This window comes from Pelophylax lessonae (assembly GCF_965119305.1).
Source record: "Pelophylax lessonae genome assembly, chromosome: 6".
NCBI lineage: Eukaryota > Metazoa > Chordata > Amphibia > Anura > Ranidae > Pelophylax > Pelophylax lessonae.
In genome coordinates, this window is record NC_138773.1 from 10,664,243 (window position 1) to 10,952,600 (window position 288,358).

The following is a 288,358-nucleotide window of genomic DNA, read 5'->3' on the forward strand; positions in this document are numbered from 1 at the left end:
TGGACCAGTTAGATGAAATTACAAGAACTGTGGCAACTATGGAGAACAAGACTCAGTTTAAATATTTTTCTGATATTATGGAGTATGACTTAGAACACAACAATTGTTACATTGCTGATCTATGGCATGGAGTCCCACCAATGGCTTCAGTCAACAGTGCGTACAGTGAGAATGTCAAAGAACTAAAACAAAAACTACTAAAGTTCATAAGAGATAGAAATAATAGGACACAAAACATTAATGAATTCATTTCATTGGTATCTGACTTATGGAATGCAGTAAAACATGAAAACTTCATATTTAGTTTCAAAAACAGCTTGATTACGAAAGCATACAACCAGTTATCTATAAAATATTCTGAACGTGAGTGGAAATTCAATAGACTGATGCATGAATGGTTCACCAAATCTGAGACACTGATCAAGAATCAGTCTGCCGAAACACTGGAGGCCAAAGCCAACGAGTGCCAAAAAGAAGCAGAAATTATTATCACAAGAGAGGAAAAGAAGATCTTAGCTTGGCTGGAAGAGTATTTTAGTAATGAGACAGATTGTGCCCAACTAATAAAATACAAGACAGACTTTGAGATCAGTACTCAAAACTTGAGAAAAAATCTTGAAACATCTTCAATCAACAAACTTAACAAAGTTATTCAGGTCCAAAAAGAACAAACCGGGACACAACAATTATACAGTCAGCATGTTGAAATAATTGAAAAAAAGGTCTCCGACTTTATGGGAAAGTGTAGAAATAAAAAACACGAGCCAAGTGATGCTGAATTGGAGGAGGAATTTGAAAATATCTGGAAAGATGTAGTCAGTCATCTAGAGGTAACTCATCTGCCAGAGCGTGACATTGAGGGAGAGATGTTACTAGTGCTCACCAATGACATGAAAGAGAAAGGTTCTGCTGTTAATGAAAAATTACAGCAGATAAAACATTTTCCAAAACCCAAGGAACAGCAGAATAAATTACATACTTTTTTTACTCAAGCTGTCTCATGTATGCAAAAAAATAAGGTTCAATATAAAAAAAAATTTCAGAGCGTGTTGTGTAAATGCATTAAGTATTCTGAAGAACTAAGAGAAAAGGATGTTGACTATGATGACACATACTGCAGAGAAATATTGAAGATAATTGATGAAAACTGTAAACAATATGATGAAAATAATTATTTTTCAGTTGAATTAGACTTGAAGTTAGACATTTTGTGGCACGTTTTTAATGATTTTAAGACGATGCATTCCAATTTCTTACAAAAGAACGACCCCTATGCTAGGCTCAATTCTCTGAAGCCACTATACTTTGATACATTCAAAAATGTTTTTAAGAAGAAAAATGAGAGCAAGAGTCTCGCTGAACGAGTCTGTAAAAACTTTTTTAAACCATCGCTAACTGATTATATTTACAGAAAACTTGGAATTGAAATAGTAGATGAGGTCACAAATAGCAAAGCTTCTGAAAAATACACCACTCAAAGGTTTTTCCAGTTCACTGTTCTAGAGAACCTCCTGGAGGTAAGCAATTTCAGAAATTATGTGGAATACTCAAATGACTATAAAAGTTTTGCAAAATCCTGTATAACTAACTATATTGTAGAGGAATATAAAAATATCAGTACTTTACAAGACAGAATTCTGTCTGATATCATGGAACGGGTCAGATCTAGTCTTGAAAATCTCCCAACTTTAAGCCTGCAAAGTGTTTCAGATTTTTTGTCCTATCTTTTTGAGCAATTGAAGAGTGATCTGGTATTCCCACAGCAGAAAATTAAAGCAATCATTTTTGAAAATTCAGCAACTATTGAGGATTTTACTGAATATATGAAGATCAGTCTGTCTGATACAGAAGAAGAGATGCAAGCAGAATTGAAATCTTTGAGTATAAAAGATATTTTTCCCAGACTTAAAGTGAAGCCTCAGGATGAACTGTTTAAGATGGTGTTTGGATGTGGGAAGCAATGTCCTTTCTGCAAAGTCCCCTGTGAGGCTGGAGGGGCGGACCATAAAGAGCACTTTGCATCCTTGCATCGCCCTGAAGGACTAGCGCCTTACAGATGGGCAACAACAGAAGTTCTTAGTCATGATATTTGTACTACCTCTGTACTTGGTAATGCTTATTTTTGCAATGAGCTCACAGAATGGAAACCTCATCCCTACAAGGATTATAGAAAATTTTACCAAGACTGGAAAATTCAACCTGATGAGAGTACTGAAGCTTCTGACTATTGGAAATTTGTTCTCAAAGAGTACAATGAGAAGTTTGCAGCAGAGTTTAATGCTAAACCAGCCAAGTATCCTAAAGAATGGAACAGTCTAACCAAGGAGATGGCAAAGAAAAGTCTCCAGAAAGCCTTCAATATGTGACAAGACACAATTTACTGTATGTCTATTATCTAATGTTTGTATGCTGTCCCTGCTTATAAAGAAAAGCCTAAATAACTTTAATTGGATTATTCACATGATTGCAAATCTACTTCAGGATCATAAGACTTCTGATTTCTTCACACGTGTTTGAGCTTGAGAAACCTTTTGAGTATTGGAAAGAAGGGAGTGCCACAATGGTTTGATAGTTTTGTACTATTCTGTTTCTCAACCCTAATGGACAGGGAGTTGTGAGCCTCTGAAACACTTTGAATGTTTGCTTTATGTTAAATAAAAAAAAATAAAAATAAAAACATACTAGACTAAACAAACTGTTGTGAGTTTCTCGTTTTTCTAAGAGTCGGTTCACACTAAGGCGACGCGACTCTGCACGACTTCGGGAGCAACTTGTGCATTACCATGCACCACGAATTCGGAGCGACTTGCATGGACTTCACATAATGGAAGTCTATGCAAGTCGCTCCGAGGTCGCCCGAAGCAGTACAGGACCCTTTTTCTAAGTTGGAGCGACTTGTGTCGCTCCTATTAGAACCGGTCCTGTAGAGGTCAATAGACCGCGAGGGAGCCCGACTTGTCAAGCTGACAAGTCGCCTGACAAGTCGCGGCAGTGTGGACCGGCTCTAATACTCTACAAAATTGGGAGTTCAGGTATTGGTGGATTACCAGAACTTTCAATCAGTGACCCAGTTGTGGGGAGGTGCAGTGTGGTGCAGCATGTATTAATGTAAAATCCAATAGTTCACTACAAACCCAGTGTGAAAGTATCAAGCTGGGAACACTCACAGAATATAACAGCAGTGTGTAGCAGATCAGGTTTCAGATTCGTTGACAGCGTCTTTCTTGAGGTGTAAAATGCGGCCTGGCCTGTCTGTACCCAAATAGAAAGGTTTCCATGATGAATGGTGTGTCCCTATCCTTTCCCTACTCATCTGAAATGTCTCCCTGCCATCAATCACTGTCCCTATTAAATGGGTTTCTACAATACTCAAACACAAAATGCGTGCCAAGCCTGGGATCCAGGGTCTTAACCACTTGCCGACTGCCGCCCGACAATATATGGCGGCAGTCAGCCCCTCACAGGCAAAGTGACATAGGGGTACGTCACTAGCCTGTGAGGCTCTGGGGAGCGAGCACGCGCCGCCGGATGCGCGCTTCCGCTCCCGCTCGGTCACGGAACCCCACGCGCATGTGCCTGGCAGACCCGATGTCCGCCGGGCACTCGTAATCATCCGTTATGTAAACAAGCCGCCTGTCTTTCTCCCCTGTGTAAGAATGGAGATCATACGGTTCTGCTATGTAGGACCGTTGATCACTGTTCTTACACCTCAAGCCACAGCCAATCACAGTTAGAAGCAAGCCCCTAGGGACACACTTAACCCCTCCCTCTCAAAAAAAGTTAACCCCTTCACTGCCAGTGTCATTTTTACAGTAACAGTGCATATGTATAGCACTGATTACTGTAGTAATGTCACTGGTAACCCCAAAAGTGTCAAAAATGTCAGTCAAGGGTCCGATCTGTCCGCCGCAATGTCACAGTCCCGCAAAAAAAAAATGCAGATCGCCGCCATTACGCGTTAAAAAAAAAAACACACAAAAATGACAAAAATCTTTTCCTTAGTTAGTAAACGCAATAACTTTTGCGCAAACCAATCAAAATACGCTTTTTGCGATTTTTTTTTTTTTTACCAAAAATATGTAGCATAAAACAAATTGGCCTAAAATGTTAAAAAATGTTGATTTTTACATTTTTTTGGGTGGGAATTTCATATGAAAAATATTGTTGTTTTGTTTGTTTGGCTCCAATAATAATGGATGAAAAAAATTGTACTTTTATAGATTTATAGTTTCTAACAAATGTAAAGAATCTTTGTATTTTCTTTATTGTCTAGTTTTTTTGCGTTAATAAAAGGGAAGTGCTGAGCACCCAAAATGCGTTGACAGTTAAAAAATAAAAATATTTGAAAAAGTCTTACAAGCTGGTGTGGCGCTCCCATCCTTTCAAAACTTTAACACAATAACCATGCACTGAATCAGATTTGAGTGTCTTTTTAATGCTTATCAAACTTGGTTGGGCTGCGGAGTAAGCCTTGGGATATTCCAATTTTAGTGCAATCTGTAACAAAGGACACTCACTTGTAATAGCTAAACTTTTCAGATTGAATCTCTTGTGATAAGAGGTGGTGGACATACAGCTCAGGGGAGCTCCACTATGCCAGCTCTGGAACACCTTTTTCCAGTGTTAAGTAACAACAGTCACCAGGATTTCTTGTTTTCTCAGGCCTCTACTCACTGTGACCCTGTCTACATGGATGCCTCTTTCCAGTACTAGCCAGACCCCATGCCGTGAACCTCCAGGCCAGATCCTCAGTAGATTTTCTCCAAACTGTTCTCCACAGCTTTAGAGACAGGACCCCAGCACTCCCTGAGCAGGGACCTTGATAAAACTCTTGCAGTTTTCAGCTAATCTTCCCAGAAGGGCAACAGTCCTTCAGGCTGGGTCTCCTCCTCCTGGACAAGAGCCCTGATGTTACAAGCCCTAGACTATTTAAATACACCTATACCCCCTGCTGGTCATCCCCTTGACCAAGCATTGGCTAAGGCTGTTTGAATATTCAGACCAAGGTGTGCCTCTTCCTACCCACTATATTCTTGAATCTATTACAAACAGCGGGAAGTAGTTGAACCTGCAACCAGCAAGATCCAGCAATCAAATTCTGCTCCACTTGTGGGCTGGGCCAACTTGCCCTGCATGTGGGGGTACCTTTCACATGGAGCACACTCATCAATGTCCGGGACCAAGTGGGGACCGTGTTCATGTGAAAGTCAAAATTTTGGCGGTTCCCGGCCTTACAGATGAGCTTTATATTGTGTGCAGTGAACAGGCAGAGATCCTCCATGAAACATGCTGTCCCATGCCACTACACACTGTAGCTTGGTAGACATTACATTTTGGGGAAACACAGTTGAGCCTGTGCCCTCTCCAATCCAGTGTATCTCCATCACCATACTCCCATTGACAGCATAGGGTCCCGTTGTGCACTTAGCATAGACCTCATGTGGTCACTTGTTAACTCTTTTCTCCCCTGTACCATGTGGCCAGACTACAGGTCTCCATAAAGTGAGTTGAGTCCTGATTGCTTTGGGAAATCGACCACTGGGGAGAAAGCCAAATCACTGACCCTCTCACTACCAGAGGACCCGTTACCTACACCGAGTACCATGCTTCAGGACCTTGCAATAGTTGTTAGTAGCAACTGCATTAATGTTTCTGCTTGCTGAGTAGACCTTTCATAGTGGCTTTGTTTCATACTCCACATGTGCTTTACTGGCCTTAGCTCTTTCATACACCAGGAACCATCATGCACCCATTTGAATAACATCAGACCATGCTCAAGGCAGTTGATGAAACTTTACTCAAACATTTTGGTGAAACAGTTCAACGTGGACATTTGCAGTAGAACATTCCTAACTATCTCTATTAGGCTACCCAGGCATACCTCCACAAGATAGGTGCTCACCAGGGGCTGGTGAATCTGCAAACTCCCAATGCCTTCTGACGGACTGCAAGCCACAGCAGCCCTCCTCCGGTCTCTGCAGCAATCATGGCATTTCTCCTTCAGTGGGACACACAGTGGCCTTTGGAACCTGTCCTTTCCCCTCTTTATATTACAGGGTGGATAGGCTGGGTCCAAGAAGTGCAGGAACAGTAATGTACAACATTAGAAGTACATGTGGTTTGTCTCCTCTTGTTCGGGATTTTTAAGACAATCGAAAAAAAAAACGGAAAAAATCAAAAAATATGATAAAATAAAAATATTTATTGAAAATTGATTAAAACATCAGTGCATAAATCCTACAACCTCATCAACCACATAGATAGTGCTTGGCAAAGCAGTGGTTGAAGTACTGGATTACTTGTGTGAACACATTGATTACATCACCATATAATCACATTAATGAATCATAATAATAACATTGGTTCAAAATGGATTGAAAAAGAAAGAAACCAAAGGGGAATGCAAATACTCCTTCACAGAAGAATATGGAGTCCCTGGGGAGGAGAAATATCCGACGCGTTTCGAATAAATTAGGAACTATAAGTTCAAATCTTCATCAGGGATATACACATATTGCAGTCCCTTCTTTCTAACGAAAGGAAAAAAAGGAGAAAAAGCAAGAAAAAAAAATATATATAAGCATACATCATTTATTATCAAATCATGGCTTGAGAATAAAAGTCCTCCATTAAGGAGCAAAACAGCCTACCTAACACATTCTTTATCCAGACATATTACAGCAGATTAAATGATCCATCCATGACTCCTTCCCAAGGAACGCCTTCAGAGCTCACATCCGTATCAGGAGGTAGAAAACTGATCCCCCACAAGTAGATGAGCCTTTTTGTCCCAGTAGGGCCACAGAGTGTAGAAAGGAAATTACTCCATAAATTGTGGTGCCTTCAACAAAAATAAAGATGTGTATATGTATGTATGCTCTCAGTATTTGTTCCAAAAGGGGGCAAGGCAGAAGGAAGGAATAAAAAGGGGGATTTGCTTCTAGTCCTAGAGGGGCCATGAATGGCCTCACTTCAAGAGCATGTAAGCTCCCAAATGACACTAAAATCAGCTGAGTCAATTTGCATACTTGCATCGATCAGCCATGAAATGTCTCATATAGTAGAAAAGAATCAATAGGGAGACAAAGGTCCCATCCCAGGGAACATCCACATGATTTCCTACACCAATTAAAATAAATTGATCCGCATCCTTTCACTCAGGAAGGTGAGGGAAAATGGCGCCGGCAGTGGTCCTTGGTGTCTTCTTTTCATGCCCATGCGCGGCGGGAAACCGTGCTGGGCACCTCCTCCTCTCATTCTGTCACCCGGAAGCAGCGATCTCCGAGACAGCAAACCGGAAGCCGATGCTGCGGCGCTCTGGAAATTCCGTCACAGGCTTCCCCGCTTCGTCGGACGGAAGGAGCAAGGCCGGAGACTAATTACCATCGGCACAGGAAGCGAACAAGTAACACGCAGGGGCCAAAGGCTCCCCAAATAGCGTGCCGCAGTGCTCGCCAAATGCCCACCTCACGCATCAAAAGTTGCATGGATGGGCTTACCTGTGCCGAACTAGGACAAAAAAATAGGCTCTAAACATAACTGTCACCAAATGTTAGAATGGACCAAGGAGGCACAGCAAAATTATAGGGAAGTTCAAATGAGACATAAATCGATCAAAGAACATGCAAGATAGGTCTGAATTGCGTTGAGTGCTGTATATGCATCCACATGGGGAACCCTTTACAATTTCCAAACCACGAAAACACTGTCAAGAAAGAGAATTTATACATTTTTTTACATTTATTTAACAGTGCCTCTAAAGCCATAATGGTTCCGAAAGTGTCCATGGGAATTTGCATCATCCCCTCAGGTTACATACAGTCATTAGATAGGGATGTGCCATGCCCAGAAATCAAGCAAATCACATCTACATCCATATACTGTTCAGAACTCAAATCGCCCCTAAAAGAACATTGTACAAACATAAATATACCTAAATATATACCACCTTGTTATCCATATAGTGACGAAGGCAAATAGGTTCTACCATTCAACCGGGTCTTACAGCGGCAGACTTTAGGGCCCTTAAAGATTTAAACCTTCTGCTCTGGGAAAATGGTCTTGCTGACTTGGATGAGGAGGATGATCCAGAATCTGTGGAGGAATCTCCCTCAGTCTCTCCTCTAGCTAGCTTTCGTAGAGGTTCATCAAAATTTCCCTCCTTTGATTCCAATCCAGCTCTATCATTGTTTGTAAAACAAGTCACTAAAGATTATTTGGAAGCCATCAATAATCAAAACATACATATGAATCTAAGCCCAACCCAAAAAACAGCTCTTAATGCCCTCCAGAGAAACTCAAATATCACTATAAAGCCCTCTGATAAGGGGGGCAATATTGTCCTCATGGACAATGAGGATTATGCACAAATGTGTTTAAAAATTCTAGAAGATCCAAGATGGTACCAGCGAGTACCCGCCTCCCTGGTGGATAAGTCCAATCTTGAATTCTATTGTCGCTTAGATGAAGCCGGGTGTTCAGGCATCATCACCAAGGACATCTGGGATTATGCATGTACTAGACACCCTAGGTTGCCCACCATGTACGCGCTCCCAAAGGTGCACAAAAGTTTGGACGATCCACCAGGAAGGCCAATTATCTCCGGCAATGGGAGCATATCTGAAGGCATCAGTGAAGTCATAGATGCTTATTTGCGACCCTATGGGTTCAGTTTAACCTAATACATGAAGGATACTCTACACTTGCTCCTGACAATCTACAAATCCCAAAATCAGCCCTCCTGGTGTCAATAGACGTGGAGTGTCTATACAATAGCATTCCGCATGATAAGGGAATACAAGCAGTTAGACAGATTTTGTCCCAAAAAGGAAAGTACAATTGGGCTCAAAAAGGAAAGGACAATTGGGCTTTTGACCAATTTGTCCTGTCCATGTTGGATTTCATTCTTCACGACAATATCTTCTCATTCCAAGGCTCTCACTACCTCCAGGTGCAATGTGTGGCTATGGGGACCTGCTGTGCCCCCACCTACGCCAACTTGTACCTGGGGGAGTGGGAGCGGGCGATCTTCTCAGACGAGAGCTTGTCTATGTATACCTGCCACATACTTATTTGGCAGAGATACATAGACAACGTCTTTCTAGTCTGGGATGACTCCTTTGACCTTCTTCAGGTTTTTCTTCAACATCTCAACAATAATGCATTTAATTTATTTTTCACAATGGTATTCAATTCCTGCCAAATAAATTTCTTGGACTTAACCATCTTTAAAGATAGGGGTGGCCAATTACAGAGTAAACTATATAGAAAGGAAACTGCTGGAAATAATATCCTACATGCCAACAGTTTCCACCCGGAGCCGTTAAAAAAGTCCATTCCATATAGTCAGTTTCTTAGAGCTCGACGAACCTGCTTAACAGCTGAGGATTTTTAAAATGAAGCTGACAGCCTAACTAGAAGGTTCCTAAGTAGAGGGTATACAAAATCATGCCTGCGAAAACCATTTAATAAAGTGAAAAATCTAAGAAGAAGAGATTTTAACTTCAGACCCGGTGTCAGATCCCTTCTTGGTAGAGGCCGAAATGCTGAGAGGGCTTCCCTTGCAGCTCGGTGCGAATCACCCCTGGAAGTGGGACAGGAGGTGACGCGTCCCAAGGAGCACTGGTTGCTTGTGGAGTGCAGGTAGAGGTTCACAAGGGTATCCGGAACAACTCTCAGGAACTCCAGGGAATCAAGCAATGTGCAGGTAAAAGCCAGGCCGAGGGTCATACACAGGTATCAGTCCAAACAGGCGCCAAGACAAGGGGATTTGAGCAGAAGCAAGTCCGTTGAGCAAGCCGGGATCGGTACACTAGAAGTCAGGCAGAGGGCAAAAGAGCAGGGATGGTCACACAAGGCGAGGGTCAAACACTGGAGCAGGATCGGATGGTCAGATGAAGCCGAGGGTCAAAGCCAGGAGAGAGAGCAGACAGGTCAGGAACAAGCCGGGTCAAACTGGAATCCAGGAAGTAACAATGCACAGGAAACAGGAAGAGCTGAAGACAATCCAGCAATCAGATGGGCTGAGCAGAGTCCTTTTATAGGCCAGTGAATTAGTCTATGGCCTGAGTCCATTGCAGCCATGGGAAGTACTGGCAAAGTTGCCAGTTGCAGCACAGCCATTTCACTTACAATGAGTCTATGGCCTGAGTCCATTGCGGCCATTGGAAGTACTGGCGGAGTTGCCAGTTGCAGCATGGCCGTTTCTCTGACACCCGGTAAACGTCAAGAGGACCATACGGTTAGAATGATTACCCGATATTCGGGTGAACATAAAGAAATAAAAAATTTTTTAAACAAATACTGGGATATTCTAGCAGGTGATCCAACTTTGTCTAAATTCATTTCTGACAAACCATCCATAGTATTCAAAAGAGCAGGTTCCATCAAAGAGATGTTAGTTCAGAGTGAGTTCAAGGGAAATTCGAGAAGTGATCCTTGCAAAATCTGGGGTACATACCCCTGTGGAGCATGTTCTTCTTGTCCATATGTACAGAGGAGAGTATCATTTACCCTCCCCAATGGTAAATATTTCAAATGACGTCATTTTGCTAACTGCAAAACAAGAGGGGTTGTCTACTTGGTGGAATGTGAGTGCGGTTCTTTTTATGTGGGGAAGACCAAGCAGGAATTTCAGGCAAGAACCAGCAAACATCTGGCCAGTATGAGAATAGGCAACCTCTACCTGCCTTTGGGCAGGCATGTTGCCTGGGACCATCACTATTCCATGCCTTCGGTCAACTTCACTGTCTTGGACTGCACTCACATTCCACCAAGAGGCGGTGACTGGAACAAACTCCTGCTTCAAAAAGAGGCTTGATGGATCCGAACCCTGAACGCAACGGTTCGGCCGGGTCTCAGTGAGGCTGAGAGTTTCAGACATTTTTTGGAGGCATTCAGTTCCGGTAAAACTGACTGAGTGACCCCCCTCACATCTCTCCCATGGAAGGAATAAATGTGTTGAAAATAATCCCTTTATTTTTTATTTTTTTTGTGTGTGTTTGTTTTTTGTTCTGTTTTGCTCTCACTTATTCCACTACTTTGTCCACTATATGGATAACAGGGTGGTATATATTTAGGTATATTTATGTTTGTACAATGTTCTTTTAGGGGCGATTTGAGTTCTGAACAGTATATGGATGTAGATGTGGTTTGCTCAATTTCTGGGCATAGCACATCTCTATCTAATGACTGTACGTAACGTCATGGACACTTTCGGAACCATTATGGCTTTAGAGGCACTGTTAAATAAATGTAAAAAAAATATATAAATTATCTTTGTTGACAGTGTTTTCGTGGTTTGGAAATGGTAAAGGGTTCCCCATGTGGATGCATATACAGCACTCAACACAATTCAGACCTACCTTGCATGTTCTTTGATCGATTTATGTCTCATTTGAACTTCCTTATAATTTTGCTGTGCCTCCTTGGTCCATTCTAACATTTGGTGACAGTTATGTTTAGAGCCTATTTTTTGTCCTAGTTCGACACAGGTAAGCCCATCCATGCAACTTTTGATGTGTGAAGGTGGCATTTGGCGAGCAATGTGGGTGCCTTTGGCCCCTGCGTGTTACTTGTTCGCTTTCTGTGCCGATGGTAATTAGTCTCCGGCCTTGCTCCTTCCGTCCGACGAAGCGGGGAAGCCTGTGACGTCATTTCCGGAGCGCCCCAACATCGGCTTCTGGTTTGCTGTCTCGGAGATCGCTGCTTCCGGGTGACGGAATGAGAGGAGGAGGTGCCCAGCGCGGTTTCCCGCCGTGCATGGGCATGAAAAGGAGACGCCAAGGATGCGGATCAATTTATTTTAATTGGTGTAGGAAATCATGTGGATGTTCCCTGGGATGGGACCTTCGTCTCCCTATGGATTCTTTTCTACTATATGAGACATTTCATGGCTGATCGATGTAAGTATGCAAATTGACTCAGCTGATTTTAGTGTCATTTGGGAGCTTACATGCCCTTGACGTGAGGCCATTCATGGCCCCTCTAGGACTAGAAGCAAATCCCCCTTTTTATTCCTTCCTTCTGCCTTGCCCCCTTTTGGAACAAATACTGAGAGCATACATACATATACACCGCAATGTATGGAGTAATTTCCTTTCTTCACTCTGTGGCCCTACTGGGACAAAAAGGCTCATCTACCTGTGGGGGATCAGTTATCTGTTCCCACTTACCTCCTGATATGGATGTGAGCTCTGAAGGCATTCCTTGGGAAGGAGTCATGGATGGATCATTTCATCTGCTGTGATATGTCTGGATAAAGAATGTGTTGGGTAGGCTGTTTTGCTCCTTAATGGAGGACTTTTATTCTCAAGCCATGATTTGATAATAAATGATGTATGCCTTTTTAGCTTGTAGATCCTTCCCCCTTCTGAAATTTGCGAACTGTGTTGTACCACAGTGGCAGGTTTGCTGCTGCCATTTCTTTTCCCATAAGGCCATCTCTGCAGTTGACCAATACATGGAAGGAAATCTTTCCATGTTGCTGGACCACGTGGTCAGCAGCAAGGTGGACATGACCACAGCAAGTATAGGCAGGGAAACTACATATCATTTATGGCCTACAGGATGACTCGAGTGGCAGCCAGGAAGGATTCAGGACAGGCACGCTGGAATGTTGCCATGTGTCCTTATAGCTGCTGTTAATGGTGTCAGAGCTTTCCCCTTCACCTCCTCCTCCTCTTACCTTTCCTCCCCGATGCCCTTTTCCACAAAATCATTCTATGATCCACCAGTCCCCCTTAAGTGTCAAAGAGGCTATTTTATGGCTCAGGCTAAAAGAATACATGCAGTGCTGCAGCTGGTAAGCCTGGATGACAGGTGCCACACCGGGGCAGAGATTATTTTAGCTCTACAGGGGCAGACCTAGAGGTGGTTAACCCTGCACCCTGTGCCAGGAATGGTGGTGTGCAACAATGGCACCAACCTGCTGTTTGCCCCCTGGCTTGGAGCATTGACACAAGTACCATGCCTGGCACAAATCCTCAATCTGGTGGAGCAGCAGTTCCAGGATAGGTGCCCAGGGTTACAACATCTTCTGAGGCAGGCCAGAACAGTTTGTAGACATTTAAGGCTGTCCTACCCAGCCAGTGTTCAGCTGGGTAAACTTCAGTTGAAATTCCATCTGCCTACAAAACGCCTGATATGTGAAAAAACAACAAAAGAGTGAGGCGCATGAATGTGTCCAGAAGTCATGTGGATGTGAAGGGATAACCCGGCCACTGCTCACCAAACCCATGAGACCAAATGAGGAACTGTAAAACAGATCAACAGGGTGCTATCCTGGTAAACAGTTCAGGCAGAGTGAAAGTTTGAAGTAACAGACACTTTATTGTAGCAATCCATTGCGTTTAAACAATATATAAATGTAACATTAGCCCTTGCAAGAGGATGAAAGTGTGCCTGGAAAGTCCTCATATGTGGACATCATTGGACGTGTGCTCACTCTACACCTCTATACCCCACGAGGTGGGCCTCAGGGCGCTGACTCATTTTCTATGCACAGAGTCACAAATTAATTGCCCACAAGCTCAATGTCTGGTGGATTGTACACGTTTTTTTTCACAACATAACTACTTTTTCTTCCAGGACCAATTCTATCTTCAAACCAGGGGCACGGCGATGGGCGCTCGTTTAGCTCCCTGTTATGCGAACATCACCATGGGGCTGGGGTGGGAGGAATATTTCATCTGTTCAGTCACGTCAAAATGTATCAGTTTTTTCATCAGTTTTTTCCATCCGTTTTTCATCCATTTTTCATCCATTTTCCATCCATTTTTTATCCGTTTTTCATCCATTTTTATTCCGTTTTTTATCTGTTTTTCGTCTGTTTTTCATCCATTTTTTTTACATCCACTACCAATGCAAAAACGGATGAAAAAAAGACCGTTTGTCCGCTTGCATCCGTTTTCGTCCTATCTGTTTTTTTGACGGAAGAAAAAATAGGACTTTTTTTTTTTTTTTCAAATTCTTTATTGAAATATTCAAAAGCCACAAAAACAAGAGTCACACATGGGAACATTAGTAAGTGCATTATGACAAAAACATAACTGACTGCAGGTCAGTGAGAAAAGCATTATCGAGCAAATAAAAGAAAAAACCTTTAGACGATCAGCATTTCAAAAGGAGAAACAGTATAAGGAGGACTTACGTAATCATTTAAGCGTGTAAACCAACAAAGTGCGGTCACCATGCACATCAGCAAAGGCATAGAGTTGTGGGTCAGAACATCCACATAAAGATGGGCATCAAGGTATATATGCCTCAGTATGCAGTGCTTGAGGTAAATACACAGAAAAAACTTTTCTCACCGGGAAAACAGAACGATGGGTAAAAGTCACACATGGGTAGAATGAAGTTATATAATGTATGTGGAGGGGAGAGAGGGGGAACACAGGGGGGGAAGAAAGGAATGGTGGGAACGAGGGGATAAAGTGGCGGGAAATAAGACAGCAGTTAAGCAGGTAAGAGGGACAGAAAAAAGGGAGGGGAGCATGAGGGGTTCCGGGTGGATCCCGTGTGGTCTTCCGAGTTCGCAGTGTTCAAGATTCAGGCGGCATCCTGCAGTGCCTTGCCTTCATCCGAAAGGATGAACATATTCCAGCATCCCCAAGTCACCGAGTATTGTTCCCTCCTGCCCTGCGAGGTCATCACCAGGTCCTCAAAGTCATTAATTTGTTTAGCTCTGGACAGCCAAAGCGGTATCGAAGGAGGGGTCGTGGATTTCCAACACAAGCCAATGCAGGACTTTTATCCATTAAAAAAAATGGATATTGATGGAAGCGGATGAAAACAGATGTAAATGGATGATCATCAGTTGTCATCCGTTTTTCCATAGGAATGCACTGATGTTCGTTTTTCATCTGTCAACGGATGGATGAAAAACGGACAAACGGTCCGTTTGTGTGAAAGGGGCCTAAGGCACATTATGGGAGGTACATTTATGATGTGGTAACAATGATTGGTGCGCTGAACTTATGATGTGTCTTAAATCAATAAACCTTGAAAAACACAATCCTAAATGACACAATGTGACAACGTGCAAATAAAGTGAACCAATATATCATATGTGCTGAAAAAGTCCAAATGAATTGTCCATCAAAATATAAACAGCAACGTGAAAAATACTGATGTTCCTCGTGAAACTTCTGTGATGATATGCAGTGCTAAAAACACAACTCAAGCAATGTGACATCCACGTGAAACGATCCCCACCACCAGCAGGCTGATCTTCTTACCAGATGTAACTATGTAAATAGCGTGAGTAATCCACATGAACCAAATCTACATGTATTCCCATGCACCTTCACCCCGCGTGTAAGCACACTCGTGAGCCTCTTACCAGATGTAAGATGAGTTAGGCGCTGGGAATAAACTCTCCACAATCCAGAATATAGCTGTTGGCTGAATACGGATATTAGTGTCCACGGACAGAGTATTGTTCTGTCTTCTTATTGTCTCCGCAGACCGCATGTAAAGAATGCAAATGGGTCGACAATAGTGTATTACCCCCGATTTATTTTGTAAAAATAGGCAATTGCACTTACATGTATCAGATCTTGTTTCCTGGCATGTAACAAACGAGCCTATAGAGTTCCCACGTCTGGCTACAGCATGGACGAGTGACGGCGCGACACGCCTCCTCTCCTTCAAAAGCAAAACTTTTGTGTTCTCCAGCTTCCAGGAGGGGGAGAAACTCCTTCTGCAATTGGGCCTCATATCCCTAGATCACCCGCCGTCATCCCAAGCCATGTCAGCCGGCTCTTCCAAATCCCCGTCGCCGACCAGCCCTATAGCCCTAACATGGCAGAAGAAACATTCCAAGAGATCTAAGGAATCGCATGTCACCTGAAATATCTCGGTTTGACCGATGCTGGTTTCTCCTTTTTACCTTTGTACCGATGCGGGTCCCCCGCGGACCCACCCTGGACTTTGGTCCCCAGGTTCCTGTAACTTTTTGACCTGGTTAGGTATTTTCCCATTTCTCCCTCTACTGGAGGGATTAACATGGACACCCTTTTTTTATTTTTGCCGGGCCCCCCACTGGGGCGGGTATACTCACCTCACCCGGGGACTGCTTGGATGGATATTCTGTTTAATATTATGCATTTTTTCTCTTTTTTTTTTTGTTTTACCATGCATTTTTTCTACATATTTATTGTGTATTTCTCCTCCTGCTGCTGATATGACGGCCCCTGGAGGGCCTTGCCTCTTTATTTTTTCTCAGGTGTTGGTGGCGGGGGGGGGGGGGGTGAGGGGTCCCGGGGGGGCTGCGGGCTATCCACCCTTTTTCTTTTGGGGGATGCTCGTTCCTGCTGGGGACTCCTGCACCCTCGCTCCCACTTTTATGGAGGGATTTTTCCCCCTTGGTCCACTGACCTAGTGATTGTTTCTTCTTTTTTGTGGGGGTTAGTTGCTTCAAAAATGTTCTGGAGTTTGGTTTGGTTCAGGGCACTAGTTTTGGGCCTCCATCTGATCTCGTGCCGGGACGTTGTGACCCACGGGAGATTAGATATGGGTCCGCCCATTGTACGGGCTATGTTCTCCTCACATTTTGGGAGAGGGCTTGCCCCTCCCGGGTTCTGGGATGGAGGGGTTCCCCTGGTTGTTTTGACCCGGGGGCTCTTTGGACACTCCCTCTCTTCCTCTTCTCTTATTCTCTTTCCTCTTCTTTCACTGTCTCTTTTGCTTTTCCTAGATGCCGAAATGGAGTCTATTCACAATGACATTTGGATACTGGTGCTCCCCTCTGTGTTTGCTGGAGTTGCATTAATTCTCCTTCTCAGGACACCAGGTAGGTCAGTGTCTCCCACAGCGATTGACACCTCTCTGGCGGTAAACAAACGTTCTCTTGTGCCCCTAAAGATTGCTACTCACAACGTTCAGGTCCTGAATTCCCCGATCAAGAGGCGGAAATACTTTCAATATGCCCACTCTCAAAAGCTAGATGTTCTCCTGCTTCAGGAAACCCACTTTCCTGTCTCTTATTCCCCCAAATGTATCCACCCCAAATTTCCCCCAATTCTTTTTGGCAAATGCGGACACCAGAACCAAAGGAGTAGGCATTTTCTTTACTAAATCACTGGGGTTTTCTCCCACCAATGAAGTTCGGGATCCTAACGGTAGGTTTATTTTAGTGTCAGGAAATCTGGAGGGCTCCCTGTATACTTTTGTTTCATACTATGCCCCCAACACGGGTCAGACTAAATTTTTTGCGTGTATGTTCTCTAGCCTCTCCCCTCACTTTGTGGGTAAGATTGTTCTGGGTAGGGATTCTTACACCGCTCTGGATTGTTTGCTTGACAAATCCAGCCCCAAACGGGCACGTGAGCTGAAACCCCCCAAGCGCAGTTTGAACATATCTAAGCAAGTGAATTCTCATGGCCTAATTGATGTGTGGAGGGAATTCAACCCTTCCTCGAAGAAATACACTAATTTTTCTGCTCCTCACTGCACATTTGCTAGGATAGACCACATATTTTTGTCTGCCAGGGATACTCCTCTGGCGGTCTGAGCACTGACCATTCCATGGTGATACTCCATCTCAAAGGTGCCCAAGAACAGGATGGAACGTTTCGATGGCGTCTTAACGAATCCTTGCTTAGCAACCCCTCGCTGTGCTCTCTTCTGGAAAAGGATTTAGCTGAATACTTTCTACTCAATGATTTGGGAGACACCTCACCTGAGACACTTTGGGCAGCCCACAAGGCTGTTATCTGGGGGAAACTCATCCAGTTGTCCTCCAAACTAAAACGAGAAACCCAACTCGATATTGCCAAGGTAGAACTGCAATTTCAAGAGTTGTCTAGGGAGCATAGACGCAAACCCACTTTAGACTCTCAACAACACTTGGAGGATAGCAGATTAGCACTCAATTTGGTCCTAACCACTAAGGCGGAAAAGGGCCTCAGATGGACAAAGGCCCACTTTTATTTTCATAATGGCAAAATAGGTCCCAGATTGGCAGCCAAGCTTTCGCCCCTTCCGCGGTCATTTGCATTTCCTAAACTTCGCACTAAAGCAGGTGTCCTGTCGCAAAACCCACAAACCATTATGGGGGAATTTAAAGCATTTTACTCCCATCTTTATACTTCGAAGCTTAGCTCACCCCGCCAGGGAGAATCACAATTCCTGGATGACATACCCTTACCCAATCTCTCCAAAGCCCATAGAGCTAATATGAAATCACCAATCTCGGAATTGGAGGTCTTAGGTGTAATAAAAGAATTAAAGAAGTGTTCGGCCCCTGGCCCGGACGGCTTTTCATCTTGTTACTACAAGACATTTGGCCCCCTGCTAGCCCCATATGTGGTCCATTTTTTTAAGTCTCTCAGGGAGGGTAAACCTCTCTCAGCTCATGCTAATACTGCTTACATCTCAGTGATCCCGAAGCCTGGCAAGGACGATGCTGACGTCAAAAATTATAGACCGATATTTTTGATCAACAATGACTTGAAAATTCTCACCAAAGTCTTATCAAACAGGTCGTCTGCATTTATAGGACGCTATGTCCACAAGGATCAGGTGCTTTTTATACCTGGGAGGCAGGAACCAGACCAAATCCGGAGGGCGGTGGATATAAAATCCCTTCTGCGGTCCGGATGGGATGGTGGGAAGTCCCAGGAAGGCTTTCTCTTCTCGCTGGACCTTCAGAAGGCCTTTGTTACCGTGTAATGACCATATATCTTTGAGGTACTGGAGAGATGGGGTTTTGGCCCAAAATATTTGCACATTCTCTTGGCCCTTTACTCTAGCCCCTCAGGTTAGATTACAGGGTCATTACTCAGACCCTTTCCCAATATTTCGGGGCACTAGAAAGGGGTGCCCCCTATCCCCGTTAATCTTTGCATTTGCCATTGAGACACTAGCGATAGCCATTAGGAATAACCCCAACATCCGGGGAATCTCCTGTGGGGGGCGTGCACACAAATGTGCCTTGTTTGCAGATTGCCTCCTGTTTTTCCTTTCTGAACCTTTAATCTCCACCCCCAACCTTCTTGGGCTCCTGGGGGACTTCGGTAGGGTTTCGAGTCTCCGCATGAATATTTCTAAGTCCATAGCTTTAAATGGGCTGAACACCCCCCAGTTCGGTTCGCAACAGAACTCCTGAACAGATAAAATGTTTTGCCCCAAGCCGCAAACTCTATTAAAGTCTATGGGACCCGAACATGAAAAATCAAAAGTGCGAATTTTGAAGACTTATATGCAAGGTATTGAACATGCAGGAACTCATACGCTCCCCATGCTGGTTACCAGGCTGGATAAGTTCCCTCAGGAGTTGCAGACGTTGCTTGAACGCACAGCACACCTTGCTCCTGGTGCTGCTAGGCCCATGGTTCCTCCTTTTGTTGCTCTTGCTGCTGCCCCTGTAGCCACTCCTGCTCCTGCAGTTGCAGCTGGAGTCGCTATTACCAGAGGGATGACTGATTCCGCCCCCCTTCCGCAGTGCTATGGGGGGGAATCGAGTCAACATCATGGCTTCCTAAACCAAATGGGCATGTTTTTATGAGATTGTTCCTCAGACGTTTTTTTCTGATAGGTCCAAGGTGGGCTTCCTAATCTCATTGCTCTCAGACAAGGCCTTGGCCTAGGTGAATCCCTTATGGGAGAACAATAATCCTGTGAAACTCAATTACCTGAGTTGTGTTGCCTACTTTCGTAGGGTATTTGATGTGCCTGCTTGCTCTGCCTCTGCTGCAAAGCAGCTCCTGCCCATTCAACAGGGTATATGAACGGTTGCCGAGTATGCCATTAAATTTCATACCCTGGCAAAAGAGGTGGGCTGGAATAATGAGATTCTAGTGGCTGTCTTCTCTCTCCTGGTCTCTCCAAGGCTTTGAAGGATGAGATTGTGGCCAAGGATCTCCCTGACGAGCTCGAGGCTTTCATTTCTTTCCTGATTTTGCTTGATACCAGGCTCAGAGAGAAACCATTGTTTAAGGAGTGCCTGTGGAGGCCTCCAACCAGATTGGCTCCTACATTTTCTTTCCTACCCATTCCTCCCTCATCTCCCATGCCTCCTGGGGATGGTGCATATAGCTGTAAACCCATGAAGCTGCGGTTCACTCACCTTTCCAAGGCTGAGTGGGCCTTTAGGAGGAGGAAGGGCCAGTGCCTGTATTGCGATCTTGGTGGGCATTTCCTGAAATCTTGTCCGACCTGTCCAGGAAATGCTCACATCTAAGGTCCTGGCGGGGGCAGATCTTAGGTGGAATTTACTTGTTCCCAGTTTCCCGTAAAGATAAACCCACTATTTACAGTTGTCCTCTCCTGGGCAGTGGGTTTGATGATTACTCAGGAGTTGGTAGACTCCGTTGCTGGCGGGGTTTTCGTTGACAGTACATTTGCTGCTGCAAATTCCATACCCTTGCAGCCTCGTTTTTCTCCACTAGTTATCGAGGCAATTGATGGCAGACACCTGCAACTAGCACAGGTTACCCACAAGACTGTTCCGGTTGATATGGTGATAGGGGCTGTTCACAAGGAGTCAAACTGTTTCCAGGTTATTTCATCCCCTTACTACTCCGTTGTTTTGGGGTACCCTTGGCTTCAGAAACACAATCCGACCTTTGATTGGCAGTTGGTCGAGAACCTCTCTTGGTCTCCACAGTGTGTCGCTGTTTGTATCCATGGGCCAGTTAAGGTACTTTGTACCTCCTCGGATTCAGTGTTGCCTACTGAATATTGTGAGTTTCAAGATGTATTTGACAAGGTGTGCGCTGGTGCTCTTCCTCCTTCATCGTCCGTAAGATTATGCTATAGACTTGCAACTTGGTGCCATTCCCAATCATGGCAGGGTTTATCCTCTTTCGGTTGCAGAGAATAAGGCTATGGAGGAGTACGTTGCAGATGCACTTGCCCGGGGACATATTCACAAGTCCACATTTCCTGCGGGTGCCGTTTTTTTTTCGTAACGAAAAAGGGGGGTGAGTAGAGACCCTGCATTAATTATAGGGGTCTCAATTGCATCATAGTCAAGAATGCATACCCGATTCCATTGATTACTGAATTGTTCGACAACCTCAAGGGAGCAATGGTCTTTACCAAGCTTAACCTAAGTGCCACATATAACCTTGTAAGGATCAAGGAGGGCAACGAGTTGAAGACCACGTTTAATACCATAACTGGTCATTACAAACCTCTGGTGATGCCCTTTGGCTTGTGCAATGCATCCGCTGTCTTCTAGGAGTTCATTTATGATGTCTTTCATGATATGTTGCAGCAATGCCTGGTAGTCTATTTGGATGACATCTTGATTTACTCAGACTCCATTGAATCACACTACCTGGATGTAAGACACATGCTGCAACGGTTACGTGAGAATGGGCTTTTCTATATGCTTAAGAAATGTGAATTCCACCTGTCTTATATTTATGTGGACGTTTCTTTAGGATGTATTTTTAGTTAAATTGTCATTATGTTTCCCCGTGTCAGTTTACCGGTGATCGTTATGCACAGCAAATATTACGTTAACTGGCATTGAGGAAAGACCTGTTAGTGTAAATCTTTCATTCGATGGGATTGCACAATATTTTTAGCCTAATTTATGGCAGCACAAGGAAAAATGCATTGCACAAATATATAACCGCCATCCGGGGCCCCTGCTATTCACTGCGGAGATGTGTTTGTGATGTGGAATTCTTATTGTTTTACCAGGATTAATGGCTGGCATATTTCTGTCATATTTGATCCACATGACTCAAATACTGCTGCTATTGACTTTTGCAGATATAATAAATAGGGATGATCGAACGGTTCGGGTCCACCATCGGTTCGGCCCGAACATTGAGTGTTCGAGGTTCGGCCGAATTTAGAACTTTTTGCCCAAAAAGTTCGGAATTCGGCAACCAGAACCGCCCAAAATGCAATGCTTCAGGAAATGGGCTTTAAAAGCCCGTGATTGGACCAGAACTATTAGCAAAAGCCAATTGAGGGGGCAGGAGAATGCTAGGAATGTGATTGGAGTGACTAGGGGGTCCCTAGACCAATCATTAGTGAATACGCCCCCCAGTATATAAGATCGCCCCCACCATATTCCCAGCATTGTTATACTGGACATGGAAGAGAGTGGAAGCAGTTCTGTTAATTTTACTTTAAAAGTGTCATTTAGCTATTTTTAGTGTGAGGAAAGGGATATCTAGTGTAGTTAGAGTGCTCCTTTACACTTAAGTTAGCTTCAAAAATTTAGTTTCTGTAGGGAAAGTGTTAAGTGTCAGGGGACCGTAGTGTAGTGTAGGGTTAACTGACAGTGACTGCTATGGCAGGGTGACAAAACCCTTCCATAGCAGGGTGACCGCTATAGAGAAATGATCATTTCTCTGCTTCGGGACAGGCATGTGGCTTCTCACCAGCAAGCATTTTTTAATGCTGCAGGGGCTGCCACTGCCAGTGTTTTTTTGAGGACATGTTTGATGTCAGACATGACATCTGAATATGTGTATAGGGGGAATATATAGACATATATGTCTGAATATATACCCCTAGACATATATAGGTGTGATAGTAGCAGAAATAAATGCTTGCGCTAATGAAATCATTTACAGTAATATATTTCTGCTACTATCACACCTATATATGTCTAGGGGTATATATTCAGACATATATGCCTATATATACCCCCTATACACATGTTCAGATGTTTTGCCTGCCTCAAAAGAACCCCAAAAAATGCCAAAAAAACGCTAGCGTCAAAAAAAAAAAGATGCCCAGGTGTGTTTTTGCTGGCATTTTTTGGGGGGGTTTGGAGGCAGGCAAAACATCAGAACTTGTGCACAGTACCACTATACACAAGTTCAGATGTTTTTCCTGACTGCAAAGAACCCAAAAAAATGCCTTCAATTAAACCGGCAAGGTGTTACAGCAGAGAAGCCATATTCCTGTGCTTAAAGTTTTCTAATACAAACAATCTTTTTTTTTTATGGTTCTGGATATGCTACAGAGCTGAAACTTCACAGGTACACCTTTTAGACCCCCCAGACACAAAATCACACAAAAAAAAGTTCTTAAAAATTGTCATTTTTGATAAAAAAGCCAATTATTGAAAAATTTAAAAAAAAAAAAAAAAAAAAAGAGATTTTTTGATTTTTACTTTGGATTTAGTATCTGGGGGGTCTAAAAAGTGTACATGTGAAGTTTCAGCTCTGTAGCATGTCCAGAACCCCCCAAAAATTAGCATTTTCTTATAATTTTTATTAGAACAGGAATACGGCTTCTCTACGGCGCTTTTTCTTGCATTTATCGGGCATTTTTGGAGGCAGGCATGACTTTTTTTGGATTTTGTGTCTGGGGGGTCTAAAAAGTGTACCTGTGAAGTTTCAGCTCTGTAGCATGTCCAGAACCAGAAAAAAGATAATTTTTCAGTAGAGCAGGGATGGTGGGACCCCTCTTTAACACTTATATGATCTTTTTTTGGGGTTCTGGACATGCTACAGAGCTGAAACTTCACAGGTACACCTTTTAGACCCCCCAGACACAAAATCACACAAAAAAAGTTCTTAAAAATTGTCATTTTTGATAAAAAAGCCAATTATTGAAAAATTAAAAAAAAAAAAAAAAGAGATTTTTTGATTTTTACTTTGGATTTAGTATCTGGGGGGTCTAAAAAGTGTACATGTGAAGTTTCAGCTCTGTAGCATGTCCAGAACCAGAAAAAAAAAAGATCGTTTGTATTAGAAAACTTTAAGCACAGGAATATGGCTTCTCTGCTGTAACACCTTGCCGGTTTAATAGAAGGCATTTTTTTGGGTTCTTTGCAGTCAGGAAAAACATCTGAACTTGTGTATAGTGGTACTGTGCACAAGTTCTGATGTTTTGCCTGCCTCCAAAACCCCCCAAAAAATGCCAGCAAAAACACACAGCAGAGAAGCCATATTCCTGTGCTTAAAGTTTTCTAATACAAACAATCTTTTTTTTCTGGTTCTGGACATGCTACAGAGCTGAAACTTCACATGCACACCTTTTAGACCCCCCAGATACTAAATCCAGAGTAAAAATCAAAAAAAAATCTCTTTTTTTTTTTTTTTAATTTTTCAATAATTGGCTTTTTTATCAAAAATGACAATTTTTAAGAACTTTTTTTTGTGTGATTAATAGTTAATGGGGCATGACCCAGAACCCTAGGCACTTTTTAGGGGCATTTATTGGGTTTTAGGGCTTAAAAATTGTGTTTTTTGATTACAGAAGTTCGGGTCCCATTGATTTCAATGGGGTTCTGAAATCCGGGCCGAACTTTCGTGAAGTTCGGGTGTTCTGGTCGAACCGAACTTTTCAAAAGTTCGATCATCCCTAATAATAAAGTCCCATTCACTGGAACAATAGCTTGATCACTATCAAATTAGGTTTATATTAACCATATTTGATAGGATTCACTAACAAGATATGATGAGCCCATGCTTGTGAATTAAAGCGGCCAGGTCCATGTGATGGCAGCCATGTTGCTTTGTTCACCTGGCAGTTTGTCTCTGCACATGGCCGTGTTTCTACATGAACATTGAGTATTTGTACTTTTCAATGTATACCTGTCTGTGATTGGTGGTCTTGAAGCCACCCCCTTTCCTTTTGTTCACTTGCTGTAAATAAACCTAGCCCTGCTCCGGGACACACAGAAACACTGTCAGGGATCCACTGCTATACACAGGCGCACTGGTGTCGCAAACCGTCGAACGCCTATACGCAGACGTGTACGAAGAGGCGCCTTGAATAGCTAGAGGCTACCTTAGTATAGCTAGAGGCTACCTCAGTATGGTTCCAGGCTACCTCAGTATAGCTAGAGGCTACCTCAGTGTGGTTCGAGGCTACCTGAGTATAGCTCGAGGCTACCAAATTGGCCTATTTAAACACAGCTGTTATCTTCAGCTCTTCCTTGTGATCCTGTGTACCTGTTGTTCCTGATTATTTGACCCGGCTTCCTCTTAACCTTGCTACTTGCTGCCCGCCCTGACCTTTGGCTCGTCTGACTACTCTCTTGGTTAACCCTTGTCTGCTTCTCTGCTTGTAGACCAGAACCTGCGCTCTGCCTGGCTGGGTGATCCTGGGGACCGCAACCTGGTGCTAGCTTGCAGCGTAGTCCATCCCCACCATTAGGGGCCCTGGTGAAAACCAGCTAACACTTAGACTCTGCACCTCAGGTGAACCTGTGTCCTTATCAGAGTACTTACCTTTGTGTCCATCCGGCATCCAGCTCTGCTACCACGGCCTTCTCATAAGGTGAGAGTTCTCTCTATTAGTCAGGCTCCACCTGCCATCCTGACAGACACAGAGACACTGACATACACACAGCCACTCTCGCTCACACACACTTACGCATGCAGACTCACACACGCACAGAGGGACCCGGCAGATGGCATCAATATGACCCAGCGTGTCTGTTCTTTTCTTGTTGCCGAGTGCGATGGCCTAACTTTATACAAAAGAGCTGTACATTGTACTTTTCAGTACAAGGGATTAATGGCGTTTGGCACGTATTAATATCCACAAGTGCGCTTTTCAGCACAGCGAAGTCTTCAGCGCACCAAGCAAATTTCTATGCTCCAAGCCCTATTAATTTCCACAACACTTTGTCTTCATACTCTTTCTATTCTATATTTACACCTCCTCCATGGGTCAGTTGGTAACCTTTATTGCTTCCAATATCATCTCTATGTTGACCACACCCAAAGCTATCTATCTACTCCTCAGTTCACCTCTTCTGTCTCCTCTTGCACCATTGAATTACTGACATACTGTACTATATGAGTATGGATGTCACAGCACTTTCTCAAACTGGGTCTTTCCAAAACCGAGCACATACCATTATGTATGTAAAAAAAAAAAACGCTGTTTCTGAGAAGGAAGGATTGCTTACATTAAAAGGCTGGGCTTGTACATATTTTGTTGCTTTCCGTTTTTCAGAGCAGATAATATGAAACCTCCTCTGGGATAGATGAGCAGCTCAAGACAACCCACAGAAAGGTAAGGTTTATACTTGCAATACTAGCAAAAACTGAGCATAGCAATACTTGGAAGGAATATTTTCCAGGAAGACCCAATAGAGGTAGGGATATACAGTGTCTGCCGCAATCCTTACCCATTGAAAGGAATGGGGGGGGGGGGGGGCTGCTACCTTGTTTAGGGCCTCAAACCTCATACTGCCTTAATTTATCTCTGGTTTACCCACTACACCATTGCTTGTTCATGACCTTCATAAAATCCCTAGCATTTCTGGATATGAAGAACACATGACCCCAGGACAATATCATCAATCATGAGTAATCTTCAACAACACCTGATACAGTGCTTACACATGACTTAATTCCTGGTTTGACAGAAGAAAATGAGTGGTGGTGTATTATTGGGAAGGTGAATATAAGTTGGTTGAGGGTTGAAAGGGGGCACGCTGGTCATTCTGCATTGAAAGGGGGCACGCTGGTTAGTCTGCATTGAATGGGGGCACGCTGGTCATTCTGCATTGAATGGGGGCACGCTGGTCATTCTGCATTGAATGGGGGCATGCTGGTCACTCTGCATTGAAAGGGGGCACGCTGGTCTCTCTGCATTGAAAGGGGGCACGCTGGTCTCTCTGCATTGAAAGGGGGCATGCTGGTCTCTCTGCATTGAAAGGGGGCACGCTGGTCTCTCTGCATTAAAGGGGGGCACACTATACCTTGATTACTGAAGGCCCCTTTCACACTTTTGTAACCTTAAAGTCACGCAATTTTTTACAGCGTTTTTTGTCGCAAAGCAATGCCTATTACATTTTTCTGTTTGCGCCCCCCCCCCCCCCAAAAATTTTGAGCACCACCCGCCACTGTATCATAGGTTGAACTGGATGGACTGATGTCTTTTTTCAACCTCACAAACTATGTAACTATGATTAAACTCTATTGGTGCATGTGGTTCCAAGAAATCGTGCCAGTCCAGACTGCATTTTTAAAGGGCACGGCAGCCCACTTTTATTTAAAGGAAAAGAAAGTTAAAAAAAAACAGCAATTTCCCTTGCAGGGGGTTCCACCATTACTCTAACTTATTAGTTCAGCCTCCTGGCTTACTCACTTGCCACACAGCTGCTTCAGGCCTCACGCCTAGGTGTGAGATCTGCTCCTCAGACCAATACAAGTACCCTTCGGTCAAGCTCCCTTGTAGCTTACATGGGATCCACTTTGCGCTGTGCTGTCGCAGACTACCTCTGCCTCCTGCAGACATGTACGTCCAAACTGCCACCTGCAGCCTTTTTCTCTCTTAGAGAAGGCGGGAGCCCTCCTGACTCCCATACACAGACCTTGTGTCTCTCTTTAGGGGGGAATCCTCCTGACTCCTGGGCCAGACCTGTGCAGATTATGAACCCCACCCACAGGTGTGCAATCAGCATGCCTGCCTCTGTAAAAATCAGGAGTTAATTGCTAATACACACAGTGACATGGGGTCACCTCTCCACACTGGCAAAACACTACACAATCTGATTGTACAATCTCTTTAAAATCTCATTTAGATGTACCAAAATATTTAATGCGAGAAAAGACTGAAACAATTCCTTTTAATTTGTATCAAATCAAGCAGGTTCTCGCATTACAGGCTGTAGTTGATGGTAAGGCTAAAGGAAATTGTGCAATTAGTATGTTAGGCAGTGGCAGCCGCTCTTTTTGGGGCACAGGGGCATGGCCCCCCCTTATCCATGCACCCAGGCCCTTAATCTTCATGCAGGGTGCGGGACGCATGAATTTTAATGTGTTTCTTTTAAGCACATGATTAGAGCCTGAGGCTCCAATTGGCTTCAAAGAAGGGTGGGCTCAAGCCCACCCACTGGTGTGACAATTGAGAATTAATTTTTGCTATTGTCTTCCTGCTTCTCCTCCCGGCCGATCAGAAAGTGGGCCCCACCCCGAATCCAGCACCATCTCGTCATCGGCCTTCTAAGGTAAGGCCACTGATCGCCATCTTCCCGCACGGGAAGCAACAGCCGCTACTGGTTTAGGTGTATGGTCAGCTTATAGAAGACCTATATAATTTTATCATGTTAGGTGCAGCATGCTCAGTAATGTCTCATTGTAAATCACAGTTCCTACCCCCGTTCCCCCTTGTACTTGTCCCTGCATGGGGAAAGGAACGAATCACTTGAAGCACCTGTTATTTATTATATTAGTTATATTTATATTACCGTATTTATCGGCGTATAGCACGCGCCTAAATTTTAGGGCAGAAATTTCAGGAAAAAAGCTGAAATTTAAAATAAACAGCTTTGAACTCAGAACATTTTTTTTTAAATTAAATGTAACCTTACCAGTGCCCACAAATGCAGCCTCATCAGCGCAGTGTCCTTAAATGCACCCTCACCAGTGCAGTGCCCATACACCCAGCCACGCCAGTGCTCATACATGCAGCCTCACCAGCGCCAGTGCCCATAATTGCAGCAGCACCAATGCCCATACATGCAGCCTCGCCAGCGCCAGTCCCCATAATTGCAGCCTCACCAGCGCCAGTGCCCATACATGCAGCCTTCGCCAGTGCCCATAATTGCAGCCTCGCCAGTGCCCATAATTGTAGCCTCGCCAGTGCCCATAATTGCAGCCTCGCCAATGCCCATACATGCAGCCTTTGCCAGTGCCCATACATGCAGCCTTCGACAGTGCCCATACATGCAGCCTTCGACAGTGCCCATACATGCAGCCTTTGCCAGTGCTCATACATGCAGCCTTCGCCAGTGCCCACACATGCAGCCTTCGCCAGTGCCCATAATTGCAGCCTCACCAGCGCCACTATACACATCATCACTTTTAAAAATCTCCAGAAAGCAGCGCAGAGAGGTAGAAGGGGGCGGGCGGCGTAGGAGGCGGGACTTCCGATGACAGCGCGTCCTTCCTTCTCCTCGGCGCCATCCGCCCCCTTCTACTTCTCTGCGCCGCCCGCCCCCTTCTACCTCTCTGCGCCGCCCGCCCCCTTCTACCTCTCTGCGCCGCCCGCCCCCTTCTACCTCTCGGCGCTGCTTTCTGGACATTTTTTTTTATGTCGGCGTATAACACGCACAGCTACTTTTTCCTCCATTTTTAGGAGGAAAAAGTGCGTGTTATACGCTGATAAATACAGTATATTGTTATATTAGTAATTTTGCTTTTACAACTTTAGCAATCAGTTGATTTTTAAATTCTGAGAATCTTTATTCCTAGAACTAAAAAAGCAGAAAAAGTTTAGTTATTAGGAGTTAAATGCTCAGAACAGTAAAAAAACAAAAATATTTATAAAATAAACTGGTTCTACAACATTTTGTAGAAATGCAGCATTCTTTATACAGGGAAGTTAAAATCTACAAAATAGTAAATGTCGATTTGTTCTGAGATTGCCTGCAAAAAAAAAAAAAAAAAAACATTCCTCCTCAAAGAGCCAGACAGTGTGGACAGCTTTTGGGTGTGGAACATGGAGAACTGTGGGCCATGAACATTAGACTATTGATGTGTCACTGTATGACCCTTATTCTTCGTGTACTATATAGTGATACAGAGGTTGAAAGCATACTGTAGGTAATTATAAGAATGACAATCCATATTCGCATAGGATGGAGGACCCTGATAAAGAAATTGCTTTTCCAAAAGTAGATTTTGTCTCAGACATTACAAACCAGGCAAGTGTCATGGATAAGGTTCCTAAAAGGAAAAGTCATCTTCTCATGGTGATTAAACTGTAAGAGGCGTTTCTTTAGGAAATGGTGTAAATTGTAGTGAAGGGCTGAACACCCCCCAGTTCGGTTCGCACCAGAACTCCCGAACAGATAAAAAGTTTTGCCCCAAGCCGCAAACTCTATTAAAGTCTATAGGACCCGAACATGAAAAATCAAAAGTCCGAATTTTGAAGACTTATATGCAAGGTTTTGAACATGCAGGTACTCCTACGCTCCCCATGCTGGTTACCAGGCTGGATCAGTTCGCTCAGGAGTTGCAGACGTTGCTTGCACGCACAGCACACCTTGCTCCTGGTGCTGCTAGGCCCATGGTTCCTCCTGTTGTTGCTCCTGCTGCTTCCCCTGTAGCTACTCCTGCTTCTGCAGTTGCAGCTGGAGTCGATATTACCAGAGGGATGACTGATTCAGCCCCCCTGCCGCAGCGCTATGAGGGTGAACCGAGTCAGTGTCATGGCTTCCTAAACCAAATGGACATTTTATTATGAGATTGTTCCTCAGGTGTTTTTTTCTGATAGGTCCAAGGTGGGCTTCCTAATCTCATTGCTCTCAGACAAGGCCTTGGCCTAGGTGAATCCCTTATGGGAGAACATTAATCCTGTGATACTCAATTACCTGACTTTTGTTGCCTCCTTTCGTAGGGTATTTGATGTGCCTGCTTGCTCTGCCTCTGCTGCAAAGCAGCTCCTGTCCATTCATCAGGGTATATGAACCGTTGCAGAGTATGCCATTGAATTTCATACCCTGCCAAAAGAGGGGGGCTGGAATAATGAGATTCTAGTGGCTGGCTTCTCTCTCCTGGTCTCTCCAAGGCATTGAAGGATGAGATTGCGGCCAAAGATCTCCCTGACGAGCTCGAGGCTTTCATTTCTTTCCTGATTTTGATTGATACCAGGCTCAGGGAGAGATACTCTTTTAAGGAGTGCCTGCGGAGGGAGGGCCGGTGCCTGTATTGCGATCTTGGTGGGCATTTCCTGAAATCTTGTCCGACCCGTCCAGGAAACGCTCGCACCTAAGGTCCTGTCGGGGGCAGATCTTAAGTGGAATTTCCTTGTCCCCGGTTTCCCGTAAAGATAAACCGCTAATCACAGTTGTCCTCTCCTGGGCAGTGGGTTCGATGATTACTCAGGAGTTGGTAGACTCCATTGCTGGCGGGGTTTTTGTTGACAGTACGTTTGCTGCTGCAAATTCCATAGCCTTACAGCCTTGTTTTTCTCCACTATTTATCGAGGCAATTTATGGCAGACCCCTGCAACTGGCACAGGTTACCCACAAGACTGTTCCGGTTGATATGGTGATAGGGGCTGTTCACAGGGAGTCAACCTTTTTCCAGGTTATTTCATCCCCATACCACTCCGTTTTTTTGGGGTACCCTTGGCTTCAGAAACACAATCCGACCTTTGATTGGCAGTTGGTTGAGAACCTCTTTTGGTCTCCACAGTGTGGCGCTGTTTGTATCCATGGGCCAGTTAAGTTACTTTGTACCTCCTCGGATTCAATGTTGCCTACTGAATATTGTGAGTTTCAAGATGTATTTGACAAGGTGTGCGCTGGTGCTCTTCCTCCTTCATCGTCCTTTCGATTGTGCTATAGACTTGCAACTTGGGGCCATTCCCCCTCGTGGCAGGGTCTATCCTCTTTCGGTTGCGGAGAATAAGGCTATGGAGGAGTACGTTGCAAATGCACTTGCCCGGGCACATATTCACAAGTCCACTTTTCCAGCGGGTGCCGTTTTTTTTCGTAAAGAAAAAGGGGGGTGAGTTGAGACTTTGCATTAATTATAGTCTCAATTAGAGTCTCAATCGCATCATGGTAAAGAATGCATACCCGATACCGTTGATTACTGAATTGTTTGACCACCTCAAGGGAGCAATGGTCTTTACCAAGCTTGATGTGAGTGCCACATATAACCTTGTAAGGATCAAGGAGAGCAACGAGTTGAAGACCACGTTTAATACCATAACTGGTCATTACAAATCTCTGGTGATGCCCTTTGGCTTGTGCAATGCATCCGCTGTCTTCTAGGAGTTCATTTATGATTAGTGTTGAGCGAACCAGGACTGTATTGTTCGGGTTCATACCGGACTTTTGGGTATTCGGTACCCGGATCTGAACCCTTACATTTCACTGTATGTTCGGGTACTGTCCGTTGTTCGGTAACGTTATTTGATGTTTTGGCGCGGTTTTAATGGCGCGGTTTCAACAGGTGCAAGGCAGCCAATCAGCAAGCATTTAACTAGTGTGCCCTTAGAAGCCATCACAGCCATTTCTACTAATGGCATGGCTGTGATTGGCCGCGCGTCACTCTGCTATGACTATACTAGGGAGAGGTTCCTGATATTTCTGCTGAGGGAGAGATAGGAGTTTACTGTAGGGTCAGGCTGGAGCTTGCTTTGAGGGAAAGCATAGGAACAATCTTCAATAATCATACAGCGATCTACATTGATTTGATTGTGTGGGGGTGCAGTGCACAATTTTTTTGCCCAGAGGGAGACATAGGAGATTATTGTAGGGTCAGGCTGGAGATTGCTTTCAGGGAAAGAATAGAAAGAATAGGAGAATCTTCTTTAATCATACAGTGATCTACATTGATTGTATTGTGTGGGGGTGCAGTGCACGATCTTTATGCCCTGACCTGAGCCCAGTGAGGAGGAGAAAGGAGAAAAAAAAAAAACTTTTATCAGTCTGTTAGGCTAATTGTTAATGCAAGCTCAGTGCATATGCGTATTATTCAGTGTGCCTTGTAAGCTATATAGCTATAATTTTCTGGGCTTTTGAAAAACACCCTTTTTGGGCTAAAATCCACAATTTTATAGCCCTTGCTGGGTGAACGTCAAATAAGGGACGTGACCCCGGTCATGGGGCTGCTTGTAGAGCTCCTGTTGCAAGGAGAGGACGTGGTCGATCTGTGCCAGCTACACGCACAAGTGAAACACCTTCCTCAAGTGCGAGTAGGCGACAGAACCTGCAGCAGTATTTGGTCGGGCCTAATGCAGCTCTACGAATGTTTATTTGGGCGATGATGGAAGAGGATGTGGCAGAGGAGGAGGAGGAGGAAGAGGCATCATTTCCAAGGCTTTCAGGGCAGTCATTCACTAGTGGCTCCGAGGGTGCGTTCCTTCACCCACAAACGCCAGGTACACAATTGTCCAGCAAGGGCACGGTTCTGGAGGATGACAAGGTGGAGGATGAGGAGGAGATGGAGGAGGAACCATGTTCACAGCAGGGTGGCACCCAGATAACTGATAACAACAGATACTACACTTGACCTCCGAGGGTGGGTTCCTGAACCCACAATTGCCAGATTCACAATTGTCCAGCAAGGGCACAGTTCTGGAGGATGACGAGGTGGAGGATAAGGAGGAGGAGGAGATGGAGGAGGAGGAACCATGTAAACAGCAGGGTGGCACCCAGATAACTGATAACAACAGATACTACACTTGATGCTGGTGGCATTCCCACCTGACAGGGGGGCACAGTGGAAGCACAAGGCAAAGGCAGAGGAGGAGGAGGTCGCCAACGCAACCAGGGCACCGCCAGCACCTCAGAAGACAGGGTTAGCATGTATGAAATGTGGAAAAGCTTTGTCGGCATGCCACAACAACCAGGACAACCAGCTGTTATTTTTTCTTTTTAAGCCCCTGGTGTGTGAACACACTGAGACTATCACCCGGTGGGTGCATAAAAAAGTGCACACCAAAAAAGTGAAACACAAAAAGTGCACAGGGTGTACACATGGTCCTTGACCCTGATCCCCCAGGGCGGAAGGCTCCTGACAGGGACTGGGGTACTTACACTGGCTAACCTGGCCAAAACCAGGCAGCCCCGTTCTTTAGGAGGTCTGCTGAAACAGACCACCTCACGTACTAGGTGGGGCTCTCCCGAAGAGAGACCCCATGAGAGAGGGCGAACCAAGCCAGAAGGCCATATCCACCCCCTCCCATGATGTTCAGGGACAGGCCCAAGGACCTACACCCTAATAATCACGCTGTGCAAAATAAAGTGTGCCGCCACAATAAAAAACAAAAAACGTGAGACACACAACACATAAAAGCGGGGAAAGGGATAGTGGAGAAATGCAAGGTTAGTGCCACGTTGCAATACTATGGCAGGACCTTCGGCCAGCAATAAAAAATTCCTCTGGTCCTGACTCCTGACCAAAAGGCCAGGCCCTAGAGGCAGGTGTGAAAAATGTGTGTAGGAAGTGCAGTGTCCTTGGTGCCATACTCATAGTGTTGCCATCCACTGTGAATTATGGCACCCCTGGACTGCCACTCCAGGGGCACATACACCACAGGCTTTTCAGAATCCCGGTCCCTGGCAAGAACAGTGCAGCCCCGTCCCTACCAGAAGGCCTCAGAACTTAGACAGCTTTGGGAGAGCCTGGCCCACAACCAGGGACACATACCTTTTCCAAGGCCAGACTCAACCCAGAAGGGGGAAAAAAGCCCCCCCCCCGTGCCGCCATCACCATTCCTTAACGTATACCATATACAGTTCCTTACCGTTCCTTACGTACTATACACGTACTGAATGACGGGTCTGCCCCCTTCAACTTCTGGGTCTCCAAATTGGGCACATGGGCTGAGCTTGCCCTTTACACCTTGGAGGTGCTGGCCTGCCCTGCAGCCAGTGTATTATCTGAACGTGTATTTAGCATGGCTGGGGGCGTTATCACAGACAAGCGTAGCCGCCTGTCCAGAGCCAATGTGGACAAGCTCACGTTCATTAAAATGAACAATGCATGGATCCCACAGGACTTGTCCGTACCTTGTGCTGAATAGACATGTATACCGGCCTTACCCAGCCATTGTTGTATTTGATCTTTCTAACTCTTTTGGGGTTGACCCTAATTTAAAAATAAATAAAATTAAAAACAAAAACCAGTGTTGGCTACCTCGTCCTCCTCCACCGCTGCTTCCACCTACACCGCCACATCCACAGCAACCTCAACCTCCTACTCCATATGGGCCTCGTCCTCCTCCTGCACCGCCACCGCCGCTTCTACCTACACCGCCATATCCACCGCCACCTCAACCTCCTACTCCATATGGGCCTCGTCCTCCTCCTACATCATTCAAGATTATTTTTTTTTATTTTTCTGTTTTTTTATGTTATTTTAAGTTATTTCCCTGTCCACATTTGTTTGCAGAGCACTTGCCATGCTCTTAATATGATTTTGATGTCATTTGCAGGCCTTTTATCCCTTTCCATGTTTGTTTTAGAGGCATTTTAGTGTTCAAAAGTTTGGGTCTCCATTGACTTCAATGGGGTTCGGGATCGGGGCAAAGTTCGGGTTAAGTCCGGTTCACGAACCTGGACTTTTTTTTCAATTTCGGTCCAACCCGCTGATTTCGAACATCCAGGTGTTCACTCAACTCTATTTATGATGTATTTCATGATATGTTGCAGCAATGCCTGTTAGTCTATTTGGATGACATCTTGTGGACGTTTCTTTAGGATGTATTTTTAGTTAAATTGCCATTATGTCTCCCAGTGTGAGTTTACCGGTGATCGCTATGCACAGCGAATATTGCGTTAACTATCATTGAGGAAAGACCTGTTAGTGGAAATCTTCCATTAGATGGGATTGCACAATATTTGTAGCCTGATTTATGGCAGCACAAGGAAAAATCCATTGCACAAATATATACCCGCCATCCGGGGCCCCTGGCAATTCACTGCGGAGATGTGTTTGTGATGTGGAATTCTTATCGTTTTACCAGGATTAATGGCTGGCATATTTCTGTCATATTTGATCCATATGATTGAAATACTGCTGCTATTGACTTTTGCAGATATAATAAAGTCCCATTCACTGGAACAATAGCTTGATCACTATCAAATATGGTTATATGAACCATATTTGATAGGATTCACAAACAAGATATGATGAGCCCATGCTTGTGAATTAACGCGGCCAGGTCCGTGTGATGGCAGCCATATTGCTTTGTTCACCTAGCAGTTCGTCTCTGCACATGGCCGTGTTTCTACATAAACATTGACTTTTCTTTTCTATTGTACTTTTGAATGTATACCTGTCTGTGATTGGTGGTCTTGAAGCCACCCCCTTTCCTTTTGTTCACTTGCTGTAAATAAACCTAGCCCTGCTCTGGGACACACAGAGACACTGACATACACACAGCCACTCACGCTCACACAAACCCACGCACACAGACTCACACACGCACAGAGGGACCCGGCAGATGGCATCAATATGACCCAGCGTGTCTGTTCCTTTCTTGTCGCCGAGTGCGGTGGCCTAACTTTATACAAAAGAGCTGTACATTGTACTTTTCAGTACAAGGGATTAATGGCGTTTGGCACATATTAATATCCACAAGTGCGCTTTTCAGTCTTCAGCACACCGAGCAAATTTCTATGCCCCAAGCCCTATTAATTTCCACAACACTTTGTCTTCATACTCTTTCTATTCTATATTTACACTTCCTCCATGGGTCAGTTGGTAACCTTTATTGCTTCCAATATCATCTCTATGTTGACCACACCCAAAGCTATCTATCTACTCCTCAGTTCACCTCTCCTGTCTCCTCTTGCACCATTGAAATACTGACATACTTTACTATATGAGTATGGATGTCACAACGCTTTCTCAAACTGGGTCTTTCCAAAACTGAGCACATACCATTATGTATGTAAAAAAAAAAAACACGGTTTCTGAGAAGGAAGGATTGCTTACATTAAAAGGCTGGGCTTGTACATATTTTGTTGCTTTCAGTTTTTCAGAGCAGATAATATGAAACCTCCTCTGGGATAGATGAGCAGCTCAAGACAACCCACAGAAAGGTAAGGTTTATACTTGCAATACTAGCAAAAACTGAGCATAGCAATACTTGGAAGGAATATTTTCCAGGAAGACCCAATAGATGTAGGGATATACAGTGCAGTGACCACCACAATAGCAAAGAAAGCTTCTCCAGCTTCTCCACTGTCTAAAGACAGACAAAGTTTGATCATTTACAAGGTATCCTAGATAGGAAAAGGATGAATGGACTGATAGGCATTTAGTATCTGACAGAGGCAATGCTGGTACAGACGATGCAGATGGGCAGACTTCTTTGTGTCTACTGCAATCCCTAGCATTTCTGGATATGAAGAACACATGACCCCAGGACAATATCATCAATCATGAGTAATCTTCAACAACACCTGATACAGTGCTTACACATGGCTTAATTCCTGGTTTGACAGAAGAAAAGGAGTGGTGGTATATTATTGGGAAGGTGAATATAAGTTGGTTGAGGGCTGGGGGATGAGCTTTCAAGAGTCTAAAATGTTAAAAATGACAATCTGTTTAAATCTGGTCTAAAGATCTGGGGATGACAAGACAAGAAACAATGCGGTACTAGACCTACTGATTACCAACAATACAGACCTGCTCACGGATATAGAAATATGAGGCAACTTAGGAAACAGTGACCATGGGTCAATCAGTTTCAGTATTAATCATAGTAATAGGAAACACAAGGATAATATCTATATCTATACTGTATATATATATATATAACTCCAACATAAAAATTCATATTAGTGCTAAAGAAAAGGGCTTCAAAAAATACAAGACTGAGGGGTCATTGGCAGCATTCAAGCATTACAAAGAGTGTAATAAGAAATGTAAAGGCGAAATCAAGGTGGCTAAAATAGAACACAAGAGACATATAGCGGAAGAGAGTAAAAAAAAAAAACCAAGAAATTCTGTAAGTATGTAAATAGTAAGAAAGTGAGGCCAGAACACGTTGGCCCCATAAAAGACGACAAAGAGAAGCTGGCCACAGAGGACAGAGAGAAGACGAAAGTGTTCAATTATTTCTTCTCTTCAGTTTTCACAAAACAATTGGGAGCTACACTAACCCAGCTTGTAATGCTAAGCTAAATTATACACCTCAGGAACTAAACTAGAGAAACTTAACATAATAATTCACCGGGACGGAATTGCTTGCACTCAAGGGTTCTTAAAGAGCTCAGCCAGGTGATTGCCAGACCATTATTCTTGATCTTTAAGGATAGTTTACAGACGGGTATGGTGCCAGCTGATTGGAAAAAAGCCAACGTGGTACCAATATTTAAAAAAGGGCCCAGATATATCCCGGGTAACTATAGGCCGGTCAGCCTAACATCAGTATTCTGCAAGATTTTGGAGGGGATGTTAAGGGACCACATACAAGACTTTAGTAATGAAAACGGTATTATAAGTAGTAATCAACATGGATTCATGAAAAAATCATTCTTGCCAGACCAATCAATTAACCTTCTGCGATGAAGTGAGCTGCCATCTAGATAAAGGAAGGCCTGTAGATGTGGTGTACCTGGACTTTGCAAAGGCCTTTGACACCGTTCCCCACAAACGCTTACTGTACAAACTAAGGAAGGTAGGTATGGACCATAAGGTGAGTACCTGGATAGAGAACTGGCTCCAGGGGAGAGTCCAGAGGGTGATGATAAATGGGGAGTACTCGGATTGGGCGGGTGTGGAAAGTGGGGTCCCCCAAGGTTCTGTCCTGGGACCAATCCTGTTTCATTTATTCATAAATGACCTAGAGGAGGAGATATCCAGCATAATCTCAGTATTTGCAGATGATACTAAACTAAGCATGCCAATATCTTCTATACAGGATGTGGAAACCTTACAAGCGGACCTGAACAAAATAATGGGGTGGGCAACTACATGGCAGATGTTGAAAAATGTAAAGTAATGCACCTGGGCATCAGAAATACGAAAGCAAGCTACTCACTAGGGAGGGAACCTCTGGGTGAATCTAAGATGGAAAAGGACCTGGGGGTACTAGTGGACAACAGGCTTGGAAGTGGCATACAATGCCAAGCCGCTGCAAGCAAAGTCAACAAAATACTGGCATGTATAAAAAAGGGGATTTACTCCAGAAATAAAGAGATTATTCTCCCACTCTACAAGACTCTGGTCCGGCCACATCTGGAGTATGCTGTCCAGTTCTGGGCACCGGTCCTCAGGAAGGATGTGCTGGAACTGGAGAGAGTCCAGAGAAGGGCAACAAAAATAATTAGGGGAATGGAGGACATCAGCTATGAGGAAAGACTACAAGCACTGAACCTATTTTCTCTGGAGAAGAGACGATTGAGGGGGGATATGATATCAATGTACTGGTGATGACCCTAGCATAAGGAACAAACTTTTCAGAGAAAGGGAATACAATAAGACACGTGGCCACTCACTAAAACTAGAGGAAAAACGGTTTAACCTTAAAATACATAAGGGGTTCTTTACTGTCAGAGCAGGGAGCATCGATAGTTTCAAAAAACTATTAGATGGGTACCTTAAAGAACACAAGATACAGGGGTATACAATGTACGGTTAACAGCAAACACACACACACATCCTAGGTTGAACTGGATCTATTGATGTCTTTATTCAACCTCACTAACTATGTAACTATGATTAACCACTTGCCGACCGCCTAACGACTATTTACTGCGGCGGTCAGCCCCTCACAGGCAAAGTGACGTAGGTCTACGTCACTAGCCTGTGAGGGTCTCGGGAGCGAGCGCGCGCTGCCGGAGGCGCGCTCCCACTCCCGCACGGTCACTGACCCCCCCGCACGTGTGATCGGCGGACCCGATCGTCCGCCGGTCACTCGCGATCGTCGGTGGAGAGGGAGAAAGGCAGGCGGCTGATGTAAACAAGCCGCCTGTCATTCTCCCCTGTGTAGGAATAGTAATCATACGGTTCTACTATGTAGGACCGTTGATCACTGTTCCTACACCTCAAGCCACAGCCAATCACAGTTAGAATCACACCCCTAGGGACACACATAACCCCTCCCTCTCAAAAATAGTTAACCCCTTCACTGCCAGTGTAATTTTACAGTAACAGTGCATATTTATAGCACTGATTACTGCAGTAATGTCACTGGTAACCCCAAAAGTGTCAAAAATGTCAGTCAAGGATCCGATCTGTCCGCCACAATGTCGCAGTACCGCAAACAAAATCGCAGATCGCCGCCATTGCGCGTTAAAAAAAAACAACAAAAATGACAAAAATCTTTCCCTTTGTTAGTAAACGCGATAACTTTTGCGCAAACCAATCAAAATACGCTTTTTGCGATTTTTTTTACCAAACATATGTAGCATAAAACAAATTGGCCGAAAATGTTAAAAAATTTTGATTTTTACATTTTTTTGGGGGGAATTTCATATAAAAAAAATGTGAAAAATATTGTTATTTTTGCAAAATTGATGCTCTTTTTTTGTTTATAGCGCATGATCAAAAAATCACACAGGTGATCAAAATCTTCCGGGGCTTAAGTGGTTAAACTCTAATGGTGCATGTGGTTCCAAGAAATCGTGCCAGTCCATACTGCATTTTGAAGGGTATGGCAGCCCACTTTTATTTAAAGGAAAAGAAAGTAAAAAAATAAAACAGCAATTTCCCTTGCAGGGGGTTCCACCATTACTCTAACTTGTTAGTTCAGCCTCCTGGCTTACTCACTTGCCACATAGCTGCTTCAGGCCTCACGCCTAGGCCTTAGATCTGCTCCTCCTGACTCCTGGACCAGACCTGTCTGCCCAGGTGGAGCTGTCTCCAAGTGGGAGCCCTGAGCTTTAACCCTGGGAAGAATATGAACCCAACCCACAGTTGTGCAATCAGAATGCCTGCCTCTGTAAAAATCAGGAGTAAATTGCTAATACACACACAGTGACATGGGGTCGCCACTCCACACTGGCAAAACACTACACATTCTGATTGTACAATCTCTTTAAAATCTAATTTAGATGTACCAAAATATGTAATGCGAGAAAAGACTGAAACAATCCATTTAATTTGTATCAAAACAAGCAGGTTCTCGCATTACAGGCTGTAGTTGATGGTAGGACTGAAGAAATTGTGCAATTAGTATGTTAGGCAGTGGCAGCCGCTCTTTTTGGGGCACAGGGGCACCCCCCCCCCTTATCCATGCACCCAGGCCTCTAATCTTCATGCAGGGTGCCGGACGCTGGATTTTAATGTGTTTTTTTTTTTCTTTTAAGCACATGATTAGAGCCTGAGGCTCTAATTGGCTTCAAAGAAGGGTGGGCTCAAGCCCATCCACTGGTGTGACAATTGAGAATTAATTTTTGCTATTGTCTTCCTGCTTCTCCTCCCGGCTGATCAACAGCCGCCACTGATGTTAGGTGTATGGTCAGCTTATAGAAGATCTATATAATTTTATCATGTTAGGTGCAGCATGCTCAGTGATATCTCATTGTAAATCACAGTTCCCCCCCGTTCCCCCTTGTACTTGTCCCTGCATGGGGAAAGGAACGAATCACTTGAAGCACCTGTTATTTATTATATTAGTTATACTGTATTTATATTATATTGTTATATTAGACATTTTGCTTTTACAACTTTAGCAATCGGTTGATTTTTAAATTCTGAGAATCTTTATTCCTAGAACTAAAAAAGCAAAAAATGTTTAGTTATTAGGAGTTAAATGCTGAGAAGAGTAAAAAATAAATAAATATATATATATATATATATATATATATATATATATATATATATATATATATATATATATATATATATATATATATATATATATATATATAATAAACTGGTTCTTCAACATTTTGTAGGAATGCAGCATTCTTTATACAGGGAAGTTAAAATCTGCAAAATAGTACATATTGATTTGTTCTGAGATTGCCTGCAAAAAAAAAAAAAAAAAAAAAACACTTCCTCCTCAAAGAGCCAGACAGTGTGGACAGCTTTTGGGTCTTTAAGATGGAGAACTGTGGGCCATGAACATTAGACTATTGATGTGTCACTGTATGACCCTTATTCTTTGTGTACTATATAGTGATACAGAGGTTGAAAGCATACTGTAGGTAATTATAAAAATGACAATCCATATTTGCATAGGATGGAGGACCCTGAGAAAAAAATGGCTTTTCCAAAAGTAGATTTTGTCTGAGATATTACAAATAGTGATGGACGAACATCGGCCGGGGCAGTTCCCAAACGTCAGCCGCAAATTTTCTCAAATTCCCGTGAACCGCAAGTTTGCAGCGGGCCCCATTGACTTTAATGGGAGGCGAACTTTAAAAACCTTTAGGTCATATTTGCAGCCACAAACTACTTACTAGCGGTGCACAAATAGTCCCAGCACATGGACAATGTCATAACAGAAGTATTGCAATTGGAAAATTTGCCCTAAAATTTTTAATTTTTTTTAATCAGCCAGAACTGACAGCAGCCAGTAAATACATGTCAAATACATATAGGGTCCAATCACAAATCTGTAAAATGGGTCCGCATCAATTCCAAAATTTGGCGGAACTTTTACAGACCCATTGATTTTCAATTCAAGTCTGAAAAATTAGGCATTCACAGGATAAAGAAGTAAGTGTCGGCCATTCCAGACCCCAAAAATTAGCCCACATGGGTTTACCTGACAGCTAAGAACGTTGTATTCTGTGGCTGAAAGTACATTAGGCATTCACAGTATACAGAAGTAAGTGTCGGCCAGCATAGGCCCCAAAAATTAGCCCACATGGGTTTACCTGACAGCTAAGAACGTTGTATTCTGTGGCTGAAGGTAAATTAGGCATTCACAGGATACAGAAGTAAGTGTCGGCCATAAAAGGCCCCAAAAATTAGCCCGCATGGGTTTACCTGACAGCTAAGAACATTGTATTCTGTAGCTGAAGGTACATTAGGTATTCACAGGATAAATAAGTAAGTGTCAGCCAGTATAGGCCCCAAAAATTAGCCCACATGGGTTTACCTGATAGCTAAGAATGTTGTATTCTGTGGCTGAAGGTACATTAGGTATTCACAGGATAAATAAGTAAGTGTCAGCCAGTATAGGCCCCAAAAATTAGCCCACATGGGTTTACCTGACAGCTAAGAACGTTGTATTCTGTGGCTGAAGGTACAATAGGCATTCACAGGATACAGAAGTAAGTGTTAGCCATGAAAGACCCCAAAAATTAGGTATTCAATGGACATGAAATGCCTTTTATGTCGCTGTATTTATCGAAGACAAGGATCATGAATTGTTGTGGGTGGATGGCGGTCTGGCTCATTAATTTTTATAAATGTGAGGTAGTCAACACTGTCATGAGCTAGGCGAGTGCGCTTATCGGTCACGATCCCCCCTGCTGCGCTGAACGTCCTTTCAGACAGGACTCTGGACGGGGGGCAAGCCAACAGTTCCATTGTAAATTGTGCAAGCTCTGGCCAGAGGTCAAGCCTGCCCACCCAGTAGTCCAGGGGTTCATCACTCCTCAGAGCGTCCACATCGGCGGTTAACCCGATGTAGTCGGACACCTGTCGGTCTAGGCGTTCCCTGATGCTGGATCTGGAGTACAGCTGTTGATGGGTCGGCTGAAAGAAGGATCTCATATCTGCATTGACTGTAAAGGCTGCAGATGGCAACACTGTTGTTAGCAGCGGACACATTAAAAAAAGCCCACACTGCGGAGCCATGTGCAGGAGTCCTGGGAGCGCCAGATGTGACTGTACATGGTTGATGGCTCACTCCTGATACATTTGCAGTTTGCTTTGTCCCTACTGTGCAATGCAAGTTCCGCCTGCTTCTCCTCCCTATCTGCTGGTTTGTCTCTCCTTCTGAACTCCCCTCCTCTTCCTCTCTTGTGGCCACCCATGTGACGTCCATAGACACGTCATCATCCACTCATGGATCTCAGAGTAGACAGCAACCTCCTTGGGCTGATCTGGGTACTGTTATCAGACTGCTGTGTGGCGGCTGTTGCTACCTCCTCTTCCTGATCCGATGCCAACAATGGCTGCGCATTGCAAATGTCTTGTGATGGATCGGAAAATAATTCCAGTGACTCAAGCGAAGGGTATGTGGTGGTGGTGGTGTTTGTGGTGGTGTCCTTGGGGGTGCACACAGCAGAGAGTGAAGAGGGTGCAGATAGAGAAGATGAGGAGGGTGCAGAAGAGGAAGGCTGAGTGAGCCACTCAACCAAGTCTGGTGCGTCCTTTGACGTAACCGAACGCACCTTCTGAAACGTCACACTTTGGCTCCGGTCTACTGCTCCTGCCCTACCCCTACCACCCCTGCGTAAGGGCCTGCCTCTTTCTCTGCCTGTCATTTTTTAAATTACCCTGTGACAAAAGTCTCAGGGTAATTTAAAGTATATGTGGAACAAGGTATATTACACCCCACTTCGATCTGTGGTATTGGGGAGCCGCTGGTTTATCACACCAGTTGTACAAAAAAATAGCCAGTAACTGTTGTCACTGTGTGTAGCACAGTTAAAGCAGCAAAAGAGGCCACATTTTTGCAGGACTACACTCTTATAAAAGTATACTGTTAAATAACACCAATTTCAATATGTGGTATTGGGGGGCCACTGGTCTATCACACCAGCTATACAAAAAATTGGCCAGAAAGTTTGGAACTGTGTGTAGCAGAGTTAACACAGCAAAAGAGGCAATATTGTTGCAGGACACAAATACACTTTTACAAGTATACTCAGATAACACCCCACTTCAATATGTGGTATTGGGGGGCCACTGGTCTATCACACCAGTTGTACAAAAAATTGGCCAGTAAGTTTGGCACTGTGTGTAGCAGAGTTAACACAGCAAAAGAGGCAATATTGTTGTAGGACACAAATACACTTATAAAAGTATACTCAGATTTTAAATGTGCTTTTGCCACTGTTTGTAGTATTGCTGCAGAAACACTCAACACACCAGTCACAATGCTGCACAGTGCACAATACAAGTCCACTAATAATTTCTATATGAGAAAGTATATTATAAGTGTATTACACCCATATATAGTGCACTGCACACCTATACCAAATACCAGTCCTTAAAAGGACTTTTGTGGACCTTAACAGAGCGATTTGTGTCACTGACAATCTGTCCCTGGTGCACACAGCCAACCTCTCCCTACACTGACAAAAAGCAGAATGTGAAATGGCCACCAGGTCAGGTCTATTTATAGGGTAGGGGGCATGTCCATGTGCTGAAATGTTTCAATTGGCTGTCCCGTTCCACCTGATGGCTGTGTCATGGGTCAAAGTTCTCCCCAATGTAAACTAATATGGCCGCCACAAACAACGCCATATGTTCGCTAAATAGGCGGGCTGCGAACGAGCAAAGTTTGCCGCGAACTGACCGCCGGGCCAACCGTAAGGCCATCCCTACTCCAAAGTAGAAAATATAGTTTTTTTCAAAATTGTAGGTCTTTTTTCATTTATATAATTATATATAAATATATATATATATATATATATATATATATATATATATATATATATATATATATATATATATATATATATATATATATATACTGTATTTATATAATTAAAAAAAAACAGGGTGAGCAAATACCACCAACAGAAAGCTATATTTGTATAAAACAAATTGATATCAATTTAATTTGGGTACAGTGTTGCATGACCAACCAGTTGCCAGTTAATAAAGTAGCGCAGTGCTGAATAGCAAAAAATGCTCTGGTCATGAAGGGGGTAAAACCTTTCCAAAGTTCAAGTGGATATAGATTGTTATATCACTAGTGGGATACCCAGCAGGAGAAAGGATTTCCTGATTCCTTTACATCAATCTTTATAGAGCCAGAGGTGTCACTAGCAGGAGGAAGGAGTTCCTAATTCCTCTATATAGAAGCGACTCAGCTATCAGTTAATTTTTTCCACAGTGACTCAACTGGTTACCATTACCTGCCTCATTAATCCAGCCTACAACCAGCCCCTTTTGCTATTTAAACTGCCTTGTTCATTTCCTCCATTGCCGTCACCTGGTCAAAATCTCTGCTGTGTTTGTGTAATGACTTTGCCTGGCTGACGTTTTTTCTGGTTCCTGATCCTGATCCTGATCATTGGCTTCTGAGAGCGCTGATTCCTGGCTTCCTGATTCTGGCTCGTCTGATTACCTGTTTTGGCTTTCTAACCCCTGGCTTCTGTTTTTGACTATGTTCCTGATCTGTATTATTTTTACCATTGCATTAGATATGTGATTTTACCTGCATTTTTTGTCTCTGCTTGGTTTATAGACTCTGACATTAGGCGAAAGCACATGAATTCAGAAGATGCAGGCAATCCACCTAGTTGTAATATTTTTTCCAGATTGGATGAGCGGGACTACCACATTCTCAGTTTGCCAAAGCATTACAGATGCTCCTGATTTGAACTGTTCATCTGAATGTTCTCACTCCAGCTGCTCCAGTACGACCAGTGTTGCAAGCCATCCCTGCTGGTGCTCCTGTCTCTGTGCAGGCATCCGACTCTAATACTTCCTCTGTAAGAGGCATGACTGGTTCTTCTCCACTTCCCCACCTTTTTTGGTGCGATCCAGCTCACTGAAGAGGGTTTCTCAACCAGGTTGGAAAATATTTTGAGATTATGCCCAAGGCATTCCCTACAGACAGAAGCAAAGTAGGCTTCATTACTTCTTTGCTTTCTGATAGAGCCTTGGCTTGGGCAAACCCTCTTTGGGAGATGCAAATATCCATTGTCCAGAATTGCCCTGAGCTTGTGCCCTCCTGTAAAAGGGTATTTTATATTCCCGCTCACTCCACTTCTGCTGCCAAAAGCCTCATGTCCATCAGACATAGTAGGAGAACTGTTGCCTACGTCCAAAGTACTGGCATCAATTTTCCAGTTTGTGTCCATGTTTTGGCGAGCCTTTTGTGCAAAGTTGGGAATTCAGCTTACCTTCTCCTCGGCATATCGCCTGTAGTCCAATAGGGCCGCAGAACAGGCCAACCAAGCCTTGGAGCAGCTCCTACGCTGCTATATTTATGATCACCATAACAACTGGTCAGACCTGTTACCTTGGGTGGAGTTTACTCACAATAGCGTCATCAATGCTGCTTCCTGATTGTCTTTGTTTATGCTGAATTATGGGTTCCAGCCATCCATGTTGCCTGACACATTTGTTCTACAAGGAATTCCTGCATTAGAGGAACATCTTGGTCAACTCCGTTCCACTTGGGAGCAGGTCCAGGAATCCTTGCAATGCGCCAGTGAGAAGTACAGACTCCATGCTGACCGCTGATGCCTACCTGCGCCCTCCTATCAAGTTGGAGAGAGAGTATGGCGGTCTTCTCGTAACCTCTGACTCCATGTTCCCTTGCTAAAACTGGCACTGTGGTATATTGGGCCTTTCTGCATTCTCCTTAAGATCAACCCAGTGGCCTACACATTCGATTTTCCTTTCAACATTTGTAAATCTAACCCATTCCATGTTTCCTTAATAAAACCTTTAGTGTACAACCGCTTTACCACCTCTGTATTATGCCCTCACCTGGTTCAGGTTGACAACTATGAGGAGTATGAGATACGATCTATCATTGACTCCCATTGGTTTTGTGAACGCATACAGTCTCTTGTTCATTGGATACAGTCCTGGGGGAACGCTCTTAGGTCTCATCCTCGGATGTACATGCACCTGCCCCCCTCCGTACTTTACATAGACTTTTTCTCCTCAAGCCTTGTGCCTCTCCGAGGGGAAGGGGTCAATGAGGAGGGTGTACTGTCAAAGCTGGGCTTCTAGTATGCTCCCTTCTCAGTGCTCAAGGCTGCTTAGCTGTCAGATATTTACCAGCCACTCATTGCTTCCACAGTGACTCACCTGTTCACCATTACCTGCCTCATTAGTCCAGCCTAGAGCCAGTCTCTTTTTGCTATTTAAACTGCCTTGTTCATTCCCTCCGTTGCCCTCGCCTGGTCAACATCTCTGCTGTGTTCCTGTTATGACTTTGCCTGGCTGATGTTTTTCTGGTTTCTGATCCTGATCTTTGGCTTCTGAGAATGCTGACTCCTGGCTTTCTGATTCCAGCTCGTCTGATTACCCATTTTGGTTTCCTAATCCCGGCTTCTGTTTTTGACTATGTTCCTGATCTGTATTATTTTTACCATTACATTAAAGGTGTGAATTTAACTATATTTTCTGTCTCTGCCTGGTTCATGGTCCCTGACAATATGGATCTTTAGAACACTATATGGGTCACCAGCAGGAGGAAGGAGTTCCTGATTTCTGTAAATACTGTAGATCTTTCTATCACTAGAGGGATCACCAGCAGGAGAAAAGAGGTTCTGATTCCTCCATATAGGTATTTAGCTATCACTAGGTCCTAATTTCCCTATATAGAGCTTTAAGCCATAAAATACTATGTTCAGTTCTGGTCAATTTTGGATAACGTTTTTTTGGGAGGAATGTCTGAGTTATCAATCAATATAGATTAATTTTGCCCAATAAGAAATTTGCAATCTCTTTTTTTGTTTGATTGTTTAGTGTATGTCAGATATTTAGCCCATATTGGTGGAGATGCAAAACTAATTAGCGCCCTCGTGTGTTTACTTCAGGAATTTCTTATTGTAAGTATATATGGTTAAAAAAGGCTGGATATTGGAAATATGAGTGGAAACACAGTTGTAATTTATTGTTGTTCATCTTTCTATTCTGCTCAAAAAAAGCCACATGCTCCACATAGTGTGAACCAGATACCACAACCAGATACCACAATTTTATTAAAAACTACAAATTGCACCTAAACAGACTTGACATCATCACAATATGGATGTGCCTTTTATGTGGATGTGATTATATAGCACTGTATCTGCCTTTTCTCTGTGTATGTGCAGTTTCTAGTTTTTAATAAAATTGCGGTATCTGGTTCACACTATGCGGAGCATGGGTCTCCTTTTATGCTTTTTTTTTTTAGTAACAAGTGCAAAGTAGTTTGGCATCAGAGGAAGTCCTGTCAATATTTGCCCTTAATGTGAGGACAAGCTGACATCTTTGGATGGTTTTTCATTTGAGAAGTAAGTTGTGTGTCCTACAGTGTGCCAGGAAGCTTCTATCCATGCCAGTTATGACCTTTCTATCAATTTAGGAGGTCATGGAACTCTGGTAAGCCTCCATACATTCATTTGAGGTGATGGTTTATTACACTGGTGGAGGATGCATTGATTTATTTGATTGCTCAGTGAAGAATGGGATCATCATGTGGACTTTAAGTTACAAAGCACATTTTAACTCTTTTATGTGTTTGTTTGTTTTTTTAACGTGAAATTGTTTTTTTTGGTATTTCACTAATCTTTGCACTATACCTACATTGTTTCACACACCACAGAATAGAAACACCTCATTGATGAGAGACATCTAAAGAGAATGGCCAGACCTGTTGGAACTGACAAAGAGGTTGCATTAACTTAGATAACCATTTTACACAACTGTGGTGAGCTGTAAAGCATCTCAGAATGCTCAGCTTGTTGAATCTTTTTTTTTTTTTTTTTGCAAATAATATTTATTCAAATTTTTGGAACATAACAAGGAAAAGAAAGAAAGAACGAGAAACAAAAACATACGTTTCTCAACTTGCAGTCATGTAACAGTAACATCTCAAGAAGAGCCTTGCATAACATATAATGGTGTTGCATATAATGGCATTACATTAATGGTATTACTTTAACCAACAGCATATAATGGTGTACATCTAAGCAACAAATCAGGATAAAGTCCCAGCCCAAAAATTCCAGTGAGCTTCAAAGGATCGCAGCTGCATTCTATTTATAGCCAAGGCCCTTTCGGAGTGGTAGTTCAATTTCAAGAGTTGAACCACCTCTTCTAAGTGGGGGGGGCTCTATTGTTTTCCATTTGCGAAGAATAATCGTCCTAGCAGCCAATAACACATGAGTGATCCAAGGCCTATAGGTGACCGGTATGCGGTCTATTCCTATATGTAAAAGGGCTAGCCCTGGGGACGGCTGCAGTATACACCCCGTATGTGTGGACACATAAGAGAATACTCTGTTCCAGTAGCTCGTCAGTGAAGGGCAGGCCCACAGAATGTGTAACAGGGTCCCCACCTGGGAGCAGTCCCTCCAGCAAAGTTGGGAGTAAGATGGGGAAAAACCTGCAAGTCGATAGGGAGTATAGTACCATCTATTCAGAATTTTTTGGGTCATCTCCCAATGATTCGCGCAGTGCGAATATTTATATATGGTAGCCAGGGCGGAGCGCCACTGTGGGATAGAGAATGCAGTGCCTAGTTCCTTGTCCCATTTAAACATAGCAGTAGTTTTATAGAAATTGGCATTATCTAACAAAACATCGTAATAATGCGATAACTTGGGTTTTGTAGGGGTATCGAGTATGAGGAGGTCCCATATACTCCCATCCACCAAGATAGGTCGCAACGGGTGGACCCGTAAGAAATGGAATACTCTCAGAAGATGGTAGTACATGGACCCTGGAAGTTTGTACCGTCGAATCATTTCTTCAATAAAGAGGAGTGATCCTCCTTCATAGAAGGACTCGATAGAAGTCACACCCCATCTAGAGAGCAAGTGGACCGGCATATCCGGTAAATGGTGCGTAAGTATAGTCAGAGGTAGTAATGAGCGGAAACATCTCTCGTACTTGATACTGGGGATAGGCGCCATATCCTCAGCACCGCCTGTATAGTAGGCGGCAGTGGGGCAAGTCGCCACTCCAACCACTTATCGCTCCATAGCAGAGTTCGCAAATCCCTCGTCAGTACCACATCCCTCTCCAGATCCACCCACATGGGCGACTCTTTGGTAATCAACCACTGTTTTAGCTGGGTCAGAATTGTAGCCCTATAGTAAGCAGTAAGATCGGGTACCGCAGCTCTGCCAAATTGTTTTTTCTTAACCAGAATTGAAAAGGCACAACGAGGCCTCTTGCCACCCCATATGAAGGACCACATTAATCTGGAGAGTTTTTGGAGATGTGTCGCCGGGAAATGGATGGGAAGTGCCCTGAAGAGATACAAAATTTGGGGGAGTATGAACATTTTATATGCTGCGACTCTACCACTCCAAGAGAAATAGGGGCTGCGCATGTGGGAAATGTCAGTCGTGAGTTTGGTCAATAGTCTATTCACGCTGATGGGTAAAAGTTTAAGAGGGTTGGCTGGGAGGTCAATGCCTAAATAATGGATACTCACAGTGGACAAGGGAATAGGGACGGTTTGTTGAATGCTAGACTGGATGCGAGCGGGGACTCCCAGATTGAGAACAGTGGATTTGGATGCGTTGAGTTTATAGAATGAAACCCTGCTGTAGCTTTGTAGTGTATTATTGGCCGCTAGTAGGGAACTCTCTGGGCGGGTGAGCATTAAGGATGATCGAACTTTTAAAAAGTTTGGTTCGGCCAGAACATCCGAACTTCCCGAAAGTTCGGCCCGGATTTCAGAACCCCATTGAAATCAATGGGACCCGAACTTCGGTAATCAAAAAACACAATTTTGAAGCCCCAAAACCCAATAAATGCCCCTAAAAAGTGCCTAGGGTTCTGGGTCATGCCCCATTAACTATTAATCACACAAAAAAAAGTTCTTAAAAATTGTAATTTTTGATAAAAAAGCCAATTATTGAAAAAATAAAAAAATAAAAAAAGAGAGATTTTGGATTTAGTATCTGGGGGGTCTAAAATGTGTGCATGTGAAGTTTCAGCTCTGTAGCATGTCCAGAACCATGAAAAAAAAAAGATAATTTTTCAGTAGAACAGGGATGTGGTTCGGGAGCCTCCTTTAACTTTAACACCTATATGATCTTTTTTTCTGGTTCTGGACATGCTACAGAGCTGAAACTTCACAGGTACACTTTTTAGACCCCCCAGACACAAAATCACACAAAAAAAAGTTCTTAAAAATTGTAATTTTTGATAAAAAAGCCAATTATTTCTTCTGGTTCCGGCGCCTCATGTAGGAAGACGCGCGGGACGGTGGCTCTGATAACAACGGCTTACAAAGCCCATCCACAGCCCATCGCCGACATCTGCCTTCTCGGAGACCATCCATCTATTCCCCGGAAGAGGTAGAGATGGATAAGTTTGTCCTCCACGGCCCCTCATCGGCCTCTCAGGCCCCCCGAGGTGATCCACCCGATCAGGCTTCCACCGAGGCGAACATGGCGGACCTCACGCTGCCGCAGCAGCCCGCCTCCTCTCACAGCCCGCAAGCCTCTATGTTCCCGGAGGCTCAGATCGCTAGTCTGGCGCAGGCAGTGGCGACCCTGCTGGCACCCACGATCTCAGTGGTGGTGGACAAAGCCATAGCGCAAGGACTCACCCACCTACGGAAGGAGCTGGATGATCACTCCGGCAGGCTCAAGGAGCTGGAACACCGGATCTCGGACATAGAGGATGAGGTGCAAAGCTCTTTCTCCCACGATCAGCGGGCCAGACAGACACAGACCTACATCCTTGAAAAGCTGGATGATCTTGAAAATAGATCCCGGTGTAATAATTTGCGGATCATAGGCCTGCCAGAGTCCTTTAATGCGGACTCCCTCCATGACATCTGCATGACAAGGATCCCTGCTGCCTTGGGGATTGCATCACCCTGTACGGTGGTGGGGTGGGGGCCCCCTCTAACGAACGCCGCTCCCCCCGACCTGTGATAGTTCGTTATCTCAACTACATGGACAGAGTAAACCTCCTCAAGTCCTTCAGAAACTCAAAATCCCTACAGCTCGATGGCCACAAATTGTTGATTTTTGCGGACTATTCTCAAGAAGTGTCCAAGAGGAGAAAGGCCTTTCAGCCGCTCTGTCAGGCTTTATACCAAAAGGCTATCAAATTCACTCTTGCCTACCCAGCCACTCTTCGTTTCTCTGATGCCGCGGGAGAGCAGAAATCTTTCACTCACCCTGAGGAAGCGAGCCATTATATGCAATCCTACCTGCACATCCCACTGGAATCTCCACGGAGCGGTCAGCAACCTTCCCCAAGTTCCAGGGAGCAACGCAGTTCCAGGAGAAATCCCGCCAAGAAGCAATGTCTGTCCGGACCCACGGATCGCCCTAGACCTTGAAATCTATCCTTTCCACTGCACCCCCCTTGTTAGGCCATTGTACGCAGCTCTCAATATTCCATGCACACTATTGTAAATGAGTCTACCTGTCCCATTCTGCTCAGGGACTACTTATGTGTCTGCTGCAGGTTGCTGTGGACTATTTTACTTGCTCTCTAATATTCTTCCTTAGCGGTTTGCTCTTTTCTGATGTATTCCTGATTGGATGATTTAATGTGTTAATATGTTTATTTCTGTGTCCAAGGGTTGTTAACGTTTTCACTTTCATCCTGGTTACAGCCTTGCCGTGTGTCAGTACTCTGTTCGCCCCCCTACCTCTTCTTCGATGTGATCTTCACTCTAAGAGAATGCCGCACTTACTCCTGCCAACTACCATGGGCGCAATTTGACAGACAATTGGTAACGCTTTACCCGGGCGACAGTGACGCTCACATGAGGAAAAAAGCGAAGTCGCAGCTTCACTCGGTATGTACCCTGTTTTGTGATCCCCCAAGCCCCTGTTGGGTTTCTACCTCTCCCTACCACCTCTGTAACCCCTGCTATGGTACGTCACTTTCACGCGCACAGATACTCCCTCACACATGGCTGAGTCCCATCACTGCTGGTTCACTTAACTACAATCCCATCTACCTGCTCTTTTATCCTCCCCAACACTCTCTATGACATTAAAGGTCCTGAGCTGGAATGTTAAGGGTCTAAAGTCCCCCAATAAGCGGATGGCTGTCCTCAGACACCTGAAGCGTCTGAGGGCGGACATCGCTGTCCTCCAAGAAACCCACCTGGCCACAGCGAATCTTGATCGTCTACGTAAACTCTGGGTGGGCAAGGTGTATGGCTCCCCGGCCATTAAGGGTAAAGCGGGGGTGGCCATCCTAGTCCACAAACGGCTACCTTGCACCGTAACAGAACATTACCGGGATGACGCTGGGCGGGTTCTGGTCGTGAACATCGCCGGTGCCTCGAATACCTGGGCCTTGGCGGGTGTTTATGTCCCGAATGCTCCCACGAAATCCTTTTTCCAAACCCTCACCTCTGCTCTAGCTCCTGTGGCGCACCTTCCCCTGCTGGTAGTGGGAGACTTTAATACCACCATGCATGCAGATGAAGACAGGTCGGGGGCAGCACAGTGCCCCTCCCATCGCCCACCCGCACCTGCCTCTTTACTCCAAACCTTGGAGGACGGCATGTGCCTGACAGATTCATGGCGCCTGGCTGTAATGTTCCGGTACCTATGGTACCCTTGTTCCTATATTTCTCCTCTCTTTGCGTCCCATCTTGTATAACAAAGGACGCATACACCTTTAAGAACGGATGACATCACTGCCGAGCGCCGCTATGAGCGGCTATTTTAATCGCCGGTTTGCTCTCACTCATCGCTCGTTCAAACCCACATGTTCATCGCACCTACGCCTGAGAAGTCGGAGCTGCTGACATACCTTCCTTGCTGAACTAAAGCCGGAAACCTCGCTGGTGATCCGTATCCCGCTACGGGATCACCCCTCTCCAATGGACACTGTTATTCCTAACCTATCTAAGTGATAAGTACCTCGCAGGGGATTCTTACTAACCAATCTCCTACTGTCATCTACTGCAATTACCAAGACTATCTGTATCTATCTATTTACTATCATCTGCATAAGACTGTTAGCTCTTGGGACTACCTTGAACTATCCTTGCACTAGGTTACTCTGTCTAAAGTATACTCCATCTGTGTCCTCTTACCATCTGCACTATACTTGACATCAGAACCTATCTGCTTACCATCACCTGCAACTCTCCTATACTACTTCTAGTGCTCACCATACAATAGCCTGTCTCTCATCTATATATCCTCATATACTCTATCCCTCCATTTAAACATCTACTAAGATATATATAGTATATAACAGGCTGTACACGGTGATGAAGTCCTGAGAGTTGGATATGTTGTTCAACAGATTCTCTACAAGGCTACTGAGTGTAATAATTCTGCAGCTGTAAATCCATCCACAAACAAAAACGCATGAACGTTACAGATTGAACGAGCCCTTAAAAAAAATATGGATTCAGCAGAATTATCCACTCATGTACTACAATTAAAACAACAAGTAGATGCATTGATCCATGCGCTTACAGAGGTAAAAAATGACAATCAAACCTTGAGACAGCAGCTTGGCTGTCTCACACAGCCTCCTGCTGCTCTGCCCCGTGAGCCTAAGATAAACCCTCCTATAGTGTTTTCTGGTGATCGGAGCAAATTCCGTGAATTTAAAAACGCATGTCAATTGTTTTTTTTTGTTAAAACCTCTAACCTACACCACTGACCAAATTAAGGTTTGTACCATCATCTCCTATTTAACGGGTGAACCCCGGGCCTGGGCAGATGCTCTCTTTGAAAAGGATGATCCACTCCTTAATTCTTATCCCTTTGCTACTTTATATGAAGACCCCAACAAGCAGAGTACCGCTGACACCCAGTTACGGGCCCTAAAACATGGAAGGAGACCTGTTGAAGATTTCGTGGCGAATTTTAAAAGATGGTCCCCTGATTCAGGGTGGAACGACACATCTTTGCGAACGCAGTTTAGACTCGGCCTATCTGAGGCCGTTAAAGACGAGCTCGCCCGAGCGGATTTACCTGGCACTCTAGAGGGACTGATCCAGACCAGTATCAATATTGACAGACGACTACGAGAAAGAAAGGCTGAGAAGATGGGCTCACCATTTTCCAGTCCTTCTCGGATGTTGCCTGCTGACCCTACTCCTATGGAAGTAGGAATGATACGTCCACCTCTGACCCTTTCTGAACGTGCCAGGAGGAAAACCGAACATCTTTGCATGTACTGCACATCCCCGAATCATTTGATAAGCGGCTGTCCTCTTTTCCGCAGAAAAGAGGGTGAGTGTTCAAATGTCTTGCTAGGGGGACTCACAACTTCCTTTTCTAATCCTTATCTTTTTGTTCAATTAACATTGCAGTGGGACCAAACTAGGATCACCACCAAGGCTATGATTGATACAGGATCTTGTGGAAACTACATTGACATTTGTTTTGTCTCCCTTAATAAAATACCTATTGTTTCAAAACCCAAACCTGTCTCCGTTAGTTTTATTAACGGTACCCCTTTATCCTCTGGTCCTATCACCAGTCAGACACAGGCACTTCTTGTAACTGCTGACGAGTCTCATGTGGAGACCACCACCTTTGATGTATTAACTTCGCCACATTTTCCAATCATTTTGGGACTTCCCTGGTTACACATACATCAACCAATCATCGATTGGAAAACAAGAACGTTAGCCTTCTCTTTTCACTATTGCGAGACGACGTGTAACCTCCCCACACATGATAGGATCCTGTCTGTACTGCCAGATGACATTATCCCTAAGTGTTATCAAGATTTATCGGAGGTTTTCCTCGAGAAAAATGCTCAAATGCTACCTCCTCATAGGGACTATGATTGTTGTATCGATCTGCTCCCTAATAGCAAGTTGCCTTACGGACATGTATATCCACTCTCACAGGATGAACTCTCTCACCTTAAGGAGTATCTGGATGAAAACTTGGCAAAAGGATTCATCCGACCTTCTACTTCCTCCACTGCTGCTGGGCTTTTCTTTGTCCGCAATAAGGATTCTAGTCTTAGGCCTATCATTGATTTCAGACAATTAAATGCCATTACAATAAAGGATCGTTATCCTTTACCTCTTATTCCTGAACTTATCGAACAGGTGCGTGGGGCTTCTTTCTTTTCAAAATTGGACCTAAAAGGGGCATACAATTTAATTCGAATCCGCAAAGGGGATGAATGGAAGACGGCATTCAGAACCAGATACGGACTGTTTGAGTACCTTGTAATGCCATTCGGGCTATGTAATGCCCCCGCAGCCTTCCAACGTTTTATAAACGAGATATTCCGAGACTTGCTTGATGTTTGTGTTGTAGTATATTTGGACGATATACTTATCTATTCTCATTCCTTACCTGAGCACATAAAACATGTGAGACTTGTGTTGTCAAGACTACTTGCACATAACTTATATGTTAAAGCAAAGAAATGTCTGTTTCATAAAGAGGAGGTACTATTCCTAGGATATATTATATCTAAAAGTGGAATCAAAATGGACATGAGCAAAATATCCTGCATTCTGGATTGGCCTGTGCCAACCACTCGCAAAGCATTACAAAGGTTCCTAGGATTCTCTAATTACTATAGGAAATTCATTAAAAACTTCTCTGCGATTGTGAAACCTCTCACACAACTTACAAGCACGAAGAGACCATTTAATTGGTCAAAAGAAGCAAATGGAGCATTCTCTCTGCTGAAATCAAGCTTTACTACTGCCCCCATACTATGCCATCCAGACCCATCCCTTCAATACATCTTGGAGGTAGATGCGTCTAATATGGCAGTAGGAGCAGTTCTCTCACAACGACCAACAAACACCTCACCTCTTCACCCAGTTGCTTTCTTTTCAAAGTCATTAAGTAGCCCCGAGGTGAACTACCCAGTAGGTGAGAAGGAGTTATTAGCCATAAAACTGGCATTAGAGAATTGGAGACACCTACTTGAGGGCACTCAATTGCCAATTCTGATATATACTGATCACAAAAACCTCCAATACCTTCAGACTAATAGAACTCTTTCCCACCGGCAGGTACGGTGGTCGTTATTCTTTCTGAGATTTAATTTTTTAGTAACTTACACGCCCGCAGACAAAAATAAAAAAGCGGATGCACTCTCACGACTAGCCGAGAAAGATTGCACTGAGGTTCCCTCAGTTCCTATAATACCACTTGAACGTATCATCGGAGTCGTTCGCTCACTGAAGGAGGAGATTTTGCACAGCATAGGGTTGGATTCACCTCCACCACAACTAACTACTGACGCAGAAGGCTTCCTCTACTACAACGATAAATTATACATACCCCCTACTATGCGAACCAAGATCTTAGAATTGTCGCATGATGTACCTATGGCAGGACATATGGGTATGACTAAAACTCTCAATCTACTCACTAGGCAATTTTGGTGGCCAGACATGAAGACAACCGTAAAAAAGTTCTTTCATCTTGTGATATCTGTGCAAGGTCTAAAATTGACAACACGAAACCATCAGGATTACTTTGTAGTTTACCGATACCCCAGGTTCCGTGGGAAGTGGTATCCTTAGATTTCATAGTGGAACTACCACCTTCCAAAGGATTCAACACCATCTTGGTATCAGTGGACCATCTGACCAAGATGGCACATTTCACTCCTATCCGAAAACTACCTTCATCCAAACAAACAGCGGAATTACTTGTGAAACATGTCTTTAAGTTACATGGTATTCCAAAAACACTGCTGTCTGACCGTGGTTCACAATTCATCTCAAAGTTTTGGCTAGCTCTATGTCAGATACTGCGAATAGAGCGTAACCTTACTTCTGCCTACCACCCTCAGACCAACGGACAGACAGAGAGAGTTAACCAGTGCATTGAACAGTACCTGCGTTGCTATACTTCATATCTACAGGACGATTGGGCAGATCTCCTCCCACTGGCGGAATTCGCCTATAACAACGCTACTCATAGCACTACTAAGCAAAGTCCGTTTTACCTGAATTATGGGTTTCATCCCACACTCCTTCCTCCACGTATCTTACCATCAAGTAATCCAGTAGCATCTGATTATCTTGCCCAGATAAAGGATTCTCTGGGATTACTCAACAATACCATATCACATGCTCATAGCCAACAAAAGAGGTACTACGACCTCCGTAGGAAACCCTCTCCCCAATATGCCATTGGGGATCTTGTTTGGCTTTCTACAAAAAATCTGAGACTAAAGATCCCTAGTAAAAAACTTGGACCTCTATTTCTGGGACCTTTTCCAATAGAGAAGCTTATTGGAAAAGCTGCAGTACAACTCACATTGCCAGTAGACCTCAAGATACATCCTGTCTTCCATGTGTCTCTACTAAAGCCCCATGTTCCTAACCAAGGAATAAGGCCTACTATCTCACCTCCACCTCCTGTACAAGTGGAGGGTGGAGAAGAATTTGAGATAAAAGAAATTTTGGATTCCCGTTTCAATAGAAGAAGACTCCAGTATCTTGTACGATGGAAGAATTATGGGCCCCAAGATGACACCTGGCTGGATACCTCCGATATCCATGCCCCTAGACTGATTCGCAATTTCCACTCGAAATATCCGGAAAAACCAGTTCTAGAGGCCTTCCGGAGCCGGCCTTAAGGGGGGGGTACTGTAATATTCCGGTACCTCTGGTACCCTTGTTCCTATATTTCTCCTCTCTTTGCGTCCCATCTTGTATAACAAAGGACGCATACACCTTTAAGAACGGATGATATCACTGCCGAGCGCCGCTATGAGCGGCTATTTCAATCGCCGGTTTGCTCTCACTCATCGCTCGTTCAAACCCACATGTTCATCGCACCTACGCCTGAGAAGTCGGAGCTGCTGACATACCTTCCTTGCTGAACTAAAGCCGGAAACCTCGCTGGTGATCCGTATCCCGCTATAGGATCACCCCTCTCCAATGGACACTGTTATTCCTAACCTATCTAAGTGATAAGTACCCCGCAGGGGATTCTTACTAACCAATCTCCTACTGTCATCTACTGCAATTACCAAGACTATCTGTATCTATCTATTTACTATCATCTGCATAAGACTGTTAGCTCTTGGGACTACCTTGAACTATCCTTGCACTAGGTTACTCTGTCTAAAGTATACTCCATCTGTGTCCTCTTACCATCTGCACTATACTTGACATCAGAACCTATCTGCTTACCATCACCTGCAACTCTCCTATACTACTTCTAGTGCTCACCATACAATAGCCTGTCTCTCATCTATATATCCTCATATACTCTATCCCTCCATTTAAACATCTACTAAGATATATATAGTATATAACAGGCTGTACACGGTGATGAAGTCCTGAGAGTTGGATATGTTGTTCAACAGATTCTCTACAAGGCTACTGAGTGTAATAATTCTGCAGCTGTAAATCCATCCACAAACAAAAACGCATGAACGTTACACTGGCACACCCCACTGAGAAGACCTACACATTTTTCTCTCACCCCCATAATTCGCTATCCAGGATTGATTACATCCTCCCCAACATCAGGTTGCTCCCCCACACTTCTCGCCCCGACATCCACGACATAGCTGTCTCTGACCATGCCCCTGTGTCCATAGACCTACTTGACCTAACCCCCCCCACCACTAAACCCTCATGGCGATTCCCCTCTTATCTTGCCAAGGACACGGGTCTCCAACAACTCATCCGAGATGAATGGAAGGCCTTTCTGCTCACTAATTCCTCTCCTGACTGTTTGCCCACGCTCCTTTGGGAGACGGGCAAGGCAGTCTTGAGGGGACATATCATTTCTTATGCCTCAGCTTATAAAAAGAGAATTAACAAAGCCTACACCGAGGCGAGTGCCTCACTCAGGGAGGCACAAAGACTGCTAAACTGCTCCAACACCTCTGCAGCCAGGGACCTGTGGTCGAAGGCTAAGTCCAATTTTGACACATGGGCTGAGGCACAGGAAACCATGTACGCCAAGAGACTGGAAATTCCATAAATATGGCAACAAGCCAGGTAAATTACTAGCTACACTGTGCAAACCATCGTATACTCCTACCCTGGTGACATCCCTACTGGATGCACAGGGTAAACTAGTAAGATTCACCCCGCAAGATGTCCTACATACATTTGAACAATTCTACCAATCTCTTTATGGCCCGGACCCTATCAATGTCCCAGCAGCCAAATCTTTGTTGACTTCGGTTGCCCTTCCCTCCGTCACGGAGGCTCAGTTGTCGTCCCTGAATGCCCCTTTTTCACTGACGGAACTCACATCGGTGATCAAATCTCTGGCCCCGGGAAAGGCCCCAGGACCTGATGGTTATACATCAGAATTCTACAAGCTACTCCTAGACCCTTTGGCCCCCTCCCTTCTAGACCTTTACAACTCCATTTATCAGGGAGGCAGGTACATGCCCACCGGCTACCAAGCGTACATAAAATTGATCTATAAACAAGGGAAAGACCCCACCAACCCGGGCTCCTATAGGCCTATATCATTGTTGAATTTAGATGCCAAAATTCTGTCCAAGCTGGTGGCGAACTGTTTGGCCTCAATCTTGCCATCCCTAATCCACCCTGCCCAAGCTGGCTTCACTCAGGGGAGGTCGGCTACCTCAAATATTAGGAAGGTACTGACTGCCTTGGAATATGCCAAGGCCAATCCAGCTGCGGATGCTGCCATTGTCACACTAGACGCTGAAAAAGCTTTCGATAATGTCAGTTTCCGCTGGCTGGATATGGTCCTTCTCAAAATGGGATTTGCAGGCCCTTTCCTTCATTTAATTCGGGAAATGTACCTATCACCCACTGCACAAGTGGTGGTGGCCGGCCTCACCTCAGCAGTATTTCAACTACACAAGGGCACCAGGCAGGGCTGCCCTCTCTCCCCTCTCCTGTTTAATGTAGCTATTGAACCGATCTCCAGAGTTTTATGTTTCCACCCTGACCTTAAGGGCATCCCGGTGGGTGACCAACAACTACGTACGGCGCTATTTGCTGACGACGTACTAATTTTCACGTCCGATCCCCCTCATGATTTGCCTTTAATCCAAACCCTCTTTGACACTTTCAGATCCTGCTCAGGGTTACGCATTAATTTCTCGAAAAGTGAAGTACTACCCTTGTATTCCTCTCACCGCCCACATTGGGCATCTTGCTCCACGTTCAGTATAGTTCACTCTCACATCAAATACCTTGGCATTAAAATTGGAAAACATCCTTCTTCCCTGTACTCCCTAAATTTCACTACGGTGGTGGATAAAATCATTGCCGAACTTCACAATTGGCAGAAACTGCCCCTCTCCTTCAGGGGCCGATGTCACCTTTTCAAGATGGCCAGCTTTCCGAAACTGCTTTACCCCATGCAAACGCTACCTCTTCTATTGAAACACAGTGACATCCAGTGCCTTAACAGAGCAGTTACACAATTCATTTGGCAAGGTAGGCGTCCTCGTATTGCTTTGCGCAGACTCTACCTTCCAAAGGACCAGGGGGGGGTTGAGCCTTCCTGATATACGATTATATAACATAACCTCCAAAAAAAGTGCATGCAAATCATAGGCATCCTAATCAATACACACAGGCAGCGCTATGACCCTAATTTCTAAGGTCTTATAGGAAAGTCTCTGAATGGTGTGATAGACACAGGCACAAAGAGAACAGAGTCCAATTGTAAATTATATAATTAGTAACACAAGTCCATCGCTGGCAGGTTCATGCGGGATCTCAGTGAGGGATACAACTCCGGTATGGTAACACAGCAGACTCTATGTCCCGCCACCTCACCTCGTGCAAACACCCAAACTGGATACTCTTACCAAATCACATTAGTAGAAGCGCCTGTACATGGGTAACTGACACGTCCGGACCATCCCTATATCCCAGCTGTGAAGAACCTACTCGCGACTAGACTCTCCTCATAGAACGTGGTGCATGGGAGGGAGTAAAAAGAAGCCCATAGAACAGTACCGTTTGGATACAAATGTGCCACTTTATTGATAAAATCTCCCCCCCTCACCCATTACACTCACATTCACATAAATTGGATAAGCACAAAATACATTAGTGGCACCGCGAACTCCGCCAGTCGCTTACCGGTCCTCCGTGCGCTCGTCAGCGTTCACGGAGGACCAGTAAGCGGCCGGCGGAGTTCCATGGAAGTACCGAGAGCTGCCCGTTTTAAGTACTCTGTCTTGGACTCATGGGTGGCGAGGGGAGCTCACAAAATATCGCACATCTACTCTTCCCTCTGCCAGGAACTATATGCCCCAATAGCGTCACAGGTAGCTACTATATGGAATTCTATCTTCTCTTCTCCCACAGCCAATACCAGGATATTGCAAGGATACAATGATACCTGCCTATTCGTGCACAACGAATTCTGGAGGGAGCAGCAACTTAAAATTGTGCATGGTGCCTTCATTCCATGCCTCCGATGGTCATCCGCTCCAGATCATTCTACATGTACTCTTTGTGGTCAACAGCTGCCCTCCCTGATCCATAAGCTGTGGTCATGTGCGAAGGTATCAGCCTTTTGGGACACGGTCCTATGCTACGTTTCTCGAATTGTGGATCTTACTCTGCCTAAAGATGTTTACTTCCTCCTCTTTGGGGACCTGCATGCTGCCATCTCCGCCTTGCCCTACCGCCAAAAATCACTGTTACGACAGCACACACCTTGGCTCTTGAGTGCTCTGATGATAGCCAGACGGGTGATACTCAAACATTGGATGGACACTAGTCCCCCTACTCTGCGGGAAGTCAAAGGGGAACTGCGCGTGCTCCTTAGGAGGGACTTGGTTGACTTCCACCAACTTAGATCCACCTCTCCAACAAAGTTCCTACGGAAATGCCTACCTGCGAAACGAGGGCACTTTCTCCACAATTTCACAGCTTATATGCCCCCGTGACGTTCCACAATCCTTAAGAGTGTTGGGCTCTTGAGGCCAGCCATTTACAACTTGTATAGAGCTAGTACTTACAGTGAAATGATGGGTTTCTAATATTGAATCGATCAAACATATGACTCACCCGGTTGACAATACGGGGATTCATTATCCCCTGTGATGTACCAGTTGTTTCGGATAAGTTGATAATATGCTATCCCCCCCTCCTCCCCACACCCCCCCACCCTCTACCTCCTTTCCACCCTTTACCTTCTCCCCTCCTCCTCCCCTTCCCCCCTCTCCCCGCCTTCCCTCCCCCTGGTCACCCTCTTTCCTCTATTCCCTTACACCCTCTCCCTCTCCCGCCTCTCCCCATCTTCAGCCCTTTCCATGTCATTCCCTCCCCATTGTACAGTTTAAGGAAAACATTTTCTCCAGGTTTTCTGTATTGGAATGTTTTACCTTCTAGTGACCATGTACCTGGAGGGGTTGACACAAGTCTCTTGAGGTACAATCTTTGGGTTCCACCGACCCATATTTGTTGTTCTGTTTCACTTGTTATATGACCCTGCACGAAAGTTTCTTGTATTATGGTTTGTCAATCTTCAATAAAATATTGTCAAAAAAAAAAAAAAAGCCAATTATTGAAAAAAGAAAAAAAAAGAAAAAAAAAAAGAGATTTTTTGATTTTTACTTTGGATTTCAGATCTGGGGGGTCTAAAAAGTGTACATGTGAAGTTTCAGCTCTGTAGCATGTCCAGAACCAAAAAAAAAAAAGATTGTTTGTATTAGAAAACTTTCAGCTCAGGGGGTTGGCTTCTCTGCTGTAACACCTTGCCGGTTTAATAGAAGGCATTTTTTTGGGTTCTTTGCAGTCAGGAAAAACATCTGAACTTGTGTATAGTGGTACTGTGCACAAGTTCTGATGTTTTGCCTGCCTCAAAAGAACCCCAAAAACTGCCAAAAAAAACGCTAGCATCAAAAAAAAAAAAAAATGCCCAGGTGTGTTTTTGCTGGCATTTTTTGAGGGGTTTTGGAGGCAGGCAAAACATCAGAACTTGTGCAAAGTACCACTATACACAAGTTCAGATGTTTTTCCTGACTGCAAAGAACCCAAAAAATGCCTGCTATTAAACCGGCAAGGTGTTACAGCAGAGAAGCCATATTCCTGTGCTTAAAGTTTTCTAATAAAAACAATCTTTTTTTTCATGGTTCTGGACATGCTACAGAGCTGAAACTTCACATGTACACTTTTTAGACCCCTCAGATCTGAAATCCAAAGTAAAAATCAAAAAATCTCTTTTTTTTTTTTTTTTTTTTTTTTTAATTTTTTCAATAATTGGCTTTTTTTTATCAAAAATTACAATTTTTAAGAACTTTTTTTTGTGTGATTTTGTGTCTGGGGGGTCTAAAAGGTGTACCTGTGAAGTTTCAGCTCTGTAGCATGTCCAGAACCATAAAAAAAAAGGATCGTTTGTATTAGAAAACTTTAAGCACAGGAATATGGCTTCGCTACTGTAACACCTTGCCGGTTTAATAGCAGGCATTTTTTTGGGTTCTTTGCAGTCAGGAAAAACATCTGAACTTGTGTATAGTGGTACTGTGCACAGGTTCTGATGTTTTGCCTGCCTCCAAAACCCCCCAAAAAATGCCAGCAAAAACACACCTGGGCATTTTTTTTTGACGTTAGCGTTTTTTTGGCATTTTTTGGGGTTCTTTTGAGGCAGGCAAAACATCTGAACATGTGTATAGGGGGTATATATAGACATATATGTCTGAATATATACCCCTAGACATATATAGGTGTGATAGTAGCAGAAATATATTACTGTAAATGATTTCATTAGCGCAAGCATTTATTTCTGCTACTATCACACCTATATATGTCTAGGGGTATATATTCAGACATATATGTCTATATATACCCCCTATACACATGTTCAGATGTCATGTCTGACATCAAACATGTCCTCAAAAAAGCACTGGCAGTGGCAGCCCCTGCAGCATAAAAAATGCTTGGCTGGTGAGAAGCCACATACCTGTCCCGAAGCAACTCAGAGAAATGATCATTTCTCTATAGCGGTCACCCTGCTATGGAAGGGTTTTGGTCACCCTGCCATAGCAGTCACTGTCAGTTAACCCTACACTACATTACGGTCACCCTGACACTTAACACTTTCCCTACAGAAACTAAATTTTTGAAGCTAACTTAAGTGTAAAGGAGCACTCTAACTACACTAGATATCCCTTTCCTTACACTAATAAATGCTAAATGACACTTTTACAGTAAAATGAACAGAACTGCTTCCACTCTCTTCCATGTCCAGTATAACAATGCTAGGAATATGGCGGGGGCGATCTTATATACTGGGGGGCGTATTCACTAATGATTGGCCTATGGACCCCCTAGTCACTCCAATCACATTCCTAGCATTCTCCTGCCCCCTCAATTGGCTTTTGCTAATGGTTCTGGTCCAATCACAAGCTTTTAAAGCCCATTTCCTGAAGCATTGCATTTTGGGCGGTTCTGGTTGCCGAATTCCGAACTTTTTGGGCAAAAAGTTCTAAATTCGGCCGAACCTCGAACACCCAATGTTCAGGCCAAACCGATGGTGGACCCGAACCGTTCGATCATCCCTAGTGAGCATCATGATTATATCATCAGCAAACAGGTTGATTTTGTGATGATAAGTCGGTAGTTTGAATCCCGTAATGAGGGGGTTAGATCTGATAGTTTCTGCTAATGGCTCTATTACCAGGTTAAAAATTGTAGGGGACAGGGGTCAGCCCTGCCTAGTGCCATTTGATATGTGAAAAGTTTTGGACAATATTCCAGAGGTGTACACCTGCGCCGACGGGGACGAGTAGAGGGCTATGATGGCGAGAGAATGGGGCCCGTGAATCCAAATTTTTGCAGGTTAGCCTTCATATAACCCCAGTGAACCCTATCAAATGCCTTTTCGGCATCTAGGGTAAGTAATACAGATGGGGTTTTTGAGGAATTTGCTTGGTGCATGATGCCCAGGATTCGCCGGGTGGCATCCGACGTCTGCCTTCCAGGAGTGAATCCCATTTGATCCTTATGTATGAGTGTAGGGAGCATGGTTTGTATGCGCTTGGACAGGATACGAGCATATATTTTTGCGTCCGCATTGAGTAAGGAAATGGGGCGAAAGTTAGCGGGCGTAGTAGGGTCTTTACCTGGTTTAGGTAGAGTAACTATATGTGCACTCAGGATATCAGGTGGGAGGGAGGCATTGGACATGGCCTTGTTAAAGACAGCCGTCATGGTGGGACTAAGATATTGGGCAAAGAGTTGATAGAACTCGTTAGAAAACCCGTCAGGGCCGGGCGATTTGCCTTTTGGCAGGGAGGCAATGCTAGAACAGACCTCCGCACCCGTGATCGGGGAGTTGAGGGTGTTTAATTGGTGTTCAGAGAGAGAGGGCAAGGACACCTTACGAAGAAAATTCTGTATTTCTTCCTCAGATGGCTGGATCTCCGACGCACTATTTTTGAGATTGTATAAAGCGCTGAAGTACTCAGCAAACTCATCTGCAATGGCTTGCGGATGAGTAATTTTGGACTTTGTCGTAGGATGAATTAGGTAGGGAATTCTGGATTTCGCCTGTTTGCGCCGAACCTGGGATGCTAAAAATGTACCTGCTTTGTTGGCTTGACTATAGTATTTTTGTTTAAGGTAGTTAAGATGTCTGTGGGAGAGTTCCAAAAGCAGGAGACGAAGTTCCTGCCTCAGGCGAAGAATGGCATGCGACCTAGAGTCAGTAGGGTCAGTCTTGTTGTCCGCGTCTAGTGTATGTATTTTTTGAGTCAGCTGAGAAATTTTGTCCTTCCTCTGCCTCCGAAGCCGCGCCTGCTGCTGGATGCACACCCCTCTTATGAAGGCCTTTTGTGCACCCCACAGCACCCACGGGTCGGAGACAGAGGTCTCATTAAGTTGGATGAAGTCCTGCAGTTGTTTGGAAACATGCGCATGACATGTCGCATCTTGAAACATGTGGGCATCACACCTCCAAATGTAAGAGCTACTACACTTCACTGTGTCCTCTATTGTCAATTCCACAGGTGCATGATCAGACCATGTTATGTCATGGACAGCAGAGGAGGAAGCTTTGTCTAATAAGAATAAGTCAACAAGAAACATATCTATGCGGGAATAGGAACAATGCCTTGGGGAGAAAAACAAATAGTCCCGCTCCGAAGAGTGGTGGCACCTCCATACATCAAATAACTTTTCTTCATGTATCACCTGCCCCAGTGGCTGTTGTCGGCTCCGGGGGGACGCAGAAGAGTCCAACCCGGGGTCGACAACAACGTTAAAATCCCCACACAGTAAAAGATGACCATATTGAAGTGTTAATACTTGCTTGAGGATCCTGCGTATGAAACGTATCTGATGAGAGTTCGGAGCGTATAAGTTCACCAAGGTAAGTGGCAGATTGTTAATATCACAAGTCACCATTATGTATCTACCCTCAGGATCTAGAACCGTCTTGTGGATTTGAACCGTCAGCGTGTCCCGGAAGGCCAGCATCACACCCCTCTTTCTTTCCGCACAAGATGCAAAGATGGTATGGGGATAGTTCTTGTGACTACAGGATGGCGAAGAATCCGCTTTAAAATGGGTTTCTTGAACCGCTAATATGTCAGTTCTGCGTGTCAGAGCTTCCTTCCAGAGTGATCTCCTCTTGGCCGGGTGGTTAAGGCCGTTGGCGTTCACTGATAACATCTTAATGGTCATCGTTCAGGAAAGAGAGCGTTGGGAAGCCGATGTCACCCATAAAAAAGGCAGCGTTGAGTTCCAAAAGGGTTGAGAAACATGAAGAAAAAAAGAAAAACAAAAAAGAAAAAGAACCTTAGAAAGGCATAAAAAAGAGCCGTCTCGGCAGCTCGAGAGCGACAGAACTCGCAAAAAGACTTGAGAAGGGCCAGGTGAATGGATAACATTCAGAGGCCTGAGACACATATATGATGGTCAATTGCGGTTGGGGCTAGGATGTGAGGAAGAGGGCCTAGAAGACCTTTTGCGGGAAGCCGCATGCCATTCGCTATCCAGTGAGTGCAAGGGCGGAGAGGTCGCAGCTGCAGCCTGGTCAGTAGGTAGGATATTCCATCTTCTTAGTAAAGAAAGCCCCTCGTCCAGCGTCCTGACGGCTGTCGTAGAGCCCCCTTGTGTCACCAAGAGTGTCGCAGGATACCGCCATTTATGGTGTATTTGGTGGTTGAGCAGGGCCTTGGTAATGGTAGATAAGTTGCGCCTTGATTGAAGTGTGTGCTTGGAGAGATCCGGCAACAGTAGTACCGTACTGTAGGGTTCTGGCAAGGGTCCGTGCTGTCTGGAAGCCAGCATGATTTTATCTTTTGTGGTAAAAAAGTGAACTCTGAGCAATACGTCCCGTGGCACATTACCCTCCAGAAAAGTGGGCTTAGGCAAACGATGGATCCTATCAATAAGGAGGTCCGTTTCAGGCAGGGATGGCACCAGCATCTGGAAGAGAGATGTGGCATATTGTTGTAGCTGATCAGTAGTGATCGATTCGGGTATACCTCTTAGCTTAATATTATTGTGCCTGGAGCGATCCTCCAGGTCTGCTACTTTATTTTTCAGCCAGGAAATTTCGTCCGAGTGGTTGTTTGTCTTGTCTACAACCGAGTTAATGGTGTCAGCATGAGTATGTACTGAACGCTCCACTTGGTCAATCCTGGATCCCAGAGCAGAGATCTCTGCAGTGATGCGGTCAGTGTGCTACTGCATATCTGTTTGCATGGAATGCTCTCAGGGAGAATAAAATATCCCTCATGGAAGCCTCCGAGATAGGGTTCCCCCCCGAAGAGGTTGCTCCTGATGGAGCACTGACAGGCAATGCCTGCATCGCTGGGAATGGGTGATGGGGAGATACTTCCATACCTGAGTCACCCAGAAGTCCTGGCGGTGAGTCCCTCCTTTGCTTGTTTTTGGCAGGGCTCCGAGATGACGGTGAAGGTGGTGAGGGTGACCCCGAAGACTGACCGCTGTCGGGGTTCCCAATAATCCTGCGTTGTGAAGGCGTTGGCGGGAGCAGAGGCAGCTTGGTGAACAGGCCATCTCCCTGCTTAGTGCCTTGTGCTCGTCCCGTCCCACCGGCGCCATCTTGGCGGAGTCCATGCGCCTGGGAGATAAAGAAACCGGACAATTTGTTAAGTTGTCCGGTCTCCTTCTTTTTGCGGGTCATCCCGATAGTGTAGCGGGCTGTCAGGCAGCGGTACCGCAAGTTGGTTAGTCGATAGGTGCCCTCGTTGCGGCTCGTGTCTCTGGTGGCTCACAGAGCTGACTTGCTAAGCAGCCATCTCCCTCGCTGGTAGCCACGCCCCCAGCTTGTTGAATCTTGAGGTGGATGGGCTACAACAGTAGAAGAACTTGTTGGGTTCCTATCAGCCAAGAACAAAACTGAGGCTGCAGGGAACATATACTTACAAACACAGGAAAAGTAAATGTAGCCTGGTCTGAAGAATGCATATTTTTTGGGCTGTAGCCCACTGGTGGCAGGCCAGGCACTGGATCTCAACACAACAGGACACCTTTTGGATGTGTTAGAAGGGAAGATTCATATAATGAATATGCTGCTGGCAAACAGCAGAAATTGTGTGGTGAAATCATGGCACCATGTAGCAAAACATCAAATACATTTTAATGAAAGGTAGAATCCATACCATGAAGAACTGAGGGAGGCCCAACCCAATATTAGTAGAATGTTCCCAATACATTACTTAGTGAGGTTATCGTATATGTATGCTCCAATTTTACCAGCATGGTAGCTTATTGAGTGTTACATCTTCCTGCAAAAAAGGTAAGATGTAAATTTCCACACCTTGAGCAGGTGTCATTGTTTTGTATGTTTGTAAAGGCAATAAAAATTTTTTATCTGACCAAAATCTTGATATTACAGACATATACCACCCATCTCCAGATGACCAGATGGAAGAATACAACATCCCACCATATTACGAAATTCCTGATGATTCTAGAATCCCATCACAGCACCACAGTTGTGAAGAAGACCCAAATGATAAAACTCAATATGAGAACAAATTCAGTAAAAATCTATATGACAGAGTTCTAAATAAAGATTGGGACTCCTCCTCCATGAAGACTAAAGCTGAAAATGGCAACAAAAGAAATCGCATTTCAAGGTGTGTATGTAGCAGCTAGCAGGTCAAACAGTAAGTTAATTATAAATAAGTGCATTTCTCAAAAAATTACAACTAAAACAAATTTAAAAAATAAGCAACTAAATGTAAATTAGCAGAAATTATGAAAAACCTTATACAGCACATTGTCCAAAATAAAATAATATTGACAAAAAGAAAAGCCTAATAAAGAATGTGGAGAGGGATGTCATGCATTATTCATATGTAAGGAATATACTGGTGTATATGCCCCGCGCCACGTGTTTGATTTGTAAATATGTGAAATAAATAATATATATATTTTTGTGAATAAAATTGGTGAATAAATATATAAATGTATAAATTTATGTGTAATTTAAGCAGCTGCTATAGAAATTAAAAAATGATGTGCAGGTAAGTAGTCAATAGGCTACCTATAGCGCTTGCTTTAAAATAATCTCTATAAAAGTGAATATACTAAACTTCATAAAATCTATTACAAATATATTGTGTAGAATAATAAATTAAAAAATCATATTACATATAACATTAATAAAATTTGTAAAAAGTCCAGAATGTCCAATAAATATATATTATAAAGTGAATCTTTGTGCAAACTTCCAAAATAAAGTTCCAATAAATGTGCAAATATAAAGTGAGTCCGTTGTGCAATCTTCCAAACAAAAAGTGCAAGTGCTCAGCGCGATGATTACTCTTCAGTAGTAATCCTAAGGGCTCTTTCACACGGTCCGCTCCGTCAGCGGATCCGTGTTGCTCAGCGGGGATCGATCCGCGATCCCCGCTGAGCCGGGCGGACGACAGCTCCGTCTCCGCTTGCAGAGCGGAGAGGGAGGTGTCTCAGCCCCCGCTGCCCTCTATGGGGGATCGGATGAGAGCGGACTGCTTGTCCGCTCTCATCAGATCCGATCCGATCCGATTACTGAACGGATGGAAAAATAGGGTTTCCATCCGTCCAGATTTCACGCACAGGATCGGATGGGGATGGCAGCGGGTGTCAGCGGAGGTGTCTCCGCTGACATCCACTGCCCCATAGAGCTGCATGGTGGATCCGATCAGATCCGCCTAAAAAACTGACAGGCGGATCTGATCGGACCGCCCGTGTGAAAGAGCCCTAATACTTGTGATTTCACTGTGACAAAGGTAAGATTCAATCACTTACCAAACGTTGTGTGCCTTATAGCACCATGACCTATCAGACTTGTATAGCCGTCCAGGCTAGAAGGTCTTTTGGCTTGCTTCAGATGGATAAGGTGATAGGATCTCCCTCCGTCTCCTCTCCCCAAATCAAGGTGGAATCAAGGTGGATATATCAATTATGCACATTACAACCTTACACAGCAGATAAGAGGATGCAGCATGTCCGACAAGATTGCACAACGGACTCACTTTATATTTGCACATTTATTGGAACTTTATTTTGGAAGTTTGCACAAAGATTCACTTTATAATATATATTTATTGGACGTTCTGGACTTTTTACAAATTGTATTAATGTTATATGGAATATGATCTATTACTTTATTATTCTACACAATATATTTGTAATAGATTTTATGAAGTTTAGTATATTCACTTTTATAGAGATTATTTTAAAGCAAGCGCTATAGGTAGCCTATTGACTACTTACGTGCACATGCATTATTCATAAACACTTTAACATCCCACTCGACATTCATACCATGTGGGGAAAAAGGCCTTAAAGCGGAGTTCCGGGCACAAAATCGATATTTTTTTTTTTGTGCCCGTCCGCTTCTTCACCTTCACCTGAAAAGGAATTGGATAGTTAGTTTTTTTTTTTTAAAAAACTCACCTTGTAATTGATGATCGAAAATACTCACCTCAATGTACTTCCTCCCTCTGTGCCGCGGCTCCTCCGTCACTTCCTCCTTCGCGATGATTCCTGGGAGCTGAACGTCGTTGCTCCCAGGAATCAATGCGACGGAACCGGCCCCGCTAGGAGGGTGCTAGATCCATCCCCCCACCAAAAATGAGCCATGTCCCCATTGGCTCTGGGGCAGCCGCCCCCTAGAAAAATCCTATCAAAATTTACAACGAGTAACCCACAAATCTGGAAAAGGGGGAAGAGGGAAAAACACATTTTACAGTCAATAAATTACATAGAAAAATACATATATATCTGCTGTACAATATATAGAGAGAGAGCAAGTGCATTAACAGAATGCACCCCCCCCCCCACCAAAACTCTGTTTTGATGGGTAACATATCATCCTGACTAACTATTACTACATGGGCCCTAGGCAACCTGTGAAAAAGAAGACAAGTTAGGCACTTCTGCAAATGTACATACTCAAATGACACTGTGACTAACTGATGACAATGAGAAGGCCATCTCCGCAGAGGCAACCTTCTCACCCAACGTCCCTAACTAAGGGATCCAGCACTTTCTTCCATCCGCCAGTCTTGACACGATGTTGTATCACTCCTTCAAGGTGACGCTAACCCTATCACTGGCTATCTACTCCGGTCATGCTCCCAAGGTCCTGAAGACATATGATGTCCAAAGACCAGCACCTGCAGCATCCTCTCTGCAGCAGCACTGTGACAACCAGTCTCTTTTCTGACAGAAATTCATTTGCTGGAGCTCGAGCAAGCTGTCTGACCTGCGGGAAGCAATGATTTTTTTCAGGGGTCTCTGGCACTAGGGCACCCCCCACCAAAAACTTCAGGCTGCTAGCCCCTATTTTTTTTTTGGTGGCAACTTAACATAGTTTCATCTTCAGCCCGTTGGCCCAAACCAGTCTGCAGAGTGCTATATTAACTTGCTTATATCTGATTCTGGCCTGATGGCCCAAAGGATCTTCTTAATAGCACAACTCAGTCCAACCCCTAGAAGGGGAAGAGGTAATAGAATTAGGGCTTGAGCCCTAGCAACAGTTGAACTTTAACGTTTTCTGGACAGTTTACAGCTTACAAACTCAGGTTAGCCAGCCTTAATGAGCTTCAGCAGTCTGTTTTCAACAATAATAGTCCGGATGGAGGATTTGCACAACTTTCCCTTCTTTATTCTGCACTCGGATTGACCAAGCCTGGCCAGATCCATCTATTCGGCGGACTTCTACCCGGTCTATATAGATAGCCCGCCCATGATTCCAATGTACCTTCAATGACAGGAAGGTCTTCCATAACTCCAGCTTGGACTGATTGCGGTGGGGTTTGGGGACAGAGAGAAAGTGCCATACAGCCTCATCACACCAGGCTTCTCTTTTGGCCTCTATTTCCAGCATGACCTCCCGTGGAGCATAGGGATAGTCATACCCATACTCTAAGGCCACCTTCTGCTGTATCCATATTTGCATCCTGGAGAATCTGGGGAGGGTTTTCCAGTTACCTCTCCCACATGGGGAATATAGGGTCTCCTCCTTGTTGATGAGGGAGGCATAGTCCTCATTTTGATCTCGAACCAGGGCATAGTTTCAAGGTGGGGATAGGTCTGGGACCTGGTTAGCGTAGGCCTCACAGAACCCCAGATTACTGGTGCACTGCCCATGCACCACGGAACCCCTATAAAAAAGGAGAAAAACAGAGCAATGGGACTTTAAATGAGGCATTTAAGTAAAAGGGGGGAAACATTTATTGTATAGAAGATGAATGCATATGATACATGTAGTTATAGACAGTTACAAAAATTGTTAGAGGACAACATATTACACAGTATACAGTATACAATTTATATTGAAAACATAAATACATAAAAGTAGGATCTCGCATAGGATCTCTAAACATAATAATATCAATATAAAAACTGTGTGTTTGTCAATTCAATGGCAACTGGAGTAAAAAGGGGATAGGTTAAAGCATCTGAGTTAATAGTAGGCTCGACGCGTTTCTTGGACCTCTGTCCAATCATCAGGAGCATTTGGGTACAGGAAAAGTGTCTAAGAAAGGGGAAAGGAAATTATGCGTTGTTGCACCAGATCATCAAAAATTAATAAAAAAGTACAAAAATGAGAATATGTACAGAAACCTTTACCTTAATTGTCAAAAAAGGTCTATTTGGACACAAAATGTAACCCCAAACGGGAAGGGAAAATGAAGGCATCGCAGGCATGGTCTCCCCCGGGGCTGAGGTGCAGATGATACCGAGCACAGCGGGGATGTTAAACCACAGTCCAGGCAATAAACGGAACTCCTGAATGATATTCCAGAAAGTGATAGTGAGTCACCCTTGGATCAGAAAAATTCTAAAATGCATAAGAAGTAATAGATATGGGTCAGATGTAGAATCCGTGTAAAAATAATAAAAGTACATAGACTGATCAAAAAAGAGTGCCCACCGGGTGTAAAAGATTTCCTGTGGATAGGGTGAGTGGGGTTGTGAGGGAAAAGAAAAAGAAAATTAGGAAATGAGAATAGAAAACCAGGTGAACAGTGATAGTGCAAGTGCACCAACAGCCAAGTGCTAGGAACGAATCAAAGGGTGGAAGAATTGGTAGAAAGATAGAGAGCATACTGTGAGTAAGGTGAGCACAATAAACAAAACCCCATTGCAAAGCAGGATGGTAGACAGGAGAGCCGAATGTGTCCTGGCTGGGTGCTCTGATGTGCAGGCAAGATCTGCACCAACGCCATGTATACCGCCAATTATAGACGGAAATCTGCCCTCCCACATCCGGTGAGGAACCGGAAGTGGGTGGCGTCAGACCGTCCGAGGTGTAGATGACACAGAGGAGGAAGCTGTCACGGTAGTGCGACATACAATGCCGTCACATACCGGACAACCCTACATAACCCGATGTCCGCCGGGCACTCACGATCGTCCGTTGTGAAGGGAGAAAGGCAGGCGGCTAATGTAAACAAAGCTGCCTCTCATTCTTCCCTGTGTAACAGCAGAGATCATACGGTCCTGCTATGTAGGACCGTAGATCTCTGCTGTTACATGTAAAGCCACATCCCTGCACAGTAAGAATCACACCCCTAGGGACACACTTAACCCCTCCTTCTCCAATAAATTTAACCCCTTCCCTGCCAGTGTCATTTTTACAGTAACAGTGCATATGTATAGCACTGATTACTGTAGTAATCTCACTGGTACACCCAAAAGTGTAAAAAATGTCAGTCAGGGGTCCTATCTGTCCGCCGCAATGTCGCAGTACCGCAAAAAAAATCGCAGATCGCCGCCATTACTCGTTAAAAAAAAAAAACAACAAAAATGACAAAAATCTTTCCCTTAGTTAGTAAACGCAATAACTTTTGCGCAAACCAATCAAAATACGCTTATTGTGATTTTTTTTTTACCAAACATATGTAGCAGAAAACAAATTGGCCGAAAATGTTAAAACATTTTGATTTTTACTTTTTTTTTTAGGGAATTTCATATAAAAAAATGTGAAAAATATTGTTATTTTTACAAAATTGTTGCTTTTTTTGTTTATAGCGCATGATCAAAAAATCGCACAGGTGATCAAATACCACCAAAAGAAAGCTCTGTTTGTGGGAAAAAAAGGACATCAAATTTGTTTAGGTACAGCTTTGCATGACCGCGCAAAAGTCACGCAGTGCCGAATCGCAAAATACCCCCTGGTCAGGAAGGGGGTAAAATCTTCCGGGGCTTAAGTGGTTAAGAATGTAGTGCTTTGTGATTTTTATTTTGGGTTGCACTGTGTCAATTTGCTCTATCATCTCCATTGGTTTCATAATTTACAGACATAGTCGCTTGGTTTGAAAGGGTGGGGTTATTGTAATAAGTATATACTGTCGGAGCATGGACAAAAATATAGTTTACATTTTTAGGGTATGCTATCTTAAAATTACCCTTCCCAAGGGTTTTTTTCTCAACACCTTCTTCTAACTGTGACTAGGTACCACTGGATTCTGCTTTCATCCATTTCTACCTACAGTATTTCTTCCATGCAGTGTTTTAAAATATACAAAATCATGGAGAGATGTACTGAATGATTTTTTTTTATAATTGGCCCTGACCCTTTAAAGCGGAGTTCTGGCCTCAAAATCGAAAAAATCAATATTGGGCCATCCGCTTGCTGAGTGCCACCTGAAAAAGAAATGGATGCTCCCAATTTTTTTTTTTTTTGTTTACTTACCTTGTTATTGAAGAAAATATACTCACCTTCCTTCCACTTCCTCCCTCTGCGGCTGCTGCCCGCGCCGTCTCTTCCGGATTGCGATGACTCCTGGGAGCTGAACGTCATCTTCTCCAGTGCTACTATCTCAGGTGTGGGCAGCTAAAGCCAGCGTGTCCTCTTCTGCATCTTCTTCGGTGACGTTAGAGTCCCAGAATGCACTGCACCGGCCCCCGCTCGTCACTTCCAGTGCAGGCACGGCATTCCCTGCTAAACAGCTTCTGGGCATGCCCAGAGGCTGTGCAGGGATGACGCACTGGAGAAGAAATTTTCAAGGTAAGAATTTCTTCTAAAAGGTAAGTGCGACCCGAGACAGTTCAGAGGCTATCCATTGTGGAATGTACTAACCCTGACATCTATAATGTACTTTAATGTACAATGTCTTTGATATATTTTACACTGTAATGTCATAAATTTCAGTAAGCTTTTCACTCAGATAGATCATCCTAATGGTAAATGAGTTTGAGTTATTGTAGTTAAATACCTTGTCCATTTTTTTTTTTTTTAGTGTTTTCTCAAAAGAACCAAGAAAAGAAATCCAAGCTGGTGAGTAATAAATAATTAACGTAATTAACACAGAAGTACAGCACACAGTATATCTGATTAAAAATGTGGTAAACATAATAGATCTAAAAAAAAAAAAAAAAAATTCAGAGTCAACTTGAAAAAAACCTATTAAAGTCTTACAGTGACTCTATGAGAGATCCGAAAATTATGTGCAGTCACCTGAAGGTGCCTTTATATATAAAAGAAGCACAGAATAAGGGGGGTGGAGTGGCAGATCTCAGGTTTGGTTAGCCCCCAGAATAGATCTGGTGATTATTAAAATGCTTAGTCAGTTCTCTGGTGTCATTGCCATAAAGAAAGTCTTCAAGGAGATGAAAGTGCTACAAAGTTGAGGAAAGTTAAAAAATAGCTGGACCCCTAAGGTTATCTTATTGATAATAATGTATTGATGGCCAATATCTTTGTTGAACGTGGATGTAAAGATTTTCGCGAAGGTTATGGCAAACAGATTGCTCCCGCTGCTGTCCAAGGGCATTCACCCTGATCAAGTTGGTTTTATCCTTGGTTGTGAGGCCAGGGATAACACCATAAAGGCTATCAACCTCCACCATGCTTTATCTACTACTAAACAACGGGGGTTCTTGCTTTCTTTGGATGCGGAGAAGGCATTCGACAGGGTCTCGTGGGATTATATGGAAGCTGCTCTATCTGCTTGGGGCTTAGGCCCTCGTATTTTGAGCCTTCTGATGTCTCTCTATGTGAATCCATGAGCCCGTGTTTTGGTTAACGACACCCTGTCGAATGCCTTCCCCATCCATAATGGCACTAGAAAGGGGTGCCCCCTGTCCCCATTGCTCTTTGTCCTCACGTTGGAACCCTTTCTGAATTGCCTCAGGAACAATGAGAACATTCTTGGCGTTCAGTTTGCTGGAAAAGAATACAAGGTAGCTGCTTACGCAGATGACCTTTTGTTGTTCCTGACGGACCCCCTCACAACGCTTCCGTCGGTGATGTAAGAATTTAGTCGATTCGCAATTGTGTCTAATCTGAAGATTCATTTTTCTAAGTCTTTCGCCCTGAATGTTTCCTTGTCCCATAGGGCAGTGCTCTACTGTATGGACAATTTCCAATTTGTGTGGCAGCCTGACTCCATTACGTACCTGCAACACCTGTTCGACCGCAACTTTCCCCCCATACTCACCAACATTAAACATGATCTCCTCTCTTGGAAGAAGTTGACTTTCTCGTGGTTCGGCAGGGCTGCAGAATTGAAGATGAATGTCTTGCCAAGATTGTTGTATGTTCTCCAAACTGTACCGATTACACTGCCTATCTAAAAGTAAGGGAGGTATTGGCCTCCCGGACATCAGAAAGTACCATGCGGCGTGCTATCTCACGCGGGTGGTCGACTGGAACGTTCATGAATCCCACAAGGATTGGGTGTCTCTTGAGCGGGGATTTACTACGCTTGATCTACGCACTGTGCCTTGGGTACAAGCCGTTCATATACCTCCTGCTCTCCAGACTCATCCCCTGATCGGCTCGACTATTCGCTCTTTCCACTCCACGTGTAAAACTACTGCTATATCTGCATAACCGGGGCTGATGACACCATTGCGCCTTAACCCTGACTTCCCTCCGGGCATGCACCGCCACTATCTCTTACAGAGCTGGCCTCAGGATAGACTACGTGTTCACCACCTATGCGATGGTGACGAGATCCTTCCAGCTCCCTCCATTGCAACGAGGGTCAAGAGGCCACCCATACCGTCTTGGTCGTTTTTCCTCCTCGGCCAGTTCATTAACGCACTCTCGCGTAAGCATCCTTGTAAGGCCTCCCCCACCACTTTCGACGAGCTCTGTCAGCAGGAAGGTCCGCTTCGTAAATTAATTTATATTACACACGCTCTCTTATTTGATGACTCAGATCAGGGTAAGAGTAAGCGTTTGTAATGTTCTGGTACCTTTGGGTACCCTAATTACTCTTTCATAAGTGTATGCGCCCCACCATTCTCTTTTGGTAAGGTGCGCATACACCTTTAAGACTGATGCTGTCATCACTGAGCGCCGGACTGGATGGCTATTTAGATCGCCGGCTCTCACTCACATGTGTTCGTTCAAACTGCTATGTGCCTTGATGCTAACCTGTCTTGAAGCTCTCATGCTTGCAAGCATACCTCGCTGTCGGAACCACGCTGCGCTGATCCCTGTATCCCGCTACCGGATCATCCGCTCTTGCCGAACCTCTCCTCTGCTACATTGCTATTAGTGATAAGTACCCTACAGGGGAAACCTCTATAACCTTTATACTAAAGCTTACACTATCTAGCTCTGCATACTAAGGACTATTACTACATCTGCATTATCTAAGATTGCTAGCTCTTGAGCCTACTACCACCTGTTCTTGCACTGGGTTGATCTCTCTTGTATGTCCACCTGCTACTCTGTCATCTGCTACCATACATAATTGCTAAACCTATCTGCATCCCATCTGCTACTATCTTACTTTCAAGAACATTTCCTTTCAAGTGTCTGTCATCTACCATCTCTACCCAACCTGTCTCTTCAGCCTATCATCACTGTGTTACTATATACATAAGTCACTCTAGGAAACATCTTATTGAGTGTGTGTATTTACTTGCTGAATTGAGATCATCCACACATGATGAGTCATTGAGAGTTGGGATTGGTGTCTCAGCGTTTCTCTACATGACTACTGAAGTGGAATATTTCTGCAGCTGAAAATCCACATCATACGTAAAACGCAGGAGCGTTACAGATTGAACGAACCACAAATGGATTCAGCAGAAATAACCACTCAGATGACACAATTAAAACAGCAAGTAACTGCGTTAATACACGCACTTGCTGAATTAAAAGAAGACAATCAGGCTCTGTCGCAGCAGGTAATTAGACTGACACAACTTACCACTGCTCAGTCCCCTGAACCCAAAATAAATCCTCCTTTGGTATTTACAGGCGATCGCAAAAAATTTCGCGAATTTAAAAACGCATGTGAGTTACTTTTCTTGCTAAAACCCCTTACCTACCTTACTGATCACATTAAGGTTTGTACTATTATTTCTTACCTAACAGGCGATCCTCGGGCCTGGGCAGACTCTCTTTTTGAGAAAAGCGACCAGCTTCTCAACTCCTATGCCTTGTTCCTAGCAGAACTCACTAGCCTATATGATGATCCCAATAGGCAGAGTACTGCCGATCTTCAGTTAAGATCCTTGAAACAAGGTGGGAGACCTGTAGAAGACTTTGTCGCAGAATTCAAGAGATGGACCCTTGATTCAGAATGGAATGATGCATCTCTGAAAACCCAATTTAGGCTTGGCCTATCAGAGGCCGTTAAAGACGAGCTCGCCCGAGTGGATCTGCCAAAAACCCTGGATGCATTGATACAACTCAGTATCACCATAGATAGAAGACTACGAGAAAGAAAGGCTGAGAAAATGGGAATGCCATTATCCAGTTCTTCTCGGATCTCGGCCGTTGACCCCGTTCCTATGGAGGTAGGAACCATACGCCCACCTCTATCAACTATGGAAAGAGCCAGAAGACGATCTGGTAATCTCTGCTTGTACTGTGCATCCCCGGATCACAAGATAAACGTCTGTTCCCTAGTCTACAAAAAGAAGGGTGAGTGTTCACATGTCCTCCTAGGGGGATTGACAACTTCAATCACTAACCCTTACCTTTCTGTTTGCTTAACATTACAGTGGGACCAGAACAGGATTACTACTAAGGCCATGATTGACACAGGATCTTGTGGAAATTATATTGACATACGTTTTGCTGCTTTAAATAAAGTTCCTATTATTTCTAAACTTAAACCTGTCTCAGTAAGTCTTATTAACGGTGTTCCTTTATCCTCTGGTCCGATCACTGATCAGACACAGGCACTCCTAGTCACTACTAACGGGTCTCATATGGAGACCACTACCTTTGATCTAATACCTTCACCCCACTTTCCCATTGTTTTGGGACTTCCCTGGTTGCACACACATCAACCAACCATAGATTGGAAGGAACGGACCCTGACCTTCCTCTCTTGCTATTGCGAGGGTACGTGTAACCTCCCGTCTTTCGGGAAGATCCTGTCTGTGGTGACAGATGAGATTGCACCACTATGTTATCAGGATCTCTCTGAGGTTTTTCTTGAGAAAAATGCTCAAGCACTACCTCCCCATCGAGACTATGATTGTAGCATTGATCTACTCCCAAATAGCAAATTGCCGTTCGGTCATGTTTATCCTCTTTCACAGGATGAACTTTCCCATCTCAAAGACTATTTGGATGAGAATTTGGAAAAAGGTTTTATTAGACCTTCCACTTCTTCCACAGCAGCAGGACTCTTTTTTGTCCGCAATAAGGACTCAAGTCTCAGGCCTATCATCGACTATAGGCAATTGAATGCTATTACAATAAAAGATCGCTATCCTCTACCGCTTATCCCTGAGCTCATTGAGCAGGTGCGTGGAGCTACCTATTTTTCAAAATTGGACCTGAAAGGAGCATACAATCTCATTAGAATCCGTGATGGACACAAGTGGAAGACTGCATTCAGAACCAGATACGGATTGTTCGAATATCTTGTAATGCCATTCGGGCTATGCAACGCCCCTGCAGTTTTTCAACGATTTATAAACGATATTTTCAGAGACTTACTAGATGTCTGTGTTGTACTATATCTGGACGATATACTTATATATTCACGATCCCTGTCTGAACACATAAGACATGTAAGACTAGTATTATCGAGATTGCTTGCACACAACCTTTATGTGAAACTGAAAAAATGCTTGTTTCATAAAGAAGAGGTACTGTTTCTAGGCTACATCATATCCAAAACAGGAATCGAGATGGACATGAGTAAGATATCCTGCATTCAGGATTGGCCTACACCAACCACACGCAAGGCGCTACAGCGATTCCTTGGATTTTCAAATTTCTACAGGAAGTTCATTAGAAACTTCTCTGCCATTGTGAGACCCCTCACACAGCTCACTAGCATTAAAAAAACATTCAAATGGTCAGATGAAGCAAATAAAGCTTTTCACCTGTTAAAGACAAGGTTTACTTCTGCTCCCATATTACGCCATCCAGACCCATCCCTCCAATACATTCTGGAAGTAGATGCGTCAAACATGGCAGTAGGAGCAATACTCTCCCAACGACCAACTCACACTTCACCACTTCATCCAGTCGCCTTTTTTTCTAAATCCCTAAGCAGTCCAGAGATAAATTACCCCGTGGGTGAAAAGGAACTGCTTGCTATAAAATTGGCTCTGGAGAATTGGCGACATTTACTCGAAGGCACCCGATTACCAATACTTATATACACGGACCATAAAAGTCTCCAATATCTTCAGACTAACAAAACTCTCTCGCACCGACAGGTACGATGGTCACTATTCTTTCTAAGGTTTAACTTCCTAGTGACCTACACACCTGCAGATAAGAACAAAAAGGCGGATGCACTATCACGACTAACTGAAGAAAACTACTTCGAAATCCCTTCCGTTCCTATAATACCTCACAAACGCATTATTGGAGTTGTCTGTTCCTTGAAGGAAAAGGTTTTGCATGGTATAAGTTTGGATTCACCCCCACCACAACTAAATACTGATGCAGAAGGCTTCCTCTACTACAACGACAAACTTTACATACCACCTACCATACGCACCAAGATCTTGGAATTATCGCATGATGTGCCTATGGCAGGACATATGGGTATGACAAAGACTCTTAATCTGATTACCAGACAATTCTGGTGGCCTGACATGAAAACATCTATACAAAAATTCATCTCTTCATGCAATGTCTGTGCCAGGTCCAAAATTGACACTACGAGACCATCCGGTCTACTATGCAGTCTACCAATACCCCAAACTCCATGGGAAGTTGTGTCCTTGGACTTTATAGTGGAATTGCCTCCTTCCAAAGGATTTAATACCATCTTAGTGTCAGTGGACCATCTGACAAAAATGGCACATTTCATTGCTATTCGCAGACTACCTTCGTCCAAACAAACGGCAGAACTCCTGATGAAACATGTCTTTAAGTTACATGGTATCCCAAAAACTCTTCTGTCTGACCGTGGATCACAATTTATTTCCAAGTTCTGGCAAGAACTATGTCACATACTACGGATCGAGCGGAAGCTCACTTCTCCTTACCATCCGCAGACCAACGGACAGACTGAAAGAGTCAACCAATGCATCGAGCAATATTTACGTTGTTACACTTCTTACCAACAGGATGATTAGGTGGATGTTCTCCCTCTGGCAGAATTTGCCTACAACAACGCAACCCACAGTACGACCAAGCAGAGTCCGTTCTACTTGAACTATGGGTTTCATCCCTCTATTCTTCCACCACGCATCTTTCCTTCAAATAACCCAGTAGCTTCAGACTATCTTACCCAAATAAAGGACTCTCTGGGTTTGCTTAATACTACCATTGCACACGCTCATAGTCAACAAAAGAAGTACTATGATCTTCGCAGAAGACCTTCTCCTCAGTACGCTATCGGGGACCTCGTTTGGCTCTCAACAAAAAATTTAAGACTGAAAATCCCTAGCAAAAAGCTTGGACCTCTGTTCTTGGGACCTTTCCCAATCAAGAAACTTATTGGAAAAGCTGCAGTACAGCTTACATTGCCAATAGACCTCAAAATACATCCCATTTTCCATGTGTCGGTACTGAAGCCCCATGTTCCTGACCAAGGAATAAGGCCTACTATCCCACCTCCTCCTCCTGTACAAGTTGAAGGTGGAGAAGAATATGAGATAAAAGAGATTCTGGATTCTCGTATCCACAGAGGAAGACTTCAGTACTTGGTTCGATGGAAGAACTATGGGCCCCAAGACGACACCTGGCTAAACACCTCTGACATACATGCCTCTAGATTAATCCGCAATTTTCATGCGAAGTACCCAGACAAACCAGCTCCAGAGGCCTTCAGGAGCCGGCCTTAAGGGGGGGGTACTGTAATGTTCTGGTACCTTTGGGTACCCTAATTACTCTTTCATAAGTGTATGCGCCCCACCATTCTCTTTTGGTAAGGTGCGCATACACCTTTAAGACTGATGCTGTCATCATTGAGCGCCGGACTGGATGGCTATTTAGATCGCCGGCTCTCACTCACATGTGTTCGTTCAAACTGCTTTGTGCCTTGATGCTAACCTGTCTTGAAGCTCTCATGCTTGCAAGCATACCTCGCTGTCGGAACCACGCTGCGCTGATCCCTGTATCCCGCTACCGGATCATCCGCTCTTGCCGAACCTCTCCTCTGCTACATTGCTATTAGTGATAAGTACCCCACAGGGGAAACCTCTATAACCTTTATACTAAAGCTTACACTATCTAGCTCTGCATACTAAGGACTATTACTACATCTGCATTATCTAAGATTGCTAGCTCTTGAGCCTACTACCACCTGTTCTTGCACTGGGTTGATCTCTCTTGTATGTCCACCTGCTACTCTGTCATCTGCTACCATACATGATTGCTAAACCTATCTGCATCCCATCTGCTACTATCTTACATTCAAGAACATTTCCTTTCAAGTGTCTGTCATCTACCATCTCTACCCAACCTGTCTCTTCAGCCTATCATCACTGTGTTACTATATACATAAGTCACTCTAGGAAACATCTTATTGAGTGTGTGTATTTACTTGCTGAATTGAGATCATCCACACATGATGAGTCATTGAGAGTTGGGATTGGTGTCTCAGCGTTTCTCTACATGACTACTGAAGTGGAATATTTCTGCAGCTGAAAATCCACATCATACGTAAAACGCAGGAGCGTTACAGCGTTGCGTTGCCTGGGAGAATGAACTTTCCTGTTCCTTCACCACTGAGGAATGGGAACAAATTTTTCTCAAAAACCACAAAGGTTCTCTGAATGTGACCACGCAGGAAAGTGGCTACAAGATTGTTGCTCGGGGGTATCGCACCCCAGCACTTCTGAACAAAATCTCCCCTTCTTTGCCCCCTACGTGCTGGAGGTGCCTTGCAGATCGTGGCACCCTGCTACACATTTTTTGGTCCTGCCCACACCTGTCCGCATTCTGGAAGGATGTGCACAGTATTATCGAGCGGGTGACTACTTATGAGTTGGAGTTCTCGCCTGCCCAGTTCCTCTTGCATCATTCCCCCACCTCTCATGCATCGTACATGAAATCCCTTGCGATACATATGATAAATGCGGCCAGGCAATGCATTCCTGTGTTGTGGGCCTCCACACAACCGCCCACGATCAAACAATGGTTGCGCCGTGTTGTGCGGATTGCCGAAATGGAAGAACTCATCCATGTAGCTCGAGAAACACCGACGAAATTCCACAAGAAATGGGCGTGTTGGACCCATTATACGACTACTACGGAATTCTCATCTCTGTGTAACTCCTGATCCTGAGATGTACCATCCTGTGGATCCTTCAACTCTGTCCTTTTGTTCTTCACCTATGTACTCTCATGTACGTTCATCCCCAGACTTTTTCGGACCTGTGCTCCGTCCGTTTCAGCATAAATAAAGTAACACGGTATTCCCCCTATACCCTATACCTCCGCGTCCCCCCCCCTTTTTTTTTTTTTCTCTCTCCCATTCCCCTCTTGCTCTTTTACACTCTGCTCCACTGTTTCTAATCTTGGCTCTTATTACCCCCCTTTTTTTTTCTCTTTCTCCCCCTCTTCCCCTGCCCTGCTCGGGTGCTATTGGGTGGTTTGGCCGGACCAAATGGCTCGCATCCCTCCTGCCCTTCCCCCCGGAACCCTTCATTGGGTCTCCCCCCTACGCCGACGACTACCCCTTCCCCGCTCCTGGGCCTCTTTTGCCTGGGGGATGGGAGTACACATTAACACCTCCCTGCTCCCTTTAGGCCCGTGTTCCCTTCTTAGGGATCCCCGTAATTTTGCAGGCCTCTACACCCCCCCCCCCCCTGCTGGGTTTACATCTCTCCCTCACTCTTCAGACTTGGGGGTTTTTGCCTTCCCATGGGTTCCCTTTTTGTCTCCATTATACCCATTTGAGCACTGGCCTTTCTAACATAGTTGTTTACTGTGCTCTTTCACTACTCTTGGTCTGGTTGCTTTTGATCCGATGTAAGCTGAGATAGATGTCAAATGTTATGTTGATGTAATGTCATTGTTTCTCTGTTTATGTCTGTATTCCCATCTGCATTTCATGCTTTCTGTTATTGCTCATTTTATTACCAATAAAATGTTTAAAAAAAAAATAAAATAATAATGTATTGATGTTTATGTAAATGATCTGGCTCCTGGGCAAAGGGCTTCAACATCCCAGAGTATCTCCACAGTCTCTTTGGCTTGACTGAAATTTGGCTGACACACCAGCGGTTGACAAGACCTGTGCCTATACACTGAAAGAAATAACATTAAAGGCCAAGCTCACTTCTGGTCATTCACATTGTTTTCAATCATACCCTGGTGTGGAGAAAGGGGGCACTTTTGGACTCCTGTTTGGTTCGCACCAGAACATCTCGAACAGGGAAAAAGTTCTAGCGAACATGCAAACTCTATTAAAATCTATAGGACTCGAACATGAAAAATCAAAAGTCCTCATTTTAAAGGCTTATATGCAAATTATTGCCATAAAAAGTGTATGGGGGTCCTGGTACTGCTCCGGGGGACATGGATCAATGCAAAAAAAAAACATTTTAAAACAATCGTTTATAACAGGAGCAGTGATTTTAATAATGCTTAACGTGAAACAATAAAAATGAAATATTACTTTAAATATCATGCCTGGGGGGGTCCCTTAATGTGCCTGTAAAGTGGAGCATCTGTACGATGTATGGAGCCTGCTGCAGCAATACTGACATTTCTAATGGAAAAAATGTAATTTAAACTTGCTTGTGGCTGTAATATATTTCCGGCTCCCCGCAATACAGATAAAAAAACATGAAAAAAAAACGGTGTGGGGTCCCCCCCCAGTCAATACCAGGCCCTTCGCCAAAACTGAAAAAAAAAAATGGTGTAATATCTATACCAGACCCTTATCAGAACAAGCAGCCTGGCTGGCCAGGATGGAGGGATGGATGAGCAAGTGAACCCCCCTCCTGAACCATACCAGGCCAATTGCCCTCAACATGGGGAGGGTGCTTTGGGGTGCCCCCCAAAGCAACTTGTCTCCATGTTGATGGGGACAGGAGCATCTTCCGGACAATCCTTGGCTGTGGTTTTTGGTGCCTGTGGGTGGGAAGTTATCGGAATCTGGAAGCCCCCTTTAACAAGGGGACCCCCAGATCCCGCCCCCCCCCATGTGAATGGGTATCGGGTACATCGTACCCCTACCCATTTACCAAAAAAGTGTACAAAACAAATAAATAAATAAAGACAAAAGCCAGTTTTTGACAAGTCCTTTATTAAAAAGTAAAAATAAAAAAATAGTGTCCCCCGATGTAAAATCAATCACGTCACCCGCCACCGCACCCCAAAAATAGAAAAAAATACGCTCCTACCTGTTCACTTGCCTCCGGCTAACGAGTCGTTTGAGCCAAGACAGCTTTTTTATATGAAAGGGGCAGGGACACCTGGTTACATCACTCGGTGGCACTGCCCCTTCTGACATGATGTGACGTCAGAAGGGGTGGTGCCCCGGGTGACGTAATTGGGTGACCCCGCCCCTTGCCTATAAAAGAGCAGTCACAGCTCAAACGGCTCATTAGCCGGGAGGCGTGTGAAGAGGCGGGAGCGTATCTTTTTTTTTCCTATTTTCGGGTGTGGCGGCGGGCAATGTGATTGATGATGGATTTACATTGGAGGGCACTATTTTTTCATTTTTATTTTTTAATAAAGGACTTGTCAAATATTGGCTTTTGTCTTTATTTTTTGTACACTTCTTTGGTGAATGGGTAGGGGCACGATGTACCTGATATCCATTAACATGGGGGTGGGATCTGGGGGCCCCCTTGTTAAAGGGGGCTTCCAGATTCCGATAAGCTCCCACCCGCAGACCCCGACAACCACATCCCAGGGTTGTCTGGAAAAGGCTCCTGTCTCCATCAACATGGGGACAAGGTGCTTTGGGGAGGCACTCCAAAGCACTCTTCCCATGTTGAGGGCAAGCGGCCTGGTATGGTTCAGGAGGGGGGGGCGCTCGCTCATCCCCCCCCATCCTGGCCAGCCAGGCTGCCGTCTCGGATAATGGTCTGATTTGAATTTTGGGTGGGCCCCACGCGTTTTCTTTTTTTCAATTTAGGCGTGGAGTTCCCCTTAAAATCTGTACCAGATTTAAAAGGCCTGGTATGGATTTTAAGGGGGATCCCACACCTTTTTTTTTTAATTTTGGCGTAGAGTTTCCCTTAAAATATTTACCAGACCCAAAGGGTCAGCTTGACATGGCACTGCTCCCGGGCTTTAACATTGGTGTCTATGGAAAATCGCGGTCAGCTTGGCATGGCATTGCTACCTGTCTTTAACATTGGCGTCCAGGGCCGCTGATAGGGCAGTACAACCGGCCCTATTGTACCGGGCCCGGCCCCATCAGGGGCCCGAAAGCTTTGTAGTCAGTGTCTGCCAAATAAAGAAATAGGGAATAGGGCTTACTAAAATACACCCTCCTCACTCTTACATTCTTTGAGGGTGTATAAACACATTTTTCTGGGGCCCATCAGATCAGCTGCGGGGCCCAGGAGGTCGCAGCATTGCAGGGACTTTTTAATCTTTTTCGGGGCGTAAGAACATGCCCTATGCTGCAACCTGCTCTGCTAAGATCTAGTTCCGGTCAGTCAGCTGCCTGCTCTGGCGGAGTGATTTTATGTACATGTCCCGCTCTATCAGGACAGATGCAGAGACCGAGTGGAGGCTGCTGACAGTGACAGGGAGGAGCAGCATCACACAGTGAGTGACACTAGTATTCAGATACAGTCCACAGAATCCTCAGTGTGTCTTCTGATAATCAGCATTAGGATATACACAGAGTACAGCAGGCGATCTATAGCTCTGTCACAGCGCATCACATGGCAGTTCATTGCTGACTTTGTTCAGTTATGGCTGTACTGAGTGCTACAGACTGCAGCCCAGTACAGCCATGATAAAGTCAGCAATGAACTGCCATGTGATGTGCTGTGAGCCTGCTGTACTCTGTATAGATCCTAATGCTGATGTTCAGAAGACACAGTAAGAGTATACTTTACATTTGTGTTTCGAGGGGAGGGGCTGTGAATTTTTACTGCCCCAACCACTCCTCTTTAACCCCTTAATGCCAGTGCCTCCAAGCTTTTTAAGAGGTTTCTGATGCTGGGAGGTGGGGCAGTGTTCCTGACCATGATTGGCGGACACATGATCGGAAAGCTCCCAATCGCAAGTAGAGATTAGGAGCTTTCCTTTAACCACTTGCCGTCTGAGTACCGTAGTACTACGGCGTCAGACACTCCCCTTTCTTGGCGGCGCTCGCGCGCCGCCGGAGGCTTGCTCCCGCTGTATTCAGTCACAGCGGGAGTCGGGCCAGGGGAGGAGCAGCGGCGATCGCCGCCGCTCTTCCCTGATCGTCGGGGATCGAGTGTGGAGATCCGCCCGCTTGTGTAAACAGAGCGGGCGGATCTCCCAAGTGACAGGCAGGGACAGATTGCAGGGTTCAGCATAGCTGTCCTTGTGTCACACAGTCACCTCCCCCCACACACGTTAGTAAGCACCAGGCATACATTAACCCCTCCCTCTCCAATAAAGTTCACCCCTTCCCTGCCAGTGTCATTTTTACAGTAACAGTGCATAATTATAGCACTGATCACTGCAGTAATGTCACTGGTACCCCCAAAAGTGTAAAAAATGTCAGTTAGGGGTCCGATCTGTCCGCCGCAATGTCGCAGTCCCGCAAAAAAAATCACAGATCGCCGCCATTGCGCGTTAAAAAAAAAAACACCAAAAATGACAGAAATCTTTCCCTTTGTTAGTAAACGCAATAACTTTTGCGCAAACCAATCAAAATACGCTTCTTGTGAATTTTTTTACCAAACATAGGTAGCAGAAAACAAATTGGCCAAAAATTTAAAAAAATTTTGATTTTTACATTTTTTGGGGGGAATTTCATATAAAAAAAATGTGAAAAATATTGTTATTTTTTCAAAATTTACGCTCTTTTTTTGTTTATAGCGCAAAAAGTAAAAATCGCACAGGTGATCAAATACCACCAAAAGAAAGCTCTGTTTGTGGGAAAAAAAGGTCGTCAATTTCGTTTGGGTACGGCGTCGCACGACCGCGCAATTGTCAGTTAAATTCGCACAGCGCCGAATCGCTAAAAGTGGCCTGGACGTAAGACAGCAAAATGCTCTAGTGGTAAAGTGGTTAATCGCCAATAACTGTCCAGGGAGCGCACAGAGCGCACGCTTTCCGCACAGCAATGTGTACATTCTGGTCCACCCGCCAAGAGGCTGTATTGATGCGTGCGTCCGGCGTGAAGAGGTTTAGAACTTTCCAAGCTTTCCAGTTAGGGCCGCCTGTCAGTTTTTCTTGTGGACCTAATTGAAAGCACTATTTCGGTTTACACCTAGCACTATGTCCGTTCAGGATAGAAAAAACTATGGAAAAGGACTGCATCTTTTTATTTTTTTCTAGTGCAGATTTTCAAATGGTCACCCATAGAGCCATCACAATTCCACCCTTGTCCATTGTATGGTGCATGCAAACACAAACTGAACAGGTGGAGTCAAGGGAGGGACCAGTGGTGGGGCAGAGGGCGAGGCTAGGGGTGGGGCAGAGGGCGGGACCAAGGGTGGGATCAAAGGGGGCCCCATCAGGTAGGCTGTAGGGGGCCCCATGATTTCTAACAGCGGCCCTGTTGGCGTCTATGGGAAATCTCGGTCTGCTTGGCATGGCACTGCTCACGAACTATAAGTGACAGGGATATAAAACTTGGGCAGCACTGAAAGGGGACCCAGGACTACAATATATATTTAAAATATAAAAGTGGGGTATCCCTGTTCACTACACTGACTGCATTAAACTGACTCAACTCACTATCCACTAATTACCTAACTAACCTCTATTATCACACACTTTACATGGCTGCCATGTAAGCAGCAGCCTTATATAGAGTAGGGCGTGGACTTAGCCCCTGAGCCATGATTGGCTAAAGGCATCCTGATTGGCCAATCATGGCTCTGACAGGACACTGTGCTGTGATTGTCCAAAGCATACAGGTCATGTGCATGCTTTGGCCAATCATCAGTAATTTATTCACTGCACCAGGGCAGTGCATTATGGGGCGCTCATCGCGAACTTCCCTCTGACCGCCCCATTTATTTGTGTGTTCAGCAAACACACAAACAGCGGATATTCGAGTTGAACTTATGTTCCGCTTGAACATCAAGTCCATCCCTACTCAGGAATATCCATCCTGTTTGGGAGTGTGATGGTACTCACCATCACTGGGAGTGAAAGACAGAGACTTAATGGACACAGAATATGGTTTGGATTACTCAAATGGGACAGTAATATTTGTCATTGTCAACAATATATCTCAAAAAATATTTGAAGACTCTGGGATTCAAGGCCTAGCTGCCTATTGCCAATCAGGCTTCACACAGTCAGACTCCTAGCAGATGTGACTATCATCAGCTCAACCACCTGTCTTCCACACATTGTAAATTATGCTGATTTGCTCACCTATTTTTTACGGTGGGTTCTCAGTTTTTACACTTATAATAATGTGTATTGTATTGCGGGAGCTTGAGGGTGGAAAGTCTGCTAGGTAATTGGCTCAGGTTGATTAAATCACTGTCCTCTATTAGTTGCTGAGTGGAAATAGTATACTGTTTGCGTTGGTTTTTCCTTAGATATGTTAATTCTATTTCTGTATACAATTTCATCTACATATGATAATGTAATCAGGCAGCCCCTGACTTGATGGGGTAATTTGATCAGGAGGGGGATGTGCTCACGTGTGTATAAAAAGATTGTGAAACTTTTCAATAAAGGAGAAGGTTCCAAAACGTATACAAGCTAAGTTGTCGGCTAGCTTTGAAAGGGGGCGGCTGGGAAAATCTGATATCTATGTTCACGACTGGGAGGAAGCCGTATACTGACGGATGCCCACAAGTACAGTGTGGGTTGTGGTTCTGTTACAGGGAGTACAGACTATGTAGAGCAAATCTGAAAGTGGTAAGAGTTGCTTTGGGAATAAAAAGAAAACTGATGCTCCTGCGTCCTTTTTCAGTGGCCTAAAACTGCCTTGGTGTCAATAGCTAGTAGAATGAAGAATTCCCCTGTATTGAAGTTTGAGGGAGAAAGAATGCCCTTGCATCAATGACTATGGCAGGAAGACTGATCCATTGTCAGTGGGATGAACAGTGCCCCTGCATTTGTGTCAAAGGAAGCAAGAATGCCCCATTATTGGTGGTCATGGAGGTGAAGAATGCCTTGGTATTGGTGTCCATGGAGAAAGAATTCACTGCCATCAGTGTCTGTTGGAGAAAGAATGCCCTGGCATCAGTTTCTATGAGAGGAACAATATTCTGTCATTAGTGGTCAAAGTAGGAGGAATGCTCCTGTGTCAGTGGGAATAAAAATGCTAATGGTTCAATGTCCATAGATAAAAGAATGTCTTACTGTCAGTGGGATGAACAATGATTGTGTCAGTGGGAAGAAAAATGTTAGCATAGGTGTTTATGGTCACTAAATTATACCATCATTGATGGTTAGTAGGATTAAGAACGTCCTCATACATTAGTGTCTGAGGGAAGAATAATGCCCAATCCTTTGAAACCGGTGGCATGACAAATTTCCTGACTTTGCTATCTGTGGGGAAAAAGAACTCCCCAATGACTGTTTCTGGAATCAGTGTCTGTAGGAGAAAAAATACCCTTACCTCAGTGTCCATGGCAGGAACAATGCCTTGTCCTTCATGGTCATCGTAAAAATAATTCCCCAGTGTCAGTGGAATGAAGAATACCCTAGCAATTGTGTCAGAAGGAAGAAGACTGCCCTAACATCCTGGGATTAGGAATAACCTAGAGTCAATGTCTGTGGGAGGAAAAATTCCCTTGAGTTAGTATCCATGAATGGTATTTGTGGGACGAAGAATTCCTTGATGGGGACCCCTACTTGAATTGGTGTCAGTGGGGAACCCCTCCCTAGCATAGGCAACTTTACCTGTGTAGGGCTTCATGTACACATTGTTGCAGTTCATGCTGACTGATGATGTCTGTGTCAGAACTATTTAGGCTTAGTTACTAGAGATTACTCTGTATGGCAGTGCTGGCACAGATTTTTCTCATTCAACCATGTGTCATAGTTACATAGTTAGTCTGATTGAAAAATGTCCATCTAGTTCAACCAATAAAAGAGGAAAAAAACATACAATCTTATATACACAATTCTTTACCCACAGTTGTTCAAGAGGAACACAAAAAAAAATCCAGCAAAGCATGATCCAATTTTCTCCAGCGAGGTAGAAAATTCCTTCCTGATCCCTTCCCTTCCGAGGCAATGGGATATTCCCTGGATCAACTTTACCTATAAATGTTAGTATCCAATTATAATATGTACATTTAGTAAAGAATCCAGTCTTTTTTTTTTTAAGCGATCTACTGAGCTGGCCAGAACCAGCTCTTGAAGGAGTCTATTCCACATTTTTACAATTCTTACTGTGAAGAAACCTTTCTGTATTTGGAGATTAAATAATTCCTCCAAACGTAAAGAGTGCCCCCTTGTCCTCTGTGGTGACCTTAAAGTTAATAAGTCAACACCAAGTTCACTATATGGCACACTTATGTAGCGGACTGCCATTATCTGATAATGCAGACTTAAGCCTCGTACACACGCATCGAAATTCGGCAGGGAATTTTGTCCGACGACCGATCTGCCGATTTTCGGCATGTTAGTATGATGCTTCCAACAACCGACTCCGACTTTTCGGCCGAAAAAAATCTGGTGTGCAGGCTATAAAATTTTTGTCCGCCGTCAAAACACGTCCGATTTTCGTGCAGTCAGTACAGATTTCGACAGGGAAAAATCTTATGAGCAAGACTGGGCATGCTCAGAGAAGAAATAACACAAAGAAAGCAATCCAACACATGACATCACTTCTGAAGTAGAATTTTGTCGGTCGACAAAAGTCCAGTGCAGTCTAGAGCACATTCCAACCAACAAAACACAACTCTGCACAAAAGACGGACGACCGGTCGGCGGAAAATCGTTGAGTGTGTACTAGGCTTTACTTTCTGCTTTTTTAGACTGTCTCTGCATCCTTCCAGTGTTGGTCCCAGGTTTAATGCATCATACTCCTGAGGCTGGAAGAAAAGCGTGGTGGGGACTGTAGTCTTTTACAGAAAGCTGATCATTGCCTGGATTGCTGATGAAACTATCTTCTCAGGAAGCAATGGGGGAGCGGAGGATCACAGGGGAAGATATAAAACTATCTGCTTCACAGCTTGAGAACTCTCTTGCTCCTGGGACCCATTGACGGCACATCAGCCTGCTGATAGTGCATGACTGACTGCAGTTGCGGCCTAGTGCACGGGGCCTGACCCGCTCATGGTACCCAGCCTCAGCGGAGCGGATGCTGGTCACTGTACTGTGGATGCTTGCACAGTATTGCTGACAGGGAGAGAATGGAGGTCTGTTGGACATCCTGATGTGGCAGAGCGCAGCCTGTTCCCAGATGCTGGAGCATGAGAGATAACCCTCGCCTATCCTATAGGGTCCTCACGGACAGACATCCAAGAGTGGAAGAGGGTGCCTGTGTCGGGTTCAGACCGCAAGTATACCCTTTCATTTTCACACTGACTGTAGACACTGCAATATACATCAATTCCCTTAGGATTCAAAATCTGATTCTTCTGCTATTTTACACCACAGTGGAAAGTATTTATGAGCTCCAACTGCCGATGAAGAAAATTAGCAAGGCATTATTAACCACTTAAGCCCCGGTGATTTGGCTGCTCAAAGACCAGGGCCTATTTTGCGATTCGGCACTGCGTGATTTTAACGGACAATTGCGCAGTCATGCAACGCTGTACCCAAATGAAATTGATGTCCTTTTTTTCCCACAAACAGAGCTTTCTTTTGGTGGTATTTTATCACCTGTGCGATTTTTACTTTTTACGCTATAAACAAAAAAAGAGCAACAATTTTGAAAAAATCATATTTTTCACATTTTTTTATATGAAATTCCCCCCCCAAAAAAATGTAAAAATCAAAATTTTTTAACATTTTAGGCCAATTTGTTTTCTGCTGCATATTTTTGGTAAAAAAAATTGCAATAAGCGTATTTTGATTGGTTTGCGCAAAAGTTATTTTGTTTACTAACTACGGGAAAGATTTATGTAATTTTTATTGTTTTTTTAACTAGTAATGGCGGCGATCTGCGTTTTCTATTGCGGAACTGCAACATTGCGGCAGACAGATCAGACCCCTGACTGACATTTTTGACACTTTTGGGGGTGCCAGTGACATTACTACAGTAATCAGTGCTATACATATGCACTGTTACTGTAAAAATGGCACTGGCAGGGAAGGGGTTAACTTTATTAGTGATCAAGGGGTTAAGTTTGTCCCTAGGGGCGTGATTCTAACTGTAAAGGGGCATGGCTTTTGATGTAACCATAGAGACATATGATCCTACATAGCAGGATCGTATGATCTCTGCAGTTACACCAGGGAGAATGACAGGCGGCTTTGTTTACATCAGCCGCCTGCCTTTCTCCCTCTGCAGTGGGAGATCGCAAGTGACTGGTGGACATCCGAGCCGCCGGTCACTCGCGCGGGAATAACAGTGAACGAGCGGGAGCGCGCCTCCGGCGGCACGCGCTCGCCCCCTATTGGCTCTCGGGCGAGTGACGTACCCATACCTCACTTTGCCCAGGAGGGGCTGACCGCCGCAGTATATGTACTTGCGGCAGTCGGCAAGTGGTTAAGGGAGGGATATTGATACATATTAGTTCTTAAAGGGGACATGTCTTATTTCATTGCAGTTTTACTAGTGAGGGCAGTAATGTTATACAATGTCATAGAGTTCTTCTTTAATCTGAATATTGTCTCATTTTCATAGAGAGTCTTCAATAATGTTCTTTGATATTATAATTCACTGTTCCTTTTGTTTTTTTTTGTGTCAGTCTTGCTGAACCCTGATGCTTTAGTTGGGATTCGGCTGACTGACATAATATCACTTACCTATTCATTGAGTAAATGTTAAAGCTCATTTATACTGTGTCAGTGTGTTTCTTAAAGGTGTATACATTCTCAAATTACCAGGTGTGCCAGTAGGGCGGAACTTGTTCTTGGGGTTGAAAGGCAGAGTGCGGGACCCGTTATACTTAAGCAGCTCCTGTGGGCGTAGCACTACACTTATGTATTTATATCCCCCTTAGTCCCCTCTTTCTCAAGGGAGAATAAGGTCAGTTCCTCTAATTTCTCTGGAGTCCATACCTCTCTTAATACAATTTTTTTCTTTGGAAACTGCAGCTTGGTGTTGCATGCTGTTATTAAGCCTATGATCTACCAGAACACTCAGATCCTTCTCCACCATTGATCCCCCCAGTTGTTCTCCCCTAGTATGTATGATGCATGAATATTCTTAGCCCTCAAGTGCATATATGTTTACATTTATCAACATTGAACCACAAGGCTCTGTGCTGGTTCCGGTTCTAGTTAATTGTAGCACCCTCACAGATAGGTGCTAGGCAAACTATAGAGGGGGACTTGTCTGCTTATCAGATGGGCCTTGATTGTTCAGCTAGGCTGTCATGTGTTCCCAGGTGTGCCTGTTAAACTTGGGGAGTCTCCCCACTGTGTTCAATGGGGGCTCTCATTGAGCAGTGGAGGAAACCTGACCAATAGCACACAAGGGCTTGTATCTATCCCAGAGGGCAGAATATGCCACAAGGCATCCAAGGAGGGGATAAAAGTCTGAGGGGAGCACATGATAGGGTATCTTTGGCAGGAAGCAGAGTCCCAAGAGGAGGGTGACCGATGTTTCTCCTCCTGTCAGTGTGAGGAAGGGGTCCTGGGCAGTCAGTCTAGAGGACAAGAGGTTGAGCTGGGCTGCAGAAAACGGATCCAGTGTGCTGAGGACCAAGTGGAGTTGTTGGGGTGGATGTTTCCAGGAAAGCAGTGTCGTGAGTACTGTAAACTGTCCAGGGGTCAGCCTAGGACAGGGGACCATTCCGGAAGGTCAGAGGGATCCAGGAGCCAGCTAGCCAGTAGAGGGGACTTAGAAAGGGGGTGCCAGAATCTAAGCCCTGAAGAGAAGTCGGTGAAGAGGGTGCCAGTGTAGGCCCTAAAGAGTTAAGAGTTGCAGCAGAGTTTACATGTAGCTACCTCAGCCAGGAGGGCTAAAGGGAGCAGTAAAAAGGACTTTGTGTCAAAGTCAGTTAAGTGTTAGCAGACAGCAAGTCAGCGTTAACAAGCGCCAACCGGCGTTGACCGGCATTCAGCCGGCATCAAGTCAACGTCAAGAGGTATTTTTCTCAGTTGTCCCATTACTTTGTGAATAGTTGAGCCAGAGGAGTAGCCCACTCATTCTCTTCTCCCATCCAAGTTCCTAAATAAATACAAAACCCAAAGATGCTGGACGGTTTCTTGTCTCAGTGTTCACACCCGGAGAACATGCTTAAATGTGCTGTTGTTGCTAGCGGTAACCCTGGCGGACCCACATCCAGCAAAATGGCTGGGAATTCTGCTAGATAATCTTCATGTAAGTGATATAACTAAAGGTTTGTTGAGCAAAGTATGGGATTTGCTGATGACACAAAGGAGTGTAATGGGGTTTATATGCCTGTAGGTGTCTGTAACATGAAACATGATTTGTCATTGCTGGAGGATTGGTCAAAGCAGTGGAAATTGCAGTTAAGTGTTTATAAATATAAAATAATTCACCTAGGGAAAAATAATCTCTTGAGACAATACACAATTTGGGGCACAGTGTTGGTCAGCACTACCGAAGAAAAAGATTAGGGGGGTACTTATTTCAGATGATTGAAAAATGAGCAAACAGTGTGACCAAAAATTGGGAATAGCAAATAGAATTCTAGGATGCATCGGTAGAGGGGTCACCAGCAGGAGGAAGGAGGTCCTGATTCCTCTATATAGATCTTTATATCACTAGAGGGGTCACCAGCAGGGGGAAGAAGGTCCTGATTCCTCTATATAGATCTTTATATCACTAGAGGGGTCACCAGCAGGAGGAAGGATGTCCTGATTATATAGATCTTTAGTGAGACCTCATTTAGAATACTGTGTCCACTTCTGGAGACCTCACTTCCAAAAAGATATTGATAAGATAGAACAAGTCCAGATACAGGTAACAAAAATGGTGAAAGGTCTGTGGGGATAAAACATATCAAGAGAGACTTCAGGAACGTAATGTGTACAGTCTGTAGGAAGTAATGGAAAGGGGAGACATGATTGAAACATTTAAATCCATCAAGAGGATGAACAGGATTCATGTTTCTATGTTTATAAGTTTCTATGCTTCTATGTTTCTTCACCTCATCCTCATTTGCCACATAGTTGCCCAATTAAACTGTGTATTGAGGTCAGCAAGTTGGAGACATCCTGTAAGGAAGTTATTCCACTGCAAAGCTTGGTGTCATCTGCAAATGGTACATATAATCCCAGACTCTATATCAATTATAAATGTATTTAAAAGTAAGGGTCCCAACACTGAACCTTGGGGTACACCACTTATAACCTTACACCATTCAGAGTAAGAATCATTAACCACTACTCTCTGAATTCGCTCTTTTAGACAATTTTCTATCCATGTACAAACTGATTCAGCCTTTAGACTTTACCTTACACATTACCAATTCATGGAATAGAGCCGAGATCTATTGGACCCAGGGTTATAATGGATCCCTGGGACACTCTAGTGGGATATAGTAAGGCTGAGGGGGCTGTATATTATTATATGGAAGTGCAGGTTTAGGTTCAGTATTTCCATTCGCAATGCATTTGCTTTTTTATTGATTGCATTTAATAAATACCAGCATACTATTTATAATATATACACATTTGCTTCTAATTTTTTATTGAAGATAATGACATCTATTTTGCAATTATTTCCAGAGAAAGAAATCCTGTTGAAGAAGCTGCTGCAGAAGATGAAAATTGACACTAAACAAACCTCAAAACTGACCCTACAGAAAGTTCTTGAAATTGGTCCAGAAATTGTAATGACAGAGCAGCCTTCTGATGAAAATGCATTATTATGGTATTTTGTAAGAAGACTGATGTCACTGAATGGGGAAGCCAGAAGTTTAAATCATTTTTTTATGAAGTCAGAGGAGAGTGAGAGTAATAAGGATGACGAATTTATGTTCCTTGTTGAAAGCGACTCACAAAATTATATCCACCCTCTTGATGTGGTCTCAGCTGCCTTTCATTGCTCAGACCATTTCCTGCAGCAAGAAATGATCTCTAAAATGTCAATGTGTCAGTTTGCTGTCCCTCTGCTGTTGCCTGATGTTGATGGCCCAGAATGCACCTTCATGCTGTGGGCAATGAGGGGCATAGTAAAGAAATGGAGACCTCAATCATTAGCAGACAGCAAAGGATTTATAGAGGATAACTTAGTTAATGTTCCCATGCCAACTATCTCATTTGTAAGACTGGCGAATTGCAGACTATCAAAGTCTAAAATACTGAATCAGGTTCTGGGCACACCACAACACCAACATGAACATTTTATCCACAGGGATATGGAAGGTGGAAATGCTGAGAGGAAAATATCAGATGGGTTGGTGGAAATTTCCTGGTATTTCCCTGGTGGTAAAGGTAAATTTCCAGAGGCCGTGGCTTTTACAAATCTTCGAGGAAAACTTGAGTCTAACGTGAGGCAGTTCAACTTTCTGACAGAAATCTCATCAGTCATTGTGATTCTTACAGAAGGTATCAGTGAAGACCAATATGAGCTGTTAATGAAGTATAACAGCCATGATACAAAATATCTCTTGATTATTATCCCGGAGGACAACAGAATGATGAAGGACACACAAGAAAGAATAAAGCTCTTGGCACCTGTGCTAAATTTAACTCAAGACAATGTTTTATTTATTCCAAGAAATACAAATGAGACAACAGCTGTTTCGAAGATTTATTCATCACTTCTGTCATTAATTAAAAATAATATCAAAACTCTCAGTCTAGAAAAAATGGCCAATGAAGTCTCCAGACATGGGATCCGAATAGATGAGGACATCGAGGAGTGTCAGAAAGCAAAAATGAAAGCGAAAGAAATAACAGATGAAATAGAAGATGTTGTGCAATACAAGAAAGAAACCATGAAACTGCAAGCAGAGCCACTGAAAGAAATGGCCAAATTAGAAAAGGAGATGTGCCAAATGAAAGGACAAGGGAATAATAATGGGGAGAAATACAAATCTAAACTAAAAAAAAAATGTGACTCAATAAGACGAGAGCAAAAAAAATGTGACATTCCACGTGGAATATATAAATTTTTAAATGCAATCACCTCAGCAAACAGACCAGAAAAGTTCTATTTTTTACAATGGTTAAAATTCAATTTTGATGTCAAGGCAAGAAAATGCCTTTACCCTTTACAGGCTGAATATAAAGAAGCATGTAATTTGCCTGACAATAAAAAACAGCTTGCCAAGTTGGATCAAAGGATATCTGATAGTTCACTGGGAATTGAGCACTTTCTGAGAGAAGTGGGTCAATTCTATGAAGTATGGCATTGCATGGGAAGAAGGGGAAAATTGACAAACATAAACTTTGAATCTCTTCCTAAAATAGCTGCAGATCTCCTTTTGGATGGGTTTCCTCTGGAGCTTATAGATGGAGATGCCTCCAGAATTCCCTTACAGTGGATAAAAGATGTACTAGCTGAGTTGGACAAGAAAGTCAAAGGAAAAAACAGACTGAGAGTAATAACAGTTCTTGGAGTGCAGAGTACGGGGAAATCCACCCTTCTGAACACCATGTTTGGGTTGCAGTTCCCGGTGGCCAGCGGACGATGTACACGAGGAGCCTTCATGACTCTTTTAAAAGTGAAGGAAAATTTTCAGGATGATTTGAGCTGTGAGTTCATTTTAGTGATTGACACCGAAGGATTGAAAGCTCCAGAATTGGATTCTCTTGATGGCAGCTATGAACATGATAATGAACTGGCGACACTAGTGATTGGATTGAGTGACATCACCTTAATTAACATGGCCATGGAAAATGCAACAGAAATGAAAGATATTTTACAAATTGTCATCCATGCTTTTCTTAGGATGAAAGAAATTGGGAAAAAACCCAACTGCCAATTTGTACATCAGAATGTGAGTGACGTATCAGCTCCTTCTATGAACATAAGGGGTAGGAAGAAGCTGATGGAGCAGTTAGATGAGCTGACAAGAACTGTGGCAGATATAGAGAACAAGCCTCAGTTTAAATGTTTTTCTGATATCATGGAGTATGACCTAGAACATGACAATCGTTACATTGCTGGTCTGTGGCATGGAGTCCCACCAATGGCTTCAGTCAGCAGTGCATACAGTGAACATGTCAATGAACTAAAACAAAAGCTAATAAAGTTCATGAAAGACAGGCATAATGAGACAATAAACATTATTAAATTCATTTCAGGGGTATCTGACTTATGGAATGCAGTAAAGTATGAAAACTTCATATTTAGTTTCAGAAACAGTGTGGTGGCACAAGCCTACAACCAGTTATCTAAAAAATATTCTGACCGTGAGTGGAAATTCAATAAAGTGATGCATGAATGGTTCACTAAATCTGAGACACTGATCAAGAATCAGTCTGCCGAAACACTGGAGGCCAAAGCCAATGAGTGTAAAATGGAAGCAGAAAATATTCTCCCAACAGAGGAGAAAGAGATTTTAGTTTGGTTGGATGAGTATTTTAGTAATGAGACAGATTGCGCCCAACTAATAAAATACAAAACAGACTTTGAGATCAGTGCACAAAACTTGAGAAAGAATCTTGAAATATCTTCTATCAACAAACTTAATGAAACTATTGAGATCCAAAGAGAAGAAATCAGAATACAAAATTTATACTGTCAGCACATCAAAAGAATTGAAAAGAAGGTCTCCAACTTTATAGAAGAGTGTAGAAAGAAAAAACATGAGCCGAGCAATGTTGAATTGGAGGAGGAACTTGAAAGAATATGGAAAGATGCAGCCAAAGATCTAACTGTAACTCATCGGCCGAGGCGTGACATTGAGGGAGAGATGTTACTAGTGCTCGCCAAGGACATGAAAGAGAGAGGTTCTGCAGTTAATGAAAAAATACAGCAGACAAAACATTTTCCCAAACCCAAGGGGCAACAGAATCCATCCTTAAGACAAGCACAATCCTTTCTTAATGTATTTAGGAATCTGACAAAGGGTTTCCAATATGATAACTTTTTCCAGAGTGTGTTGAGTAAATGCATTAAGTATTCAAGTGAGCAAAAACAAAAGGATGGCGACTACCATGACACATACTGCAGGGAAATATTATTAATAATTGATAAAAACTGTAAACAAGGTGATGCAAAGAATTATTTTTCAGCTGTTCGTGAATTAGACCTAAAGTTGGCCATTTTGGGGCACGTTCTTGTTGATTTTCAGACAATGCATTTAAAGTTTTTAGAAAAGAATGACCCTCTTGCTAGACTAGAAAAAATGAAGCCAGTATACTTTGATACATTCAAAAATGTTTTTCAGAAGAAAAATAAGAGCAAGAGCCTCGCTGAAAGGATCTGCAAGAACTTTTTTAAACCATCGCTAACTGATTATATTAACAGAAATCTGGGAATCGACGTTGTAGATGACATTGCACGTAGCAAAGGTTCTGAGACATATACCTCTCGGATGTTTTTCCAGTTCACTGTTCTAGAGAGCCTCCTGGAGGAAAACAATTTCAAAAATTATGTGAAATTCTCAAGTGACTATAAAAATTTTGTAAAATCCTGGATAACTAATTATATTGTAAAGGAATATAGAAATATCAGTACTTTACAAGACAGAATTCTGTCTGATATCATGGAACGGGTCAGATCTAGACTAACAAATCCTCCAACTTTAAATCTTCAAGGTGTTACAGATTTTTTGTCCCATCTGTGTGATAAATTGAACAGTGATCTGGTATTATCACAGCAGGAAATTAAGGCAATCATTTTTGAAAATTCAGCAACTATTGAGGATTTTATTGAATATATGAAAACTAGTCTGACTGAAACAGAAGAAGAGATCCGAGCAGAACTAACATCTCTGAGTACAGAAGATGTTCTTTCCAGACTTAAAGTAAAGCCTCAGGATGAACTGTTTAAGAAGGTGTTTGGGTGCGGGAAGCAATGTCCTTTCTGCAAAGTCCCCTGTGAGGCTGGAGGGACGGACCATAAGGAGCACTTTGCATCTGTACATCGCCCCGAAGGACTAGGACGTTACAGATGGAGCAGAACCAAAGTTCTTTGTCATGATATTTGTACTACCTCTGTGGTTGGCAATACAACGTTTAAGAATCATCTCACAGAATGGATTCCTCATCCCTACAAAGATTATAGAGATTTCTACCCAGACTGGAAAATTCAACCTGATGAGAGCATTGAAGCTTCTGACTACTGGAAATTCATTCTCAAAGAGTACAATAAGCAGTTTGCGGCAGAGTATAATGCTAAGCCAGCTGACTATCCTGAAGAATGGAACAGTCTCACCAAAGAGATAGCAAAGAAAAGTCTTCAGAAAACCTTCAATATGTAACAAGACACAATGAAATGCATGCCTCTCATCTAATGTGTGTGCAATGCCCCTGTTATGAAGAAAGCCAGAATGGGATTAAATTAGATAATTCACATGAATGAAAATCTTCTTCAGGATCATCAGGCTTATATTTTCATTGTGTTTTCCTTAGTGCTCTTTCTCCTTCATTTTTATATTTGAAGTTCATTTAAACATCATATGGCCAATAGTTTGTGGACTACTGATAATTACACCTATATTGGTTTGTTGGACATCCTATTACAGCGCCACAAGAATTAATAAGAAGTTGCCCCCCTTTCCCCTCTCCTAGGGGAAAAAAATTCACAGGATTTTGGAGGATATCTGTTGGAATGTGAGCCATCAGTGAGGTTGGGTACTGATGTTGATGAGAAGACCTGACTCACCATTGGCGTTCTATTTCCTCCCCTAGGTGTTCTGTAGGGTGGATGTCAGGGCTCTGTGCAGGACACTCAAGTTTCTCCACAGCAAACTGGTCAAATCATGTCTTTTTTTTTTTAAATCATATTTTTTATTAGTGGGTTTACAGTGTTACAAAGCAACTTCATAACAAATGAACATAGCCAGTTGACATATATTCATTAAAAAAAATAAAAATGGAAAACAGAAAAAAACTCAGAGAACAGAGTAGGATATGAATGTACCACATGGCTAGATTAATAACATTTAAGGAAGCATAATATATTACACATCACATGTACAGGATTAAAGATGTACCATAAAGATAATAAGACATGGATAATTCGAATGCAAAAGGTATTAAACAGGGTAACTAAATCCCCCTGGGGGAAGGGGGGCACACCAGAAAAAAAAAAAGAAGGCTATAACTAAGTAAATCGTGAATTCGGAAAAACCAGAGGGTGAATGAACAATCCCAAAGGTGTCATAGATCATTGAAGGAGTCCCACCCATCCCCTATTGTAGCCACAAGGGGCTCCATTCTCTGTATTGCTGAAAAAGGTATCAAAAGTTGTGTCTGGGACAGGGGCATAGCAGACCTCCAGTGAAAGTGTATCAGTCGTTGAGCTCAAACCATGTCTTTATGGAGTTGGCTTTGTGCACAGTCATCCTGGAACTGAAAAGGACATTGCAAGACTTGCCACAAGTCTGATAAAGCAAGGGAAGCCTAGAACCACCATCATCCATAAGAACATCTGTGAGGTCAAGTACTGATGATGAATAAGACCTGGCTCACAAATGGCGTTCCAATTCATCATAAAATTGCTCAGTAGGGTTGAGGTCAGGGCTCTGTGCAGGACACTATTATCCCACCACACCGAACTGGTCAAACTGTGACTTTATGGAGCTGGCTTTGAACACAGGGAAACAGAAAAAGGGCTTCTCCAAAGTATTTCCACAAGGTTGCAAGAGAACAATCGTCTACAATGTATTTGTACAATGTAATATTAACAGAAACCTTCACCAGAATCATCTGAACCTTTGGGTTGGACGGGGGAACATGCCTTTGCCTGTATATTATGGCTTTTATTTGAAGACTTCCTTTCATAATTTTGCAATGGTTGAGTTGAAAGATCTAAAAAAAGTTGAATTTCTTAGAAAATATTTAATGATTTGTATGATATTCTTTAACCACTTATGGACCGCCCCCACGCAGATATACTGCGGCAGGGCGGCCCTCCTGCAGAAAATCACGTACCTGCATGTGATTTTGTGCACAGGATCTGGGGCACGCATGCGCGCTTCCAGCGACCTGCTCCAGCTGTTATTGTACACAGCAGGAGCCAATCAGCGGGTCCGGCAGACACAATATCTGCCAGGACCCGTCGATCATTCATAGGAGAGGCATAACGGCGGTCTTCCAATATAAACAAGGCAGACCACCGTTCTGTCAGAGAGGAAGATGGAGATCTTGTGTTTCTGCTAAGCAGAAACACGGATCTCTTTCTTCTCCCAGTTAGGCCACCTCCCCCATGCAGGTAGAAAGCACTCCCTAGGAGCACACTTAACTCTTTGACTGCCCCTGATGTTAAACCCTTCCCTGCCTGTGTCATTAGTATAGTGACAGTGCATGTTTTTAGCACTGATTCCCAATGGTCCCCACAAAAGTGTCAAAGTGTCAGTTAGGTGTCCAATTTCTCTGCCGCAATGTTGAAGTCCCACTAAAAATCCCTGATCTCCGCCATTACTACTAAAATAAATAAATAAATAAAAAATTCCATAAAAATATCCCATAGTTTGCAGACGCTATAACTTTTGCGCAAACCAATCAATATTCACTTAATGGGATTTTTTTTTACCAAAAATACGTAGTAGAATACATATTAGTCTAAATTTATGAATACATTTGATTTTATATATATTTTTTTTTATTGGATATGTTTTATAGCGTAAAGTAAAAAATATTTTTGCCATGTTTTTTTTGTTTATAGCGCAAAAAAAAAAAAAAATCCGCAGGGGTGATCAAATTCCACCAAAAAAATGGGGAAAAAAAGGACATCAATTGTATTTGGGTACAGTGTTGCACGACCAAGCAATTGTCAGTCAAAGTAACGCAGTGCTGTATTGCAAAAAAATGGCCTGGTCATGAATGGGGGTAAACCTCCCGGGGCTGAAACGGTTAAAGCACATTACTAAGTTGTTCTGTTTGTGTGGCTCTACAAAAAGCTAAAGCAATCTTTACATAGCTACTAACACAATGATGAAGACTTTGATTCTGATTTCAATATGAATGGTCTACGTATAGTATTTGCTATTAATATATATCAACTGATCACACTTATGCAAATGCTGACAATTATTTTTGTGCTTGCTTTAATTATAAAATCAAAACATAATATGAGATTACAATTGAATATGTGTGTACTATCAGATCATTAACCCACATGGCAGGTTTTCCTTCTGTGCTAAGATTTTATGTAGTATATTTTCTATAAGGCGTTTTCCTATTGCAATAAACTTTAGCTGAGTTTTTATAGCAGAGCATGTTTTAGCACAAACTGATTTGTTCATACCAATGTATCTATCCATTGTGCATGAAATATAAAGACTTTCCAATACATGTGTATATGACTTTTATTTTTCCAACACTTTCATAACCTGATAAAGTGAACCTTTGCTCGTTTGCATCTTTTACCAGTTTTATAATCACTGTCCCCCCATTTATACATTTAAAAACTGTTTTGGGAGGTAGCAAGTACTTTTATCCTGCAGGTACTTGTTTCCACATCCTCTTTCCTCATATTATCTATGATGGTAGAGTGCTGGGGTGCGGGGTCCCCCCCCCCTCCCACCAGAAGCCTCCTGGGATTACATAACATCACACAGTCGGGGGTTGGCAGTGACTGATCAGATAGTTGCAGCCAGCTCCTGAATCCAGAATGGCAGCACAAGAACAAAGCTGGTGGTGAAGACTTTGAATTAAAGGAAGACAGTGCTTGACTTTTTGAGCTGGAGAATATATGTTTTTTAGAAGTCAGCAGTGAAGTTATTCTTCATGGTGGACTTAGCTTTAGAATGATTGGCATGCTCACTGCAGCATGCTGAATAATATGGCTCTGAGAAAGAGGGGATCTCCCCTTTGTGCCAGGACTCTTGAAGGTCCTCCTAAGTGCTGGGAATAGTCTGGGTGACCTGGTCGCTTTGTCTCCACTATGGACTTTGAAATGCAGGCGCTTTCTAGAGCGTGCCAACATCCTTATTAGAACAAAGAAAAGAATATCTCATATGGGTAAGTCCTGTGAGCATGGATGGACTTTTAAGGCACAACATCAGATAAATCCGCAAATAGTTTCTATAAAAATCCATTTTATTTAACAATATATTAAAAACATATACAAAAGCATAAAAAAGTTAGGCTATGGAAAACAAAACCAACCAATAGGAGAAAGAGAAAATTCCTATGAAGATATATGTGTACTCTCAACTCAGACATGGACAAGAGTAGTAGTCATTACACCAAGTATTGATAAATACATCAAGTATTAGTATAGGGTCAGTCTCAGTGCGAGTTGGACAACATCTGGATAAGTTCCTGCAGACTAGTGTTATCAATAATAGAGCTTATTTGCATGACACTCTGTCATGGACATGCAATAGTGTCTGGCAGCTTACCTTTTCCTCATGTCTGCATTTGAGGCCAGACTCTTCCTTCTGGCTGATTTTATCATCTCTCTTCCCTGTTTGGCTCCACCCCAGGCCATTCCAGGAAGTCTATATTAACCAGCGCACTGCAGGTCGCTTTGCTGTTCAACAGTGTTGTTAGTTGTGTTCCTGCCTGCCGTGTGCTTGATCTACCTTTCTGTGTACCGACTTTGGCTTGTCTCTGACTACTCCTGTTTGCCTGTGACCCTGATCTTTGGCCTGTCCCTTGGTTACCCTCGTCTGCCTGTTACCCCGACCTCGGCTTACCCATCACCATCCCGTGTGTCCTGAATGGCTGCTTCCCCTCTCTCTCTATGGAGCGTGACCCGGGGGACCCCAGGGACTGCGACCTGGGCCTTGGCAACAGCTCCATTCTCCCCATGTGGACTGGGTCTCTGGGCAGATCCTGGCTTGGGGCCCCTCATGTCTCTCGTCATGCCTTTCCAAGGTGACCCCAAAGGAGAGACTTCCGGTTGCTACCACATCGGTATCTTCTAACCTTCCCGCTGCATACAGCGATTACCGGGATATGTTTTTTAAGAAATCAGATGAGGTGCTTCCTCCCCACAGGTCCTTTGACACTTTGGACAAGGAGTCCACTCCTGAACCTGAACCGATCGTCCCAACTTCTTGCATTGTTGCCCATTCTACCACCCTGGACTCAAAAATTCCTCCTGGTAAGACCTTTTTTCCCACTGAGCTAAGAGCTAAGATTCTCCATTGGGGACATGATTCCAAGGTGGCGGGCCATGCGGGTTTTCTCCGGTCCTTCTCCTCATCAGACGTCTCTACTGGTGGCCTAATCTCCGCTCGGAGGTTAAAGACTATGTCAAGGCTTGTCATGTCTGTGCTCAGTCTAAATCCTCCACACAAGCTCCTGCTGGTCTCCTCATGCCTTTGCACATTCCTAAGGAACCCTGGGCTCATATTGCCATGGATTTTATCACTGATCTCCCACTGTCTGATGGTAATACGGTAATTTTGGTGATAGTTGATTGGTTTTCCAAGATGGCTTATTTTGTTCCCCTTCCTGGTCTTCCTTCTGCTCCTGCCTTGGTTCCCATTTTTATTCGAGAAATTTTCTGCCTCCATGGGGTTCCTTCTCACATTGTTTCCTACAGGGGCGTTCGATTTACGGCTCGTTTCTGGAGAGCCTTTTGCAAATCCCTCAATATTGCCTTAGATTTTTCCTCTTCTTACCATCCTCAATCCAATGGGCAGACGGAGAGGGTTAATCAGGAGTTAGAGGTCTTTCTTCGCACCTTAGTCTCCGCTCATCATGACGATTGGTCCTCTCTACTTCCTTGGGCGGAATTTTCTCATAACAATCATGTTAATACCAGTTCGCCGAAAACACTCTTTTTCTCAGTTTATGGAAGACACCCTCAACTTCTGCTTCCCATGACCTGTTCTCCGGATATCCCAGATTTGGCTTCAGCTCAGGAGTTCTTCAATTCTATCTGCAGTGACGTTCATGATTCCCTCCGGGCAGCTGCCGACAAATTCAAAGGCTTTGCTGACCGCCGCAGGCGTAAACCGCCTTCTCTTCAGCCAGGGGACAAAGTTTGGCTCTCCACCAGGAACATCAAGCTTCGAGTGCCTTCCCTGAAGTTTGCTCCAAGATTCATTGGTTAATAACTTCTAAACTGAATCCGGTTTGTTTCAAACTTCAGATCCCCAAAAGCCTCAAAATCGCTAACTCCCTCCATGTTTCCCTTTTAAAGCCTTTAGTCCTCAATAAGTTCTTTCGTCCTCTCCCCACCATGGCACCGGTCTCTGAGGATAATCAGGAATACGAGGTCAGTCAAGTTCTGGATTTCCGACTCTGTAGAGACGTTCTTCAGTATCTTGTTCATTGGAAAGGCTTTGGTCCTGAGGAGAGGTCTTGGGTCCCTGCATCGAAGGACTTTGCACCTCGTCTGTTAAAAAGATTTTATCTGAAGTTTCCCTCTAAACCCGGGCCCAGGCAGGGAAAGGGGAGGCCTCGTAAGAGGGAGGGTACTGTCATGGACATGCAATAGTGTCTGGCAGCTTACCTTTTCCTCATGTCTGCATTAGAGGCCAGACTTTTCCTTCTGGCTGCTTTTATCATCTCTCTTCCCTGTTTGGCTCCACCCCAGGCCATTCCAGGAAGTCTATATTAACCAGCGCACTGCAGGCCTGCTTTGCTGTTCAACAGTGTTTGTTAGTTGTGTTCCTGTCTGCCGTGTGCTTGATCTACCTTTCTGTGTACCGACTTTGGCTTGTCTCTGACTACTCCTATTTGCCTGTGACCCTGATCTTTGGCCTGTCCCTTGGTTACTCTCGTCTGCCTGTTACCCCGACCCCGGCTTACCCATCATCATCCCGTGTGTCCTGAGTGGCTGCTTCCCCTCTCTCCCTACGGAGTGTGACCTGGGGACCCCAGGGACCGTGACCTGGGCCCAGCTGCAGCGAAGTCCATCCTCACCACTAGAGGCTCTGGTGAACACCTGCTGGGTCTTAGACTCCACGTCCTGGGGATTCTTGGGCTCACGTTTCTGTCCATCCACAGCAGTCAGCTATTGGGTTCACTACCTTGCGGTGCACCCCTGCCTCCAACAGGGTGCAGTTGTCAACTGGCCACAGGTGACCTGACACAATCAAAATTCCCTACAATTGTTGAAGGATGTTGTGTTACCTAGCCATGGTGAGATATATTTGGTAACAGCTGATGTATCATTCATCACTGTATACAGTGATCCAGCATTAGGATGCCCTGTTGGCCCTTAATTGGGCTTTCAGTAAACGTGATGACCTCCCTCATACACAGAAAAAATGTTGGTGATGGCACTGGACTATTGCCTCTCACATAATTACTTCTAGTATGATGATAGGTTTTACACTCAAAAGAGGGGCGTAGCAATGGGGGCCAAGTCTGCCCCGAGCCTCGCTAACCTTTTTTATGAGTGAGTGGGAGGACAAATATATATTTGGTCAAAATTGAGGTAAACTTTTGTTCTACAAAAGATTTATAGATGATTTGTTCTTCATATGGGCTGGATCGGAGCAGAGTGTCAAGGCATTCATGCATCAATTGAATACTAATCCAAATAACATTAAGATGGATTATCAGTGGAGTGACAAACAAATCAACTATTTAGATGTGACAATTATGAGATTGTCAGAATGTTTATACTGCTCTGAATATAACAGTGTCTATTTATGTCAATAAGCAAAGATCTGTGCAGAAGGAGAATCTCAACTTTTTAAAAGCATATACCAATCTTAGTGAAAACAGTCTACAGTATGGAATATATATAACATATTTATTAACGAGACATGTAATCACGATAAATGATCAGACATGAGATGACACAAAAAGATAACTTTACAAAAATAATAACTTCAAACAATGAATGCAATGTGATGTGTAGCTCAATAATGAAAGTGAAAATAAAGCAAGATTACGTTTTCTCCAGGTATAGTATAAACCATAAATGAAGGTTCTATATAATCAGACCACAATTGTCTGCTAGTCACTCCACTGCAGATGAAGCGAGAATAGGCTATGGAAAAACGTGAGACTAATACGCCAATATGCGCTAAGGCTCCATGTACACGGGACGTTGTAAATGGTCGTTTAGGAGCAGTTGGGAGTTTTTTTAGAAGCCCCTGAACCCATCTACATTTTATCTTATCTGTCCATGTACACAGGGTCGTTTACAGTCATTTGCAGGCAGTTGAGTTCAGGGACGTTCTTTGGAACGCAATTATTTGCGTTCGAACGTGTGTTTCCCGGTTTTTCAAATGCAGAAACGCGGCTGAACATGACCAAACGTGACCGAATGTGATGAACATACTTTCAGCCACGTTATACGGGAGCCTATTGATTTGAATGGAAGTCGCACCGCAAGTCGGATCAGGATGATCCGACTTGCGGCGCGACTTGCGCTGTGAGAATCTTAAGAGGGAACTCCACGCCAAAAATGGGAAAAAATGGGTCCCCCCAGGTTCCAAACCAGGCCCTTCGGGTCCGGCATGGAATTTGAGGGTAGCCCCAGGCTAAAAAAACGGCGGGGGGTCCCCCCCAAAATCCATACCAGACCCTTATCCGAGCATGCAGCCCGGTAGGGCAGGAAGGGGGAGGGGACGAGCGAGCGCCCCCCCCGGACCATACCAGGCCACATGCCCTCAACATGGGGGGGTGTTGGTGCTTTGGGGCAGGGGGAGCTCTGCACTCCACACCTCAAAGCACCTTGCCCCCATGTGATGAGGACAAGGGCCTCTTCCCCACAACCCTGGCCGGTGGTTGTGGGGGTCTGTGGGCAGGGGGCTCATCGGAATCTGGAAGCCCCGTTTAAAAAGGGGGCCCCCCAGATCCCGGACCCCCTCCCTGTGTGAATGGGTATGGGGTACACTGTACCCCTACCCATTCACCCCATAAAAGGCTTTGTATGTAAATAACGACAGGAGACGTTTTGGAAAGTTTATTAAAAATCTTCATCTGGTCTTCTCCGCTCCGGTCTTCTCCTCTCTTCTGGTCTTCTGCTCTTTTGCTGTCTGCTATTCTGCTGTCCAATCTTCTGCTCTTTTGCCTCCTCTGGTCTTCTTCTTCTTCTTCCTCCGGTCCTCCTCCGACGATGTCTCCGGTGATTATCCCGATCTCTGCAGCTTGTTATATAGCCATTGTGGGCGTGACCTCCCGGTGACGTCACCGGGAGGCCCCGCCCCCTTGTGTCACAGATGACGTCATCTGTGACATAAGGAGGCGGGGCCTCCCGGTGACATCACCGGGAGGCCATGCCCACAATGGCTATATAACAAGCTGCAGAGACCGGAGACCGGCATAATCACCGGAGACATCATCGGAGGAGGACCGGAGGAAGAAGAAGAAGAAGACCAGAGGAGGCAAAAGAGCAGAAGATTGGACAGCAGAATAGCGGACAGCAAAAGAGCAGAAGACCAGAAGAGAGGAGAAGACTGGAGCGGAGAAGACCAGATGAAGATTTTTAATAAACTTTCCAAAACGTCTCCTGTCGTTATTTACACACACTGCCTTTTATGGGGTGAATGAGTAGGGGTACAGTGTACCCCATACCCATTCACATAGGGAGGGGGTCCGGGATCTGGGGGGCCCCCTTTTTAAAGGGGGCTTCCAGATTCCGATGAGCCCCCTGCCCGCAGACCCCCACAACCACCGGCCAGGGTTGTGGGGAAGAGGTCCTTGTCCTCGTCAACATGGGGGCAAAGTGCTTTGAGGTGGGGGGTGCAGAGCTCCCCCTGCCCCAAAGCACCAACACCCCCCATGTTGAGGGCATGTGGCCTGGTATGGTCCAGGGGGGGTGGGGCCGCTCGCTCGTCCCCTCCCCCTTCCTGCCCTACCGGGCTGCATGCTCGGTTAAGGGTCTGGTATGGATTTTGGGGGGGACCCCACGCCGTTTTTTTGGCATGGGGCTACCCTCAAATTCCATGCCGACCCGAAGGGCCTGGTTTGGAACCTGAGGGGAACCCCACGCCATTTTTTTTCCCATTTCTGGCGTGGAGTTCCCCCTTAAGATTCTCACAGCGCAAGTCGCGTCGCAAGTCGGATCATCCTGATCCGACTTGCGGTGCGACTTCTATTCAAATCAATAGGCTCCCATAGGGAACCATTGATTTTGAATGGAGGCAGAAAAAACGCTGCTAAAAGCAACGTGGCCAAACGTGCAATAACGCCAATGGAAAAAGCTACTGAAAGCACGTTTGACAGCTGCTTTTTCCCGACGTCAGAACTTGCTTTGCAGCACATTTTTTCTAACGTCCCGTGTACATGGAGCCTAAATCTGATATTAATAAAAATGTATAAAAAGCAAAAATCATCTCTTAGAGAAAAATCTACATATGGTTAATACGGCTGAGATTGTAATCTTGTTACCCTTAAATATGAAATGTAAAACATTTAAGGAAGTACATAAACAATATTGAATAATAATCAAATAAACAGCAAGGCATATTTACCATATTTAAAATGGCTGCTAGCTTAGAATGGTCGTTACCAGAGTCCTTAAGATGGCTGCCTTTCCAAGATGGTGGCCAGGTAGGGAGGAGTTTCGTTTGGCGTCCCTCAAAGTTTCAGATACATGATGGAGCAAAATGGAGTCTGTGTAGATGAGTCTATGCATGGCTGTAGTAGCTTGTGTGTTGTATGTGTGATGTATGTTGGGCAAATGTCATGTGTCTCTCTCTCATCTGAGTTTTCCTTTTTATATGGTATAGAACAAAGGACTATTAAAATTACCATAAGTTAAATCCAGAAGGAGTGACATTATCCCCATTGGCTGGGACATCTTATTCATTAACTGGTGAGGTCATTGGGTGACACTTCTTGGTTGACCAGAATATTGAATATTAAAACTATAGGATTTCTCCATTTAATAATTTCATAAAACAACTAAAAATGTATCCATACTCTCATCTATTACATGTCCATTTAATATCCATCATGTATCTAAATAAAGATTAAATCTGGTAACACCATTTTAATATTTAATATATCTTATTTAATATATATTGGAAATTACTTTTTAACCTAAGACTTTAATTAGTAGTAGTCAGTCACCAGAGATAGCAGTATTGTGTTGCTCTTAGCTTCAGTACACAGAATATTACAGCATTATTTATCTTCAAATAAACTTTGCACCTTATATTGATAAAGAGCTTACCATCTCAGACTTTCTAGAGTCTGGCAAGGTTAGAAAAGTTTATGATCAATTTTTACGACTTACAAAGGTTTAACATGAAGTCTTTCTAAACATGCAGTGATGAGTCATCAAAATCAGTTTAACTTTCTTTTAGCAAGGATGAAACAATTATAATATATAACGGTTTTCTACATATCTATGTATGTTAGTTATATATATATTTCATTGTTAATATTCTATTACATATAAGATTATAACGCATCTGTAAATTTTATTTTTAAATGGATCTAAATACAGGAAATACTGACTAAGGTTTATGGTCCCACACACAGATAAGATACCTTGGTATAGTGTCTTAGACTTATATCTAAGGAAAGTCAACAGATTATTTATTTATTACCTTAGGTCAACACAGCATGTTTGGGGTAAACCTGTTGAATAGGCACTTTATGTTAAAGGATATTTAACTTTTCAGTAACCTAACAAAATGGATGTCATTGCTTCATATTTCTATATAGAACAAAATATAACATTTCATTTCTTTTTTTTTTTTTTTAATTTAACCTCCCCAAATAAGCCTGACATATCCCCCCCCCCCCTTCTTCCCAGTATTTAGGTGACCAACCTTAAAAATAACTGGGAAGAAGCTTCAGGAGAAAGAAAAGAAAAATGTCTTGTCCTCTTTTTATAATAGAGTAGTTCATATTGGGGATTGTTCATCATAACTTTCAAGCAAGGCGATGAAATGAAAAAGCAGTTCCAAGTGTCAGTTTGTTGCGACTTTGCTATTGTTAGCTATGTTACAACTGTTCCTTGTTAGTCTTTTGAATTTCAATCTCTTAGTAAAGAAACTCAAATTTTCCTTGAAATCTCCAACTTCAGCTTGCAAAGTTTTGATAGATATAGAAATGAACTACTGCAATGGTATGGGCAACTACCATTCAAAACGCAGTAAAACAATGTTGGCAAACAGGAATCAGAGAAATCTCTTCGAACGTGGATTGAACAATGAATGGTCTCAGCATGGTCTAGAGCAGGGGTCTTCAATCTATGGCCCTCCAGTTGTTCCAGAACTACAATTCCCATCATGCCTTGTCATGTCTGTGAATGTCAGAGTTTTACAATGCCTCATGGGATGTGTAGTTCAGCAACAGCTGGAGGGCCGTAGTTTGAGGATCCCTGGTCTAGAGTGTCATACACCTAAACTGAGTTTTGCTCACATGTGCAATGCACCATCCTCACATCTCCTTCAACTGAAAACAGGAGGTAGTGTGATTCATCTAAATGGATTTCCTCGGATCAAATGCACAAAGATCTTTTAAAACAAATCTTCCTCTCCATCAACAAGAATCTTGGACATCTCGCAGCATGATTCCTGAAGATGGACCCGATTAAATGAGGGGTTCCGTCCTGAGCTGTGCTCCAAGGAGTAAGATGACCCATCCGATTGCCGCGTTTATGGTAAACATCATCGTCTGTACCAATCAACGACCTGGCATGGAAGGTTATTCTCCCTCTATTGGATGAAATATACAGTATGAATATATATTCTCATCAATTGACATTTCAATGTGAGGTTGGTAATCTAAGCTTTCTCAGAGTTCTTCTTTATTCCATTGTGGGATCAGTCTTTTATCTGACCACCATGGAAGGTGAGACTATGTATGCGACCTTTCCTAGGGGATACTGACTTCTGGGGCTCATCAACGTGTTCATCACCATGGATACCACACATTGAACAATTGTACAATGATACAATATTTTGTTAAAATTACCTACTGCTTGGGAGGAAAAATATATTATATCCCCCTTTGGGGCATCAATGCAATATTATTGTATGCAAAAAACTACCTGACATTGAGGATTCCTTCTTGGTTACGGTATACAACCTTTAACCTCTTGACTTCATTATGTCATTAGGGTTTGATCCTCCTTGGTATCACCGTCATTGGCGATTTTTCAAAATGTGCCTGGTTTGAGCGACCTGTTTGAGTCAGAGGGATGAAGTGACCACTGAAAAACAGGAGGGTAGTTAGTATCTAACAACCAAGATCCCCTGGCAGGGATTTCAGGATCCTCAATACTGTGACCTGGGGATAAAATGGTGTTAGAACCTCTGTCTCCTATGCCTCTATCCAGTGTATCCCTCTGATTTCTGGCCATTTGGGCATTCAAGGATTTTGTGGCCCTTGGCTGGCCAAAGGATTTGTTCCTGAAGAGAAAATTATTTTAGTTCTGGGCTACAGCGTCCTGAGTGAACCAAGTGATCATCCGATCCAACTTGGCATCTACTCTGCTGAAAACCTCTTCAGAATTGGATTGTTGGCTCTGCCTCCTGCGGTGCCTATGTCTCTCGGGTACAGACAGATAGGACATATCCCTATCAGAACCGTTTGCTCGGTTCTGGCATGGGGTCTGGGCCTTAATGTCTCTCGATCTTCCCGAGGATTTTGGGGAGCCCTAAGATGGGGCAAATCCCTATTTACTTGTGGGGCCCCCCCCCCTTATTGAGGATATTGGGCATAGCGAGGGTTTCCATCCTCAAGGGTAAATTGGGCTCTTTGGGGATGCTCCCTATAGATTCTTTTAAACCTTGGGCCCTGTCCCCTTGGAGGGAAATCCTGAAATGGCCTCTGTTTCCCCCTCTTAATTGGTGGGGTGTCCGGTGTCCTCCTTGAGGTATCCGGTATTAAATCTTGCTCCTTTTTTTTTTCAGTGTGAGGGTTTGAGGAGAAAGGTGTGTTTCTGCCACAATTTTGGGGACAGGTTTACGCCTTTCTTTGTATTCACCGGTCTGTTGGATGGAGTACAAATTGTCACTCTTTTTTACCAACCATTTCAGTGAACACCCCAACTTGTAGTCCCTTGCCAAACCTATTATTATGTACGTAGGCAATGCCTCAAAGCACAGGGATTTAAATTCCGAGTGGTTGTACTCAGGCTCCTTCATTGAAGGATGTTAGGCACTTTTGAGTACAGCCAAAAATTAAATGGGGCTTTGGTGCTTTGTACATTTTAAATTATATATAGCAGCTCTAGCAGCAGTAAGGTTGTGTATGGGCCGAATACTAAATTACATCTTACAGGTCCAACACAGAAAGGTATTTTCATAGGCCTCAGGATGATTAGTAATGTCTAAGGACTCTTTTTTTTAACAAACATCGGGACAGTACTCTTTTTAAAACTTATAAATTCTGGAGGTGTATGGTATATTTTTAGGGGTGCTAGTCTTTTTGCGGTGACCTTGATATGACTCATACCTATTTATGCATGGCTGCCCAATTTCTGCCCTCCTATGTTTAGAAGATGGCTGGGGTAGGACATGGACTCTCTGCCTGACTCCCCCCCTTGTCTGGGTCATAACCATCAGACTGGGAGTCATGTCTGGGTCTATTTAATTTACTTCCTTTATAATGCAGGACTGATAAGCATTACCCTTATGTATGGACACCATAACCTTTTAGAACTCTCCTGTTTATTTACTGATGAGTTCCTGTCCTGACTTGAACTGTTACACTTTTTTTTTCTTTTTTTTTTTTTTACTGCTGATTACTCGGCAACTAAATTTTCACTGTTGGTTACTCGGCAACTTCCGCTAGAAAACATTTTTCCTTGCTCAAAACTTCCCACTTCTTGCATTAATAGTTTACATTGCTCTTTCAACTGGTTACTTTCAGTACAGCTTTCTTGATAGGACTTCTGCCACAGTTCTACTTCATTTTGCAGTTTCACGCTACATTCTCTTAACTGATGTGTCCCAATAGAGGTTACTTTCACCTGCTCAAGGAGGTTCCTAATCTCACTTCCTTTTATTTGGAGTGGAGATTGGAACTTTACTAAATTCCTTTTTGCTGAGCCTTCTGGTGCAGTTCCTCACAGAAATACACTAAGATTGGCCATGACTCTAAAAGTATGTGATCACGCTTCCTGATGTCTTTGGTGTTAGATAAGCTATTGGTGAGTTCATACAGCGGGTTTTCCTCTACCCAAGTGTCAGATGCCCATTATTGGCCTGACTTCTGAGGATTTTGATATATGACTCTAACCAGCATTTACATATTCCACCATTTCAGACTCAGAGAGGTGTTTCCACACATTTATGATCTGTGCCGAATCTACTGGGGTTGTGGCATTACCACTAGGGATGATCGAACGGTTCGGGTCGACCATCGGTTCGACCCAAACATTGGCTGTTGGAGGTTCGGCCGAATTTAGAACTTTTTGCTGAAAAAGTTCGGAATTCAGCAACCAGAACCGACCAAAATGCAATGGTTCAGGAAATGGGCTTTAAAAGCCCGTGATTGGACCCGAACCATCAGTAAAAGCCAATTGAGGGGGCAGGAGAATGCTAGGAATGTGATTGGAGTGACTAGGGGGTCCATAGGCCAATCATTAGTGAATACGCCCCCCAGTATATAAGATAGCCCCCGCCAAATTCCTAGCATTGTTATACAGGGACATGGAAGAGAGTGGAAGCAGTTCTGTTACTTCTGCTACAAAGTGTCATTTAGCAATTATTAGTGTGAGGAAAGGGATATCTAGTGTAGTTAGGGTGCTATTTTCCACTATAGTTAGCTTTAATTATTCAGTTTCTGTAGGGAAAGTGCTAAGTGTAAGGGGACCGTAGTGTAGTGTAGGGTTAACTGACTCTGACTGCTATGGCAGGGTGACAAAACCCTTCCATATCAGGGTGACCGCTATAGAGAAAAGATCGTTTCTCTTAGGTCACTTTCAGAGCACCGATATGGCTTCTCATCGGTCAGCCTGCTTTTTGGCTGCAGGCGTTTATAGGGATTTTTTGAGGACATGTTTGGAGTCAGGCATGACATCTGAACATGTGTATAGGGGTATATATAAACACACATGTCTGTATATATACACCTGCACATATATAGGTGTGAAAGGAGCAGAACACTATACTTGCGCTAATTAAATAATTAACACCAATATGGCTCTGCTCCTATCACACCTATATGTGTGTAAGTGTAAAATACATAAAAGTGTGTGTGTATATATATATATACCCCTATACAGAAGCTCAGATGTTTTGCCTGCCTCCAAAGAACCCAAAAAAATGCCTGCGCCAAAAAAAAAAAACGCCCAGGTGTGTTTTTGCACCAGGCGTTTTTTTGGGCATTTTTGGGGGGTCTTTGGAGGTAGGCAAAACATCTGAACTTCTGTATAGGGGTATATACACACACACTTATATGTATTTTACACATACAGATATATAGGTGTGATAGGAGCGGAGCCATATTGGTGTTAATATTTTCATTGGCGCAAGTATAGTGTTCTGCTACTTTCACACCTATATATGTGTATGGGTATATATACATATAAGTATGTGTATATATATATATATATACCCCTACACAGAAGTTCTGATGGTATGCCTGCCTCCAATAACCCCCAAAAAATGCCCAAAAAAACACTTGATACTAAACCGGCAAGGTGTGAAAATAGCGGAGCCATATCCCTGTTCTATAAGTGACCTAATACAAACAATCTTTTTTTTTATGGTTCTGGACATGCTACAGAGCTGAAACTTCACAGGTACACTTTTTAGACCCCCCCAGACACTAAATCCAAAGTCAAAATCCAAAAATCTCTTTTTTTTTTGTTTTCAATAATTTGCTCTCTTTCAAAAATGACAATTTTTAAGAACTTTTTTTTGTGTGATTAATAGTCCCTGGGGCATGACCCAGAACCCTAGGCACTTTTTAGGGGCATTTGTTGGGTTTTAGGGCTTCAAAATTATATTTTTTGATTACCAAAGTTCAGGTCCCATTGATTTCAATGGGGTTCTGAAATCCGGGCCGAACTTTCGGGAAGTTCGGATGTTCTGGCCGAACCGAACTTTTGAAAAGTTTGATCATCCCTAATTACCACTAGGGACTGACACCTTGCCAGAGTTGGCAACCTTACCTTCTGTAGACATTTTTAGGGCGTTTCTATCAACATCACAATTAATAAATAAAAAAAATAAAAAAAATAATAATATCTCGCTGGGGCCTCCATTATGTCAGAATGTTTATACTGCTCTGAATATAACAGTGTCTATTTATGTCAATAAGCAAAGATCTGTGCGGAAGGAGAATCTCAACTTATTTCCACGAATCAATATGTAGCAAATTCTTTTTATTGATTAATTTATTTTTAAAAGCATATACCAATCTTAGTGAAAACAGTCTACAGTATGGAATATATATAACATATTTATTAACGAGACATGTAATCACGATAAATGATCAGACTTGAGATGACACAAAAAGATACTTTACAAAAATACAAACTTCAAACAATGAATGCAATGTGATGTGTAGCTCAATAATGAAAGTGAAAATAAAGCAAGATTACGTTTTCTCCAGGTATAGTATAAACCATAAATGAAGGTTCTATATAATCAGACCACAATTGTCTGCGCAATGCACAATCTGATAGTCACTCCACTGCAGATAAAGCGAGAATAGGCTATGCAAAACGTGAGACTAATACGCCAATATGCGCTAAATCTGATATTAATAAAAATGTATAAAAAGCAAAAATCATCTCTTAGAGAAAAATCTACATATTGTTAATATGGCTGGGATTGTAATCTTGTTACCCTTAAATATGAAATGTAAAACATTTAAGGAAGTACATAAACAATATTGAATAATAATCAAATAAACAGCAAGGCATATTTACCATATTTAAAATGGCTGCTAGCTTAGAATGGTCGTTACCATAGTCCTTAAGATGGCTGCCTTTCCAAGATGGTGGCCAGGTAGGGAGGAGTTTCGTTTGGTGTCCCTCAAAGTTTCAGATACATGATGGAGCAAAATGGAGTCTGTGTAGATAAGTCTATGCATGGCTGTAGTAGCTTGTGTGTTGTATGTGTGATGTATGTTGGGCAAATGTCATGTGTCTCTCTCTCATCTGAGTTTTCCTTTTTATATGGTATAGAACAAAGGACTATTAAAATTACCATAAGTTAAACCCAGAAGGAGTGACATTATCCCCATTGGCTGGGACATCTTATTCATTAACTGGTGAGGTCATTGGGTGACACTTCTTGGTTGACCAGAATATTGAATATTAAAACTATAGGATTTCTCCATTTAAGAATATCATAAAACAACATAAAATGTATCCATACTCTCATCTATTACATTTTTTCATTTAATATCCATCATGTATCTAAATAAAGATTAAATCTGGTAACACCATTTTAATATTTAATATATCTTATTTAATATATATATCTATATATATTGGAAATTACTTTTTAACCTAAGACTTCAATTAGTAGTAGTCAGTCACCAGAGATGGCAGTATTGTGTTGCTCTTAGCTTCAGTACACAGAATATTTCAGCATTATTTATCTTCAAATAAACGTTGCACCTTATATTGACAAAGAGCTTACCATCTCAGACTTTCTAGAGTCTGGCAAGGTTAGAAAAGTTTATGATTAATTTTTACGACTTACAAAGGTTTAACATGAAGTCTTTCTAAACATGCAGTGATGAGTCATCAAAATCAGTTTAACTTTCTTTTAGCAAGGATGAAACAATTATAATATATAACGGTTTTCTACATATCTATGTATGTTAGTTATATATATATATATTTCATTGTTAATATTCTATTACATATAAGATTATAACGCATCTGTAAATCTTATTTTTAAATGGATCTAAATACAGAAAATACTGACTAAGGTTTATGGTCCCACACACAGATAAGATACCTTGGTATAGCGTCTTAGACTTATATCTAAGGAAAGTCAACAGACTATTTATTTATTACCTTAGGTCAACACAGCATGTTTGGGGTAAACCTGTTGAATAGGCACTTTTTGTTAAAGGATATTTAACCTTTCAGTAACCTAACAAAATGGATGTCATTGCTTCATATTTTTATATAGAACAAAATATAACATTTCATTTATTTTTTTTTTTTAATTTAACCTCCCCAAATAAGCCTGACAAGATGGACTAATGTACTCACTACTAAAGTATATTTCAAACCCAGTGATCGGAATAGTTATCTTCCTTTATATAGTGGTCACCATCCGATATGGATGAAGAACATTCTGAAGGGCCAATTTATGTGGGTCAGGAGTAGGGTTGAGTGGACACCTAGATGTCCGTGTTCAACGGGTTCGGCCGAACTTTAAAAAAAAGTCCGGGTCCGTGTCCCGGACTTTTACCGAACTTTTCCCGGACACCGAACCCCATTGAAGTCAATGGGGACCCGAACTTTCAGGCACTAAAATGGCTCTAAAACACCAAAGGATAGGGCTAGAGTGCAGCAAATGGCAGCAAAACGTAATTAAGAGCATGGCAAGTGCTCTGCAAACAAATGTGGATAGGGAAATAACTTAAAACAACAAAAAAAAACAGAAAAATAAAACAATGTTCTTCTTCATCTCTGAAGGACGAGGCCCATATGGAGTAGGAGGGAGGTTGAGGTGGTGGTGGATGTGGCGGTGACATAGGCGTGCGCACAGGGTGTGCCGGGTGTGCCTGGGCACACCCTAATCACCTAGGGCACATAGCATTGCCAGTGAGGAGATGGGAAAGATCTCCCTCGGACCTGCTCTGCTCTATTTCTCTTTGCCAGCAGGGAGAGTAATGTATCTGGGCCATGTACCTGTAGGCAAACACATGCATGTGTATTTCAACTTTGGGGTGCACACCTTAATGCAATAGGCTGCGCACACCTATGGGCGGTGTAGGTGGAAGCGGCGGTGGAGGAGGACCAGGGCCGGATTAAAAGCATCATGGGCTTGGTGCTGAGGATTTTGAAGGGCCTTAAGGGCCGTGCCTTGGCATGCACCCAGAGGAGGAAGGGTGCAGCCATGCATGCCTAATTCAACATGGGATGCTGTCTCTGAAGCCCATAAACACATCCATGCATCGGCAACTGTCCCTCCTTGTCCGGCCTTCGCGCTGTGTGGGGAGGTTCTGAGGGTGCTGCCTGGGGAAGCGAGCATAGAAGCCAGACTTCTGTGTTTACAAGTGACAGAAGAGCGGTAACAGTGAATATGGCCAACCCAGGGCCTATATAAAAGGTAGGGGCCTGGAGCTGCAGCTCCAATAGCCCCTACATTAATCTGGCCCTGAGGAGGAGGACGAGGTAGCCAACACTGCTTCTTTTCACAAATTTTAAATGAGGGTACACCCCAAAAGAGTGAGAAAGAGCAAAAATGGAACAATGGGTGGGTAAGGTCGGTATCCATTGCTATTCTGCACAAGGTACGGAAAAGTCCCGTGGGATCCATGCCTGGTTCATTTTAATGAACGTGAGCTTGTCCACATTGTCTCTGGACAGGCGGCTGCGCTTGTCTGTTATAACGCCCCCAGCCGTGCTAAATACCTGTTCAGATAATACACTGGCTGCAGGGCACGCCAGCACCTCCAAGGCGTAAAGGGCAAGCTCAGGCCATGTGCCCAACTTGGAGACCCAGAAGTTGAAGGGGGAAGACCCCTCATTCAGTACGTCTAGGCGTGTGCACACATACTGCTCCACCATGTTGGTAAAATGCTGCCTCCTGCTAAGACGTTCCATCTGAGCTGCTGGTGCTGCTGTTTGTTGTGGCGTGCTGACAAAGCTTTTCCACATTTCGGCCATGCTAACCCTGCCTTCTGAGGTGCTGGCGGTGCCCTGGTTGCGTTGGCGACCTCCTCCTCATCCTCCTCCTCTGCCTTGTGCTTCCACTGTGGCCCCGCTGTCAGATGGGAATGCCAGCAGCATCGCGTCTACCAGCGTGCGCTTGTACTCGCGCTTCTTGCGATCGCGCTCCAGTGAGTGAATTAAGGACGGTACGTTCTCCTTGTAACGGGGATCCAGCAGCGTGGCCACCCAGTAATCAGCACAAGTTAGAATGTGGGAAACTCGGCGGTCGTTGTGGAGACACTGCAGCATGTAATCGCTCATGTGTGCCAGGCTGCCCAGAGGCAACGAAAGGCTGTCCTCTGTGGGAGGTGTATCATCCGTGTCCTCTGTATCCCCCCAGCCATGCACCAGTGATGGACATGAGCTGGCCTGGGTGCCACCCTGCTGTGAACATGGTTCCATCTCCTCCTCCAGCTCCTCCTCATCCTCCTCATCCTCCAGAACTGTGCCCCTGCTGGACAATTGTGTCCCTGGCGTTTGTGTGTGCAGGAACCCACCCTCGGAGCCCCTTGCGAATGACTGCCCTGAAAGCCTTGGAAATGTTACTTCTTCATCCTCCTCCTCCTCCTCCTCCTCATCCTGTGCCACATCCTCTTCCATCATCGCCCGAATTGTTTTTTCAAGGAGGCATAGAAGTGGGATAGTTAAGCTGAGAAAGGCGTCATCGCCACTGGCCATGTTGGTGGAGTACTCAAAACAGCGCAACAAGGCACACAGGTCTCGCATGGAGGCCCAGTTATTGGTGGTGAAGTGGTGCTGTTCTGCAGAGCGACTCACGCGTGCGTGCTGCAGCTGAAACTCCACTATGGCCTGCTGCTGCTCGCACAGTCTTTCCAGCATGTGCAAGGTGGAGTTCCACCTTGTGGGCACGTCACATATGAGGCGGTGAGCGGGAAGGCCGAAGTTACGCTGCAGCGCTGCCAGGCGAGCAGCAGCAGGGTGAGAATGCTGAAAGTGCGCACAAACGGCCCGCACTTTCTGCAGCAGCTCTGACATATCGGGGTAGTTTTAAGGAACCTCTGCACCACCAAATTCAGCACATGCGCCAGGCAAGGGATGTGCGTCAAACCGGCTAGGCCCAGAGCTGCTATGAGATTTCGCCGGGTATCACACACCACCAGGCCGGGCTTGAGGCTCGCTGGCAGCAACCACTCATTTGTCTGCTGTTCCATGCTCCTCCACAACTCCTGCGCGGTGTGTGGTTTGTCCCCCAAACAGGCAAGTTGTAAAACTGCCTGCTGTCGTTTACCCCTGGCCGTGCTGAAGTTGGTGGTGAAGGTGTTACGCTGTCCGGATGAGGAGGCGGTAGAGGATGAGGAAGCGGAATAGGAGGAGTTAGGAACAGGAGGCAAACTGAAGCGCCCTGCAATCCTCGGTGGTGGAAGGACATGCGCCAAATTGCTATCCGCCTCAGGCCCATCCGCCACTGCATTTACCCAGTGTGCCGTTAGGGAGATATAACGCCCCTGACCGTGCTTACTGGTCCACGTATCGGTAGTTAGGTGGACCTTGGCACAGATGGCGTTGCGCAGTGCACACCTGATTTTTTCCCCCACTTGGTTGTGCAGGGAAGGGATGGCTTGCCTGGAAAAGTAGGTTCGGCTGGGCACGACGTACTGTGGGACAGCCACCGACATAAGGTTTTTAAAACTGCGTCTCCACCAGACGGAATGACAGCATTTCGAAGGCCAATAATTTTGAAATGCTGGCATTCAGGGCCAGGGATCGCGGGTGGGTAGGGGGGTACATCCTCTTCCTCTCAAGTGTTTGGGAGATGGAAAGCTGAACGCTTCCACGGGACATTGTGGAGATGGTTGTTGGTGACCCAGGTGGTGGTGTTGCTGACAGATCGTCTGTTTGCGGGGTGGCAGGTGCCGGTATCACTACAGATGTGGCTGGAGCGGCCGAGACTGCAGCTGAAGAGGAAGCAGGATGAGCCAGAGACGTTTCTTGGTTTTGAAGGTGTTTACTCCACTGCAGCTCGTGCTTTGCACTTAGATGCCTGATCATGCAGGTTGTGCTCAGGTTGAGAAGGTTTATGCCTCTCTTCAAGCTCTGATTGCACAGGGTGCAAACCACTCGTGTCCTGTCATCAGCACATTTTCTAAAGAACTTCCACGCTAGAGAACTCCTTTGAGCTGACTTTGGTGCGCTCGTTCCCTTGCTGCGTTGGGCAGTAGCGGGCGTAGTGTCTAGGGCACGGCCGCTCCGCTTCTGCACCCTGCTCCCTCTTCTGCTGTGCTGGTGGCTCTGTGCGACCACCGCCTCTTCCTCCAAACTACTCAGGTCACCTGCATGACGTTCATTCCATGTGGGGTCGAGGACCTCATCGTCCTTCACATCATCTTCCACCCAGTCTTCACCCCTGCCCGCCTTGACGGTCTCCACAATGCTGAACGCCGCAGCAGATGGCACCTGCGTTTCGTCATCATCGGAGACGTGCTGCGATGGTCCTTGCATGTACTCATCTTGAGAAATAAGTGGTTGGGCATCGCTGCACTCAATCTCTTCCACTTCTGGGGCAGGGCTAGGTGGATGGCCCTGGGAAACCCTGCTGACAGAGTCCTCAAAAAGAAGAAGAGACTGCTGTATGGCTTGGGGCTCAGACTGCTTGCCTGATTTGCAAGGGGGTGAGGTGAAAGACGGTTGGACATCGGCTGCAGGTGCCAACTGTGACCTTTCTGCAGTAGACTGGGTGGGAGACAATGTGAAGGAACTGGAGGCACTGTCAGCAGCAAACCAATCTACTATCGCCTCCACTTGTTCTGGCCTCATCACTTCTAGAGGCGTATGATGCCCTACCAAATACTGATGCAGGTTCTGTCGCCTACTCACACTTGAGGAAGGTGTTTCACTTGTGCGTGTAGCTGGCACAGATCGACCACGTCCTCTCCTTGCAACAGGAGCTCTACCAGCAGCACCACGGGCCAGGCCACGGCCCTTATTTGACGGTCTCCTCATATTTCTGTAATTTAAGATCTTGCCCTAGAAAGGTTTTTATTGAATAGCGGAATAGGAAATATGATCCAAAAAAGTGTATGTATCTCGCTCGTACACAACCACACTAGGCCCCAATTACTATTGTTTGTACCCCTAAAAGGATGGATGAGGAGTAGGAGGAGTATGGAACAGGCAGCACCCTCAAATCTTCAGAAGTATGAGATGAACCCCAAAAACTTGGAAAGGTGGATCTCACACGTACCGACACAGACTATCCCGCAATTTAATTGTTCCCCGAAAGGTTTTTATTGAATAGCGGAATAGGAAATATGATCAAAAAAAGTGTATGTATCTCGCACGTACACCACCACACTAGGCCCCAATTACTATTGTTTGTACCCCTAAAAGGATGGATGAGGAGTAGGAGGAGTATGGAACAGGCAGCACCCTCAAATCTTCAGAAGTATGAGATGAACCCCAAAAACTTGGAAAGGTGGATCTCACACGTACCGACACAGACTATCCCGCAATTCAATTGATCCCCAAAGGTTTATATTGAATAGCGGAATAGGAAATATGATCAAAAAAAGTGTATGTATCTCAGACGTACACAACCAAACTAGGCCCCAATTACTATTGTTTGTACCCCTAAAAGGATGGATGAGGAGTAGGAGGAGTAGGAGGAGGAGTATGGAACAGGCAGCACCCTCAAATCTTCAGAAGTATGAGATGAACCCCAAAAACTTGGAAAGGTGGATCTCACACGTACCGACACAGACTATCACGCAATTTAATTGTTCCCCAAAGGTTTTAATTGAATAGCGGAATAGAAAATATGATCAAAAAAAAAGTGTATGTATCTCACACGTACACCACCACACTAGGCCCCAATTACTATTGTTTGTACCCCTAAAAGGATGGATGAGGAGTAGGAGGAGGAGTATGGAACAGGCAGCACCCTCAAATCTTCAGAAGTATGAGATGAACCCCAAAAACTTGGAAAGGTGGATCTCACACGTACCGACACAGACTATCCCGCAATTTAATTGTTCCCCGAAAGGTTTTTATTGAATAGCGGAATAGGAAATATGATCAAAAAAAGTGTATGTATCTCACACGTACACCACCACACTAGGCCCCAATTACTATTGTTTGTACCCCTAAAAGGATGGATGAGGAGTAGGAGGAGTATGGAACAGGCAGCACCCTCAAATCTTCAGAAGTATGAGATGAACCCCAAAAACTTGGAAAGGTGGATCTCACACGTACCGACACAGACTATCCCGCAATTCAATTGATCCCCAAAGGTTTTTATTGAATAGCGGAATAGAAAATATGATCAAAAAAAAGTGTATGTATCTCACACGTACACCACCACACTAGGCCCCAATTACTATTGTTTGTACCCCTAAAAGGATGGATGAGGAGTAGGTGGAGGAGTATGGAACAGGCAGCACCCTCAAATCTTCAGAAGTATGAGATGAACCCCAAAAACTTGGAAAGGTGGATCTCACACGTACCGACACAGACTATCACGCAATTTAATTGATCCCCAAAGGTTTTAATTGAATAGCGGAATAGAAAATATGATCAAAAAAAAGTGTATGTATCTCACACGTACACCACCACACTAGGCCCCAATTACTATTGTTTGTACCCTTAAAAGGATGGATGAGGAGTAGGAGGAGGAGTATGGAACAGGCAGCACCCTCAAATCTTCAGAAGTATGAGATGAACCCCAAAAACTTGGAAAGGTGGATCTCACACGTACCGACACAGACTATCCCGCAATTCAATTGATCCCCAAAGGTTTTTATTGAATAGCGGAATAGAAAATATGATAAAAAAAAGTGTATGTATCTCACACGTACACCACCACACTAGGCCCCAATTACTATTGTTTGTACCCCTAAAAGGATGGATGAGGAGTAGGAGGAGGAGTATGGAACAGGCAGCACCCTCAAATCTTCAGAAGTATGAGATGAACCCCAAAAACTTGGAAAGGTGAATCTCACACGTACCGACACAGACTATCACGCAATTTAATTGATCCCCAAAGGTTTTAATTGAATAGCGGAATAGAAAATATGATAAAAAAAAAAAAAGTGTATGTATCTCACACGTACACCACCACACTAGGCCCCAATTACTATTGTTTGTACCCCTAAAAGGATGGATGAGGAGTAGGAGGAGGAGTATGGAACAGGCAGCACCCTCAAATCTTCAGAAGTATGAGATGAACCCCAAAAACTTGGAAAGGTGGATCTCACACGTACCGACACAGACTATCCCGCAATTTAATTGTTCCCCGAAAGGTTTTTATTGAATAGCGGAATAGGAAATATGATCAAAAAAAGTGTATGTATCTCACACGTACACCACCACACTAGGCCCCAATTACTATTGTTTGTACCCCTAAAAGGATGGATGAGGAGTAGGAGGAGTATGGAACAGGCAGCACCCTCAAATCTTCAGAAGTATGAGATTGTGTTCACTGTACCCCACAAAGATTGTGTTCACTGCACCCCACAAAGATTCTGTTCATTGTACCCCACAAAGATTGTGTTCACTGCACCCTAAAAGGATGTTGTTCACTGCACCCCACAAAGATTGTGTTCACTGCACCCTAAAAGGATGTTGTTCACTGCACCCCAAAAAGGATGTTGTTCACTGCACCCCAAAAAGATTGTGTTCACTGCACCCCAAAAAGGATTTTGTTCACTGCACCCCACAAAGATTGTTTTCACTGCACCCTAAAAGGATTTTGTTCACTGCACCCCAAAAAAATTGTGTTCACTGTACCCCCCAAAGATTGTGTTCACTGCACCCCGCAAAGATTGTGTTCACTGTACCCCACAAAGATTGTGTTCACTGCATCCTAAAAGGATGTTGTTCACTGCACCCCACAAAGATTGTGTTCACTGCACCCTAAAAGGATGTTGTTCACTGCACCCCAAAAAGATTGTGTTCACTGCACCCCACAAAGATTGTGTTCACTGCACCCCACAAAGGATTTTGTTCACTGCACCCCAAAAAGATTGTGTTCACTGCACCCCAAAAAGGATTTTGTTCACTGCACCCCACAAAGATTGTGTTTTCTGCACCCTAAAAGGATTTTGTTCACTGCACCCCAAAAAGATTGTGTTCACTGTACACCCCAAAGATTGTGTTCACTGCACCCCACAAAGATTGTGTTCACTGTACCCCACAAAGATTGTGTTCACTGCACCCCACAAAGATTGTGTTCACTGTACCCCACAAAGATTGTGTTCACTGCACCCTAAAAAGGATGTTGTTCACTGCACCCCACAAAGATTGTGTTCACTGCACCCTAAAAGGATGTTGTTCACTGCACCCCAAAAAGGATGTTGTTCACTGCACCCCAAAAATATTGTGTTCACTGCACCCCACAAAGATTGTGTTCACTGCACCCCACAAAGGATTTTGTTCACTGCACCCCAAAAAGATTGTGGTCACTGCACCCCAAAAAGGATGTTGTTCACTGCACCCCAAAAATGATTTTGTTCACTGCACCCCAAAAAGATTGTGTTCACTGCACCCCACAAAGATTGTGTTCACTGCACCCCACAAAGGATTTTGTTCACTGCACCCCAAAAGGATTGTGTTCACTGCACCCCACAAAGATTGTGTTCACTGCACCCCACAAAGGATTTTGTTCACTGCACCCCAAAAAGGATGTTGTTCACTGCACCCCAAAAAGGATTTTGTTCACTGCACCCCAAAAAGATTGTGTTCACTGCACCCCACAAATGATTTTGTTCACTGCACCCCAACAAGATTGTGTTCACTGCACCCCAAAAAGGATGTTGTTCACTGCACCCCACAAAAGATTGTGTTCACTGCACCCCACAAAGGATTTTGTTCACTGCACCCCAAAAAGATTGTGGTCACTGCACCCCAAAAAGGATGTTGTTCACTGCACCCCAAAAATGATTTTGTTCACTGCACCCCAAAAAGATTGTGTTCACTGCACCCCACAAAGATTGTGTTCACTGCACCCCACAAAGGATTTTGTTCACTGCACCCCAAAAGGATTGTGTTCACTGCACCCCACAAAGATTGTGTTCACTGCACCCCACAAAGGATTTTGTTCACTGCACCCCAAAAAGGATGTTGTTCACTGCACCCCAAAAAGGATTTTGTTCACTGCACCCCAAAAAGATTGTGTTCACTGCATCCCACAAAGATTGTGTTCACTGCACCCCACAAATGATTTTGTTCACTGCACCCCAACAAGATTGTGTTCACTGCACCCCAAAAAGGATGTTGTTCACTGCACCCCAAAAAGATTGTGTTCACTGCACCCCACAAAGATTGTGTTCACTGCACCCCACAAAGGATTTTGTTCACTGCACCCCAAAAAGATTGTGTTCACTGCACCCCACAAAGGATTTTGTTCACTGCACCTCAAAAAGATTGTGTTCACTGCACCCCAAAAAGGATGTTGTTCACTGCACCCCAAAAAAGGATTTTGTTCACTGCACCCCAAAAAGATTGTGTTCACTGCACCCCAAAAAGATTGTGTTCACTGCACCCTAAAAGGATTTTGTTCACTGCACCCCAAAAAGATTGTGTTCACTGCAGCCCACACACAGAAAAATGGATGTGGATCACTGACAACTGCCTATCTCCTATCCCACACCACACAGCAATATCGATTGTAGTTTGTAGAACACAGTTTCCCTAAAATTCAGCAGCAGCCTCTCCCTAACAGGATTGAGAAGAGATCGTAGATCAGGATTAAGTGCAGACCCCACCCCACACAGAAATATCGATTGTAGTTTGTAGAACACACTGACCCTATAATTCAGCAGACTCTATCCCTAAAATGCCTACAACTCGCCCTGCCTAAACACTCCGACCTGTCCCTCAATTCTATCCGGACACAAATGGTTTTTTCCTGCTTGTCTTTCCCTAATCAGCAGCCAGCACGTATGTGTGCTCTGTCCCTGATCTAAGCAACAGAATGACGCTGCTGCGGCTGCCTCGAACTTATAAAGACTTGGTCACATGCTTCAGACGGCCAATCACAGCTACTGATACATTTGCAGGCATGGCTGGGATGGCTTAAGGCACACCAGTTAAATGATTGTTGATTGGCTGTTGAAAGCCCGCCATGAAAAGAGCGCCAAAGCATGCAAAACCCGGAAATAAAACGACCGAACACGGATTTTTACCCGAACATACAGTAAAGTGTCCGTGTCCGTGTTCGGGTAACAAAAATCCAATTATTCGGTACGAACACAAATAATACAGTCCGTGTTCGCTCAACACTATTCAGGAGAAATTGTACTTCTGACACAGATTTTTTTTGACCAATCCCCAATTATTAGATGATTATTATTATTAAGGCAATCAGATCTGTGGGCCATGAATCTCAAGATTTATATTGGAGGGACAAAGCACATTTAGATTGTGATAGACATGAGTGGGGATTTATCAGTAATTTTCACGCTCAATATAGAGAAGTAGAAGTTATTTTTAGGAAATATTAGACTGTTTTGAGCATGGATAAGATTTTGATAAAATAGCATCCCATTTTTATTTATAGGAAGGCACCTTCTTTTGGTGTAATGGTGGTTAAAAAAAGTTCTTGTCCCACCAGAAAGGTTAAAAATGTTCTGGAATCGGGCAGGTTTTTTTGCCTGTAGAATATGTAAGGCGTGTAAACAGGTAAATACGCATATTAGAGGTCTCATTATTTTCAGATCAACCAGTAACAGTAGGGAATTTGAAATTAAGGAATTCATTTCTTGCAGTGCGTTAAGTGGCCCAAAAGAGGTGCCGGTACTCTATTATAGCCTATATATTTTTTTTTTTTTGATGACTCCCCTCATCCCCTGAGGTAACAACAACTATATTGAACTATAGGCTATAGGCGATTACGTCACTCGGTAATTCAGATTCACTCTGTCTGTCACAGTCACTCACCTTTGCTATTTTTGTTTTTTGTTTTATTACCAGGAGATACAAGTACATTTAAAGAGATTCTAGGACTTACCTGAGATAGATTTTTGAAAGCTCCAGGAGACCTTTAGTTTGCTACAGACACTTGACAGGCCAGGAGGGTGGGAGAGGTGTTTTAAACGATCAAAAAAAACATGGAAAGCAGAGGGAGGAGTCTGGACATCTTACAGCACTCTTGGGCTGCACAGCTATCTGAACAGGTTAAACGACTGCTTATTATAATAAACCAGTCAAGTATTCTTAGATACCGCCACGTTTTGTTCACCTTTGTATTTCACAATAGAATAGAGCATTTCGTTTCCAACGTCCCATAAAGCTTACATTTACTTAAATGATTTTTATTACTGCTTTATGGAACAGGTAGTGTTAATCATCACATTCACATCACATATATTAACCCCTTCCCATCCGCGCTACAGCCTATATACGGCCTCCAGTGACACGCCCCCCCGCGCGCTCCTGCGAGCGCGCATCGGGGGGAATCTGTGTCTGCCGTGTCCCTGGGACACGGCCAATCACAGATCGTGGTGAATGGCCAATCACAGCGGCCATTCACCACGTGATCAAGCCGTCCAATGAGAGATGATCTCATATGTAAACATATGAGATCATCTCTCATCGCCGGCGCTCCTTCCTCACACAGACACTGCAGTGTGAGGAAGGAGGGGGAGCCGACAGCCGCTGGGGACACAGAGAAATGTAATCAGGGCACTGATCACCAGTGCCCTGATTACTGAAGGTAAAAAAACACACACACTGCTCCCACCATCAGTGCCCACAGTGCCCGCCATCAGTGCCCCCATCAATGCCCACAATCAGTGCCCATAGTGCTGCCAGTCAGTGCCCATCAGTGCCTGCTCATCTAGGCACTGATGAGCACTGACTGGCAGCACTATGGGCACTGAGTGTGGGCACTGATGGTGCTGCCCATCAGTGCTCATCAGTGCCGCCCGTCAGTGCTCATCACTGTCACCCGTCAGTGTCCATCAGTGCTATCCGCCAGTGCCCATCAGTGCCGCCTATCAGTGCCGCCCGTCAGTGCCGCCTCTCAGTGCCCAGCAGTGCCACCTCTCAGTGCCCAGCAGTGCCACCTCTCAGTGCCCAGCAGTGTCACCTCTCAGTGCCCAGCAGTGCCGCCTATCAGTGCCGCCTATCAGTGCCGCCTATCAATGCCGCCTATCAGTGCGGCATATTAGTACCACCTCATCAGTGCCCATAAGTGCCACCTCATCAGTGCCCATCAGTGCAGCCTATCAGTGCCCATCAGTGCCGCCTCATCAGCGCACATCAGTGAGGGAGAAAAATTTATTTTCAAAATTTACTCGCAGAAAATAAGAAAAACTTTTTTTTTTTTCAAAATTTTCTGTCTTTTTTCTTTTTTTTTGTAAAAAATAAAAAACCCAGAGATGATTAAATACCACCAAAAGAAAGCTCTGTTTGTGTGAAAAAAATGATAAAAATTTCATATGGGTACAGTGTAGCATGACCGCGCAATTGTCATTCAAAATGTGAGAGCGCTGAAAGCTAAAAATTGGCCTGGATGGGAAGGGTGTTTAAGTGCACAGTAGGCAAGTGGTTAAAAACATATTATACCAAGGATTTAAAAAAGACTTTCTCACAAAATGCTGTAAATGTCGAAATAAGAGGTATACCTCCGAAGAAGAAAGTAAATACTTACCTTTCCCGCAGTTCCAGTCACTGTTTGTCACACGGAGATTCTCCTCGGTGCTGGCCGCCTAGCTTGGAGAAGCTGCTGGAGGGAGGAGGTGGGTGGAGCCAGCACTCTAAGCGCCCGTGGAGGAGGAAGGAGGCTCCGCTGTGGATGCTGGGGCCTCGCTCTCCTCCTCCTCTCCTCAGGACAGGACAGGTGACGTCACTGGTTGCTAGATGCCAGGCGGCGATAGCAACCAGTGCACTCACTGTTTACACTGCGGCTGCTGTATAGGCCAGCAGCAGGACTACAAGAGAAGCTTTCAGCTCCGCCGCACTGCTGTGTGGTGGACCGTGGACTGGAGAGTGTGAATACCGGTACGCTAAAAGCTCGTTCTGGGCGGTACTCTCAAGAGTTATATTTGGAAGTGGCAGTACTGAGTACCGGTTCGTACCGGCCCACTTAAAGCACTGATTTCTTGTCATATATATATACGTATATATATATATATATATATATATATATATATATATATATATTTTAACTTATTTATAGTTATTTATTATATTATAATTTTATGATTTTGTGTTTCAAACTTTATCATACCCGAGATGTTATAAAGAAGGGCTGCTCGTACTTAAGAATTACATGCAAAATAATTGTACCGCTTTCAGCACCTAAAATCGGAAACAATCATACCGCCAGGGAGGTTAAAGTAAAAATATAGGCAATTTTTTTTTTCTCATTTCAGATTGAGCAAGGGAGTGAACCCTGTGCACCTGCATCTCCCTTCTCCCTATTCTGCACTCAGGGGGAACCGCTCAGGAGATCAGATCTAAGCTATCACTGTTAAACACAGAAGCCGAACCTCTGTGTTTACAAGTGATAGTGGTGAGCACGGCTTTTCTTTGATTTGCATGCTCACTGTGCACTCCTATGCATACTTGCGATTGGGAGCTTCCGCTCATGTAACCACTGTGACAGCCAATTACAGCAGTCATATGATTGGATGCCCGCCTTCACCTCCTAGGATTTAGATTTGGACAGGGGAGATGGTGGCAAGGGGATAATCGAGCAGCAAAAAATATTAACAACAATGTACAAAATTAGCTCATTTACAGCAAGAGGGCATCCCAAGCAACAGTTAGGGTCCTGTTACCATTACCACAGAGGACAGGAAAGGTCAGGAGAGAGTAAGGGTGAAGGCCTTTATGAAGCATGCAGATTTCATGGAAGGCCATGTGTGCCAATAAAGATGTCAGCCCAGCGTTGCCCAGGTTTCTGTTAGTGCAATAACTAAAACTAAATGGGAATCAGCTTTCAACAGATATCCTGATATAAGATAAATACATAAAAATGTATAAAACGGTGCGCTATCCCTTTAAATCATATAATCATACAATGCAAACAAATTCATACATATCATACAAAATTACCATACAAATCCAAATCCATGTTACTCATAATTTGATTTATACAAATTGTATCATTCAAATAGTTGAATCCAAATGTCCAATGAAGAAAGTGAACTGTTTAATTAACCACTTTAGGACCGGAGAATTTTCCTGCTTTACGTCTAGGCCACTTTTTGCGATTCGGCACTGTGCGAATTTAACTGACAATTGCGCGGTCATGCAACGCCGTACCCAAACTAAATTTATGTCCTTTTTTACCCACAAACAGAGCTTTCTTTTGGTGGTATTTGATCACCTCTGCGCTTTTCATTTTTTGTGATATTAATAAAAAAAATGCAACAATTTTGAAAAAATAACAATATTTTTCTACTTTGACAGTTAAAAAATATCCAATATATTACATTTTTGTCATATAATATTTAGGCCAAAATGTATTTAGCTACATGTCTTTGACAAAAAAATTCTCAATGAGCGTATTTTTAACCGCTTTAAGACCGGAAGATTTTGCTCCATTCCTGACCAGGCCATATTTTGCGATTCGGCACTGTGTTATTTTAACGGACAATTGCGCGGTCGTGCGATGCTGTACCCAAATTGCATTTATGTCATTTTTTTACCCACAAATAGAGCTTTCTTTTGGTGGTAATTGATCACCTGTGCGATTTTATTTTTTGCGCTATAAACATAAAAAGAGCGACAATTTTGAAAAAATAACAATATTTTTCACATTTTTTTATATGAAATTCCCCCCCAAAAAAATGTAAAAATCAAAATTTTTTAACATTTAGGCCAATTTATTTTCTGCTACATATGTTTGGTAAAAAAATTGCAATAAGCGTATTTTGATTGGTTTGCGCAAAAGTTATCGCAGCTACTAACTACGTCAAATTTATGTCATTTTTATTGTTTTTTTTTGTTTAACTAGCAATGGCGGCGAACTGCGATTTTTTTTTGCGGGACTGCGACATTGCGGCAGACTGATCGGACCCTTGACTGACATTTTTGACACTTTTGGGGGTACCAGTGACATTACTACAGTAATCAGTGCTAAAAATATGTACTGTTACTGTTAAAGCTATGCTGAACCCTGCAATCTGACCCTGTCTGTCACTTAGGAGATCCGCCCGCTTTGTTTACACAAGTGGGCGGATCTCCTCACTCGATCCCTGACGATCGGGGAAGAGCGGCGGTGATCACCACCGCTCCTCCCCTGGCCCGACTCCCACTGTGACTGAATACAGCGGGAGCGAGCCTCCGGCGGCGCGCGAGCGCCGCCCACGAGGGGAGGAGTCCAGCGACGTAGACATACGTCGCTGGACGATAACGAACCACTTTGCCGCAGTACGCTCAATGTGAGTGGTTAAAGTAAGTAAATTAAGTAAAGGGAAATCTTTTTTTTTTTTTTTTGGAGTGGGGAGGGATTAGAACAGCAGTCAGTTTTTATTTCTGTCTGTGCCCCCATTTAATAGATTCACCCTCTCATTTTATCCTGTTTACCATTATCATTGAAAGTGAAAGTAAAAGAAAATCCAAATTTTGGGTCGTCTCCTAAAACTAATAGAGGGGAATAGTGTCCAATGGGGAGACTAGTTCTGGTGACCTGGGAGTCCCCAAAGAATTCCCCTAATTTTGAAACACAGATGGCAATAAAAAATCTGAAAGGGGATCACCTCCCTGCTCTATCTAAAATGAGAAAAAAAAATAGTTTTGCCTATATTTCTCCTTTTGGAAACAATCCTCCTCCAATTTTCCAGCTAAAATCTCCTCTCCTCTCGTAACTTCAACTCCACCTCCATGACAAATATTAACTCTTACTGAAAAGGGATGACTTCAGAACCAAATAAGGTGAATCTGCATTTTTAAATGGATGAAACATTCCATGGGTATAAAAAGGTATCAGAAGGTACCCTTTACCACATGGTGTATGAGTTACCCTTTATATACTAAATTAATCCAGTAAACAGTTTATGGAAAAACAAATGTTATTCCTTTTTTTTTTCAAAAGGAAATTTTACACAGGAAAAACAACGTTAGTAGAATATTCCAATAACATTATTTTGTAGGAGGAGGATACACAGTTAAAAAAAATTAAACATCAGATAAAGTCGAGAAATTTGATAGAATCTGGCAACCTTGGGTGAACAATTTTCTTCCCCCCAATTTTGATAACCCCCTATTGATGCCCTAAACCATACCTGGGGTTTCAATACCTCCACTCCTTATGTACTGCCCCCCCCCCCCCAGCGGCCCTTCCCCTTCCTCTTCCCCCCTCCCTCCATCGCTCTCCCCCCTTCTCCTTGTCCCCTCTTGTTACCCCTTTCTCCCTGTCCCGCCCCCCCCCTGCCCTACTTCCTCCCTTCTGCATACATGTGTTGTAGCACCTACAACGTCTCAGTTTGGCTCTGCCTTGTGATTTTACCTACAGCTTAATGGTTACCGTCCTCAACCTACTCCCTCATTCTGCCTGGCTGTAACCCATGTTTCTCCTGTTTGGTTGGATACCCGTGAGGTCCCTCTCACCCCCCTGCCCCTTCTCACACGGTACTGTAACTTGGGAACTGTTCCCTTTCAGTACAACAGTTGATTGGTTGCGCCTCCCCGCCTTGGCACAGCGTGCTCCCTTTCCAGGGTGCCTGTGGGTTGGCAGCGCCAGTCATCACTCTCTCATGAACACCCATCTTACCGCCCCTTGTCTACCAACCCTCACGATTTATCTGTAGTTACAGTTGTTTATTTTACTCTGTTACCAATATTTGCACTTCTTCTGATTATTTTGTATGTCAAACGTTGTTACTCATTTGCATTCTTCAATAAAATACTTGAAACAGAAAAAAAAACATATAGTTATATGCATTTTAACCACTTTACCACCGGAGGATTTTGCTGTCTTAGCTTTCTTTTGGTGGTATTTGATCACCTGTGCGATTTTTGCTTTTTGCGCTATAAACAAAAAAAGCATACGTTTTGAAAAAATAACAATATTTTTCACATTTTTTTATATGAAATTCCCCCCCCCCCCCCCCAAAAAAAAATGTAAAAATCAAAATTTTTTTACATTTTTGGCCAATTTGTTTTCTGCTACATATGTTTGGTAAAAAAAATCGCAATATGCGTATTTTGATTGGTTTGCGCAAAAGTTATCGCGTTTACTATCCAAGGGAAAGATTTTTGTCATTTTTAGTGTTTTTTTTTTAACGAGTAATGGCGGCGATCTGCAATTTTTTTTGCGGGACTGCGACATTGCGGCGGACAGATCAGACCCCTGACTGACATTTTTTACACTTTTGGGGGTACCAGTGACATTACTACAGTAATCAGTGCTATACATATGCACTGTTACTGTAAAAATGACACTGGCAGGGAAGGGGTTAATTTTATTGGAGAGGGAGGGGTTAATGTATGCCTGGTGCTTACTAACGTGTGTGGGGGAGGTGACTGAGTGACACAGGGACAGATCACAGGTTCAGCTATGCTGAACCCTGCAATCTGTCACTGTCTGTCACTTATGAGATCCGCCCGCTTTGTTTACACAAGCAGGCGGATCTCCAAACTCGATTCCCCGACGATCGTGGAAGAGCAGCGGCGATCGCCACTGCTCCTCCCCTGGCCCGACTCCCGCTGTGACTGAAAACAGCTCCGCCCACAAGGGGAGGAATCCAGCGAGGTAGGTCTACGTCGCTGGACGGGAGCGAGCCACTGTGCCGCAGTAGAGGCACAGTGACTGGTCGTAAAGTGGTTAAATAGTTCCATTTCCACTAGAGGTCACATACATTTAAATTTTTTTACATATACTGTATAATAATTTATTTTTCAAATCAGTTTTTTTGAACACACACTAAATATAGATATGAATTTATTTTTTTATTTTTTTTTTTTATTTCAATATAGTATTCATAGGTGAAAATATTAATTACGTCTATAAATGATATGTAAACAATAAATACATTTTCTCCTATTCTACCCATATTTTTTTATTTTTTTTCTTATAAAACCACTAGAGCTCACACAAAAAAAAATAATGTATAACATGTGCTAGATATAAAACAAATTTATATCACTTTTTTTCCACCAAACCATTTTCAAACACCTGTCAAACATTTCATTTTTTAGTTTTATATGTTTAATAAAGGTAATATACATCAAAATTATCCTTCATGTGACATACTGTATTTATGTTACATTATTCTTTTTTATTATTATTATTCTTTAACAGAATCATTTAATGTCTATTACCTTTTCTATTTTATTGGTTTATTGGCTATTTCTGTGTCAGGTGGTGCTTGCAGTATGCTCATCCATTGATTACCTCAAAAAGGTATTACAGGAAATAACATTCATAAAAGTGTTCCATAGAGCAAAGAGTGGGAGTTGGGGCAGTGGTTGCTATTTGAAGACAGATCGCTGTTAGGAAAACTGTCTGCTCCGCCCCTGTTGTAGACTGCAGCCCATGGAAAGGAGATTCTATGCTGAAGGACTGGAGAAAAGCTGGCCAGCTATGGGAGACTGAGGAAGCCAACCACCATCTGAGGGAGGACCTTGTTTCTCTTGAGACCCGTGGATGGTCATGGCCACCAGCTCTAACCTTGGGTTAGAATGTCCCATTTGATGCGAACTGCTGTTAACATCAAATAGGACATTCACATCTGTTTGCCCCTTCTAAGGATAAAGGCCTTGGCCACAAGCGATTTGGCTTTTACAAGCTGGTAAGCATGCATTGTATGTGGTGAAGGTTACACTTTGTATTGCGGTGTGAGATATCATCATGAGGAGGATCCTCTTGAAGCGATATTCTTTCCTTTCCATTTCCTGCCTGCACGGGTAGTGTGACATCTATCCATTATATTTATTAAGAACATCACCTTTTTCAGTTTTTTCTATCATTGGGACTTTCCTGCTCCACAATTTAGATACCCTTGAATCCACACTGCAACAGTCTATGTCATTCCATACACTGGCATCACAAATCACCATTTCTGTAGGGTTCAAGATGCCTCAGACAATTTTTAAACAAATAAAATCTTTATTCAATCCCTGCGGGGGGCAAGCTGGATAACTTGTCAATTCACCAGGCCTCAATTCTTTTAACCACCTAACCCCCGGAAGATTTTACCCCCTTCCTGACCAGGGCCTATTTTGCGATTCGGCACTGCGTGACTTTAACGGACAATTGCGCAGTTGTGCGACGCTTGAACCTAAACAAATTTGACGTCCTTTTTTTCCCACAAACAGAGCTTTCTTTTGGTGGTATTTGATCACCTGTGCGATTTTTACTTTTTGCGCTATAACAAAAAAACAGCGTCAATTTTGCAAAAATAACAATAATTTTCAATTTTTTTTATATGAAATTACCCCCCCCCCAAAAAAAAAGTAAAAATCAAAATTTTTTAACATTTTGGGCCAATTTTTTTTTTACCATATGTTTGGTAAAAAAAAATCGCAAAAAGCATATTTTGATTGGTTTGCGCAAAAGTTATTGCGTTTACTAAAAAAGGGAACGATTTTTGTTGTTTTTTTTTTAACGCATAATGGCGGCGATCTGCGATTTTTTTTGCGGGACTGCGACATTGCGGCGGACAGATCGGACCCTTGACTGACATTTTTGACACTTTTGGGGTTACCAGTGACATTACTACAGTAATCAGTGCTATACATATGCACTGTTACTGTAAAAATGACACTGGCAGGGAAGGGGTTAACTTTTTTTTGAGAGGGAGGGGTTGTGTGTGTCCCTAGGGGCGTGATTCTAACTGTGATTGGCTGTGGCTTGAGGTGTAGGAACAGTGATCAACGGTCCTACATAGTAGAACCGTATGATCACTATTCATACACAGGGAGAATGACAGGCGGCTTGTTTATATCAGCCGCCTGCCTTTCTCCCCCTCCACCCGACGATCGCGAGTGACCGGCAGACATCGGGTCCACCGGTCCCACGTGCGGGGAGCCGTGACCACACGGGAGCAGGAGCGCGCCTCCGGCGGCGCGCGCTCGCTCCCTGGACCCTCACAGGCTAGCGACGTAGCCGTACGTCGCTCTGCCTGTGAGGGGCTGACCGCCGACGTAAATAGTCGTGCGGCGGTCGACAAGTGGTTAAGATTGAAAATCCTGTCTCCTCCCTTTATGTTTTTTGGTACTTTGTCTAGAATAGAGATTAACAAATGGTTTGAGCTGAGCAAAGGTTCGGCCAGAACGTCGCCTGTTTGACCGTTCGGCGAACACCCAAATTTGCAGGTCGCTCAGTGGGATGTTAGCCGTTCAAGCAACCCACAAAGCTTTGCCCGATCAGGGCATAGTGAAAAGCCGGCCACAGCTTCCTTAACAACAGATGAGTCATCAACTGTCAACAGACTTCCCCGCTGACAGCTGAATGAAGAATAAAAACATTGCCAGTAATAGAAAAATGTTAAAAAATATAGAGTGGGGGTCTGATATGCATTTTAAGGGGAACCTAATGCCAAGATTTTTTTTAAAAAATGGCATGGGGGCCCCCCAAAAAACCATAACAGACCCCTATTTGAGCATGCAGCCTGGCAGCCCAGGAAAAGGGGGGAGGACGAGCGAGCGCCCCCCCCCTTCCTGAACCATACCAGGCCACATGGCCTCAACATAGGGGGGTGCTTTAAGGGAAGGGGGGCTCTACCTATTTACCAAAAAAAAGTGTCAAAAATAAATAAAGACAGGAGGCAGCATTTAACAACTCCTTTATTAAAAAAAGAATATATATAAAAAAAACTCCTCCAATGTAGATCCATCCTCGATCACAAAGAGAAAGAAAAAAAATGCTCTACTCTTGGCGAAGGCTAACCACTCACTGCAGGCTCCGCCGTTTTACAGGTTTTCTATAGGTAAGGGGCGGGGTAATCTGGTGGCACCACCCCCTTGGGTACTTCACTAACCAAGCATGCATGAGTCAGTGCTGTCACAAGGGGGGTGGTGCCACCAGGTGACGTTTCCAGGTGGCCCCACCCCTTACCTATTTAGGAATTGTCAAACAGCAGAGCAGGCATTCGGCAGTTAGCCTTAGTTGCGGGTGGAACATTTATTTTTTCTTTTTTTGGGTCCAGCGGGCATCATGATTGATGATGGATCTACATATTGGAGGACATTTTTTTAATTGTCTAAAACTTCCTTCTGTCTTTGTTTTTTTTTTTTTACACTTTTTTGATAAATGGGTAGGGGTAAATGTACCCTATACACATTCACATAGGGAGGGGGTTGGAATCTGGGAGCCTCTTTGGTAAAAAGGGCTTCCAGCTTCTGATTAGCTCCCTGTCTGCAGGCCCCCACAACCACCGCCCAGAGACTTGCCCCAGCACTTGTCCCCATCAACATGCACGCTCGCCCCCTAGCTGCAGGCACACAACCGACATAGGTCTACGTCATGTCGCACAGGAGGGCCGCACTGCCACAGTAAAACGGCGGCGGGTGGACGGGAACCGGTTAAACATTAAACATTTTCCTTGCATGCTTCCTATGACACTCAAAGCTGTCTCGTTTAATAAGCATGGCCTAAATAGCCCCTTTACATGGAAATCTATGTGGAAAAAAGCTTGAAGGAGATGTACTCTGCGCTCAAGAGACTCACTTTGTAGCCGACAAACAACCTAATTGTTTTGACAAAAACTTTTCCCATATATTCGCTGCAAGTGCTTCAGTCAAAAAAAATAGGAGTTCTGATTGCAATTCTGCAAATAGTGGACTCCCCTGACGACATCATCTCCTGACGAAACGCATCGGGATTGGCTGGATCTGAGGCGCATGGGCAGACGAGGGAAGCGGCGGCCATTTTGTTGGTTTGAAACCCACGCTACGCTACTGATGTGCCTTGATTCATCTCTGGACCATGTAAGCGGCATTTTAATACTTTAAATAAATGTTCTGAAGCTTGTTACGCTATGAGGGGCTTTGTCTTTTTGTATATCCCGAGCATTTAAAGGAGGAATCGGGGGGAACCCGGATTTCTGAGTGGGTGAAGGAAGCTCTCTGGAGGTAGTCTTCCCGGCTTGTGTCAGCATCCTTGTTTGGGCTTGGCTTGACCCGCATGGGTCTTTGTAGCTGGTAAGAGTACCTGGTCACTCTGCTTGGTGGTGGTCTATCTATACCTCACTTATTTCAGCATACAGTAGAAGTGAACCTCGCCAGCACCTTTGGGACTTATCTCCTCATCTTCATTTCATTTATATATTTTTTATGGACTAGCGCGACACCATTTTTAACACAACAACCTAATTGTTTTGACAAAAACTTTTCCCATATATTCGCTGCAAGTGCTTCAGTCAAAAAAAATAGGAGTTCTGATTGCAATTCTGCAAATAGTGGCCTTCCAGCTGCATTCGATTCAGTATGATCCTAATGGCAGATACATAATCCTGGTTTGAGACCTCAACAATTTGAGCTATACCTATACCCCTCGTTAATGTTTACGCCCCCAACATGGGCCAAGCAGCATTCCTCAAATCTCTAATGGCAAAGGCCAGCTACTCCTTTGTGGAGACTTTAATAGTATCACAAATAAATCTATGGACTGCTCCCTGGGCCGTTCTCTACTGAGGTATGAGCTGCAATCTTTCCTAACAGAGAATTACCTTTATGACACTTGAAGGTGTGTCAACTCCTCAGAAAGGGACTATATGTACTATTCTGCTCCCCACCAGGCATATTTCAGAAAAGACCTCTTTATCTCTGACCTAACACTGCTGCAAAGAACCCTCTCTGTATCCATACACTCAATAACCTGGTTAGATCTATAGAACTGAAGGAATGTCATTTGCTCAGCCCTACATACCTATGGAGGAACAATGTTGACCTTTTTTTTCCAAAACACAACGTAAGACTCGCCTATCCCAACAACTCAAAGAATTTTTCACACTAAAAACACACCAACAGCCAATATAATTTCAGTCTGGTGTGCTCATAAGGCTTTCAGTAGAGGCCTACTTTTACAGGCAGCAGCCCTGGAAAAGAGGCAGAAAGCATCAACTTTAACCACTTTACCCCCCGGAAGATTTGGATGCTCAATGACCAGGCCCTATTTTGCGATTCGGCACTGCACGACTGTAACGGACAATTGCGCGGTCGTGCGATGCTGTACCCGAATGAAATTGACGTCCTTTTTTTTCCCCACAAACAGAGCTTTCTTTTGGTGGTATTTGATCACCTGTGCGATTTTTACTTTTTGTGCTATAAACAAAAAAAGAGCGACAATTTTGAAAAAATAATATTTTTCACATTTTTTTATATGAAATTCTCAAAAAAAATGTAAAAATCTAATTTTTTTAACATTTTAGGCCAATTTGTTTTCTGCTACATATTTTTGGTAAAAAAAATCGCAATAAGCGCAATAATGTGCAAAAGTTATTGCGTTTACTAACTACGGGAAAGATTTATGTCCTTTTTATTGTATTTTTTTTAACTAGTAATGGCGGTGATCTGCAATTTTTTTTGCGGGACTGTGACATTGTGGCGGACAGATCGGACGCTTGACTGACATTTTTGACACTTTTGGGGGTACCAGTGACATTACTACAGTAATCAGTGCTAAAAATATTCACTGTTACTGTAAAAATGACACTGGCAGGGAAGGGGTTAACTTTATTGGTGATCAAGGGGTTAAGTGTGTCCCTAGGGCCATAATTCTAACTGTCAGGGGGCGTGGCTTGTTAGATCATCACAGAGACATACGATCCTACATAGCAGGATCGCATAGCCTCTGTCATGATCTAAGGCAGAATGACAGACGGCTGTGTTTACATCATCCGTCTGTCTTTCTCCCTCTCCTGCGGGAGATCGCGAGTGGCCGGCGGACATTGGAGCCACCGGTCACACGCGCAGGGATGTCAGTGAATGAGCGTGGGCGGGAGCGCGCCGCTGATGGCACGCTTTTGCTCCCTACGGGCTAGTGGGCAGTGACGTACCCATACGTCACTTTGCCCAGGAGAGGCTGACTGCCGCAGTATATAGTGGTGCGGCAGTCGGCAAGTGGTTAAATACTTTATCAGCTGAACTTAAAACTCTAGAACAAATACATAAACATAACCCCACCCTGAAAATCTCGAATTATCTCTTCAATTGCCGCAAAAAGCTTAGTTTAACCCTTATTTTTACCCACCGGAAAAATTTAAAACAAGCCAAAGCCATGTACTATGCACATGGTAACAAAGCTGGAAAACTTTTAGCCAACTTTATACGGAAAAGACAGCAACATATGGACAACAACATTAACTGTATCATAAATCCCCATAGCAAGCAGATGGTATACCATCCAACTGCGATTGCTAATGCTTTCATGAAATACTATCAAGTTCTGTACAATATCCAATCAGATGAAAGCACACCCCAATCAACAGTTCCCAACATAAGCAATTTTTTTTCAATTCAGTTAAATTACCAACATTACAGCACGAAGCGTTACAATCTCTCCCTCTTCTCGAAAAAGAAATAGTGGAAACCATTTGCGCTTTACCAGCGCAAAAATCAGCAGGTACAGATGGGTTCTCGGCAGAGTATTACAAAGCCTTTCCAGATATTTTGATACCACATCTAAGTACTTTATTCAATGAAGTTGCCAATTCTGCTCTCTTTTCCTGAAGAAATGCTACAGGCTACCATAAGAGCTACCATAATAGCGCTCCCTAAGCCAGGGAAGAAGCCAGATACACCACAACATTTTAGGCCAATTTCTCTTCTGAATACGGATATAAAAATGTATAAAATGTATTCAGAGATAATCGCCAATAGGTTGGCTAAAGTAACCCTTCTCTAGTCAAGACCAGGTAGGCTTTGAAAAGGAAAGACAGGCCCCTGATGGAACTCAGAGATTATTTACCTTACTTAGGACAGCAAAAACAAGGAAGCAACCAACACTGATTCTCACACTCGACACTGAAACAGCATTTGATATAGTTCACTGGGGGTTTCTTTGAGCAACCCTCCATAAATCTGGATTCCAAGGATTCATATACTTGATGATATCTAAATGATATACTACTCCTTCAGCCACTGTATATACCTCATGTGCAACAGGTTGTACATCACAAACAGGACCCACCAGGGATGCCCTCTGTCGCCCTTAATATTCTCTCTCATGGAAGAACCCCTGCTGGAGACCATTAGAAGGAAAGAGTTTATATCAGGAATAGAGATTGCTGGATACAATCATAAAATAGGATTTTTTGCAGACGATGGGGTCCTCACATTGACCAAACCGGCTTCTTCCTTGGCTAGGGTACAGGAACTACTGAGGGAATATGGTTCCATATCATAATATAGGCTTAACTCTAATAAACCATGCAGTTTGCCTTTTCAAATACAAACACATAAGGAAAAAAGTAGGACTATAAATGCCACAAAGGAGGGATTGTCTCAATTCATTTAAAATTGTATCAAAATGTATTAAATCCATATGGCTAAAAAAACATACAGTACATATGACATCCTTGACATAGAAAAATATATTCCCATGCAAATATTATCAAATACAAAATATAAAAAATGTCCCTGATAACACAGTCTGTAGGTCCTCAAGAGATCCGACGCGTTTCCCCAGAGGCTTCTTCAGGGCTAGGGAGACCTTATAGACATTTTCCAGTCATGAAAAGCACCAGACATGTTCCCTCCGGGGCAGGCGCTGGGACCATATTGACAGAAATGACCATATTGCTGGTGATAAGAGGGGGGGGGGGGTAGCTCTAATCCTATAAGCTCACCGTTCACAGGAAGTGGAAAATCCACTATAGGAGCAGATGTATTTGGATAACCCACTTATATGCTGTATAATCACCTCCCTCTCCCTTATTCCCATTCACTACCAGAGGTACAGCCATCAGCATCCAGTGCTTATGGGACAATGGGATTCCTCCTCATTCTATTTCTGTCTCCCCATTTCTAGTCGTAACGCAGAAGTGAACGCATACGCAAGTCGCGCCCACATATGTAAACGGTGTTCAAACCACACATGTGAGGTATCGTCACAATCGTTAGAACGAGAGCAATAATTTGATCCCTAGACCTCCTCTGTAACTCTAAACTGGTAACCTGTAGAAATTTTTAAAATGTCGCCTATGGGGATTTTTGAGTACCAATGTTCGTCGCCATTCCACGAGCGTGCGCAATTTTGAAGCATGACAAGTTGGGTATCTATTTACTCGGCATAAAATCAACTTTCACATTATAGAAAAATATTGGGCTAACTTTACTGTTTTCTTATTTTTTTAATCAAAGCAGTGAATTTATTCCAAAAAAAATTGCGTTTGTAAGACCGCTGCGCAAATACGGTGTAATAAAAAATATTGCAAAGACCACCTCCATTTTATTCTCTAGGGTCTTTGCTAAAAACATATATATATATATATATATACAGTATATATATATATATAAAATGTTTGGGGGTTCTTAGTAATTTTCTAGCAAAAAGAAACTGATTTTAACTTGTAAACAACAAGTGTTAGAAATTGGCTCGGTCCAGAAGTAGTTGTTTGATACCCAACCATTTCATATTCCTGCTCTGTGCATGCTGTACCGTGTACTTGTATGAAAATGTAGGAGAGCACATCGTGGTCAGTTCTCTAGCTGTGCTGGGAACTCAGCCTGCTCTCCTCCAATGATCAGGCTTGTCCTGACTCCTGACACACATCCACAGCCCCTCATCAAGGAAGCTTACGCCTGGTACACAAACACTCCTGTCCCCACCCCCAAAGACACACCCACCCCGCAGCCCATCTGCTTCACCACCCAATTCCACGTAAAATTCCGGAGAATAGAACAGATTCTTACCAAACATTGGCCCATCCTACTGGAAGACCCCCACTTAAAATCCACCATCCCCCCAAGCCCAAGGTCTCCAACAAAAAAAGCCAGAAACATAACAAATCTGGTAGCCCCAAGCAAACTTAAAACAGAACCTAAAACCTTCACATCCACCCCATGCCTTATCCCACTGGTTGTGATGTACCAATGTCAGAAAGCCCTGTGTCTTACCTGCAAACACATAACATAGTTAGTGAGGTTGAAAAAAGACATCAGTCCAACCAGTTCAACCATAATGTGTGTGTGTGTTAGCTGCTAAACGCACATTGTATACCCCTGTATGTGGTGGTTGTAAAGGTGCCCATCTAATAGTTTTTTGATACCACTGATTGTGGAAGAGAATTCCACATCATTACCGCTCTGACAGTAAAGAACCCCTTACGTAGTTTAAGGTTAAACCGTTTCTCTTCTAGTTTTAGTGAGTGGCCACGTGTCTTATTGGATTCCCTTTCTCTGAATAGTTTGTTCCTTATGCTAGGGTCGCCAGTACAGTATTTGTACATTGATATCATATCCCCCCTCAATCGTCTCTTCTCCAGAGAGAATAAGTTCAGTGCTTGTAGTCTTTCCTCATAGCTGAGGTCCTCCATTCCTCTAATTATCTTTGTTGCCCTTCTCTGGACTCTCTCCAGTTCCAGCACATCCTTCCTGAGGACCGGTGCCCAGAACTGGGCAGGTTATTTAAGATGTGGCCGGACCAGAGTCTTGTAGAGAGGGAGAATAATCTCTTTATTTCTGAATCCCCTTTTTTATACATCCCAGTATTCTGTTGGCTTTGCTTGCAGTGGCTTGGCATTGCATGCCACTGCCAAGCCTGTTGTCCACTAGGACAGTGGTCCTCAACTCCGGTCCTCAGGGCCCACTAACAGGCCAGATTTTAAGTATTACCTTGGGGAGATGCAGACTAGAGTACTGCAATCACTGAGCAGCAAATTATATCACCTGGGATGTATTTCAGTTATCTTGCAAATCTGGCCTGTTAGTGGGCCCTGTAGGCCAGGATTGAGGACCACTGCACTAGGACACCCAGGTCCTTTTCCATCATAGATTCACCCAGAGGTTCCCCCCTAGCAAGTAACTTGCACACGTATTTCTGACACTCAAGTGCATTACTTTACATTTTTCAACATTAAACCTCATCTGCCATGTAGTTGCCCACCCCATTATTTTGTTCAGGTCCACTTGTAAGGTTGCCACATCCTGCATAGAAGATATTGGCCTGCTTAGCTTAGTATCATCTGCAAATACTGAGATTGTGCTCGATTTCTCATCCTCAAGTTCATTTATGAATAAATACAACATGGACAGAAAGAATTCACAGTAAAAGGCAAAACACACACCATCAAAGACTTCTATAACTGCTCCTCGGAATATGTTGTCTTTTGCCTCATCTGCCCCTGTGGCCTGTTTTATGTAGGAAGAACCATCAGGACCCTAAGAAAATGTTTTGGGGAACACCGGCGCTTGGTCGAGGGTGGAAAAGACAAACACAGTGTGCCCAGACACTTCGCTGAACACCATGACCAATCGTCCATTGGTCTTCGTGTCTGGGTCTTTGAGTCCATCCTGGACTCATTCCCACAGGCAGAGTGTTTCAAGCGACTCTGCCACAGAGAAACTTTCTGGATTTACTCATTGGACACCCTCTCACCAGGAGGCCTAAACGAGGAAATGGAAATTCACACTTTATTGTAACCCACCCTCATACACCATTCCCCACCTATATCCTCCACCCCCCCTCCCTGATCACACCTCCACCACCATCCCCTCGCTGCCCCCCCCCCCAACGGAACAATTCCACACACCCCCATAAATACCCCCCAACCACTTCCCTAAAAACAAATAAACAAACCAAAAAATCCCCCCTCCCCCAACTCTAAACCACCGCTCAAAATAATAACTCCCCCCACTCCTTTATCCTCACAAATTTAAACGCCCACACTTTCATAACTACATATTCCTCAGTATACATTCCTCAGTTTGACTTAGATCAACACTCCACATCAGACCCCATATTCCCCAAGTGCATCCACCCCAAACTGGTACCCACTCATAAATTGAAATGACCAACCAGCACCCCCCCTCCCCCCTCCAAGCAAGATCTGTCTCTTCTATCCCATGCAGTACCTCCCTAATATACATCATAGCACAATACTGTGCACCCCCTCCATCTCCACTTTTTTTGTTGTTTATTTTTTATTGTTGTTTATTTTCATTTTTATTCCGTTTTATTTTTATTCTTCCCCTCGCTCTGGTCTCCTAAACCCACCCTTTTTTCCCCTTTTATGGCACTCCACATAGCCTCACATCATCCACATAATCTCCCTCCTCTGTCATCTAGCGTGCATATGCACATCCCCCTAGCGGCCGGACACTGATCTTTGTTCCTCACCACCCATCGCATCCTTTTTTGACTCTCCCAGGCCACCATACACTTCAGGGCATAAAGGCCCCCATCCAATATGGCACCACCACGGCCTAAAGAAGGAGCGCACGCTCCGCAAACGCATCGCCGTAAACGTCCCTCATCACCACCAGGAAGTGACGTCAGGATCCCAGGACACACAAAACTTTGCGTTCCACCAGCCGACGGGGAGACCACGGGCACCACCGAGGCCGCCCCACCGCACATGTAGGAACACTCCTGCCTTAACCATTGGGACCCCCTGCCTCCACTACTGGGAATGGGAGCATTTTATACTTCTTCCTGATGTGCTTGTAACCCACCTGTCTATGTGGTTGTATTTCTTCTTTGCACCAGATTAAAATGCGTTGCTGCACTTACAAGGCGCTGCGTTTTTCCCTCTTGTTCCCCCCAGAGATTACTTCTGTCTCTCCCGCCAGCAGCCGCTACAGTGGACAACTATCCCCTGACCCCTTTGTCTGTTCCCCTCTCTTCCCTCCCTCCTTGGTTGATATCCCCCTACCTTGCCTCATGGTCCCCATGACCAGCCCACACTGAGACTTCCTCTTGCCAATTCACTACTAACCATCCTGACACACATCTCCTGCACAGCCATTCACTGGGAATCTCAATGTGCTGCTGTTTCTCCTCCCCCAGCTCTTATGCAGCTGAGAACAGAGGGAACGTGATCACTTTTTTAAATTTATGTAAAAATGTTTTGCTTTTCATTTCTACTTGAAACTGAATTGGTTGTTGGTAATTACAATCTATCACAAAGGTAATGCACTAGGCTGGTGCACTCTCTGTTCCTTGACATTGCAGTACACTGTTGTATGGCTGAATAATAGTCATTCAAAATTTGACAGCGCTGAAACCTGTTAAATGGCCTGGCCTGAAAGGGAATGAAAGTATCCAGACTTGTAGTGGTAAAAAAAAAAAAAAAATGTGAAAAGTGGCTGGGTCTGGGCTAGTGATGAGCTGAACATACCTGGGTTCGGTTTGAGCAGGTGAACATTACTAAATGTTAGGTTCTGGATCCAAAACCTAATGGTATAATAGGTATTCTCTAGACATTTTTGTCTTGTTTTTTTTTGTAGGGTTCACCTTAAAATCCAGCCAGACTCAAGGGGAAACCCCACCGCTTTTTTTTGGGTTCCCTTTGACATCCATACCAGATCCTGATCCAGGAAAAGGAATCTAGTATGTATTTTTAGGGGGACCCATATGCCATTTTCTTTGTTACATAGTAAGTGAGTTTGAAAAAAGACATCAGTCCAAGGAGAAGGGAAAAGGGGGGAGAAAGGAGAAATACAAGGGAAGAAAAAGAAGAAAAAAGAATAGGAAAAAGAAAGGTGAGGTGACCTCCATATGGGTGGACATTCTTCTGGGTTTTTCTGTCTTAGACCACTTAACCACTTTACCACCGGAGGAATTTGCTGTCTTATGTCTGGGCCACTTTTTGCGATTCGGCACTGTGCGATTTTAACTGACAATTGCGCGGTCATGCAACACCGTACCCAAACAAAATTTACGTCCTTTTTTTCCCACAAATAGAGCTTTCTTTTGGTGGTATTTGATCACCTGTGCGATTTATACTTATTGCGCTATAAACAAAAAAAAGAGCGACAATTTTGAAAAGATAACAATATTTTTCAAATTTTTTTATATGAAATTCCCCCCCCCCCAAAAAAAATGTAAAAATCAAAATTTTTTATCATTTTAGGCCAATTTGTTTTCTGCTACATATTTTTGGTAAAAAAAATCGCAATAAGCGTATTTTGATTGGTTTGCGCAAAAGTTATTGCGTTTACTAACTAAGGGAAAGATTTGCGGCAGACAGATCGGACACCTAACTGACATTTTTGACACTTTTGGGGGTACCAGTGACATTACTACAGTAATCAGTGCTATAAATATGCACTGTTACTGTAAAAATTACACTGGCAGGGAAGGGGTTAATTTTATTGGAGAGGGAGGGGTTAATGTATGCCTGGTGCTTACTGACGTGTGTGGGGGGGGAGGTGACTGAGTGACACAGGGACAGATCGCAGGTTCAGCTATGCTGAACCCTGCAATCTGACCCTGCCTGTCACTTAGGAGATCCGCCCGCTCTGTTTACACAAGCGGGCGGATCTCCAAACTCGATTCCCCGATGATTGGGAAAGATCGCCGCTGCTCCTCCCCTGGCCCGACTCCCGCTGTGACTGAATACAGCGGGAGCGAGCCTCCGGCGGCGCGCGAGTGCCGCCAAGAAGGGGGAGTGTCTGCCATCGTAGGTCTGCGTCGTCAGACCTACAAGAGCCACTTTGCCGCAGTAAAGCTCTAGTGAGCAGCAGTGAAGTGGTTAATCCACATGGAGGACAACACATATCCATCCCAATCTCCACAATACAATGTGGTCAGTATTCACTTTGATACATCCTTCTTCACTATTAACCACATAACGACCGCCTGCTGCAGTTTTATTGTGGCAGGCAGCCGCTCCTGGACAAAGGGATGTTATGTTACGTCGCTCGCTCAGGAGACTCTAGGGGCCCAGTGCGTGTGACCGGCGGCTCTGATGGCCGCCAACCACTTGCGATCTCCCTTAGCAGAGAGAGAAGGACAGACGGCTGATGTAAACACAACCATCTGTCATTCTCCCTGAAGTGATCACAGAGGCTATGTGATCCTGCTATATAGGATCGTATGTCTCTGTGATTACTTTACATGCCACGCCCCCTATTAGTTAGAATCACGCCCCCTAGGGACACATTTAACCCACTGATCCCCAGTAATGTTAACCCCTTCCCTGCCAGTGTCATTTTTACAGTGATAGTGCATATGTATAGCACTGATTACTGTAGTAGTGTCATTGGTACCCCCAAAAGTGTCAAAAATGTCAGTCAGGGGTCCGATCTGTCCACCGCAATGTTGCAGTCCCGCAAAAAAAAAAATTGCTGATCGCCGCCATCGCCGCCGCCGCAAAAAAAAAAAAAAAAAACAATAAAAATGACATAAATCTTTCCCTTAGTTAATAAACGCGATAACTTTTGAGCAAACCATTCAAAATACGGCTTATTGGGATTTTTTTTTACCAAAAAATATGTAGCAGAAAACTAAAAGGGGGGAGAGAGAATTGAGCTAACCCTCGTGTGCCATAATCCTAATTGTGAACAAGAAAAAAAACAGTTGATACAACATTAGTTGTACAACAAACATTTGGCGGACTTTAAAGGCACATATTGGACAGGCAAAATAGTTTAGTTAAAAACGTATGTATTTTATTGAAAACATATATAAAAAAAAAATCAAAAAAAAGAAGCATGTGTGCATAATCAACATATTAAAATCAAACTGTTTACGGAGAAAAACCTCCATGCAGATCTGCCATGGATGATACAGTGTATTGCATCACAGGAGTTTCGTCAATGTATTTAACTCTTTCGGTCATTATATGAACAAATGCAAAAATGTAAATATTTGATAATGTTTATTGGCTATTAATTATATATTCTGTCTATTCTGTTAAGAGAGTATTTAAACGTCTGAGGTCCAGAAGAAGAGCAATGCGAAACGCGTTGATCTTTACAGACCAATACAACAATACGTACCTCTTGTAACGAATCGTGCACAATGTCTGTATATCCATTTTGAATCTGCATGGAGGTTTTTCTCCGTAAACAGTTTGATTTTAATATGTAGATTATGCACACATGCTTCTTTTTTTGATTATTTTTTTATATATATTTTCAATAAAATACATACGTTTTTACCTAAATGATTTTGCCTGTCCAATATGTGTCTTTAAAGTCTGCCAAATGTTTGTTGTACAACTATTGTTGTATCAGCTGTTTCTTTCATGTAGCAGAAAACAAATTGGCCTAAAATGTTAAAAAAATTAGATTTTTACTTTTTTTTTTTTGAGAATTTCTTATAAAAAAAATGTGAAAAATATTGCAAATTTTTTTCAAATTGTTGCTCTTTTTTTGTTTATAGAGCAAAAAATAAAAATTGTACAGGTGATCAAATACCACCAAAAGAAAAGTTCTATTTGTGGGGGAAAAAAAAAAGGACGTCAATTTCGTTTGGGTACAGCGTCGCACGACCGTGCAATTGTCCGTTAAAATAACGCAGTGCCGAATCGTAAAAAAGGGCCTGGTCATTGAGCATCCAAATCCTGGTCCTTAAGTGGTTAATTACCACTTTGTTTCTATTGTGCTATTTCTACTGTTCACACTGTTGAATCATTTATCCCACCGTATCTGTCTGTCTTTTCTTGCACTGGATTTATTCCAATCATTTTTTCTTGGTCACCTCACCTTTCTTTTTCCTATTCTTTTTTCTTCTTCTTTTTTTTTCTTTTTATTCCCTTGTATTTCTCCTTTCTTCCCCCTTTTTCCCCTCTCCTTTCTGCTCTTACACCCATTGTCTGCTACACCCATTTGGTTTTATATTGATACTCCTTTCCTCCAGCTAGTGTCATGTCATGCAGCAATTCATTTATACTTGTACATACCCACTAGATACTATTTATATATTTATATAACATGTATTTTCCTGCGATCATTATGATGTGATGCTGTACTCTATTGGTAACCTATATACCCATATATATATGTTCTAGCAGCATACATGAACATTCTAGGACATCTTTCCATTTTTCTCGGTTCCTTCTGTCTCCCATCTGTTCCCCATTGGGATGTCTTTTCACCTCACACCTCCAGCTCCCGGACAATGCCCTTTGCTACTGCCTCAGGACTAAGTGCTATTTTGTTCATTTCGGCTCATTATACCTGTAAGTTATGTAACCTTAGCATAGGGTCCTCTGAGTCCATTTACTCTATTAGTCATTATGATATACAGTGGGTACGGAAAGTATTCAGACCCCCTTAAATTTTTCACTCTTTGTTATATTGCAGCCATTTGATAAAATCATTTAAGTTCATTCTTCTTCCTCATGAATGTACACATAGCACCCCATACTGACAGAAAAACACAGAATTGTTGACATTGTTGCAGATTTATTAAAAAAGAAAAACTGAAATATCACATGGTCCTAAGTATTCAGACCCTTTGCTGTGACACTCATATATTTAACTCAGGTGCTTTCCATTTCTTCTGCTCATCCTTGAGATGGTTCTACACCTTCATTTGAGTCCAGCTGTGTTTGATTATACTGATTGGACTTGATTAGGAAAGCCACACACCTGTCTATATAAGACCTTCCAGATCACAATGCATGTCAGAGCAAATGAGAATCATGAGGTCAAAGGAACTGCCTGAAGAGCTCAGAGACAGAATTGTGGCAAGGCACAGATCTGGCCAAGGTTACAAAAAGATTTCTGCTGCACTTAAGGTTCCTAAGAGCACAGTGGCCTCCATAATCCTCAAATGGAAGACGTTTGGGACGACCAGAACCCTTCCTAGAGCTGGCCGTCCGACCAAACTGAGCTATCGGGGGAGAAGAGCCTTGGTGAGAGAGGTAAAGAAGAACCCAAAGATCACTGTGGCTGAGCTCCAGAGATGCAGTCAGGAGATGGGAGAAAGTTGTAGAAAGTCAATCATCACTGCAGCCCTCCACCAGTCGGGGCTTTATGGCAGAGTGGCCCGACGGAAGCCTCTACTCAGTGTAAAGGCCCGTACACACGTACCGATCGTCGGCATACAAACGTCGGTGGACGAAGGATCTGCCGATTGTACGCGTGTTAGTATGGTGCCTCCGACAGATGTCTGCGCACAATCCGCGGACAAAAGTCTTTCTTGCAAACATGAAAATATTTGTATGCCGACACCAGAACGGACGATTGTTCGCCTGTCAGTACACAATTCTGCCGACACACAGCTACAAATCCCAACACGCATGATCAAACCAAATGAGTTCCCGGAAGAATTTTCTCTAGTAAACTCAACATTTTATTCAGAAAGAACTTTCGGCTCGCGGAAGTCCAAGAAATAGGTGAAATGCGGAGCACATGCTCATCTTGATAAATGTGAGAAGAAGGAAGATGCTGCTCATAATGCCATACTTTTCTAATAAAAAGGCATGTGTTCTGTTATGATGAAGATAATGTTTGTCTATTCTATCTGTTCTATCAAATTTTAGAATTAAATAATTTGAACTCTTCACCATTATTTTTGTATTTTCACACCAAAGATCTAACTATTGATATGACCCTTTATTCTTTTATGAATTAATGTCTAAAACATATTTTTCAGGTTATGCACAATATTAAACATGTTAACAAATTCAGATAGGCCATTTTTTATTTTCAATTTTCTTTATTTTTTGGATCTCAGCAAAAAAAAACAAAGCAAACATCAATACTTTCCGTATAACTAAACATAAAAAAGGTCCATTTGGACAAAATTAAACTAGAAACTGGCAAACAGGGGTAAAATAAATAATAGGGGGTTACAAAAATTAAAGTTGCTGGTAACTGAAATCAGGTTTCCATGAGGGCAGGTTTGGATCCTGCTGGCCATATTGCCACTGGCCATGTGGCATTTGGCGAGGTGGTGGGTGTTGTGGAGGTGGAGGTGGAGGTGGAGGTGGAGGGCACGGGTGCTCCTGGCATGCATGGCTGTGCTCATTAAGTATGCCGTTTTCAGCCTTTTGCAGCACATCAAGAATAATTTTTCTGGCATACTGACACTGCCTGAGGTCCACCTTATCTAAAATTTTTGCCGTCATGTTGCCGAAGGACTCATTGGCCTCCGGTTTCCGACGTAGGGCTATGGTGGCCTCCTGGATAAACTCGTCGGTGATGTCATCCACGTGCTTCCTCTTTTGCCTCCGTTTGGCAGGAGGAGGTGGTGGTGGAAAGAGTTCCGCAGGCTCCTCAGGCTCCTCAGGCTCCGCAGGCTCCCCAGGCTCCTGGCTGCAACCTGGCTCCTCCTCAGTGACACTTCCCTGTTGATGAAATGAACAATTGATTAGAATGTTATAGTGTATATAAAAATGCATGTTTGTTATATTATTGTGAACAAATAGCAGACTTTACATACAGTGGCATATCTAGGGTCTCCAGTGCCTTTGTTGAGGAGCTGTATTTGGCAACAACCCCCCCCCCCCAAGATCAATGTAAAACTGTAACCCACCCCCCCAAAAAAAAATTAAAGGGCATTAAAAGTTTCTAATTTGCCCCTTGTTTGCCCAGTGTAGAGCTCTCTAGTGGGCAATCATTGTCTCAGGTGTGAAAAAGAAAGAGAGGGTTGAGAGCTAGAGAGAGGGAGAGAAAGAGGGGGTGTGAGAGAGAGAGGAGGGGGTTGCAGAGAGAGAGGGGCCTGAACTTGCAGAGGACTTGATGTAGGGCATTGAGGGTGAAGCAGTGCAGGGAAACATGAATAAGGAAGCCACCTGCCTTGCTGACCCAGAGTGAGAGACCAGAGACATGGAAGCAAGGATGGATGGATCATTTGCAGGAGCTGTTAGTTTTGTATTAAAAAAGGTTGAGCCAGAGGAATGCTGAGGCTACAGCAGTGTTTGTTAGGACCAGAGGTGTGCTGGGGATGCAGCAGTGTTTGTAAGACCAGAGGTGTGCTGGGGATGCAGTGAGAGGCAGTCTCAGTCTCCTGGTCTTTTGGCTCAGCTGCTCTCAATGTTTTACACCTGCATGAAGCAGCTCTCAATGTTTTACACCTGCATGAATCCGCCTGCAAACTGGGGGTTCTGGGGTGTGCAGGCTGAGTGGATTGTTAAAATAAACAATAAAACAATGCCAATGTTTTTGTGACCCACCCCCCTTGGCCTGCGCCCCTGGCGGTTGCCTGTCATGCCAACCCCTTGCTATGCCCGTTTACCTAAAGGGTCAATTATGGTTTAGCTTATAATTTTGTTACATGATTACATTTTAGCAGACAATATATTGTGAAATGCCATACCTGAGTAAAACTCTCCTCCAGGAAATCCTCATCCTGGCTTGGATCTACCGACACTGAGCCCTCTGCCGAAGTAGAAGGCAGTGTTGAAATTGACGGCCTGGATTCCATGGTGTCTGCCAGGAACCGCATGTTATCAAAGTACCACAGCCGTGGTACATATACATTCCGTGCCCCTGCTCCAGACTGGGTGGACTCCTCTATTTTTTTTAACTCCCGCCTGTAGGCAGTGCGAATACTGTTTATTTTTTTGCGGATATACTCAAAATTTGCCCCAGGACAGACGGGCTTGTAGAAGGCCACCAAATGTTCCATGGCCTGTTTTCTGAGTTTTCTATTTTTATAATCTGCGGACTTGACTTGCCACAAACAGGGCAGTTGCCTGAATTCATCAATGAAACTGATGAGAAAGTTGTGGGTGGTGAAATTGTCCACCATATTGCAGGACAGTATATGCCTGCAAGACACAAAACAACACAAAACATATTAAAAGAGCATGTATTTTGGCACATAATAAAGATATTCCTAATAAAAGCTGTATAGGGCCCAAAACACACACTTTCTATTAAAAGAGTCGTACCTTTGTTTGTGGGGAAAAGTCGTGATTCGCCGCTCGATCGTGCTCCAACTCTCGATATGTCCGCTAGCGAATCGTCGGCCGAACGATCTGGCGTCCTTTAAATACAGCGCAGGCGTCAACTCCTCCTCCAGTGGCGGGCTTGTGCAGGGGTGTGTACGTGCCGAAGATCAGGCCTACATGCGACACTCACACCTGAGGCAGTGGAATAATCATTGTTTAATTACGAACCATGTCTCAACAATCTGGGAGCTCAATTAGTGGGGGCCGAAGTGATTGGGCCACCCGAAAATCAAGGGCTACACCCATGTCAAAGCCAGAAATGGTGGAGATGGTCTCCATTTTAGAAAAAATGGATTACGATGGAAAGTTGGCAAATTACGATCGGCCCAATGCCAGGAAAGATGGCATCATGGGCAAGGTGGTGGCCTGTTTGGTCAAAAAATTTGGTGTCGAGCGATCGAAAGATCAGATTCGGAAACGGTGGTCTGACCTCAAACACCGTGAGCAGGATCAGCTTTCCCAAATCCATCGGATTTTGAAAAAAAGTAAGTTTTATTTTTTCTTTATTTTTTTAATCATGCAATATGTTTTTTATAATTTTGTGTATGTTGTATTAACATGTCTAGATTATAATGTCTATGTAAAAAGTTAGATTACTCATTTTAGTTGTCATGTCGTGATTTGATCGATCTATTGTTGATGTTTTAGTATATGACATTAAAAGTCAGGAAGCCATAGTTAAAAATATATGTATTGTGTTGCAACGAACGTTCTTTCCTGCACGAATCTTCTCAGCAAACATTCCTATTAATCACAGATTATTATTCAAACCTTTAAATAGGAGAAAAACGTAAACTCCGTGCCAAACTATGGGAAAGGAGGAGGAGAGGTCTGGCAGCTCCATCGGCAGTTGCCGAACAAGATGAGGACATGGGCACAGAAGGTGGCACAGATTCCACTAAAGGTAATTGGTTCCTATGCACTGTCAAACATTAATGTACCATATTTTTCGTAGATAACCATGTACATGTCTTCATATTTGTTACTAAAAGAGCTATAAAGCAGGGCACCATGTCCTAACAAATGTACCTCTTGTGACTTTTATGATATGGCCAATGTTTTGTATTATGTAGATGAAGACATTATTCCGGAAATAATCCTGGTGGAGCCAACAAGTGATGAGACACCAGAGCAACAAGAAGGTTGGTAGTCACAGATTTTTGTGTAGTGGGATCATAGAAATATGTGTATTTGCAATGATTGTTTAACCTTATATTCTTGTATTCCCTTACAAATTTACATTGCAGATGTTGCATCATGCCAGGATGTGGCATCCCCAGCCAGGTCAGAAGCCCGATCTCCTGGCAACTTGCCAAGCAGCATGGAAGCCAGTTCCGAAACTGTGGAGGAACCAGGACCAAGTGTCCAAGAGCCAATTGTGTGCCCACGTAGGTTTTTGCAGAATGATTTTTATCAGTGTTATTTTTAGCCTCCAATTTACAACACTAGTTCCCTATGGGAGCCTCTTTATTTGAATGGAAGTCGCACCGTAAGTCGGATCAGGATGCTCTGACTTGCGGGGACACTTGCGTTGTGAAGATTTTTGAGGGGGAACTACACCAAAAAATTGAACAACCCACCGTGGGTGTCCCCCCAAGTTCACAACCAGGCCTTTTGTGTGTGGTATTGAGTTTGAGGGTATGCCCACAACAAAAAGACAGCGTGGGTTACCCCCAAAACCCCTACCAGACCCTTATACAAGCATGCAGCTTGTCAGGCCAGGAAAGAGAACGAGCAAGCGGACCAAACACCCCCTGGACCACAGCAGGACACATGCCCTCAACATGGGGGGGTTTTGTTGCTTTGGGCCAGGGGGCCTCTGCACCGCACACCCAAAAGCACCTTACTCCCATGTAGAGGAGGACAAGAGCCTCATCCCCACAACCCTGTCTGGTGGTTTTGGGGGGTCATGCGGCCAGGGGGTTCCTAGGACTTTGGAAGCAACCTTTAACAAAGGGTGGCCCCCAGATCCCAGACCCCAATCACTATGTGAATGGGTATGGGGTACATAGTACCCCTACACATTAACCACATAAATGGAAGTGTATGTGAATAACGACAGGAGACGTTTATGAAATGTTCTTAAAGATCTTCATCCGGTCTTCTCCACTCTGCTCTTTGGATCTTCTCCTCTCCAGTCTTCTGCTGTCCAATCTTCTGCTCTTATGTTGTCTGCTCTTTTGCCCTAGGCTCTTCTTCTTCCTCCTGTCCTCCTCCAATGCTGTTGCCGTGCATTCTGCCCGTCTCTGGTCTCTGCATCTTAATATATATACATTACAACCATGCCCTCACAATGACGTCATCATGCGTTCACACCCCTAATGAATATATAGTAAGCTCAGGAGACCGGCAGAATCATCAGCAACAGCATCGGAGGAGGACAGGAGGAAGAAGAAGAGCCTAGGGCAAAAGAGCATAAGAACAGGGTAGGTATTAACTCGAGAGGAATTTAAGATTACCTGGACACCAAATGTTTCTCTATTATTATGACCTCATGTAGGTGATTCACATTGACTCATTTTTTTTTATTTTTTACAGACCATGTTTTACATAGTTGCACATTAGCCAAATTGACCCGTGAGGCTCTCCAATGCTGCGCAGACCTGGAACAAATAAAGGAGACTGCAACGGCATTACAAATCAAAATGCGCAATTTTGTGGACATGATTGGCAAATTTTAAGCCACAATTTTACTAGGTTTTTAATGTTTGTATTGGGATGTTCCTGATGTTACAAATTTTTTATAATGTTTTAGGGCATTTTAATTACACTCAGATGTTAAAGAGTGTACCCAAGTTTGGGAAAAGCACTTTACAACACCCTAACCCTAACCCTAACCCTAACCCTAACCCTAACCCTAACCCTAACCCTGTGAATGTTTGATACTAAAACGTTTTTACATTCAACAATGTGTGTTCAATTCTTTATTAGACTTTCGTTGGGGGGTCGAGGTCTAAAGCTGTGTAAAGAAGCACTAAATGTATGATGGCTGTCCTATTCCCATATTTACATGTTAATGAAAGCATTTTGGACACTGCCATATGCGAGTTGCTGGAGGTGTCAATGAAATGTTAAAGATACCCCCAGTTTTAACGCATATCACAGTGCGATCTGACATTTCACACAGGATCGGATCACACAAGTTTGAACGATTGTGCGATCCTATCCTGATGCGGCTGAATAAATGCATCATGTGCGACTTTTGTGCGAGTGCAGTGCGAATTGAGCCATACAAACTGTATAGCTGATTTTCGCATGAACATCTGATCGCATGTAATAAAGGAGCAGTGCGCTACGATATTACATGCCATCAGATGTGCAGTGTGAATTGAGACATACACTTTGTATGGCTACATTCGCACTGAACACGCATACAAGTCGCACATGACCCTTTATTTCTGATGTATCTGGATTGGATCGCACAGTGCTTAACACTTGTGGAATACAATCCTGTGCAAAAAGTAAGTGGCGGGTCACCCTTATGCAATGCTGGAAGGCTGCAAAGTCGCAGACTTCCCGCATCGCATAAGTGTGACTCAACACTCAAGGTACTAGCAGTCCTAGGATTCAATATGGCATTGATATTGCCAGTAGCAATCAGTGTAGGGAGATCAGTGTAATCTATAGTGTATTGCTTGTTCGTTGCTCTAGTTCACTTTCCATTACCTATATATATAACACTTTGAGATGAACAATGATCAAGTTTCACATAACACTGACATATCCTAACATTGGTGGGCAGTGAGAAGGATGTCATAAATGAACACAACATAACAGGTGTAGGTACTTTGTTAATACCCTAATGTATTATATGAAATATATAGTATGGGCAACTTCTGGACAATGAACACCAATGTAAGGTGACATTAGATGAACCTTGGGTGTGACCTAGTTCTCAATGTGACAGGGTTTGTGTACATTTTGTGGGGTGCAGAAGGCCCTTGTATTTACACCACTAGCTAAAAAATAACACATGGCCATCATCACTTTGGATCAGCTGGTGAGAGACTACAGTCAAGAAACACACTGATGAATGTATTAACCCTTCCAAAGTCACACATATATAACACATGATTAACCCAAATAATTGTGTTTGGCATATGTGCCCAAATGATTATAATCCACAATACAGAATCATTGCAATTTTTGTTTAATGTGTTGAAAAATAATATATCTCTGACATTTATCTTGTGTGTCCAATCTTTAACAAGATTAATGGGTGTGTGACAGTGATTGCTGCAAGGACACAGCTCCTCTCCCCACGAAATAGTCCAGATATTCCTGGCGGATCTGACGGGCCCTGTGTGATGCCAATGCTGACCGTCCAACTTCCATTGACGTCATGGACTCCACTTGGTTAGAAGGTTGGGCCTCTCCACTTGTACCTGGCATAGCAGGGTCAGTATCCAGTTGCTGCAATACATAATTTTGTGCATTCCTGCGTAGGAAGTTGTGCAAAATGCAGCAACACAAGACCACATTATCCACTTTGTACAGTGCCAGGTTTATGGACGTCAGGAATATCCGGAACCGGTTGGCCATTATCCCGAAGGCATTCTCCACAACTCTGCGAGCTCTGGACAACCGGTAGTTGTAAATCCTTTGGTCTGGGGTGAGGTTCCTCTGAGGGTAGGGCTTCATGAGATGCTCCCCAAGCGCAAAAGCCTCATCTGCGATAAACACAAAGCTCATACCCTCAACAGTTTGCTCCCTGGATGGCAGGTTCAGAGTGCCGTTCTTTAGACGACGAGCGAACTCCGTCTGATCAATAACTCCCCCATCCGAATTGCGGCCATTTTTGCCAATATCCAAAAAAATAAACTTTCTATTTTTATAATCTGCGGACTTGACTTGCCACAAACAGGGCAGTTGCCTGAATTCATCAATGAAACTGATGAGAAAGTTGTGGGTGGTGAAATTGTCCACCATATTGCAGGACAGTATATGCCTGCAAGACACAAAACAACACAAAACATATTAAAAGAGCATGTATTTTGGCACATAATAAAGATATTCCTAATAAAAGCTGTATAGGGCCCAAAACACACACTTTCTATTAAAAGAGTCGTACCTTTGTTTGTGGGGAAAAGTCGTGATTCGCCGCTCGATCGTGCTCCAACTCTCGATATGTCCGCTAGCGAATCGTCGGCCGAACGATCTGGCGTCCTTTAAATACAGCGCAGGCGTCAACTCCTCCTCCAGTGGCGGGCTTGTGCAGGGGTGTGTACGTGCCGAAGATCAGGCCTACATGCGACACTCACACCTGAGGCAGTGGAATAATCATTGTTTAATTACGAACCATGTCTCAACAATCTGGGAGCTCAATTAGTGGGGGCCGAAGTGATTGGGCCACCCGAAAATCAAGGGCTACACCCATGTCAAAGCCAGAAATGGTGGAGATGGTCTCCATTTTAGAAAAAATGGATTACGATGGAAAGTTGGCAAATTACGATCGGCCCAATGCCAGGAAAGATGGCATCATGGGCAAGGTGGTGGCCTGTTTGGTCAAAAAATTCGGTGTCGAGCGATCGAAAGATCAGATTCGGAAACGGTGGTCTGACCTCAAACACCGTGAGCAGGATCAGCTTTCCCAAATCCATCGGATTTTGAAAAAAAGTAAGTTTTATTTTTTCTTTATTTTTTTAATCATGCAATATGTTTTTTATAATTTTGTGTATGTTGTATTAACATGTCTAGATTATAATGTCTATGTAAAAAGTTAGATTACTCATTTTAGTTGTCATGTCGTGATTTGATCGATCTATTGTTGATGTTTTAGTATATGACATTAAAAGTCAGGAAGCCATAGTTAAAAATATATGTATTGTGTTGCAACGAACGTTCTTTCCTGCACGAATCTTCTCAGCAAACATTCCTATTAATCACAGATTATTATTCAAACCTTTAAATAGGAGAAAAACGTAAACTCCGTGCCAAACTATGGGAAAGGAGGAGGAGAGGTCTGGCAGCTCCATCGGCAGTTGCCGAACAAGATGAGGACATGGGCACAGAAGGTGGCACAGATTCCACTAAAGGTAATTGGTTCCTATGCACTGTCAAACATTAATGTACCATATTTTTCGTAGATAACCATGTACATGTCTTCATATTTGTTACTAAAAGAGCTATCAAGCAGGGCACCATGTCCTAACAAATGTACCTCTTGTGACTTTTATGATATGGCCAATGTTTTGTATTATGTAGATGAAGACATTATTCCGGAAATAATCCTGGTGGAGCCAACAAGTGATGAGACACCAGAGCAACAAGAAGGTTGGTAGTCACAGATTTTTGTGTAGTGGGATCATAGAAATATGTGTATTTGCAATGATTGTTTAACCTTATATTCTTGTATTCCCTTACAAATTTACATTGCAGATGTTGCATCATGCCAGGATGTGGCATCCCCAGCCAGGTCAGAAGCCCGATCTCCTGGCAACTTGCCAAGCAGCATGGAAGCCAGTTCCGAAACTGTGGAGGAACCAGGACCAAGTGTCCAAGAGCCAATTGTGTGCCCACGTAGGTTTTTGCAGAATGATTTTTATCAGTGTTATTTTTAGCCTCCAATTTACAACACTAGTTCCCTATGGGAGCCTCTTTATTTGAATGGAAGTCGCACCGTAAGTCGGATCAGGATGCTCTGACTTGCGGGGACACTTGCGTTGTGAAGATTTTTGAGGGGGAACTACACCAAAAAATTGAACAACCCACCGTGGGTGTCCCCCCAAGTTCACAACCAGGCCTTTTGTGTGTGGTATTGAGTTTGAGGGTATGCCCACAACAAAAAGACAGCGTGGGTTACCCCCAAAACCCCTACCAGACCCTTATACAAGCATGCAGCTTGTCAGGCCAGGAAAGAGAACGAGCAAGCGGACCAAACACCCCCTGGACCACAGCAGGACACATGCCCTCAACATGGGGGGGTTTTGTTGCTTTGGGCCAGGGGGCCTCTGCACCGCACACCCAAAAGCACCTTACTCCCATGTAGAGGAGGACAAGAGCCTCATCCCCACAACCCTGTCTGGTGGTTTTGGGGGGTCATGCGGCCAGGGGGTTCCTAGGACTTTGGAAGCAACCTTTAACAAAGGGTGGCCCCCAGATCCCAGACCCCAATCACTATGTGAATGGGTATGGGGTACATAGTACCCCTACACATTAACCACATAAATGGAAGTGTATGTGAATAACGACAGGAGACGTTTATGAAATGTTCTTAAAGATCTTCATCCGGTCTTCTCCACTCTGCTCTTTGGATCTTCTCCTCTCCAGTCTTCTGCTGTCCAATCTTCTGCTCTTATGTTGTCTGCTCTTTTGCCCTAGGCTCTTCTTCTTCCTCCTGTCCTCCTCCAATGCTGTTGCCGTGCATTCTGCCCGTCTCTGGTCTCTGCATCTTAATATATATACATTACAACCATGCCCTCACAATGATGTCATCATGCGTTCACACCCCTAATGAATATATAGTAAGCTCAGGAGACCGGCAGAATCATCAGCAACAGCATCGGAGGAGGACAGGAGGAAGAAGAAGAGCCTAGGGCAAAAGAGCATAAGAACAGGGTAGGTATTAACTCGAGAGGAATTTAAGATTACCTGGACACCAAATGTTTCTCTATTATTATGACCTCATGTAGGTGATTCACATTGACTCATTTTTTTTTATTTTTTACAGACCATGTTTTACATAGTTGCACATTAGCCAAATTGACCCGTGAGGCTCTCCAATGCTGCGCAGACCTGGAACAAATAAAGGAGACTGCAACGGCATTACAAATCAAAATGTATCTGGATTGGATCGCACAGTGCTTAACACTTGTGGAATACAATCCTGTGCAAAAAGTAAGTGGCGGGTCACCCTTATGCAATGCTGGAAGGCTGCAAAGTCGCAGACTTCCCGCATCGCATAAGTGTGACTCAACACTCAAGGTACTAGCAGTCCTAGGATTCAATATGGCATTGATATTGCCAGTAGCAATCAGTGTAGGGAGATCAGTGTAATCTATAGTGTATTGCTTGTTCGTTGCTCTAGTTCACTTTCCATTACCTATATATATAACACTTTGAGATGAACAATGATCAAGTTTCACATAACACTGACATATCCTAACATTGGTGGGCAGTGAGAAGGATGTCATAAATGAACACAACATAACAGGTGTAGGTACTTTGTTAATACCCTAATGTATTATATGAAATATATAGTATGGGCAACATCTGGACAATGAACACCAATGTAAGGTGACATTAGATGAACCTTGGGTGTGACCTAGTTCTCAATGTGACAGGGTTTGTGTACATTTTGTGGGGTGCAGAAGGCCCTTGTATTTACACCACTGGCTAAAAAATAACACATGGCCATCATCACTTTGGATCAGCTGGTGAGAGACTACAGTCAAGAAACACACTGATGAATGTATTAACCCTTCCAAAGTCACACATATATAACACATGATTAACCCAAATAATTGTGTTTGGCATATGTGCCCAAATGATTATAATCCACAATACAGAATCATTGCAATTTTTGTTTAATGTGTTGAAAAATAATATATCTCTGACATTTATCTTGTGTGTCCAATCTTTAACAAGATTAATGGGTGTGTGACAGTGATTGCTGCCAGGACACAGCTCCTCTCCCCACGAAATAGTCCAGATATTCCTGGCGGATCTGACGGGCCCTGTGTGATGCCAATGCTGACCGTCCAACTTCCATTGACGTCATGGACTCCACTTGGTTAGAAGGTTGGGCCTCTCCACTTGTACCTGGCATAGCAGGGTCAGTATCCAGTTGCTGCAATACATAATTTTGTGCATTCCTGCGTAGGAAGTTGTGCAAAATGCAGCAACACAAGACCACATTATCCACTTTGTACAGTGCCAGGTTTATGGACGTCAGGAATATCCGGAACCGGTTGGCCATTATCCCGAAGGCATTCTCCACAACTCTGCGAGCTCTGGACAAGCGGTAGTTGTAAATCCTTTGGTCTGGGGTGAGGTTCCTCTGAGGGTAGGGCTTCATGAGATGCTCCCCAAGCGCAAAAGCCTCATCTGCGATAAACACAAAGCTCATACCCTCAACAGTTTGCTCCCTGGATGGCAGGTTCAGAGTGCCGTTCTTTAGACGACGAGCGAACTCCGTCTGATCAATAACTCCCCCATCCGAATTGCGGCCATTTTTGCCAATATCCAAAAAAATAAACTCATAGTTTGCATTAACTATGGCTAGCATGACTATACTAAAAAAACCTTTATAATTATAAAAAAATGTGCCCGAATTCGGAGGGGGGACAATGCGGACGTGCTTCCCATCAATAGCACCCCCACAATTGGGAAAATTCCACTTCTCCAGAAATTGATCAGAAATCTCCAGCCATTGCTCTGCGTTTGAAGGAAACTGTGGGGAAAAAAAAAAATTAGTGCTTGAGCACATCACATTATTAATTACACACACAGTTGTCTGTTAAATGCTTATGCAACTTGCTAAAAAAATATACAACAGGAAGGCAAAGGTTTGGATATGGGGATGTAACATCTACATACATTTATTTTCAACCTCCTATTGTTCTTATATTGTAAAGGGCCATACACACTAGAAGATTCTCTGAAGACTTTTTCGTGCAGATTTACCTTTTCTATGTAGTGCAAGGGCCTACCAGATTGCATAGGATTTGAAAGTGTTTGTTGGACCTTATATTATTTGGTTTTGGTAAATCGGAAGGATAAATTGTTCTGACAATCTTCTAGTGTGTATGGCCCATTATACTCACCAGCTAGAGCTGAGATTTACAAACTACGGCCATCCAGCTGTTGCAGAACTACACATCCCATGAGGCCTTGTAATTCTCTGACATTCACAGACATGACTAGGCATGATGGAAATTGAAGTTCGTGAACAACTGGTGGGCCATAGTTTGAAGACCTCTGAACTTGAGCTTTGGTATATGCTGACTTTGAGATTTAGCATGTGGGTGGGGGATGGGTAAGTAAAACTGGGCATTTATACATCAATAAGGGCTTGTGGTCAGTGAAGGTTTTAACATCATTACATAAACATACAGAATCATAGGTGGGAATGGATGGACTGATGTATTTTAGATAAATCATTAACTAGGTACTAAAACATTGGCCAAGGAATAATTGTTTGAGGGAAAGCAATAAAATTAGATAAATTCGACATACTGTTAACAGGCAATGCGTTTAGGGACACATAGGAGAGAATGGTGGGGTGGTCAGTGGGTAATTTTACAAATGGTTAAAGATAATCTACATCTTTACTACTATGTGCATGCGGACAGAGGGTAGTTTACAAATAATGGCCTGTGTCAATTGCTGTACATCCAAAAACATCATAATTCAGGTGAAACTAGTAATACATGTAATGTAATGTAAAAAATCAAACATACCTTGATATAGTCCTTCTGCAAGACCTTGATGATGGCAGAGCAGGTCTCAGGGATGATGACTCCAAGAGCTTGGGGGGAGATGCCTGTGGTGAACTTCAGATCCTGCAGGCTTCTCCCTGTTGCAAGATACCTCAACGTCGCAATTAACCTTTGCTCAGGAGTAATTGCAAGCCGCATACAAGTATCCTGCTTCAGAATATAGGGGGACACCAGGGCAAGAAGACGGTAAAAGATGGGATCCGTCATCCTCAAATAATTCCTGAAGTCATCAGGATTATTTTCCTGGAGCTCCCTCAGCAAGGACATATGAGAAAATTGATCACGGTTAAGCAACCAATTTTTCGTCCAGGAGGTCCGCTTCTTCTTCCTATTGCTCGTACGTCGTCTCAGAGCCAAAACTCCAACACTAACGACAGCAACGGACGAATTCACGGTCGCCATAATAAATTCTCGAACGATGTCTCGGAAAATAGCGAAATGTCGTCAACCAAACAAATGCTACCGAAATCAGCGCGAGATGCCCAGAAGGGTCACAGCCAAACACTCACTTCCTCTTTTGTAGCGGCGAACGTGCGTGGAACGTAGTGACGTCATTTTCTGTCGGAAGACAAATGTCCTGGGCAAGTTTTGAGCACTTTTCAACAGACAAACAACAAACACACCAGCCGCGAACATTTGTAGGACGTTCCGTCGGCCGACGATCGGTACGTGTGTACGGGGCTTAAGACACATGAAAGCCCGCATGGAGTTTGCTAAAAAACACCTGAAGGACTCCAAGATGGTGAGAAATAAGATTCTCTGGTCTGATGAGACCAAAATAGAACTTTTTGGCCTTAATTCTAAGCGGTATGTGTGGCGAAAACCACTGCTCATCACCTGTCCAATACAGTCCCAACAGTGAAGCATGGTGGTGGCAGCATCATGCTGTGGGGGTGTTTTTCAACTGCAGGGACAGGACGACTGGTTGCAATCGTGGGAAAGATGAATGCGGCCAAGTACAGGGATATCCTGAACAAAAACCTTCTCCAGAGTGCTCTGGACCTCAGACTGGGCCGAAGGTTTACCTTCCAACAAGACAATGACCCTAAGCACACAGCTAAAATAACGAAGGAGTGGCTTCACAACAACTCGGTGACTGTTCTTGAATGGCCCAGCCAGAGCCCTGACTTAAACCCAATTGAGCATCTCTGGAGAGACCTAAAAATGGCTGTCCACCAACGTTTACCATCCAACCTGACAGAACTGGAGAGGATCTGCAAGGAGGAATGGCAGAGGATCCCCAAATCCAGGTGTGAAAGACTTGTTGCATCTTTCCCAAAAAGACTCCTGGCTGTATTAGATCAAAAGGGGGCTTCTACTAAATACTGAGCAAAGGGTCTGAATACTTAGGACCATGTGATATTTCAGTTTTTCTTTTTTAATAAATCTGCAACAATGTCAACAATTCTGTGTTTTTCTGTCAGTATGGGGTGCTATGTGTACATTCATGAGGAAGAAGAATGAACCTAAATGATTTTAGCAAATGGCTGCAATATAACAAAGAGTGAAACATTTAAGGGGGTCTGAATACTTTCCGTACCCACTGTATATTTGTATATTTGACAATGATACTTTATGCACTCTTTAGACCCGCCCATAGCATCCACTCCTGAAGAAGTGAGATATGTCCTCACGAAACGCATTGAGTTTCAAGATGCCTCAGCTTCACCATGCATTGTTTTCTACTATATGCATATGTAGTTATGTTTTACTCTTTGATGTACATGTGGCCACACATGACCATTTGTTCTATTTTCAATAAACGTATTGTTACTATACATCTATTGTCCCCCTGTGTGTCCACCTCATTTAACTTCTTCCTGCTCGCGCTATAGCCGAAAGACGGCTACAGCGCGGACTCTACTTTCCGGGAGGCCGTCTTTATACAGCCTCCCAGGAACAGGCTCCCCGCGCGCTCCCGAGAGCACGCATCAGGGAAAATCTGTGTCGGCCGTGTCCCTTGGACACAGCCAATCACAGCGGCCATTTACCACGTGGTCGGAACATCCAATGAGAGATGATCTCAAATGTAAGCATATTAGATCATCTCTCATCGCCAGCTCTCCTTCCTCACACAGAGACTGCGTGTGAGGAAGGAGGAGAGCCGATCAGCGGTTAGGGGACACAGAAAAATGTAATCAGGGCACTGATCACCAGTGCCCTGATTACACAAGAGGTAAATAAAATACAATAAGTGCCCACAATCAGTGCCCACAATCAGTGCCCACAATTAGTGCTCATAGTGCTGCCAGTCAGTGCCCATCAGTGCCTGCTCATCTAGGCACTGATGGGCACTGACTAGCAGCACTATGGGCACTGAGTGTGGGCACTGATGGTGCTGCCCATCAGTGCTCATCAGTGCCACCCATCGGTGCTCATCAGTGCCACCCGTCAGTATCCATCAGTGCCAACCATCAGTGTCCATCAGTGCCGCCTTTCAGTGCCCATCAGTGCCGACCTTCAGTGCCGCCTCTCAGTGCCCAGCAGTGCCACCTCTCAGTGCCCAGCAGTGCCACCTATCAGTGCTCATCAGTGCTGCCTATCAGTGCTCATCAGTGCCGCCTATCAGTGCCACCTATCAGTGCTCATCAGTGCGGCATATTAGTACCTCCTCATCAGTGCCACCTCATCAGTGCCCATAAGTGCCACTTTGTCAGTACCCATCAGTGCCGCCTCATCAGCGCACATCAGTGAAGGAGAAAAATTTATTTATTTTCAAAATTTACTCGCAGAAAATAAGAAAAACTTTTATTTTTAAAAAAATTTCTGTCGTTTTTCTTTTTTTTTTTTGTAAGAAATAAAAAATCCAGAGGAGATTAATTACCACCAAAAGAAAGCTCTATTTGTGTGAAAAAAAATGATAAAAATTTCATCTGGGTACAGTGTAGCATGACAGCGCAATTGTCATTCAAAGCGTGAGTGCGCTGAAAGCTGAAAATTGGCCTGGATAGGAAGGGGGTGAAAGTGCCCAGTAGGCAAGTGGTTAAAGTCCCAGGGCAGCCTCCTTCTTTTTGTATATTGTATTTAGGGATGGAGGTGTGACACTGGTAGTACCGGACCTTTTTATCCTGTTTGTATACAAAAATTTTTAACCACTTAAGCCCCGGAGGATTTGGCTGCTAAACGACCAGTGGGTATTTTGCGATTCGGCACTGCATGACTTTAACGGACAATTGCGCGGTCGTGCGAAGCTGTACCTAAACGAATTTGACGTCCTTTTTTTCCCACAAACAGAGCTTTCTTTTGGTGGTATTTGATCACCTGTGCAATTTTTTGATCACGCGCTATAAACAAAAAAAGAGCGTCAATTTTGCAAAAATAGCAATATTTTTCACATTTTTTTATATGAAATTTCCCCCCAAAAAAATGTAAAAATCAAAATTTTTTAACATTTTCGGCCAATTTGTTTTATGCTACCTATGTTTGGTAAAAAAAATCGCAAAAAGCGTATTTTGATTGGTTTGCGCAAAAGTTATCGCGTTTACTAACAAAGGGAAAGATTTTTGTCATTTTTGTTGTTTTTTTTTTAACGCGTAATGGCGGCGATCTGCGATTTTTTTTGCGGTACTGCGACATTGTGGCGGACAGATCGGACCCTTGACTGACATTTTTGACACTTTTGGGGTTACCAGTGACATTTCTACAGTAATCAGTGCTATATATATGCACTGTTACTGTAAAAATACACTGGTAGTGAAGGGGTTAACTTTATTTGGGAGGGAGGGGCTGTGTGTGTCCCTAGGGGCGTGCTTTCTACTGTGATTGGCTGTGGCTTGAGGTGAAAGGACACTGATCAACGGATCTACATAGTAGATCCGTGTGATCAGTGTTTTAACACCGAGGAGAATGACAGGCAGCTTGTTTACACAAGCTGCCTGACTTTCTCCCTCTCCCCCGACGATCGCCGAGTGAGCGGTGGACATCGGGTCCGCCGGTCACACGCGCGGGGGGGGGTCTGTGACCGCGCGGGAGCGCGCCTCCGTCGGCGCGCGCTCGCTCCCCAGACCCTCCCAGGCTAGTGACGTTAATTAACGTCACTCTGCCTGGCAGGGGCTGACCGCCGCAGTAAATTTACTTGCGGCGGTCGGCAAGCGGTTAAAGGGACAGTGTAAAAATAAAAAATAAAAGGTAAAAGAAAAAAGAAAAAAAAAATTAAAGCGGCCCGTCCCTCCGAGCTCGTGCGCAGAAGCGAACGCATACGCATGTTCCGCCCACATATGTAAACGGTGTTCAAACCACACATGTGAGGTATCGCCACGATCGTTAGAGCGAGAGCAATAATTCTAGCAAAAATCCTCTTCTGTAACTCTAAGCTGGTAACCTGTAGGAATTTTAAAATGTCGCCTATGGAGGTTTTTAAGTACCAAAGTTTGTTGCCATTCCACGAGCGTGCACAATTTTGAAGCATGACATGTTGGGTATCTATTTACTCGGCGTAACATTATCATTCAGATTATAAAACAAAATTGGGCTACCTTTACTGTTTACTTTTTTCTTTTTTTTTTAATGCAGTGAAATTTATTTTTTTTCCAAAAAAATTGAGTTTGAAAGACCGTTGCACAAATACTTTCGAAACAAAAAATTTAGCAACGACCACCATTTTATTCACCAGAGTCCTTGCTAAAAAATACTTATAATGTTTGGGGATTCTAATGCCTCGTACACACGCAATGATTATCGGCCGACCGATCGTCTGACTTTTGTCCAGAGTGGTGTTTTGTTGGTTGGAATGTGCCTAGACTGGCTTTCCACCTGGCGGACTCAGTTTTGCTCAGCGGGGATCAATCTGCGGATCCCCGCTGAGCAGGCGGATGACAGCTCCGTCTCTGCTCTGTGTGCAGAGACGGAGCTGTCAGATCCCCGCTGTCCTCTATGGGAGATTGGATGAGAACAGATCACCTGTCCGTTTCTTCCGATCCAATCCTCCAGACTGATGGAAAATTGTATTTCCATCCATCTGGATTTCATGGACAGGATCGGATCGGATGTCAGCGGGTGTCAGCGAAGATATCACCGCTGACATCCTCCGCTCCATAGGGCTGCATGCAGCATCCGATCCGGTCCACCTGAAAAACTGACAGGGACCTGATCGGATCGGAAAGCCGGTGTGAAAGGGGCCTGAGTTATTTTCTTGCAAAAATACTGATTTCAACTTGTAAACAACATGTGTCAGTAATAGGCCTGGTCCTTAAGTGGTTACATTTGTCTGATTGAGGGGGTTAATTAGTGTTTGGAGATTGCAGTTGCTACTGCTCAAATCAAGCTCACAGTTTTTTTTTTTTTTATAATCTTCCTAACTTTTTTGGAGGTCTTGGTAGGTTATTTAACCACTTAACGACCGCCCACCGCAGTTTTACTGCGGCAGGCAGCCCCTCCTGCGCAAACCGACATAGTACTACGTCGTTCGCGCCCCTGCAGCTAGGGGGCGAGCACGCGCTGTCGGCGGCATGCTCCCCCCACTAGGCAGTGGGGAAGCCGATGCGTGGGTCGGGGGCTCCAATTGCCGCCTGCCACCCGCGATCGCTCCCCGCTGAGAGAGAAGAGCTGTCCGCTGTTGTAAACACATCTGACCGTTCTTCTCTCTGACATGACGATACAGTGCCTGGGATCCTTCTATATAGGGTCACAGGTCTCTATGATCATTTCACAAGCCACTCCCCCATACAGTTATAAAACATGCCCCTAGGCTAACACTTAACCCTTTGATCACCCCTAGGTTAACCCCTTCCCTGCCAGTGTCATTATTACAGTAACAGGGCATATGTATAGCACTGATTACTGTAGTAATGTCACTGGTACCCCCAAAAGTGTCAAAAATGTCAGTTAGGGGTCCAATCTGTCCGCCGCAATGTCGCAGTCCCGCTAAAAATCGCAGATCGCCACCATTACTAGTAAAAAAAAAAAAAAAAAAATTACATAAATCTTTCCCATAGTTAGTAAACGCGATAACTTTTGCGCAAACCAATCAAAATACGCTTATTGTGATTTTTTTTACCAAACATATGTAGCAGAAAACAAATTGGCCTAAAATGTTAAAACATTTTGATTTTTACATTTTTTTTTGAGAATTTCATATAAAAAAAAATGTGAAAAATATAATTTTTTCAAAATTGTCATTCTTTTTTTGGTTTATAGCGCAAAAAATAAAAATCACACAGGTGATCAAATACCACCAAAAGAAAGCTCTGTTTGTGGGAAAAAAAGGATGTCAATTTAGTTTGGGTACAGCGTCGCACGACCGTGCAATTGTCCGTTAAATTCATGCAGTGCCGAATCGCAAAATAGGCCCTGGTCTTTGAGCAGCCAAATCTTCCGGGGCTTAAGTGGTTAAGAATAGAGATCACTTCAGATATCAGCCAGAGTAATCATTGCTGAGTTGTGGAACATTCTATAGGCATCACAGATCATCCATCTATAGGATTATAGATTACATCAGATACATTTTATTGAGAATGTTATATAGCAGAATGTGAAAAATATATATATATATTTTTTCAGAATTGTCGCTCTTTTTTGTTTATAGCGCAAAAAATAAAAATCACACAGGTGATCAAATACCACCAAAAGAAAGCTCTGTGTGTGGGGAAAAAAGGACATCAATTTTGTTTGGGTACAGCGTCGTACAATCGCGCAATTTTCCGTTAAAGTAACGCAGTGCCGAATCGCAAAAAATAGCCTGGTCATTAAGGGGGCAAATCCTTCCGGTCCAGAAGTGGTTAACTAAAAAATAGTGAGCCTTACCCTGGTGATCATTGATCTATTATATTCACATTAGGAGGTTAGGTTTACTGTGATGTATTCCTGGCTGGGGAAATTTTATAGTTTCGTTTCTCCAGAACAGAGAGTATCGGATTTCTATAGAAATAGAGGAGCAGCTCCGGAGGATTGGCAGGCAGGCGAGGTTTGTGTTTGCTGTGAGAGCTGGAAGGAATATTTTCTATGGGACCCAACAGATGTTTGGCATTGCACTAGCGAAGAGAGCTTCACCCTCGCCTAAACACTTTACCCATTCAGAAAGACATGATAGAGTCTCCTAAAAGCAGCCAAGGGCTGTAAAGGTGAGTGTAATTTTTGCCCACAAATAGAGATTTCTTTTGGTGGTATTTGATCACCTGTGCCATTTTTATGTTTTGCGCTATAAACAAAAAAAGAGTGACAATTCTGAAAAAAAAAAAAAAAAAAAAACAATATTTTTTACTTTCTGCTATATAACATTCCTAAGAAAAAAAAATTAAAAAATCCAATTTTTTCATCATTTTAGGCCAATTTGTTTTCTGCTACATATTTTTGGTAAAAGAAAATCCCAATAAGCGTATATTGATTGGTTTGCGCAAAAGTTATCGCATCTACAAACTAGGGGAAATATTTATGTCATTTTTATTAAATTTATTTTTACTAGTAATGGCGGCAATTAACAATTTTTAGCGGGACTGCGACATTGCGGTGGACAGATCGGACCCCTAACTGACATTTTTGACACTTTTGGGGGGACCAGTGACTAAAAATATGCACTGTTACTGTAATAATGACACTGGCAGGGAAGGGGTTAACACCAGGGGTGATCAAAGAGTTAAGTGTGTCCTTGGGGGGGGGGGTTTAATACTGTGTGGGGGATGGACTCTGACTGGACGAAGACAGAGATTGCTGTTCCTGCTTAGCAGGAATACAAGATCTCCATCTTCTTTGTCAGAACGACGATCCGCCTTGTTTTCTCTGGGGAACGATCGTGGGTGGCCGGCGAAAATCAGGTCCACCGAACTTGCTGATTGCCATCCCTTGTGTCCAATCAGCATGCGATTGCGCCTCCGGTGGTGCACGCACGCCACCCAGTGGCTATTGCATGAAATGACGTACAGGTACAAGATTTCCCATAATGGAGCCGACCTGCCACAGTAAAAATGCGGTAGGCGGTTGGCAAGTGATTAAATGACAATTACTCATGCTACACTGTACCCATATTACATTTTTATAATTTTTTTTTCACACAAATAGAGCTTTCTTTTGGTGGTATTTCATCACCACTGTTTTTTTTTTTGTTACTATAAAGAAAAAAAGTCCAAAAAAAAAAAAAAATCTTAGTTTCTGTTATAAAATTATGCAAATAGGTATTTTTTTCTTCATAAATGTTTACCAATATATTTACTGCTACATTTATTTGGTAACAACAACCCAAATTGAAAATTTATCAATTTTGATGTACTGAAGGCCCATGTAATTTCTTGAAGCCCTAACATGCCAGCACAGTACAAATACCCCCCCCCCCCCCCCAAATTACCCCTTTTTGGAAAGTAGACAATCCAAGGTATTTAATATTAGATACAATTTTTTTTTTTTTTTCACAAAAAATGTCATATTAAATTATTTCTCACAACCAGCATAGGCATACTTGTAAATGTTATATATATATATCTTTGTTAGCAGAGGCACTAAAGTGGTGGGTTTTGCAAATTTTTATATCACACAGTATTTGCACAGTGGTTTATTGAACGCAAATTTTGGGGAAAAATACACTTTGATGAATTTTTAATGGTAAAATCTAAAAAATGGTGTAGCGCCGAGTAAATAGATATCAAACATGTCATGCTTCAACATTTTACACGCTTTTATAATGGCACCACACCTCAGTATTTAAAAGTCTCTATAGACGATACTTTATAAGTCTTTACAGGTTACCAGTTTACAGTTACAGAGGAGTTACAGATAAGGTCTGGTGCCTGGGGGGGGGGGGGTTGCTTTAAATTTTGCTTAAAATTGTTTATTTTTTTATACTTTTAAAAAATATATATATATTATTTGGTACACTGTGACAGATGTTTTGTGCACTGTACATGGTGACAGATGTTTTTGTGCACTGTACACTGTGACAGATGTTTTTGTACACTATGACAGATGTTTTTGTGCACTGTACACTGTGACAGATGTTTTTGTGCACTGTACACTATGACAGATGTTTTTGTACACTGTGACAGATGTTTTTGTACACTGTGACAGATGTTTTTGTGCACTGTACACTATGACAGATGTTTTTGTACACTGTGACAGATGTTTTTGTACACCGTGACAGATGTTTTTGTGCATTGTACACTTTGATAGATGTTTTTGTACACTATGACAGATGTTTTTGTACACTGTGACAGATGTTTTTGTGCATTGTACACTTTGATAGATGTTTTTGTACACTTTGATAGATGTTTTTGTACACTATGACAGATGTTTTGTGCAATGTACACTATGACAGATGTTTTTATGCACTGTACACTGTGACAAATGTTTTTGCACACTGTGACAGATGTTTTTTGTGCATTGTACACTATGACAGATGTTTTTGTACACTGTGACAGATGTTTTTGTGCATTGTACACTTTGATAGATATTTTTGTACACTATACACTATGACAGATGTTTTTGTACACTGTGACAGATGTTTTGTGCATTGTACACTTTGATAGATGTTTTTTGTACACTATGACAGATGTTTTTGTACACTGTGACAGATGTTTTTATGCATTGTACACTTTGATAGATGTTTTTGTACACTTTGATAGATGTTTTTGTACACTATGACAGATGTTTTTGTGCAATGTACACTATGACAGAATTTTTTGTGCACTGTACACTGTGACAGATGTTTTTGTACACTGTGACAGATGTTTTATGTGCATTGTACACTATGACAGATGTTTTTGTACACTGTGACAGATGTTTTTGTGCATTGTACACTTTGATAGATGTTTTTGTACACTATGACAGATGTTTTTGTACACTGTGACAGATGTTTTTGTGCATTGTACACTTTGATAGATGTTTTTGTACACTTTGATAGATGTTTTTGTACACTATGACAGATGTTTTTGTGCAATGTACACTATGACAGATGTTTTTGTGCACTGTACACTGTGACAGATGTTTTTGTACACTGTGACAGATGTTTTTTGTGCATTGTACACTATGACAGATGTTTTTGTGCACTGTACACTATGACAGATGTTTTTGTACACTGTGACAGATGTTTGTGTGCACTGTACACTGTACACTATGACAGATGTTGATGGGACACTAGTGTGGCATCAGCTGAAAAGTCTTCTAAAATGGGGGTTGGTTAGTAAAACATGGGTAAAAATAAGATTGTTGATTCTGACAAATTTGTTTCTGCTTGAACCCTTGTGGGACTACATGAGCCAGATAAGCCACTCAGGCTACATTGTATGATGGCTGTGATTGGACACAGCCATCACATGATCAGGAGGGCCAATCAGAGAGCCCATATCCTTATCTGGGATGTGCTGTGTCCAGGGCATACAGCCATAACGGGATCGCGCCACTGCACGGCCACACATTCTTACAGGACAGACGGGTATGTCAAGTCAGAACGGTGCTTGTCCCACATGGCTGTTTATGTACAGTGGTCTGGGTGGGAAGCCTGACACTGCCTGTGAAGTAGCTCATCTGTATATTATATACAACCTACTACAACAACACTGACATTTGCAAAAAAATAAATAAATGCTGTTTAACCAGTTCAGCTTTTTGGATGTACGTAGTATGTCATAAAAGTGAAGGGTTTAGCCAAAGCTGAGGCTTGTGCTTGTGTAGCACTGCCCCCTAGAGAGCTGCTGAGAATTACAATTCTTGGGTTACCATTAGCAACTGGGAGCAGATACATGGCATTACAAGTTCTTGGCTCAGACAATAATCAGTCCAGGGGATTTGGTTTTTGTGTTTTATTTAGAACTGGGATGGGAGAAGGGATGAGTGTGATACTCCAACTAGTAACTATGCACAAATCTGAGGACAACTGACTGTAGAATGCGGCAAGGCTGCTGCTTCACCCTGCCACTGAAGTGAAGTTAAATTGACCGTTCCCTTATTGAATATTCTCTTCAGGGATAACAACTTGACACCCCCTTTACTCTCACTGCCTGTGTGCTGACACCTGTCCGCTGACTCCAGCCATTGGAGGGGTGCCCTTCCTGGGCGGAGCTCCCCTGTACTCACGGACACTGTTTTTCCAGAGTTGCTCTGCCTTCACCTTCACAGTCAGCTTCACAGGACCTCTGGGTTCAGCCACACCACTGGTTCCCTAGACCGACTGCTTACGACCACCCTCACAGTTGCAGAAGAGGAGACAGCCGTCACCCTCCTTCTGGGACTTGGCTTCCTGCCAAAGACCCACTGCCACATGTGCTCTTGGCTTTTTTAATGTATCCCAGAATGCACCCCTGCTTGTGCCAAACCACTGAGATAGTTACAAAAGCCTGTGCGTCACTGGCTGGGTTTCCTCTACTGTCCAACATGCTCCCCTATTGGATGCAGTGGGGACACTCCCTCAGCCCAGATGAATCACACCCTGGACACATGCAACAGGCCTAACTATTAATCAGGCTCCCGGATAAGCAGGCAGAGCAACTATACTTTCTCTACCTAGCACCTACCTAGGAGGGTGCTACACTTGTTTTCCTCAGCTGGCTCCCAGGTGAAAGTGCTCCACTGGCTGTAAAGCCACCCATTATTTTACAGTTTGGGCAGCACGGTTCCTGGGCTTTCCTGTTCTTACCAGGAGTCCAGGATGACATTTTCAAAATGGCGAGTGGAAGGAGACCATAAGACACCCAATCTTCAATCTCCTCTGCACGGAATGAAACCAGAATCAATGATGATTTTGTCACTTTCCGTTTCAGAGACACATTCGGTGGGAGGAGCAGCGTTTTAACCCCATAATACTGGGAGCTTTCACCCCCTTTCTTCCCAGGCCAATTTTTAGCTTTCTGCTCTGTCACACTTATATGGCACTGCGTTACTTTAACCACTTGCCGACTGCCAGCAGTACATACTGTATATTGCGGCAGGTCAGCTCTGTCCTGTGAAGAAACGTAACTGTACGTGGCTTCATGGGACCACCAATTGACAACAGGGGGAGCCAATCAGCGGGTCCAGCTGCCGCGATTTCCGCCGGGCACCCGCAATCACTCCCTGTGGAGAGAGAACGGCAGTCTGCCGTTGTATCAGTAATGAAAACAGGGATCCAGGTGTTCCCCCTATTTAGGAACACAGATCTCTGTGTTCATTCAGTAAATACAACACCCACACAGTTAGAAAGCACCCCTAGGCATACATTTAAACCTTTGATCGCCCCTGCTGTTGGTGGACAGATCGAACCCCTAACTGACACTTTTGGGGGTACCAGTGACATTACTACAGTAATCAGTGCTAAAAATATGCACTGTTACTGTAATAATGACACTGGCAGGGAAGCGGTTAAAATCGGGAGTAATCAAAGGGTTAAATGTGTCCCTAGGGGGTGCTTGCAAACTGTGGGGGGTTGCATTGATTAGAGGAACACAGAGATCTATGTTCCTGTTTAGCATCTTAGATAGCCATCTTCTCCCCTGTCAGAACAGTGATTTGCCTTGTTTACATAGGCAGACCGCCATTCTGCCTCTCCCATGGATGATCGCAGGTGTCACACAGGCATCGGGTCCACCAGACCCACCGATTGACATCTTCTCTAGCCAATCACTGTGCAATCTTGCCATCTAGTGGCTATTGAGCGAAACAACATACAGGTACTTCGTTTCGCGCAATAAAGCAACACTGCCGCAGTTAACCACTTGCCAACCGCCTGCCGCAGATATACTGCGGCAGGCTGGCTTGGCTGCGTGAACCGCCGTACCTTTACTTCTGGCAGTGGGGATGCCGATCTAAGGGGACAGCAGCCGGGATTGCCACCGGGCACCCGCGATCGCTCCCCGCTCAGAGAGAAGGACAGTCAGCTGTTGTAAACTCAGCAGACCGTTGTTCTCTCTGAAATGATCACAGAGTGCCTGGGATCCTTCTATTTAGGATCACATGTCTCTGTGTTCATTTCACAATTCCCTCCCCCATATAGTTGGAAAACACCCCCTAGGCTCACACAACCCTATGATCACCCCTGGGTTAACCTCTTCCCTGCCAGTGCCCTTATTACAGTAACAGTGCATATATTTAGCACTGATTACTGTAGTAATGTCACATAAAAGTGTAAAAAATGTCAGTTAGGGGTCCGATCTGTCCGCCGCAATGTCGCAGTCCCGCTAAAATCCCAGATCGCCGCCATTACTAGTAAAAAAAATAAAAATAAAATAAAAATGACATAAATCTTTCCTGTAGTTAGTAGACGCCATAACTTTTGCACAAAGCAATCAAAATATGCTTATTGCAATATTTTTTGTTTTACCAAAAATATGTAGCAGAAAACAAATTGGCCTAAAATGTTAAAAAAATGTTGTTTTTTTTTTTTTTGTTTTTTTTTATGTTATATAGCAGAATGTGAAAAATATTGTTTTTTTCAGAATTGCCGCACATTTTTTGTTTATAGCGCAAAAAAATAAAAATCGCACAGGTGATCAAATACCACCAAAAGAAAGCTCTGTTTGTGGGAAAAAATAGGACAGCAATTTTATTTAAGTACAGCGTCGCACGACCAAGCAATTGTCCATTAAAGTAACGCAGTGCCGAATCGCAAAATATGGCCTGGTCATTAAGGGGGAAAATCCTTCCGGTCTAGAAGTGCTTAACAATGTTGGGAACAATGTAGTATTATATTGTTTTAATGGCAGTGTGGTATTATGAAATAAACATAACCATGGGTCATCGGGGATAAGTATCTCAGTAAGCTCGACAATAATTTGCTGAACCCTAGTCCAGTAATCCCTGATCTTGGGGCAGTCCCACCAAATATGGAACATCGTCCCAAGTCCCCCACATCCTCTCCAACATTGATCCATTTTTTCTAATTGATATTTATGTACTACTTCAGGTGTTATATACCATCTTGATAAACATTTATAGTTTAACCACTTGCCGACCGGTCATGTTGACCGTACTGCGGCAAAGTGGTTCGTTATCGTCCAGCGACGTAGTACTACGTCGCTGGACTCCTCCCCCTGTAGGCGGCGCGCAAGCGCTGTTTTCAGTCACAGCGGGAGTCGGGCCAGGGGAGGAGCGGCGGCGATCGCCGCTGCTCTTCCCCGATCGTCGGGGAATCTAGTTTGGAGATTCGCCCGCCTGTGTAAACAGAGCGGGCGGATCTACTAAGTGACAGGGAGTGACAGATTGCATGCGATCTGTCCCTGACTCACTCAGTCACCTTCCCCCACACACGTTAGTAAGCACCAGGCATACATTAACCCCTCCCTCTCCAATAAAATTAACCCCTTCCCTGCCAGTGTCATTTTTACAGTAACAGTGCATATGTATAGCACCGATTACTGCAGTAATGTCACTGGTACCCCCAAAAGTGTCAAAAATGTCAGTCAAGGGTCCGATCTGTCCGCCGCAATGTCGCAGTCCCGCAAAAAAATCCCAGATCGCCGCCATTACTCGCTAAAAAAAAAAACACCAAAAATGACAAAAATCTTTCCCTTAGTTAGTAAACGCGATAACTTTTGCGCAAACCAATCAAAATACGCTTATTATGATTTTTTTTTACCAAACATATGTAGCAGAAAACAAACATTTTGATTTTTACATTTTTTGGGGGGGGGGGGAATTTCATATAAAAAAATGTTAAAAATATTGTTATTTTTTCAAAATAAACGCTCTTTTTTTGTTTATAGCGCAAAAAGTAAAAATCACACAGGTGATCAAATACCACCAAAAGAAATCTCTGTTTGTGGGAAAAAAAGGACGTAAATTTCCTTTGGGTACAGCTTCGCACGACCGCACAATTGTCCGTTAAAGTCGCACATCGCCGAATCGCAAAAAGTGGCCCAGACGTAAGACAGCAAAATCCTCCGGTGGTAAAGTGGTTAATTCAACAGTACCCACATCAATCGCGGTGCAGTGTGCGGCCCTAAATGTTACATCCATCCCCTGATTTGACAAGTAATTCACATAATTAATTATTAATCAGGCACACATAGTAGTTGCGTGGATCAGCGCTGCTCACTCTAGATTTTGTCCCTGTTCATTTATTGATCATCAATTAGTTACAGCAACAGCGATTCATCATAAAAAATCTCTTGGACTTAGTATATCCATCTGTGGGGCTGTTACCTTTATAGAAACAAGTTTTAAAAAAAAAAAATGTACTTAACATTCTTTCCATCGTTTTTTATTTATTTTTTTACACCCAGAAAAAGGGCAGAATAAAAAGAACAACACAATCATTATACTTCCCTACATATAAAACCTGCTTGTGTAAAGCTGAACTGCCAATGGTGCAGTGATAACAAAAGTATCGACACCCTACTCCCCCCCCCCCAATGCCCAACCTTCACCATCTCATCTTTCCGGCTGACCCTTTTTGTAACCAATTAAGCCCCGGAAGATTTTACCCCTTTCCTGACCAGGGCCTATTTTTGCGATTCGGCACAGCGTGACTTTAACGGACAATAGCGCGGTCGTGCAACGCTGTACCCAAATGAAATTGACGTCCTTTTTTCCCCACAAACAGAGATTTCTTTTGGTGGTATTTGATCACCTGTGCAATTTTTTGATCATGCGCTATAAACAAAAAAAGAGCGTCAATTTTGCAAAAATAACAATATTTTTCACATTTTTTTATATGAAATTCCCCCCCAAAAAAATGTAAAAATCAAAATGTTTTAACATTTTAGGCCAATTTGTTTTATGCTACATATGTTTGGTAAAAAAAAAAAATCGCAAAAAGCGGTTTTGATTGGTTTGCGCAAAAGTTATCGCGTTTACTAACTAAGGGAAAGATTTTTGTCATTTTTATTGTTTTTTTTTTTAACGAGTAATGGCGGCGATCTGCAATTTTTTTTTGCGGGACTGCGACATTGCGGCGGACAGATCGGACCCTTGAATTACATTTTTGACACTTTTGGGGGTACCAGTGACATTACTGCAGTAATCAGTGCTATACATATGCACTGTTACTGTAAAAAGGACACGGGGAGGGAAGGGGTTAACTTTATTGGAGAGGGAGGGGTTAAGTGTGTCCCTAGGGGCGTACTTCTAACTGTGATTGGATGTGGCTGTGTGTGTAACAGCAGAGATCAACGGTCCTACATAGCAGGACCATATGATCTGTGCTTTTACACAGGGGAGAATGACAGGCGGCTTTGTTTACATTAGCCGCCTGCCTTTCTCCCTCTCCACCCGACGATCGCGAGTGACCGGTGGACATCGGGTCCGCCGGTCACACGCGCGGGCTGCTTAGGGAATGAGCGGGGGCGGGAGCTCGCCCCCTATTGGCTCCCAGGAAAAGTGACGTACCGGTACGTCACAAGCCGTATATAGTCGGGTGGCGGTCGGCAAGTGGTTAAACCAGTGCTGACTAGAGTTGAAGAAAACGTGTCACTGAAATAAAGCTATTTCATGAAAGTGCTTTATTGCCGCCCTCCACCCCATAAACCACCAGCACCAATGAAACGTGTTTATGAAAACAAGTAAACATAGGCGGGCCGTACACGGTTCCTGTTGAACTGGCTGAGATTTGAACCGTGTATGGCAGGCTGAATGTACCAAGTTTATTGATCGATCAACTTGGAAACAATCAGCCTGCTGGATTTTACTTGCAATTATCGCTAGTGACTTGTATAGCGACCAGTGATAATCACTGTCTTCTTCTGGCTGGAACTGCTTCCACTGCCCCCTTATGGCTGGAATACACGGGCCGAATATCGCCCAATCATTCGACCACCGACTTATGAAAAATTGTTAGTCGGTCGAAAACGTTGCCAACATACACGGGCCAAATATCGCCGATCATTCGACCACCGACTTATGAAAAAGTGTTCGTCAGTCGGAAACGTTGCCAAAATTAACGATCAAAAAAAATAAATTGTTACAGACCAATTGATTACATACATAGTCTTCACGTAGTCTTGTAGGTGTTTAAATGAACAACCTTAACACCAACATATAGAATACTGTTTGTTTGCAAACGAGACGACATAATTTTTTGTTTTTTTTCAAACGTTAATTTTCCTTCACATTATCGATATCGGTCATTGATGGCTGGGCATTAACGAGTAGAATATCGCTGAACAGAAATTTTTGGATGATTTTCTTATTGTGTATTCCGTCCATGAGTTACAGTGACATACCACTCGTCATGTCTTTCCCGAATTCCACTGCTCCTTCCTTCCACAAAGACCAGGCCACTTTTTTTTTAAAGAACACGTCATCAAGGGCTGGCGTCTTCCTTGTTCTGTCCACTGGCCAACTAAGGACAAAGCTCGATCTTACGCATGTACTGTACAAGATTGGATGTGATTTATTGTTTATGTGTTGCCATCGTGTCAGCAATGTGAGTGTCTCTATGCCAGCTGACACACTGCTGAAGCCATGGCAACACATAAGCTGTCACAAAAAAAAACAATTTTGTAAGATTCCACATTGTTCTCACAAGATCTACAGATAGGCATTGGTGACGTAGCCTTCCCATGGGACAGCTGAAGACATGGCTAGGTCACCAAAAAGTGCCCTATGTGATGTTTTTTTGTGATAGGTTATCTTTCATGAGACATTGCTTAACTCCCTTAGCAGTAACCCTGAGCGTGACTCGGGGTGGTTTTTTCATGCTAGGATCGGTATCCCCGAGTCACGCTCGGGGTAGATGTGCAGAGCCTGCAGCGGGGTTCCTTGCCTTCTCCTGGCGATCCAGAGATGATCTCCCATTGCTGTGATCGCCGCCGAGATCCCCGCCGCGCCGTCCATCGCTCTGATGACTTCCTGGTTCCGTTCCCTGCAGCAGCAATGGTGCATGGAAGTGGAACAGGGATGGAAATTCAAATGTTGCACCAACACAAACACATAAAAAGGAGGTGATACAATGTAATCTGAGAGGATTACACTATCACCTTAGTATCAGAAAAATATTATAAATTGTAAATTAAAAATTATATTATTAATATATATTATATATATTATATATATATATATATATATATATTATATATTATAATATTTATATTTTATAATATATTTATTATTAATATAATATTTATAATTTATAATATATATATACTGTATATATATATATATATACAGTGGGTACAGAAAGTATTCAGACCCCCTTAAATTTTTCACTCTTTGTTATATTGCAGCCATTTGCTAAAATCATTTAAGTTCATTCTTCTTCCTCATGAATGTACACATAGCACCCCATACTGACAGAAAAACACAGAATTGTTGACATTGTTGCAGATTTATTAAAAAAGAAAAACTGAAATATCCCATGGTCCTAAGTATTCAGACCCTTTGCTGTGACACTCATATATTTAACTCAGGTGCTTTCCATTCCTTCTGATCATCCTTGAGATGGTTCTACACCTTCATTTGAGTCCAGCTGTGTTTGATTATACTGATTGGACTTGATTAGGAAAGCCACACACCTGTCTATATAAGACCTTCCAGATCACAATGCATGTCAGAGCAAATGAGAATCATGAGGTCAAAGGAACTGCCTGAAGAGCTCAGAGACAGAATTGTGGCAAGGCACAGATCTGGCCACGGTTACAAAAAGATTTCTGCTGCACTTAAGGTTCCTAAGAGCACAGTGGCCTCCATAATCCTCAAATGGAAGACGTTTGGGACGACCAGAACCCTTCCTAGAGCTGGCCGTCCGGCCAAACTGAGCTATCGGGGGAGAAGAGCCTTGGTGAGAGAGGTAAAGAAGAACCCAAAGATCACTGTGGCTGAGCTCCAGAGATGCAGTCAGGAGATGGGAGAAAGTTGTAGAAAGTCAACCATCACTGCAGCCCTCCACCAGTCGGGGCTTTATGGCAGAGTGGCCCGACGGAAGCCTCTCCTCAGTGTAAGACACATGAAAGCCCGCATGGAGTTTGCTAAAAAACACCTGAAGGACTCCAAGATGGTGAGAAATAAGATTCTCTGGTCTGATGAGACCAAAATAGAACTTTTTGGCCTTAATTCTAAGCGGTATGTGTGGAGAAAACCAGGCACTGCTCATCACCTCTCCAATACAGTCCCAACAGTGAAGCATGGTGGTGGCAGCATCATGCTGTGGGGGTGTTTTTCAGCTGCAGGGACAGGACGACTGGTTGCAATCGAGGGAAAGATGAATGCGGCCAAGTACAGGGATATCCTGGACAAAAACCTTCTCCAGAGTGCTCTGGACCTCAGACTGGGCCGAAGGTTTACCTTCCAACAAGACAATGACCCTAAGCACACAGCTAAAATAACGAAGGAGTGGCTTCACAACAACTCCTTGACTGTTCTTGAATGGCCCAGCCAGAGCCCTGACTTCAACCCAATTGAGCATCTCTAGAGAGACCTAAAAATGGCTGTCCACCAACGTTTACCATCCAACCTGACAGAACTGGAGAGGATCTGCAAGGAGGAATGGCAGAGGATCCCCAAATCCAGGTGTGAAAGACTTGTTGCATCTTTCCCAAAAAGCTGGATCAAATCAAAAGGGGGCTTCTACTAAATACTGAGCAAAGGGTCTGAAAACTTAGGACCATGTGATATTTCAGTTTTTCTTTTTTAATAAATCTGCAACAATGTCAACAATTCTGTGTTTTTCTGTCAGTATGGGGTGCTATGTGTACATTCATGAGGAAGAAGAATGAACTTAAATGATTTTAGCAAATGGCTGCAATATAACTTATACTTTCCGTACCCCGTATATATATATATATATATATATATATATATATATATATATATATATATATATATATATATATATATTATAAATTATAAATATCAAAAAATTGTACAGCTTTTGGTACATAATTCCTGACATAATCATACCGCCAGGGAGGTTAATGAGAACATTGGTACATTTTCTCCTGGGTTTGCTGGCCAGGAACACTAAGAGGCTGACACGGAAGTGACGTTAAACACATTGCTTTCTGGGTCGGAAACAAGGTGGGGCAGAGAGCAGATGTATGGCTGCTCAGCTCCCTTCCCCCTACCCAGCGCCACCAGCTATGTCAGTTCTGGGCCTGCCGACGGGCAAGTAGAGCCAGGGATAAATGGCAGGGGCGCATGGCGGGGGTGGGGGGTTTAATAGGGGGTATGGAAGCAATCGGGAGGCAGTGCAACCTCCCGAATGCTTCCAGCTGACAGGCAAGAGTCTGCTTGTCAGATTTACACACAATCCCAGTGGCGGGAGCAACTGGAAATGTGTCTAAAACTGTAAAAACCCCCTCTGTCAGGTCCATGTGAAGTACGGACCTAGCAGTGACAGGGTTAATGTAGTCATTTTGTGTCAAGTTTTGTATGTTTGGCTTTAAACGGTTTATATCTCAACCAAAATCTTGATGTTACAGGGCATATTCTATCAAATTCCAGGTGATGAGATGGAAGAATACAACATCTCTCCATGTGACAGAGTTCCTGATGACTCCGGAGTCACATCACAGCACCACACTTGTAAAGATAATCAAAATGAGAAATCTGAAGATGTTCCACATAAGCAAAACAACCCTGACCCATACAAAGAAGGTCGACAAGAGAACGTTCTACACCAAGAATGTGACTCCTCCTCCGAGGAATCCAAAGCTGAACCTGACCTTAACACCTCATTGCAGACAGAACCCCTGCAAAATGTCAAGGACCACATTGATAGTGACAGTGAAATGGATACAGAAATGGCATTAGATGTACTCGATGTAGATTTTTCTGATGAAGAGCATACATCTTCTGAAAACCCGGCACACAGGTGAGTGAGTTCTAGATTATAACATTGTTACTCTATGTTACCACTAAACTCCAGGAAAATAGCTAAGCACAAAGATGAATTACACATCTAATTTCTTTCTCAATAATCTTTATTGATTTGAAGCGAAAGGTACAATGGAATTTCACACACAAAGCCATACAAGAATAAAAGGGAAAAGGGTGCTGGAACAAAATACACTAAATTAGGTAGCATGCATTACTGCAAGTATATTACAAGGCACCACAAAATGAAAAAAGAAAAGGAAACTAGAAAATGAAAAAAAAAAAAGATAATTGAAGCTAGTTGCACTCAGCTCATAAATTACATTAGTGTTGAACTAATGCGTTATTGAATGTCTAGCTGTGATATACATGTACAATAAGTAGGGATGAGCTTCGAGTTCGAATGACGAACAAATGGGCTTCTTCGCGGGAACTTCGAGTTCCCGCATTATCATGGACTCTCTGACTTCTGAATTCCAATAAATAAATCACTGGCTGGCAGGGGGAGTTGAACTCTCAGCTCTTATCATTGCAAGCGTGGTATTCTACCACCTACTGGTAGAATAACTGACTTGCAAACAAAAGGTTGTGAGTTTGAATCCCCAGGCCAGCAGGTTATTAATATTAATTATGGATTTTAATTAAAACCTATTAATTGCCCCGCGCTTCTGAAGTGACGACAGTAATTTATTCACTGCACCTGAGCAGTGGATTATGGGGCGCTGGTGATGTCAGAGCCCTATAAAAGAACTGTCAATCTCAGATAGAGAATTGTTAGGCAGAGAGTCTTAGGTTACGCAGCTGCCTTGGTGGCGTAGCTGTTAGAATAACAGGCTAATAAGTGAGAGGCTGTGAGTTTGAATCCTTGACCCAGCGGGTGATTAATAGTCACTTAAATTTTTGCCTTAAAATTAGGACTTTTTCATGTTCGTATGTTCACTAGAACATTTCCCCTGTTCGAGATGTTCTGGTGTGAACCGAACAGGGGGGTGTTCGGCTCATCACTAACTATAAGTAAGCAAAGGTACCTACATCCTGGAATTACCTTGAAAAGATATTTGCATGTGTGTACCTCTCCTAGTGGGCGCGCTAGCTACACAAGCCCCCACAGTGGTCCAAAGGCCCGGAGTGGGGATGGAGTGAGCAGGAACACAGAAATGGGACTTATAGGGATTAGAATTAGAATTGAATACATTTTACAAAAAAATGACAACATTAAAAGCACATAGACAGACAAAAAACTGACGTTAAATCAACATAAAGTTATACACATTTCTGTGAGAGGTTCCTGGGCCTCCAATTAGGCGATGACTTTATCCAACTGGGCCTCCAATTAGGCGAGGATCACCCCAGGCCTAAAATAGGACTGCCATGTGGCCCCTCTCCATGCTCTACATGTTTTGCAGCATTTGGTCGCTTCTTCAGGAGCTTTATGATGTATAGTAAAGCTTATCTTTTAAAAGCAACAGAAAAACAGCAAAGAGACTCTTTATTAATAAAACGAAATTACAACTGCATATGTATGTCTATATTCAACACTATTGTGACCGGGTCCACTACATAAATGTATCAACCCGAAGAGTGCCACCTCCACCAAGATGTATCTGGAAACCCGAAAAAAATCTACCCTGGGGGGCGGGTGTGGAGGCCCATGCATCTAGAACATGCAGATCGCATGCATAAGCCCAAATTAAAAAAAAATATTCAAAAAATATTAGCTATGTATTAAAAAAATAATTATATATATATATATATATAAATATATATATATATAACACCCACCCGATCCACACAGGTAAAGGATGCTTTCCTGTAATTTATAAAACTGTCAGACCCTTCAGAATTATGGAAGAAAAGGGACCAACTAATGGTATGTTCTATAAATAAAATACAAACAATGGAAAATTTATTACAATGTTTGTAATTACCCAAGAGGGCAATATAAGACTCAAAATTCCCTATTGTTGGCAGGTATGATACATACCCAGGGGAGGACTGGGCCAGGGGGAAAGGGGGCAAATGCCCCCTGGGCTGCTCTGATGCCCTTAAAAAAGGCTGCACCGCTTCTGCTACAGGACATGCCTAAAGGATTCCAGGTGAGAAGGAGTAAAAAGTCTCTGCCGCTGATCTACTGAGTGTGGGATGAAGACAAGGACAGAGCACAGGCCTTCCTCCCCAACATGGATGGTGTAAACTGTGTCTGAGCAGAGGCCGGTTCCATGCACCACTGAAGACTTTCCTCCCACGTCCAGCCCCAACCAAGCTGTCCCAGCTTACCCCAACTGCCCCCTGCTGGCCAGGTCGGGAACCAGGGTTCAGCCAGTTAGTAGAGAGAGCTTCAACCTGGAATGGGGGAGAGCGGGGCCGAGTTGCTGCACCATGGGCCTCTGGTTTGTACTTGCCCCCTGGGCTGAAAGTTGCCAGTCTGCCCCTGTACATACCCCATGTTAGATCAGGTGTAGTGCTGCCAGACGGGGCAGGGGGAGGAAGTCATCAAGTGTATATTAGGCTTGGTTTTGTTGCAAGTTTAAAAATAGTTAATGCAATCCCAAGTTGGATAGATTGCATAGGGAGATTCAAATATAAGGTAAGTTTATCCACTTATGCGATGACTCTGTGGATCACAAAAGAAAGATGTTAAGAAGGGACCCCTATAATGCATTCAAACCAAATGTCTGCCCAAAGATAGAGGAAATTAAGTTTAACATTTAAGCAACTTCACTATGGCATCCGCCCCGCTACAAATTGGCTGCAGAGCCATCTACATCTAGATATACCGGCCTCAATCCGGGAGCCACGCCCCCCGATGTTAGGTCAGACATGTAGCGTACTGGACCCACTCTATAACTGTGCACGCGCGGAACCTCGCGAGCGCGCAGTGTCAGATCCGACAGGGCTCTCACAGCATGCATCGACCCTCCAGAGGCCTAATTGGAGGCCCAGTTGGATAAAGTCATTGCCTAATTGGAAGCCCAGGAACCTCTCAACAGAAATGTGTATAACTTTATGTTGATTTAGGTCCGGTTCACACTTATGCGATGCGGGAAGGCTGCGAATCCGCAGCCTGTTCCCGCATCGCACACGCACCCCCGGCAGTTCACACTGCCATATGCGATACGCTGGGGGTGTCAATGTAATCTTAATGACACCCCCAGTTTGATCGCATATCGCAGTGCGATCTTGCAGTTCGCACAGGATCGGATCGCACAAGCGTGAACCGCTGTGCGATCCGATCCTGATGCGGCTGCCAAAAAGGGTCATGTGCGAGTTTGCTGCGGGTGCGGGTGCGAATTTAGCCATACAAAGTGTATGGCTAAACTCGCACCGCACAGCCGATCGCATGTAATGAAGGAGCAGTGCGCTCCGGCATTACATGCGAACCCCGCACTCGCACAAGTGTGAACCGGGGCTTAACGTCAGTTTTTTGTTTGTCTATGTTCTCTTGTGGTTTTAACGTTGTCATTTATTTGTAAAATTTAATAAGTTATAATTGTTTTCTTAAACTACCTCATCATCTTTAATGAGTACGGTATCAAAAAAAATCCCTATAAGTCCCATTTCTGTGTTCCTGTCCATGGTGGACCTGCTCGCTCCATCCCCACTCCGGGCCTTTGGGCCACTGTGGGGGGTTGTGTAGCTAGCGCGCCCACTAGGAGAGGTACACACATGCAAATATCTTTTCAAGTGTTTAAGTAATGATAATGGCAGTTCAGGAGGGTACTTTAGTGCCAAAAACAGCAAATAAACAAAAGTTAATATGGTAACTAGGGATGGGTGAATGGTTCGGCCCGAGCATGAGTTTGAGCCGAACATTGGCTGTTCGCCCATTCAATGAGCACCCCAATTATTGGGGCGTTTGACCGCTTGTTCAGCCCGCCTAATGACCACAATGCACTGTGTCACCGCACAGCACATCGGAAGCCCTGATTGGCTAAAGCAATGAGAGCTTTGACCAATCAGGGCACAGAGCACTGTCAGAGCTATGATTGGAGAAAGTAATGATGACTTTATCCAATAATGGCTCATTGCTCTTAGTCCTGCCCCACACTATAAAAGTATTCTTTCAATAGCAGCCATTTGTAGTGTGATATTGGCATAGAGAGAGATAGAACAGGGCTCTGTTCATTGCTACTAGAGAGTTAGTGTGCTATAGTGTGCTATTCTGATTCTATTGTCAGTGTAGAATATCAGTCTAATGTGAATTTAATTATAGTTCAGTCAGTGTGAGTGTAGTGACCATTCATTATTACATTAGTGTCAGTTTATTTTGTCAGGGCAGGTTTACTGCAGTATAGTTTAACAAAGTATATTTCTGTGCATTACTGCACATATAACGTAGTATATTTCAGTGCGGTACGTGCCGTTTAACACAGTATGTTCCAATGCATTACATGGCGTTTAACGCAGCACATTTGAGTGTGTTAGTGCACGTTTAATGCAGTATATTTTTTGTGTGTTAGTGCACGTTTAACGCAGTGTAGAATATCACTCTAGTGTGAATCTAGTGATAGTTCAGTCAGTGTGAGTGTAGTGACCATTCATTTTTACATTAGTGTAAGTTTACTTTGCAATGGCAGGTTTACTGCAGTATAGTTTAACCACTTTACCCCCAGTCCTATTTCGGACACTTTTTGTTTACAAGTTAAAACCAGTATTTTTTCCTAGAAAACTACTTAGAACCCCCAAACATTATATATATTTTTTTAGCAAAGACTCTGGAGAATAAAATGTCGGCCATTGCAAAATTTTTTGTCACGCGGTATTTGCGCAGCGGTCTTTAAAATGCCATTTTTTTGGAAAAAATTTGAAAAATCACATTTCACTGCATTTAAAAAATACTAAACAGTAAAGTTAGCCCATTTTTTTGTATATTGTGAAAGAGGATGTCACGCCAAGTAAATAGATACCCAACATGTTATGGTTTAAAATTGCGCCCCCCCCCCCCCCCCGTGGGATGGCAACAAACTACGGTCAATAGAGATCTCAATCTGCGACAATTTAAATTTATTTAACGGTTACCAGTTTAGAGTTAGAGTGTAGCTCTTTTTTTTTAATTATTGCCCACGCTCTGGCGATCGCGGCGATACCTCACATGTTTGGTTTGAACAGCGATTTAATTTGCGGCTCAACTTGCGTATACGTTTTTTTTTTGTGCGTGAGCTAATGGTGACGGGGGCGGCTAAATTTTTTTTTTTCCTATTTATTTTTTCTTTTTTTTTAACTTTATTACAGGTTTTTAAAAAAAAAAAAATCTGATCACTTTTATTGCTGTCACAAGCAATGTAAACATCCCTAGACCCCTCCACTACACTTCCCTGTATGCATACAGCCGTTTTTCAAATCTGCCGCCTTTTGCAGCACAGTAACCCGGAAGTGACGTCATGGACGCCGCCTCCGGGTTACGTCATCAGAGACCCGATCGATGCCGTTTCCGGCATTCATCGGGTCTCCATCCAGCCAGCGGACGTGCCGGCTGGGTGCTCGGGGCTCCCGGTGGGACGTTTTGCATACAGGGAAGTGTAGTGGAGAGGTCTAGGGTCTTTTAGACCCTCGATCCCTCCATAAAGTGTACCTGTAACCTACTGTTTAGTGCAGTATATTTCAGTGCGTTCACGTTTAACACAGTGTGTTTCTGTGCGTTACTGCACATTTAACGCAGTATATTTCAGTGCATTTTTCTTCCATTTAACACGGGATATTTCAGTGCATTACTGCACATTTAATACAGTATAGTTCAGTGTGTTACTGCACGTGTAACTAAGTATATTTTAGTGCATTACTGCACATTTAACGCAGTATATTTTTGTGCATTAGTGCAGTTTTACTGCAGCATATTTTAGTGTGTCAGCAGAGTTTTTCTGTGTACTGTGTAGAGTGCACCAAACATCACTTTCCATTGATTAAAGTGTATCCACGTACATATTTCCACATCTTTTTAACATTTTGTTAATAAGCACCTTCATCATGTATGGGAGGCCATCAAGGAGAGGCAGACGTTCCCATGGCACTGTGAGGGGGCCAGCAGCGTATGTGTCCACAGGCAAAGGTGGACATCGTCAGTCCTCAGGCAGGGCATAATTTCCTCTGTTTAGTGATGTTGCCCGTTCTATCCATCCACAGCATGCAGAGGAGTTGATGGACTGGCTTACTAAACCATCCTCATGCTCCTCAACCTCCGTCACCCAAGCAGAGACTAGTGCACAGTCCACTACAGCTGCCAGAGTGGCTTATTCTGCCTCCTTGTCCACAGCTATTCCTGCCATAGCTACAGCATCATGCATGGAGAAGTCAGCTGAGTTATTTGAACACAGCGTCAGCCACTTGCTCCTTGATGATGCACAGCCTATCAAGGCCCGCTTTATGCAGACACCATTCTTCCAACTTCACAGAATACACAAGAGTAGAGGGAGGAGGAGGAGGATTCTGGCAGTTTTGGAGGCATTGAAGCAGAGGAAGACATACGTCAAATCTTTGGAGATGGTTTTCCATCCCCAGAACTCTTGGGAGTAGTACATGGCTAGAAAGAGGCAGTTCAAGATACTGTAATCCTCAGTGACCCAGAGGAGTCTGCTTCTCATGCCTCTGCAAAGTTGTGATGCATGGGCTCCCTCAAGCTTCAATTGCAAAAGGACCCAAGAATACGGGGTATCAAGAAGAAGGATCACTATTGGTTGGCAACCCTCCTTTTTTTTCTTTTTCTTAGATGTGGTGGTGGTGGTTTAGTTCTCTCTTTTTTGGTGGGGGTGGTGGTGGGTGGGAGCTGGTGGTTGTGGTGATGGCGTGGTGGGAACCCTCCTTGACCATCGTTACAAGGGGAAAGTCTCAGAGCTCATCTCGTCATCACAGAGGGTGTAAAATAATAAATCTCTTAAGGACACCTTAAAGAAGAGTTTATCTAAAGCTTTTCCTGATTTTGGTAGGTTACAGTGTCATGGAAAAGGTCATTTTGAGGCTTCTATTGGTCAAAAGAGGAGCGGTGGAGAAGGGGGCCGCCTAAGTGATGCATTTCATCATTTTTTCAGTCCTCCGCGCCCAGGGCTCTCAGCTTCCACACCCCATTGGCAGCGTCTGCATCATATGGTGGACTGGATATTCAAGCCTAATAGGTGCCTTTCCTATTAGAAAAAAATATGTTTAGAAAAAACTATGTTTCTATTAGAAACATATTTAGACACAGTTCTTGAAACACATGAGCTCAGTATCAAGCTAGGGGTTAGGACTTTTTATCTATAGGTGTATGGTTAAAAATAGGTCCCACCTACAATGAAGAAGGAGTGTTGACTGCTTTAATAGTTGAAATATATTTTAAAAACGATAAAGTTATTTCTTTTCTGTTCTCTCTTGATGTTTTTGGCTTGATATGATTACTTGTGATATGTTTTGTTTTAATGTCTTTTGTATGTATGTGTGTGTATTTATAAAAAAAAAAAAAAAAAAGCTTAAAATTGAATCTGAATTTAAAAAATAAATAAATAAATAGAAGGAAGAAAAAAAATTACTTCAAGTCCAGAAGACAGAAATCACTCATCTGAAGCCTAGATGTGATTTGAAATGATCTTGTCTTTGGGTTAGTTTAAAAGAAATTTAAAATTGCTACCAAACTCAAGGCTATTCACTCAAAATATACTCAGAAATGTATATATGTTACCTATGTTTTGATGACTCATCAGTTGTTAAGGACACGGTGGCCGCCCACTCCTTAACAACTGGGCTGCCAGTTCCTTACCTATTGCATGTCGGGACCACTATTTATTTACCGCATACTTTTTATTTATTTTTTTGTGAATCGAATCTCAAGCGTTTTTGATTTATGCAGTAAATACTGCATAAAGTGGTAGTGAATTGAATTTTCAGGATCACAAATGCGGTATTTGGGAAAACACATAAATACCTCAGTGATCTGGTTCTGTGAATGGAGCCCATTGTTTTTTACTTACTGGTTTATCAAACCAGTTCCACTTAATTTACTGTATATTGGCTTTTCCAATAATACAAACGTTTTTATTACTTAAACACATAGAAAAAATATGATAGAATGTTATGGATATTCATCAAAATACCAAGGGCATTGAAGGTGAAACATAAAGGTATATTCCAGCAAGCATGCCTTAAACATAACTTGGCTCGTTAAGCTATCACAAGATAATCAACAAAAAACAAAAAAGGCACAGAAAAGAGAAGTAGACATGTTCACGTTTCCCAGTCACTCTTTTAACCACTTGCCGACTGCTGCATGACTATTTACGTCGGCAGTCAGCCCCTCACAGGCAGAGTAACGTAGGGCTATGTCGCTAGCCTGTGAGGGTTTTGGGAGCGAGCGCGCGCCGCCGGAGGCGCGCGAGCGCGCGGTCACGTACCCCCCCACACATGTGCCGGCGGACCCAAAGTCCGCCGGGCACTCGCGATCGTGACAGCGGGAGAAAGGCAGGAGGCTAATGTAAACAAGCCGCCTGTCATTCTCCCTGTGTAAGAATGATGATCAAACGGTTCTGCTATGTAGGACTGTTGATCTCTGTTCTTACACATCAAGCCACATCCAATCACAGTTAGAAGCACGTCCCTAGGACACACTTAACCCCTCCCTCTCCAATACAGTTAACTCCTTCACTGCCAGTGTCATTTTTACAGTAACAGTGCATATACTGTATATAGCACTGATTACTGTAGTGATGTCACTGGTAACCCCAAAAGTGTCAAAAATGTCAGTCAAGGGTCCGATCTGTCCGCCCCAATGCCGCAGTCCCGCAAATAAAATTGCAGATCGCCGCCATTACGCGCTAAAAAAAACAACAAAAATGACAAAAATCTTTCCCTTTGTTAGTAAACGCAATAACTTTTGCGCAAACCAATCAAAATACGCTTTTTGCGATTTTTTTTACCAAACATATGGTAAAAAAAAAATTGGCCTAAAATGTTAAAAAAAATTAGATTTTTACATTTTTTTGGGGGGAATTTCAAATGTGAAAAATATTGTTATTTTTGCAAAATTGACGCTCTTTTTTTGTTTATAGCGCATGATCAAAAAATCGCACAGGTGATCAAATACCACCAAAAGAAAGCTCTGTTTGTGGGAAAAAAAAGGACGCCAAATTCGTTTAGGTACAGCGTCGCACAACCGCGCAATTGTCCGTTAAAGTCACGCAGTGCGAATCACAAAATAGGCCCTGGTCAGGAAGGGGGTAAAATCTTCCAGGGCTTAAGTGGTTAAACACAATATATAGAGAGAGAGGGAAACTAGGATAGCGTGACCATAAAGCCATCATATATATAACAACCTGGGTTCTGCCTCAAAACATTTATATGTTCAATGCTCTTTATTTTGGATTTTATACATATTGTTACACTCATCACTGGTTGCTTGCACAAATAAGGATTTTGCATTATTGGGAATATGTGCATGGATTGCAGAGGTGTACTGAATGTGTTTTTCCTAAATGTTTTTTTTTTACCCTGATATATTGTATAATTTACTGTCATGAATTGCAGTAACTTTTGTTTTTCAAAGGTTTTTTTCACCCAATTAAATGAGTTTGGATTCTCCTAGTTAAATATCTTGTCCTTTTTTCAGTTTTTCTCCAGAAGAATCCCAAAAGTCAAGAAAAGAAATCCAAAATGGTGAGTTATATAAAAATAGTATTATTCAAGAATCAAATGATTTAAAAAAAAAAAAAAAAAACGTAATAAACAATTAAACAATAAAACAAATAAACAAAACCTAATAAACAATTAAACAATAAAACAAATAAACAAAACTTAATAAACAATTAAACGATAAAACAAATAAACAAAACGTAATAAACAATTAAACAATAAAACAAATAAACAATTAGGCCCCTTTCACACACACGGTCCGTTTGGCCGTTTTTCATCCATCCGTTGACGGATGAAAAACGGACATCAATGCATCTCTATGTAAAAACGGATGACAACGGATGATCATCCATTAACATCCATTTTCATCCGCTTCCGTCAATGTCCTTTTTTGGAACGGATGAATGCCCTATTTTTCATCCGTCAAAAAAAACAGATATGAAGAAAAACGGATGTAAACGGACAAACAGTCCATTTTTCATCCATTTTTGCATTGGTAGTGGATGTAAAAAAACAGATGAAAAACGGATGAAAAAACGGATGAAAAACGGATGAAAAAACGGATGAAAAACCGGATGAAAAAAACGGATGAAAAACTGATACATTTTGACCTGACTGAACTAATGAACTGAACGGACTGTATGTGTGAAAGGGGCCTTATTCAAATCTACCATGGACTCTGTAAGATATCAGAAAGGAAATGCAGTCAGTTGGAGATGCCTGCCTATATAGAACAATTACAGAAATATTGTGCTGGGGTGCTGGACCTTACCTTTGGTAAGTGCCCAGAATAGGTCTGGTGATGCTTGAAGTGGCAGTTCTTCGGTGTGCTATTACTGTAAACCAGGTCCCTGAGATATAATCTTCAAGTAAAGAAGATGAAAGCACCACAAATATTTGAGTTAAACCTAAAACACAAGTTAAACTACAATTTATTATTACCAAGTGCTCAGTAATATCCAACCTGTTTCGGGGTACAGACCTATGCTAGACACTTACTGAAGTTAGAGTGATCAAGTCATCAAGGCTAAGAAGAATCTGGAAGGGCAAGTAGATCTTTGAGGATAAAAGGAAAACATTTTAGTTGGTCTAAAGCATGCCTTGGCATCAATAGCTAGTTAATTGAAGAATACTCCTGTACTAGCATTTTAAATGAAGAATGCCTATGTGCCAGTGTTAGTGGAAGGAAAAATGCTCCAGCATCACTGATCATAGAATAAATGATGCCCTATCATCGTCAGCAGAATAAACAGTGGCTCTGCATTAATGTCAGAGGGACAAATAATATCCCATCATTTGTGGACACTGGGATAAAGAATGACCTGGGGTTGGTGCCTGTGTGAGAAATAATGCACTACCCTTGGTGTTTGTAGGAGGAAGAATGCCCTAGTATTGGTATACAGTATATGGTGGGAACTAGGTTCTTGAGATATGGTGGGAAGAATGTACTGTGATTAGGGTTGAGCAAACACGGACTGTATTATTCGTGTTCGTACCGAATAATTGGATTTTTGTTACCCGAACACGGACCCGAAAACTTTACTGTATATTCGGGTAAAAATCCGTGTTCGGTCGTTTTATTTCCGGGTTTTGCATGCTTTGGCGCGCTTTTCATGGCGGGCTTTCAACAGCCAATCAACAAGCGTTTAACTGGTGTGCCTAAGCTATCCCAGCCATGCCTACAAATGTATCAGTAGCTGTGATTGGCCGTCTGAAGCATGTGACCAAGTCTTTATAAGTTCGAGGCAGCGCCGCTGCGGCATCATTCTGCTGTTTAGTTCAGGGAGAGAGCACACATCAACGTGCTGGCTGCTGATTAGGGACAGACAGAAAAAAAAAACATTTGTGTCTGGATAGAATTGAGGGACAGGTCGGAGTGTGTTAGGCAGGGCGAGTTGTAGGCATTTTAGGGAGAGAGTCTGCTGATTTTTAGGGTCAGTGTGTTCTACAAACTACAATCGACATTGCTGTGTGGGGTGGGGTTTGCAGTCACCTGATCTACGATCATCATCTTATCAATCCTTTTAGGGAGAGAGTCTGCTGATTTTTAGGGTCAGTGTGTTCTACAAACTACAATCGATATTGCTGTGTGGGGTGGGGTTTGCGGTCACCCGATCTACGATCATCATCTTATCAATCCTTTTAGGGAGAGAGTCTGCTGATTTTTAGGGTCAGACAGTGTGTTCTACAAACTACAATCGATATTGCTGTGTGGGGTGGGATAGGAGATAGGCAGGTGTCAGTGGTCCACATCCATTTTGCTGTGTGTGGGCTGCTGTGTGAACACAATCTTTTTGGGGTGCAGTGAACACAATCTTTTTGGGGTGCAGTGAACACAATCTTTTTTGCCCACTGAGGAGGAGGGAGAAAAGTATTTTTCTATCAGGCACTGTGTGCAGCATTTTTCCTTCAGCTGTGCTGTGCTGAGTGACTGATCATACACTGCTGTGTTCAGTTCACATGTGCTATTATTGAGTGGTTTCAAAAATCATACACTTTTTTTCTATTCCACTATTCAATATACAGCCTTGGGTTAAAAAAAATTAAATTGTGGCCTGCAGCAGAGCTGAATGATATTTGGGTTTTTTGGGGTTCATCTCATACTTCTGAAGATTTGAGGGTGCTGCCTGTTCCATACTCCTCCTACTCCTCATCCAGCCTTTTAGGGGTACAAACAATAGTAATTGGGGCCTAGTGTGCTTCTGTACGTGTGAGATACATACACTTTTTTTGATCATATTTCCTATTCCTCTATTCAATAAAAACCTTTGGGGATCAATTAAATTGCGGGATAGTCTGTGTTGGTACGTGTGAGATCCACCTTTCCAAGTTTTTGGGGTTCATCTCATACTTCTGAAGATTTGAGGGTGCTGCCTGTTCCATACTCCTCCTACTCCTCATCCTGCCTTTAGGGGTACAAACAATAGTAATTGGGGCCTAGTGTGCTTCTGTACGAGTGAGATAAAATGAACCAGACATGGATCCCACGGGACTTTTCCGTACCTTGTGCAGAATAGCGATGGATTCCGACCTTACCCACCCATTGTTCCATTTTTGCTCTTTCTCACTCTTTTGGGGTGTACCCTCCTCCTCAGGGCCAGATTAGCGTAGGGGCTATTGGAGCTGCAGCTCCAGGCCCCTACCTTTATATAGGCCCCGGGTTGGCCATATTCACTGTTACCGCTCTTCTGTCACTTGTAAACACAGAAGTCTGGCTTCTATGCTCGCTTCCCCAGGCAGCTCCCTCAGAACCTCCCCACACAGCACGAAGGCCGGACAAGGAGGGACAGTTGCCGATGCATGGATGTGTTTATGGTCTTCAGAGACAGCATACCATGTTGAATTAGGCATGCATGGCTGCACCCTTCCTCCTCTGGGTGCATGCCAAGGCACGGCCCTTAAGGCCCTTCAAAATCCTCAGCACCAAGCCCATGATGCTCTTAATCCGGCCCTGGTCCTCCTCCACCGCCGCTTCCACCTACACCGCCCATAGGTGTGCGCAGCCTATTGCATTAGGGTGTGCACCCCAAAGTTTAAATACACATGCATGTGTTTGCCTACATGTACATGGCCCCGATACATTACTCTCCCTGCTGGCAAAGTGAAATAGAGCAGAGCAGGTCCGAGGGAAATCTTTCCCATCTCCTCACTGGCAAACAGAGCGATAATGCTAATGTGCCCTAGGTGATTAGGGTGTGCCCAGGTACACCCGGCACACCCTGTGGGCACGCCTATGACACCGCCACATCCACCACCACCTCAACCTCCCTCCTACTCCATATGGGCCTCGTCCTTCAGAGATGAAGAACATTGTTTTATTTTTCTGTTTTTTTTTGTTGTTTTAAGTTATTTCCCTATCCACATTTGTTTGCAGAGCACTTGCCATGCTCTTTAATACGTTTTGCTGCCATTTGCAGCACTCTAGCCCTTTCCTTTGGTGTTTTAGAGCCATTTTAGTGCCTGAAAGTTCGGGTCCCCATTGACTTCAATGGGGTTCGGTGTCCGGGAAAAGTTCGGCAAAAGTCCGGGACACAGACCCGGACTTTTTTTTAAAGTTCGGCCGAACCCGCTGAACACGGACATCCAGGTGTCCGCTCAACTCTAACTGTGATCAGTGGCCAGTGTAGAAAGAATGACCCTCTGTTGGTGTCAGTGGGAGTAAAAATGTCCCAGCATCAGTACCCATAGAAATATTGTCTAGGGGAAGGTAGAGGGGAAGGTGAGTTGGAATTGGCCTCCTTGGTCTCTACCATGGACTTTTTTTTTATTTTTTATTCTATTCTCTTTTATTCAATTATTATTTTTATTTTTTATTCCATTCTATTCTGTTGTAATCTATTCTATGTTCATTCTATTTTATGTTATTCTCGTAGCCTATGTAGGAATCATCATCTTATTTCACTTTTATACCTTACTGTATTTATTGCAGTGTTTCCATTTTGAAATTGAATATATTTTACAATTCAAAGTCATTTTCAAATTTAAATTAGAAATATTTTCCTCGGTTCTTGGTCTCCCTAATGTCCTTCATCCGAAAAACTGCCTGTTGGGCGTGTTCGGGGACCTGCTGGTTGCTGGACACGTCAAACGCCTACTCCGTATCCTGTATTTTTATGCTAAAAAGGCGATACTTCTAAGCTGGAAGGGCCTACTGTTGCCACCTGGCTTCAAATATTTAACAATTGTCTTCCCCTTTATAAACTTACTTTTGAGTTACGAGGTCGTCCTCACTTATTTGATAAAATATGGCACGGCTGGATATCCAGTCCACTTACTCTACCTCCTCCAAGTTTGGTGGAGAAAGATTCCATATCTGCTACTCCATAGGGGACCGCTGCTGACTTTCCGAGTATAGTGTTGTCAGGGTTATTGGGGTGATTAAATAATAGAAAAAAAATGGGTTTGAAAAGCCATGTATATTCCATCTTATACATATAGATTTTGAACAGTGCAGCATCCATTTTGTTAGGAGTTCATTGAAAGTTCATGATCTTTTACAAAATGCTTTACAAGAGGGTCTAGAATTTCAACAGAGATCTTTGTATTTCTTTTAAATCGTAAATTAGTGGTACATGGACATCTCATCAGATAAGACATAATGGTAGTGCTAGTCTGTCTGTAAGTATTTTTAACAATGAACAATATAGTTCAGTATATTTCTTTTAAAGGATTATATAAAAATACGTTTTAGAAAACATCATCATATGTAAATGTATATTAATAATTAAGTCTTATTCTATTATTGATAGAAGTGTGAACTTGGAACTTATATAATGTTAGATATATAAATATATATACACATAAGTATACTTTTCTATTAAGTGTAAGGACATATGTGTCTTGTAACTAATTACCTCATTTTAGAGAAGTTTGTGTTGAAGTTTTTTATGGCCATATAGATCTTACAAGCTAGACGAAATGTCTAAAGTGTTTGACAGAATTCAAATAATGAATGGCTTTTCACTGTCCAGACAGGTCAAATATTATCTTTAATAGTGGTCTTATTGTATGTTCTAAATACTGAATCTAATAAGCAATACGATACTGCCCCCTTTGGAGATGCTACTAAATGCAGTCTTGGGGTAACTCAGTATTTTTCAATATAAATATATACAGTATATTGTATTAAAAATATATTATATAAATGGCTTACCAGATCCAATAATTGCCAGGGTACATGATGGAGATTAGATGGACATTTAGGTATGTACTGAGAGTATGGACAAGTTTATATGTTGCTTTTATGATTACTCTTAAATATAAAGAAATTATCATTTAATTTTATTATCCAAAGTACTGGATTAATATGGAGGTGTGACTATGACCTCATCAGTTAATGGATAAGATATCCCAACCAATGGGGATAATGTTTCATCCCTCTGGGTTTAACTTATGGTGATTTTAATAGTCCTTTGTTCAATACCATATAAAAAGGAGAACCCAGATGTAACAGTACACATCATTACATTACTGACAACACACATTACACCAACAACATACACACTACTACATCCATCTATATACTCATCTAAACATACTCCATCTTGCTCCATCATTTATCTGAAACTTTGAGGGAAGCCAAATGAAACTCCTCCCTAACTGGCCACCATCTTGGGAAGGCATCCATCTTAAGGACTCTGGTAACGACCATTTGAAGCTAGCAGTCATCTTAAGTGTGGTAAATATACCTTGTTGTTTATTTGACTTTATTACAATCCCAGCCGTATAAACCATAGTAGATTTTTCTCTAAAAAGCTGATTTTTGTTTTTATACATTTTTATTAATATCAGATTTAGCGCATTATTTGCGATCTTAGTCTTCCGTTTTGCGTAGCTTATTCTCGCTGCATCTGCAGTGGAGTGACTGTCGGCTGTGCAATTCGCAGACAATTGTGGAACACTTACCTATGGCTTATACTATACCAGGAGAAAAGGTAATCTTGCTTTCATTTTGTTTTATTTTTGCTTTCATCATTGAGCTACATACCAGTGTTCATGGTAATGCTTGAATGTGTTGTATTTGTTTCCCTTCTTTGCTGAGAAGGTCTTGTGTTTGTTGGTTTTCTTATCTTTGTATGTTCTATTTGCAAAATCAATAAAAATATCTTTAAAAAAAGAAAAAAAAATAGAAATATTTTATAATTCCTTATTTCATTACGTGGCTCTGGCTCTGCAGTAAAACAAATGCCAAATGTGACAGCTAAGGAGCAACTGCCTATACAAACTAAATGTGGCCCCTGACAGTGCATGATAATATGTTGCAAACATTGAGATACAACAGAAAAATTACCCTGTAGAAAATATTTCCCAAACTTATCAGTCGAGGAGCAATTTCTTAATCGTTAGGTATTCCACACTAACAGTGCCAAACAACTGGAGCTGTAGGAGAAGAATGAACCATAGTGCTGGAAGGTCTGTAACAGTTTCTGGAGATGCTAATAGATGAAAAACCAGCAGTAGTGGCATCAGATGGCAATGGTCATAGGGCTGCAGCAGAGGCAGGAGGCAATAATAGAGACAGACGATTGAATGGTGGCAGACCAGCAGCAGAGGTAGTAGATGTCAAAGCTGTATAGTAATGTTTCTGGAGATACTGTAGATTTAACTTAAAAAAATGGAAACATCAGCTGCAGGGTTTTGGTATGCATTGTTGATAATTTTTTATAAAGGCGAGCCTTTAAAATGTGTCTCAGAATACAGGTGGATTCTTTTTACTGTCACAACCACCCACTGCACTAAAAGCACAGACTGAAACAACACTGGTGGCAGGATAACCCACCAGCTAAATTGCATACTGGGCAAGCTTGGTCCACTAGTCCATCCTCAACACTCAGTATTTAAGAAGGGTGGCCATTCTAAGGGTGTCCAGATCCACTCATGACCCTAGATAAACATTGATCATATTGGTTAGGTGTTGCATGTGACTACTGCCAGTAATCAGCCCTGGAATGCATGGTGAAGGATTTGAACACCTTGCTTAGGCAGCAACCAATGCAAGCGGCTCCTCCTTTCACCAGCAGCCAGTAAATACATGTCTAATACATATAGGGTCCATTCTCACATCTGTAAAATGGGTCCGCATCCATTCCACAATTTGTCTGAACCTTTACAGACCCATTGATTTTCAATTCCAGTATGAAAAATTAGGCATTCACAGGATACAGAAGTAAGTGTTGGCCATTCCAGGCCCCAAAAATTAGCCCACATGAGTTTACCTGACAGCTAAGAACGTAGTATTCTGTGGCTGAAGGTACATTAGGCATTCACAGGATACAGAAGTAAGTGTCAGCCAGTATTGGTCCCAAAAATTAGCCCACATGGGTTTACCTGACAGCTAAGAACGTAGTATTCTGTGGCTGAAGGTACATTAGGCATTCACAGGATACAGAAGTAAGTGTCGGCCAGTATAGGCCCCAAAAATTAGCCCACGTGGGTTTACCTGACAGCTAAGAACGTAGTATTTGGTGGCTGGAGGTACATTAGGCATTCACAGGATAAAGAAGTAAGTGTAGGCCAGTATAGGCCCCAAAAATTAGCCCACATGGGTTTAACTGACAGCTTAGAACGTAGTATTCTGTGGCTTATGGCTCATTAGGCATTCACAGGATACAGAAGTAAGTGTCGGCCTGTATAGGCCCCAAACATTAGCCCACATGGGTTTACCTGACAGCTAAGAACGTAGTATTTGGTGGCTGGAGGTACATTAGGCATTCACAGGATAAACAAGTAAGTGTCGGCCAGTATAGGCCCCAAAAATTAGCCCACATGGGTTTAACTGACAGCTAAAAACGTAGTATTCTGTGGCTTAAGGTTCATTAGGCATTCACAGGATACAGAAGTAATTGTCGGCCTATATAGGCCCCAAAAATTAGCCCACATGGGTTTAACTGACAGCTAAGAACGTAGTACTCTGTGGCTTAAGGTTCATTAGGCATTCACAGGATACAGAAGTAAGTGTCGGCCTGTATAGGCCCCAAAAATTAGCCCACATGGGTTTAACTGACAGCTAAGAACGTAGTATTTGGTGGCTGGGGGTACATTAGGCATTCACAGGATAAAGAAGTAAGTGTCGGCCAGTATAGGCCCCAAAAATTAGCCCACATGGGTTTAACTGACAGCTAAGAACGTAGTATTCTGTGGCTTAAGGTTCATTAGGCATTCACAGGATACAGAAGTAAGTGTCGGCCTGTATTGGCCCCAAAAATTAGCCCACATGGGTTTACCTGACAGCTAAGAACGTAGTATTTGGTGGCTGGAGGTACATTAGGCATTCACAGGATACAGAAGTAAGTGTCGGCCTGTATAGGCCACAAAAATTAGCCCACATGGGTTTACCTGACAGCTAAGAACGTAGTATTTGGTGGCTGGAGGTATATTAGGCATTCACAGTATACAGAAGTAAGTGTCGGCCTGTATAGGCCCCAGAAATTAGCCCACAAGGGTTTAACTGACCGCTAAGAAAGTTGGATTCTGTGGCTGGAGGTACTTTAGGCATTCACAGAAAAAATTATTGTCGGCCCTGAAAGGCCCCAAAAATTTGCTATTCAATGGACATGAAATGCCTTTTATGCTGCTGTATGTAGGGAAGCCAAGGACCAGGAATTGCTGTGGGTGGTTGGCGGTCTGGCGGATATTTGTGGCCTGGCATGAGGAATTTCAATGAAACATGATCTACTGGTCACATGTGTTGAATTCCTCAGAGATCCATGCCTCATTCATTTTTATAAATGTGAGGTAGTCTACACTGTCATGAGCTAGGCGAGTGTGCTTATTGGTCACGATCCCCCTGCTGCGCTGAACGTCCTTATGGACAGGACACTGGATGGTGGGCAAGCCAAAATTTCCATTGCAAATTGGGCAAGCTCTGGCCAGAGTTCAAGCCTGTCCACCCAGTAGTCCAGGGGTTCATCACTCCTCAGAGCGTCCACATCGGCCGTTAACCCGATGTAATCGGACACCTGTCGGTCTAGGCGTTCCCTGATGCTGGATCCGGAGTACAGCTGTCGAGGATTCGGCTGAAAGAAGGATCTCATATCTGAAGTGACCAAGACATCTTCAAACCGCCCTCTTCTTGCAGGCACTGTGGGATTGCTACCCGCAACTGTCTCTCTGTGACTGGAAATTCCTCTGCCAGTGCACGCAAAAGCAGAATGCAGCATTTCACGCAGCAAGGCCTGGAAGTGCTGCATTCTGACAGCCCTCTGTGATGGTGGTAACATTTCCGCCATTTTTGTTTGTACCGGGGGTCTAAGTACGTTGCCACCCAGTACTGGTCCTTGGCCTTTATGCGTTTTATACGGGGGTCCCCCTTAAAACACTGGAGCATGAAGGCCCCCATTCGCACTAAATTGGAAGCAGTGTAGTGGCCTGCTTCCAGCTCATCATCCAGGATAATGTCATCCTCGTTCTCCTCCCCCCAACCATGGATAACACCAGGGATCCCAGAAAGGTTTAAAGCATGCTCTTCTTGCTCCTCCTCATCCCCCCCAGTACCATCCTCCTCTGACTCCTCTTCAGACTTCTGCTGTTGACTTGTCTCAGATGGAGTAGCACCCACTGGGAATTCATCCAACATTGCGACTTCCTCATCTTCCTGCTCCTGCTCCTCGATGGCTTGATCAATGACAAGACGCAATGCACGCTCCAGAAAGAAGGCGTAAGGTATGATGTCACTGATGGCGCCCTGGCCGTGACTGACCAGTTTGGTGATCTCATCGAATGGCCGCAGAAGTCTGCATGCGTCCTGCATGAGCAGCCACTGGCGAGGTGAAAAAAACCCAAGCTCCCCAGAACCTGTCCTGCCGCAGAGTTCGTACAGGTAGTCGTTAACTGCACATTTCTTCTGGAGCAGCCTATCGAGCATATGCAACGTTGAGATCCATCGTGTCGGGCAGTCAAAAATAGGACGCCTGATGGGCAGGTTGTGTCGCCGCTGAATGTCAGCATGGCGAGCCATGGCTGTGTAAGATCTTCTGAAATGGCCAGAGAGTTTCCTGGCCTGCCGTAAGACATCCTGGAACCCAGGGTATTTGGCAACGAATCGCTGCACCACCAAGTTCAGGACGTGTGCCATTCACATGTGTGTTATTTTGCCGTTTCAGCATTCTCAGCAGATTGGCACCATTGTCGCACACCACTTTACCAACTGTCAAATTGAGCGGTGTCAGCCACTGATCTGCCTGTGAACGCAAAGCTGAAAGGAGTGCAGGACCAGTGTGGCGCTTGGCTTCCAGGCACAACAGACGCAGCACAGCAGGGCAACGTCTCACCTGGCATGTGGAATAGGTTCTGGGGATCTTGGGTGGCGCAGCGGAAGAGAGGGTAGCAGCTGAAAAGGAGGAGTCAGCCGAGGAGGAGAGGGAGGATGGAGGAGGAGGAGGAGGAGAAGAAGAGGCAGGCCTGCATGCAATCCGTGGCTGTACAACTAAATCTACAAGGGTGCCACAGGTTACATGCTTGACGGCCGTCAGAAGGTTCACCCAGTGGGCAGTAAAAGTGATATACCTTCCCTGCCCGTGTTTGCTAGACCATGTGTCTGTGGTCAGATGTATCTTGGCACCAACACTGTGTGCCAGAGATACATTCACTTGCCGCTGAACATGGCCATACAGCTCTGGAATGCCCTTCTGCGAGAAATATTTCCTGCCTGGGACCTTCCATTGTGGTGTTCCAATGGCCACAAATTTACGAAAGGCCTCCGAGTCCACCAGTTGATATGGCAGTAGTTGGTGGGCTATCAGTTCCGACAAGCCAGCAGTCAAACGTTGGGCAAGAGGGTTATCCGGCGTCATCATTTTTTTATGCTCCAACATTTGGGCCACAGAAGCCTGCCTTTTTCCAGAACAACGTGACAATGGCATCATGAAAGGTGGAGTGGAGGACAAATGTGAGGAGAGAGGAGAAGGAGAAGAGGCTGGACGGTTTGAGCCTGGAGTGTGGCTTTGTGGGTTCTGACGGTGTTGCTCCTACTGGGCTCGGTGATGGGAGTTCAGGTGCCTTCTTAAGGCGGTTTTCCCTAGGTGAGTGTTGGGCTTACCGCGACTTATGCGTTGACTTCAAAGGCTGCAGATGGCAACACTGTTGTCAGCAATGGACACATTAAAAAAAGCCCACACTGCGGAGCCATGTGCCGGCATCCTGGGAGCGCCAGATGTGACTGTACATGGTTGATGGCTCACTCCTGATACATTTTCAGTCTGCTTTGTACCTCTTGTGCAATGCAAGTTCTGCCTGCCTCTCCTCCCTATCTGCCGGTCCGTCTCTCCCTCTGAACTCCCCTCCTCTTTCTCTCTTGTGGGCACCCACGTGACGTCCATAGACATGTCATCATCCACGTCACCTTCCCCACTACTAACAATCGAGATCTCATAGTAGGCAGCAACAGCAGGGACCAACCTCCTTGGGCTGATCTGGGTACTGTCATCAGACTGCTGAGTGGCGGCTGTTGCTACCTCCTCTTGGCTGCACATTGCAAATGTCTTGTGATGGATCAGAAAATAATTCCAGTCACTCCAGAGGAGGGTATGTGGTGGTGGGGGTGCACACAGCAGAGAGTGAAGACGGTGCAGATAGAGAGGATGAGGAGGGTGCAGAAGAAGAAGGCTGAGTGAGCCACTCAACCAAGTCAGGTGCGTCCTTTGATGTAATTGCAAGCGGCTTTTAAAACTTCACACTTTGGCTCCGGCCTACTGCTCCTGCCCTACCCCTACCACCCCTGCGTAAGTGTCTGCCTCTTCCTCTGCCTGTCATGTTTTTAAATTACCCTGTGACAAAAGTCTCTAGAGAATCGCAGTATATCTGGAAAAAGGTACATAACACCCCGCTTCAATCTGTGGTATTTGGGGGCCACAGGTTTATCACACCAGTTCTACAAATAATTGGCCAGTAACTGTTGTCACTGTGTGTAGCACAGTTAACACAGCAAAAGAGGCCAAATTTTTGCAGGACTAAAATACAATCTTAGAAAAATATACTGTTAAATAACACCTCACTTCAATCTGCGGTATTGGGGGGCCAAAGTTTTATCACACCAGTTCTACAAATAATTGGCCAGTAACTGTTGTCACTGTGTGTAGCACAGTTAACACAGCGAAAGAGGCCACATTTTTGCAGTACTAAAATACAATCTTAGAAAAGTATACTGTTAAATAACCCCTCACTTCAATCTGTGGTATTGGGGGGGGGGGCACAGTTTTATCACCCCAGTTCTACAAATAATTGGCCAGTAACTGTTGTCACTGTGTGTAGCACTGTTTACACAGCAAAAGAGGCCAACTTTTTGCAGGACTAAAATACAATCTTAGAAAAGTATACTGTTAAATAACACCCCACTTCAATATGTGGTATTGGGGGGCCACTGGTCTATCACACCAGTTGTTTCAAGAATTTGCCAGTCAGTTTGGCACTGTGTGTATCAGACTTAACACAGCAAAAGAGGCAATATTGTTGCAGGACACAAATACACTTGTAAAAGTATACTCAGATAACACCCCACTTCAATATGTGGTATTGGGGGGCCACTGGTCTATCCCACCAGTTGTTCAAAAAATTGGCCAGGGAGTTTGGCACTGTGTGTATCAGAGTTAATGCCGCAAAAGAGGCAATATTGTTGCAGGACACAAATACACTTATGAAAGTATACTCAGATAACACCCCACTTCAATCTGTGGTATTGGGGGGGCCACAGGTTTATTACACCAGTTCTACAAATAATTGGCCAGTAACTGTTGTCACTGTGTGTAGCAGAGTTAACATAGCAAGAGGCCAAATTTTTGCAGGATTAAAATACAATCTTAGAAAAGTATACTGTTAAATAACACTCCACTTCAATATGTGGTATTGGGGGGCCACTGGTCTATCACACCAGTTGTTCAAAAAATTGGCCAGTGAGTTTGGCACTGTGTGTAGCAGAGTTAACACAGCAAAAGAGGCAATATTGTTGCAGGACACAAAATACACTTTAAAAGTATACTCAGATAACACCCCACTTCAATATGTGGTATTGGGGGGGGCACTGGTCTATCACATCAGTTATAATACATTAAAAGTGCTTTTGTCACTGTTTGTAGTATTGCTGCAGCAACGCTCAGTCACCACACCTGTCACAATGCTGCACAGTGCACAATACTAATCCACTATAATATGCTTTCTGCAAAGTATATTATACCGTGGATTACCCCCCCCCCCCCCCCATATAGTGCACTGCACACCAATACCAAAAAAATTGCAGCCCCTTAAATGACTTTTGTGGACAGTAACAGAGCGATTTGTGTCACTGCTGCCGATCTCTAACTGCCCCTAAAGCACAGACTGGATACCTGTCCCTAATCTCAAAAGTGACTGTAGTAGACCTATACCGAAATACCAGCCCTGAAAAGGACTTTTGCGGATCTTAACAGAGCTATTTGTCTGGCAATCTCTCCCTCATGAGCACAGCAGACCTCTCACTACGCTGACAAAAAGCAGAATGTGAAATGGCCGACAGCTCAGGGGGTATGTCCATGTGCTGAAATGTTTCAATTGGCTGTCCTGTTCCACCTGACGGCTGTGTCATGGGTCAAAGTTCTCCCCATTGTAAACTAATATGGCTGCAGCGAACAAAGCCATGTGTTCGCAACATTGGCGGGTAGCGAACAAGCAAAATTTGCCGTGAACCGACCGCCGGGCGAACCGCAAGGCCATCTCTTTTCTCAACCACCTCATGTCAACCATGTAAAACTCCCAATGTTTTGGAGGTGTGAAACATTCCCCTGGGAGCCTTCCTCCTCCTCACTACTGGATCCTCAACCTTCCTCCTCCTAGTGCTCCTCTGGTGACTGGTGATACCTTACAGGGGCAGAACCAGGATAAAGCTGGCCCCAAAAGAGCAGGAAGTCCTCCGCTTCCTCCTGCTGCCATTTTAGTACACCATGCAGTGTGTAATCCAGTGGGAACATGAAAGGGATGATGTCACTAATTCTGTCTACATCACCGCTCACCATTCTGGTCATCTCTTTGAACAGTGGCAACACCTTACCTGTATCCTGAATGAGGAGTAATGATGAGCCAGATGTACCTGGGTTTGGCTCGGTTTATGTTCTGTGAACTTTACCTAAGTTTGGATGCCAAATACAAACCCCAGTAAAATCAATAGGAGATGACTCTTAGAAATCAGTAATGGATATTTGCTAGGCTAATTGGAAAGAAAATGAGAAAACAAGAGTGTCCTAGAAGACATTTATCAATTAAAAAAAAAAGTTTAAAAAATTCCATGTCAGGGAGCAGTGATTGTAAACACTTGCTGTCCATATTATGTATATAAATATCATTAGACTGCAAGTGGCTGGCTAGCCAGATTTCAGCTAGATTTTCAGTAAAAATGATCCGGGTGGCTTTAGAGCCAACCAATCATGTTTACTGCAGTGTAAATGTGCCATCCTGTCTCCTCCACTTGCTGCCACCCACCATGGTTCCCAGGCTCTCTCATTCCTCCGGGGAGCCTGGGACAGCAGTTAACTGCGTCAGGATGGAGGATGGGAGTAACTCTGGGAACCTTCATTGTGACTGATGGGGATCTGCATTACTGGATGATATAATTGACAAGAATTCACGTCAAAATATTTTGTCAAAGTTTTTCAGTGTGTTTATTTTCATTTTGTTTATTTATTTATTTTTTTGTGAATGAGTAGAGGTAATTTGTACCTTTTACTTTTTCATGTGTCAGGTGGTATCTAGGTGCCCCCTTGTTTTTAAAGGAGGCTTCAAGTTTCCGATAAACCTCCTGCAAGCAGACCCCCCACAACAATTGGGAAAGGGTTCCAAAGCAAGAGGCGCTTGTCTTCATCCACATCAAAACAAGGTGCCTTACCAGGGGGACACCACTGGAAAGGTACCACCCACATGTCGAGTGCACGTGGCCTGGTATATTTGCCTCAGTGTTGGAGGTTAGTGTGATTAAGAATGTCCTAGCAATTGCATCTGATGGAGAAAGAATTCCCTAGTGTAATGGGGGAAAAATGCCTCAACATTTTTATCTGTGGAAGGAAGAATGCCTTGGCATTGTTATCCATGGGAGAAAGAATGCCCTGATGTCTGGGTCTGTGGGAGTATGAATTCCCTGTTTTCAGTGGTCAGTGTGAGAAGAAGGCCCTAGCACCAGTATTAGTGTGATGAAAATTGCCCCATTGTTGCTTTTTTGGGGGGATAGTCAGTGTGATGAAGAATGCTCCTAAATTAATGTTTGAGAAAGGAAAAAAGGACTTTCACTTGTGGTCAGTGGGATTAAAAATGTCCTGGCATATGTGTGTGAAAGTAAAAATGCAATGGTAATTCTGTGAAGTGAAGAAGACCTCCCTGGTGTCCATGGGAGGAGTCTTAATAAGATGAAGAAAGCCCAGAGTAAGGATCTGTGTGAGAAATAATGTTTTAACCGCTTGCCGACCGCCGACCGCCGCACGACTATTTACTGCGGCAGTCAGCCCTTCACAAGCAAAGCGACGTAGGGCTACATTGCTAGCCTGTGAGGCTCCAGGGAGCGAGCGCGCGCTGCCGGAGGCGCGTTCCCACACGGTCACGGGCCCCCCCGCGCGTGTGCCTGGTGGACCCGATGTCCGCCGGGCACTCGGGATCTTCCGTTACACCGGAAGAAAGGCAGGCGGCTAATGTAAACAAAGCCGCCTGTCATTCTTCCCTGTGTAAGAATGGAGATCAGACGGTTCTACTATGTAGGACCGTTGATCTCTGTTCTTACACTAGTAGCCACAGCCAATCACAGTTAGAAACACGCCCCTAGGACACACTTAACCCCTCCCTCTCCAATACAGTTAACTCCTTCACTGCCAGTGTAATTTTTACAGTAACAGTGCATATGTATAGCACTGATTACTGCAGTAATGTCACTGGTAACCCCAAAAGTGTCAAAAATGCCAGTCAAGGGTCCGATCTGTCCGCCGCAATGTCGCAGTACCGCAAAAAAAAAAACGCAGATCACCGCAATTACTAGTTAAAAAAAAAACAACAAAAATGAAAAAAATCTTTCCCTTTGTTAGTAAACGCGATAACTTTTGTGCAAACCAATCAAAATACGCTTTTTGCGATTTTTTTTTTTTACCAAACATATGTAGCATGAAACAAAATGGCTGAAAATGTTAAAAAATTTTGATTTTTACATTTTTTTGGGGGGGAATTTCATATAAAAAATGTGAAAAATATTGTTATTTTTGCAAAATTGTCGCTCTTTTTTTGTTTATAGCGCATGATCAAAAAATCGCACAGGTGATCAAATACCACCAAAAGAAAGCTCTGTTTGTGGGAAAAAAAGGACATCAAATTTGTTTAGGTACAGTGTCACACGACCGCACAATTGTCCGTTAAATTCACGCAGTGCCGAATCGCAAAATAGGCCCTGGTCAGGAAGGGGGTGAAATCTTCCGGGGCTTAAGTAGTTAATGTTGGTATTCATGGGAGGAAGACTGCCATGGCATTGATATCACAGTGAGGAAGAATGCCCCATCATCTTTGGTGTGTGTGGAAAGAATGCCCAAATGTTAGTTTCAATAGAAGCAAATATGAGCATGCATTGACAATTTTATGGGAGGTAAAATGCCCAATGGTTTATACACAATGAGTTGAAGAATACCCCTGCATTTGTGTCTAAGGAAGGATAATGCCCCAATATTTGTAATCTGTGGCATGAAGAATTCCTTGGTGTTTCTGTCCATGGAAGGAAGACCTTGCTAGTGACTGTATCTGTTGGAGGAAGAATTACTTGGTGTCACTGTTTGTAGGATAAATAATGCCCTGCTGTTGGTGTCCATAAAGGGATGAATAATGTCCCATAATCATCAGTCAGTGGGATTAAATATCTCTAGATTTGTATCAGAATGCATGTTTATGTATTGCTGCAGCTCATGCTGATTGATGATATTGGTGTTAGAACTATGTAGACACTGATGGGCAGGAGATCACTCCACAATACAGTGCTGGCACAGATCCTCTCGTTCAAGCACCTATCAATGAAAACAGCCCAGTTCTGTTAGACCCAAGATTATAATCAAACCATGGGTAGGATATGGGATTATTGGGGATCTGTATTATATTATATGGAATAGCAGGTTTAAAATTTAGTATTTCTATTAGAAAATCATTGGACAAAGAAAAATAAAATGGTATCACTATCCCTGCGGACTCTATTTGTGCCCCAGAGTGACCGCTACAGATGGGCGTGAACCAAATGGTGGGATTTTAAGGGTGAGGCTTGTAAGGGTATATGTTTGAGATAAATAATTCAAAAACAAGATAAAATTATAATTTTTATTACAAATTCGATAAAAACAATCACATACAGTGATACATCTTGATATCGCAAAGATACTTAAATGTACATAGAACCATTGAAAGGTGCTAGGGGTCACTAGTGTCCAACATGTTTCGCCGGAAGGCTTCTTCTGGGACAATACAGGAATGGTGACCTCTGCTGGTTCTAAGTATGAATAACATACAGTCAGTTTACAAAAATATACCCAGTTAATTACAATCAGATATAGAAATTCCAGTGTAGTAGGGCTCACCACAAGTTGTATCTAGAGCAAAGCAGCCATATCAGCGTCCGTGTATCAGGGATCACAGCGATCCATCCAATGGCGGGTAATGACCCTGAACTACAAAGTCCAGCCAGACCTGACCCCGCTACTTTAACAGGAACTGGACCGAGCTCGGTCGAACGGGAGTAAATCTGAAAAAACCAGCATTCCATAAAAGGAAGAAGCTAGTTACTAAAAATCCCATATGATACTAAAATCAAGTGTATATAGGTACGTTACCCACGTTCTCCAAAAGTAGGGCCATAGCAGTGAAAAGATCATGCTTAGGTTGTGGAAGAGAAAAGGGGGCTATATAGAGTGATAAGGCAAGGAAACGAGAGGGGTTGATGAAGCCTGGAGTGCACAAACACCATGTGGGAGATAAAGATGTAGCATATGGTCATAGACCAGGTGCAGACCAATGGTAACCAAAAGGTTAAAAGTGTGCAGGATTATTGAGAGTGAACTGAAAGATAAGTCCGATTAGGAACCTACCCAGAAAGTGAATATTGAGAGGAGGGGGTGAAAACACATTTAGCCAGCAGAGATTGTGAAGAAAAAATGCTATTACCGCCGTACAAATGGGAGATCGTTGTAGTAAAACTTACCTCATGTGCTCCGGTTGATTGGTAACGTACAGCCGCGCCACTAGTCGTGGCCTGTCTGTACCATATTCCGCTCGGCGTTATAAGCGCGGTCCCACCGGAAGTGATGAGGTACCTCATGACCTCCAACTGGTCACTTCCGGTGCGGGCGCCATCTAGCGGTCCCAATCAGAGCTGCACCGCAACAAAGAGGTACAGATGAGTGGGAACGCTGTACATCCGCTATCAAAAGAAAGCGGACTCGGGGAAAAAATGTGGGAGGAGAAGAGTGGTATAAATCTCGGCAACACCACCCCCGGCTTGGCGCCCGAGCTCCTGTCAAAAAAGAGATAAGCAGGGAAAGGGGTGGAACATTGGATTTAGTCGCGATTTGATCCTATATTGACACACGGACTCCGATCTCATAAAGCTGCAAAAAATAAGAGGAAAACAAAGAAAAAAAAGAAAAAAAGAAAAAATATAAATATCATAAGATAATATGTATTAATACTTCACAGCACATGAGCAATATGTGCTGCGATTAATCAATTATGAACAACATATGATTAATGACATGGAAGGTATACAATAGTATCCTATCCTGAATTCTGGCAACACGATGGATTACTGTGATGTTAATACAGTATTTCGGTTTGTCTAAATGCTGAATCAATAGGTACATGGACAATATGGACAATACAAGGCATGATCACATGAGGAGTTTCAGGAAGAACGGAGGGTGGGGAGTTTTTTATTAATCTTATGGTTACATGTATATAGTAGGCAATAATGCAGCCCTAGATTCATTCCAAAAAAGGTTTGAATGATAAGGCCGTATTTAAACCTGGTGGCCTAGTGGCCTGTAATTTATAGATCCACTTTACTTCTGCCTTAAGAATTGCATTGTCATAATTACCCCCTCTGGGGTTCCTCTTAATTGCTTCTAATACAATGAATTTAATGAAGTGGGGGTCGAAATTATGATTCAGGCCTACATGCCTACAAATGGGTGTAGACATAAGTCCAGTGTCCATATAGTACAGATGGTCTTGGATGCCCAGCTATTTGGGCTTTTGTGAAGCACACCCAGAAGGAGATCGACAGATTGGAGGCCCCCCTACTTGGGGCCTCTAACCTGTCGGCCCCCCAAAGGACTGCTTTAGATGACCTCATCCATGACGACCTCGTTGTCATTAAACCCTCGGATAAGGGTGGCAACGTGGTCGTCATGGACAGGCATCAGTACGAGACCATGTGTCTCGATATTCTAAAAAATGAAGAATGGTATAGACCAGTATCTATCGAGGAAGTTGATATTATGAAGGGTAAATTTAAATCTATAATCTTTAATGCCTTACAGTCTCATGTGATCAACCAAGAACTGTATGACTATTTAAACGTTAAGTGGCCAATCTTGCCAACGTTTTATGCGTTACCCAAAGTACATAAAAGCCTCGAAACACCTCCAGGGCGCCCAATTGTTTCAGGCATCGGTTCTATCACTGAACCTTCCAGTAGGTTCGTTGATGACCAACTACGCCCACATGTTATGGGCCTACCTTCATACCTCAGGGATACTTTAGAGCTCTTGAGAGTTCTGGAGGGTCTCAGTGTCCCTGGTGGCTCTCTTCTGGTCACCCTTGACATTGAGGCCCTCTATGCCAGAACAGGTCAGAAGCACAGAGGTTAAGAAATGATAAGCTCAGAGTCCTGTCTACAAATGCTCGCAGTTTAGGTAAAAAAATCAATGAACTTGGGTCAATAATAACATCTGAGAATGTAGATTTAGTGGCTGTTACGGAGACATGGTTTAATGAAAGAAATGACTGGGACATAACCATACCAGGGTACTCTTTATACAGAAGAGACAGAGTAGGCAAGAAAGGAGGAGGAGTGGCCCTGTATGTGAAAGATAGCATTAAATCTAACCTAATACAAGTTGGTGAGGCCAACATAGAGTCAGTTTGGGTTACGTTGCAGTTTGCTAATCATGCAGTAACTCGTGTAGGTGTGATATATAGACCACCTGGTCAAGTTAAAGAACTAGATGATCTACTAGTTGAAGAAATAGCTAAAATGACAATGAAAGGAGAAGTTATCATTATGGGAGATTTCAATCTTCCAGATATAAACTGGAAAACCAAAATAGCAAGTTCTACCAGATACAGATATTCTAAATTCCCTACTGGGGTTGTCTCTGCAACAAGTGGTTGAGGAGCCAACCCGGAGGGAGGCCATTTTGGATCTGGTATTCACAAATGGGGATTCGGTATATGATGTCATTGTAGGCGAAACCTTGGGATCTAGTGATCACCAGTCAGTGTGGTTTAATATAAGAACTGTGAAAGAGTCACACCACACAAAAACAAAAGTTTTAGATTTTAGAAAAACAGACTTTTCAAAAATGAAATTAGTCATAAATGAGTCCTTATCAGACTGGAACGGATTACATGGAGTCCAGGAGAAATGGGACTACTTAAAAGGTGCATTATTGAAGGCAACAGAAAATTGCATTAGACTTGTCAGTAAAAGCAAAAAAAGGAAGAGACCACTGTGGTACTCAGCAGAAGTGGCCCAAATCATTAAAAATAAAAAGCTAGCATTTTGTAATTATAAAAAAACCCAGAGCAATGAAGATAAGGAAATCTACAAGATTAGGCAGAAAGAGGCCAAGCAAGTTATAAGAACTTCTAAAGCGCAGGCAGAAGAAAAACTAGCTCAGTCTATGAAAAAGGGGGATAAGACATTCTTCAGATATATAAATGAAAAAAGGAAATTAAAACAAGGAATAACTAAATTAAAAACAAAGGACGGAAGGTATGTAGAAGAAAATAAAGGGCTAGCTGACTGCCTTAATGAATACTTCTGTTCAGTTTTTACAGAAGAAAAAGAAGGAGAAGGACCTCCACTTGAAAGGATGACTAATGAATCATTTGATGCATGTGTCTTTACAGAGGAAGACATTCTAAGATTGCTGTCTAAAGTGAAGACAAATAAGTCACAGGGTCCTGATGGGATACACCCAAGATTATTAAAAGAGCTTAGTGGTGAGCTGGCAAAACCATTAACAGATCTATTTAACCAATCATTAGTAACAGGAGTCGTCCCGGAAGATTGGAAATTGGCAAATGTCGTGCCCATTCACAAGAAAGGTAGTAGGGAGGAATCGAGCAACTATAGACCAGTGAGTCTGACATCAATAGTAGGCAAATTAATGGAAACCCTATTAAAGGATAGGATTGTGGAACATCTTAAATCCCATGGATTGCAAGATGAAAAACAACATGGGTTTACTTCAGGGAGATCATGTCAAACAAATCTTATAGATTTTTTTGACTGGGTGACTAAAATAATAGACGGTGGAGGTGCAGTAGACATTGCATATCTAGATTTTAGTAAGGCTTTTGACACTGTCCCACATAGAAGACTTATCAATAAACTGCAGTCATTGAGCATGGACTCCCATATTGTTGAGTGGATTAGGCAGTGGCTGAGTGACAGACAACAGAGGGTTGTAGTCAATGGAGAACATTCAGAACAAGGTCATGTTACCAGTGGGGTACCTCAGGGATCTGTACTGGGACCAATTTTGTTTAATATCTTCATAAGTGATATTGCAAAAGGCCTCGATGGTAAGGTTTGTCTTTTTGCTGATGACACAAAGATATGTAACAGGGTTGATGTTTCTGGAGGGAAACGCCAAATGGAAAAGGATTTAGGAAAACTAGAAGAATGGTCAGAACTCTGGCAACTGAAATTTAATGTGGATAAGTGCAAGATAATGCACCTGGGGCGTAAAAACCCAAGGGCAGAATATAGAATATTTGACACAGTCCTGACCTCAGTATCTGAGGAAAGGGATTTAGGAGTAATTATTTCAGAAGATTTAAAGGTGGGAAGACAATGTAATAGAGCAGCACGAAATGCCAGCAGAATGCTTGGATGTATAGGGAGAGGTATAAGCAGTAGAAAGAGAGAAGTGCTTATGCCGCTGTACAGAACACTGGTGAGACCTCACTTGGAGTATTGTGCGCAGTACTGGAGGCCATATCTCCAGAAGGATATAGATACTCTAGAGAGAGTTCAGAGAAGAGCTACTAAACTAGTACATGGATTGCAGGAAAAAACTTACCAGGAAAGGATAAAGGACCTTAACATGTATAGCTTGGAAGAAAGAAGAGACAGAGGGGATATGATAGAAACATTTAAATACATAAAGGGAATCAACTCGGTAAAGGAGGAGAGCATATTTAAAAGAAGAAAAACTACCACAAGAGGACACAGTTTTAAATTAGAGGGGCAAAGGTTTAAAAGTAATATGAGGAAGTATTACTTTACTGAGAGAGTAGTGGATGCATGGAATAACCTTCCTGCAGAAGTGGTAGCTGCAAATACAGTGAAGGAGTTTAAGCATGCATGGGATAGGCATAAGGCTATCCTTCATACAAGATAGGGCCAGGGACTATTCATAGGATTCAGATATATTGGGCAGACTAGATGGGCCAAATGGTTCTTATCTGCCGACACATTCTATGTTTCTATGTTTCTATGTTTCTATTCTAGTATCCCCCATACCAGAGGTATCGAGGTTATTACCACCTTTGTTAAGGAACAGACCCATCGCACTTGGGCGCTGGCAGACTTTACACTTCAACTACTGAACCATATCCTCAGATCCAATATCTTTGTATTCGGCGAAACCACTTACCTCCAGGTACAGGGGGTAGCGATGGGGACTGCCTGTGCCCCATCGTATGCCAACCTGTACCTGGGGGGGTGGGAAAGGGAGCTGTTTGCCAATGATGGCGCTTCGATATACCTGCGCCACCTAGTGTTGTGGCGCAGGTATATCGACGACGTCATCATTGTATGGGCAGGCTCGGTGTCCACTCTTCTGGAATTTATGGACTTCATATCCAACAATAATTATAATTTAAAATTCACTGTTCAATATGATACCCAACAAATAGCCTTTCTTGACACTACAATATATCTTACACCTGAGGGCAATATTTACACCTCCCTATACCGTAAAAATACGGCAGGAAACACTATACTTCATTATACTAGTAGTCACCCGCGATCCCTAATACGCAGTATCCCGTATTCACAATATCTTAGAATACAACGTAACTGCTTTCTGGATGATGACTATAAACAAGAAGCTAAGGCCCTACAGCAAAGGCTCTTGGTCCGTGGCTACAGCAAGAAATTACTTAAAAAAGTGTATCAAAGAGCTAATCTCCAACCACGAGATAGGCTTATTTTTGGGTCACGTCAGACTAAACCCCCAAATACTACTAAATTAGTCACTAAATACAGCTCCCAACACCAAACCATACGTAAAATCTTGGACAACAATTGGCATTTCTTAGCAGACGATATTACGGTCTCAAAATACATCAAACCCTACCCAGAGATAGTTTATCGTAAATCTGCCTCACTTAGAGACAAACTTGTACATAGTCATCACAAACCAAAGAAGGAGGAAGATTATTATGGAGCAGTGGGGGGCTATGGTACTTACATATGTGGCCAATGCTCAGAATGCCCCTGGGTGAAAGAGGGGTACACCTCCCTCCTACCTCGGGGAGGGATTTTGAGACCTAGGTTTAGGGCTACTTGCCTTACTGAGGGTGTTGTTTACTTAGCTACATGCCTCTGTGGGGCGTTTTATGTAGGGAAAACAATTATACCCTTTGCGAAACGCATCCAAGACCATCTGTACTATATGGACACTGGACTTATGTCTACACCCATTTGTAGGCATGTAGGCCTGAATCATAATTTCGACCCCCACTTCATTAAATTCATTGTATTAGAAGCAATTAAGAGGAACCCCAGAGGGGGTAATTATGACAATGCAATTCTTAAGGCAGAAGTAAAGTGGATCTATAAATTACAGGCCACTAGGCCACCAGGTTTAAATACGGCCTTATCATTCAAACCTTTTTTGGAATGAATCTAGGGCTGTATTATTGCCTACTATATACATGTAACCATAAGATTAATAAAAAACTCCCCACCCTCCGTTCTTCCTGAAACTCCTCATGTGATCATGCCTTGTATTGTCCATATTGTCCATGTACCTATTGATTCAGCATTTAGACAAACCGAAATACTGTATTAACATCACAGTAATCCATCGTGTTGCCAGAATTCAGGATAGGATACTATTGTATACCTTCCATGTCATTAATCATATGTTGTTCATAATTGATTAATCGCAGCACATATTGCTCATGTGCTGTGAAGTATTAATACATATTATCTTATGATATTTATATTTTTTCTTTTTTTTCTTTGTTTTCCTCTTATTTTTTGCAGCTTTATGAGATCGGAGTCCGTGTGTCAATATAGGATCAAATCGTGACTAAATCCAATGTTCCACCCCTTTCCCTGCTTATCTCTTTTTTGACAGGAGCTTGGGCGCCAAGCCGGGGGTGGTGTTGCCGAGATTTATACCACTCTTCTCCTCCCACATTTTTTCCCCGAGTCCGCTTTCTTTTGATATCGGATGTACAGCGTTCCCACTCATCTGTACCTCTTTGTTGCGGTGCAGCTCTGATTGGGACCGCTAGATGGCGCCCGCACCGGAAGTGACCAGTTGGAGGTCATGAGGTACCTCATCACTTCCGGTGGGACCGCGCTTATAACGCCGAGCGGAATATGGTACAGACAGGCCACGACTAGTGGCGCGGCTGTCCGTTACCAATCAACCGGAGCACATGAGGTAAGTTTTACTACAACGATCTCCCATTTGTACGGCGATAATAGCATTTTTTCTTCACAATCTCTGCTGGCTAAATGTGTTTTCACCCCCTCCTCTCAATATTCACTTTCTGGGTAGGTTCCTAATCGGACTTATCTTTCAGTTCACTCTCAATAATCCTGCACACTTTTAACCTTTTGGTTACCATTGGTCTGCACCTGGTCTATGACCATATGCTACATCTCTATCTCCCACATGGTGTTTGTGCACTCCAGGCTTCATCAACCCCTCTCGTTTCCTTGCCTTATCACTCTATATAGCCCCCTTTTCTCTTCCACAACCTAAGCATGATCTTTTCACTGCTATGGCCCTACTTTTGGAGAACGTGGGTAACGTACCTATATACACTTGATTTTAGTATCATATGGGATTTTTAGTAACTAGCTTCTTCCTTTTATGGAATGCTGTTTTTTTCAGATTTACTCCCGTTCGACCGAGCTCGGTCCAGTTCCTGTTAAAGTAGCGGGGTCAGGTCTGGCTGGACTTTGTAGTTCAGGGTCATTACCCGCCATTGGATGGATCGCTGTGATCCCTGATACACGGACGCTGATATGGCTGCTTTGCTCTAGATACAACTTGTGGTGAGCCCTACTACACTGGAATTTCTATATCTGATTGTAATTAACTGGGTATATTTTTGTAAACTGACTGTATGTTATTCATACTTAGAACCAGCAGAGGTCACCATTCCTGTATTGTCCCAGAAGAAGCCTTCCGGCGAAACATGTTGGACACTAGTGACCCCTAGCACCTTTCAATGGTTCTATGTACATTTAAGTATCTTTGCGATATCAAGATGTATCACTGTATGTGATTGTTTTTATCGAATTTGTAATAAAAATTATAATTTTATCTTGTTTTTGAATTATTTATCTCAAACATATACCCTTACAAGCCTCACCCTTAAAATCCCACCATTTGGTTCACGCCCATCTGTAGCGGTCACTCTGGGGCACAAATAGAGTCCGCAGGGATAGTGATACCATTTTATTTTTCCTTGTCCAATGTATCAATAGGGATGTGGTGTTGGCTTGCTGGGTACATTGGCCAGTGTAGGCATGGCACCTTCCTTTTCTTGTATATTAGAAAATCATTATTTTTTTGTTTACATTTGAGAAATGCCAATCTACCACTCATAATGTTGTGTGTAAACATTTTTGTTATTTTTCTATTGACGATAATTACATCTGTTTGTACCTATTTCTAGAGAAAGAAATTGTGTTCAAGGAGCTGCTGGAGAAGATGAAGATTGAAACTAAACCAATCTTAAAACTGACCCTACAGAAAGTTCTTGAAATTGGTCCAGAAAGTTTAATGACAGAAGACCCCTCTGATGATAATGCATTGTGGTATTTTGTAAGAAGTCTGATGTCACTAAATGGAGAAGCCAGAAATATAAATAAGCTTTTTACGAAATCAGATAATAGTGAGCATAATAGGAATGACAGCCTAATGTTTCTTATTGAAAGTGACTTATTCAGTTACATCCACCCTCTAGATGTGGTCTCAGCTGCCTTTCATTGCTCAGACCATTTTCTGCAGCAAGAAATGATCTCTAAAATGTCAATGTGTCAGTTTGCCGTCCCTCTGCTGCTGCCTGATGCTGATGGCCCAGAATGCACCTTCATGCTGTGGGCAATGAGGGGCATAGTAAAGAAATGGAGACCTCAATCATTAAAAGACAACAAAGGAGTTAAAGAGAGCAGCTTGGTTAAAGTTCCCATGCCAACTATCTCATTTGTAAGACTGGGGAATTGTAGGCTATCAAAGTCAAAGGTTTTAAATCAGCTTCTGGGCACAACACAACACCAACATGAACATTTTATCCACAGGGATATGGAAGGTGGAAATGCTGAGAGGAAAATATCAGACGGGTTGGTGGAAATTTCCTGGTATTTTCCTGGTGGTAAAGGAAAATTTCCAGAGCCCGTGGCTTTTACAAATCTTCGAGGAAAACTTGAGTCTAACGTGAAGCAGCTCAACTTTCTGACAGAAATCTCATCAGTCATTGTGATTCTTACAGAAAGTATCAGTGAAGACCAGTATGAGCTGTTAATGAAGTATAACAGCCATGATACAAAATATCTCTTGATTATTATCCCGGAGGACAACAAAATGATGGAGGACACAGAAGAAAGAATAAAGCTCTTGGCACCTGTGCTTAGTTTAACCCAAGACAATATTTTATTGATTCCAAGAAATACAAATGAGACAACAGCTGGTCTGAAGCTTTTTTCGTCACTTCTGTCAATAGTTCAAAATACCTTCAAAACTCTCAGTCTAGAAAACATGGCCAATGAAGCCTCCAAACATGGGATCTGGATAGATGAGGACTTTGAAGAATGTCAGAAAGCAAAACTGAAAGCAAAAGAGATAACAGATGAAATAGAAGATGTTGTGCAATACAAAAAAGATACAATGAAACTTCAAGCAGAGCCGCTGATACAAATGGCAAAATTAGAAAAGGAGATGTGCCAAATGAAAGGACAAGGGAATAGTAATGGGGAAAAATACAAATCTAACCTCCGAAAACAGTGTGATCTAATAAGACAAGAACAACGGAAATGTGACATTCCAAGTGGAATATCCAAATTTGTAAATGCAATTACATCATCAAATCAATCCGAAAAGTTTTATTTTTTACAGTGGTTAAAATTTAATCTTGATGTTGAGGCAAGAAAATGTCTTTACCCTTTACAAGCTCAGTATAAAGAAACGTGTAATGTACCTGGCAAGCAAAAAGAGCTTGCCGAATTGGATCAGAGGATATCTGACAGTTCATTGGGTATTGAGCACTTTCTGAGAGAAGTGGGTCAGTTCTATGAAGCCTGGCATCACATGGGAATAAAGGGAAGATCAACAGACATAAACTTTGAATCTCTTCCTGAAATAGCTGTGGATCTCCTGTTGGATGGATTTCCTCTGGAGCTTATAGATGGAGAAGCCTCCAGAATTCCTTTACAGTGGATAAAAGATGTACTGAAAGAATTGGACAAGAAAGTCAAAGAAAAAAGCAGACTGAGAGTAATAACAGTTCTTGGAGTGCAGAGCACAGGGAAGTCCACCCTTCTGAACACCATGTTTGGGTTGCAGTTCCCGGTGGCCAGCGGACGATGTACACGAGGAGCCTTCATGACTCTTCTGAGGGTGAAGGAAAATTTTGAAGACGATTTGAGCTGTGATTTCATTTTGGTGATAGACACTGAAGGATTGAAAGCTCCGGAATTGGATTCTCTTGATGGCAGCTATGAACATGATAATGAACTGGCAACACTGGTGATTGGATTGAGTGACATCACCTTAATTAACATGGCGATGGAAAATACAACAGAAATGAAAGATATTTTACAAATTGTCATCCATGCTTTTCTTAGGATGAAAGAAATTGGCAAAAAACCCAACTGCCAATTTGTACATCAGAATGTGAGTGACGTATCAGCTCCATTAATGAACGTGAGGGGGAGGAAGAAGCTGATGGACCAGTTAGATGAAATGACCAGAACTGTGGCAGCCATGGAGAACAAGGCTCAGATTAAATGTTTTTCTGATATCATGGAGTATGACCTAGAACATGACAATTGTTATATTGCTGGTCTATGGCATGGAGTCCCACCAATGGCTTCAGTCAGCAGTGCGTACAGTGAGAATGTCAATGAGCTAAAACAAAAACTACTAAAGTTCATGAAAGACAGGCATAATAGGACACAAAACATTAATAAATTCATTTCATGGGTATCTGACTTGTGGAGAGCAGTAAAACATGAAAACTTCATATTCAGTTTTAGAAACAGCGTGATAGCAAAAGCCTACAACCAGTTATCTAAAAAATATTCTGAACGTGAGTGGAAATTCAATAAAGTGATGCATGAATGGTTCATTAAATCTGAGACACTGATCAAGAATCAGTCTGACGAAACACTGGAAGCCAAAGCCAATGAGTGTCAAAAAGAAGCAGAAATCCTTCTCACAAGAGAGGAAAAGAAGATCTTAGCTTGGTTGGAAGAGTATTTCAGTAAAGAGACAGATTGTGTCCAACTAATAAAATACAAAACAGACTTCGAGATCAGTGCTCAAAACTTGAGAAAAAGTCTTGAAAACTCTTCAACCAACAAACTTAACAAAATTATTCAGATCCAAAAAGAGCAAATCAGGATAGAACATTTATATAGTCAGCACATCGAAAGAATTGAACAAAAGGTCTACAACTTTATAGAAGAGTGTAGAAAGAAAAAACACGAGCCAAATGATGCTGAATTGGAAAAAGAACTTGAAAGAATCTGGAAAGATGCAGTCAATGATCTAAAGGTAAATCATCGGCCAGAGCGTGACATTGAGGGAGAGATGTTCCTAGTGCTCACCAAGGACATGAAAGAGAGAGGTTCTGGTGCTAATGAAAAATTACAGAAGACAAAACATTTTCCCAAACCCAGGGGGCAGCGGAATCCATCACTTTATCAACACGCACGCACAATTTTTAATCAATTTAACCAAGTATATAGGAAATGGAAAGGGGAATTCCGATATGAAGATTTTTTTCAGAGTGTGTTGCGTAAATGCATTAAGTATTCAAGAAAACAAACACACAAAGATGCTGACTATGATGACACATACTGCAGAGAAATATTGAAGATGATTGATGAAAGCTGTCAACATGATGATGCAAAGAATTATTTTTCAGCTGTTTATGAATTAGACTTGAAGTTGGACATTTTGGGGCACGTTCTTGTTGATTTTCAGACAATGCATTTGAACTTTTTAAAAAATAATGACCCCCATGCTAGACTCAATTCACTGAAGCCCCTATACTTTGATACATTCAAAAATGTTTTTCGGAAGAAAAATGAAAGCAAGAGCCTTGCTGAGCGGATCTGCAGGAATTGTTTTAAGCCATCGCTAACTGATCATATTTACAGGAAACTTGGAATTGAAATGGTAGATGACATCACAAATAGCAAAGGTTCTGAAAAATATACTTCTAGAATGTTTTTCCAGTTCACTGTTCTAGAGAGCCTCCTGGAAGAAAACATTTTTGAAAACTATGTGGAATACTCAAGTGACTATAAAAACTTTGTAAAATCTTGGATAACTAACTATATTGTAAAGGAATATAAAAATATCAGTACTTTACAAGACAAAATTCTGTCTGATATCATGGAACGGGTCAGATCTAGTCTCAAAAATCCCCCAACTATAAACCTTCAAGGTGTTTCAGATTTTTTGTCCCATCTGTGTGAGAAATTGCACAGCGATCTGGTATTACCGCAGCAGACAATCAAAGCAATTATTTTTGAAAATTCAGTAAGTATTGAAGACTTTATTAAATATATGAGAATCAGCTTGAATGATACAGAAGAAGAGATCCAAGCAGAACTGAAATCTCTGAGTACAGAAGATGTTCTTTCCAGACTTAAAGTGAAGCCTCAGGATGAACTTTTCAAGAGGGTGTTTGGGTGCGGGAAGCAATGTCCTTTCTGCAAAGTCCCCTGTGAGGCTGGAGGGACGGACCACAAGGAGCACTTTGCATCTGTACATCGCCCACAAGGACTAGGAACTTACAGATGGGCCACAACAGAAGTTCTTTGTCATGATATTTGCTCTACCCTAGTGGTTGGCAATGCAATGTTTAAGAATGAGCTCACAAATGAGAAATATTATGCCTACAAGAATTATAGAGATTATTACCCAGACTGGAAAATTCAACCTGATGAGAGTATTGAAGCTTCTGACTACTGGAAATTTGTTCTCAAAGAGTACAATAATCAGTTTGCAGCAGAGTATAATGCTAAATCAGCTGACTATCCTGAAGAATGGAACAGTCTGACCAGGGAGATTGCAAAGAAAAGTCTCCAGAAAACCTTCAATATATGACAAGATACAATGAAATGTATGTCTATCATCTAATGGTTAAACAATGCCCTGGTATACGAAGAAAACCAGAATGACATTATTTGGCTATTTTCATTACTGATAATCTACTTCAGGCTCAGCAGACTTCTGTATTTCTGTGTTTAACTTGTTTCTCTTTCTCCTGCATATTGTTGTTTAAGAATTTGAAGTTAATTATACATTATATGGCCAAATGTTTGTGGAACACTGATAATCACACCTACAGTATCTCCCAAAAGTAAGTGCACCCCTTATATTTTTGTAAATATTTTATTCTATCTTTTCATGTGACAACACTGAAGAAATTACACTTTACTACAATGTAAAGTAGTGAGTGTACAGCTTGTATAACAGTGTAAATTTACTGTCCCCTCAAAATAACTCAACGCACAGCCATTAATGTCTAAACTGCTGGCAACAAAAGTGAGTACACCCCTAAGTCAAAATGTCCAAATTGGGCCCAATTAGCCATTTTCCCTCCCCGGTGTCATGTGACAAGAGTCAGGTGTGAATGGGGAGCAGGTGCATTCAATTTGGTGTTATCACTCTCACTCTCTCATACTGGTCATTGGAGGTTGAACATGGCACCTCATGGCAAAGAACTCTGTGAGGATCTGAAAAAAAATATTGTTGGTCTACAAAGATGGCCTAGGTTATAAGGAGATTTCCAAAACTCTGAAACTGAGTGGTAGCACGGTGGCCAAGACCATACAATGGTTTAACAGGACAGGTTCCACTCAGAACAGGCCTCGCCATGGCCGACCAAAGAAATTGAGTACACAGGCTCAGCATCATATCCAGAGATTGTCTTTGGGAAATAGACTTATGAGTGCTGCCAGCATTGCTGCAGAGGTTGAAGGGGTCGGGGGGGGGGGGGGTCAGCCTGTCAGTGCTCAAACCATATGCTGCACACTGCATGAAATCAGTCTGCATGGCTGTCGTCCCAGAAGGAAGCCTCTTCTAAAGATGATGCACAAGAAAGCCCATAGACAGTTTGCTGAAGACAAGCAGACTAAGGACATGGATTATTGGAACCATCTCCTGTGGTCTGATGAGACCAAGATAAACTTATTTGGTTCAGATGGTGTCAAGCGTGTGTGCCGGCAACCAGGTGAGGAGTACAAAGACAAGTGTGTCTTGCCTACAGTCAAGCATGGTGGTGGGGGTGTAATGGTCTGGGGCTGTATGAGTGCTGCCAGCACTGGGGAGCTACAGTTCATTGAGGGAACCATGAATGCCAACATGTACTGTGACATATTGAAGCAGAGCATGATCCCCTCCCATCGGAGACCTGGCCGCAGGGCAGTAATCCTACATAATAACGACCTCAAACACCTCCAAGACGAACACTGACTTACTAAAGAAGCTGAGGGTAAAGGTGATGGACTGGCCAAACATGTCTCCAGACCTAAACCCTATTGAGCATCTGTGGGCCATCCTCAAATGGAAGGTGGAGGAGCACAAGGACTCTAACATCCACCAGCTATGTGATGTCGTCATGGAGGAATGGAAGAGGCATCCATTGGCAACCTGTGAATCTCTGGTGAACTCCATGCCCAAGGGGGTTAAGGCATTGCTGGAAAATAATGGTGGCCACACAAAATATTGACACTTTGGGCCCAATATGGACATTTTCACTTTTGTTGCTAGTGGTTTAGACATGAATGGCTGTGTGTTGAGTTATTTTGAGGGGACAGCAAATTTACACTGTTATACAAGCTGTACACTCACTACTTTACATTTTAGCAAAGTATCATTTCTTCCGTGTTGTCACATGAAAATATATAATAAAACATTTACAAAAATGTGAGGGGTGTACACACTTTTGGGACATACTGTATATTAGTTTGTTGGGCATTCTAGTACAACACCATAAAAATTATTTTCCCCCTTTCCTCTCTTCTTGGAAAACTTTCCACAAGATTTTGGAAGGCGTCTGTGGGAATTTGAGCCCTTTAGTGAGGTCCTGATGTTGCAAGAGAAGACTTGGCTCATCATTGTTCCTATTCATCCCAAAGGTGTTCAGTAGGGTTGCAGCCAGGGCTCTCTGCAGGACAATCAAGTTTCTTCACACCAAACTGGTCAAACCATGTCTTTATGGAGCTGGATTTGTGCACAGTCATGCTGGAACTGAAAATGATATTTACAAGACCGTTGCCACAAGTCTGAAAGTACGGGGGAAGGCTAGAACCCGCCATCATCCAAAAGAACATCTTTGAGGTCAGGTGTTCAGTAGGGTTAAGGTCAGGTCGCACCATGTCTTTACAGACCTGTCTTTGTACACAGGACACAGCAATGCTGGAAATGAAAAAGGTCTTCTCCAAGCTGTTACCACAAGAATTGGAAGAGCACAGTTGTCTACAATGTCATTGTATGATTTAGTATGAACAGAAACCTTCACTGGAAACACCTGAACCATTTTTTTATTTTTATTTTTTTTTTGGGGGGGGGGGGAGGCGACAACACATAGCTTTGTCTGTATATCGTGGCTTCTATCGGGAGACTTCCTTTCATAGTTTTACAATAGTTGAATTAAAGGATCTAATGAAAAGTTGAGTTTCCTAGAACATATTTTATGATTTGCATGGTATTTATTAAAGCACTGTACTATGTTGTTCAATTTATGTGGCACTATCAAAAATCTAAAGCAACTTTTACATACCTACTAATACCATTATGAAGACTTTAATCCTGCTTTTTAACATGAATGGTCAATGTATTTCTTTGTTAGTATTACAAATGAAATAATCACACCTATGCAAATGCTGACGATTATTTTTATGTTTGCCTTAATTGTTAAATCAAAATATCATATGAGATTACAGTTGGATATGTGTTTATTATTAGGTAATCAATACATGTGGCAGTTCTTGTTTCTGTACTTAGTTTATACAGTATATTTTATATAAGGCATTTTCCTATTACAATGAGCTTTAACTGGGTAGATCTGAGCATGCGTTAGCACAAAGTAATCTAATCATACAAATGTATCTATCCACTGTGCATGAAAAATAAACACTTGGCAATACATGTGTGTATGCATTTTTTTCTCAACACCTTCATTACCTGTTAAGGTGGACCTTCGTTTACCTTTTACTGGTTGTATAATCTTGGCCCTCCTTTTTTACACATTTAAAAACCTTTTTTGAGGGTGTGGGGGTTAGCTACATTGGGGATCACCTTCCCTGAAAGGCAGTACAAAGGCAGGTCTTTTCTTCAAATTCTGACTTGTAGTCAGTTTTATTAAAAAGGTTGTACAGCAAAACCAACAAAACAGAAAATAAATCTGTAACAGAACAGGACACCCTGGACCAGGTACCTCAGTTGACAGATGCTCCTAGTGCTTCCAGAGGGGCTCCAAGCACTCCACCAGACACCGTAACCACTTCAGACCCCACAAACCGCCGCAGCTTGGTTAGGGTCTCGCAATCTCCTACCCACCCTGGACCTATGACAAGGCTCCAGGTTCCCGTGGGTGAACCTCTCTTTCCCCAGAGAGTGCAGCAGAACATGCTCTTATACAAGCTCTTACAAGAGTTTAGGGATTATCCAAGGCAGTATGGAGGACATATCAATGCCTTGTAGCCGATTCCCCCAATGAGAGACAGGACTCTAGATTGAGGGTGAAGTAACTCTAGAACAACTTTATTGAACAAACTTATATACAGTTTTCACCCACAAGGTTACCACCCAGGTGGACCTTGTTGAAGACTGGACGTACCATTCACCATCCAATAGGAACAGAGATTTACACTCTCATACAGTGTACACAAAAATATACAATGTGGGACAATCCCCCCTCCCCCTTAGCATCCAATCCACATACCTATATACATCCCATAATACGTTTCTAAGGCAAACAGACAGAACAATGGGAGGTCATTAACACTTAACAATGAGACAGGGCAATACACATTCCCTCCCAATACACAAACAATAGTGAAGTCTGCGAATGACAGTCGTTGTGTCTCTCTCACAGCCAAGCATGGAATACACTGTGTAAGGTGGTATTAAATCTTCATATTTCTATATGAAGATTTTGCTGACAAATATTTAAGCAATCCAAACCATTACTTATCTGTCTTTCACTCATAGTGACAGTTAGTACCGTCACAAAATCCTTATGGAAAAAAAGAAAATAAATCATTGCCATCCAGACACTAACTAAACAATACTGGTCCCTACCTCATGGGTGAAGGGTTTCCCACACACAAAAAAAAATAAGTGTAGCACCCTACAGGTAGGTGTTAGGTAAAGTATAGTGGGCCTTGGCTGCTTAACAGCAGGGCCATGATTTCAGCTGGACTGTCATGTCTCCCAGGTGAGGTTACTTAGAGGGGAGTCTCCCCACTGGCTCTGTGAGAGGATTCTCATAGGGCAGTGGAGGAAACCCAATGAGTGGCTCAGTCAGGCTTGTATCTACCCCAGAAGGCAGGTCCTGCCGCACAGGATTCTGGCAGTGGGTATAAGTTTGAAGGGAACGCATGACGCAGCATCTTTTGCGGGAAGCAGAGTCCCAGGAGGGAGAGGGGTCCAGTTCCAGTAAAGCCTACAAAGGTCGTGAGTACTGTGGACTACCCCTGGGGGTCTGCCTAGTGTCAGAGGGGACCACTCTGGAGAAGGTTCTAGGGATCCAGGAGTCAACTAGTGGTTAAAGGGGGTGCCTAGTCAGAGGACCCTGAAGTATTAGAGGGGTTACCTTGGTAGAGGACCCTGAAGTGTGAAAGGGAGCGCCTGTAGTTTGGGCCCTGAAGAGTCAGTGTACAGTGGGAAGTGTATAAGTTAAGAGTTGCAGCAGCACAAGTACCTACACAGAGCTACCTCAGCCAGTGCAGGGCTGGAGGGAGCTGTTCAGTGACTTTTGAGCTAAAGCAGTGTCAGGAGTCTAGTGTTCTACAGTCCTGGTTCTTCTGAATTAAAGTCGAGGTTCCAGCACAGTTTCAGTACTACAGTATCTATAGGCATCAGGAAGCGTTGGTCGGCATTCAGCTGGCGTCAAGACAGTGCCAACAGGAATTTTTCTTCAAGTGTCCCAAAGTGTACCTAGTTGAGCCAGAGGAGTATCCCACTCATTCCCTTCTCCCATCCCCTAAATTCAATAAAACAAAACAAACCAAAGATGCCGGAATGGTCATTGTCTCAGTTCTCACACCTGGGTTCACAACTTAAATGTGTTGGGAGTGTTACCGGTACTTATGGCAGACCCACATCAGGCCCAAGGCCTGAAAATATTGCTACACAAGCATTAAGCAAACCTTTTATTTGTCTTACAGAGCAGTCTTTCACATACAGCGCTCTCTCGGGTTTTGGCTTCCTGAGTCCCAGGTTAGAGCAACCTCTTGCTGCAGTCCTGTTTTACCGTGTTTCCCCGAAAATAAGACCGGGTCTTATATTAAATTTGGCTTCAAAAACCACACTAGGGCTTATTTTCAGGGGATGTCTTATTTACGGTATGTACAATGACTATCTTCAAATGATTGTAACCCTAAAATAAATATCCTGATCCTTTAAAGCATGATAGACAGCACAGTGCTTGTGCTGTGTCATTTAGCCCTCTCTATGTTCTAAAAAGCCTAGAATAAAACAATAAAATGTTAAAAAAAAAGTTCTCTCCCCCTGTCAGCTCAGAAATCAGCATTATGACATTCTGTTCAATGCTTATGTTTATTCATTCCCAAAAATAAACCTTGGATAAAGTCATTGTAAAATTATGTAATCTATTTTGTCAACTTTATTGTGGAAAATACCTTATTTACAGCGCCGCTGGGCGCTCACGTGACCCTCTGGAGCTCTACTTTCCCTCTCTGAATACTGCAGACAGAGGAGCTGAGATCAAGGATTTTACTAGGGCTTATTTTCGGGGTAGGGCTTATTTTGCAGCCATCCCTGAAAATCATGCTAGGTTTTATTTTCGGGGTAGGGCTTATTTTCAGGGAAACAGGGTATTTATACCTCCTGTGGTCTCTCCCTCCCTTGTTTCTTTTGCAACATCTAGCAATCCCCTGGGAAGTCTTCCATAGAGTAGTCCAAAAGGGGAGTAACTTGTAGATGCCTGAGGTACCTTCCGTATAGCAAACATGAGATACAGCCATAAAAAAATCCCAATTTCTCCCATCTTTGTCCACCACCTTTTTTTAACATGTTCTTGAGCATCTTATTAAACCTTTCCACAAGACCATCAGTTTGGGTCGTGGTAGACAGAGGTACGGAGAAGGGAGACATTGAACAACTTACACAATTCTTTAGTGACTCTGGAAATAAATCTGTTATTATCTCTTTTGGAATAACCATGTGACTAAATACCTGGACAAGCTCTTTGAGAATAGCCTTAGCTGAGGTATTGCGCAAGGGAATGGATATAGGATACCATGTGGCATAGTCCAGTCTTACCAGTATATGTTGATGATTCCTGGCAGACTTTACCACTGGTTCCACCAGTACCATGCCAATTCTTTCAAAATACATTTTAATAATCAGTAACAGTACCAGTGGAGTGCAAAATGGGGCTATGGTGCAGAATAGTAACACTCATGAGATGATTCACATTATTCCTTGACATCTTCATGTGACCTAGACCAGACTAAATCAAATACCATCTGATGATAGGGTTTGGGGACCACTAGCTGCTCCACCGCCTCCTTCCCTTGCTTTACCACTTCATACAGCAAGTTATTTTTAAGAGCTATGTAGGGAAAAGACACCCCTACATTAGGTTCAACAGGTTCCCCATCAATCATTTTATTGTTTTCTCTGGCTATAAGTGTGGAGTCTTCTAGTTGTTCTGTACAAAAATCCTCCTCTCTGTCCACTTTCAGTATTAGAACCAGAGATAATTCCTTGTTCATTACTCTCTAGCTCTGAATTAGATTATAGTGCCTCCTGCTTCCCAGCCATTACAGAGAAAGGAAAAGGATCTACCCCTTCCTTGGACATACCAACAGTTTTCCCTTCAACTTTGCAATCAAAAGGGTCAGGAGTGAGTTCAGGTGTTTCCTCAACAGGGGGAGCTCTGTCCTCCTGATTTCTTTTGTTTTCCCACAAACTCCAAAAATGTGGAAAATCTCTCCCACTATAGCTTCATGAAGCAGCGAGGGTAACACTCCCACTCAATGTGTCTCCAAGCCTCAGGGAGTATCAATCTTAACAATTGCAGTCTAGTAGTCCTGTGTGTAACTATATATATACAAATAACCCCAATAGTGCTAGATAGGATGAGCTTAGAGTTTAACGTAAGTTTGACTCTGAACATTGGCTGTTCGCTCATTTCTTCGAATGACGAACAAATGGGCTTCTTCGCGGGAACTTCGAGTTCCCCACATTATCATGGACTCTCTGACTTCTGAATTCCAATAAATAAATTACTGGCTGGCAGGGAGAATCAAACTCACAGCTCATATCATTGCAAGCCTGGTATTCTACCTCCTACGCCATCAGCCTGCTTAAAGAGAAAGTAAACCCTCCTCTGCAACTTGTACCTATAGGTAAGCCTATGATAAGCCTATGATAAGCCTCTGGCTCTAATCAGGTGATTTAAAAAAAAAAAAAAAAAACATTAAGCTCCATGCATCCGGCGCCCTGCATGCAGATTAGGGGGCCGGACGCATGGATGGGGGGAACGGCGCCCCTGCGCCCTCAATACACCGGCCGCCACTGGCAGTGGTTTTGCACAAAGCAGCCCTGATTCTCCTCTTCACAGGTACCTCTTCGCCACTCTGCAACATTGCTGGATTGAGATGGTCTAAGTAAGTAAAAGGAGGGGGGGGGGGGCTGCTGCACACAGAAGCCTTTGAATCCTAAAGCATATAATGCATTAAGAGAAAAAACATGCTGCCTTTACAACCACTTTAAATCTGTTCTGCACCACACACATTTAAGCCCCGTACACACGCACAGATTGTTGGCCGTAAATTGTCTGCCAACGTCCGATCGGCCGATTGTCGGCTTGTTAGTATGATGCTTCCGACAACCAACTGCGAATTTTCGGCCGAAAAAAATCTGGTGTGCAGACTATAAAATTTTTGTTGGCCAACAACAGAATGGCCGATTGTTTCTCAGTCAGTACAGATTTTGGCAGACAAAAATCAGATGAGCAAGACTGGGCATGCTCAGAGAAAAAAAAACACACGGAAAGTCAACCATCACATGACATCACTTCTGAAGTTGGTTTTTGTTGGCCAACAAAAGTCCAGTGCAAGTCTAGAGCACATTTCAACCAACAAACAACACTGGACAAAAGACAGCCGATCGGTCGGCCAACGTTCTGTGCGTGTGTACGGGGCTTAACTTTCTACACTAACAAATCTTGGACATTATAACAAAAACACTGTTTACTTACTTACCTTCAAAAACTAGCCCGTGTACCTGGAGGGGTGAGGTGGGTGGCCTCTGGTCATCAGAAACTTAAAAAAAAACAGAAAAGAAAATGTAAACTCAAATTTGTTTGATTCCATAGGTTAAGCATTTAGGAGCTTAAGAAGAACACACACAATGTTGAAGCCAAGCCACCCCAATTTTTATTGGTGTACACACCAGGACAAGATGAGGTTAACACGGCCAAAAATAAACTAGAGTTACAAAATAGGCCATGTACATTTCATGGAAACCAACCAAAAATTAGAAGATGGTGGTCTCATGAAACCGACTATCAATGAAAATGTCCAGAAATGCTCCCCACTACCAGATTCCAATAGAGCAAAGTTAACCATTAGCCTCTCCACACTGACTGTGTTGTAAAAATAATCTTGCAATTAGTGGCCATTGTTAGAACATACATTGGCCCTGACGGAATATTCTCTGTCCTTGAACTTCCCAATCTTCGATGTCCTTCAACCTTCCTCTCACATCTAGCTAAAATACACTGGATCTTCACCAAACTTACTTTTGCACATATACACATCTCCCTATTACACACATTACATGTGAAAAACCCATTAAAAGGTACTTACGGTGGGCTGCCTCTTTGCCATTGCCCTCCTCCTCCATTGGGGATAAGTTGGCTGCTAATACAAACCCCAAGCAAAATAAAAAAAAACAAAAAAACATTCCATGATATTTGAAAAGGGACCCATAAAGTAGGCAAACACATTGAAGGTACTTACAGTGGGCTGGTGAGGCAGGCTCCCCTCTTAAATATCACAATAAAGACTTCAAGAAACTTGAAGTTATGGCGATTGAAAGCATCCCGAAAGGAACACTAACGGAGAACGAACGCTTCTCTCTGCTATGCAAGAGAGAAACATACTGGATTTATAAATTTAATTGTCTAGCGCCTCAAGGCCTCAACGAGGAATTAGAAGTAAATTGCCTTATCTGATGCATTCTAGTATTTAAATGTTTTAAAGTAATATTTATTCTGGTATAATGATGTCCTAATCTTAAGCCTGCCGACCTATGGAGATTCAGGTGCTTACGGGTTAATTTTAATATATATATATATATATATATATATATATATATATATATATATATATATATATATATATATTTTTTTTTTTTTTTTATATATATATATTTTTTATAGATAAATATCATATAGATATATATTTTTATTGATTTACACATATTTATTATCTTATCAATTTTTAGATCGTTCCATGTATATCAACAAAGGTACTATAACCGTATACATTTAGTTGTGATATACTAATTCTTGTTAGCCCCCTGTAGCATTCTGGACCTTCAATATACCGTTATATATGCTCCTTTTTTATATATATACTTCTTATTTATTACATGTTCATTGTTTTTCAATTATTATTTATTATTTATTTTTTCAATTTCTTTCCACCTTTTTCCCGATTTTTTTACACCTTTATTCCCCCCTTTTTCCACTTTTTTTATTTATTCATTGATCTCTTAATGCTTTTTCTGATTCAGCTGCTTGGGGTCAGTTTATTGGCCATTGTGCCTAACCCCGCCCATTTTTCGGCTTTATAGAGCCCCCGATCGCCTCTTGCCACAACTTGATAAAGCTACTATTGTAGCGAAACATGTCGTTGTGGCGATCGGGAGGCTCTTCAGAAGCAAACTTAACCAGTCCCCCATCCGTGCTGACATCCTAGTATTCCTCTAAGCCGGCTGGCTGTGGATCTTCGGTCCCGTGCAGTGACGTCATCAAAGCGCGACTCCCGAGGCTCTTGTCGGGTGCCGAGGGAGTGTGACACAGAAGCTCCGGTCTGAGAAAGCGGCCGCACATCAGACCAACCGAGCTCTCCTGCCTGTGACCCCATCTGACAACCGGCTCCTAACATTATCCACCGGTCTCCTACAGGATTCCATTACCATCGGTGTGAATGTCCAGAGGCTACAAGGGGCGGTAGGACTGACCTTGTTTTATTCACAATATGCTTTACCCTTGGATCATCATAATAAAGTGTTTATGAGACTATACATCTAAGTCCATATTGGGGTTTGTTACTATATGCACACTGAGCGCCATCTCCTATATCTAATTTCCCCTCTTAGACTGACCTCTGGGCTGCCTGAGATGTTTGGGGCTACATAAACCAAAAACAAATAAAAAAAAATAACATTGCAGCCCTTCAATTTAAAACAGGGATCCAGAGAAGACCCAAACACATTGAGGGTACTTACATTGGCCTTGAAGGGGGATGCCCTGGCCATTTTCTTCCTTCTCCTCCTCCTCCTCCTCCAGCCTGGGTGAACATAGGTCTTCTGCTCTAAAAACAAACAACTAAAAATTAGAAAGAAGCCACAAAAGTTCAACTAGGGACACAGAAAAAAGAGATTCACATTCAAAGTACTTATAGTGGGCTCCAGGCAGAGGGGCATCCTCTGTTGAGGGCTGGCCTGCTGCTGCCTCCTCCTCCTCCCTCTCCCTCTCCCTTCTGTCCACCATGGCTAAAGCTACATAAACAACAAAATAAAAAGAAAACACCCAAAAAATTGCAGTCCTTCAAGTTTGAACAAGGACACAGAACACAGTCATTCACAGTCAAAGTACTTACAGTGGGCCTGAGGGGAAGTGGCCTCCTGCTGCTGCACCCCCTCCTCATCATCATCATCGTCACTCAAATATACAGAAAAGAACAGCACAAATTACACACAATTTTAAGACACAAACATCCAGCTACTTATCCACATGGCAGCAATATACTCAATGCCCCAACAATTTTGGTACCAAAGCTAGTAACGCATTAGGGAATGTCCATTGGACATTTCCTTGGGACAGGCAGTACATACAGGAACAATGACATCAATGAGATTCATTGTGCATGTTTTGAACCAAGTCATTGTACATCCATTATGGTGTGCCCCCCATCCCCCAAAATAACCACTTTACCCCCGGAGGATTTTGCTGTCTTACGTCCAGGCCACTTTTTGTGATTCGGCACTGTGCGATTTTAGCTGACAATTGCGCGGTCGTGCAATGCTGTACCCAAACAAAATATACGTCCTTTTTTCTTACAAACAGAGCTTTCTTTTGCTGGTATTTGATCACCTGTGCGATTTTTTACTTTTTGTGCGATAAACAAAAAAATAGAGCGTACATTTTGAAAAAATAACAATATTTTTCACATTTTTTTATATGAAATTCCCCCCCCCCCCCAAAAAAAATGTAAAAATCAAATTTTTTTAAAATTTTAGGCCAATTTGTTTTCTGCTACATATTTTTGGTAAAAAAAATTGCAATAAGCGTATTTTGATTGGTTTGCGCAAAAGTTATTGCGTTTACTAACTAAGGGAAATATTTCTGTAATTTTTGGTGTTTTTTTTTTTAACGAGTAATGGCGGCGATCTGCGATTTTTTTTGCGGGACTGCGACATTGCGGCGGACAGATCGGACCCTTGACTGACATTTTTGAGACTTTTGGGGTTACCAGTGACATTACTACAGTAATCAGTGCTATATATATGCACGGTTACTGTAAAAATGACACTGGCAGGGAAGGGGTTAATTTTATTGGAGAGGGAGGGGTTAATGTATGCCTGGTGCTTACTGACATGTGTGGGGGGAGGTGACTGAGTGACACAGGGACAGATCGCATGTTCAGCTATGCTGAACCCTGCAATCTGACCCTGTCTGTCACATAGGAGATCCGCCCGCTTTGTTTACACAAGCGGGCGGATCTCCAAACTAGATTCCCCCGACGATCGGGGAAGAGCGACGGTGATCACCGCCGCTCCTCCTCTGACCCGACTCCCGCTGTGATTGAATACAGCAGGAGCGAGCCTCCGGCGGTGCGCGTGCGCCGCCCACAAGGGGTGGAGTCCAGCGACGTAGGTCTACGTCGCTGGACAGGAATGAGCCACTTTGCCGCAGTACCAGCTCAGTGAGCAGTCGGCAAGTGGTTAAAGTATCTAGTGGCTCACACTTGTAGGTCACTTGAAGCAGCCTGAAGATGTGTGCACAATGCAGTCACATTAGTCCAAGCTACACAAAGCTGTCCTGAAAACGGGTTAATCAGAACAGTTTTTCTTGATTTCCCAGTGAGCTGTGTTTTGCGCCCAGCTAGCAAATACTAGTGTGCCCAATCACAGCACTTTTTACTGTGCGATCAGGCGAAGGCAAGCCCAGATCACTGTCAAACACAGTTGTCAGAAATGTAGCCCATTCAGGGTAGTTTTAAACATTTCTGTTCCAATCGTCCTCATTTGAAGACCAATCCCATTTCTTTTTTTCTAAGGGGAAATAATATCATTTGCCCACCTTCAAGAGTAGTTGACTTACAATGTTGCTCCCAAACTGCTCAGACAGAAGTGTTTGGATCAAAAGGAGCCAAACTTAAAAAAACAAAAACATTATTTAGGCTCCACACTCTCCCCAAAGGGCTTAAAATGTAGCAGGTACAACATGCCCATGCTTCTGCTTACCCTCCACTTACTGGAGCCTTCTCAATGGCTCACTCCCTGGGGCCACAAATTTCAGGATGGCCATCCTCCTCCTCCGCTTCTTCACCAAGCAGACCACTGCTTGGCGGCCATCAGCTGTGTCTAGAACAAGAAGACAAAGAGGATTTAATTTACATACAAAATCTAAAGGGAGTTCAAAAGGCTGTTGGTGGTCCAGTGGCAGAATATCTGCCACAGCTGCTGTTTCACCTGCCACACAATGGTCTGCTTGGCGAAATTGCTAATTGGGGTGTCATATTTGCAGAGGAGGAGGAGGATCTATGGAAACCGCAATTTATGTTTTACTTACATTCTAAAAAATTGTGTTATCAAAACTCAAAACATACATAAGAAACCTTTAGAGATTTGTCACAAAGCAAATAAATTTTTCCAGTTTCTGATGATACACATATACCCATCTATCTATATGATACCTTTTTGCATGTGGTTTCCCTTAAAAGCCATACCAAAGGTCACCGTATTCATTGGTGTGTGTGTGTGTGTGGGGGGGGGGGGGGGGTTGGGGTTGAGAAATGCAGGATTTTTTTTAGGTTTCAATTGATAGGAAAATAAACACCCTTAAAAATTGGCCAAATCTTTCCATATGTGATTTTGGATGACACATGGTCTAGATACAGTACAGATTATCGACCGATTATCGGCAACACTGATATATCGGGGGCCGATTTGCACTTTCACCGATATATCAGAATCGGCCCCTGAGGTTACCGATATTGCCGATATTTCGGGAAAGTGCTGTGCCGGAGTGATGCCTGCAGCTAGAGGCATCACCCCGGTACCGGTGTCCATAGCCGACGGTCGGCTGACTTGTAATGACAACTGATGCAGCTGAGAAGCCGCTCGGCTGTCATTACAAGGAGCGAGAGGGGACGCTCCCCCCCCTCCCACCACCTTCTGCGGCTCGCCCGGGTCTCCCGTCCCACCGGGAGACCCAGGCATCCTACCTCCACCGCCGCCGCCGAAGAAAAGACCTGGTTCTCCATGTAATAAACCCGGAAGTGATGTCATGACATCACTTCCGGGTACTCGGCCCCGAATTAAAAAAAACTGACAGCATTCAAAACAGCCAAACTTGGCATTTTGAATGCTTTTCGGTGCCGAGGAGGGATGTGGGGTCTTTAAGATACCCAGATCTCTCCACAAGGAGTACCTTTAAAAAAAAAAAATTATAATAATTTTTTACATGTTTAAAACTATCCGCAGATATTGGGCGATACCGATATCCGATGACCAAAATATCGGTATCAGCAATAAAAAAATGATATCAGTCGATCACTAGTACAGATGCACCACTTTACAAGCAGACTAGTGTGAACACAGAGGCACTATATTTATTCTTAATGTTTGCTTTTTTTGTTTCACTTTAACCACTTTATCACCGGAGGATTTTGCTGTCTTACGTCCAGGCCACTTTTTGCGATTCGGCACTGTGCGACTTTAACTGACAATTGCGCGGTCGTGCGATGCTGTACCCAAACGAAATATACGTCCTTTTTTTTCCACAAACAGAGCTTTCTTTTGGTGGTATTTGATCACCTGTGCGATTTTTACTTTTTGCTCTATAAACAAAAAAAGAGCGTAAATTTTGAAAAAATAACAATATTTTTCACTTTTTTTTATATGAAATTCCTCCCAAAAAAATGTAAAAATCAAAATTTTTTAAAATTTTTGGCCAATTTGTTTTCTGCTACCTATGTTTGGTAAAAAAAAATCACAATAAGCGTATTTTGATTGGTTTGCGCAAAAGTTATTGCGTTTACTACCTAAGGGAAAGATTTCTGTCATTTTTGGTGTTTTTTTTTTTAATGAGTAATGGTGGCGATCTGCAATTTTTTTTGCGGGACTGCGACATTGCGGCAGACAGATCGGACCCTTGACTGACATTTTTGACACTTTTTGGGGTTACCAGTGACATTACTACAGTAATCAGTGCTATATATATGCACTGTTACTGTAAAAATGACACTGGCAGGGAAGGGGTTAATTTTATTGGAGAGGGAGAGGTTAATGTATGCCTGGTGCTTACTAACGTGTGTGGGGGGAGGCAACTGAGTGACACAAGGACAGATCGCAGGTTCAGCTATGCTGAACCCTGCAATCTGACCCTGTCTGTCACTAAGGAGATCCGCCCGCTTTGTTTACACAAGCGGGCGGATCTCCAGTCTCAATTCCCCTGACGTTCGGGGAAGAGCAGCGGTGATCACCGCCGCTCCTCCCCTGGCCCCACTCCTGCTGTGACTGAATACAGCGGGAGCGAGCCTCCGGCGGCGCGTGCGCCGCCCACAAGGTGAGGAGTCCGGCGATGTAGGTCTCCGTCGCTGGACGGGAACGAGCCACTTTGCCGCAGTACAGTCAATGTGACTGGTCGGCAAGTGGTTAAACATCCTTAACCACTTGGCGTAGGCTACCACTGGCACTTTAAGGGGTTTGCTATGGTTGGCACCTCATCCCTTTAAAAACATACACATATTAATTACATTACACTAAAACTCACTTGATGCCGGATCTGCAATACATTTGCCTCAGAACCGGTGTAATTGATGTGTTTTGTGTTTGAAAGGGATGAGGTGTCCACCTTAGGATTGGCTCTTCTGGGAGGCAGGGCTTATGGCCATGGGACCACCATGATTGGCAGTCACATGATCTAAAAAGTCCCAAATACAAGCAGTGAGCAGGAACTTGCAGTGAGCTGCCCATCAGTGTGCTAGGAGTGCATGCAAATATGGAAATGCTTGATGACCATGCACAGCTGATGACAGGGTGCATATTTGTGAGTGCAGAGCACCAACAGCATCAAAATCTTTGCAATTATTGGCCACCCCCCATATTACATTGTGTCTACTTGATTACAATTACTTGCACATGTGCCAAAGAAAATGAGTAGGTATGCAATTAGATTGCAGAAAACTTTGAAGAGGTGTATATAGTTTACACTAACATTTATTCCTAGTCTGCAACAGTCGAACGTAATGCAATAAAAAAACATTTTTGGCCTAAAAAAAAAAAAAAAAAAAAAAAACACATTTGTAATTTTCCCAAAACTTGTGGCAAAATATAAAATATTCCATGGACTGAACATGCCTCTCAGCAAATAGCTTACGATGTCTACTTTGCGAAAGAGGTCATTTGGGGGGGGGGGGGGTGGGTTGCGCTATCTTGGCATTTCATGGCCTCCAAACTGTGATAGGTAGAAAGGAGTGAGATCAACAATTTATGCCCTTGGAAAGCCTGAAGGTGGTGATTGGTTTTCGGGGTCCTGTACGCGGCTAAACTGCCAAAAAGTCTCACACATGGGGTATCCCTGTACTCAGGAGAAGCAGGAGAATGTATTTTGGGGTGTCATTTCACATATACCCATGGCATGTGTGAGCAATATATCATTTCAATGACAACTTTGTGTAAAAAAAAAAAGTTTATTTTTTCTTTGTCATTTTTGCAAACTTGTAACAAAAAAATTAAATATTCAACTTGCCTCTTAGGAAATTCCCTGGGGTGTCTACTTTCCAAAAAGGGGTAATTTGAGGGGGGGGGGGGTGTTTTACTGCCCTGCCATTTTAGCACTTCAAGAAATGAGATAGGCAGGCAGAAAGTAAAAGCTGAGTAAATTCCCGTATATACACCATAGTTTGTAGACGCTATAACTTTTGCGCAAACCAATAAATATACACTTATTGAGATTTTTTTTTATCAAAGACATGTAGCTAAATACATTGTGGCCTAAATGTATGACAAAAATTTAGTTTATTGGATATTTTTTATTAGAAAAAGTAGAAAGTGTAATTTTTTTCTCAAAATTTTCGGTCTTTTTTCGTTTAGATCGCAAAAATAAAAAACGATCAAATTCCACCAAAAGAAAGCTCTATTTGTTAGGAAAAAAAGGACATACGTTTTGTTTGGGTGCAGCATTGCATGACCGCGCAATTACCAGTTAAAGTCACGCAGTGCCAAATCGCAAAAAATGGCCTGGTCATTAAGAGGGCAAATCCTTCCGGTCCAGAAGTGGTTAAAGAAAATTAGATTAATATTCAAGTTTTTTTGAGTATCCTGAATATTTGGCCTGATGTTAAAAAACAATTGCTGGTTTGTCGGTTAGGAAAGTTGCTGTCAGGGATGCAGAATCGGGTGTGGTTCATCTTCCTTAGTGCTGTGCATAAGTTCTCTGTAATCCTCTATGGGTAAGTCTATAACAGTGGCGGCCCGTCCCATTGGGGGCACAGGGGTGCTGCCCCCCCCCATCCATGCGTCTGGCCCCCTAATCTAAATGCAGGGCGCCGGACGCATGAATTCCAATGAGGGATTTTTTTTTTTTAAGAACGTGATTAGAGCCAGAGGCTCTAATAGTCTTCAAAAAATGGTGGGCTCAGGGAGCAGAGCACTGCCCCCTGAGCCCACCCAGTTGTGTGACAATAGCTAATGAATATTTGTTTATATCACACTGATTCTCCTCCCAGCCAATCAGGAAGTGGGTCCTGAGACCTGTTTCCCGATTGGCCAAAAGGAGAAGGCATCCTATTGGCCAAGAAGGAGGGAAGAGAAGGCCGCCGATAGGGAACATGGAGACTAAGGGGGAAGCTGCCGCCGCCTCTGCCACTGCTTGTCAGTCCCACGGAGCAAGGTAAGCAAACTGGCACGGGAGGGGGGGAAGATATGGTGGTGCAGGCTGGAGTGATTGGGGGGGGGGGGTACGCCTGCCACCCCCAACTGATGGAGCACCAGCCGCCATTGGTCTATAGGGTGTTTTTAGAAAACCTACCCCACTCCCTAAAGCACCTACAGTATACTCTGCTCCCACCAAGAGAAACATATTATTTACTTGTATGTAGGCTACAAAGTTTCAGATTGTATTCAGGCTACAGAATATCAGATTGTATTCATGCTACAAAGGAATGCACACAGCACTCTGCCTGTATCCCAGTAGGCAGCACACCCAACACACCTGGAAATATACACAGATGCTTTATGGCCATAACCCAAAAAAAAACTATGACTCACTAGATAACGCTCAATTACTTTCAGTTTCTGGAATCCATCTATAGAAGGGTTACCAGATGTTCCCGATTCCCTGGAACAGTCACCAGACTGAGGACACAGGGGCCCGGGCAATTTCAAAGACAGTCAGTGCAGAATTAAATGTAGCACAGTCCCTGTAGGACTTGCTGTGTGTGGACTTCTTGGGCCGCCTCTGATTACCTGTAGACAGTCAGTAGGAGACAGTTCATTCATCCATCCTTACTTCTGTTTGCTCGTCACTCAATAAACAGTCCAGGGGTTTTGGTTTTATATTTATTGTGGAACTTGGATGGGAGAAGGGAATAGTGGGATACTCCAACTGAACTATTCATAGTAGATAAGGACAACTCTCACTTGGCCTCACCAGGTTATTTGTGGAAGCAGACACACTGCTTTAACCATACTGCCACTTGTATAGAGGAATTAAGTCCTTTTGCTCTCCTTAGCAATAGACTTGATGCAACCACATTATCTTCAGGACACCCTCTAGCATCCCCTTGACTGACACCCGTCCACTGACTCTTCTAGCTGCAGAGGTGGACCTCTCAAGACAGGCCCCAGGACACAGATCTGTACTCACTGTAGGCAGAATCAGATCCTCTCCAGTGTCTCCCTTTAGTCAGCACTGCAGAACCTCTGGGTTCAGATTCTCTCTGATTCTCAGGCCCTCGGGTTGACCCCCTGAGGCAGCATGGTAAACTCTACAGAGGGGGGGGGGCAGCCGCCCCCTCCCTCTGGGATCCCGCTCTCCAGCTGAAAAACCTGAGCACATGTGCCCTTGGCATTTACACAGTATCCCATCATGCACTGAGGCACTTTCCTCTGCCAATCACCAGGGCTGTAACAATGCCTGTGCCTTCACTTGTCAGGTTTCCTCCCACTGTCCAATATGCCTCCCTCCTATTGGATCAATGTGAAACATTCAGACAAGCTGAGCTGCACCTGAGCACAATAAGCAGATCTCACTAATGGGTCCTGCTCTTTGGTAGGCAGAGAGCAATATAAATTTGCCTAACAATCTCTCTGGTAAGCAGAAAGGCCCCAAAACTATATTGTCTCTCTAGCATCTACCAAGGAAGAACAAAAAATCCTGAATTACACACCCCTGTTCTGCTACTAGCTTAGGGGGGTGTATTTCTCCCATTATCTGTGCCCCCTTTCTGATGATCATGTGCTGGTCAGAGTTTCGGGTGCATGCCCATTTCTCTCCCTCTCGCATGTTCTTCTGCCTTGACTCAAAACCTGGCAAGCCACCTGCCTACCTATCTCCTTGCCTTCCCCGGTGGAGTGATCTTCTGCCACTCCCCACCTAGTAGTAGTCGGGGCCTGGAGAATGAAACTGGAGAAGTTGTAAGGAGGCGGCGGTGGCGACAGGCAGTGTCCAGCAGCAGAAACAGAGGGGAAGCAGATCCCATCGTAGGGCTGCCAGTGCCTTCAAGGCTTTAACACTGATGTGCTTTGGGGGTGTCTGTGATTTGACGACATTGCACTGTGTCTCTCTAGCACCATGGTTGGTATCATAACTCACAGCCAGGGGGCGCTCTATCATGGCTCTGACTGGCCTTGGCACTGGCACAGTGTGTCACATAACTTATTGGTCATAAATGACCAAAATCAGCACCCAGCAGCCATGTCATGTATCACACTGTGCCACTGCTCACACTGTGCCACTGCCAGCCAGAGCTGTGATAGAGCGCCCCCTGCCTATGAGTTATCATAATGCTGATGATCTTAACCAGTTGCCGACCATATATACGTGATTCTGTATTTCTGGATATCAGAGCTGATCGGCAGGTCCTGCGGACTTGATGTCTGCCAGTACCCACTGATCATTCTGTGCACAGGCAGAACGGCAGTCTATGTAAACAAGGCAGATCGCCGTTCTGTCAGCATGGAAGACATTGATCCTGTGTTCCTGCAAAGCGGGGACAAGGATCAATGCCTTCCCTTAGTAAAAGCACCTCCACCACAGTGAGAAAACACTGGTTAGGCACACATTTAACCCTTTGATTGCCCCTGAAGTTAACCCCTTCCCAGCCAGTGTCATTAGTGCAGTAACAGTGCATATGTTTAGCACTGATCACTGTATTAGTGTCACTGGTCCCCACAAAGTGTCAAAAGTGTCACAAAGGGGTTTATTTACTAAAGCTAGAGAGGTCGAAATTAGTCACAAATCTGCAGAGAAACCAATCAGCTTCTAACCTCAGCTTGTTTAGTTAAGCTTTAGCAATAAAACCTGGAAGCTGGCTGGTTTCTGTGAACAAATGTGACTAATTTTTCCCGGTCTAGCTTTAGTAAATAAATCAGATTTGTCCACCGGAATATCGCAGTTCTGCTATAAGTCCCTGATTGTCGCCATTACTAATAAAAAAAAAAAAATGATGTCCCTGGATTTCATTTAAAAAATTTGATCACCTTAATCTATAGGCACCTATAGGCACCTCCAGGAGGGCAGACTTAATTCAGGGACAGTGTCCTTAGTCTGGTGACTGCCCCAGGGAATTGGGGACATCTGATAACCCTTCTATAAATGGATTCCAGAAACTGAAAGTAATTTAATATTATCTAGCGAGTCATAGATTTTATTGGGTATGGCCATAAAGCATCTGTGTAGATTTCCACAAGGTGTGTTGGGTGTGCTGCCAACTGGGATACAGGCAGGGTGCTGTGTGTATTCCTTTGTAGCCTGAATACAATCTGATACTTTGTGTATAAAGGTTGAATCAGTGCTAAATCCCATGGATAAATGAATGCATATAAAAATTATATATATATTCATGTAAGTGTAAAAAAATTGCAAAAAAATGCAAATTAAAATTGTATCACGTGATCCTCACATAAATAGCATAAAAATGAACAAATAGTAAAATAAAATTCAAAGTGCTGGTGATGACTCCTGTGCATCAATATGTGTACAATAAAATGCTATTTGATAAAATGATAATTAAAGTGCACAAGTGCAAAAGGTGAATGCAACAATATAGTGCTTATAATATCACAACATAAGCAAAGTGCAAATAAACAAGTTAACCTCCCTGGCGGTATGATTGTTTCCGATTTTAGGTGGTGAAAGCGGTACAATTATTTTGCATGTAATTCTTAAGAATGAGCAGCCCAAACCAACTATTTACATAGGATTTTTTTTTTTAATGTGCGTTCTTCTTTATAACATCTCGGGTATGATAAATTTTGAAACACAAAATCATAAATTATAATATAATAAAAAACTATAAAGAAGTTAAAGTATGTATGTATGTATGTATATATATATATATATATATATATATATATATATATATATATATATATATATATATATATATGTAAACAGGGAGCAAAAACCTACAATATGGCTTTGCTCACCCGGCGCTGAAATAATCTTAAACACAGTCAATAAAATAAAATAAAGCAGCTGCTATAAGTTCATAAATATATATATGGGTGTATAAAGATCCACACAGCCCGAGGGCTAAAAGACTCCTTCACACACTAGCAGCGCTATAGTCCATGAATAAACATGAATATATAAATAAATGAATGAACCAAAACAGGGAAGTCCATGCATACAGTCCCAAAATGAAAGGAGGTAGTTGGAGTAGGTGTATCCTTGCAGAGACCCAAAAGACCTTCACCACACCGCTGTGTGCACCCTTAAGTGGGAACACTTACCAGAACGTTTCTGTGTATATGCAAAATAAATCAACCAGCAGGATTGCCTTGAACTCCTTGCACCTCTATGTTGGAACTCAAATGGGACCACCAGGTATCAGATGCAGACCACCTCACCAGCATATGGACCGTGTGTATGAGAAATAGTAAAGCAACATAGCGTAATCCAGCAAAATATGTGCCTTTATTTCCCAAAAAATATCCCTTCAACAATTGCACTTACAATAAACAAGAAGTTTAAACAGCATGTCAGCAAGTAAACCGATTGTTCCTACCGCTCTCTCCCGTCCTGAACGCCTGCAGCCCGGTACCTGGCTGTGAGCCTCGAGGAATCGGCGTGTGACAAGGGCTTCCTGCGTGATTACGTGACCACGCCTTGACGCGTTTCGTCAGCAAATGACTTGTACCGAGGGTGTGGTCACGTAACGTAATCACCTCTATTTACATACATCGGAATGGGCGGAGACGGTGATGAGCCGATCACATGGGAAGGTGATGTCCGTCCCACTTCCGCCCTATTCTCAAAGCTCCTCATGTATGCCGCACTTCCGCCCTCACGCGGCATCACCACCTTCACCGTCCGGAGCTCTGTGTGCGTGACCACACACACCATACAATCCGGATCCGGATCATCCGCGGATCATGTAGCCATTACTTGATCAAGTATTTCTAGCCAGTACTGTATTAAACATAGTGCTGACATACGGCTATATTCATATAAAGTGCATAACATCATACAAAGATACAATACATCAAATCTTATTAAAACATAATCCAAAGACATTCAATTCAAAATGACACTTAGATTAAAAAGCATATAGCAGGTTTTGGTATTAAATATACCACTCAAATTAAAATAAATAACCAATCAATTTGACATTACCGCTATCTCATTAAAAAAGGTATATAAAGGTATATAAAACCAAAGCAGATATGAACGCAGCATGAATAAAAGCCATAAAGTCTGAAATATCCAATATGTTTCACATTTCATTTTAGTTGGGTGGGATCCTTATTCAAGGAATATCACAATAAGGATCCCACCCAACTAAAATTTTGGGGTATTGAAAAGGTGGATCCTGTATGGAGGGGCTCAAACAGAGTTAGGGAACTATCGAAACGTGAAACATATTGGATATTTCAGACTAACTCTTTATACCCGAGGGGACTCAATATAGACCTTGACATCAACTGTTTCATCAGTAACTATTAACCAGTGGTTTTATAATGCAATAATTTTATAACTTTTAGTGTGTAATATTTTCACATGGCTTTTTAATAATTTTCTTCATATATATTTTCGTAGTATTTTTATATATTTTTATATATATATATATATATATATATATATATATATATGTATGGCCTTTATGGCTTTTATTCATGCTGCGTTCATATCTGCTTTGGTTTTATATACCTTTATATACCTTTTTTAATGAGATAGCGGTAATGTCAAATTGATTGGTTATTTATTTTAATTTGAGTGGTATATTTAATACCAAAACCTGCTATATGCTTTTTAATCTAAGTGTCATTTTGAATTGAATGTCTTTGGATTATGTTTTAATAAGATTTGATGTATTGTATCTTTGTATGATGTTATGCACTTTATATGAATATAGCCGTATGTCAGCACTATGTTTAATACAGTACTGGCTAGAAATACTTGATCAAGTAATGGCTACATGATCCGCGGATGATCCGGATCCGGATTGTATGGTGTGTGTGGTCACGCACACAGAGCTCCGGACGGTGAAGGTGGTGATGCCGCGTGAGGGCGGAAGTGCGGCATACATGAGGAGCTTTGAGAATAGGGCGGAAGTGGGACGGACATCACCTTCCCATGTGATCGGCTCATCACCGTCTCCGCCCATTCCGATGTATGTAAATAGAGGTGATTGCGTTACGTGACCACGCCCTCGGTAGAAGTCATTTGCTGACGAAACGCGTCAAGGCGTGGTCACGTAATCATGCAGGAAGCCCTTGTCACACGCCGATCCCTCGAGGCTCACAGCCAGGTACCGGGCTGCGGGCGTTCAGGACGGGAGAGAGCGGTAGGAACAATCGGTTTACTTGCTGACATGCTGTTTAAACTTCTTGTTTATTGTAAGTGCAATTGTTGAAGGGATATTTTTTGGGAAATAAAGGCACATATTTTGCTGGATTACGCTATGTTGCTTTACTATTTCTCATACACACGGTCCATATGCTGGTGAGGTGGTCTGCATCTGATACCTGGTGGTCCCATTTGAGTTCCAACATAGAGGTGCAAGGAGTTCAAGGCAATCCCGCTGGTTGATTTATTTTGCATATACACAGAAACGTTCTGGTAAGTGTTCCCACTTAAGGGTGCACACAGCGGTGTGGTGAAGGTCTTTTGGGTCTCTGCAAGGATACACCTACTCCAACTACCTCCTTTCATTTTGGGACTGTATGCATGGACTTCCCTGTTTTGGTTCATTCATTTATTTATATATTCATGTTTATTCGTGGACTATAGCGCTGCTAGTGTGTGAAGGAGTCTTTTAGCCCTCGGGCTGTGTGGATCTTTATACACCCATATATATATATATATATATATATATATATATATATATATATATATATACATTGTATATCGCAGGAGATGGAAGCCGGGGCACACAGAGCATCGGGAAGGAAGATCCGCCATCACACACCACAGGATCCATCGCTGGATCCTGGGGACAAGGTGAGTAACCCCTCTACCAGGATCCAGCTATCTTCCTAGCGGTACCCCGAGTGTGGCTCAGAGTTACCACTTTTGGCACTGAAATTTAACCTGGAGCCACACTCGGGAATACCGCTAGGAAGGTTAAAATGTCAAATTTCAAGCATGAAGTGCAAAACGATGCAGATGCGACTTTTGATTGTGATGTGAGTGACGTAGTATACACTCAATTCCAGAACTTTTCACCGATGTGACTGATATCCACAGTGAATCCAAACACTGGTAAAAATGGCCGCTCACCTTAAAGTGAATGGTAACAGGCGTAGTGTAACAGCTATGTCTCCTGACAAGCCTTAATCTGATGATCCAGGGGGATGATTGGTTTAGTTAAATGTTGAATCCACAGCCAAGCTTTTGATCAATAACCAGGGGAAGTGGATGTGGGTATAACCAAACTGCATTCACCGGTCACTCTCCCTCATATGGATGTAAATAAAAGGGGGCTCATGGTGCAGTATATCCACATAATAATTTATTAAAAAACATAGTAACTTACATTTAAAAATACACTGTTGCTCCGCCGCAGCTAGCGAAGTATAAGGAAAGAACTACTTCCGGTCACGGCCGTAGACCAGGAAGTGACGTCACCCGGCTCCTCCTAACGTGTTGCGTCACACACTTCGTGACTTTTTCAAGGGCTACGAGTTGTGTGTATTATGTGTAGCGGGGTCTTCCATTATACAAGTTCTAAAAGACTGCTGCTTGACATTTGAGAGGAACTCGGCTCCATCTAGTGGCCAAAAGGACACATTGCAGCGGCTATGGAATGTCTTTTGATGTTATTTTCCTTTCAGGAAGTTGAGCAGTCTTCATCGCCCATAGTGCTTTGAGAATACCAGGGTGCACTGCTGCACCGCACAGCCTTCTGGGGGAAGCTTTATAAAGGAAGGGAGGAGCCAGGCTCACTCTCTTGGGAAAGACACAGTGAGACAAGCAGGATGCCAGTGCTGTGGGCTGATGCTGTATGCTAGGCCGAAACTCCTGGGCCTTAAGTGACTAAGTTGCAGTGTTTCATCTCCAGTAGAGGATCCCTCCTGGAGGTCCCATCGATGTTCTACAGAGACCAGACTCATCCACCCCAAATACCTAGCGCGGCTGGTGACAGAGGCCGGAGACTGAGACAGCAGCGGAGGCTTCCTGGGAGACAGTCCTGTTGGTGAGAGGGCACCTGCCCAAAAACTGACTCTATCTATCAAAGAAGTAACTTTAGTCAGGATTAGCCTTAGAGTAGTAGAAGGCAATATACCAGGTGGCCCAGTACATCTCTCACAGAAGTTTTACCGGCAATCCTGCACAGACACCCCGCGGTGATTACTAACTGTTTGCTGCCATTCTCTCTATTGATCACCCATCCTCAATGTGGATTACAAATTGCGAGTGCACCAACGTTGCTAGCGAAGATATAGAGAAGAAACAGCGGACTCAGATAGGTCTGACATTCTGATACTGTGTCTAACTGAATGCTGAGCCTTATCTCCAAAAGTATAATAGTGATTAAGATGGCGGTCCTATAGGCTCTGAGACATTTCCTGAAACAATTAATGTGCCCTTGAGGAGTGATATCACAGTATTTATCTTATCTTTGATTAATTAATTAGTATATCCTTTTACAAAGTCATATTTTACTGTATCGAAACTGTTTATTTGATTCACAGTAAATAACTTTCCTGTTTAAAAGCAAGCTTGTGTGTGGTCACCTTGTATTACCCAGAAGGACTGCAGCTGGAGAGAGGTAACAGGTCATTATTATTTATTGAAGTGTTATATTCCAATCTGTGTAGCCATTTGGTATTCCAGTCCTATTCTGGGTCAGTTGTGCCTAGGGAGGGTTCGAGCCAATTCTGTGGGTTGTTAGGCAGGACGTAGACCCAATAATCTAATCAGCAGCTCCTGCGGGGGTGGTGCTACACGTGGGGGCTCGTCCGGGATCATCTACAGTCCTGCAACACAACCCTCTCAGCCACAGAATCCCCCTCAACGCAGAAATGGATCCTACCGCTGCAGCCGAGTGGTGCAGGGAAGAGAATGTCGTAGTGGAAAATGGCCTGGTGGTTGAAATCAAGGGAGAGGTCTGGACTGAGGAAAAACTCCTCCCAGTTTTAAGGGCACTGTCCACAGACAGGAAATTCTGGGTGACTGACATAAAGACAGACACCACCGTTCCACACACGTATGCATTGTGTGAGTGGAGGAAGGGGGTCCCTGATTACTTTAAGGGAACCAGTGTAAAGACTACTGACCAAACAGAACTTTTCTTAATACATCCAGAAGTCCTTACTGAAGGTCCCTCATCCACCACTCCTGGGGGATCCAGCAAAGAAAAAGGTGTCCAAGAAGGGAGTCCAGAGTCACCACCTTTGTCTACCTTTAGCTCAGAACTGTGTGCTGTTCTCGGGGAAATCGTAGCAAAATGTAGTAAGGACTCCCCAAACTATCTGATGACTGAATATAGGAAGCTCAGGACATTCTCTGGGAAACAGCCTGTGCCTTCGACAGAAGATGGGTTTGAAGAGTGGTTAGATACCGCCACTCAGGCTTTGGAAGAGTGGGAGGTACCAGAACAGCACAAGAAACAGAGAATCACAGAAAGTTTAAAGGGACCTGCACTAGAGGCCGTACGTAATCTCAAGCTAAGCAAAAAGAACTGTACTGCACAGGATTATCTAGACATTCTACAAGATGTATTTGGTCGGACGGAGAACGTGGCTGAACTTCTTTACCAGTTAGACCACTGTTACCAAGAAGAGGAAGAGAAGTTGTCCGAATTTATTAGACGCCTAGATAAGATCATCCACCAGATCTTGATAAAGAAAGGGATAGACCCCCGGAAGGTAGATGAGACTCGTGCACGGCAGGTGCTGAGAGGGGCTCAACCCTTAGATCCCATTGCCATACTGTTGCGAACTCGCCAAGATGGTGGCATTCTGGAATACCCTGACCTGATCCGAATGGTCAGAGAAGAAGAGGTCATGTTAGACAACAAAAGGAAGAGTCGGCAGTTTGACTCAACTGCTCGTGTCAGAGTGATAAGTGCAAAAGAAAGTGACTCGCAAGTTGAACTCCTAAAGACCCAGGTGTCCCAGTTGATAGAAATGGTGTCCATCCTGACTAGTCAGGCATCTACTCTACCTGATGGGAACGTGTCAGAGAAGCCGGATAAACCTTCTAACCTTAGAGTAGACCCGGAACCGAGACCTAGGAGATCGCTAACTTGTTTCAACTGTGGGGGAGTAGGACATGTTAGAGGAGTATGTCCCAGCCCAGGAAATGTCGCCTCAGAACCTCGCAAGCCAGCGGAAAAACTTCAGAGGGCACCCGTGAAGGAGTCGACCGGGTGCCCGCCAGTTTCAAGGGAATCCAAGAGACTCAATGATTCAGGGAATCTGAGTCAGGGAGTCAGATCCAGGTACAACGCCCCTAGTTCTATACTCCAGGCTACTGAGAGAAGGAAAATCAATGCACACCGGGCCCAGAGGGGACTGAAGTCCAGAAGAAAAAAAAAGAAAAGAGCCTGGGTGCAGAGAACTGAATCAGACAACAAGGCCACTTCAAGAGAATTCCCAACTAACTTGGTCGGGCCTTCCCCTGTAGTCTCTGTCCAGGTAGAAGGAATTTACACAAGAGCCCTCCTTGACACTGGGGCCCAAGTGACTCTTCTGTATAGAGACTTCTATGATAAACACCTTACCCATCTACCTCTGCAGAAGTTGGAAGATCTGGAGATATGGGGTATCGGGACTCAAAGTTTTCCCTATGACGGGTATCTGCCAATCAAGTTGACCTTTGACCCATCAGTGGCTGGTGAAGCTGAAACCTTCGACACCCTAGCGGTGGTCTGTCCTCGTCCGCCAGGGGCCAACAAAAGCTCTCTCATCGTAGGGACCAACACTGACCTAGTAAGGCGCCTCCTGACACAACTGGTCCAGGGACAGGATGCTCCAGCGCCAAGGATTCACCCCATGCTACGGCAGGCCTATCAACGATTAGTATTGGAGCAAGAGACTCCTGCAGAAGGAGTTGGAAGACTCTGGAAGTTGGACAGAACGGAAAAGGTCTTGCAGCCAGGAGAGATGGCTTGTCTGAAAGCTTCCGTTAAACTCACATGGAAACAGCCGGGCCCTTTTATCATCTTTGAATCAGGTCCACAGGAAGAGGAGAGAGGGATAGAAGTAATCCCTGAAGTGATCCCTTTGAAGGTGTTACAGAAAAACCATGGAAGGGTTTTAGTGAGTGTCAGGAACACCTCTACTACACCGGTGAAGGTACCGGCCAGAGTGCTGTTGGGCCAAGTTAACCCGGCTACCCCAGTTGTCCCATCTGATCTTAAAGAGGAGGGAAGGGGTGAAGATGTTATAGAAGAGCTCTGCTCTGGAAACGCTGCCCTCCCACCAGAATGGGTGAAGAGGGCCAAGGCACAACTTGCTGGATGGCGAGGAATATTTTCTAGGGCTGAGTTCGACGTGGGATGCGCCAGGAGTGCCACTCATAAGATCCGCCTGAGTGAGGACAAACCTTTCCGAGAAAGAGTCCGGCGAGTTCCCTTAGGTGACTTAGAAGATCTACGTCAGCAGCTGGCGGAACTCAAGAAGACTGGGGTTATTCGAGAATCCAGGAGCCCATATGCTTCTCCGATAGTGGTAGTCCGGAAGAAAAACGGATCTCTGAGGCTTTGTATCGACTACCGAACACTGAACAGAAGAACCATCCCAGACCAGTATACCACTCCTCGAATCGAAGACGCCCTACAGAGCCTGTCAGGGGCGAAGTGGTTCAGTGTGATGGACTTAAAGAGTGGGTATTATCAGATCCCCATGCACCCTGAAGATCGGGAGAAGACAGCCTTCATCACCCCTGTGGGGTTCTTTGAGTTCAATCGCATGCCTCAGGGATTGTCAGGGGCCCCTGCTACCTTCCAAAGGCTGATGGAAAGGACCGTTGGAGATATGAATTTGATAGAGGTACTGGTATACTTGGATGATGTTATCGTGTTTGGCAGAACTTTGGAAGAACACGAGGAGAGGTTGGAAAAGGTCCTGAAGAGGCTACATGAAGAAGGCCTGAAACTTTCTCCTGAGAAGTGCCAATTCTATCAGTCCTCGGTCCATTACCTGGGCCACATCGTGTCTGAAGAAGGGGTGGCCACCGACCCGGACAAGCTGGATGCTGTCGCCTCCTGGCCGAGACCTACAAATGTGACCGAACTTCGGTCGTTCCTGGGTTTTTGCTCCTATTACAGGAGGTTTGTAGAGGGGTTCGCCAAGATTGCCCGACCCCTCAATGAGTTACTAAAGAACGAAGAAGATGACGTTCCTGAACTGGTCAAGCCAATGAAGTCCACCATGGGACCCCGGAAGGCCAAGGAGTCCATCCAGGATCAGTGGACCCCAGAATGTGAAGGGGCTTTCATTCAGTTGAAAAAGAATCTAACCACTGCCCCTGTGTTGGCCTACGCAGACCCCACGAAACCATATGAACTACATGTCGATGCCAGCCGAGATGGGCTGGGTGGGGTACTCTACCAGGAACATGGGGGCCACCTGCGACCCGTAGCCTACGTGAGCAGGAGTCTACTACCTGCTGAAAGGAATTATCCTACCCACAAACTTGAATTCCTGGCCTTAAAGTGGGCAGTGGTCGACAAACTGAAAGATTACCTGTACGGAGCTGAATTCATTGTCAAGACGGATAATAATCCCCTTACCTATCTGTTGACTACAGCTAAGCTGGATGCAACAGGACACAGATGGTTGGCTGCCCTCTCTAGCTTCAACTTCAGCCTGAAGTATCGGCCAGGAATCGGGAACAGGGATGCAGATGCCCTATCCAGAAGGTTGCATGCACCACACGAACCTGATGAAGAATGGACCCATTTGGCTCCAGAAGGGGTGCGTGCCCTATATCAGGGAACTGAACTTCGATCCAGAGGAGGATCAAGAGCCGAAGAGATTGGGGTTTCGGCTGTCGGAGTACCCAAATACTATTGCAGGGTGACCCAGGTTGAAGGGGAAGATTTACCCCGGCTGTCCAAAAGGGACTTGAGGAAGGAGCAGCTGGAAGACCCTCTGGGAAAACTTCTTTTGGAAGCCTTGGAGATCCAGCGCCCTGAGTTGCTTCTCACCGACTCTCCTCAGGGGGCCCGTCTGTTGCATAGAGAGTGGACCCGGTTACAGATCCGAGAAGGGGTGGCCTACCGAAGAGGCCCATCTGAAGATCTGGAGGAGAAGTGGCAACTGTTCTTACCAGCTAAATACAGGGAGAGAGTTCTGGCTGCTCTTCATGATAATCATGGCCATCTGGGACCTGAAAGAACTTTTCAGCTTGTCAGAGACAGGTTCTACTGGCCCTGTATGAGGGCCGAAGTTGAAGGATACTGTCATTCTTGTGTCCGATGTATACAAAGGAAGACTCTGCCACGTCAAGCAGCCCCAATGGGCCATCTGCAAAGCCAGGGACCCATGGAACTGGTGTGCATTGATTTCCTTTGCCTAGAGCCTGATCTGAGTGGCCAAGGGAATGTCCTTGTGGTAACAGACCATTTTACCAGATACGCCCAAGCATTCCCAACAAGGGATCAGAAGGCCTCTACAGTAGCCAAAGTTCTTGTAGAAAAGTTCTTTGTACACTATGGGTTACCACAACGCCTCCATTCAGATCAGGGAAGAGACTTTGAAAGCAGACTGATCAAGAGACTGTTAGATCTGTTAGGCATCCAAAAGACTAGAACTACTCCCTACCATCCACAAGGGGATGCCCAGCCGGAACGATTTAACAGGACTCTTTTGGACATGTTGGGGACTTTAAGCTCAGAGAAGAAACAGCATTGGGGCAAACATGTAGCTGCCATTGTGCATGCCTACAACAGTACTGTCAGTGATGCTACTGGATATTCCCCTTATCGTCTAATGTTTGGACGAGAGGCTCGATTGCCAGTGGATTTGGCCTTTGGCATCTCGCCCGATCACACCTCTTCAGCATCGCACAAGGGATATGTGGACCGACTGCGGAAGAGTCTGAAATCGGCCTATGATAAAGCTCAGGCCACATCTGATCAACGTGGACTGAGGAATAAAAGGAATTTCGACTTAAAAGTTCGGATCCAAGACTTGCAACCAGGGGACAGGGTATTGTTGAGGAACTTGGGTGTCCCGGGAAAACACAAGTTGGCAGACCGCTGGAAGTCCCAACCTTATGTTATCTGCAAGCAACTACCAAACCTCCCTGTGTATCAAATTCGGCCTGAAGGAAGTGTGGGTCCATTGAAGACTTGGCATAGGAACCATTTACTGCCTCTCTCTGAAGCAGTTCGCATGCCTCCTGTCGTAGATTCGCCAGAGACCCCTTCGACCTCTCGCCTGTCCAGACCAGTCACCAGATCTCAGTCGACACTCCCAGATGTGAGGGAGGGAAATTCTCCATCTGAAGATCTGGAAGATGAAGAGGAGGTACCTGACTGGATGTGGTCGTCTCAGTTACCAGAACCCACACCTGCCTCCCTGTCTTCATCCGAATTGGCTGACAGAGGAACCCTTCGGGCGGAAGCCCCCGAATTCATACCTTTCCACATGCTTCCAGAAGAAGTAGTTGATGATGAAGATCCTGAGGAGGAGGTTGCACCTTCCTCTGAAGAAGAACTGACCGCTCTTGAAGCATCAGATTCCTGTGTGTTGGAACATGAGGAGGAGGACATTGAAGAATCCCCAGAAGTGGCTGGTCCTAGTACCTCTGAGATCGTGCATCCCAAAGAACAGAGGGAAAGAAGAGTCATTCACCCGCCCAAAAGACTGACCTATGACCAATTGGGTGAATGCTCAGAAGAGGCTATCTTTACTTCCAAACGAACTCTTGATCAGCCTAGTTCTTCCACCGCAGATTTGGTGGAGGACAACCCTAGCTCACCCCCAGGCACATCTGTACAAGCCACTCAAGTGTCAGGGGTCTGTGAACAGAATTACCTTCCCTCCCCTGACAATTGGTGGGAGGTTCCTATGTCGAACCTGTGTTGTAATATGCAGTTGTTAAGTTTGAACTCTGCTTATGAAAAGGAAGATGATTCCCTGTTATGCATATGTTAATGTTTTTTTTGTGTACTGCCAACATATGCACTGGAGTACATGCTGTTGTCCTCTTTGGGGACCAAAGTTTCTCAAGTGGGGGGAGTGTGTAGCGGGGTCTTCCATTATACAAGTTCTAAAAGACTGCTGCTTGACATTTGAGAGGAACTCGGCTCCATCTAGTGGCCAAAAGGACACATTGCAGCGGCTATGGAATGTCTTTTGATGTTATTTTCCTTTCAGGAAGTTGAGCAGTCTTCATCGCCCATAGTGCTTTGAGAATACCAGGGTGCACTGCTGCACCGCACAGCCTTCTGGGGGAAGCTTTATAAAGGAAGGGAGGAGCCAGGCTCACTCTCTTGGGAAAGACACAGTGAGACAAGCAGGATGCCAGTGCTGTGGGCTGATGCTGTATGCTAGGCCGAAACTCCTGGGCCTTAAGTGACTAAGTTGCAGTGTTTCATCTCCAGTAGAGGATCCCTCCTGGAGGTCCCATCGATGTTCTACAGAGACCAGACTCATCCACCCCAAATACCTAGCGCGGCTGGTGACAGAGGCCGGAGACTGAGACAGCAGCGGAGGCTTCCTGGGAGACAGTCCTGTTGGTGAGAGGGCACCTGCCCAAAAACTGACTCTATCTATCAAAGAAGTAACTTTAGTCAGGATTAGCCTTAGAGTAGTAGAAGGCAATATACCAGGTGGCCCAGTACATCTCTCACAGAAGTTTTACCGGCAATCCTGCACAGACACCCCGCGGTGATTACTAACTGTTTGCTGCCATTCTCTCTATTGATCACCCATCCTCAATGTGGATTACAAATTGCGAGTGCACCAACGTTGCTAGCGAAGATATAGAGAAGAAACAGTGGACTCAGATAGGTCTGACATTCTGATACTGTGTCTAACTGAATGCTGAGCCTTATCTCCAAAAGTATAATAGTGATTAAGATGGCGGTCCTATAGGCTCTGAGACATTTCCTGAAACAATTAATGTGCCCTTGAGGAGTGATATCACAGTATTTATCTTATCTTTGATTAATTAATTAGTATATCCTTTTACAAAGTCATATTTTACTGTATCGAAACTGTTTATTTGATTCACAGTAAATAACTTTCCTGTTTAAAAGCAAGCTTGTGTGTGGTCACCTTGTATTACCCAGAAGGACTGCAGCTGGAGAGAGGTAACAGGTCATTATTATTTATTGAAGTGTTATATTCCAATCTGTGTAGCCATTTGGTATTCCAGTCCTATTCTGGGTCAGTTGTGCCTAGGGAGGGTTCGAGCCAATTCTGTGGGTTGTTAGGCAGGACGTAGACCCAATAATCTAATCAGCAGCTCCTGCGGGGGTGGTGCTACATATGTATTAGACAATGTATTTACCGGCTGCTGTCAGTTCTGGCTGATTTATGAAAAAAAAATAATAATTTTTTGCCGTAAAAAAAAAAAAAAATATTTAGGGCAACTTTTCCAATTGTAATACTTCTGTTATGACATTGTCCACGTGGTGGGACTATTTGTGCCCAGCTAGTAAGCCTTTTGTGGCTGCAAATATGACCTAAAAGGTTTTTAAAGTTCGCTTCCCATTAAAGTCAATGGGGCCCGCCGCAAACTTGCGGTTCGTGGACTTTTGAGAAACTTTGCGGCTGACGTTCGCGAACCGCCCCGGCCGATGTTTGTCCATCTCTAGTGAAGACTAGGCATGGGGTGGGAGAGGGGACATAGGGATCCTGGATAAGTGTAGTCCCACTACCTGCTTACCTTACTGCTGAAAGGTAACAGCATAAACTCCAGCACTATGATAGATCCGTGCTTCAAGGTCCTCACGCTTGTTCCACGCTCTTCCAAGGGATGTCCTCTGTAGTTAACATACAGTGCCTTGCAAAAGTATTCGGCCCCCTTAAACTTTGCGATCTTTTGCCACATTTCAGGCTTCAAACATAAAGATATAAAACTGTAATTTTTTGTGAAGAATCAACAACAAGTGGGACACAATCATGAAGTGGAACGAAATTTATTGAATATTTCAAACCTTGTTAACAAATAAAAAACTGAAAAATTTGGCGTGCAAAATTATTCAGCCCCTTTACTTTCAGTGCAGCAAACTCTCTCCAGAAGTTCAGTGAGGATCTCTGAATGATCCAATGTTGACCCAAATGACTAATGATGATAAATAGAATCCACCTGTGTGTAATCAAGTCTCCGTATAAATGCACCTGCACTGTGATAGTCTCAGAGGTCCGTTTAAAGCGCAGAGAGCATCATGAAGAACAAGGAACACACCAGGCAGGTCCGAGATACTGTTGTGGAGAAGTTTAAAGCAGGATTTGGATACAAAAAGATTTCCCAAGCTTTAAACATCCCAAGGAGCACTGTGCAAGCGATAATATTGAAATGGAAGGAGCATCAGACCACTGCAAATCTACGAAGACCTGGCCGTCCCTCTAAACTTTCAGCTCATACAAGGAGAAGACTGATCAGAGATGCAGCCAAGAGGCCCATGATCACTCTGGATGAACTGCAGAGATCTACAGCTGAGGTGGGAGACTCTGTCCATAGGACAACAATCAGTCGTATACTGCACAAATCTGGCCTTTATGGAAGAGTGGCAAGAAGAAAGCCATTTCTTAAAGATATCCATAAAAAGTGTTGTTTAAAGTTTGCCACAAGCCACCTGGGAGACACCAAACATGTGGAAGAAGGTGCTCTGGTCAGATGAAACCAAAATCAAACTTTTTGGCAACAATGCAAAACGTTATGTTTGGCGTAAAAGCAACACAGCTCATCACCCTGAACACACCATCCCCAATGTCAAACATGGTGGTGGCAGCATCATGGTTTGGGCCTGCTTTTCTTCAGCAGGGACAGGGAAGATGGTTAAAATTGATGGGAAGATGGATGGAGCCAAATACAGGACCATTCTGGAAGAAAACCTGATGGAGTCTGCAAAAGACCTGAGACTGGGACGGAGATTTGTCTTCCAACAAGACAATGATCCAAAACATAAAGCAAAATCTACAATGGAATGGTTCACAAATAAACATATCCAGGTGTTAGAATGGCCAAGTCAAAGTCCAGACCTGAATCCAATCGAGAATCTGTGGAAAGAACTGAAAACTGCTGTTCACAAACGCTCTTCATCCAACCTCACTGAGCTTGAGCTGTTTTGCAAGGAGGAATGGGCAAAAATTTCAGTCTCTCGATGTGCAAAACCAATAGAGACATACCCCAAGCGACTTACAGCTGTAATTGCAGCAAAAGGTGGCGCTACAAAGTATTAACTTAAGGGGGCTGAATAATTTTGCACGCCCAATTTTTCAATTTTTTATTTGTTAAAAAAGTTTGAAATATCCAATAAATTTTGTTCCACTTCATGATTGTGTCCCACTTGTTGTTGATTCTTCACAAAAAATTACAGTTTTATATCTTTATGTTTGAAGCCTGAAATGTGGCAAAAGGTCGAAAAGTTCAAGGGGGCCAAATACTTTCGCGAAGCACTGTATATATGTATATATATATACATATACAGGGCTTTTTTTCTCAGAGAATAGGTGCCGGAACTCCCCATTTCTGAGTCAATTCTTGTCTCCGCCCCCTACCCACCTCCAAGCACGGTTTCTTGATTCCACCCCCACCCGCCTCTCAATACCGCCCCTTTTAGAGAATATAGAGCCAAGTACCATGTTGTGGTGCTAAGTAATTTGTATGGCAACCATAGACCCCCCTCCCCAGCAACAATAGATGTCCCCCAGCAACAATGGACCCCTGCAAAAAAATACCACCCCAGCCCAGCAATAGACCTTTAGCACCATGCAACAGATCTCCCAGCAGCAAGCATCAATAGACCCCGCCCTCAACAGCAGAAGACAAGCAACAATTGACCCCATTCCCCAGCAACATAAGCACCCCCCCAGGAAACAGAAACAACAGATGTCCTCAGCAACAATAGATCAACATGCAAAAAAGATCCCCTCCAGCAACAATAGATCCCCCAGCACACCCCAATACCCCTTGTCATTACATACAGTACATTCAGTACTAGAGGTGCCGGAACTGCGTTCCCCCACGTTCCTGCTGAAAAAAAGCCCTGTATATAGTTAAAGCCCTGTATATAGTTAATATGTGTCTTGGATTAAATGAATGAGGTGGCAACCCAAGTGTGGGTTGTTTTTTTTTTTTTTTTTCTGTTTTGTTTTTTATAGTGAATTGACTTTAATGATTTGTCTCATTTTCTTTCTTTATTTTTTTGCAGTTTTTATTTCATGTGATAATAATTAGTGAGCTGACCCCACAGAGAGGTGAACGAGCCCATAAATGTTCCAAGCATATCCCAGATATTTATAGTACATCACTTTATTTCACTTCCTATGAACCATGCGTTGTATAATTACAGACAGTCGGGTTACAGAAGGGTTAACAGAAGTGAATGTGAAAGTAAATTGGTGGAATGTTGGTGTCATGTGATAGACAGGAAGGACTGCAATGTTCATTTCCAGAACTGACATTATAGATAAGGTAAGCTTCTCTCTCTCTTTCTATAGGGGTCTGGTTTGATTTTTCGGGGACAATATGGGGGACTGAAATGTTCCTGGAAGACCCCTGTCTCAGCATCGTCCCATTTTACTATACTATCAGAGTGCAAAAGGGCAAAAATGTATCTTTACATTGCATCTATAGTATTACGTTGTATCTATATTACATTGTATCTATATGTTTATATTATATCTATATGATTACATTGTATCTATAAGATCACATTGCATCTACAGTATCTCACAAAAGTAAGTACACCCCTCCCATTTTTGTAAATATTTTATTCTATCTTTTCATGTGACAACACTGAAGAAATGACACTTTGCTACAATGTAAAGTAGTGAGTGTACAGCTTGTATAACAGTGTAAATTTGCTGTCCCCTCAAAATAACTCAACACACAGCCATTAATGTCTAAACCGCTGGTAACAAAAGTGAGTACACCCCTAAGTGAAAATGTCCAAACTGGGCCCACAGTGTCAATATTTTGTGTGGCCACCATTATTTTCCAGCGCTGCCTTAACCCTCTTGGGCACGGAGTTCACCAGAGCTTCACAGGTTGGCACTGGAGTCCTCTTCCCCTCCTCCATGATGACATCACGGAGCTGGTGGATGTTAGAGACCTTGCACTCCTCCACCTTCCATTTGAGGATGCCCCACAGATGCTCAATAGGGTTTAGGTCTGGAGACATGCTTGGCCAGTCCATCACCTTTACCCTCAGCTTCTTTAGCAAGGCAATGGTCATCTTGGAGGTGTGTTTGGGGCCGTTATCATGTTGGAATACTGCCCTGCGGCCCAGTCTACGAAGAGAGGGGATCATGCTCTGCTTCAGTATGTCACAGTACATGTTGGCATTCATAGTTCCCTCAATGATCTGTAGCTCCCCAGTGCCGGCAGCACTCATGCAGCCCCAGACCATGAGACTCCCACCACCATGCTTGACAGTAGGCAAGACACACTTGTCTTTGTACTCCTCACCTGGTTGCCCCCACACACGCTTGACACCATCTGAACCAAATAAGTTTATCTTGGTCTCATCAGACCACAGGAAATGGTTCCAGTAGTCCATGTCCTTAGTCTGCTTGTCTTCAGCAAACTGTTTGCAGGCTTTCTTGTCCATCATCTTTAGAAGAGGCTTCCTTCTGGGGTGACAGCCATGCAGACCAATTTGATGCAGACTGCGGACATGATACAAGAGATGGTCAGAGACTGCGGACATAGTACAGGAGATGGTCAGAGACTGCGGACATAGTACAGGAGATGGTCAGAGACTGCGAACATGACACAAGAGATGGTCAGAGACTGTGGACATAAAACAGGAGATGGTCAGAGACTGCGAACATGACACAAGAGATGGTCAGAGACTGTGGACATAATACAGGAGATGGTCAGAGACTGTGGACATAATACAGGAGATGGTCAGAGATTGCGGACATGATACAAGAGATGGTCAGAGATGGTCAGAGACTGCGGACATGATACAAGAGATGGTCAGAGACTGTGGACATGATACAAGAGATGGTCAGAGACTGCAGACATAATACAAGAGATGGTCAGAGACTGCAGACATGATACAAGAGATGGTCAGAGATGGTCAGAGACTGCGGACATGACACAAGAGATGGTCAAAGACTACAGACATGATACAAGAGATGGTCAGAGACTGCAGACATGTTACAAAAGATGGTCAGAGTCTGTGGACATGATACAAGAGATGGTCAAAGACTGCAGACATGATACAAGAGATGGTCAGAGACTGCAGACATGATACAAAAGATGGTCAGAGACTGTGGACATGATACAAGAGATGGTCAGACACTGCAGACATAATACAAGAGATGGTCAGAGGCTGCGGACATGATACAAGAGATGGTCAGAGACTGCGGACATATTACAGGAGATGGTCAGAGACTGCAGACATGATACAATAGATGGTCAGAGACTGCGGACATGATACAAGAGATGGTCAGAGACTGCAAACATAGTACAGGAGATGGTCAGAGAATGCAGACATACTACAGGAGATGGTCAGAGACGGCAGACATACTATCTGAGATGGTCAGAGACTGCAGACGCATTGCAGGAGATGGTCAGAGACTAGCTATACCCCCACAGAATACTGTTGGATCTCTGGGCATGTGAGTATGTTTATGCATTACCCAGGGTAAAAGGGGAGAATATAATATATAAATGTGTATGGGGGAAGGGGGGGGAAGGAGGAATGAAGTTCCTAAATAAAGTAGAACTCTGAGAAAAATAAAAAAGACAGATAAAAAGCAGCCTGTCGGTAGCAGTCCCTCGGGTCATTTTTTAGTTTTATTTGGTGCTATTTTTTAACTTCCTTTTCTTTACCAAACCAAGCTGTCCAGAAAAAGTGTCAGAGGCCTGGGACAAACCATTTACCTCAGACAGGGGTGCTCACACTAATCAGCTTTTATTAATTTATAAAAAATATTTATCCCTGTAGCTTAAAAAAAAAAAAAAGGTTTGATTCTCAGCCTACATTTGTTAGTTACATTTAACCGGTTGCCGACTGCGCACAGTATATTTACTGCGGCAGTCAGCCCCGGCCAGGCAGAGTGACAATAGCGGGCGAGCGCGCGCCCGCTGAGGCGCGCGCCCGCCTTGGCTCGTTCAGGGAGGAGTGCGGGCGTGTACAGCGGGAGAAAGACAGAGCGGCTTATGTAAACAAGCCGCCTGTCATTCTCCCTGTGTAAAAATGCAGATCAGACGGTTCTACTATGTAGAACCGTTGATCTTTGTTTTTACACCAATAGCAATGTCCCACTACAGTTAGAATCCCGCTCCTAGGACACACTTAACCCCTCCCTGTCCAATACAGTTAACCCCTTCCCTGCCAGTGTCCTTTTTACAGTAACAGTGCATATTTATAGCACTGATTACTGTAGTAATGTCACTGGTACCCCCAAAAGTGTCAAAAATGTCAGTCAAGGGTCCGATCTGTCCGCCGCAATGTCGCAGTCCCGCAAAAAAAAAATCGCAGATCGCCGCCATTACTCGTTAAAAAAAAAAAACACCAAAAATGACAAAAATCTTTCCCTTTGTTAGTAAACGCGATAACTTTTGCGCAAACCAATCAAAATACGCTTTTTGCGATTTTTTTTACCAAACATATGTAGCATAAAACAATTTGGCCGAAAATGTTAAAAAATTTTGATTTTTACATTATTTTTTGGGGGAATTTCATAAAAAAAAGTGAAAAATATTGTTATTTTTGCAAAAATTGTCGCTCTTTTTTTGTTTATAGCGCATGATCAAAAAATCGCACAGGTGATCAAATACCACCAAAAGAAAGCTCTGTTTGTGGGAAAAAAAGGACGTCAAATTCGTTTAGGTACAGCGTCGCACGACCGCGCAATTGTCCCTTAAAATCACCCAGTAAAAAATCGCAAAAAAAACCCTGGTCAGGAAGGGGGTAAAATCTTCCGGGGCTTAAGTGGTTAAAAATTTATCTAAATCTGCCCGTCCATTTAACTCTACCCTCTCCACCAGGTGACAATGCTATCTAAGGGTGTCTCCATTGTTCCTCCATAGACACAGTGGAGGAGTGAGCGTTGTCCCCCCTAGGACAGGACGTGTGCTACTGGCATATTTTATAGGAAGGTCACTTCCATCAGAGAACCCAAAGTCACCTCTACAAAGTGTAACCAAACCCGTGGCTGCTGCTATCTTAAGTTTATTTATTTCCCATAATATTGATGGTGGTATCAGCATACCTATAACTTACTTTTTTTCATAAAATTAACTAAGGGAAATCTACAAATAAATATAAAAACAATATTAATAAAAAAAAAAAAAAACAACAAATACATTTAAATATAATAAATACATTAAAAAATACATAAATATAATAAATAAAAAACACCAAATAAATGTAATAAAAAAACAATAAATATAAAAAATATATAATTATAAACAAATTTAATAAATAACAACCAATAAATACATATATTTAATAAAAAACAACAAATAATTATAAATAAATTTAATAAATAAATAAATATAATGAATATATAATCATTTAAATGTAAATAAATATTATAAACAAAAACCAATAAAACATAGTTACATAGTAGGTGAGGTTGAATAAAGACAATAGTCCATCCAGTTCCCCCTGTGTAGGTGTGTGCGGCTGTAATCATCTCTCATACCCCTGAATGTTCTGATCCTTGAGATGTACGCCCCAAAGTCTTTTGAAAGCCACCATAATTCCCGCAGAATCCACTTCTTGTGGTAGAGAATTCCACAATCTTGTAGCCCTAACAGTAAAGAACCCCCTGTGTTGCCTGATCTTAAAACGCTTCTCCTCTAATCGCATTGTATGTCCTCGAGTCCTCATGCAATCCCTTCGACTGAATAGCTTTTTTTCTATGCTGAGATCACCATTGCGGTATTTGTAAATTGCTATCATGTCCCCTCTCAGACGTCTCTTCTCCAGGGAGAATAAAAAACAAAACAAGACCACATTGCTCTCATCAGTGGAACCTTCAGATGATTGGAAACGTTCATCGGGTGCACGGGCTGTGGTGATCTCTCCAAACACTGTGGAATACAATATCAAGCAGAAGGACAGCCGGCAACTCTGTAGATCTTCTGATATTTTATTAACACATCTCAGTGGGTAAAAGACAAGGTGGCTAACGCGTTTCGGCCTTGGTCACAGCACACATAGCATATATATGAAAAATATATGAGTTTTTTTCATATATATACTGTGTGTGCTGTGACCAAGGCTTATCGCCGAAACGCGTTAGCCACCTTGTCTTTTTACTCACTGAGATGTGTTCATAAAATATCAGAAGATCAACAGAGTTGCTGGCTGTCCTTCTGCTAAACAAAAACTATAAAATAAATTTAATAAAAAAAATAAATTAATCAATAAATATAATAAAAAAAGTCAACAAATAAATATAAATATAATAAAAAATAGATGTTGTCCATTGAACTGATTGTAGTTTGTTGGGCGATGTTTGAATTGTTACCTTGTAGTGTGTATTTTGTGTCGCCATTTCTTGTTATGTTGGATGTTGTCTCTCAGTCTCTGCAGAATCGCCATGACGGTCGGTATCTTCTCGAGGGAGCATCAAAAAACCTATCAATGGCTAATAGATTTCCTCTGCACCTTCCTGTGGGCGGGGGATGTCAAATCTGTCTTGATCAGGAATAATTCACAAATCCAACCTCAGAATTACACCTTCGCCATTTTATATCACTCGAAGACAAGGGGGCGCATCAATGTAACCGACGTCACCGACTCCCTGTACGACGATGAGCTGGAAAAATTGTCCAGAACCCTAGGTAAAGAAAAAAATTACATACATAACGCATTGAATTGAAAGTGTTTATGTCTAGGCAAAAAAAAAAAATATATATACCATGTGTGAGTGTATACAGTAAGTGTGTGTGTATATATATATATATATATATATATATATATATATATATATACCTACTGTGTGCACTAACACACTATATATATATATATATATATATATATATATATATATATATACAGTGTGTGAGTATATACAGTAAGTGTGTGTGTATATATATATAAATATATATAGTGTGTTAGTGCACACATTAGGTATATATATATATATATATATATATATATATATATATATACACACACACACACTTACTGTATACACTCACACACTGTATACATATATATATATATATATATATATATATATATATATATATATATGAGTGAGTGAGTGTTTAAAGTTAGTGTATATATATATATATATATATATATATATATATATATATATATATAGTGTGTGAGTATATACAGTAAGTGTGTGTGTGTGTATATATATATATATATATATATATATATATATATATATATTGTGTTAGTGCACACAGTAGGTATATATATATATACATACATATATACATACATATATATATATACAGTGTGTTAGTGTATACAGTAAGTGTATATATATATATATATATATATATATATATATATATATATATATATATATATATATACACATATACATGAGTAAGTGAGTGTATACAGTTAGTGTATATATATATATATATATATATATATATATAGTGTGTGAGTATATACAGTAAGTGTGTGTGTATATATATATATATATATATATATATATATATATATATACAGTGTGTGAGTATATACAGTAAGTGTGTGTGTGTGTATATATACAGTGTGTGAGTATATACAGTAAGTATATCAAAAACAAATGTGGTGAACAGCACTCTTTAGGTGAGCAATGCAATCAGACCATCCCACTGGCCATATATAGGAAGAAAGTTTGAGGAGTTGCTGCACCACTATTTATTAAAACATGTATTAGGCAGAAAAAGCTTCAGGCAATAATAATATATAGAAAAAGAGAAGTACCTACATCCCAAATATATACAAGAAAAACACTAAAAAACTAGGGGCAACAAAAAAAAGGGGGGGGGGATTTTAATGCTACTGTTCCCAGACAGGTAATCAGACCAGAAAGCATGTATATATATATATATATGAAAAATATCAAAATGTTATTGCATACAAAATAAACAATTTACAAAAAAGAGAAATTCATTAAGCACATTGGTTAAGGGCATTAAAATCAAAGTATATCATATACATCCCGGAGGGGAGGTCAATCCTCTGTAAATTCCTCCAGGTGTAGACTAATGGTTGACTAGGCATTCCCAGGAGTTCCCGACATGTTTCACCCATAACCGCTTCCTCAGGGGAATGGGAAAGAGACTGAGAGAAGAAAAAAGAGATATACAATATGGATAAAGTATGTACAGATGGGCACAATTATTAACGAAACATAACTGTGAAGATTTGTCCATAGGGACCAAGGAATAGGATAAATCTTAGTAATAATAAACAACAGTGTTACCTGGCATACGAAACAGCGCTCACCCAGCCAGTATGGAGTTTAATTTCCACCTTAATCAGCCACAGAACCTTTGTAATTATCCACTTCTGGACCGGAAGGATTTCCCCCCTTAATGACCAGGCCATTTTTTGCGATTCCGCACTGCGTTTGTTTAACGGACAATTGCGCGGTTGTGCGACGCTGTACCCAAATAACATTGATGCCCTTTTTTCCCACAAACAGAGCTTTCTTTTGGTGGTATTTGATCACCTCTGCGATTTTTATTTTTTGTGCTATAAACAAAAAAATGCAACAATTCGGAAAAACAAAAACAATATTTTTCAGTCATTAACCGGTTGCCGACCGCCGCAAGTACATATACTGCGGCGGTCAGCCCCGGCCAGGCAAAGTGAAGTATCGGTACGTCACTAGCCTGGGAGCCAATAGCGGGTGAGCGCGCGCCCCTGAAGGCACGCTCCCGCCCCGGCTCGTTCCCTAACGTTTCCGCACGTGTGACCGGCGGACCCGATGTCCGCCGGTCACTCGCGATCGTCCGCTGTGAAGGGAGAAAGGCAGGCGGCTAATGTAAACATTCTCCCCTGTGCAAAAATGGAGATCATACTGTTCTACTATGTAGGACCGTTGATCTCTGTTCTTACACCAGTAGCCATGTCCAATCACAGTCAGAAACACGCCCCTATGGTCACACTTAACCCCTCCTTCTCCAAAAAAGTTAACCCCTTCCCTGCCAGTGTCATTTTTACAGTAACAGTGCATATGTATAGCACTGATTACTGCAGTAATGTCACTGGTACCCCCAAAAGTGTCAAAAATGTCAGTCAAGGATCCGATCTGTCCGCCGCAATGTCGCAGTCCCGCAAAAAAAAAAATCGCAGATCGCCGCCATTACTCGTTAAAAAAAAAAAAAATTACAAAAATCTTTCCCTTAGTTAGTAAACGCAATAAGTTTTGTGCAAACCAATCAAAATACGCTTATTGAGATTTTTTTTACCAAACATATGTAAATGTAACAGAAAACAAATTGGCCAAAAATGTTAAAAAATTTTGATTTTTATATTTTTTTGGGGGGGAATTTCATATAAAAATAATGTGAAAAATATTGTTATTTTTGCTAAATTGTCGCTCTTTTTTTGTTTATAGCGCATGATCAAAAAATCGCACAGGTGATCAAATACCACCAAAAGAAAGCTCTGTTTGTGTGGAAAAAAGGACATCAAATTCGTTTAGGTACAGTGTTGCACGTCCGCGCAATTGTCCGTTAAAGTCACGCAGTGACAAATCACAAAATAGGGCCTGATCAGGAAGGGGGGTAAAATCTTCCGGGGCTTAAGTGGTTAACAGTATTATTTAGTCATTTTTGTAGGTCAGACACCATTATTAAGCACTAACCAATTACAGTCACAGTGGGTTTTATTTTTTAAAACTGGAGATTGTAAAATCGGGTGCAGCGCTGCATGGTAACCAATCAGCTCCCAGGTTTTATTGTCAAAGCTTAAGGCCCCTTTCACACAGGCAGAACGTTCAGATCCGCCTGTCCGTTTTTTTGGCGGATCTGATCGGTCCTCCCATACATCCCTATGGGGCATCGGATGTCAGTGAAGAACTGTCCGCTGACATCCGATCTGATCCGTCAAATCTGGACGGATGGAAACCCTATTTTCCATCCGTCCAGCGGATCGGATGGGATCGGATGAGAATGGACCGACGGTCCGTTCCCATCCGATTCCCCCATAGAGATGTATGGGGAACTGACAGCTGTGTCACCACACACGGCACAGAGACACAGCTGTCTCGATCTCCCGCTGAGATAAACGGAGTCCGTCCGACGGACGGACAGTGTGAAAGGGGCCTTATTAAACAAGCTGAATTTAGAAGCTGATTGGCTATCCTGCACAGCTGCACCAGATTTTGCACTCTCCAGTTTTAGTAAATCAACCCTTGTATGTTCTACTCACAGGAAAGAGGAATGTCATTGTGGTGATCGATCATCTAGATAACAACAGCGATGAGGAGAAGACCCAAATCCTGATGGCTCAGCCCAATATTCAGAGAATGGCCCATGAACTCTTCCTCTTCACCCCAGCGGCAAAACACAACACCGACAATGTGAACATCTCCAACAAACGGAGGATGAGAGAAATCATTCAAGGTAGGAAGGTTTCTTCACCATAACCAGAATTCCTGGACCAAACCAACTACCAATACCAGGGGTGGTCAGACTAGCCATGCTGGGATCACAAAAGCCAGTGTACAGTTTTCCCAGATCCTTATGTGTGAGTTTTCTCTTCTATTTCTCTTTTGTTCCAAATTCCACCAGGTGGCCATCTCAAAAGAACTAATGTGGTAAATGTAATACTCTTGAGATCCCTAAAATTGATTGTAGTGTTTTCTTGGGGGTCCTCATCCACAGGGTGCACATCTTTGATCTAGTGCAGCCATGCCCAGCCCTTACCCCTTCTAGATGGACTTTGCATTCCTCACAGAGGTGTGACCCAGGCAGCTGACTCCCAAGATTATTTTTCCAGCAGTTTTGTGGGTCATCAATTTGCGACGTGTTACGGGCCGCATTTCCCCATCTCATACTGCCACCCGTAAAACACAAATTGATGAGTATGAGGAAGCAGAGTGTCTCCTCCGGGGAAAGTCCCTCATGTGATTGTGGTGTGCTCAATGACGTCAGACATCAGCGCACTCCATCTCATGCAGGGCAGGCTGGATTTTTTAGGGCGGTGGGGGCGGCAAACACAGGAGTGACAGGAGAAGTGAGGACAGACAGCGGGTGTTTGGTGGAACGGTCCAGAGGTGAGTCATGGAAGAAGATAACAATATATATAATATTTTCTACATTTTTTATTTATATAAAATAATGGATGTGGGGGCCTTTTGTTGAGCATGATTTTTTTTTTGGGGGGGGGGCAGCATTTTATTTTTGGACCCAGGCGGCACAATGTCTTGGGCCTACCCATGGGGAGGGTAACAGAGGGCAAGCAGGAGTCTTCTGCTTACTTAAAGAGAACCTGTGCTTTTCCCATCAACAAGGTCACTTTCAAAATGGATCTTTCATTCCCTAAATATAAATGACTGTAGGTCATTGACAAATAAAGTTAGAATGAAAGAAGAACAAAAAATTGGTCCTGGCCTTTGATGTTTCTGGGAGGGGTAGGCAATGTCACTGTGCCTTTGGGACAGCTGGGAACCCAAAATCCTGTGAGAATGAACCCAGTCTATTGCAGGTGCAAATCCCAATAGGACGCCTCTCTTTGGGTATAGCTGTCACCCCTGGTAACATTAATAGTGCCTCCCAAAAGCATTGGAAGCTGAGTTTCTTTATTTAGTTATACCTATTTTTTTATTTAGTAATTTATTTTTATTTATTTACCATTGTCTGCAGCTAATTGTGAAAATAACCAAAAATGTTATACAGTAAGTGGACTGTAGCCATATCAGTAAACTTACCCCAAAACAGCAATCAACTGTCCCTGATACTTGGTTGTATTAAATAGCATCGTGCTTTTCACTTTAAACTCTCTATAAAAAAAACAGAGATTTATTATTTTAACCGCTTGCCGACTGCCTCCTGACTATTTACTGCGGCGGTCAGCCCCTCACAGGCAAAGCGACGTAGTACTACGTCGCTAGCCTGTGAGGCTCTGGGGAGTGAGCGCGCGCCGCCGGAGGCGCGCTCCCGCGCGGTCACGGACCCCCCCCGCGATTGTGCCCGGCGGACCCGATGTCCGCCGGGCACTCGCGATCGTCCATTAAACCGGAAGAAAGGCAGGCGGCTAATGTAAACAAACCCGCCTGTCATTCTTCCCTGTGTAAGAATGGAGATCAGACGGTTCTACTATGTAGGACCATTGATTTCTGTTCTTACACATGTAGCCACAGCCAATCACAGTTAGAAACACGCCCCTAGGACACACTTAACCCCTCCCTCTCCAATACAGTTAACTCCTTCACTGCCAGTGTCATTTTTGCAGTAACAGTGCATATGTATAGCACTGATTACTGCAGTAATGTCACTGGTAACCCCAAAAGTGTCAAAAATGTCAGTCAAGGGTCCGATCTGTCCGCCCCAATGTCGCAGTCCCGCAAAAAAAATCGCAGATCGGCGCCATTACTTGTTAAAAAAAAAACAACAAAAATGACAAAAATCTTTCCCTTTGTTAGTAAACGCGATAACTTTTGCGCAAACCAATCAAAATACGCTTTTTGCATTTTTTTTTACCAAACATATGTAGCAGAAAACAAATTGGCCGAAAATGTTAAAAAATTTTGATTTTTACATTTTTTTAGGCCCTGGTCAGGAAGGGGGTAAAATCTTCCGGGGCTTAAGTGGTTAAAGTCTCAGTACATGTAATAAATACATTATTATTATTATTATTATTATTATTATACAGGATTTACATAGCGCCATACAGTATAGTTACAATACAGTATGGGAGGAATCAGGGGCCCCTGCTCTGCTGGGACCACTTTTATGTGAAAGAGGACGACTCGACCTGTAAAATTAAATCGGGGTTATGGCAGCAGATAACTCTGGTATTTAACGTCAAAGTAGCCACGTAAAACTGCGGCTGACGGTCCATAAGTGGTTAAATGAAATTTGCGCTTACATCAAGGACAATGAATTAGAGCGATATGGGATAAAATCTTGCACGGCCACCTGCAGTGCGGTCCGTGCTAGTTGACGTCACTTAGGATTGGAGCTAGCAAAGTGACGTCAAGTATCGCGGACCGCACAGCAGGCGGCCATGCAAGATTTTATCCCATATCGCTCAAATTCATTGTCCTTGATGTAAGTGCATTTTTTATTTAAAGCGGAGTTCCGGGCACAAAAACTATTTTTTTTTTTGTGCCCCTCCGCTAGGTAGAGCTCACCTGAAAAGGAATTGGATAGTTATTTTTATTTTTTTTGTTTACTCACCTTTTTATTGAAGATCGTAAATACTCACCTATGACTGCTTCCTCCCTCGGAGCCGCGGCTCACCCCGTCACTTCCTGCCTCACGATGATTCCTGGGAGCTAAACGTCATCGCTCCCAGGAATCAATGCGACGGCACCAGCCCCGCTCGTCCCTTCCGGGCGACGCCGCATTCCCCTGCTAAACAGCTTCTGGGCATGCCCAGAAGCTGTGGAGGAATGCGGCGCCGCACCGGAAGTGACGAGAGGGGCCGGTGCAGGCGCATTCTGGGACAAGAAGACGCAGAAGAAGACACAGAAGAGGACCGCGCCGGCTTCAGCTGCCCACAACAGAGATGGAAACGCTGTGGAAGAAATTTTCTAAGTAAGTATTTCTTCTAAAAGGTAAGTGCGAACCGGGACAGATCAGAGGCTAGCCATTGTGGAATGTACTAGCCCTGACTGTCCCGGGGGTATGTTCAGGAAAAAATAATTTCTGTGCCCGGAACTCCGCTTAAATAAACCAGCTTTATACGTATTTTTGTACTATGAGCGTCTTCCATTATCTTTTATAACCACGTGATGTGAATAATGATATTAAGTGGCCGAGAAGGGTTGTGAGAATTTCTGAAGAGAGAAAGTAAAGTAGCCAGGTAGAGAAATAATTAACCACTTAAGCCCCGGAAGATTTTACCCCCTTCCTGACCAGGCCCTATTTTGCGATTCAGCACAATTGCGCGGTCATGCGACGCTGTACCCAAATGAAATTGACGTCCTTTTTTTCCCACAAACAGAGCTTTCTTTTGGTGGTATTTGATCACCTGTGCGATTTTTACTTTTTGTGCTATAAACAAAAAAAAGAGCGCCAATTTTGAAAAAATAACAATATTTTTCACATTTTTTTGTATGAAATTCCCCCCCCCCCCAAAAAAAAAATGTAAAAATCAAAATTGTTTAACATTTTAGGCCAATTTGTTTTCTGCTACATATGTTTGGTAAAAAAAATTGCAATAAGCTTATTTTGATTGGTTTGCGCAAACGTTATTGCGTTTACTAACTGCTGTTACACCAGGGAGAATGACAGGCGGCTTTGTTTACATCAGCCGCCTGCCTTTCTCCCTCTCCAGCGGGAGATCGCGAGTGACCGGCGGACATCGGGTCCGCCTGTAACACGCGCGGACATGTTAGGGAACGAGCGGGGGTGGGAGCGAACCTCCAGCGGCACGCACTCGCCCCCTAGAGGCTCTCAGGCGAGCGACGTAGTACTACGTCACTTTGCCTGTACGGGGCTGACCGTGCGGCGGTCGGCAAGTGGTTAAGGAAAGTTGATAATGGTCCAGGGGGGTTGGTAGATTACAGCAATTCTTAAGGAAAATGGAGAAAATAGATGTATACATTGAGCTTCAAATGATGAGAGGGACAGAAAGAGAGGAGAGTGAAGAACCTGGAAGGTGCTCTGTGGGGATAGGAGGAATCCCACTCCACCTTCCTTCCATTAGGTCTAGGGGAGTGAATCCAGAGAAGGCCACCATGGGAGAAGGAAGCAGGAGAAGGAGTGTCAGATTCATGAAGTCAGGTTTGGGTGACAGCAAGTGGATTAATGAAGTTAGTGACAAAGAGGTTTTGAACAGAGGAGAGTTTGTTGCAGACCACGGAAGTGAAGATATACTAATCCCCTTTATGTAAGGGTTAAGGCAAGGAGGTTGTAGATGTGTGGTCGGAGATAAATCTACTCATAGATGGTGCTTTGTTTTTTTTTTTACATTGTGTAATAAATGAGTTTATATTAAATGTTGGTCTACAGTATGTTGTGATTGCACAATGAATGAACGTTGTCACTTTTATAGGAGATATATAAAAATTGGGCTTCAGTCATGTAGATGTCTCGGTGACATTGACAATCACACAACGAGTTGCAATGTGCATTTTATTCTCCGTGATAAATTTTCCTGAAATGCAGATTTTTGTTTTGACAGCAGCCCGCCCACCTACATTACTGACCAATGCAAATTATCCAATGGTAAGTTATGTAAGTATGTTACATAGTTACATATTGTTCTCTTTTACTAATCTCAAATTTTAATTGAGACATTTTATTTTACTCTATCCAAAACTAAAAAAAAAAAGTTTTACCTTTAGTTATACTTTAACCACTTAAGGACCGCCCGCCGAGTAATACTGCGTCAGGCAGTCCCTCCTGCGCGACCGACGTAGATATACGTCGGTCGCGCACCTGCAGCTAGGGGGCGAGCGCACACCGCCGGCGGTGCGCTCCCGCCCCCTCTCGTCAGCGGGGACTCCGATGCATGGGGCAGGCGGCTCCAATTGCCACCTGACACCCGCGGAGATGCCGATGAATGGGGCCGGCGGCCGCTGTTGCTGCCTGACACCCGCAATCGCTCCCCGCCGAGAGAGAAGGACGGGCAGCTGTTGTAAACACATCTGACCGTTCTTCTCCCTGGAATGATTGCAGAGCTCCTTTGATCCTTCTATATAGGAACACATGTCTCTATGGTCATTTCACAAGCCACGCCCACCCACACTTAGAAACATGCCCCTAGGTACACATTTAACCCTTGAGCACCCACACTGTTAACCCCTTCCCTGCCAGCATCATTATTACAGTAACAGTGCATATTTTTAGCACTGATTACTGTAGTAATGTCACTGGTCCCCCCCAAAAGTGTCAAAAATGTCAGTTAGGGGTCCAATCTGTCCGCCGCAATGTCGCAGTCGTGCTAAAAATCACAGATTGCCACCATTACTAGTAAAAAAAAATAATTAATAAACATGACATAAATCTTTTCCGTAGTTAGTAGACGCGATAACTTTTGCGCAAGCCAATCAAAATACGCTTATTGTGTTTTTTGTTTTTTTTTTTTTACCAAAAATATGTAGCAGAAAACAAATTGGCCTAAAATGTTAAAAAAGTTTGATTTTAATTTATTTATTTTTTTTGGGAATGTTATATAGCAGAATGTGAAAAATATTGTTTTTTTTTTCAGAATTGTCGCTCATTTTTTGTTTATAGCGCAAAAAATAAAAATCGCAGAGGTGATCAAATACCACCAAAAGAAAGCTCTGTTTGCGGGGAAAAAAAGACATCAATTTTATTTGGGTACATCGTTGCACGACCGCACAATTGTTCATTAAAGTAACGCAGTGCCAAATCACAAAAATGGTCTGGTCATTAAGAGGGGAAATCCTTCCAGAAGTAGTTAATTGAGACATTTTATTTTACTCTATCCAAAACGAAAAAAAAAAAAAAAAAAGTTTTACCTTTCGTTATACTTTTAATGTAATGTACCCAATCACAACTTAAAGTGGGAGTAAACTCCCATGCCTGACTTTTTCCATGCCAGACGCTCGCGATCGCTCCTCGTGGAGACAGGGCAGACCGCTGTTCTGTCAATTATAAACACAGGGATCCTGTGTTCCTCTTATAACTTTTGTGCAAACCTATCAATATACACTTATTTGGATTTCTTTTTACCAAAAATATGTAGCAGAATACAAATTGGCCTAAAAGGATGAAAAAATTAGATTTTTTTTTTTTTTATTGAGAATGTTATATAGTAGAATGTGAAAAATATTGTTTATTTTTCAGAATTGGCGCAGTGCTCTGCACCCCGAGCCCACCCTTTTTGAAGCCTACTAGAGCCTCTGGCTCTAATCATGTGCTTCAAAGAAAAAAAAAACCCATTGAACTTCATGCGTCTGGCACCCTGCATGTAGATTAGGGGGCCGGATGCATGGATGGGGGGGGGCGGCGCCCCTGCACCCTCAATGGATAGGCCGCCCCTGTCCGGAACTCTCCCTCCTGACAGGCTGAGACACAGCAGTGGCACAACTGGCTTCCACTGCTTTCAATCAAAGTCAGTTAGCCAATCAGGAGAGGGGTCAGAAACGGGGCTCTGTGTCTGAATGGACACAGGGATCTGTAACTCGGCTTGGGTGCCCCCACAGCATGCTGCTTGCTGTGGGGGCACTCGACAGGAGGGAGGGGTCAGGAGAGCTGAAGAGGGACCTGAAAAGAGAAGGACCTGGGCTGCTCTGTGCAAAACTAACTGCACAGAGGAGGTAAGTATAACCTGTTTGTTACTTTAGGAGAAAAAAAAACGAGACTTTACAATCACCTTAAATGTGGATGGACCATATTGCAGATGCTGTGGCAGTTAATGACAGCGGGAGTGCCAGTGTGTGGTAAGTGGTATGGCTGAACCACTCCAAGCCTGGCCAAGGCACTCTACCTGCTCCCTGCTATGCAGTAGGAATTGTAGACCCCTCTGAAGTAGGGTTTGTAGACCCCCCTGAAGTAGGAATTGTAGACCCCTCTGAAGTAGGGATTGGAGACCCCACTGAAGTAGGGATTGGAGACACCCCCTGAAGATCTCACCTCTTTGTAACGGCCTGCAGCGTTATCAATAATATGAAGTGCAGACCCAATAGTTGCATTCTACTCCTGGTCCCCATATGATGATCACATGGTTCCATCTCCTTGAGATTTACCAACAATTGATGTCTTGTGGGAGCCCAGCTGATTGGATATAACACAAATCCACAGATTGCTTTTTACTTTAAAATGGAACTCCAGGCATGTAACACTGCATACCCTCAAGCCCCTCCACCAGCTGATATTGTTTTAACCCTATACATATCTTTGCTCCTGCAGTTCTTTTGCTGGTCTGGTGACATCACCAGTAGTTTCTATTCTACCTCTGGCAGGTGGGGGAGAGAGGGACGCCTTCTTCCAGGACCAAGGCACTGCCTCTCCGCTCCTGTACTCTCTATCATCCTACTGGTTTCAGACGCAGGCTGGCTCTCCTCCACACATTCACATAGGACAGCACTGAGCCTAAAGGATTGTCTATGTGATATGCCTTATAATAATGGATACTCTTGTAAGTGTTTTTAACCCTTGTGTGTTGCAATAAATTGTCTATGCTGCACTTAGAGGTGTCTTGTGTTTTCCTCATATTTCTTAAGAGGGTAAGTAGAACTTTAAAAACATGGGGAGGGAAGAATAAAAATAAAGCTGGGGTTTCACTTTAGATGACATTTCTAAAGCTGTGTTTGACCTTCTTGGATTTATATCTCTTTGGCCCTGTTGGGTTGCATGGGTAAAGCAGGTCAATCTCGGCATTTTGCTGCATACGCATTGACTAGCATTGGTAACACCCAACAATATGGGTCCTAATAGAAATTGATAGAAATTGTACAATCAGATTGTAATGTGTGCTTATCCTTATTTGAGGAAAAACATAATATCAAGAAATTCACATTGTCCTCCCTCCTGTTCTGTTTCAGATCTGCGGATGGAAGATGAAACTGGCAACAATCACCATAGCTATTTGTCTATTCATGATTGTGTTCTTGTGGTATAACGCTAGCATTTTGCAGTGGTGAAATGTCCCTCTGAAGGTATTCCTCCCCCGTGTAAATAGTACTAGCCCCCAAAATAATCCACTGAGGTTCTTATGGCGTAAATCAGTGTTTCTCAACCTTTTTAAAGTCAAGGCACCCTTTAACCACTTTAGCCCCAAGCTCATTTTTGACACATTTTGTCCCCCAAATATTTCAAACAAAATTTTTTAGGAAAAATTACGAAAAATTACATTTCACTGCATATGAAAAAAACTAAACAGGAAAGTTAGCCCATTTTTTATATATTGTGAAAGATGATGTCAGGCCGTGTAAATAGATACCCAACACGTTACGGTTTAAAATTGCACACACCCGCGGAATGGCGACAAACTACGCTCAATAAAAATCTCCATAGGTGACGCTTTAAAAAAAATTAACGGTTACCAGTTTAGAGTTAGAGTGTAGCTCTTTTTTTTTAATTATTGCTCACGCTCTGGCGATCGCGGTGATACCTCACATGTGTGGTTTGAACAGCAATTTCATTCGCAGTGCGACTTCCGTATATGTTTTCCTTCGTGCGCGAGCTCACAGCTAATTTTTTTTTTTCTCCTAATTATTTTATTTTTTTTTTTAAATTTAGCACAGATTTAAAAAAAAAAAAATCTGATCGCTTTTATTTCTGTCACAAGCAATGTAAACATCCCTTGTGACAGTAATAGGCAGTGACAGGTACTCTTTATGGAGGGATCGGGGGTCTAAAAGACCCCAAACCCCTTCACTGCACTTCAAAATATTCAAAACGCCGAAAATTGCATTTTTGAATACATTCACTTTTTAAATCCAGCACCTTTAGCAGCCGAGTAACCGGGATGTGACGTCATGGACGCCGCCTCCGGATTACATCATCGGAGACCCGATCAAAGCCGCATCCGGCTTTGATTGGGACTCCATCCAGCCGGCGATTGCGCGGGAGGCCCGGGCAGATCCGTGGAAGGCGAGCAGGAGGGGGGGCGCCCCCTCCGGCTCACTGGGATAACGATCGAGTGGCTCCCGATCCGCATCGGTCATTACCGCCGGGAAGCCGGCCACCGGCTCTAAAAAAAGGTACCGGGGTGATGCCTCTAGCTAGAGGCATCACCCCGGTACAACCACATAAAGTCAGCCGACGTAGGTCTATGTGGGTGGTCGTTAAGTGGTTAAAATTATTAACAGTCGTGGGGCACCCCATTCTAAAATGTAAAAACTATTCTAATAGTGTTACATAATGCAGCAACATCCACATATTAGAGGTGATTTATTCTTCCAAATCCAATACACTTTTGGTACGGACTAGTATTCCAATGTTTCTCTTCTCTCTCATTTTCTCTCCATCAGTCAGCTTATGTGACCCCAGTGCTGAGGAAGAGAGGCGCAGGAGGGTCAAACAAGGATGCTGTGGAGGCGACAGACCTCCTCCTTATCAGCTGATGACATCACTGGTTGTTAGGATGCCAGTGTCTAGAACAGTGGTTCTCAACCAGAGTTCCGTGGAACCAGTGGCATCTGGTGCTCCATGGTCTGGGGGGGGGGGGGCATGAGACGGATCACACCAGCCCACACACCATACCCCCTGCCCCGGGTCGCCGGCTCACTCACCATGTGGAGGGCAGGCAGGCAGCGGCGGCGGGGATGTCGGCTTCCCATCAGTCTCCTGCGTTTCCTCCCTCCTCCTCCTTGGCCAATGGCATGGCTTCTCCTTTCGGGAAACGGGTCAGGACCCGCTTCCTGATTGGCCAGGAGGAGGACCTGTGTGACAATAGCGAATATTCATTCACTATTGTCACACAACTGGGTGGGCACTGCACCCCAAGCCCACCCTTTTTTGAAGCCTATTAGAGCCTCTGGCTCTAATCACGTGCTTAACAAAAAAAAAAAAAACATTGGAATCCATGCGTCCGGGGCCGTGCATGTAGATTAGGGGACCGGACGCATGGATAGGGGGGGCGGTGCCCCTGTGCCCATAATAAACGGGCCACCTTTGCGTGGAATCCTAGGGTTCCTCCGGAGGTTGCTAAGGGTTCCTTGATCAATGAATCATTTCTGCCTCTCAGATAAGTTCCCCTGACACCAATCATCTTTTTAGCTATCTGTAAGAAGGTAATTCTTTCCAATGTCCACAAGTGTAAGGAGCATTCATCCCACTGACTATTACACTAATGCAATTTTTCTCAACTCCAGTCCTCAGGGCACACTAACAGGCCAGATTTTAAGTATTATGCCTCGTACACACGCAACGATTGTTGGCCGTGAATTTTCGGCCAACGTCCGACCGGCCGATTTTCGGCTTGTTAGTATGATGCTTCCGACACTTTTCAGCCGAACAAAATCTGGTGTGCATGCTATAAAATTTTTGTTGGCCGTCAACAGAACGGCCGATTTTACGCCAGTCAGTACAGATTTCGGCAGTTGGTTTTTGTTGGCCGAGAAAATTTGTGTGCAGTCTAGAGCACATTTCAACCAACACAACAACACTGGACAAAAGACGGCCGATCGGTCGGCCAACAATCGTTGCGTGTGTACGAGGCATTACCTTGGGGAGATACAGACTAGAGTACTGCAATCACTGAGCAGAAAATGATATCACCTGTGATGTATTTCAGTTTTCCTGCAAGCCTGGCCTGTTAATGTGCCCTGAGGTCCAGAGTTGAGAAACACTGCACTAATGTATCATGAGTTGTAAATCTAGTCATTGTTAGTAGGGGGTTCCCTGAGACCTGAAAATTATTTCAAGGGTTCCTTTGTGT

General features: G+C 43.3%; 3 protein-coding genes across 6 annotated transcripts in view; all 3 read left to right on the forward strand.

Moving 5' to 3' along the window:
• LOC309557619 (uncharacterized protein) overlaps window positions 1-2,366 on the forward strand; it is a gene marked incomplete at its 3' end in the record, with an annotated part of 129,012 nt that extends 126,646 nt beyond the window's left edge. The window contains exon 10 of the mRNA XM_082260410.1: window positions 1-2,366. This exon is cut by the window's left edge and continues 2,268 nt beyond it. Within this exon, the coding sequence (XP_082116536.1) occupies window positions 1-2,366 (2,366 nt within the window).
• A 96,572-nt stretch (window positions 2,367-98,938) lies between these two features.
• On the forward strand, window positions 98,939-231,734 carry LOC309557620 (uncharacterized protein). Its single transcript, XM_082260411.1, has 4 exons — window positions 98,939-103,386; window positions 190,227-190,618; window positions 200,189-200,235; window positions 226,834-231,734. Exons 1-4 carry the CDS (start codon window positions 98,980-98,982, stop codon window positions 231,492-231,494), a joined length of 9,507 nt encoding a protein of 3,168 aa, XP_082116537.1. The 5' UTR covers window positions 98,939-98,979; the 3' UTR covers window positions 231,495-231,734.
• A 36,600-nt stretch (window positions 231,735-268,334) lies between these two features.
• LOC309558210 (uncharacterized protein) lies at window positions 268,335-285,658 on the forward strand. 4 transcript variants are annotated; one of them, XM_082261231.1, is made up of 5 exons: window positions 268,335-268,377; window positions 273,464-273,714; window positions 277,267-277,458; window positions 282,188-282,231; window positions 285,519-285,658. In XM_082261231.1, exons 2-5 carry the CDS (start codon window positions 273,471-273,473, stop codon window positions 285,615-285,617), a joined length of 579 nt encoding a protein of 192 aa, XP_082117357.1. In that variant the 5' UTR covers window positions 268,335-268,377; window positions 273,464-273,470; the 3' UTR covers window positions 285,618-285,658. The 4 variants fall into 4 exon arrangements, with proteins under 4 accessions (XP_082117357.1, XP_082117358.1, XP_082117355.1 ...); XM_082261232.1 differs by having other exon boundaries at window positions 282,191-282,231; XM_082261229.1 differs by having other exon boundaries at window positions 282,188-282,240; window positions 285,519-285,642.
• The last annotated feature ends 2,700 nt before the right edge of the window (window positions 285,659-288,358 follow it).

Bases quoted from the DNA above. Each gene is read 5' to 3' on its own strand.
- LOC309557620 (XM_082260411.1), top strand. From the start codon at position 98,980: ATGAAGTCAGAGGAGAGTGAGAGTAATAAGGATGACGAATTTATGTTC. The intron at 190,619-200,188 runs GTGAGTGAGTTC...TCCTTTTTTCAG, and splicing joins TCTGAAAACCCGGCACACAG to TTTTTCTCCAGAAGAATCCC. The intron at 200,236-226,833 runs GTGAGTTATATA...ACCTATTTCTAG, and splicing joins AAGAAAAGAAATCCAAAATG to AGAAAGAAATTGTGTTCAAG.
- LOC309558210 (XM_082261229.1), top strand. From the start codon at position 273,471: ATGACGGTCGGTATCTTCTCGAGGGAGCATCAAAAAACCTATCAATGG. The intron at 277,459-282,187 runs GTAGGAAGGTTT...TTGTTTTGACAG, and splicing joins GATGAGAGAAATCATTCAAG to CAGCCCGCCCACCTACATTA. The intron at 282,241-285,518 runs GTAAGTATGTTA...GTTCTGTTTCAG, and splicing joins ATTATCCAATGGTAAGTTAT to ATCTGCGGATGGAAGATGAA.